At 40.2% G+C, this 243,146-nt stretch overlaps 1 protein-coding gene and 1 non-coding gene across 17 annotated transcripts; one reads left to right on the forward strand and one right to left on the reverse strand.

Moving 5' to 3' along the window:
* Window positions 1-61,136: 61,136 nt before the first annotated feature.
* ENPP2 (ectonucleotide pyrophosphatase/phosphodiesterase 2) lies at window positions 61,137-186,060 on the reverse strand. Of its 16 annotated transcripts, none has more exons than XM_028852884.2 (27): window positions 185,934-186,060; window positions 149,298-149,400; window positions 138,208-138,363; window positions 126,388-126,513; window positions 124,180-124,240; window positions 122,382-122,479; window positions 122,080-122,159; window positions 121,188-121,307; window positions 112,640-112,695; window positions 105,741-105,806; window positions 105,024-105,096; window positions 100,258-100,413; window positions 98,141-98,249; window positions 94,907-95,032; window positions 91,415-91,446; window positions 90,559-90,686; window positions 88,330-88,417; window positions 88,085-88,172; window positions 86,802-86,974; window positions 84,476-84,527; window positions 76,524-76,598; window positions 75,048-75,184; window positions 73,244-73,379; window positions 71,874-71,951; window positions 68,525-68,657; window positions 66,590-66,746; window positions 61,137-61,742 (listed from the first exon to the last, which is right to left on the reverse strand). In XM_028852884.2, exons 1-27 carry the CDS (start codon window positions 185,952-185,954, stop codon window positions 61,572-61,574), a joined length of 2,799 nt encoding a protein of 932 aa, XP_028708717.1. In that variant the 5' UTR covers window positions 185,955-186,060; the 3' UTR covers window positions 61,137-61,571. The 16 variants fall into 16 exon arrangements, with proteins under 16 accessions (XP_028708717.1, XP_028708716.1, XP_077800092.1 ...); XM_028852883.2 differs by having other exon boundaries at window positions 86,790-86,974; XM_077943966.1 differs by lacking the exon at window positions 185,934-186,060 and adding an exon at window positions 149,621-149,712.
* Window positions 142,408-142,485, forward strand: LOC114680494 (small nucleolar RNA SNORD55/SNORD39). Its single transcript, XR_003732712.2, has one exon. It is a non-coding gene; the product is annotated as a small nucleolar RNA SNORD55/SNORD39 (small nucleolar RNA).
* Window positions 186,061-243,146: the final 57,086 nt, after the last annotated feature.

Below are 243,146 nucleotides of genomic sequence, written 5' to 3' on the forward strand. Positions count from 1 at the left end.
TAAAATCCTTAGGAACCAGATGGACTGGATTGGGCAGGGACGGGAATGCAATTTATGAGCACATGCAAAATTCTGTATGTATGCAGGGAAAGAAAGTTTGAAAAAACGTACATATGTTAAAATGGGGCCTTCCTAAACCTTATTTATCTATATTCAGGGTAGCAAACTGTGAAATAAACCTCTCTATCCCGAATTGTCTATCCTGGCAATTCTTTCTGCTCTCTGCTCAGTGTGGTCACAGGCCCCCAGCTTTCAGCTTCTTTCTATTTTTTCCATATTTTCATCTTCTCCTGTCCACACTGATTTACTAATCCAGCCTCTTTGTAGACTCCTAGAATCCCTATCCACTCAATTTTTTACTTCTGTTTCTTGTTAAGTCTGAGACCAAGATGCTCCCAGGTTCCATTGTTTCATCTTTCTTAAATTGTGATGATAACATATAATATGAGACCTGATCTCTTAATAAAGTTTAGGTGTACAGTTGTGGATCATTAACAATGTACAATGTTGTAGCAGCTTTCTAGAACTTATTCATCTCACATATCTAAAACTTCAATGCAACTGAACAGCAACTCCTCACGTCTTCCTCCCCTCAGCCCTCAGCAACCACCATTCTACTTCCTGCTTCTATGAGTTTGACTATTTTACACACTTTATATAAGTGGAAACAATCTAAATATCTATTAATAGATGAATGCATAAAGAAAAACTGGTATACAGATTTATTTAGCCATAATGAAATCATATTTAGCCATAAAATGGAACAGTACTCACCCATAAAGAAGGAAGTCCTACCATATGCAACAACATGAATGAACTTTGAGGACAGCTATGGTCTGAATATGTCTCCCAAAATTTGCATGTTGAAACTTAATGGCCATGTGGTAGTATTAATAGGTGGGGTCATTAGAAGTTGATTAAGTCACAAGAGCAGACACCTCATGGATGGAATTAGAGCCCTTATAAAAGGGCTTGAGTGAGTGCTTAATTCTCTTCTGCTCTTCCACCAAATAAGGACATAGCATTTATCCCCTTTTTAGCCTTTCCATGCCTTCCACCATGCAAGGACATAGCAAGAAGCGTGTGCCATCTTGGAAGGAGACAGCAGCCCTCACTAGACATAGAATTTGCCAGAGCCTTGGTCTTGGACTTCTTAGCCTCCAGAACTGTGAGAAAACAAAATCCAGCTCCTTATAAATTACCCAATCTAAGGTATTTTGTTACAGCAGCACAAACAGACTCAGGGAAGGACATTATGCTAAGTGAAATAGTTGGGTTCTATTTCTAAATCTGCCAGGGGTCTTTGAGTACAGAAACGTCCCTGCGGGGTCTTACTCATCTCTATGTCCCCATTACACACAAGACACTTAATATTGTTGAATGTATATGAGACATGAATGAATAAATTTGGCTCTACTAAAATTCTTACCATCAGATCTCTACTAGACCTGCCTGCATGTTAACAATCCTTGTATCCCTTTATAGCTGATTCCTTGTTTAATGTCTGGAAAGACTGTTCCAAATCTTTTATACACCCCTCACACCCAATTCCCACCAGCATCACCCATCTTTTAGTCAGCGTGTTCCCTCCTTTGAAGCAACCTGGTGAGAACAGTCTTTGCACATAATCTTTTAAGGTTATGGCTCAACCTCCAGCTACTCCCTGGGGTTTTCTGCCGACAGAAACCTTTTCCACATCACACTATTATGATTAAGTCCACACTTTTTCCTACGAAATGTCTAAAACATATTTTGAACCACATGGAACAGTTTTTAAACCCAATGTTTTCTCACAGAAGTCTTTATTTCCATTCAGGTTACCAGCCCCCAGAACTTCCTTTATGAGAAACCAGAGAAAAGAGAAAGAAAACTCTGTGCAAATACATCAACTAATTTCAGGGTGAGAATATTTGCTTCTAGAGGCATACCAATTTCAAAACCAAGCTATGCCACATTAGAAAATCTCACATGTCCTTTCTGGGACCTAAATAACCTCCATTTTCTTAAAAAAAAAAAAAAAAAAAAAACCTATCGAAAGGTAGAAGCAAGATAGCCTTCACAGACAGCCACAGGTCAGTCCCTTAAATAAATATGACACTGGATTTCTTCGAGTGAAAGGCCCCTGATAATCCAGCAAGTTCCCTGGGTCCATGTTGGAATGGAGGAAGTTTGACATGATCCAAGATAGAAAAGGCATTTAACCTGTTTCTGTGGGAATTGTTGTCAAAATACTTTGAGAATTCTTTTAGCTTGGGCCCTTTGATAAGTGTCTTAGGTCTGGTTCGCTAGAAGCCATAATTGGGGTAGCCAATAAATGTGATTTATTGAAGAAGAGATCTTCAGGAAGATCTTCAGAACCAGTAACGAAGCAAGGCAAACAGGAAAGAGACAAGAATGTCCAGGTAGGGTCTAGTCTTGGTCTGACCCACCAGGGCTCTCTGGAACGTAAGCTACACTTCAGAGTGATCCCACATTAAAGCCAGGGTCAGTCTTTTGTACCTCTGAGGTCATCTGTCATTGGTTCCAATGGTGTGTACCCTCCTGGTCTAAGTAGCTTTCCCTGCCTGAGAAGGGAACAGACAGCAGTGAGCTGTTGAATACTCACAGCAGCTGGGGATGGGTAAACAGGAGAATGAAAACTAATGCGTATTCACCACCTTCTTCCAGGCACAACACTAGGTGCTTTGCATATATGATCTCCTGCAATCTTCCTAAACCTGTAAGGAAGGTATTATATCCCCATTCTATAAGTAAAGCGAGGCTGAGAAGGGTTAGTCTAAAATTATTGAAGTAGTAGGGATAGCTGGGCTGACCTTCTAAAGAGTTTCAGAATTGATTTTCTCTCTAGATTTTAGGACTTAATAACCCAGTCACTAGCAGACCCCTGACAAACACAGAAACAATCCTATAGACGCCAATTTTATCCTAACCGACATCTCAAAAGTAACCGAAACTTCCTGCACTAAGGAGGCAGCAACACACTCCCAGCAACAGCTAGGAACTCTCTTGAATGAACGCTCTGAGGCTGAAACACTTTAACTAGAGGTTTGCAAAACTAGTCTGACTTCCCCTGGATACGAGCACTGTCTTAAGGCCCTTCTCTAATTTTTGTTGTTGTTGTTGTTCTGAGACAGGATCTCACTCTGTCACCCAGTTTGGAGTGCAGTGGCACCATCTCACTACAACCTCTACCTCACAGGCTCAGGTGATCCTCTCACCTCAGCCTCCTGAGTAGCAGGGACTACAGGTATGCACCACCATGCCCGGCTAATTTTGTGTGTGTGTGTGTGTGTGTGTGTGTGTGTGTGTGTGTGTGTATTTTTGGTGCAGATGGAGTTTCGCCATGTTAACCAGGCTGATCTCAAACTCCTGAGCATGAGTGATCCACCAGCCTTGGCCTCCCAAAGTGCCAACATTATAGGCATGAGCCACAGTGCCCTGCCAATAATTTTGTTTTTACTGTCAACTGGCAAACTTAAATAAATTCTATAAGCTAAGCACTGTGCTAAGCTCCTACATAAGATATTTTATTTAACCTCACAATAATCCTATGAGGTAGTGTGACATTATCCCAATTTTACCAATGAGGACATTAGAGCCCAGAGAGGTTATGTGAGTGGTCCAAAATCATACAACAGAAGTAGTGAGAATGTCAATTAGCAACAAGTGCAAAAAAATCCATTGAAACTGCAACCACCTGAGAACTTCCTTGCTTGCCTGCCTATCTCAAGGTCTAAGTCCATCTAAAGACGTACATTATATCTGCCGCTAAGTATTTAGAAGCTAGCACCTTTGCTTGCCACTCTGGGAAGTGGTATGGCAGAAGCAATTATCTCTAGCCACAAAAACCCAAAATTGTTGACTCTGACACTTACACATTTCTGCCTTCTATTATCAGCCTTCCTCAACTTAGGTTTCTTTTTTTTAGTGGAGTTGGGGTTTCACCATGTTGGCTAGGCTGATACTGAACCCCTGGCCTCAAGTGATCTGCCTGCCTTGGCCTCCCAAAGTGCTGAATTACAGGCTTGAGCCACCGCGCCTGGCCAACTTAGATTTCTTATAGATCTAGACGCCACTGACGTTAGCCAAATGGTTAACATGAACTCTGTTAAATGGGGTGATGTAGATGCTGGACTGCAATCACACTGGGTGAAATTTTCCACACTTGAGCTCTGAAGGTGATGGCCACAGTCCAAATTCATGTTCCATCATCTTTCTTGTAGGTTCCAGGCCATTTATGTCAGAGACATTATCAATACAATGAGAAAAAATATTCCAAACATATCATTAGAAATACATCTGTATTTTTAAATCCAAAATCTAACTAGATCTCATGGCTGCTTTTTTGATTTTCAAGGGATTCTTTCCCAAACTCCTGCACACAATCCTTCCTTCAGACAAATCAACCTGCCAGTGTCCTCACCATCATCAGGGATGCAGGAAAAGTTACACAAAGGTATTCAAGGAAAAAACATTGGCCGCTCTCCATTCAAAGAAAAGTACAACTCAAAAGCAAAAATGTTGTAAACGTAAAGGGATGAAAAACATGTCATGTGGAAGTAAAAGTGAAGTCATTTTGAACAAATATTTTACTGAACCTTAGTTTATTATCTGAAAAATAGGAACAATTGTGCCTGCCCAATCCATCCCTTATGGTTATGAAACAAGGAGCAAAATCCAAATTGGACTAAGATCAAGCATTCCATATGTGCAATCACTTGAAAATTGTAAAAGGCTGTAGAAATGCAACACAGGGTTCTTGAGAGGCAATTGTAGTGTCGCGGAGAAATACTATTCCCTGGAAACAGGAGAGATGGTCTGGGGTCTTGTTCTGTCCTCTCCTAGTGAACCTTGACAACAATCCTGTCTGCTAATGTTTATTAGTGGGCTTACTTTGCCTGGCGTTGTCTTAAGAGCTTCAACATATGTGTTTACCAGGGAAGTACTATCAGTATCCCATTTTACAAATGAGGCTTCTCCGTGATTCTGAGAAGGTAATTGGCCTGTTGGTACCCCCTTCAAGGGAAGACACAAGCCAGGATTCCAAGCCAGGCTGTTAGCCTTGGACTTCCTAACATGAACACCACTCAGCCTGCCTTTGCCCACTCACGTAGCTTCTCCTTCTAGTCTTAATATCCTCATTGGCCAAATGCAGACGATGATGCTTACGTGAGGTGTGCTAAAGATCAGATTAGCAAACATATGCAAGTGCTTGATAACAATAAAACACTAATACCAGGGAAAATAATTAAAAGCTTTTCTACAAGACTGTTTATTATTTCTCCACTACACACAACACTTTGAAATAACTACAAATGGAACTCCAATATCATATTACCCTGTCTCGCTATATCTACCTAGCTACCCATGGATCTTAGTTGTAGTTGCAGTCCATACATATTTGAAATAATTTTCTTTCCAAAGTAATTATCCTTGTGATATGGTTTGGTTCTGTGTCCCCACTCACACTTCACCTTGAATTCTAATAATCCCCACATGTCAAGGGCAGGACCAGGTGGAGATCATTGAATCATGAGGGTAGTTTCCCCACACTGTTCTCATGACAGTGTATGAGGGTTCTCTAGAGGGACAGAACTAATGGAATATATATATATGGGATATATATATTCATATATGGAATATATATGGAATATATAGAGAGAATATGTACATGGAATATATATATGGGAGTTTATTAAGTATTAACTCACACAATCACAAGGTCCCACAATAGGCTGTTTGCAGGCTGAGGAGCAAGGAGAGCCAGTCCAAGTACCAGAACTGAAGAATTTGCAGTCCAATGTTCGAGGGCAGGAAAAAATTGGCAAGGAGAAAGATGTGGGCTGGGAGGCTAGGCCAGTTCCTCTTTTCACATTTTTCTGCCTGCTTTTATTCTGGCCATGCTGGCAGCTTATTAAATTGTGCCCACCCAGATTAAGGGTGGGTCTGCCTTTCTCAGTCCACTGACTCAATTGTTAATCTCCTTTGGCAACACCCTCACAGACACACCCAGGATCAATACTTTGTATCCTTCAAGGCAATTAAGTTGACAGTATTAGCCATCACAATGAGTGAGTTCTCACCAGCTCTGATGGTTCCATAAGGGGTTTCCTCACTTTGCCCAGCTCTCATTCTCTCTCCTGCTGACCTGTGAAGAGGTACCTTCTGTAACGATTGTAAGTTTCCTGAGGCCTCCCCAGCCATGCAGAACTGTGAGTCAATTAAACCTCTTTCCTTTATAAATTACCCAGTCTCAGGTATTTCTTCATAGCAGCATGAGAACAGACTAATACACCTTGAAAATGAGGCCACTTTACCAGAATGTTGATACTGCCTTCTATATGTCATGTCCTGCAAAATAGCTCTGAGTTTAGAAAGAGCAAAGAAACTTAATACCTGCTTTAGGTACATGTCTCACAGCAGGTGGTAGCTAATCCCGAAGTCATAGTGCTTTCTCTTTCTTAGAATCACAAGAAGTATTGATATATTGCAATCAAAATAATAACCTATATCCTTTTGGGCAAAATAAAAATTTGACTTCTAGATTTCTGTACAGATGAGTGAAACTATCACTTAGGAAAATTTTATGGGAAGAAAAACTAACAGAAAATGTAATTAATTAATTTTACCTTTTCTAGGATTTGGGAAACAACATTCATTTTGAAATTTACATTTGAAGCATATCAGTCCAAGTAAGGGGACCCCATTGCTTTTGGAAGTATGGCTTTTTTAGGGAAGAGGAGTATGGCTTTTTAATTTCTGCTAACATGGGGAACATTTTTTCATTATGTGTAAAACTAGGCAAATATGTAAATTTCAGCAGAGCAACAGAAGCTGAATGAGTTAATTCATTTAGGAAGGTTTACTATGTGCCAGGTGCTGGGAATAAGACAAAGTCCTTCTATGAGAACGCTCCCAGCCTAGCTGGTGAAACACTTTCCCGGGGAGTTATAATGCAGAATAGTGAGTACAATGAAGGTGCCACAGAGAATCTGAAGGAGATGCTCCCCACCCAACCAGAGAAGAAGCATCACCTCTTGGAGGAGGTGCTGGCATCCTTTGCTCTAGCCTCAACTCACATCCATCCCTCCAACACTTGTAGACAACATAAGCTATAGCATGAATTCCTCCTCAATCCCACAGAATCATAACTCAATAATACAAGACTGAAAATAGGTCACATTTTTCCCACATTTGCTCTATGCCGGGTGCTGTAATAAGCACTCTACAAGTTGCCTTGTTTAATCCCCACATCAGTGTTATGAGGTATATACTTTTATTATCATCCCTCTTCTGAGTATCTATAACCATGTAACAAACAATCACCAAAATGTAGGGCCTTAAATCAATAGACGATTACCTCTCACATTTCTGCGGGTAGCCTGGGCTCTTCTGGCTATTCTCCTGGCGGGGGGTCATTCACGTGGCTCTGGTCAGATGGTAGCCGTGGCCGGAGTCATCAAGCTGTGAGTGGGACAATGTTCAAGATGCGTCACTCACACGTCTGTGGGCGAAGAGTTCAGTGAGGGCTAACACAGAGTACCTGTGTACAGCGTCTCCCTGTGACTTGGGCTCGTTAAAAGAAAAACTGCAGCCAAATTGAATTAAAGGAGTTTAATTGAGCGATGAATGATTCGTGAATCGGGCAGCCCCCAGAATCACAGCAGATTCAGACAGACCCCAGGGATGCCTTGGGGTCAAAACAAATTGTAGACCAAAAAAGTAGTGACGTACAGAAATCAGAAGTGAGGTACAGAAACAGCTTGCCTGGTTACAGGTTGGTGTTTGCGTTATTTGAACGCAATTTGAACACTCGACAGTGTATGGGTGGTTTGGCTGCTGGGATTGTCCGAGACTCAGCTGTTGTTACAGGCGCACACTCCTAAATTAGGTTTTCAATCTTGTCTACCTCTTACCTTAGGTTACAGCTGGTCCACAAGGACTCAAATACAGAAGTACGGGGTCCTTCTCAGGCCATGTTTAGTTCTCTTTAACAGGTTTCTCACAGCCTGGTGCCTATGTTTCCAGAAGAAACATCCCAAGAGCTAGCATTCCAAAAGGCAAGACATGGAATGTACCAGACCAGATAAACCTGAGCTGAATCTAGCACTGACAGTGCTGCTGCCACCATAGTCTTTTGATCAAAGCAGTCTCTGGACATGCTCAGATTCAAAGTGGTAGTAAACCTAATCTCACCCTTTGACAGGAAGTGGGGAAGTGGGGGTACCAAGGTCACATTGCAGTGGGATGGGAGTTGTTACGGCCATTTTTGGAAACCAATCTGTCACAGTTATCATTACACATATGAGGTTTAGTAACTTGTTTAAGGCCACAGAGATAATAGGTGATGGAACCAGATCATAAACACAAGCACATAGCCCCTGCTTTTCACTGCCCATGTGTGGCCCATCACTCAATTTACTGATGGAACTGTAAATATTTACTGACCTGTCTCTTTCTAAAGACGGCAAACTCCTTGAGGGCTGTGTCTAATTCCTTGCTATATTTTTTCCAGTATCTGGCACAAGTCCTGATACAGAGTGCTTACTCAACACATGTTTGCTGAGTTAATAAGTGAATCATGCAATGCTACTTACTCATCATCAGTTTCACCATGGTAGGGGAGAGTCCTTATCTTGGATGATTTATAAGATTTTCTAGCCCATCTGGATATAAATGACGCTAATAAGAAAACAATTTCTGAGGCAAACCGATCAGCCCTGTGCAAGACAGGCATGATCCTGTCCTGTAGAATTTGTAATATTCTTATTGCAAATGGTGGCGGAAAATTGAAAGAGATAAGCTAGTAAATGCTTCTACAGGAAAACAGCGTTGCAAATGACTCTAGTCCCATGTGTATACAATTATACCTGAGAGACCATTTTACATTTTTCACTCACACTTCCTGAACTTTCAGAGGTGAATCATATGCTAGAGGAAGGTTCTGGGTATTCTTCATGCTCCATCCTTTTTCATCCTGCTCAGGGGCCAAAAAGGTTGACTTTTATCAACAGCATCATTGGGTTCCCTTTCTTTCCAGTTAGTTTTGGCCAATGGGGAAACAAGAGCTGCAGCTGAAAGGACAGCAGAATGAGGCTGAGGCATTTACTCCCTTGGAATTCCCCCTTGGCAGGCCATGGGTTCCCCTCTGTCACTCTCTGGGACAGGCTGTCTTCTCCAACTACAGCTCTTTCTCTAATTCCTTTGTCCACGTTTCCCTTCCCTCTTTGGTCTTAAGGATAAGGTAAGGCCTCTTCCTAGCTCTGTGCTGCTTCACTATTCCTAGTTGGTTTCCCTTAAATCTTTCCCTTAAATCAGCTCTCACTCTTGTAATTAGACCATTCATTAAACTCACTCCAACCACCTGGTTTAAAGCTAGTTTCTGCCTAATAAAAGTGATGTCAAGAATTGGAAGGTTTATAAATGCCTTGGAATGTGCCCCTTCATGAATTACTCACTACTTTGGTTAATGTTCTAAATTCATGTTACAAAGGGAAATGAATTAGTTGATATTGTGTCGTAATCACAGGATCAAGCTCTGATATTGGATTCATTAGTTAAATATGCTATTTCATAGTCTGCTAAGAAAAAGCTGTTATGCTAAGTTAAATAAAGTGAAATAACATTGTTTTTAGTAGAAAAGAAATGAAAATAGCCAGGTGTGGTGGCTCATACCTGTAATCCCAGCACTTTCGGAGGCCAAGGTGGGCAGATCACTTGAGGTCAGGAGTTTGAGACCAGCCTGGCCAATATGGTGAAACCCCGTCTCTACTAAAAATACAAAAATTAGCTGTGTGTAATGGTGCATGCTTGTAATCCCAGCTACTTGGGAGACTGAGACCGGAGAATTGCTTGAACCTGGGAAGCGGAGGTTGCAGTGAGCCGAGATCGTGCCACTGCACGCCAGCCTGGGCAACAGAGCAAGACTTCGTCTCAAAAAAAAAAAAAAAAGAAATGAAAATAACTTGAATATCCATCAATTAATGGAATGGTTGGATAGACTCTGTTGTACATTAGTAACAGGGATCCTTGGAAGACTAAGTTAAATCTATAGCTATAGATGTGGAAATAAATTGGTGATGTATCATTAAGTGAAAAAAATTGTAGAGTAATGTGAATAATATAATCTCATCTTTTATGAAAAGAAATAACCAAAACAACTCTATACATGTGCTTATGCAGTTTTCTACAAACTGGAAAAAAAGTTAGGGAAATATATCAAGTGTTAACATTAATTACCTCTGGGGTCACTGGGATGAAGAAAAAATTTATGAGTATTTACAGAACTTTGCAATTGTGCATTGAATTAATTTAGCATGAACACTTTTTATAATTTTACATGGAAATTCAGTGAGGAAATCTTGTTTATTTATGTATTTATTCAGAGACAGAATTTCACTCTGTCACCCAGGCTGGAGTGCAGTAGCACAAACGTAGCTCACTGCAGCTATCACTTCCCAGGCTCAAGTGATGCTCCCACCTCAGCCTCCTGAGTAGCAGGAACTACAGGCACAAACCACCATGCCTAGCTAATTTTTTGTTTCTTGTACAGATCAGGTCTCACTAAGTTGGCTAAGCTAGGAAATTTTAAACAAAAAAACAAGATGTGTTCCTAAATCTAGAGATTTCTAGAAATCCTTTGACCAGAAATAGTAATTCTACCAGCCTATATCACCTGCCTCAATGTTGTGTGGAACGTGAACTAAGAAATTCTAATCTATTTTGGCAAGTAGAAGCAGAATCAGAATATAAATAAAATTATATTGGTTTAAAGTAGTGTAACTAATTTTCTTATGTGTAAGCATTTCTCTCGATGACCAAAGTATTAAGTAGTGCTGACTGGATGACTGTAGTTTGATCTTACCTCCTGTAGTGGACAGTATAGTTGCATGCCCAGCATCTATTTGACTTTCTCCCATTCGCTGTGAAACAACTACTGCCCCCCAAAAATGCCACTTGGCTTAGACCTGAATTACATGTCCAGTCCTGAACCAATTACTGGGGGAAAAAGATAGGATTATATTGACTGATTTAAGTTGATCTAGACTCACTCCTAGAGTCAGTGAAGTTGATATCTCCCAAATCATATGACAGCAGTGGTTGATTCATAGAAACACTTATGTCACAAGCTGATCATAGTTAAGCAAAGAACTTCAATTCGACAGTGGAGAGAAGATTCCCTCTTTCCCTTCTGCATATAAACAAGAAGACATTTGGCCTCAGTTGCTGCCAGCAGCCACCTTAGACTGTGAGGAGACTTTGTAGTATTAACACCTTTGGAAGGTGAAGCCGAGCAATAAAAAGACATGCACACATTGGCTCCACCATTGAGCCACTAGATCAAACCTTGCCTGAAGTACACACCAACACTGGACTTTACAGTTATGTAAAGCACTACATTTTCTTATTAATTACACCAGTTTATTTTTCTGCTATGTGCCACAGGAAAAAAAAAAAATCTTTGAAAGATACTCCTTCCCTCATTCTATATGGGCCAGAATGTTTTTTGGTTTTTTTGGTTGTTTGTTTTTGAGATGGAGTCTTGCTCTGTCGTCCAGGCTGGAGTGCAGTGACGTGATCTTGGTTCACTGCAACCTCCACCTCCCGGGTTCAAGTGATTCTATTGCCTCAGCTGCCCGAGTACCTGGGATTATAGATGCCCACCACCACACCTGGCTACTTTTTGTATTTTTAGTAGACAGGGTTTTGCCATGTTGGACAGGCTGGTCTTGAACTCCTGACCTCAGGTAATCCGCCTGCCTCAGCCTCCCAAAGTGCTGGGATTACAGGTGTGAGCCACCACACCCAGCCAAGAATGTTTTCAATGTCAAAGTTGCATTTCTGTATGTTGTATTACTGAGACAAATCTGGTGCTTCTAAATTACCTTAGTGAAAGTGCCCCACTTAGAAGCAGCAAAGAAGAACCAAAATCTGGACCAGTAAATGACAGATATAAATGGCAGTTACCAGGCCCTGAGGGTGAGGGGTGGACTGAGGAAGTGTTAGTCAAAGGATACAAAATATCAGATACCAGGAGTAACTTCAAGAGACCTATTGCACAACATGCCTACTATAGTTAATAACAATGTGTTGTATTCTTGAAAATTGCTAAGGGAGTAGATTTTAAGTGTTCTCACCACAAAACAAAAGTATGTGAGGTAATGCACATGTTAATTGGCTCAATTTAGCCATTTTACAATGTATACATATTTTGAAACATCATGTGGCACACAGTAAATACATGCAATTTTTTATTTTTCAATTAAAAACTCATTAATTTGGGGCCAGGTGTGGTGGCTCATGCCTGTAATCCCAGCACTTTGAGAGGCTGAGGTCAGCAGATCCCCTGAGATCAGGCGTTCAAGACCAGCCTGGCCAACATGGCGAAACCCCATCTCTATTAAAAATATAAAATTAGCCGAGCATGGTGACGTGCGCCTGTGATCCCAGCTACTCAGGAGAATGAGGCAGAACAGTCGCTTGAACCCAGGAGGTGGAGTTTGCAGTGAGCCGAGATCATGCCACTGTACTCCAGTCTGGGTGGCTCCCTCTCAAAAAATAAAATAAAATAAAATCTGATTAATTTTTAAAACAAACAAATTTTGGAAAATAGCAATCTGACTTCCCTTGGCAATGACACTCGCAGAAGGCATTAGGATAGCTGGGATGTGCTCTATACTAGATTTTATGGATTATTCACTCATATCCTGTTGCCTGGCATTTGCTTTTCTCAGGAGGAGGAAAGGCCACAGACACAGTTCTTATTATGCCATAAAACTCTCTTCAGCAGAGCAGATCCTTGTCTCCACTGCTAATGAACCGGTCCACCTTTAGCCAGCAACTTCATTCTGAGGGAGGGAAAGTCTGTGTTTGTTAAACTCATCGTCTCTTTGGCTCCTCTGTCCACTAAGTTTTACCCCACATTCAGTCTGAAAAACATACACATTTACCGAGCTCCCAGAGTAGGGATAGAGGTCAAGGCTGGGAGGTCTGGAACCTGGAGACAGTTTGAAAAGGTCTTCTGGGCAAGCAAGCACCTTTAGCAGCTTTTTAGGTAGAGATAGTTTGGTTTAATGGTTATAAGTACAGTCTCTGGAGTCAGACTTACCTGGGTTTGAATACAGCCTTTGCTTATTACAAGTTCTGGGACATTAGACAAGTTTCTTATCCTGTACATACTTCAACGTTCTCATCTGAAATGGAGATAATAATGAATACCCATCTCTTGGGGTTGTAAGGTTTTGGCTAAGGGACATCCACAAATCTCCTAAGTGATGCCTTACACAGGTAGTAAGCACTCAGGAAATATTAGCTATAAAGATGTAGGAGCAGCAGAAGCAGGAACAACCCAGGAAGCTCCAAAGAAATGGTTAAAATTGTGGGTAAGAATTATTTTCAGATGGTGAACATGGAAGCAGAGAGCACACAGATGTTTAAGAACTATACTCAGACCTCATAAAGGATCCATACTAACTATTGCATTTTCTTGTCTAATACTTTGCCAGTTCTTCCACATTATCAATATTGAATTTGCCCATCACATCTGTGAACGATCAAACTAAGAGAAAAAATGTTCAGCCCAAGACTCAGGCACTTTCCTTTCTGTATCATCAATAAGTTGGAATTGCTTTTCAGTCTCCAAACACCACACACACACACACACACACACACACACACACACACACACAGAGTGGGGGGGAGAGAGAGAGAGAGAGAGAGATTGAGAGAGCAGCTTATTGAGATATCTTTTGTACAAGAGACTGGACAAAAATAAAGAAGAAATTACTTAAAATCAAACATTGTTTTCAAGTCCAGGTTAGCATTCCTGGAAAATCCATCCACAGTATTTTTCAGGCAGGTTAAAATCTCTGAGCTGTGATCAGATAGTGTGCCAAGAACGTGGTCAGACAGACAGGCTTGGAAACTGGAAAGGAAGGTCTGTTTCCAAATGAAAAATATAACATAGTCACAGCTGGTATTCCAGGATGAAGGGCTCTATGAGTAACACCGTGTTTTAAGAGAAATAAATGGATATCGAGCCTGGGACCAGATCACTATCAGGGTACAACTTGGTTCTTCTCTCAAACTCTTTTCTCCATCCATTTTAAAGAAATAACTTCACTGATACTTTTGCTCCTGTAAAAAATTTGGTGAAATGTTTACATTTAGATTAGTAGAGGTGCGCCAGCTGTGTGCTGTTATTCTTTTTTTGTCTTACTTGACACTTTGATTCCCATGACAAATGTTGTCCCTAAAGCCTAAAAATTGGATGAACTCTCCAAATGAAAATATGCTTCTCTTTCAACCAGGAACTCTTTTAGGGAAGGCTAAACAGCTAGGCAGGGGTATTGAGGGGCTTTACCCTTTCAATAGCCATCACAGAAAGAAGCTAGGTTTCAGATTTGGTAAGCAGGACAGGTCTTACTGAGAAGTGACATAAGTTAGAACTTGACTAATTGTCTTTTATCTGGCAACCCACGGGTGCCTGAAATTCTAGGTTTTGCCTTCAGCAACATGACATAAAAGGGCATAAGATACAGAAAGAAACAGATACAGATTTGACCCTGACTCTTCCATTCACAAGCTGTGTAACATGGGGTAGGAAGGGTAAACTCCCTGAGTTTCAGTGTCATCATCCATAAAGTAGAAACAATAAGAATGTTTGTATAGCATTGTATTACATGAGACAATGTAGATAGTTCTGCTTTGCAAAGCCAAACAAAATGTGCGTGATTAACAAGATGATGGTTATCATTTGTCTTGCCTTTCATTTGTCTTGCTAGTATCAATGAAAACACTTTTTCCTTCAAGAATAGCACTTTAGGCCAGGCACGATGGCTCACATCTGCAATTCTAGCACTTTGGCAAGATGAGGCAGGCAGATCACTTGATTTCAGGAGGCCAAAACCAGCCTGGGCAACATGGTGAAACCCTGTGTCTACAAAACAATTAGCCAGGCATGGTGGCACACACCTGTAGTGCCAGCTACTTGCACGGCTGAGGCAGGAGGATTGCTTGAGACCAGGAGGTCGAGGCTGCAGTAAGCCAAGATGGCACCACTGCACTCCAGCCTGGGTAACAAGTGAGACTCTGTGTCAATAATAATAATAAAAATAGCACTTTAGCCATGTCAATTATTTGCATTTTAATGTGAATGAATAATAAAAGTAAGGGGGAAGAGATGACTGAAGAACTGCACTGAGGAGTGGAAATGGCAGAACACGCTAAGAAAGAAAAATAGTTTACCTAAGAGACTTAACATAAACTTTCTCCTCCTCAAAACACTTGCTAGGCTTGGTCCTCCTGTCTGTTCCATGCTGCTACTAGGTTTGCTTTATTTTCCCTAACAATGAAATGTAGAAGATCTGGACTTTTATTCCATAAAATATACATTTATTGAATACCTACTAAGTGGCAAGCACTGTGAAAGGTGTCGGGAATCTCACAGACTTGTCAACTGCGCCTTTTTTGCTCACAGTCCATGGAATCTGACCTAGCGAAGAAAGCCCAAGACGAAGCCTTGAGATTTTCCCCTATTAAGGACTGACTGGGTAAATGTAAGAAAGAGGAAGAAGGTGAAGATCTTCATAGCTAGGCAAGAGGAGGTAGGAGGAGATGAGATTCAGAGAAGAAGCAGAGATCAGTCTTAGGTCAGAGAAGGATGGCCTCTCCATTGATAAAAGGAATCGCCTAGTTATTCAACAAATAGATAACTGCACTCAGTCTTTATGTGAAACGAGGCTAGGTCCTAACGACTTGGTTATCGAAAAGACTGTTATCAATAGGTTTTCCAGGAAGCCAACTCTAAGATGGAGGTCAGCATGCAGGAAGTTTTTTTAAAGGGATTTATTAAGATCAGTAACGCGATAAAAGGAGAGGATAAAAGCAGGATCAAGCAGAAGAAAGGGTCAAACTGCAATGCGCGTCCAAGGACAGCTTCAGCAAACCCCACAGGGAGCTCCGGAGCTAGGATGATCCTTAGAGTTCTCCCCGGTTGAGCTGAGATGGTCACATTGATGGGACCACCCTGGGATGTGGTGTTGGGCAAGGTGCCTCTCTCCTCATGAGACAATCACACTGAAGGTGCTGGCCGCTGAAGGCCACCTACCAACAGCACTCCTTGCATCTGGGGAAATGAGTACTTCATTAACAGGAGATTTGGCGGACACACCATGGTGCTTATCCCAAAGAACTGTACAGTCGCTGCTTCATGGGGGTCATGATCTTGCCTGAGATACGGACATTAAACAATGAATCCAGCAGGTGGCAGCATCATGATTGAGGTTGGTCGGCCTGGATTAAAGCAGGACTTGTTGAGTCAGGGTCCTTGGATGCAAACATCCAAAAGGACTCGTTACCTAAAGCTTAAAGGAACTTACGGAAGGGCATAGACCAGATCAGGAAAGTGACAAGAAGGACGAAATAACAAGCTCAAAAATGTGCAGAAATAGCAAATAGAGGTTTGACATCCAGAACCTCATCCTGTTATAGAAGCAGTCTGGATTGAATATCTCTTCTGACCCCAGGAAACACTGGGTGCCCCCACCTCAATAAATAACGTATTTTATTGAATGAAAATTTACATTTTTCACATTTCCTTGTTAAGAAAAAGAAAGGAAACCTAGAAGGCACATGGAAGATTTGGAAGAATCAAGCCTAGCTAGTGTTTTGAGGAGGAAAAAGTACATGTTAAGCCTCCTTGGTGGCCTATTTTTCTCTTTCTTAGCACAGTCTACCATTTCCACTTCCCAGCACCCTTCTTCAGTCATCTCTTCCCCCTTTCTTTAATTTCTTCATTCACTTTAAATGCAAATGATTGACACAGCTAAAGTGTTATTCTCAAAGGAAAAAGTGTTTTCATAAATAACAGCAACAAAAACGAAAGGTGTAACAAATAAATGATGATAGCCATCATCATGTTAATCCGGCACATTTTTTTTGGCTTTGCAAAAGAAAATTACCTACACTGTCTCATTTTATACATACAAGGCTATGAAACCACTCTTATTTCTACTTTACAGATGATGATGCTGAAACTCAGGGAGTTTAATCTTCCTACGCCAAATTACACAGCTAGTAAGTGTGTGATCAAGGGTCAACTCTATGTCTAATTCTGAATCCCATGATCTATTTTTTATGTCATGTCGTTGAAGGCAAAACCTAGAATTTCAGGCACTTCTGGGTTGCCAGGTGAAGGAGAATTAGTCAAGTTCTAGCTTATGTAACTTCTCAGAGGGAATGAATTCTGGCCCATTCCTTGCTACTCTACATCACTGGTTTCAAATTTACAGACTTGAGCATGAGCATCTGTTGGCCAAGCACTCACAGGTGCCCACATTCTAACTATCAACATCTGGCCTTTCAGACTTCCTCATGTAAAGAAGGATTTTCAAACATCAGAAGAGGGTTCAGGCACTGTACTGATTTTTTTAAAATGCTTAAAGAGCAAAGACCCATCAATTTTGGCTTGGTACTCATGAGAAGAGGTTAATGTTATGCAGATGTTGGAGACCCCAAGCTCATGAAGGGCATTCAGGCAGTGGGCTGATAAAGCAGACACACTAAACACCAGACCATCACTTGGATTCAGTGCTCGCGAGAAGAGGTTAATGAACGTTATGCAATGCTGGGTCAAGCTGGATAGATGTGGTATTGACAGAAGGCTTTTGGTCTCAGCGAAGTAATTAAACTGCACTCAGGATATTAAGGCCAAATCTCAGTCAGAAGATGGAGGTTAGAGAGGAAAAGCGAAAACTCAGCAAGTGGGCACATACCCATGGCCCACCCCCAGCACAATAGTAATTCCAAGTTCTTTCTAGTGGGAAGGGGAGGGCTCTTGAAATACAGCCCAATTGGCCAGGACTGGCTCAGACAATAAGTAAGGGCTGTCTTTGAGCTGAAAGTTTTCTGTTCCAGCAAATGAGTGGGGCTGGAAAAGGTAATGGCAGGAAGATAAATGACTCAGAAGGAAGCTTGAATAACTTTCTTCTCTACCTCCTCCAGAGCCTTCCCCTCACCCCCACGTAAAAAGACAATATTTATTTGATACCAACTATACTAAACACAGTGCTAGGTATTTCCACAAATTCTCTCTTTAAAAACCTCAAAATGAGATCTGTTTTGCTTATTTTTCTCACTGCAGAAGCTGAATATCATAGATGTTAAATGATATTCATTTAACATGAATGTTAATGTTAACATTAACATTAACATCCCCTGTTGAGCTGAGATGGTCACATTGATGGGACCACCCTGGGATGTGGTGTTGAGCAAGGTGCCTCTCTGCTCATGAGACAATCACACTGAAGGTGCTGGCCGCTGAAGGCCACCTACCAAAACTAATCTGCCCAAAAACAGTGTGCCCATTTTCTATTACCTGTACTCTGTCACCCCTTTCTTTATTCTAGATTCTTCACTCTCACCTTACTTTCATAGGCACTTTGTATTTCTTAGATTCATACTTCTTGAACTGGAATGTATACTATTATTAGAATGTTGAAGGTATTTGAGGTCACAGTCTTAGCATAAAGCACATTTCTGCAGTGACAATTTTATTTGAGGATTTCACAGGACTGGGGTTGCAGGTTGGGGGAAGGCAAAGGGTTGAATAACTTAATTCGTTAGTGTTTAAAATAGTTTCATATTAAAACAAATACAGATTCATTGAAGATGTGAATATTTAAGACAACATGGGCAATGTCAAGGAAATCTCAAATCACTTTGGGCCACAGTGCAAATCCCTCTGAGATATATGTTCACTCTTCTCAGTCATTAAAAGACCTGGTATTAGATAGATCCATAGAATGACAATAGTTAACATTAATTGTACATTTCAAAATACCTAGAAAGAATAATTTGTACATTTCTAGCATAAAGAAAAGATAAATATTTAAGATGATGGATATTCCAGTTACTCTTATTTGATTATATGAATGTATCAAATTATCCATTTACCCCTAAAATATGTACATCTCACATCTAGTAGTGAAATTTTTTTTTTTTTTTTTTTTTTTTTTTGTTTTGAGACGGAGTCTCGCTCTGTCGCCCAGGCTGGAGTGCAGTGGTGTGATCTCCACTCACTGCAAGCTCCGCCTACCGGCTTTACGCCATTCTCCTGCCTCAGCCTCCCAAGTAGCTGGGACTACAGGTGCCCACCACCTCGCCTGGCTAGTTTTTTGTATTTTTTAGTAGAGATGGGGTTTCACCGTGTTAGCCAGGGTGGTCTCGATCTCCTGACCTAGTGATCCACCCATCTCGGCCTCCCAGAGTGCTGGGATTACAGGCTTGCAGTGAAAATTTTTTTTTTTTTTAATATATTTTGTGAGGAGAAGTCATGGGGAAAACTCAGTTAAGCTCCCTGCCACCTCCCAAGTCCACCCTTGGGTATCTGACTCTGGGATCATTCTAGAGGTTCCCCATCTTGGAAGAAGACGAAGTACCAATGCCCACTCGGAAAAGCCCAGGCACTGGGGAAACTCCAATAGAAGAAGACCTTAAGCCTGCCATCTTTGGAAAGAGTGGAAACTTCTAGGTACAAAAGAATGACTCAGAGGCCCAAAAGTGTAAAAGGAGTAATGAGATGAAATGGAACAGAGGAACACTTTGGCTTTGGGTCAGGAAAATTTGCAGGCAGTAAGAACTGTTAGGTGACTGACACATCTAGGAGGTAAATGAGGGGTGCTCTGGCGCTTAGTTCATCAAACCCAGTAGGAATAAGGCAAACCCAGTCTACAGGGAACCATCTGTACTGAACTGTCTCCGGAAGGGTAAGATAGACAAGCAGGTCATTTTCAGCTCCTATTTCAGTTGCCCTATGGAACAGGGGTGATTCAAACCGTATGTCTTTAAAACCACTCTTCAAGTCAGTGGTTTGGTTGTTTGGGTTCTTTTAAAATACCACGTGACAAAGGCCCTTATGACAAAACAAACTTTGTTTCAAACCTAACTCCCTTATCTTCTCTTCCCTGTGCATGTAAAGTAATATGCTTTCTCTTAGAACTCGTTCCAGGGTAAACTAGATTTATGTAGTGCTTTATGTAAACCGTGAGGCCAAAGAACAGAATATGAAAGATCCCACACTGGGCTGGATCAAATTTCAGGAGAGCCTGAGGTTCTGAATCTGACAGTGGTACCCAGGGACATGCTGGTTGTTGTTAACCTTCAAGGGACACAGGGACAAGCCCTGGGCAAACAAACACATCTCTCTCATGGGCAGATCTTTTATGAAGGTCTCCATCTCTAGAGTGTAGTAAAAACAGCCTAGGCTTTCAGAATCAGACAAAGCTGGATTCTGACTTACCCTGTCGCACAGAAAAGGATGCTTTGATGAGTGACTTAATTGGAACCTCATCTGTAAAATGCACAAAATAAAGCATGACTGAGAAAATGAAATGAACAAAGGTATGTGCAGTGCTGAGCACAGCAACTAGCATACAGCAGGTGCTTAATAAAGTGTAACAAATAATATAGAGTGATTCTGTTTAGAAATCTCTTAAGACTCTATATGTTTTCTCAATTCCTGTTGCATTAGTATTAGAGTTCAGATATTTGTGAGATCCAAGCCATTATTATAATTATGCCCCTCTAATGAGTGATTTCCCATCTAACCATGAGATACCTGCTGCCTTCCTAGTTGGAAGGGAATGTTGGTGTTTTGCTAGCAGTGCCCCAACTCCAGACTTCAAGGGAAGCCCTGTTCTGTTCATTCTTGGTCCCTAGGGTGGTCTTAACAGCTCAGACTTCCTTTCTCAACCCTTTCCTGGCTCCTAAGTGATTAACCTATTCCCCACCTTCCAGATGCTATGATTTAACCTTCCTCTTTTATGGGTTTACCTCAACAAACATAACGCTCTCTAACATCTGCCATTTAAATAAGAGGAGATATATTACTTACATGTTGCAATGAAAATGTTATAAGCATCAGGAAGGAATGTGTAACAGCTTGTGGCTGCCTTGGCAGTATGTTGGGGTTTGCCAAGCAACCTCTTTAATTGCCATTGCTGCAATATTCACAGATCTGGCATGTAGTTTTAAGAATGCACCTAAATAAATAAATGGGAGAACTGCTCTGATGGGGACAAGCTCTACAGCTCTGTCATTTCTGATTAACAAGTTTCTTTGTTTCTGACAGTTTTATAGCTGCTGTGGAATTGGAAAGAAGGCCCTTGAGATGACCATGGACCACTTATTACGTGATCAGTCCAAGTCTATGACACAGCTATTTCTTGATTTGCTAGTAATCACTCATTAATAAAATCAGATTTGTGTTCATCTTCCGGCAGTGGGAATATCTGGGATGTGCTCCTGCCAAGAAAATATGTCCCAGAGTCACAAGTAAATATGAAAAACAAGGAGTAAGTACTACAAGGAAGAAAGTTAGGGTCATGGAAGAATGGTAAGTTTCTGCTGCTTATATTTGCTTGGCTATCCCAGAGTCATTTCTCTCATTGCAAAGACCCAGGCTTCCTAGGGAAAACAACAGGAACGTATTTCATCAGGGTTTTTTGTTTTTGTTTTTGTTTTCAGTAGTCAAGGGGTGCTCATTTACCTTTGCTTCCAGCTACCTTGCACCTATTTACCCTGAAGTTTAAGTGCCTGAACTCTTCTTCAACCCCATCAGCTATCGATGCTGCTCGCACTTATTAGTATCCTGGGGTATTTGTAGACTAACTATGGTTTGGAATACAAATTGTGGAGACAGACTCTGGCTACCTTACGCAGAAAAGGAATTAACTACACAGGTATTGTATACCTTACAGAACTGGCAAGAAACTGTGACAACCAGCCTTGGCAGGAACTGAGGGACTCTCAGCCAAGGTCCTTCCTAAAAATGGTCTGCCTAGAACACCACTGGTGATCTTCAGCCATCAGATTCTTGCTATAATGACAAGGACTTATGACTTTGCCACAGCCTCCATGAATAACTTTTAACTGACCATGCCACTTGCATCATTCCTTCTACATTCAAAGTAGACACTAGGGAATGTGGTTGACTAGCCATGGGTCACATGATGATGCCTCAGCTACTGAGCTAGGGATAGAATGGCTCACTCCTTTCACTTTCTGTAGAGAGAATAACCCCCCACCTATCTTAGGACTTGCCCCAAAACACAAAGGATGTTTTTAAATTCTGCGCAGCCAAAATGACCAACATCCATTATAGCCCAACACTTTTGCTAACAACCTCTAGGATCCAACTTTTCTTCTTACCATTTCCAAAAACATTGCTACTGTCTAATGCAATGAAACCATCCTCAGGACAACCAAAAAGTCACCATCTCCTGAATGGGAGGCAAAAGGAAGCCTCAACTGGCATTGGAGCCAGCTCCAGATGTCTATTCTCCTCCCTGGTATCCTACCAAATGAAGTCAGCCCCTAACAACACATAATATTGTGCATACATATAAACGTGGGATAGAGCCAGATAGCAGAAAAGGAAAGAAAGTACATACACACACACACACACACACACACACACATACACATACTACATTAAGAAAAGAAACATGATTTGAGGCCATATTCCTCATTGGTAACTGACATGAGGCTACAACTATGGTTACAGGTTAGGTTCTTTGCAAAGTAGATTCTGAGATGAGATTTAGCTTGCAGGATATTTATTTAGGAGAGCTCTTGGGATCAACTCCTGTAGAAGGGTAGTGAAGGGAGCAGAGTAGACAAAGGAAAAAGGCAAGCTGAAATGCTGACCCAACAGCCCTCGTTAGTGCTGTGGGGACCTTGAGAGCTAGAATGACCCCTCAGAGTTGACTCCAGTTGGGCTGAGATGACCAGGTCTTTAAATCCCCACATTGATCCATTACTGAACGTGGGTCACCCCATGAAGGGGCATGAACTTGAGTGAGGCAGCTCTCTATAGCTGAGTCAATCTCTGAAGGGGTTGAAAACTAAAGGATCTCTGCAGACGGTCTCCCATAAGCTGGGGCAACAATTCATTCAATGAGGGGTAATCTAGCTGGTGCATCACAGTGTCCATCATAGCTGATATTTATGATCTTCTTCTTCTATATTAACTTTGTCTTGAACAAGCACTTCAGCTAATTAGTATTCTTTATCCAGTGGGGTAACCTAAACCTTCATTCTTCAGGATGCTAAAGTCCAAACTAACACTATAGTCTTTCCCTTCTACAGGCAGAGCTGAGACTTCATAGGATGATCCACTGTTCAATAAGGACTACTGATATGAAAAGGTAAGATATGGCCAGTAGGCCAGGCACAGTGGCTCAAACCTGTAATCCAAGCACTTTGGGAGCCCGAGGCAGGAGGATCACCTGAGGTCAGGAGTTCGAGACCAGCCTGAGCAATGTGGAGAAACCCTGTCTCTACTAAAAAATACAAAATTAGCCAGGTGTGGTGGCACATGGCTGTAATCCTAGCTACTCTGGAGGCTGAGGCAGGAGAATCGCTTGCACCCTGGAGGCAGAGGTTGCGGTGAGTCGAGATCACGCCATTGTACTCCAGCCTGGGCGACAAGATCGAAACTCCATCTCAAAAAATAAAATAAAATAATAAGATATGGCCAGTAAAATTTCTCAAGCATCAGTCCATTCTCTAACATCTTTACACTAAGTGAGTTCCTTGGTAAGAAACAATATTGTTGGAGATGCTGTAACATTGTGTAGGGCGTTCATAGGTTCATAAATGGTAGCTCTGGCAAAATGCAGTGAGGACAAATCATACCTTCTCTATGAAGATGGGTCCATTTTAATAAATCTTCCATCAGGACTCACGGATGATCTTTAATGACAACAAATTTGTTAGTGGTGGTTGCTAGCTCATCAATGGTGAAGTGGCAGATCATGTTAAGCCCATGTATAGAGTCCATCCCTAATCCCAACCCCAAGAAGCATCATAACATCTTACACATGAGTCAGTTTATAAGCATCAGGATGAATTAGGAAAAGATTCTCTAACATCTTGAGTCCTGGATTAAAAGCCTTCTTGGTAAAGGAAGTCTTTCATTAAAACTTGCAATGCATACAACTATTTTTAGATAGATTGGATCAATCTTCAAATTAACAAACTTTATTTTTTAGAGCAGTCTTAGGTTCACAGCAAAATTGAGTAGAGCATATAGAGAACTCCCTCATATATCAACTCCCCCACTATATCAATTTTTAAGATATGGAATAATATATTTCCTCTTTAAACTTTCCAAGAGATATATAGCACAATGGCTAACAGCCAGCTTTTGAAGCCAGACTGCCTAGGTTTGGACCCGTACTCTATCACTTCCTAGCAAATGTGACTTCTGAGCAAGTTACTACGTCTGTTTCCTCATTTTTAAATTGGAATAATAATAATAGCACCTATCTCCTCAATTGTAAGAGACGGCATCACTTCACATTCCTCCCAGGGGAAAAAAATGCTTCCAAATAAACTAGTGTGCCATGAATTATAGATATATAATAGATATACATATAAACACATTTTAGAGATGTTCAAATGTGAAACATGTAGTCTTGGAATAAATGAGGTTCAGTATATGTTAAGAGCTCTCATTAACTCTCAAATTCATAGCTTAATATATCAGATAGCAATCAGTTCAGGACATAACATACTGAAGCTTATAGGCAAACCAAGGACTTTTCTCAATAGTTACTTTCTCAAGAGGGCATAATTTCTGTCAAAATAAGGGCCTTCACTAGGTTATATTTTGTGAAGCCTTACCACAGTCCCAGACTACACAGAATTTCTAGCTCTACCCTAGACAGTTGGGTACCATTGAAGCTGCTGAGTTACTTATTCGTTCAACAAATATTTATTTGCATGCCCAACTCTGAAGAGTCATTGATGAATAAGATGGAGACAAAGTGTCTATCACTTTCACGGAGTTAACATTCGAATGCACTGAATAATATTATTGCTTGCCCTACATTCTGGATCAGCTGGAAAGACTTTAGATCCTACATCAACATGTTAGCCTTCTGAGCCACCCATCAAATAAAACGGAGCAGCACACCCAGATGGGATCTGTATTTCTTCCAAATACAAAGAAGCCTGCCAAGCTTCTTTGTCTCTTCCTTAGAGGCATAGGACCCACTTGTCATTCAGTTTTAAAGGATTATAATAGTAATTCTTTATGACATTCCCTATGTCACTGAATCCCTCAATACTTCACTATAACGTACAGTGGAATAACCCTGTACATTCTTTGGATTTATCACCATCCATGTATGTTTCACTAAACACCAGACATATGAATACCTTCTTCTGCTTTCTGGGTCTTATCAGCCTCGTGTCCTTAATGTCTTGGACCAGCAAAATATCCTAAGATGGTCATGATCCCTACAGTCTAAATTATAGCCCAGAGCCAAAATTTTGATAGAATCCTCTGGTGATTCTTTTACATTAAAGTAAATTGTACCTGGAGTTTTCTGCTCACTGGGACATAGAGGAAAGCAGTGATTAAATCAATAGCTTCTCAACTGGTATCAGAAGGTATGCTAATTTTCTCTGATAAGGAGACCACACACTATAAAGCAATCACCCATGACACTCTCCCCCAAGTCATCCATCTTCTTCATCTGCCAAACTGCAGAAATAAATAGAAATTTGATAGTAATCACCACCCCATTTCATTCAAGTCATTGATGGTGACACAAATCCCTCCAGTTCCCTTTGGATGCTATTAACTCTTTTCCATTTCACTAGGAAGGTTGAATTCCAGTATCTTCTATCTTAATAGTCTTCATTCTGTGAGCCAGGAAGACATTGTGAGGATTTCTCACATTCTTGAAGATATTTGTTCTATCTATTCAGTCAGAAAATTGGTATAACAAATAATAAAACATGACAATAGTTCAAATTCCCAATGCTCCTACGCTACGGTGGACTTATCAAAGCTATATAAGTACCACACTGGCATTCTGATTCTCCAGAAATTAGTTATTCCACAGCCAGAATCTTGGACTCCACAAACAGTGTAAGCACAAAGTGACTTTGGCAAATAATTAGGGACCCTTCAGGGAAATCTAGAAGGAAGACATAGAGCGGATGTTCTTGGATTATTATTACAGTCTTCTCGCAGGGTTTTTTTTCCTTCCCTTCTACCTAGGAACTGTAGGACTCCTTACTGACTCCAGTGTGGAAATTACCAGTTCAGTCTTTACCAGTTTTTTGGTTATCCACATCAAGTAGGACCTTGGTCATCAGACTTCATGATCAATCAGAGCCCATGGAAGGTGACTGTACCAGTCCTACAGCCTATTTGGGTAACAACAGTCTTGCTGAGTGACACTACTTGGTTTCTGCCATCCCAGGAGTCCCCCATCTGTACAGAAATTAGGAAGCTTATTTCCATGCATCTTTATGAAGATGCATGTCAGTATTCTCATCTTAAAGAGAATGACCACTCGAGAACTGTTAAAGATGTTCCCACCCACCTTGCTCAAGGTCTTCATGAAATATCTTCTAAGCCCTTAGGGAGACCCTGATTAGACAATGGGTGACTGAGTCATACATGATTAATTCATTTAAACCTTTGTATCCCTAAAAGTCTTTAGATTCCATGACTACATGAAACTGACATTTTTTTCATGTAGGTCCAGATTTCAGTCAACCAAGTCAAAAGATAATTAGAACCACTCCCAATGGTTCAATCTTGTGCATTGAACCCAAAATAACCAGAAAATGAACCCATGTCAATAAATTCAGCCTAAAATAAAATTAGCTTCTTCCATTCTTGATCCAACACCCTTGGAATTCATTCCTCCACACATTTTAGATTTTTTTTGTCCACACAAATTAGTGAAGTCTTAGAATACTTACGGATACAAGTTTTCTTCTCTTGCTTAAGTGAAATGACTCAGAAACAGAAAGTCAAATATGAAGTGTTCTCACTTATAAGTGGGAGCTAAATTATGTCTACATATAAGCATAGAGTAGAATGATAGACATTGGAGACTCAGAAAGGTGGGAGGATGGGCGAGGGGTGAAGGATGAGAAATTACCTAAAGGGTACAATGTGCACTAAGGTAATGATTACTCTAAAAGCCCACACTTCACCACTATGCAACACCTCCATGTAACAAAATTGTACTTTTGCCCCCTAAACCTATAAAAATTAAAAGTAATAAGATTTCTCCTCTCAAATTTAGGAGCAAACTATAGATTCAGAGTCAATGATGTTGATGGAGAGAGGAGAAAATAAGGATTGGCTTTCCCTTGGAAGAATTAGAGAATTAGTAACAGAATCTTCTAGCAAGATTCCACCATTTAATTAAAAATGGAAGAGCTATTTCAATTGGCTATAGGGGCTCGATGGGGTTATGAGTTTAGAGACTGAATTCTTCCACATATTCCCATTCTAATCCACGGAGTCTTATCCTATTTCACTGTCCCAACTTTGGGAAAAGCTAATGAGACTGAATTAAACCGATTATAATTTGGCAAACAACAGAATTAAACTATTTGTTTGATTTTTGGCTACTTTAGCACAAAGGATTCAAGAGAAAAGATATTGTTTTTCCACAGTCAGAGAAAATACTTCTATTTCATGCTGTTCCTTGAGCCAAGAATGTAGCAATTTGAGTAGGCAATCTCTTTAAAGCTACCTAGCACCATTAGAAGTAGCCATCCTATGATGGATAGTTGCATTTTCCCATCTTCATCTACACTCGGTTCTTTTCTAACTTGTTCTTTGCCCCAGAAGTCTGACCTCCCTGACCTGCATCGACCAAGTGACCTTAACCTTCTAACACCAGGTTGAGTCCAAACAGTGGGATGTACTAGGTGGTGATCAGATAAAGACAAGGAGGCATTGACTTCCTGGCCCCTCACTGCCAAGCCATAAGTTAGCAGTGGCTGGTTGCCAAAGTCCACAACTTCTGTTTTAAAACCCTCTTCTGGGGAGATTCCAAGATGGCCAAATAGGAACAGCTCCAGTCTACAGCTCCCAGCATGAGCGATGCAGAGGATAGGTGATTTCTGCATTTCCAACTGAGGTACTGGGTTCATCTTACTGGGGCCTGTCAGCAGTGGGTGCAGCCCACTAAGCATAAGCCAAAGAAGGGTGGGGCATTGCCTCACCTGGGAAGTGCAAGGGGTCGGGGAATTCCCTTTCCTAGCCAAGGGAAGCCATGACAGACGGTACCTGGAAAATCATGATACTCCCACCCTAATACTGTGCTTTTCCAATGGTCTTAGCAAACAGCACACCAGGAGATTATGTCCCGCACCTGGCTCAGAGGATCCCATGCCCACGGAGCCTCGCTCACTGCTAGCACAGCAGTCTGAGATTGGACTGCAAGGCAGCAGCAAGGCTAGGGAAGGGGCATCCACTATTGCTGAGGCTTGAGTAGGTGAACAAAGTGGCTGGGAAGCTCGAACTGCATGGAGCCCATTGCAGCTCAAGAAGGCCTGCATGCCTCTGTAGACTCCACCTCGGGGGCAGAGCATAGCTGAATAAAAGGCAACAGAAACTTCTGCAGACTGAAATGTCCCTGTCTGACAGCTTTGAAGAGAGTAGTGGTTCTCCCAGCATGGAGTCTGAGATCTGAGAATGGACAGACTACCTACTCAAGTGGGTCCATGACCCCCGAGTAGCCTAACTGGGAGACACCTCCCAGTAGGGACAGACTGACACCTCATACGGCCAGGTGCCCCTCTGAGACAAAGCTTCCAGAGAAAGGATCAGGCAACAACATTTGCCATTCTGCAATATTTGCTGTTCTGCAGCCTCCACTGGTGATACCCAGGCAAACAGGGTCTGGAGTGGACCTCCAGCAAACTCCAACAAACCTGCAGCTGAGGGTCCTGACTGTTAGAAGGAAAACTAACAAACAGAAAGGACACCCACACCAAAACCCCATCTGTACGTCACCATCATCAAAGACCAAAGGTAGATAAAACCACAAAGATGGGAAGAAACCAGAGCAGAAAAGCTGAAAATTCTAAAAATCAGAGCACCTCTTCTCCTCCAAAGGAATGCAGCTCCTCACCAGCAATGGAACAAAGCTGGATGGAGAATGACTTTGATGAGTTGAGAGAAGAAGGCTTCAGATGATCAGTAAAAACAAACTTCTCCAAGCTAAAGGAGGATGTTTGAACACATCGCAAAGAAACTAAAAACCTTGAAAAAAGATTAGACGAATGGCTAACTAGAATAAACAGCATAGAGAAGATCTTAAATGACCTGATGGAGCTGAAAATCATGGCAGGGGAACTACATGATGGATGCACAAGCTTCATTAGCCGATTTGATCAAGTGGGTATCAGTGATTGAAGATCAAATGAATGAAATGAAGCAAGAAGAGAAGTTTAGAGAAAAAAGAGCAAAAAGAAACAAACAAAGCCTCCAAGAAATATGGGACTATGTGAAAAGACCAAATCTACTTCTGATTGGTGTACCTGAAAGTGATGGGGAGAAAGAAACCAAGTTGGGGAACACTCTTCAGGATGTTATCCAGGAGAACTTCCCCAACCTAGCAAGGCAGGCCAACATTCAAATTCAGGAAATACAGAGAACGCCACAAAGGTAATCCTCAAGAAGAGCAACTCCAAGACATATAATTGTCAGATTCACCAAAGTTGAAATGAAGGAAAAAATGTTAAGGGCAGCCAGAGAGAAAGGTCAGGTTACCAACAAGGGATAGCCCATCAGACTAATAGAAGATCTCTCGGCAGAAACTCTACAAGCCAGAAGAGTGGGGGCCAATATTCAACATTCTTAAAGAAAAGAATTTTGAACCCAGAATTTCATATCCAGTCAAACTAAACTTCATAAGTGAAGGAGAAATAAAATCCTCTACAGACAAGCAAACGCTGAGAGATTTTTTCACCACCAGGCCTGCCTTAAAAGAGCTCCCTGAAGGAAGCACTAAACATGAAAAGGAACAACCGGTACCAGCCACTGCAAAAGCATGCAAAATTGTACAGACCACTGATGCTAGGAAGAAACTGCATTAACTAACAAGCAAAATAACCAACTAACATTATAATGACAGGATCAAATTCACACATAACAATATTAACCTTAAATGTAAATGGGCTAAATGCTCCAATTAAAAGACACAGATGGGCAAATTGGATAAAGAGTCAAGACCTATCAGTGTGCTGTATTCAGGAGATCCATCTCACATGCAGAGACATACATAGGTTCAAAATAAAGGGATAGAGGAAGATCTACAAAGCAAATGGAAAACAAAAAAAAAGTAGTGGTTGCAATCCTAGTCTCTGATAAAACAGACTTTAAACCAACAAAGATCAAAAGAGACAAAGAAGGTCATTACATAATGGTAAAGGGATCAATTCAACAGGAAGAGCTAACTATCCTAAATATATATGCACCCAATACAGGAGCACCCAGATTCAAAAAGCAAGTCCTTAGAGACCTGCAAAGAAACTTAGATTCCCACACAATAACAATGGGAGACTTTAACACTTCACTGTCAACATTAGACGTATCAATGACACAGAACGTTAACAAGGATATCCAGGAATTGAACTCAGCTCTGCACCAAGTGGACCTAATAGACAACTACAGAACTCTCCACCCCAAATCAACAGAACATACATTCTTCTCAGCACCACATCACACTTATTCTAAAACTGACCACATAGTTGGAAGTAAAGCACTCCTCAGCAAATGTAAAAGAACAGAAATTATAACAAACTGTCTCTCAGACCACAGTGCAATCAAACTCGAACTCAGGATTAAGAAACTCACTCAAAACTGCACAACTACATGGAAACTAAACAACCTACTCCTGCATAACTACTGGTACATAATGAAATGAAAGCAGAAATAAAGATGTTCTTTGAAACCAGTGAGAACAAAGACAAACATACCAGAGTCTCTGGGACACATTTAAAGTAGTGTATAGAGGGAAATTTATAGCACTAAATGCCCACAAGAGAAAGCAGGAAAGATCTAAAATTGACACCCTAATATCATAGAGAAAAGAGCTAGAGAAGCAAGAGCAAACACATTCAAAAGCTAGCAGAATGCAAGAAATAACTAAGATCAGAGCAGAACTGAAGAAGATAGAGACACAAAAAATCCTTCAAAAAATCAATGAATCCAGGAACTGTTTTTTTGAAAAGATCAACAAAATTGATAGACCATTAGCAAGACTAACAAAGAAGAAAAGAGAGAAGAATCAAATAGATGCAATAAAAAATGATAAAGGGGATATCACAGAAATACAAACTACCATCAGAAAATACTATAAACAAACTACCCACAGAAATACAAACTACCATCAGAAAATACTATAAACACCTCTACGCAAATAATATAGAAAATCTAAAAGAAATGGATAAATTCCTGGACACATACACTCTCCCAAGACTAAACCAGGAAGAAGTTGAATCCCTGAATAGACCAATAGCAGGCTCTGAAATTGAGGCAATAATTAATAGCCTACCAACCAAAAAAAGTACAGGACCAGATGGATTCACAGCAGAATTCTACCAGAGGTACAAAGAGGAGCTGGTACCATTCCTTCTGAAACTATTCCAATCAATAGAAAAAGAGGGAACCCTCCCTAACTCATTTTATGAGGCCAGCATCATCCTGATACCAAAGCCTGGCAGGGGCACAAGAAAAAAAAGAGAGAATTTTAGACCAATATCTCTGATGAACATCAGTGCAAAAATTCTCAACAAAATACTGGCAAACTGAATCCAGCAGCACATCAAAAAGCTTATCCACCATGATTAAGTTGGCTTCATCTCTAGGATGCAAGACTGGTTCAACATATGCAAATCAATAAACATAATCCATCATCTAAACAGAACCAAATACAAAAACCACATGATTATCTCAATAGATGCAGAAAAGGCCTTTAACAAAATTCAACAGCCCTTCATGCTAAAAACTCTCAATAAATTCAGTATTGATGGGATGTATCTCAAAATAATAAGAGCTATTTTTGACAAACCCACAGCAAATATCATACTGAATGGGAAAAAACTGGAAAAATTCCCTTTGAAAACTGGCACAAGACAGGGATGCTCTCTCTCACCACTCTTATTCAACATAGTGTTGGAAGTTCTGGCCAGGGCAATCAGGTGGGAGAAAGAAATAAGGGGTATTCAATTAGGAAAAGAGGAAGTCAAATTGTCCCTGTTTGCAGATGACATGATTGTATATTTAGAAAACCCCATCATCTCAGCCCAAAATCTCCTTAAGCTGATAAGCAACTTCAGCAGTCCCAGGATAAAAAATCAGTGTGCAAAAATCACAAACATTCCTAGACACGAATAACAGACAAACAGAGAGTCAAATCATGAGTGAACTCCCATTCACAATTGCTTCAAAGAGACTAAAATACCTAGGAATCCAACTTACAAGGGATGTGAAGGACCTCTTCAAGGAGAACTACAAACCACTACTCAACGAAATAAAAGAGGACACAAACAAATCAAAGAACATTCCATGCTCATGGATAGGAAGAATCAATATCATGAAAATGGCCATACTGCCCAAGGTAATTTATAGATTCAGTGCAATCCCTGTCAAGCTACCAATGCCTTTCTTCACAGAATTGGAAAAAAACTACTTTAAAGCTAACATGGAACCAAAAAAGAGCCTGCATTGCCAAGACAATCCTAAACCAAAACAACAAAGCTGGAAGCATCATGCTACCTGACTTCAAACTATACTACAAGGCTACAGTAACCAAAACAGCATGGTACTGGTACCAAAACAGAGATATAGACCAATGGAACAGAACAGAGGCCTCAGAAATAATACCACACATCTACAACCATCTGATCTTCGACAAACCTGACAAAAACAAGAAATGGGGAAAGCATTCCCTATTTAATAAGTGGTGCTGGGAAAACTGACTAGCCATATGTAGAAAGCTGATACTAGATCCCTTCCTTATACCTTATACAAAAATTAGTTCAAGATGGATTAAAGACTTAAATGTTAGACCTAAAACCATAAAAACCCTAGAAGAAAACCTAGGCAATACCATTCAGGACATAGCCATGGGCAAAGGACTTCATGACTAAAACACCAAAAGCAATGGCAACAAAAGCCAAAATTGACAAATGAGATCTAATTAAACTAAAGAGCTCCTGCACAGCAAAAGAAATTACCATCAGAGTGAACAGGCAACCTACAGAATGGGAGAAAATTTTTACAATCTACCCATCTGACAAAGGGCTAATATCCAGAATCTACAAAGAACTCAAACAAATTTACAAGAAAAAAAATCAAACAACCCCACCAAAAAGTGGGCAAAGTATATGAACACACACTTCTCAAAAGAAAACATTTATGCAGCCAACAGACACATGAAAAAATGCTCATCATCACTGGCCATCAGAGAAATGCAAATCAAAAACACAATGAGATACCATCTCACACCAGTTAGAATGGCGATTAAAAAGTCAGGAAACAACAGGTGCTGGAGAGGATGTGGAGAAATAGGAATGTTTTTACACTGTTGGTGGGACTGTAAACTAGTTCAACCATTGTGGCAATTCCTCAAGGATCTAGAACTAGAAATATCATTTGACCCAGCCATCCCATTACTGGGTATATACCCAAAGGATTATAAATCATGCTGCTATAAAGACACATGCACACATATGTTTATTGCGGCACTATTCACAATAGTAAAGACTTGGAACCAACCCAAACGTACATCAGTGATAGACTGCATTAAGAAAATATGGCACATATACACCATGGAATACTATGCAGCCATAAAAAAGGATGAGTTCATGTCATTTATAGGGACAAGGATGAAGCTGGAAATCATCATTCTGAGCAACCTATCACAAGGACAGAAAACCAAACACCACATGTTCTCACTCATAGCTGGAAAGTGAACAATGAGAACACCTGGACCCAGGATGGGGAACATCACACACTGGGGCCTGTCGTGAGGTCAGGGGTGGGGGGAGGGATAGCATTAGGAGATATACCTAATGTAAATGACAAGTTAATGTGTGCAACACACCAACATGGCACATGTGTACATATGTAACGAACCTGCACATTGTACACATGTACCCAAAAACTTAAAGTATAATAAGAAATAAAAATAAAATAAAACCCTCTTCTGTAGCTATAGCTGCAGCAACAGCTCTCTAGGTTCTTGTAACTGTTCCTTCTTCTTCCTCTTTCAAGCACAGAGGGCAGTAAGGGATCTTGTAGCTCAAATCCCTAAAATACTTCACCATTCCACGTTGATTTCCCTTAACCCTGCCCACAATATTGTGAATGGGCCTTTTGTTAATCTCTCCTCAAATAACCTCATTTAGGTATATCATCTGTTTCCTGATAAGACCACAAATAATACCCACCCCAACTCATAATTCTCAAATTCCTGGGGCTCTTTATTCTATTCTAAGGCACCAACTACTCTGTCCACCAACATCTTGCCTTTAAAGCACATTTCATTTCAGATTACCAAGGATGATAGCTTAATCAGCAGCACTCAACTATATGCCTTGGGCTTCTAGACTTCCATCCGTGAAAGGAGACAAAAGATAATCTGAACACAACCAAAACTACCATTAATATCATTGCAGTACAACACTCTCTGCCATCAGTGACGGCACCAATACTACTGAACTTGAACCCCTCTGCCACTGACTACTCAACTCTATCACAGTTGTCCCAGGTAACCTCTGACTTCACAGCAGTTCACTGACCCCAACATTTTCACATTATTCTTATGCCAGTTCCAGAATTAGTCTCAATATGCAGCTCAGTCTTCTTTTTCTTGAACTCAGAACTCTGCTGCTTTTCCCATCCAACATTCTAATCCAATTCCCCCCTACCCACCCTCAGGCATTCTAATATAAGACAATTCATTCTGCTCCCTTTCTCTGACAACAGAATGAAATGTAGCTTGAGTGGGGGCTTAGAAGTCAGCTGTTTATATAGGAATATGTTTATCATTTGAATTAGGGTTCTCCAGAGGGACAGAACCAATAGGACATACGTATACATATAAAGGAGTTTATTAAGGAGAACTGGGTCATGTGATTACAAGGCAAAGTTCCACCAAAGGTCATCTGCAAGCTGCGGAAAGTGAGAAACTGGTAGTGTCTCAGTTCAAGTCCAAAAGCCTCAAAACCAGAGAAGCCAACAGTGCAGCCTTCAGTCTGTGGCCAAAGGCCCGAGAACGCCCAGGAAGCCACTGTTGCAAATCCCAGAGCGCAAAGGCCAAAGAAACTGGAGTCTGATATCCAACTATAGGAGAAGCAGAAGCAGGCAGTCAGCACCGGAAAAAGAAAGAGAGCCAGAAGACTCCACAAGCAAACTTACTCCACCTTCTTCCATCTCCTTTGTTCTAGTTGCACTGGCAGCCAATTGGATAGTGCCCACTCACATTGAGGGTGTCTTCCTCTTCCAGTTCACCAACTCAAATGTCAGTCTCCTCTGTCAGCATCCTCACAGACATACCCAGAAACAATACTTGACCAGCCATCTAGGCATCTCTTAATCCAATCAAGTTGACACCTAATGCTAATCATCACATTATTCCTTTATAGATTTTAGAGTTCTTTCTTAGAGCCATTCAATATTCAAATGCCAGGGAAAAAAGGTCTGCTTCTATAGAGAAGGCTTATCCAAATATTTGTGTTACACTAAGGCTTTCAGCTTTTTCAGCAGTCTAAGACATTACTGTATCAAGCTGACTGGACAGGCCAAACATCAAATTGTTGTTAGTTTTGCTATGACAGATTAGATGGCTTTAGCTTAAATCCATCAAAGGCCTTCAAAAGCCAGGGAGGGGGGTTCACAGTGAACAAAGACTGAGCATGGACAGAAGACTTATATTCAAAGCCAAGGTCTACTGCTTATAGGAAGGGAACTGATTTCCAACTGATCATGAGGCTGATGTTGAAGTTCTTTCTGATCAATCAGCCATTGTGGGCGCTTTGAGAATAATATCTTTGAATGGAGATAAGCCAAAGGGCCATAACAATGGCAGGTCCCCCATGGAGCATGGTTGACCCCAGATAACAATGACAAAGTATGATCACCCTCCCTTGAAGGGTCACTGTAGGCAGGTGTAAGTATCTGGACCAGTAATGTCATTCTGCTAAAGCAACTAGGGATGTAGTCAGTTTGAATATTAAAAAATTAAAGACGGAGCCTTATTTGTACCATTAAGTTAGTGAGGCAAATTATCTTAGTTAAATCAAGCTTCTAACCATAAAAGATTTCCATTACAGTGATTTCCCATTCTTTGAAAAGTCCCCTGTGTACATCTTGGGAGGAGATTCTTGGTATATATACATAATGGGATAACCTACGTTGGGACTAGTAAGATTACCATTGTTTGGACAGAAAGGTACACCAAAGTTCAAGTTTTGAAGAGCAAAGCCATTGAATTTAGTGCCTTTTCTATCTTCATTTTGCCTGCCTAAATCTGTAGTAGCGTCATTACTTGCTGCGAAGATTGAATTGTCATTGATTCAATTCACGTATTTAATAGTTTCACTAGTAAGACCTCATGGTTAAGTATTATAAGCACTAGACTGGGAATGAGTAAACCAAGTTGATTCCCAGACCTATAAAACATTTAATTATCTGTGCAACTATGGACAAACAAATTACTCTCTTTAAACCTAGTTCTCATCTGTGAAATCCATAAAATGGAAAAAGCAAGGCCATTCTTGACTACAACCCAGGGTTACTATGAAGTCAAATGAGATAATACATCTGATATTGCATGGCAAATTGGATTCAACAGTGTGTAAATGTGAGAGATGACCTAATTCATCTTCAAATTTTAACTGGTGAATTTGGAGTTGGCTAGTGCTCATTTGAAACAACATTTCTCCAAAGAGTTCAGGTCCTCTCAATCATCACTTCCCAAGACTTTTAAAGAGAGTCACAAGGCTAAACCTCCACTGCCACATTCAGAGTATGAAAAGCCCATTTAGCTGTCTTCCCTTGCTCTTGGCAGACTCTCAGGGAATGCCAGCAAAACGGCTGAAATTGGAACAGCAACCCACCAAGTACATCCAAATCTTTCATCAAACTGTGCCTAGTTTAGAAGCAATATTATGTTAACATTACCCCCACCGTGGATTATTTCTAATGAAACCAATCTGCCAAGGTGAAATGAGAGCATGTGTCACTGCGAGGCATAATTGGGTTGACCTGAAAACTAAGTTTAAAAGTGAATATCCTTTCAAATAAAGATGAGCAAAAAGATTTTGAAAATATCAAGACTCCCGACTTCCTTAAATCTGTGGCCTAGCCCTAAGACCAAAATATGACCAAATCTTTTAAAGTTTCTGGGTGTAATTAGAATAGAAATTTGTAATTCTGTGCATTGAGTCACATTCTCCTGATGAATAAACTCTCTTAATTGTAGGCTAGCAAACTTCAAAAGCAGAATCAACTCTGTCAGGCTACCAGAGCACCATCCAGGATGTGGAAGATACCAAAGCAGTCTTTAAGGCTGACCTCTGAATTGTCATCATTTCCTTCTGTCCTTCGCTGCTTCATCATCTTACTTCTACCTCCCCTTGCAGGCCTCTCATGCTAGACCCCAGCATTTTTGGTGTCTTTTCTGGATACTACACTGGGCTCTGGGATTACAAAGATGAGTAAGACACAAGCCTTGGCACTGAAGACTCTGCTTTTATTCCTAACCTCCATTTTATTTTATTTTATTTTATTTTATTTTATTTTATTTTATTTTATTTTATTTTATTTTTTGATGGACTCTCACTCTGTTGCCCAGGCTGGAGTGCAATGGTGCGATCTCGGCTCACTGCAACCTCTACCACCTGGGATCAAGCAATTCTCCTGCCTCAGCCTCCCAAGTAGCTGGGATTACAGGCGCCTGCCACTGCACCTGGCTACTTTTTGTATTTTTAACAGAGACAGGATTTCACCATCTTTGCCAGGCTGGTCTTGAACTCCTGACCTCGTGATCCATCTGCCTCGGCCTCCCAAAGTGCTGGGATTACAGGCGTGAGCCACTGCACCCGGCCCCAACCTCTTTTATTAATTCTTCTTACTCATTCTTTCAGGTCAAATACTTCCTCTATGATGCTTATCTTTATTTTCCCAGGAAGTCTTAAAAGTTTCTTCTTCATGATTTAACTGTTCCTTGAACATAAGTCCATTCTAATATTTATGCTGTATTTATTATAACTATTAGTTTATGTTTCCTTGAGATAATAATCAAGACTTTTCATTTTTACAGTCTAAAACCCCAAGTAGTATCTGGCACAAGATACATGTTAAAAATATTTGTTGAATAAAGAATTCCCCAATCCAGTCATTCTCTAGTCAACAAATATTTTCATTTCTACCTACTTAGTTGTTCTTCTCTCAAACTCCCTTTCCTTCACTATCTTTACTGCTCAACTGTGGCCCTCCATCCCATCTTTTACTGTATGTTTCAAATAAATGTCTCATATATTATTCAGAGGCATCTCAGATCTATTTTCTGTTCATACCAAAATTATCTAGTGTATATGTTAAACCATCTTATTCCCTTCATCAAATATTCTTTCCCAGTTAGACAGTAAAAAGATCTGCTCTAATTAACCTTCTCAAATCTATTTCTGCCTCTTCCAGCCAAGTTCCCCATGCTCCTGAATAATGTATGCACTTTTAATATCTCTGTGGCCTTGTTCATGTATTTCTTAAGCTTGGGGAATCCTTCTACTAGGTCTTACTATTGAAAACCTACCTGTCTTTAATGTTTTATCTTAAAGATATCACAAAATCTCAAAAGCACAAGCTAATAAGAGCCTAGTCTTTCCAATTTACCAAAGTAACTTACCACAATCTAAATGCAGAAGTAGAACTAAAATCCAAGGCTTTAATTCTCGATCTCTTTAGGGATTCCTGATGCCACACCTATAGATAGACAGTATAGCCATATGATGTATGGCCCAATAGAGAACACTTTTGAGTGTTAAAGAGGGCACTATTAAAAATTACACCTGAATAACAGATATAAATCAGGTCAACCTACCTAATTATAATCATCCTAAAGCTATGGTAAGATTACAAAAGAACAAAGAGTTCTATGTTATCTAGGTCTTTCTTCTAATGACATGCCATGGAATAATGAAGGCGATTTGAGATTTTAACAAATTATTTTGTATTGCACTCTCTATTTTAAAACAGCAATAATACACACACACACAAAAGCATTATAACTAGTGTTGTTTCTCTAGTGACTGCACAAGATATTGCAATACCAGGTACTACATGAGTTCTAGAATCAGATACATCTGTGTTAGCTACACAGCTTCAGCACTTATTATATGCTTAAGCTTCAGTCTCTTCGTCTATAAGATGAGGACAATGAGGCCCACCTAACAGGACTTTTGACAGATTCATTCAACATGTATTTGTTGAGTGTTGACCAAGTGTGAGATTTTATACTGGATACTGCAAATACAATGCTGAGCAAATCATTGCTCTTCATTAGAGTTTAGCCAGGGATACCGATATACAGCCCAAGTGCATGTACTATCCTAAACAAGGAAGAGTGCTGTGACCTCATACGGTCATATAACAAAAGGCTCTGATTCCAGATTGTGAGGTCATGAAACGCTTATGAACAGAGAGAGTTTAAGAGTAACTAGGCAGAAGAAGAAAGAAAGTTCCTTCTGTTAATATGAATAGCATGTGCAAAAGCCCTAGGTCCATATGGAGCCTGACCTAATCAAGACACGTAAGAAAGACCTATGTGACAGGAGCACAAAAAGTGAAGGAGAAAATGGTTAGGAGAAGTCATAAAAGGGGGCAGGTATCGTGTAAAGGGAATTTTCTGGAGATTGAAGACAGTTCAGTGTATTTAACTATTTATGGAAAAATCCACTTAAGGAAATGCATTGATAGTGTAAATCCCTTTGCAGACAGAAGAATGAAGAAGGTAGTGCACAGGAGGAGAGTTGGCCTTACGAGAAGGGACACCCTGATGATGTGCCCTGCAGGAAGACACTTCAGAAAGCATCAGAAGTTCCAATCCAATGGCTTCAATTGCCTCTGAAAATAAGGGAAGAAATCAGAGGCTCAGGGTGAAGGGGCATATGAAACATGGTCAGAGGTTGGGACAGATTGACGGTGGTCACTGTGGAATGGAGATGAGAGTTGATGGGCCATATGAAGGGTGTGATCATGAATTTACTGTGATACCACTAAGTCCTATTTTGTGGCTTTCTCCACCATCACCACACTGCTCAGATACGGATATGGAAAAGTTGGAAATGAGGTTAGGATTTTGCCATATCAACGTGGAAAAAAAGGCAAACAAGAAAGCTGTGAGGAGAGAAAAGCCTGCCTGAGGACTCTCACTAAAGCTCTCTTTTTACACAGAGGTGTGACAGACCACTGTGTGGACCTTTTGCTGGAATCTCAGAATTGCAGCTAATGCCAAAAACTGAAGACCAAGTTGCTATGTACAAGTCACGTTCTAAAGAGAGCTTCCAACACTGGCTGCTCCCACTGGGGCCAGACTCTTGCCTCCTTCCTTTTTCTTCACTGTGCTACCACGACTTACTAAGAAGAGGCAGAACAGGCCATACAACCATGGGACTTCATTCCCCCCATGCTGGCCACCAGACATATACAAAGCATCTGCACGCACTTTTATTATCACTTTTAAAGAGAAGAAAAGAGAGTGGACAGAAGAGTTGTAGCCCTTCTGGAGGACACAAAAGTGGTCAGAAAGTCATTGTCTTTGCTCAGTAAGTCTTTAAGGGATAGGAAAAAGAGAAATAGTAATAATATGTGCGGCAACCTTAATGTATTGTTTCCACCTTAACACATCATACGTTAGCTACGTGTGTGACCTACACTTGACTTCTATTAAGTGCTACATAAGGAACTATGGTTTTTTGTTTGTTTGTTTGTTTGTTTGTTTGCAGAATATCCGTTTCACTGTTGTTTTCCCCTCTTGTGTTTTTGTCCCTCTCTCATGCTTCTGAATCAATAATTGTGCTTTCTTTCTTCCCAAACTCAGCAAATGGAGCAAAGATAAGAGCCTAGGGTGGGAAAGTCTGGCAAAATTCTCTCTTACAGCTGCTCTTTTTCTGTAGTTCACATTTGCCCAGAGTAACCAGGCAACAGATCCTCTCTTCCCTTCACTTTTGCCAACACTGTGGGACAGAAGGCAAGGGTTGTCCTCTCCAAGTCCTAAGGGACTTAAGGCTTGCTTTCACAGTTGCAGCTCTTGAGGACTTGGAGACACAGGAAGTATCACCACTGGAAGGCTCAGGCTAAATGTATTCTGACTAAAAGTGCGTCACCCCGCTGCTGGGATCTGGGAGACATGGCACCTCTCCAAGGCTCAGAAAGGAGCAAAGGATCACTGCCAACATTTCAGTCCCACTGGTGAGATAAGATCTTACCTTAGTGCAAATTCATCACTGAGCTCCAAAGCAGTGACTTCCTCTCCCTTTTCCAAAACCAACACTCAACTATTTGATGAGTCATTGGTTCCCTGACATTTGTAGAAGATACTTGACATGTTCCCAGAGGGAGGAAAATTATACTGTAATCAAATCCCTTTCTCTCCTCTCTGCCTTCCCCCTTTTCTCCAGCCTCTACAAGTGAGGACCCTACAAGCTTCACAGTGGAGTCCACTGAAGTTTTGGCCCTTTCTCATCTAATTCTGTTGAATGAGCTGGTCCCCGGGTTTTCAAAAGAGAAATGAACCAGGCCTCCCCTCCATCCTCACATAGGACCAAAATACTTGTTTTTATCCCTTTAACTGAGAAAACTTGAGAGGAATAAGATGGGACCCGTTGTTAGGTTAGTATTGGTTACATATTTGTTCGTTGCAGCACTTGATGGGTGCTGGTGGCAAGGTTAGAGTCAGTCAAGGATTGATGGGCATGAACAAGGGAGCAAGGCACTAGGAGTGAGCTAGTGAGCAGATTACAGGGACCAGGAGGATGGGTGAGTTTGCAACCAAGGCAGGACATAGAGAAGATGGATTCGTGAAGGTGGTTGTGTGGCAAAAAGTTAGAAGTTGATGCAAGAGTTTTGAAACAGAGTGAATGATGATGGGGGGATAGGGTATATGTGACTAAGATTGTTTTCTGAATCTTGATTTGATCCATCCACCTTAATTTGCAGAAAGAAGACATGACCAGTTCCTATGTGAATTAGAACTCTTTCAGTTGCATGTCAAAACCCACTTTATATTAACTTAAGCAAAAAGGCATTTGTTGGTCCATGTTACTGTAGCTTAGTGGGGGTATCCAGCTACAGGCTTGGCCTAGGCAGAGGACTCAGGTTCTTTCTCTTTACCTCAGCTCCATGTCCACTGTAATGATTTCATACGTAGCATGGTTTTTCCTCTTTAGAAAAGGAGAACATCACACCCAGTGTTACATCCTCCCAAGTCTAAGGCTAGCAAGAATTAGCATGTTCCCCTTTCTTGAGGTTCCAGCCAAAGTCCCACTGTTTCTTCTTGGTCCTGACTAGGTGATATGCCACTCAAGCCCACTATCTGTGCCCAGGGAAGACCTGTGTACCATACCCATTGAACTGGAATAGATCCACATTACTCAAATTGCATGAATTGAGAGGGGGTCAAGAAAGATTGTTTCTTAAGAGGCAGTTGGCATGCTACTTCCAAAATGGGGCATACAGTTAACCAGGTGGTATAGCCTGAATGTTTGTATGCCTCCAACATTTGTATGTTGAAATCTAATTTCCAATGCAATAGTATCAAGAAGTAGGGACTTTAGAACATGATTAGGTCATGACAGTGGAGCCCTCATGAATGGGATTAGTACCCTTATAAAAGAGGCCCAAGGAAGCTAATTCATGCCTTCCACCATAGGAGGACAGCCCTTCTGAAGCAGAGAGCAAGCCCTCGCCAGACACTGAATCTGCTGGTGCCTTGGTCCTGGATTTTCCAGCCCTCAGAACTGTGAGCAATAATTCTATTGTGTATAAATTACCTAGTCTAAAGTATTTTGTTATAGCAGCCTGAATGAACGAACCAAGACACCAGGTCTTGTGAAATACTCTGATGGCTCCAAAGATCAACAAAATCAGAGTCAGTTAAATAGTCTGATTCATATGACCCTATTAACTTTTCTGCAATAAACATTGCTCATTTTTATGCCAGGACTTAACTGAATTATCTTATATAATTGTCACAATGATCCTATAAGGTAGGTGCTTTATTAACCCCATTTTAAAGATAGAAAAGTGAAGCCCAATGAAGTTAAGTGACAATTACGAGGTCTCATTTATAATCAGTGGATGAGTCAAAATTCACAATCAAACAGATTTAAACCAGATATCCCACTTAAAATCGTCAAAGATTCGTAAAATATGGCCCAGAGTTCTCATATGAAGTTTTTTTTTTTTTTCCCCAAAAGTTCTGAGAGACAAACTGTCTCACCCATAGTCAGACAGGGAAGATGCCTATAAGAACCTGCATAATTTGAAGTCACAAATAAAAATTGTAGCAACTGTAGTCCCAGCTACTCAAAAGGCTGAGGTGGGAGGATTGCTTCAGCCCAGGAGTTTAAACCCAGCCTGGGCAGCATAGTGAGATCCTGTCTCTTAAAAAAAAAAAAGTGAATAAATAAAAGCTGTGATGCCCAGCTCACTCCTAAGAATTCCTTGAATTCATTTCCCTTCAAAGTTAAATGCAAGCAAAGCTCGATTGCAGAGTGAAAACGTCACTGAGGTCTAGATTCAGTCCATCTGGCTGGGTTATTGAAGTCTCTCCAAGCAGCCAGGTAGGGCAGAAGAAATATAAAATAAGGAGCAGAGGTTGAGAGAGAAGTGTGGGGGAAGATGGATTTTGGAAGACCTAGCCATTGGCAAAGGCCCTGGGCAGCATAAATACAAAATTAATATATATTATATTGTGCTAAATAAGGCAATATTGTGTCTTTTTCCTCCCCATGAAAAGCGTTTACAACACCTTGTTCTTATGCATTCATCCATGCCTCTGACATTTATCAAGTTCTTAGCAGACACTGAGTGACATATAACAGAGGCTGAGTCAAATAGTTTAGAATTCAGCCTGGGAGGAACCAGCAGCAAACAACTAACTATAAAATAATGAGATAAACGATGTCTCTTACTTGCATAGATTGGCATGGGGGCACAAAGATGGATGGGAACAAATAATTTTGACTTTGGAACAAACTGTTGGTGAAGGTTGCATGAAGAGCTCTACATTGGAATTGAGTAGACCAAGATATTCAGAGATCAGAGGTGGAGCTGGGGGAAGTTCAGAATATTTCGACTCAAAATCATAAGGTTTTTCATCACTGTATTAGACCTGAGGAATTATTCAATCCACTCCCATTTTGCACTTGAAAAACTTGAGGCTCAGAGTGGGCAAGGTCACTCTGAAAGTTGGTGGCAGCGTAAGACTAGAACCTGGGTTTTCATATTCGTGATTTAGCCTGGGGCTCATCTGCTTTCATCCAGTGCAGTTCAACCAGCAAGTCCTGTACATCTACTGTGGGTCACACGTGCTAGGACCTGAGGTTGGTAAAGTGTTGAATAAAACACTGTCCATGTGCCTGAGGGGCTCTAGAGGTTGAGGCTGCTGTAGACAAAGATCATAAAATACAGACACCAGGGATGCAGAGTGGGTGGGAAGGGAGGAATAGCCAGTGGAGCTTTTGAAAGGAGTGGATCCCTTGAAAAGTAGCCAGAGAATAAGGACTAATGAGTGCTCCATGGAGAGATGAAAAGCTCACCTTCATTGCCTAACTCACGCTACACTTCCTCTGATTGCCCCTGCAGCCCCACTCTCCATTCTTTTCTTCTTTTGTTCAACAGGAGGCTATGAGCTCATCAACAGGTTACCTTGCTGTCTGGCATCTGCATGGGTTTGGTCAATGGAAGGCACCAGCAGGAAAGAGAGGGGTTCACGGTATCTATCTCCTGGTCTTCCCCTTCCAGGCTTTGTTTTGGTATGGCTGCATCCCTCTTCTGCAGGCCATTCCTATTACTAGAGAGCCATCTACAGCTACAGCTGTCTCTCCAGGTTTCAATAATCTCTCCTTCTCAATGGCTCGTCAGGCCCAGGGGCAGTGTCTACCCTCTCCTACTGCCAGAAAGCTTTAGCACCCATTGTAGGTTTGCTTTAACCCTGTACACCCCTTGCAAACAGACATTCATTTAACCCTCTTCAATTGCTCCCTTTGAATGTACCTTCTGTTTCCTGTCAGGATAGACCAACAATAGGAACGAACAGTCCTTACCTCTCCCCCCAGGAGAAATCCCCCTGTGCCCCAATCTCCCCCCAAAAATTCAAGAAAACTAGAAGAAAAAAAAATAACCCAACCTAGACATGAAGAAGAAAACTTTTTTCTTGAATTGAACAGAATACTGGTTTACGTTTTCTATATAGAAATCTTTTCATTTAGAGGTCAGTAATTATTTATTTTTAACATGTAGATCATCGTATTCTAGCTAATCCATTATAAAATAGAAATCATCCTGAGTCCTCCTCCTACTCTCTTTCTTCCCAAGATTATTTTGACACAAACTATCAGCTTCGAGTCACCTTAGTGGAAATCTGCCTTGGGTAAGAGCATGAGGAATATTATTGCCCCATAATGTGTGGAAGCCAAGATCTTTGAGAAACTAAGTTAACCACGGTTCAGAAGCTCAACCTGTGGAGGAAAGGGTGAGTTGAAACAGGAAGAAAGTTTCCCATCAGCACATTCTAGAACACGGTTTTTAATATTTTAAAGGCAATATATTGATGTCACTCTTAATAAAGACAACAGAGAGCATTATGAAGGCAAGACTTGGAGACATCCAGAAAATGTAGTGGGAGGAAGTGTTTTTCTAATGGGAGAGTTCCTCAATACCAAAGCACAGGCCATAGCCACCCACATGGCTATATCCCCAGGTTCCAGTCCCCAGATGGCTTTGTTTCTTGAGACCAGGAAAGAAACATCATAAAGATACCAGCTGTTTCCTGCTCCTTGGGATGCTCCAGGTCTGTGCAGCTCTCCTCTGAAGTCACTGTTCTTGTTTTGTTTCTCTCAGGTACAACGCACAATGAAAGGCACATATTCATTAGGGAATCCTACATTAGGGAATCTCCCTATTGAGCATCCCTACTCATGGGCCTACCTTTTCATTACTGAAAGCTACTTTTTCCTTGTTATTTTTTAATACGTATTGCTTAGGAACAAAATATTTGGGGATTCAGAAGAGAGTTAATTTTGTCCTCAAATACTTGTGCTTTTGTCATGATGGGGGTGGATGCTATGTATCCATGTTGTCAAAGACAAGTACACTTTTATATTCAGATTCAGTAAAACTGTTTACATCATCTGGATAAAACTTTTGACTTGTAAATGCAGAGATAAGGAGGCTTTATTTACCCAGATTCAGAGCAACAGAACTCCTTTATATATCAACAGATATATATGATATGTTTTTGTACAAGTTGCAGAGAGCTGTCTACAGTGACTTTGACAGGACTAAGTTTATCTCGTGCTTTTACTAAGAGTGTAAAAAAAGAAAAGACAGCAGACCCTACCTCCACCTTCACACCCCACCCCCAGTTTAAAATACTTCCCCACCGAGAAAAAAAAATAGTTTTCCTTCTCGTGTTAAATAAAGAATAGACTTTAAGCTGCCCTCCTTCCCCTTACCAATCCCAGCCACCGCTTCAAAAAGTAAAATAAAAAAACCAAAACTTCAGGCTACTGTGAAACTCAGCTCTCAGTCTACTTCCTCCTTGGAGGGAGGCTATGGAATTGACAGCCCAACTCTCCCACGTCCACTGCAGCCAGAAGAGAGGAGAACGAGCATGAGTCAAAATTGGAAACTCTGGATCTGACTTCATAAATGTGGTTTGGGATCACAGCTTTGCCTCAGACATATGATCTCCAGCAAGTTACTTAGCCTCTCAAAACCGCAGCATCCTCACAGACCAAATGTGCCCACTAATACATTTAACTTATAGATTTTAGGGCAAACTATTTGTCCCAGTTTGCCTGGGACTATTCCAGTGTTAAAACCAAAGGTCCTTTAGCCAGGAGTGGTGGCACGTGCCATGGTCCCAGCTACTCAGGGGTCGGATGTGGGAGGATCACCTGAGCCCAGGAGGCAGAGGTTGCAGTGAGCCATGGTGGCACTCCTGAACTCCAGCCTAGGCGACAAAGCTAGACCCTGTCTCTAAATAAACAACTGAAAGTTCCACATCTCAGGAGGCCCCTCAGTCCCAGGACAGGGGTGACCCTCTATTTTGTGAGGATTAAATACAGTAAGGCCTGCAAAGTGCTCCACACAGTGTCTGGAATGTGATAAGCTCTCAAAATAGAAATATGATTAGTCTACATCTCCATTGCCAGACTCCTGGATTTTCTTCTCTGTGAAGATACCAAACATTCATTGAACCAGGCATAATACTAGGTGCTATATATTCAAGATCTCTAACTTTCACAAATATTCAAAGAAGTAGGTATGACTATCCCTAATTTATAAATGAGCTGACCACAACATGAGAAATACACCCAAGAACCAGTGCACAGCAGAGCCTAGACTTGAACTCATGTCTGATTTCAAAGTCCCAGAGCCTTTCCTCATGTTGCAGATTCAAGCTGTTTATGGGAAGGGGACAGCAGAGAGACTGGATTCATTTGACCAAGTGGGTAGCTGAGTTTTAGCAGAATGGGGAAATAGGACAAAAAAGCTTCAGGTCTCCTGCTAAGGTGTTTCCATAGCCCAGAGAGGGTGTCATCAGCACACAGAAAACAGGCCATTCTTATTTCAGGAAGACAAAGCTGTAAGACGAGAGTTTCTGGAGCACCATTTTGTCTTCATCTCAGCCTCATGATTTTCACCCATAATGACATTAACTATCTCAAAGGGTGAAAAGAGAATCAGGTTGGTCAGCTACTCAACTACAACTAGGTGGAAATTAAATTTGTGCCAGGCACCATACAAAGTTCTCTGAATATAATAATGAACAAGACAAGGCCCACCACTTTTAAGATGAGGGAGAAAAATATATCAAAGTGCAACATTAGTTGGAGTTATTACTGAGATGACAAAGCCATAAGGGAGAAAAGAGTCAAAAGATTATTAAATTAGTTAATTATAGTACAGTGGGTTTTTTTTATAGAAAAGCACTAATAGAAATGTAAAAGAAGGTAAACATAGGGGTAGGGTGATCAGCTTATCCTGGTTGCCCAAGATTTGCCCAGTTTTCATGCTGAAAGCCTCCAATTCAGGTCAATTGCAGATGCCTGGTCACCCTATCTGAGGGTCAAAATCAAATGCCTATAAAGAGATAAAGTAAATTAATGAAGTAGGATAAGTGTAAGAAAAACAAAAGCACAGACACAATAAAAATGACAACTCGAGATGGATGGATCACGAGGTCAGGAGATCGAGACCATCCTGGCTAACACGGTGAAACCCCATCTCTACTAAAAATACAAAAAAATTAGCCGGACATGGAGACGGACGTCTGTAGTCCCAGCTACTCGGGAGGCTGAGGCAGGAGAATGGCGTGAACCCGGGAGGCGGAGCTTTCAATGAGCTAAGATCACGCCACTGCACTCCAGCCTGGGCGACAGAGCAAGACTCCGTCTCAAAACAAAACAAAACAAAGGACAACTTGTACTCCACGTAGGGCACAAAGGGGTACAATAGGACTGATATGGTTTGGTTCTGTCCCCACCCAAATCTCATCTTGGATTGTAGTTCACATAATCCCCACATGTCCTGGGAGATATCCAGTAGGAGGTAATTGAATCATGGGGGTGTTTACTCTCATGCTGTTCTGGTGATAGTGAGTGAGCTCTCACAAGATCTGATGGTTTGTAAGGGGCTTTTCCCCCTTTTGCTTGTCACTTCTCCTTCCTGCCTCCATGTGAAGAAAGATGTATTTGCTTCTTCTTCTGCCATGATTGTAAGTTTCCTGAGGCCTTCCCAGCCTTTCAGAACTGTGAGTCAATTAAGCCTCTTTCCTTTATAAATTATCCACTCTCAGGTATTTCTTCATAGTAGTCTCAGAAGGAACTAATACAAAGACTCATAATCTAGGAGTCGCAGTCCCAAACTATGACCCACAGGTAAATCCAGCTGGCCACCTGTGTCTATGTGACCAAGAAGTTAAGAATTGTTTCTTTTTTTAATGGTTGAAAACCAAATTTAAAGAAGACTAATATTTCTTGATGCATGAAAATTATATGAAATTCAAATTTCAGTGTCTATAAAGTCTATTGGAACACGGTATTGTTCATTCATTTATTCACATGTTATTTATAGTTGTTTTAGAACTTCAACAGCAGGACCGAGAAGTTAAACAGAGACTATGTGGAAAAGCCTGAAATACATATTGTCCATCTCTTTACAGCAAGCTTGTCCCACCCATAGCCTGCGGCCTGCATGCGGTGGAGGACAGCTTTGAATGCAGCCCAAGACAAATTCGTAAACTTTCTTAAAACATGAAATTCTTTTCACGATATTTTTTAGCTCGTCAGCTATCATTAGTATTAGCATGTTATGGGTGGACCAAGGTAATTCTTCTTCCAGTGTAGCCCAGGGAGGCCAAAAGATTGGACACCCCTGCTTTATGGAAAATGTTTGCCAACCTTGATCTACAGGACAGCCAAATAGGCCCCCTCTGATGATGCTTAACGAGAGCAATAGCCTACAAAGAATGATGAAGTTAAAAAAAACCTTTTAACATTTTTAAAAAGGTAGAAAAAAAAATCTGTGAAATTCATTGACTGTTAAATGTGGGCATCTAATTCAATTTTAAAAATATTATGTGGGTGCAACAAAGCAATTTGTGGTCTGCATCCAGCCTGCAGTTTAAGGTACATCACATGTTCTATTATAATACCTACCCCATGAGGTAATTATATTAGTTTCTCTATTTGAAGGCAAATTATTACACCTGATTCTTTATCCATCAGTTGCTTTCAATTTTAAATTCATTTATAACTCAGTTGCTTTACCGATTAGTTCCTTTCTTGGATCTTCCAATTTTCTTTTCAACAGCCTATAAAGTTTTTTTCCATCCTAAATAAAATCCTCCTTCAGTTCTACATCCTTCCTTCAGTTATTACCTATTTCCCTTATTTCCTTCTTCAGTTTCTTCAAAGGGCAGCCTCTCCTGGCTACTTCCAGTGTGTTCTCTAATTCCCTCTTCACCCCAGTGCAGTTTCACTGTTTTCCAGACCACCTCATTGAATGTGCTGCCAAGAAGGTCACTGGTGACCACTTTCTTGCAAAATTCAAAGAATATTTTCAAATTCCCGTCTGACTTCTTTCTGGCATTTGACGTCATTGACCACTGCCTCCATTTTGAAAGTGTCTCTATCCTTGGATTTCCCAATACCCACTATTTCCTGGTTCTCTCCCTACCTCTCAGGTTGCTCCTTCCATTCTTTTGTTTTTGTTTTTGTTTCTGGATTGATTTTATTTAGCTAATATTCATTGAACACCTGACATGTAGCAAGCATGGTGCTAAGCATTTTCCAAATGTAGCTGGCATATACTTCAAGTCACAAGAAATAAAAACTTTTCCTTAAAATAGGAATCTAAATGTCCAGCCTGCCTGGCTTAATGCAATGTTCTGATTCTTTTTTTTTTTTTTTTTTTTCTGGAGATGGAGTTTCGCTCTATTGCCCAGGCTGGAGTGCAGTGGCATGATCTCCACTCCGGGGTTCAAGCGATTCTCCTGCCTCAGCCTCCCGAGTAGCTGGGATTACAGGTGCATGCCACTACGGCCGGCTAATTTTTTGTGTTTCAGTAGAGATGGGGTTTCATCATGTTTCTGAGGCTGGTCTCGAACTCCTGAGCTCAGGCAATCTTCCTCCCTTGGCCTCCCAAAGTGGGGAGGATTGCAGGCATGAGCCACCGCACCAGGCCCAGTCTTGTCTTTTCTTTCCGTTTTTTTTTTTTTTTTTTTTTTTTTTGAGACTGAGTGTCACTCTGTCACCCAGGCTGGAGTGCAGGGCGTGGATCTTGGCTCACTGCAACCTCCGCCTACCGGGTTCAAGCGATTCTCATGCCCTAGCCTCCCAAATAGCTGGGATTACAGGCGCCCACCACCACGCCCAGTTAATTTTTGTATTTTTAGTAGACACAGGGTTTCACCATGTTGGCCAGGGTAGTCTCAAACTCCTGACCTCAAGTGATTCACCTGCCTCGACCTCCCAAAGTGCTGGGATTACAGGCATGAGCCACTGTGCCCCACCCTGATTCAGTCTTTATTGTAGTTCCTATATTCTCCCCAGGGTCATACCAGAATCTGGTAAATGGAAAATGATGGAAGAAATGCATGAGGCATGCACGTCTTCACTGTGCTTGTGGAGGCTTGCCTGCCTTCTGTTTGCACACCATGACCAGGACCCCCAGCACCTAGGGTTCTATCTCCCTTAGAAAATCACACAGCACATCCTGGAATGAACCGCCTGCTCAGATGCAGATTTCTCTCCACTTCAGAATCCAGAGAAAGCACCCCCTTCTTTCATGGCATTCTAAACACGATTTCTTTTCACCTCTTCACTTAGTGTAGCCTCTCACAAAAGACAGGAAATCCATGAATTTCAGATTGCTTCTGTACCACCTCTCCTCTGCAAAAAAAAAAAAAAAAAAACTCAAACCAAGAAAACACTCTAAAAGGGTACTCCTTCTTCAGTGGGAAGTGGAGATTAAAATGCATAAAAAAATTTTACCAACTTATGTTTCAGTGAGGTCTCCTTGCATGATTCTTATGGTAACTTTAAGAACTGAGTTTTATCATAACTACTTTATAGATGAGAAAATTTATACTTAGTTTAACTTGTCCAAGGCAATACAACTGCAAACCTTTAGCTTTTAACTACTGCCTAATATGGCGTGTTTCTTTGTTTCTGCCCTGAAATGCTGACACTCTTTCTCTAGTCTGAGTTTTTTCACTCAATATACTTTCCAAGAATAATGTTATCCCCACATATTATATTAACTGACACCACATAGCGGGTACACAAATTTCTCCTCAGCTTGAGTCTCCTTCTTCACCTTCCTCTTGGTCATCTCCACCAGGATGTCTTGTTTATACTGCAATTTCAGCCCTTCCAAAACTGAATTTATTGTTTCCTTGTTACTCTGTCATCCCCCCACCTGTTCCTGTTTCCAGAGTTATTGGTTAGTGGCCCCATCATCTCCCCAGCTGTCCAAATTAAAGGCCTCTGAATTATCCTTATCCCTCCTTCTTTCTGTCATTGAGTCTTCTATTTATCTGTCCATTTTTTCCTTCCTTTCCATCCCCAAGGCTGCTGACATTGTTTGGGCCTTCGTCCTTGCACCCAGTGACAGTAAGACTCTTTACTGGCTGACTACCCAAATTATGCTCTGTGTTGAAGACAGCTAGAGCTTTCTAAGTCACAACTTTGATCGTATCAGTCTCCCACATTAAAATATTGAGTGGTAATCAAGTGCCATTAGAATGAAGCTTAGATGCTTTCAGCGAGTTTCTTTGTTATTTGAACTTGGCCTCACCAATCTAACTTTTGGCCCCAACACCCCGATTCCAAATCCAGCATTAGCATGCTACAGGAAGCTAATTCCATTTCCTGAGCATGTTTTGATCTCTCAAAACTCCAACTTTTCCAAGTATTAGCTAGAACTGACTTCTTTAATTTTCTTCATAAAAGGCATTTTCTAGTTTCTCAAATACCTTTCTGGCTTCCACACCATCACTTCTCAGTGGCTTTTCTGATTTATTACTACCTTCCTCCTTGGAAGACAGCTTGGCTCATAGTAATAGCATGGGACCTGGAGTCAGAGAAAGATTCAAATGCTGCCTTTTTGCTCTTATGTAACTCTGAACTATAATTTTGCATCGATGATCCTAATTTTTCTCGTCTATAAAATAAGGAGTTTAACATGAACTTTAGGATTATTGTGAGTAATGAAAGATAGCATATGTAAGGTCACTGGCTCAGAGTGTGGCATATAGTAGCTGCTTAATAAACATTAATTTCCACATTGAGGTAGAGTCATTCTTTCTGTTCTCATTTAATGTTTTTTTGCAGTGTAAATAGATTTTAACATATACTCACGACCCACTATACTGTAAGGTTTTGAAAATTAAAAGCCATTTTAAATGTGCTTTTATATTCACAGTGCCTATCTCAGTCTTACTCGTTAAATTAAACGTTAGATTAAATGTTAAATACATTCAATTTAGCAAAAAACTGTACGCATTGCCTACTATGTTCAAGTTTTAGTGCTTGGGGAAGTAGAGAACACAAAGGTGAGTAAATTCTTGCCTTCAAAGATCAAGAATAACACTTCCATTTCTGATCAAGATGGACTAAGAGGGCCCAAAGCTGCCCTCCCACCTGAAACAACACTCAAGACATTGGCCATAAGGCAACAAAAGACAGGGATTATTGAGAAATGGAAAACAAATGAGAAAGCCCTATGATTGTCCAAAACTGGGCCAAGCCACAAAGCAGGGAGAGCCCAGGTGGAGCCCAACCATCTTCTGTAATTGAGGAGACAAAGCTGGGAGTCCAGAGATGTCAAGACAGTTGGATTTCATTGGGCAGAATGCCAGATGAAAGAATTGCAAAAAGAGAACTTTAGAATGCTGCAGAGGGTCTCCCTCAACTGTTTAGCTGGGCACAGATCAGCACTGAGGCTCTCTGTGAGGAAGCTACCCAAAGCCAGGGAAAGAATCACCTGAAAGAATTAGAGGGACAGTGCCCAGAGTTCACACAAACATTGGAATTCTGCCTGTTCCCAATAGCCACAGTGTAAACTTTCATAGGGTAAGGTCATCATTTGGAATACTAAGGAAGGTCTTGCCTCAGTAGTAGGGATAAAATGGACTAAACACAGTGCTGGTCTCACCTCGCACAGCTCCCGTCATAACTAACAAAGTTTAAAAGCAAACATGTTCCTTTTTCTGAGAAATATTTTTCAAGAAACTTTTCCCAAAAAATGTAACTGCATTACAGAGGAAAGCTTAGGAATATTCAAAGGTATGCAAAAATATCAAGCACCCAAACAGGTAAAATTTACGGTGCATGACATACAATTAAAAAGTTACCAGGCATACAGACAAGCAGAAAAATAGAATCTATAATAAAGAAAAAAAAAAAAAAACAATCAATTGAAACTGACCCAGAGATGGCATAGATGAGTAGAGTTCATAGACTAGGACATTAAAACATGTATTACAGTTATATTCCATATGTTTAGAAAGCTATAGAAGAGATAGAACATGTTAAGTAAAAACATGGAAGATATTTTTAAAAGATTCAAATTCAATATTTATAGAGATAAACTCTAAGATCTGAGATGAAAAATATAGTAGGTGCAATTAACAGCATATTAGAGTTTGCAGGAGGAAAAATTGGTGAACTTAAAGACATGGCCATAGAAAGTATCTGAAATGAAATTCATAAAAAAGTATGAAAATAAATGAGCAGTGAAAAAAATTCAATAAACCAAATATATGCATAGTTTGCATCCCTGAAGTCATACAAAACAGTATCTGAAGAAATAATTGCCATCAATTGTCTAACTTTGATGTAAACTATGAACTCACAGATCTCAAGCACAAGAAACATGAAGAAAAATAAATTACAGCACATCATAATCAAATTTCTTAAAACCAGTGACAAAAAGAAAATCTAAGAAGCAGCCAGAAGAAAAAAACAAAGAATGACAGATTTCAGCCAGGTGCAGTGCCTCACACCTGTTAATCCCAGCACCGTGGGAGGCTGACGCAGGAGGATCACTTGAAGACAGTTCAAAATCAGCCTGAGCAACAAAACAACACTCCATCTCTACAAAAATAAATAAATAAATAAAAAGTTTAAAAGAATGACAGACTTCCCATCCAAAATAACACATGCTGGAAGACAATGGAGCAATATATTTGAAGCACTGAAAGAAATAATTGTCAACTGAAAATTATTTATCCACTAGAAATAAATTTAAAGGTTATAAGTGAAATAAAAAATTTCAGGCATACAAAAGCTGACCTCACAAAGTGAAAAATATGCTTTATTCACAGGTAAAGAGGATCAATATTACTTAAAATGTCAATTCTAAATCAATATGCAGATTTAACAAAATTCCAATCAAAATCCCAGTAGGCACTTTTCTAAAATTAACTAGCTGATTCTAAACTTCATATGGAAATGCAAAGCATCTACAATAGAGAGAATTACCAAAAAAGAACAAAGTTGAAGAGCTAACATTACCTGACTTTTGAAATGTTTATAAAGTTATAGTAATTAAAACAGTGTGGTGTTGGTATAAAATAAGACAAATAGATCAATGAAACAGAATAAAGAGCCTAGAAATAATCCACACCTACTTGCACAACTGATTTATGACAGGTTAAAAAAAAACACACATGGAAAAATATAGCCTTTTTTAAAAAGGGTGCTGAAAAAATGGATATTCATATGCAAAAAAGAGAGTTTGTATGCATGCCTTCATCCACACACAAAATGAACACAAAATGAATAATAAACCTAAAGGTAAAACCTGAAAGTTTAAAGCATCTAGAATAAAACAAAGGAGAAAAATTTTATGACCCCAAGTTAGGCAGATTTCTTAGACACTACACTAAATGTATAATCTATAAAAGAACAAATTGGTAAATTGGCCTTCATCAAAATTGGTTAAAACTCTAATCATCAAAAGACACTGCAGAGAACGAAAACACAAGTCTCAGACTGGGAGAAAATCTTTGCCACATATTTTTCAGGGACTTGAATCTAGAATGTGTAAAGACTTTTTAAGACTTCATCACAAGGAAATGACTCAATTTTTTTTAAGCGAGCAAAATATTTGGGCAGATACTTACTAAATAAAATATATGGGTGGAAAATCATCACATGAAGAGACGCTTAACATCAATAGTCATTAGGAAAATGCAAATAAAAACCACAGTGAGGTACCACTACTTTACCTATCAGAATAGCTACAATTAAGGTTACCATTCTAAAAGTTGACAACGTTGTGAAGCAAGTGGAACTCTGATATACTGCTCTTGGGAATGTAAAATACAGCCACTACTTTGGAAAACACATTGGAAATTATTCAAAAAGCTAAATATATACCTACCTACCATATGATCAAGCCATCCATACCAAGGTATTTACCAAAGAGAAATGAAAGCATATGTCCAAACAAAGACTTGAACACACATGTTCCTAGTTTTGTTTATAACAGTTAAAAACTGTCTATCAACAGATGGAAATAACTGCCCATCCACAGATGAATGGATGTCCATCAAAAGATGAATAAACAGGCCCCGAGCGGTGGCTCACACCTGTAATCCCAGCACTTTGGGAGGCCAAAGCAGGTGGATCACGAGGTCAGGAGATCGAGACCATCCTGGCTAACATGGTGAAAACCCGTCTCTACTAAAAATACAAAAAATTAGCCGGGTGAGGTGGCAGGCGCCTGTAGTCCCAGCTATTCGGGAGGCTGAGGCAGGAGAATGGCGTGAACCTGGGAGGCGGAGCTTGCAGTGAGCCGAGATCCGACCACTGCACTCCAGACTGGGGGACAGAGCCAGACTCCTTCTCAAAAAAAGAAAAAAAAAGAAAAGATGAATAAACAAACATTGGTATATACATACAACGGAATACTACTTAGCAATTTAAAAGAGATTAACTACCGATAAATGCCACAATTTCAATAAGTCTCAGAAGAATTATGCTAAGTGAAAGAAGTCCAACAAGAAGTGTATACTATAGTATTCCATTAGAGTAAAACTCTATAAAATACTGACTAATCTGTAGTGACAGAAAGCATATCAGGGCTTGGGAATTGGGGGAGGCGGATGGTATGTGGTGGGTATGAGAAGGAGTTTATTCAGGGACAGAAGGGACTTTTAGGTGCCGTGGATGTGTTCACTATCTCAATTGTACTGATTGTTTCATGGGTGTATATAGATGTCAAAATGTATCAAATTGTATACTTTAAGTATGTGTAGTCTATTTCTGTCAGTTTTTCTTCAATAAAGTTTAAAAAAAAAAAAAAGAAGAAGCAGCAGCAGCAGCACCAGTCGGGCGCGGTGGCTCACGCCTGTAATCCCAGCACTTTGGGAGGCCGAGGCCGGCAGATCATGAGGTCAGGAGATAGAAACCATCCTGGCTAATACGGTGAAACCCCGACTCTACTAAAAACACAAAAAGTTAGCCGGGCGAGGTGGCGGGCGCCTGTAATCCCAGCTACTCGGGAGGTTGAGGCAGGAGAAACGCTTGAACCTGGGAGGTGGAGGTTGCCGTGAGAGGAAATCATGCCACTGCACTCCAGCCTGGGCGACAGAGCGAGATTCTCTCAAAAAAAAAGCAGCAGCCGGGGCTCATCTTTTTCACTTCTACCTTCCAGCCACAACTGGACACCCCTGCCAAGAGGGGTTGAGGGCATGTACTTCCTAGAAATGCAGCCCAAACAGGAGCCACTTCCACTCTAGGCTGGACCTCCAGCAGTGTGCTCTTCGCCCCAGCCTGCAGACTTGAACGTGTCAGTCTTGTTCTTCATTGTCCCATCTCATCCCTCTCCTCAAAGCCTTGGGGTAATTCCCATTGCCTTTAACACTTCCCACCCACAAGGCGGCCTGGTCCGGACTCAGCAGAGGGATAGTGAGGGTGAGCTGAAGTAATAGGAATCATCTGGACTCATCTGCAGCCACCCTCTTTCCAATCACCACAAGGAATAATGGGCACAGGAAGCTTTGGGGCTGTGGCTCTTGGGCAGAGTTATGCAAACCCAGTTGGCAAGAAACACTGCTTTTGTTCAAATAATTATTTTTTTAAAAAAAAAATCAGCCCTCTTATAAACAACTCAGAATGTTTTCACCCTTGGGAAACTTTGTGGATGGATTCAGAAACTGCCTCTGTAAAAGGAACTCACTGTAATGGGGTAAACCACTGGAACAGGACCACCGTGCTGGCGAGTGGTTTGCAACTTGCTCAATGAAAGCATGAATGGACCAAAGTCTCAATATTTAAAAAAAAAAAAAAAAAAAAAAAGAGCTTAAAATAGCCTTCTAGCCCTCATTTTAACAGAGTCCCTGCCCATTCAGGGATTTTCATAAATAACCCCACAATTAATGACGTGTTTATCAGCAAAGCCACTCACCTGAAAATATACAGTGGTTGATGTCCTCTCCGGGTCTGGAGTTTATTTTTAAGACACAAAGACTTAGCCTAAAGATGAAAATAGAGCAGCAGTACTCAACTAAATTTGCAACCGGTTTCCCCAGCAGCCTCAGGTATAACCTATTTGGAGAAGAGTTCAACCTGAGGTGACAGAGGAATCTAGCTTAACAAACAGTTCATGATAATTTTTGTTTTTAATCAAAATTAACCCTTCTCTCTTGTAATGCTACTGTTGGAAGACAATTACAGCACCTAGTAAGTGGACCTTCTCTTATCAGATGTATTTTTGTGTGGCATTATATCTAGAGCATAGCATGTGATTATTATTAGGTTGGTGCAAAATTAATTGCTGTCTTTGCCATCACTTTCAATGGCAAAAATGGCAATTAATTTGTGCACGAACCTAATACATGGGGTTCATGTACTGAGTGCGACCTTAAAGCAGATCCTGTAACACTTCTGTCCTAGACTTTTCCATTATATCTCATTGCATTTAGAATTAGAATGGAATCAAAACGCCTCAGTGGAGCTTACTGGGCCTCAATGAGACCTGACCTGATCCCAACCCACCTCACCACTGTATTCAGGCACATCTGTTTTCATTCAGGCACATGTGTTTTCTTTGAGATTCTCACACATCCCAAGATCTTTCCTGACCACCGTCCTTGACCATGCTCTTCCTTTTTGTCCCTCTTTTTCTCAAGGCCAGCTCTTCTCATCTCCTAGGTTTTGGCTAGAAAGTCACCTATGAAGCCATTCCTTTTCCACCTTCTTGTCACTGTCCTCCACCTGTTTAATTCTTTCACAGCACATATAACCAAGCTTTGGAGATGTTTAAAAGGGTCTCTTTCATTAAAGTGCAAGTTCTATAAGGCCAGAAACTGTGTTTATTTATTCACTGTTTTATCCTCAATGGAAAGTATCCTTTGTCTACTGTCTACCTGAAATGCTTGGATTAGGAGGTGTTTCGGATTTATGATTTTTCAAATTTTGGAATATTTGCATTATGCCTAGGTTGAGCATCCCAAATCCAAAAATCTGAAACCCACAATGTCCAAACAAGCACTTCCTTTGAGCATTGTGTTGGTGCTCAAAAAATTTCAGATTTGGGAACATTTCAGATATCAGATTCTCGGTTTTGGGACGCTCAACCTGTATAGGTACTGGCATATAGTAGATGCTCAGTAAGTTATTGTTAAATATTAAATGAATAATGAATCATATTCTAATTCATTTCCACCACCCTTTCACCCTACCCCAAACTCCAAAGCCCAGTTCCAGCATCCTTCCTCATTCATACCTTCATTCTTCTTCTTTCCATGAAATCTTCTCTGAGCTTCCCATTTTTTCAGCATTCAAAGACAAACCATAGGAAGTGCCAGAGGCATGCCTGGACCATAACGAGTGCTCTATAAATACAGCCACATTGGTATCACCATGATCACTTCTTCCAGTGTAGTCCTACAGCTCTGTTTCCAGGACATCAGTTTTTCCCTTCCCGCCTTCTCAATTTTTCACATATCTCCAATACCATCAAATTTACTGTGCTACTTTTGATGTAAATTATTTTTGTTTGACATAATGTCTTTCTTCTTAATGTATTTTTAAAGGAAGATTTATAGAAATTAAAACCCACTGCACTGACTATAAGAGGGAACAATTAAAAATAAATAAAACAATAGGCTATTTTCTTCTGATTTTTTTCTTTTTTTGAGACAGAGTCTCACTCTTTCACCCAGGCTGGAGTGCAATGGTGCAATCTCAGCTCACTACAACCTCTGCCTCCCAGGTTCAAGCTACTCCCCTGCCTCACCTTCCCAAGTAGCTGGGATTATAGGCATGTGCCACCATGCAGGGATTTATTATTATTATTATTATTATTATTATTATTATTTATTATTATTATTTTTAGTAGAGACGGAGTATCACCAGGTTGGCCAGGCTGGCCTTGAATTCCTGACCTCAAGTGATCTGCTTGCCTCAGCCTCCCAAATTGCTGGAATTACAGGTGTGAGCCACCACACTCGACCTTGTTTTCTTTTTTTAAGGGAGATTAACAACTGTTAGAGATATGATAACACTATTCTGAGTCTTTCTCTATGACACAATTAGAAGGACTGAAAATTTTTGAATGACTTCTTCACTCCGTGCGTCATTAGTATTTAAAACCATAACTATGTCCATCTAAAATTACCCCCACATATTACTATTCAGACCTTTCTGTTCTATTGTGTTGTTACTAATACTTTTTACTTGGCATTTGTTGTTCTCTACCTGGATTGGCTAATTACATGTTTATATCCGTATCTCATCCCACTGTCTTATTTCTCTTTATATCCTCCAGGGCGCTTAGGTCAATACCTTATACAGAATATATGTTCAATGCAGTTTAAGTTGAATCTAATACTTACAGTTTTGGACCAACTTGGTCAAAACTTCAAAATATGTTTCCAAACTTCAAAATACTTTTTAAAAGATATACATTGAGAGACTGTATTCAGAATCGCTTCTAATTCCTCTTTCCCTCTGCCCTTCTGATTTCCTATAGATACGTACCTAAACCATCTTATCCAGGCCACTGTGGTTAAATGTCATATAAGCAACTAGGAAAAGGGCCTAGTACAAGAAATGTGTTCCTTACACACATGAATACACCTGAAACAAACCCTTTAATTTATTTATTTTTTTCCTTTTTAACTTGTATTTTATTTTATTTTTTTTCTGTTTCTTTTTTTGTTATTATTATTATTATACTTTAAGTTCTAGGGTACATGTGCAAAACGTGCAGGTTTGTTACATATGTATACATGTGCGATGTTGGTGTGCTGCACCCATTAACTCGTCATTTACATTAGGTCTATCTCCTAATGCTATCCCTCCCGCCTCCCCGCTCCCCATAATAGGCCGCGGTGTGTGATGTTCCCCTTCCTGTGTCCAAGTGATCTCATTGTTCAATTTCCACCTATGAGTGAGAACATGCGATGTCTGGTTTTCTGTTCTTGCGATAGTTTGCTGAGAATGATGCAAACCCTCTAATTTATAAGTGAAATAAAAGCCAAATAAAACCAGAAAAAACTGAATGTGTGATTTATTATGTTTAAGATTGGTTTATAAGGCTTAAATATATCTGTCATAGTTAACAGTTAACAGCAAATGAAGGCAACTTTACAAAATCAGTGTTTCCATACAGTACAGGACTAAATGTGGCAACTGTGCATTGGAAAATTACTATTTCCTCAATGCAAATATCAAATCTGCAGCACCCTTTGGAAGCTTCCACTAAAAACTCAAGCTGCAGTATTTCTTACAAGCTCTACTCAGAACACAAGGCTACCTAAATCAAGCATTAGAGAGAAACAGTGGAGTCATTCAGGCATAATATGTCAGATTTGGTACAGGATTAAAATACTAACATTTTTAATGTCCTGGTTTCAAATTAATAAATACAAAAACAATATAAAAATATACAACCAGTTGATAAGACTGTACTGCAGCTGCTCAGAAAGTTAAATCTCACTCTCATACGTATGCAGGTATGTCTTGAGTGTCAGGATTTCTGGGTAGCTGCGGCTGGTCTTTCGGAAGAAGTCCAGGCTGGTGAGATGTTCAATGTCACGCACCCGAGCTGTGTGCATCTTCATGAGTTCTTCTACCCATTTCGACTCATCCTCTGAGCTCTGCAATGGAAACAGAACGAAATCAGAATCAGAATTTTCCAGAGGAGTTTCCCCAAATGGTCAGTTTACTCCAAGTCCACAAATGACCTCTGTGCACTCTTGCACACAGAGCCAATGCATGTTGATCCTTTCTGGCCTCCCTGCCACTCTACCGCATTCCTATTGGTAACGTGCCACAAATACCTGCCCTTGGCTGCAAACATTTTCAACAGCAATTAACTGTACCAAATAAACGAGACATGTGGTGTCAGAGGGCATTTGACTCAATAGGTTCTCAGAACATAAATCAAAATTAGGAAAACCAAAGGCCCTAGAGAATTCCGTAATTTGTTTCTTTTCCAAGCTGTCAAATTGCAATATTGAGCACAGAGTACAAGTAATTTGGAATACGCTTCTGCTTCCCAAGGAAAGTGAAGAACTTAAGCCTAATGCACAAAATTATGTGTGTGTATTCCTAGTTTTTCAAAAGAAACTGCTGTATCAACTACATCATCTACTAGAATGCATAAATTGCTATTTGAAAAATGAGGTCAACTCGAAGCCGCTCAGCTGATACATCTGGCACTTTGGGGCCCAAGAGGCCAGACTTGGAAATGAGGCTGTACTATTTTTTGGCTATGAGACCTTGGTCAAGCTACTTGACTTCTTGAGACCTCAGTTTCTTCCTTGGTTCACAAGGATAATAATGCTTACTTCTGCAGCTCCCTGGGAGGTAGAGAGGAGAGGAAGGAAGAAGGGGGGGAGAAAGGTAAAGCAAGGAAACGTGGAAGAAAGGAAGTGAATCTCTGTCCTAGCTGCTTGCCAAAAACTGCCCCACTGACACAAGTTTCAGATGAAAGACATTCAGACGTCCTACATCAAACAACTTATTTCATGTCTAACTTGAAACTAAAAGGTAATTCAGGGGAAGCCGTTCTTTGCATCTCAAAAATAGCTTCTTTCATTATTGTGGGAAGTTAAGGGAAAGAGTGAGATCTGAGAGCCCTGTGAATATGGAGCAGTGTCTACTTTCATTAGCAGACATTGAGCGGGAGGGCCTTTGCAAGTAATTCCATTCACAAATGCCTCTGGAATTGCAATGGCTTCCAAGAGCCCTTCTACAAGTTGAAGGGTGGCTGCATGTCCCAGGTCTGGGAATATTCAGACATGCCCTCATCCAACTCTTTACCACTAGTGGTCTCAATGAACGATCCACCAAAGCCCAAGAACCTGCAATGGGCTTTCTCGGAAAGCTCCAACCCACACAGACCTGGACAGGGAACTGCAGCAGCTTGTGCCAGTGCTAAATATGTTCCGGGAGGGTGTTGGTTCAGGAAGCTGATGCCTGGCCATCTCAGGCGAAATGAAGAAAGGGGAAGAAATTGCTTTGCAGGCTGGGGAGGTAAGAATTTTAACCTTCATGTCCCACCCTCCTAACCCAACCTAACCAAGATCTCTGCGATTCACAGGAAAGGAAAGACCTAAATATAACTCTACCCACAATGGTACTGACCAGTCCTCAGTGTGACCCTATAATTAACGAAGTAGGAGGTCTCCAGATGGGTCAGGACCCCCTCAGAGTAAGCAGGGCAAGCATGAGCCTGTATTTTGAGAGAATTTTCATATTCAGCTCATTTGTTTGATTTTTCAATGGTCAGTCAGTCCAATTTTTCTTTGTAAACGCAGTCATTTGAATGTGTGGACAGGGGTGAAAAGGTTTTTCCTAATTTAAATGATGGCTAGCTGGGATTATAAGAATTCTGCAAAAACATCTGTCTTTTGCTATTTCTTTCCTTGGGAAGTGATTTGCCAATTTCGCTGGAGAGGCAGTCTCTTCCGGTTCTCACACCCTGAAATCTGTTCTATAATTCATCACTAGGAAATACTAGCTATGTGGCACGTGAGGAAAGTATCTTCTGCCTTGATATTAGCTGGCCATCCACAGAAGCATTCGCTGATGAAGACTGTGCTGCAAGATGCAAAAATAAGACAATTCGAATAAAAGTACATGAATGCCAAAGTAGGGAGGATAGGAAAGACTTTAAAAATAAATCGCTTAGAATATTAATGCAAACAAAAGCACAATCCATGAACTTGCTTACTGTCTTCCTCATTCTGGACATTTATTCTTCACCTGTCTTTTCTCCCTGACTTTCTCTCCAGGTTTCTGAATTCAAGTCCCAGCAGTCTTCAGGTAAAATTCACAGCAAGGACAGTTTCTACATGAACAGGTGAGCCTTCAGCGAGAAGCATGCTGGCTGTGAACTCTATAAGAAATGCCTTCAAACTCTGTGCAGAGTCAGGAACCAGTAGGGAGAGGAAAACCTGTGAGGACTTCAGTGGATTTCATTTTTCAGGCATAAAATTTAGATCAATTATAGAACATCCTTTGCACTGAGTTTAGAGCAGTATTTTTTAAAACTCCCCATCACCAAATTCCTCTAATGACCGAACTTGAATATGTATTCCCCAGGAATCTAGGTACACCTTAAATGACCTGCTATACATGTGAAATACCTTTGTAGTCTTTTCATCTCAGAACTGTATGGCAATTTTTATTTTTACCCCATAATACAACTGTCTAATGTTTTGCAAGAATTTCACCTCCCCACAAGTTTCTAATAAAATTGAAGCTCAGAGAATGTAGATCATGTTATACGGAGGCACTACATCCACCTGGGGCTCTTGTGGTTGTAAACAACCAAAATTGAGAGGGTCAAGCCAGTAAGTTGATAACAGCTTGTCTCTCACTTGCAGTTTCTACATTTCTCTACCACCCATTCCATCATTTATAAAACCCTATGGATCCTTCAAGTATAATATTGTTGTCTTCCATCCTTCCTTTTAGATCTCCAAGACCACAATCCCAGTTCAAGTTCTCTCTTGCCTCACTCCTGTGAATTTTGCCAAAGCCCTTTGAGCACCATGTTTGGCCTCCTCCATTTCAAATTTATCTTCCTAAAGCAGAGCCTAAAATGTTGCTCTTCCAACTAAACATTTTCCTTGGGTACCTAATGCCTGAATAGTAAGAAAAAATTCCTAAAGTCCCAAGGTTCTACCTTGGAAGTCTGATAAATTGGAAAGAGGATGGGCTCTTGGAGTCAGAGGTCTTAAATCTAAAGCTCTGCTCTTCTGCTGACTAACCAAGTAACCAAACATACTTTCCCCTTAGTAGCTATAAATTTCTCAACATTTAACAAAAAGGCAGGGGAGAGATCATATATATACATACTTGCCTCATACTGTGACTAGAAAGAATATATAGAGAGGACCTGCACAGAATTGGATCACAACATGTAATCAATAAATGATAATAACTACTACTACTGCTCTTACTATCATGACTGCTGTTGTTACTATTACTACTACTACTTTTTTAAAATTTGAATCCAATTAACTTTTAAAATCTTTTCTCCCACTATTTGCCCTCGTTTCTAATATTCAGGCAAAACTTAATTCACTTTCTGGGATATATTTAAACTTTCTAATCTTCTTCTACATTCATAGCCTCAATCTTCACCCATAATTGAAGTCACAGATCAAAAACTATCTTGCCAACAAAGCTGATCATCTCTATTGAAGCTTATGGCTCCTTACCTTTCAGTGTTGCAATTTCCATATGTGTTTTATTTGTTGACCCACTCTGTGGGCTGCCTAGGAATAGTGACTATGTCTAACACTCTTGTTTCTCCTAGACTACCTTATACAACTTAGGAATTTGAGTAGTACTTGTTGACTAAAGATTATCTTCTGTAGATTACATCTCTACTCCTTCTATCAAGTGAAATAAAAGCACAGACTATTACTTCTAAAATCAACCTTTGAGCACAGACTTTCCATCAGATTAAAAGGACCTGAAGATTTTTCTATTTGTCCCTGAGTGCCAAGTTAGTACTGAGCCAGAGGCATATAGCATGGCTCCTGTCTTCCTCCCTAGTGTTTTCATGATGCTATCCTGCATCCCAGCTGTCTCCCCATAGGATGAGTGAATCAGGAGTCATCTGTGCTATCTGAGAAAAGCATGACTATTACACCTCCATCATAACTAGTAGCAAACCTGATTGGTAAGGTATAGATTTCTTTCTTGCTTGCTCTTGCTGTGTGTGTGTGTGTGTGTGTGTGTGTGTGTGTGTGTGTGTATGTATTAAAAAGTTTTCATTATGGGCCGGGCACAGTGACTCATGCCTGTAATCCCAGCACTTTGGGAAGCCAAGGTGGGTGGATCACCTGAGGTCATGAGTTTGAGACCAGCCTGGCCAACATGGTGAAACCCCGTCTCTACTAAAAATACAAAAATTAGCTGGGCATGGTGGTGCCTGCCTATAATCCCAGCTACTTAGGAGGCTGAGGCAGGAGAATCACTTGAACCCAGGAGGTGAAGGTTGCAGTGAGCTAAGATTGAACCATTGCACTCCAGCCTGGGTGATAGAGCTTAAAAAAAAAAAAAAAATTCAATATGCAAATTTTCAAACATCCAGAAAAGTGAAGTAATATAATAAAGTTTCATGACCTCTTACCAAGTTTCAACAATTATCAAAATTTTGCTAGTTTCGACTTTTTTTATATAAAATGTTGTCATTCTCCACTTTCTTTTGTAAAATGAAAAACATTTGGACACTTATTTCTATTTCTCAAAATCTTACACATTGATAGAATTATGTTAAATGCACACATACATTGAAAAATAAAAAGCCATTAGAAGGCAAAGTTCCTATGTGTTAAGCAAAATTCTGTTTGGTTCCTTTCTTTTTCTGTTTAGGGTGAATGCTTTATAATAAGTATGTTCTAGTTCAATGATGGAAATACAAAGTAAGAAACGAAGGTGAACTATGGAAGCAAATCCTAAAGGACTCTCTCTGTAAACTCACATTGCAGCTCTCCTCGTTGTCAGGCCGGTGAGGCAGGATGAAGGAGGACACGGAGAGAGGGCCATCACACTTGTCGGCAGGCTGAGTGAAATCCAGACAGCTGGTGATGATGCTGTAGTAGTGAGTTGGAACAGGAATGGAACTGCCTTCCACGTACCTGAAACAGGAAGGTAAAACGGAGTCACAGTTGATGAGCTGATGTTGAAGCTTCCTTTTTTAAATGGTGACCAATGAATATTGCCTGAATCACTAAAATTAATCCCCATTCAATTGAATCATTTTTCACTTCTAAGCACTAGCCCACTTCTATGTCTTTGAAGATAATGTTTTCTTTGCCTGAAATCCCCTCACTCCTCAACCTGGCAGAGTAAGAAAGATATTCTAGGCAAAGAAAATGGCTTGATCTAAGAATTGGAGACAGGTAATGGTGAATAGACCAATGCGGTAGAAATGAAAGGCTGGAAGAGTCAATAAAAGCGAAATTATGGTGGGTTCTGAGTGCCGGGATGTGGTAGTAATGCTTTGTGCTAGGGAGTGTCATTAATTATTAGATCCATGTTTCAGGAAGATAACTTTCCTAGAGTTGTATAAAACGGACCACAGGCAAGAGACATTAGAGCTAGGAGAATAATGACCCTTTCAAGCTACAATGAAATGCAGAACTTGATACAAGGAACTCATTTACCAAAGGAAGTACTAAGGACTGAGTGCTAATGATGGACCTAGAGGTATAAAAAATATTTTCCAGTACAGATCAGTACAGAAATTCATAATTCCTTGCCTGGTTTTCTATTATCTTAATTTTATTCAGTTTTCAAGTATTAAAATTATGATTGAACTACTAATTTTGGCTAATAATGATCAGCAATAAAATAAATGTGCAATTTACACAAAATTTCTCTTCAGAATGACTGGAAAAGCAGTAAGATAATGTCTAACTTATTTATCTGTATTTATAAAATAGCAATTTATTCTGTAATTATCTCTAAATCACAGTTAAACCCTCTCTTACATTTTGGGCTGCTCTCTGATTGTTTCATGCTTGTATAAAATTAAATAACAACATTCTGAATTTGTCAACAAATTGTCAACAAATTTGTTGACAAATTCAGAGTGTTGTTATTTAATTTTATACAACAAAAATACATCTCAATCACTCTAAATCTTGCCTTCTCCACTAGACTGTGGGGTCCCTTATGAGCACAGAGAATGGCTTTTATATGCCCAACAGCACCAAAGAGACAGAGACAACCAGATTCAATCCAAGTCCATACACACTTTCCTACTGAGAGGTACTGACTCAGAAAATCTAAGGGATTCTTAAGTCCCACCCAAATAATGAAGACAAGTGGGAATGGTCATCTTCCCATTGAAGAGCTGTGGAAGAAATGACTAAATAAAATTAAATTCTTTGATACATTTTTTTCATAGAACAAAAAAGTACATTTATTTACCACAAAACCCAAAATTCCATTCCAACCACCAATGCCCATTTAATCAAAAGAATTTAAAAATTCAGACTGGCCGCAGTGGTTCATGCCTGTAATCCCAGAACTTTGGGAGGCTGAGGCGGGTAGATCACTTGAGGTCAGGAGTTCAAGACCAGCCTGGCCAACATGGTGAAACCCTGTCTCTGCTAAAAATGCAAAAATTAGCTGGATGTGGTGGCGCATGCCTGTAATCCCAGTTACTCAGGAGGCTGAGGCAGGAGAATCACTTGAACCCAGGAGGCGGAGGTTGCAGTGAGCCGAGACCACACCACTGCAATCCAGCCTGGGCAACAGAGCAAGACACCATCTCAAAAAAAAAAAAGAATTGAAAAATTCAAAAAATTGAAGGGGTGTCATCTCTTTTCTAGTACATGAATATTTGAAAAACTTCTTGAGTGAGATCTTGGGACTTAAGACTCACACAGAGTAGAAATGAAAGGCTTACTGTTTTATTTTGTCCTCTGTGTCATGTAAGCCATCATAGTCATAGTCGAAGATTGGCCCACTTATCACGTTAACTCCATTTCTTTCGGAAGCATATTTCTTCACCAATACCCTTTGGAAATAATTCCAGACCCCTGTGCAAAGACAAAAATTCCAAAAATCAATTCTTCATGAAGAAAACTCCTTACTCTGGCCAAATTCTCTCTAGGATGCAGGCTACGAGCCAAATGTCACGAGCCAAGAGACAAGAGAGCTGTCGTGATTCATGAGACGAATCCATTTTATGTCATTACCAGTGTGTGTGTCATTTACAAACCAGCAAAGGGAACAATGTAGAGCTATGAAACAATGGTAGGGGAGTTTAACCTAGTCCGAAAGTCAGGAAAGGATTCCCAGATGAAGAGGCTCCCAAGCTGAGATCTGAAGCATGAATAAGTAGGTGGTGTTTCCCAAGCAGAACATGCCAGGCAGAGGGAACAGAATGTGCAAAAGAGGAAGCAAGGTATTTCAGAGTAGTGAAAATAAGGCCTCACTCTTTCTTCTCATCCTTCATATCTCATCAATATGCTAGTTTCCAGGTTTAAGCTTTACCCCTGACCTTTCCTGGAGCTCCAGACATGTTATCCAACCACCTACCTCCTAATGCACTGGAATACCTAATATTCATGTCAAGCAAAATATTATCCAAACGGAATTCTTAATGTTCTTTCCTAATCCTGCCCCAACCCTCGCCTTCTCCATTATAATAATGGCTCTGGCACTTACCCAGGTGTTTGGGCCAAAAGCCTAAGAGTCATCCTTGCTTTCTCTCCTTGCTATAGACACATGTGAACAATTCCTGTCAGTGCTGTCACCAAAGTACATCCCAATTATCCCAAATCTGACCACCTCTCATCTTTTCTCTGCTCTATCCTGGTCTAACTTACATCCTCTCTGAAGTGAACGATCACACCACAAAAGACTACTCCCTGGGCTCCCTGTGAAACACTTACTTCCCTTGTACCTTGTAGCCCACTCCCCCATATAGTAGACGGACGGATCCTTTCATATCATAAGTCAGATCTTCTCTTTCTCTTGCACATGCACACACAAACACACACACACCCCACCCATATCCAACACTCCAGATTATTTTTCATTGTAATTAGAATGAAATCCCAACTCCCCACCATGGTCTTTGCCTACCTCTGTGACTCTACTTCCTACCCCTTTCCCTATCACGCACAAGGCTTTCTTCCTGTCCCCTAACTTTGCCAAACTTATTTCAGGCTAAGCTTTTGCACTTGCTCTTTCTTTTGTCTGAAAAACATTACCTGATCTGTGCATGTCTGCTTTCTCCTCTATAATTCATTTCTCACTTTCACTGTCATCCCCTGCAGAGAACTGCCTTGTCCCCTCTGCCTCTAATTTCCATAATGGCCAACAAGAGAGGCAGAATGGAAACGGAGAAAAACAAGAGAGTAACAGAAGACAGGACAGGCAAGCAATGGGTTGGTTCTGAAATATTAGATCAAATTTGCCATGCTGTCTTCAACATGGGGGTCAGGAGCTTCTGGCTGTTAACCCCTCTTCCCTCCCCTTATTAAGAAGCACCTGGCCATCCTTCTTATAGTGATTCAATTGCTCTTCATGCCTTCTGAAACTCTGAAAGACAGAGCAGCCCACAAGAGCCAAAATACCTTAGATAATTATTTGTAGTCGAGAAAGAAGCCAGACAGTAAGAAAGGTTATTTCAAATGTTAACTTAAGCATTAAGAAAAGACGGAGAGGGCGAGAAGGAAAGAAACAACAATGAGAACAGTCAAAAGGCCAGGCCAGCAGAAATGTGGCATGTGAAAAAACCAATCCCCTCATGAAGAACAGCAAGCTCTCTGTGAAAGGCCTTTTCCACACCAGCCTCAGGGTGGTACCGTGTGTTGCCTTGATTACCATTTCCATTTGGTCAAGAAAACACATCAATAAAGAATAAAGAAATCCAGGGAACCCTGATTTGCGGAAATTAAATGAAGCTGCATTCTGTGTAATATTGTGATAAATGTAACTATGTGAGTTTCTGAAATGCTTCTCAGTTGGGTCTGAGAATAAACCAAGAAACCTTTTAAAAGCATACTTTAATTTTTCACTCATAAGCAATAAATTCTATCTTTGAATAACCCTTCATTTACTCACTAGGACATCAAATAAACATTTTCTTCTCTAAACCGTGTGGTCCTTTTCACCAATGTTAAGCTGTGGAGGCCCGCCACTGTAGCTGACACTCCGCAATCACCCATTCCTATTTTGAGACTCCCTTTCGGCCCAGAGAGATCTGTAACACAGCCTGAATCTCCTCCATCAAGTGGAAGCACATAGAGGTGCTTCCTTTTCCTACCTTTCCCATAACGATGTAAGTTCCGTTCACTGCAAATGTACCGAAAGGTGGTAAAAGCTACTCATAATGCTTACTCTATCTTTGAACACATGGATAGATAAAAGGATGGGTGGATGGATGGATGGATGGATAGATGAATGATGGATGGAGACATAGATGAATATTTAACAGAAACAAAAAATGCAGTGCTTTCGCCATTGGATAATTAAGTCAGAAATCCATATAAACCTTAGAGGTCATGCAATTATATCTCTTAATTTTACAAATGAGAGGTTTAATGACATGTCTATGATCACACAGCCTGTGGTCACACTCCAGGAACTTGGCTTTTTGGGCCCGAGCTCATTGTGCCTATACAATTCTTGACTTCACTAGCATCAGGAAATATTTATGTCAGGTACAAAGAAATTACAAATGTTGAAATAAAATAATTGGTACAGGACTAAAATCATCTGAAATAAACACTCTGATGATTCAGAAGACCTTTTTGGCTCTTGCTGGGTTTCAGGGCCAACATTCAGAATGTGTCATCACCCCAAGAGGAAGAGGTGCTACTGGCTTTTACTGTAATGCTCACAAATAAATATAGATGCTGTTAAATATCAAGTGGCCTTCAGAATATAGTGAAGATCCTTTTTAACATTAAAATAAGAAGCATTGAAATAAAAATAACAACCAGATGAGAAGAAAAACACAAACTTGAGTTAGTTCACTTTCTACCATGCATGACCTGTGGTCACTTTCTGTGATATCAATTTCTTAATTATAAACCAGGGATAAACTACCAGCCAACCTTCCTCACAGATTCAAATTTTGGATCAACAGTAGAAAGTTTACATGAAAGGTCCTCAAAAATTATAAAGGTTAAACACATGAAAAGTATTCTTATTAAAATGAACAGAGGTAGAAAAGGTAAGGGGTAAATTTAGAAATATTTATTTTCATAAATAGCAGTGTATTAGGTGAATATTGGACTTACGTTTGAAAGCAGGATACATTGGAACCATATTGGTTACAAGGAATGCATCATATTTAGCCTCAGGTGAAGAGCTCAGATCTAAACATTAGGAAAACAAATAGTATACATTGCTTACCAAAATCTACATCAGTTAAAAAAAAAGCGTTGGGAGGCCGAGGCGGGTGGATCACGAGGTCAGGAGATCGAGACTATCCTGGCTAACACGGTGAAACCCCGTCTCTACTAAAAATACAAAAAATTAGCCGGGCGAGGTGGCAGGCGCCTGTAGTCTCAGCTACTTGGGAGGCTGAGGCGGGAGAATGGCGTGAACCCGGGAGGCGGAGCTTGCAGTGAGCCGAGATCGCGCCACTGCACTCCAGCCTGGGAGACACAGCGAGACTCCGTCTCAAAAAAAAAAAAAAAAAAAAAAAAAAAAAAAAAAAAAAAAAAAAAAAAAAAGCGGGGGGAAGGGAGCAAGCATTTTCTTAAATGGTCCAAACAACATGAAGAAATGAATCTACTCCTTTATTCCTACTCCTAACTGCCTTATACAACATCTCCTTACTCCCCTCCCACTCAGTCTCTTCTTCACTCAATAGCTCTCTCCCAAAAGCCATTTGCAATGTTTTTTTCTTACCATCTACTTCTTGAGTCTACCAACATTATGTAAAATAACTCCTTGATTTCATCAGTGCCATTTAGACTTAAAAAAAAATCATCAAGGTAATGAGAGATGGTTTAAGGGCTTCAGATTTTTTTTTTTTTTAAATATGGAATCTTGCTCTGTCACCCACGGTGAAGTGCAGTGGCCTGATCACAGCTCACTGTAGCCTCAATCTCCCAGATTTAAGGGATCCTCCCACCTCAGCCTCCACAGTATCAGGGACTACTGGCGTGTGCTACCAGCTCAGCTAATTTTTATTTTTAAATTTTTTGTAGAGACAAGGTCTTGCTATGTTGTCCAGGCTTATCTCAGACTCCTGGACTCAAGCAATCCTCCCACCTCGGCCTCCCAAAGTGCTGGGATTACTTTGGGATTTCAGTGTTGGCTCACGCCTGGCCTCAGGTAATCTTAAGAGATCCCCTCTACAGTATTACATAAAGGACTGGTGTCTTAATGATTCACTGTTTCCTTTTCAGATTCTCACTTAAAAATGTAAGGCGGGGACACAGAAGATTCCCTTGCACATTAGAATTGCCCTGGAGAATTAGATTTTTTGAAAGCGAGTCACTTTTCGGCTGATTTTGGAAGGATCCCATAAAAGTTCATTTATATAATCTTTTGAGCACCCTCTCTTGAAGAAAACCCAAGCCACAGAAATTCTAAATACCAAGATTGCACAATGTGACATCCCTCTAAAGGCATCAGATCTTGATACTCTGTAACTTACAAGGAGGAAAGAGGAATCCATAGGACATCTGCTTATCATTTTTGTAGGCCAAACAGTTCTGACTGAAACTTGGAGAAACACGGACATCAGGCCGGACGCAACTGGTCAGATGGTCAGGAATGCCGGAAACCTCAGCCTGCACGGGAGTCAGAGGCACTCAGCAATGCCGTGGCTCTGTTATGAGCAGCCGAAATCAAAACCCCTCTGGCTTCTCCTATAGCTTGTATTCTGACAGTCGGACTCCTTTTTAAATTTTTTATATTTGATAGTCTGACTTCTTTTTAAAAGTTCTTAATTTTAAGTACCGTAAGTCACAAATTTTCAAATTTTTTTAATCAACAGAACTCTTTATCAGTCTTAAGTAAAACAATATAGAAAGCAGAACATAAAGCAGAAATCCCACTGTTGAAATAATAAATAGAATCTCATCAAAGATAACTTATAAAATAACCCTCTTAGAAACAATATAGACATATCTCCTCTAAATAGACCATGTATCTATATGTATGTATTTGCGTGTGTATAGAATGTACAAAAACATACATATGTGTACACAGTACAAATAAACAACAAATTGTGTTTGGGCACTAGAAGTGTTCTCCTCCTTTGTATTAAAATATTTAAAATATGCTTCAACTGCCAAGTAACATTTTCTAATTCCTGATATACACCTATTTATCTCATCTTCATCAAAACTGAAACCCCCAACATAAAACTTTTATTAAAAAACAAACCAGGGCCAAGTGTGATGGCTCACACCTGTAATCCCAGCACTTTGGGAGGCTGAGGTGGGCGATCACCCGAGGGCAGAAGTTCAAGACCAGCCTGGCCAACATGGTGAAACCTTGTCTCTACTAAAAAATACAAAAAGTAGCCAGGCATAGTGGCACACACCTGTAATCCCAGCTACGCAGGAGGCTGAGGCAGGACAAGTGCTTGCACCTTGGAGGTAGAGGTTGCAATGAGCCAAGATCAAACCATTGCACTCCAGCCTGGGTGACAGAGCGAGATTGTCTTAAAAAAAATAAATAAATAAAAATTCTTGATGGTCTAGAATTCTGTTTTTATAGCTTTTTCTTTCAGCACTCTAAAAAGACTATTGCACTGTCCCAGCACTTTGGGAGGCCAAGGTAGACAGATCACCTGAGGTCAGGAGTTTGAGACCAGCCTGACCAACATGGCAAAACCCCATCTCTACTAAAAATACAAAAATTAGCCAGATGTGGTGGTGTGCATCTGTAATTCCAGCTACTTGGGAGACTGAGACAGGAGAATCGCTTGAACCTAGGAGGCGGAGGTTGCAGTGAGCTAAGATCCTGCCACTGCACTCCAGCCTTGGAGACATAGCAAGAGTGGGTCTCAAAAAATTAAAAAAAAAAAAAAAAAAAAAAACAGATGCTGATAGTGGGGGAGGTCGGAGCGGGGTGGGTGAATATGTGGGAACTCTGCACTTTCCACTCAATCTTGCTGGGAAATAAAATATGCTCTTAAAAAATAAGGTCTATTAAAATAAATAAACAAACCTTGGCGGTTTCCGTAACTATTGGGCAATGACTTAGGCAGAGTAAGAGAAAATAAAAGAATGAGTGATCTCCCTTCAATGTTTAACATATTCCCATGCAATTACCAGAACACGGAATAAAGACTAATTCAAAATATCTGACAATAAATCCAACATAGGATTTCTCTCATTAAGAAAAAATAAAATATTTTCTAAGACAAAATTCTGTTAAGCAAGGAATCATTGTATTAACGTGAGGAATATAATAAAATAAAGAATATAAAATCCAATGTTCTCAACGACCTGTTTGGAAACAGTATATGATGTCCAGAGTGGCATTAGGAATATTTCACTATAACCACTTTCAAAGTCAGTGTGATATAAGATATCATATCTAGTCCGATAAAGCACTGCAGGCCGCCCGTAGAGGAGGTGTCTCTCTAAGAAAGAAAAAAAATAAACTGTGTTAGATGTGTATTAAATTTTACATCAAACGTTAAAGAAATACTGGAAGAGTCAAGTTCCCTAAAATGTGCTAGCTTACTTATTAATAATATAGAACCTTCTCCTTAATTTAATCAAGTTAGTTTTCCTAACATTTTTGTGGATTATCTGATCACCTAAGCATGGGTCAAGCCTTACAGTTATCAAAACCATAATGTAAATGCTGTATTTACGTAATGCTTTTTTTAGCTGAACTAAATTTTAGTTCAAATTTACAATTTGAACAGAAAGGAAACATTATGTAATACATTTTGAAATGATTCAGCTGAATGGAAAGCCAATAGGATTGGATTTTTGTAGAATTAATTATTTTGACCCCTGAAGAGGCTTATCGGGTTCATCAATGATTTAATTAAGAAGAAGGCACACGTTGATCATTATATGCGTACTGCAACTCAAAGATGCATTCCTTCAGCACAAAAAGTGAGTAGTAATGAGCATTTAAAGTAAGCAGCTTTGTCATACAGAGGAAAACTCTTTAGGTAAGGACTTAAAGGAACATGTATAGATAAAATAAGTGGGCATTCAAGAGGGTCTTCTAAGTACAGAAGAGGGAAGTTCATCAGTTACCAAAGAACTCAGTTAAGACCCCCAGTGCAGATTCAGACCTCCAAAGGAAAGCTCTCTTCTTAGGAAAAAAGGTCTGAAGCTTCACTCTTTGCAGAAGACGAGATGAGAGTTCAGTATACAAATCTTCATTCCACACTCTGCAATAAATACCTGGAGCTTGATCTGCCCACTTTGGATAGGCTAAAGTCAAAACTTCCATAGATTCTTGGAAATTTGGGGCCCTACAGACCAAAATATTTAGAGATTGAGGCTTAGGCAATTCACAATTCCTTAAGTGATAAATTTTACAAAAATTTCTTGTACTACTTTTTCTACTAGAGAAAATCAGTTCTGAAAAACACTTATTAAATAATGTATACATGTTGCTTTAATTAAAGTCTTACCATTCTATGCAAGTAATGGAGAAAACTCTTCGTAGAATTTTTGCAAGACCCTCCCAAGTAGAACTGCGAATTTGAGACAAAGCGGCCCACGCTATTACAACACAAGCCTGTTCTGGCTAGTTTGGCTGCTCCAGCATTGCAGTAAATGTAGAAGCCTTAGTTAAGCTGCCAAATTTGGGGACCCACCCCTAAGGATTAGAACATAATCTGACAATATTAAATAAATGAAATATAATAAACAAATAAAATGCCAGCAAATCGTAACAGTAGTACTTAGGGGCAGTAAAACAACCCAGACTTTCCTTCAAAACTCAAACCAAACCTTTTCTAGGTTCAAAATTTCCATTAATGTTTTCCTTGTTTTCATTTCTGCTGCCTCTGAATTTCCTGGTTTCAGCTGGAAGCAGAAGTATCAAAATTCTTTGAGAAGCTATTCTCTTTTTATCATTTAAGTTTTCATGGTTACCACACACAGTCCTCCAAACTCAAATTCAAGCTTGGTGTCTAATCTATTCCATTAGGGGACAATAAAATAGCAGCCATGTTCCCATATGCAATACCCATCCCTAGAGCAACCACTAAACAAGACTCTTGGACAATCTATAGTCTCCACTAATTCTGGCTCTTCCTCTAAATTCTCCTCATTTCTAAGCAGTCAATGTAACACTCTATTCCACAAAGGCTAATATATTTGCAACACTCTCTTCACAATTGTTGTTAGCAACATTACACTATCATATATGCTATTTCCTTTCTCTCTACCAGAAATAACTTCTCCAGTCTTTGCCCAGTCTGTCACCTGTTTCCTTCCAAATTTATCGATTATTCTTCCTCATCAAACATTAAGCACCTTGGTTGTGCCAGACCTTGGTTGTGCCAGACCTTGGTTGTGCCAGACCTTGGGTTGTAGAACGGAGGTACTGGGCAAAGATGATTAAGATAGAGCTCTTACCCTCAAAGAGTTCACGAGTCAATGGGAGAGACAAACATGGCACAAATAATAGATGCCGTGTGGTCTGCACCATATCAAAGATAGTTACAGAGTGTGATGGGAAAGCAGAGGATGACGAATACTGGAAATGGGGTGGAGGTGGCATCAATAAAGTCCTTTATGGAGCACATGAAGTTAAACCAGGCTGGCCCCATATTCCAGTTTTATGCCTGTTGCCCTAGTATAATTGTTAATAGTGTCCCCTTTCACTTTCAAAAGTGTATGACAAATATTCAGCCCTCATGGAAGAGACATGAAGAGGAAACGGCAAGGGGGCCAAGATGGGTAGAGATATCTTAAGATTCATTTTCTCTGCTGGGCATAGTGACTCATGTCTGTAATCACCGCACTTTGGGAGGCCAAGGCGGGTGGATTGCCTAAGGCCAGGAGTTTGAGACTAGCTGGCCAACATGGCAAAACCCTGTCTCTACTAAAAATACAAAAATTAGCCAGGCACGGTGGCACGCACCTGTAATCCTAGCTACTCGGGAGTCTGAGACAGGAGAATCGCTTGAACCCAGGAGGTGGAGGATGCAATTAGCCAAGGTTGTGCCACTGCACTCCAGCCTGGGTGACAGAGCGAGGCTCTGTCTCAAAAAAAAAAAAAAGGTTCATTTTCTCCTGAAAAGTTTCCTCAATAAAGCTTCTCCATCTCTACTCACTGTACTGCTCTACATATATAGATTCAACTTGCTTCAGAAATTTGGGTTCTGGCCAGGTGCAGTGGCTCACACCTATAAGTCTAGCACTTTGGGAGGCTGAATTGGGTGGATCACCTGAGGTCAGGAGTTTGAGACCAGCCTGGCCAACATGGTGAAACCCTGTCTCTACTGAAAATACAAAAATTAGCCAGGCGTGGTGGCACGCGCTTATAATCCCAGCTACTTGGGAGGCTGGGGCAGAATTGCTTGAACCTGGGAGGCGGAGGTTGCAGTGAGCCAAGATTGTGCCACTGCACTCCAGCCTGGGTGACAGTGCAAGACTCTCTGTCTCAAAAAAAAAAAGAAATTTGGGTTCCATAGCTCCATAGCTTCCAAGCTATTGTCATAACTGCAAGTTTTGGCACACAGCTGTAACACAAAAGTATCACTATCTGACTGCTTTTTTCTCAATTATTACTGAGCAAAAATAGCATAATAAGGGGAAAAAGTACAGTGGTTTTTACAGCCTCCTAAAATCTATCCAAGGTCTCCAATGACCCAAAAAGTCTACTTGGATCTTCCTGGAGCTTAATAGTTTCATCTAAGAAAGAGGGGGAAATAATCTCTGCAGTAAGAAACACCCATTTTAAGGTCCAGAATCAAAATTTAGATTTTATTTTTTCAGTTAAGTATCAAAGAATCACAGGTTCAGAGTCATTCCTAGTCTTTATGACATCTTGGGGGAGCCACCCATTGCATTTTTGTTGAGCCAGAAGTCTCTCTACTCAGGCCACAAAATGTACTTGAATCTTGTTCTCGGCATACATTGAGATCTGTATCTCGAGACCAGCAACCCTGGAGACTAGCCTGCAAGCCTCTGCTTTTGCAATATGTTTCCGGGATTTCTTGACGTGGATCTAGTATAACCTGGTCTTCCCAGGCTGGGAATGCCTGTCGTGGAATTCCAGACCAAGCCTTCATTCCACACCCCAGTTCCCTGTTTACAATAGTGTCTTTGGCAGTTTTGGTACACGCCAAGGTTCTCCTCCAGATACCACACTTGGCAAAATACTGTGAGGCCAATCTTTTTAAGTGGTGTGGACTTCCCCAGCACTCATTCTTTTTGTCTTCCAAATTTGAGTCGTAGAGGCTGGAGTTTGTGTTCCTGTTCCCTCCTCAGCTTCCTGATTCAGATTCCCACAGATGAGCAGGCTGTCTTGAGAGCCACATGAAAATCTCTCCTCTTTTTTGTTTTTTTAAAACATTCACTCCCACAATAATGTGCTCTTAAATCTTACCACAAAATCTCTACCCAAGATCTTTCCTTTTCCTGCGTACTTTCTCCTTTGCCTTACAAGTGCCTATTATCATTTGCTGCCATTTCAACCTCCTCTGAGATTTGATTCAAGGCCTCTCTTTAGTGCCCTGTTCTTTCTTACCCCAACCTTGAAAACATTATGCTGTAACGTATCAACTAGATAAATCCTACAACAGAACAATAACTTTATGAGGACAGGGACTTCATCTGTTTTACTCACCACTGTATCTTCCATGTCCAACAATGCCAATCACATAATATCCACCTGGCAAACACTTGTTGATAAGTTAATGATAAGTACTTTTTAAAATCTTGGCTTTCTACGTATGACCTGTCTAATGTTACCCTGAAAGGTACACTGGGCAGATCAATAGTATCATCTCCAGCTTACTGATGAAGGAACTGGAGGTTTATGATTTGCACAAAATAATTCAGCTGCATAGCAGCACTAGAATCCTAGGCCTCCACCCTCCTGGGCCATTATTCTTCTGCTTGGCCTTTTGGGTGGTCTCCAGTTGGGTGCTGGCTGCTGGGTTTTTTTATGGAGAGTATACGGGAATGAAGATCCAACTACTCCCAAGCATGAGCCCTGCCCGAGTAATGCCCACTGAGAAGCTAATGAGGACAGTAGTTTCTGTCAAAGCATCTAGTATTTCAGAAGCAACTTCCAAACTTTGACATACAAATTTTTTTGTTGAGCAAAAAGTCTCTCTACTCAGGCTACAAAATGTACATGAAAAACAAAATTTCCTTTTGACATATTCCCTTTGTTCCCACTCTTAGAATAAGAAGCATTTTCAGATGAAAGCACATGGGCTTCAGTGCCCTATAAAACTGCGTTCAAATCTAATCTCAGCTCTTTATAGTTCTGGTACTCTGTAACTTAATCTCCCAAAGCTTTATATCTCCCTGGAATGTTGCACTGTTTACAGGCAAAATATGTAAAGTGCCTTGTTTAGTCTTAACTCAAAGTAGCTGCAGTTGTAGCAGATGCAGTTGTACTGTTTAGTAAAGGGTATGTGCTCTACCTCAATACTGGCAAAGAATATTGCTAGGTAAAAGTTGTTAAAATTCAATCTACCATCAAATTCATCTTGAATTCTACTATAAACAAAAAACAATTACTATGTATTGATTTCTTCCAAGTATTCCCAAAAACACACAGATAACACACGCAGACACAGACACTCAGAAACACGAGTGAGTGCTATCTCCTTCTTTCTCTAGAACAACCAATATCTCCAAAGAAATAACACAAATAAGAAACATTCCAGAACTGACAAAAGCTAAAGAAGATGCTCCCCCTGTAGCCATATTCAGGACTCTGCTTTAAAGTTAACAAGAATTACTAGTGTTTAAGTCAATTTTCTTTTTCTTTTTTGAAACGGAGTTTCGCTTTTGTTGCCCAGGCTGGAGGGCAAAGGCGAGATCTCGACTCACTGCAACCTCCACCTCCTGGGTTCAAGTGATTCTCCTGCCTCGGTCTCCTTGGTAGCTGGGATTACAGGTGGATGCCACGATGCCCAGCTAATCTTTGTAATTTTAGTAGAGATGGAGTTTCACCATATTGGTGAGGTTGGTTTTGAACTCTTGACCTCAGGTGATCCGCCCACCTCGGCCTCCCAAAGTCCTGGGATTACAGGTGTGAGCCACTGGGTCCAGCTGTGTTTAAGTCATTTTCCTATCCAAACTAACTTCTCATTGTGTGTGATAAGGAGCCAAGTATACATAGGTGTTAAAATTATTTTTAATTCCTTTTTCACAAAGATGATGGTGAGTGCTAACCTAAGAAAATGTGACACTTTTTTATAGCAATGTAAATAGAGAAAAGACTAAGGTGAAAATAAATGGTGCAATTATTCTTGCAGTGAAAATTATACTTGGCTATAGTGCCAGAATTTCTTGCTACAAGAGATTTTTTAAATTTTCTTTTCATTCATTCATTCATCCATGGATTCAATGCCACAAGGAAATGAGTTTTTGCTGCATGGAAAGTCTGCCAAGACATAAGGTATATGAGATCCAGAAATAACAACAGGCACACAATTAAGATCTGAAGTCTACCACATATCTAGAAATATTAAAGTTTGGCAAGCAGCTGAGATTGCCATTTTTGAGGATTACATTTTTCTTTCTCTTTATTTTAGTAAAGGATTTGATTCCATCAGTTTAAATATTTATAGCAAAATATTGCCCAAGATTAGTTTAATACACCTCTTTTTTTTTTTTTATCACAGATATCCCCGTAATTGTTTCACTAGTGGAACGTTCAGCTTTTACTCATGTATTTTGTACAGATGTATGAGTGATTTTACAGCATATGACATTAAAACAGCCACATATAAATGTTATAGGTGAAGTGTGTATAGCACATGACGTATTCTGAAAAATATCAACTACTTACATCTGTGTTTTAAAAAACTAATAATAAAAATAGTACAACTTTACAGCTACATAGAAGTTTAGGTTTACAAACTACTTTAAAAGCCTTGATACGTATTCAAAGGTACCTAGAAAGGGGAAGTAATTCCCCTGAACATACACACATGTGCTCACACACATGGTGTTCACATTCACAAAGATCTCCTCCAGTAGGGCAGACACTGAACATTTTAAATAGGAGGCCAAATTTATAACACAGGAAACATCATAAAGGTCCGAAAGAACTCAGACCAAGAAAACGTCCCTTTGCCACTGAAGAAACGACCGAGATAGAGCCCAAAAGGGGACAAAGCCCAAGAGACAAAGAGATAGAGAAAGAGCAACAGGAGAAAGAGCATTGAGGTTTATACACATTCCAGCCTCTAAGCAAGCAAAGGCATTGCACATAATAAGACAAATACTTTTGAAGATGCTCTTGTATCATGAAAGGCTGTTGCCACTAGGCTATGAGCAGATTTAGAATAACCTGTGCTATTCTAGATTTCCCCTCAATATTTTATGCCACCACTTTGAAGCCATGAATTAGAAACTAAAAGTGGTACAGTTGCGTCAGAGTAACCAGTGCCAGCCCAGTGTCAGGATTCAACAAATGCTTGCTGAACGAATCCACGAGGGCTTGTTTCCATGAAAATACATAAACTTTAAGCTTCCGTGGTAGAAAAAGACACTTCAGTGATATAAGTAAGAAACTCATGTTCCACTCGGAGCAGAGCAATGGAGATATAACCTTCCTAACTATATCCCTCGTTACAGCCCTGAGAGTCAGTGATTCACTAAGAAGATGTCTCGTATTTTTATGCTCTAAAGTTTGAGGTGATTATGTTTTTTGTTTGTTTGTTTGTTTGTGAGACAGAGTCTCCCTCTGTCATCCAGGTTGCAGTGCAGTGGTGCGATCTCGGCTCACTGCAACCTCTGCCTCCCAGGTTCAAGCAATTCTCCTGCCTCAGCCTCCCACGTAGCTGGGCGCACGCCACTACCGCCCAGATAATTTTTGTATTTTTAGTAGAGATGGGGTTTCACCATGTTGGCCAGGCTGGTCTGGAACTCCTGACCTCGGGTAATCTGCCTGCCTCAGCCTCCCAGAGTGCTGCGATTACAGGCGTGAGCCACTGTGCCCAGCTGCAGTCATTGTTTATACCGAATTGTGAGACTGGTTTTGTCACATGAGGACACTGCCACCCACCAACAAATTAAATGCAGGAATGTTTTTCTCAGACAGAAATGCTTTAGTACCATGAACAGTCAGACTTTGAATCAGCAAAATCATGGGAGTCCAATAGAAGTTACCATAATTAATGTCATTACAGACTTTTAGAAGAGAAACATCTGAGTAGTATTTCTCTGCCTTGGCAACTAAATATCTGAAAAACTTGAATCATGAGACTCCCCATCTTTCGACTCTAGCAATGTTCTAATTGTTCTAATTATAATGACACTCTAGTCCACTAGAAGTTAGGTGTCAAACATTGCAAATCACTTGTAGAGTTTGTGAAGGATTTGTGTGCCTTCCACCAACAATGGCCTATCTTCAAAGTGAGGTTCATTCAGTTCTATGCCAGAGTCTGTGTGTTCTGTGATCAAAGGGAGAAGTGGGATGGAGATACAGAAAAGGAAGAAGGAGGCAGATGAAGATCTTTAAAAGAGGAAAAATAAGTCAAGTAAATCAAATCTTCTACTGGTTTCCTCAACTCTACTTAATCAGATTGGAAAGAGCATATATGATAAACAGAACCACATGTAAGCTAATAACCCAAGCGATGCTCTCAGGAGAATTTGACCATGTGCATCTTTGCTGCATGACTTGTGGCTGCTATGCTTGAGTTCTTTCTGCATTTTACATACACTTTTAGTCATTTCCTGGCTGTTTCAACATGCTGTCCCATCTACTCTAGTAACATGTATAGGAGGCTTCCGCTCCCCTTCTATTTTCCTCCAATTTTGTGAAACTTCACAATCAGATAAAAAGAGACTGCATGGTAGATTGTGTTCTTGTTCCTCATTATTTACTGCCTCCACCCATTGCCATATGACTTGCAGGATAGAGTCCCCATGGAAAAAATACACTTCCCTACACCATTGGTTTCATGTGCTCAGCTTTGGCCAGCAAACTGTGAATGGAGTGACATATACCTCATAAAAGCAGAAGCACTGAGACCCAGTGCACAGTTCTGCCACTCTTTTCCCTCTGCCAAGAGCAAGACATGTCTCTGATGGAGGCTACTCCTTCAGCCTGGATTCCAGAATAAAGAACACACATGGGGCAAAGCTGCCCTTGGCCTACAGCCAGCATACTAAAATGTAAAATGGGAGCAAGAAACCATTTTAAAGTCACTGGGTTTTGTTTTGCTTTTTTTTGGTCATATCATAAGCTTGCAAAAGTTCACTAATATGTGCTTGTTATCACTGTACATAAAGTAAGAGTTAGGGCTCGAGATGATCTTTCATGTGGGAGGGAGTTCTGATTTGATTCCTTCTGTGTATCTCTCCCTTTCACAATATACACACTGACTCTTGAGGTAGATCGTTTCGGGATGGGCACCAGCTGCTATTATTTATCATTGTGACTATCATTCCCTTTAGAGGAGTGCCCCATAGCACCTTAACTTAGGACCCATCAGATACAAACCGCTTGTGTATTTTTCAGAGGGCTTGAAAGCTATTGAAGGGGGAGAAAAGCTATTGGAATTTTTCTATTACACAGCTGGCATCCTGTGTACATGGAATAAACCAATATCCTTTGCCAGACAAGTATAAAAGTCACTTTGCAATATAAATTTTAATTTTAAACAGTATCGTGCTTACACTATAATGTAAATAAGAAGCCTCTTAGATTTTTGAAAACTAGAAAAACCTTATCTGATTGTTTTGCATCAACCCCTTACCTTCTGTAGACCCTTTCGTATGAAGTCGTTTGTTGAGTTCATCCAACTTGTTCTTCATGTGTGAAAACCAGTTAAGGAAAAAAGAAAGCAAATCAGAAATGTTCTTTCTCTCCTATGCCCTGCTGTCTACTTAGTACCCTGCTAAATTCAAAAGCGAACTCTAAACTCCATCTATGTCATACATTCTTTTGAGGAATTACTCTTTTCTCTCAAACTGACATTCTGGGCTCCACTTCTAGCAGTTCTACGTTTGTAAGCACCTTCTTCAATCTCTGTTTCCTTTCCTTAAAACTATGGATAATCACGGTGCCAATTTCCCATGTCGGTACTGATGATGCTTTGGGCATATGTATGTATGTTAATTAGGATAATGCCTAAATGTTTCAGATTAATCTCTAGGCACACTGAAGTGATTCCCAAACTAACTTATGAAATCACTTTTCACCAAAGCTAAAAAGTAATGACTCAGCAATTCTGAAACATCATGAGTCAGCAACTCTACCCTTCACTATATATCCTAGCCTATGTGTACAAGAAGACATTTCCAGTAATGTCTGTGGTAACATCGTTGTAAGAGCTAATGTGTGCAAATTACTAAATGTTCTTAAGTAGGAAAATGAAAAAAAAATTCTTATGGTATATTTATACAATTAAACATTAACCACTGTATTAGTGGTAAAAATAAGTGAGCTAAAACTTCATGTATTAATATACATGTCTCAAAAACATAATGATAAACAAAATAATTGCAAGATACATATAAGAATATTTTTTAAAATTTTACAACATGCAAAACTATAGTATAGGTTATTTTAGGAAACTATACAAAAGATTACTTAATACATTATTTAATAGATATATACTGCCGGGCATGGAGGCTCACGCCTATAATCCCAGCACTTTGGGAGGCCAAGGAAAGCAGATCACCTGAGGTCAGGAGTTCAAGATCAGCCTGGCCAACATGGTGAAACCCTGTCTCTACTAAAACTACAAAAATTAGCTGGGAGTGATGGTGGGTGCCTGTAATCCCAGCTACTCTGGAGGCTGAGGCAGGAGAATCGCTTGAACTCAGGAGGCGGATGTTGCAGTGAGCCGAGATCGCGCCACTGCACTCCAGCCTCGGCAACGGAGCAAGACTCCATCTAAAAGAAAAAAAGAAAAACTGTCCAAACATAGTATGCAGGAGTAGTCTCTGTTTGCACCACTACCACATCCCTGTTGCACCCTCCCACACCCTGCTCTGTGTCCTGGGAGGCTGACCTCTAGGGATGGCATCAAAGAGCAAACTTGCCCTGTGGCTCGCTGTTGGGCGCTATCAAGGGGAAACATGTGAAAGGAAGTACAGGGGAGGAAGATGAGGGTAGTATTCCCCTTGCTGGGAGTGCTCCCTGCTGGGTTGCAATGCACAAGCTGCACTCATTGGCCAAAGACAATGGTTCCTTTCTATTCAGCTCTCTTTCCATATTCTGGAAATTTACTCCTTCCCCTCACCCTTCAAGCTTTGGAGGGTACCACGCAAACCCCAGGGCACTTCACCACTCCTCATTGACTTCTATCCATCTCACTGCTCAGCCCTTGTAAATTACCCATTAAATATGACTGAAACAATTCCTTTAAAGTCTCTTTCTTTTTTTTTTCCTTTTTTCTTTTTTATTGAGATAGAGTCTCGCTCTGTCACCCAGGCTGGAGTGCAGTGACACGATCCCAGTTCACTGCAACCTCTGCCTCCTGGGTTCAAGTGATTCTCCCGCCTCAGCCTCCCGAGTAGCTGGGATCAGAGGCGTGCGTCACTGTGCCTGGCTAATTGTTTTGTATTTTTAGTAGAGATAGATGTTGGCCAAGCTGGTCTGGAACTCCTGACCTCAAGTGATCCGCCTGCCTCGGCCTCCCAAAGTGCTGGGATTACAGGCATGAGCCACTGCACCAGGCCTAAACTCTTTTTCAAAATCTCTTCTATATGGGCCACCTGTTTCCCATTGGGACCATGACTAACGGACATGTGATCCACAGTTGAAGAAAATAGAAAAAGATTTTGGTTGAGAACTGTGACTCCACAGATTAGCAACATGAATTCTACTTTTTGTTTTTCATGGTCTATACCTGTTCTTTTCAATATGGTACCCACAAGCCACATAGGGCTCTTTAATTATAAAGTAATAAAATAAAAATTTAGTTCCTCAGTCACACTAGCCAGTAGCTACCATTTTGGACAGCACAATTATAGACCATGTCCATTGTCACAGAAAGTTCTACTGACCAGTACTGTTAGCCACCCAACACATTCCTCCATAATAAACATAAAGATTATTTCTACCTTTGGCTCTACCTTATCATCACAAGTGCAGCCCAGGTCAAAATCAGACTGAAGGTACATAATCCCTGGATAACTGGGTCTGGTAACTTCCTCTGGCATGGTTGGCCTGAAGGTATTAGTACGCAGGAGATGATTCAAACTTCCATGGGTCCCATTATTAGGAGCTGGCTTCAATCCCAGGAGATCTAATGAAAAGTAAGAAAAGGAGGCAGGTGCTTCTTACATCTTTTTGATGAGATATGGTAAGGTTTAAAAGCCTTCACCTTCTATGGGGTCTGAAAACTCTGAACACAAATCAGAATTGGACAAAACCCAATGTAGATGGCAGGCACCCCCTCCTTACCTCCTGAACAATTCTGGACTGAGTACATCTTGCCACAGCTTTCTGAAATAGCCAAGTTCATTGCTTGACCATGAATAGAGAGAGAGATTCCCAAAAGAAAGAGTGAAGGAACAAGACCTTGATTAACTATTGCCCGTATCTGTGATAGTTACAACCCAAGGACCATCCATGTCAGTATCACTTTTTTCTGCACTTCTCTGGGACTGTTTAATTCCACCTTTTGAAATGAGAATTATAATCAACAGCTAACTAGAAGTCTGCCCTCTAATGACTCTACAGAAGTGTGGGGACGTGAGGAGGCTTTGGCCCTGTCCCCTGAAGTGCCACTGAGCCATGAACAGGCTGATTTCATAGCAAATGAATGGTTGCCAAGTGCATATTCAGTGACTTGCTTGAGCTCAGAGGCAGGACAGGGGAGAGCTAGCAGCCAAGATGGGAAAAGAACCCAGGAGACCCGACTTGCAGACTCCCCCTCTAACCACCAGACTGGCACTCCCTTACTAAATAGGAAAAGTTGTCCTCATTCAGCAACTAGAAGCTCAAGGAAGAAAAATAATTAAGAGCACATAAATAGCTGGCCAGGATGCAAGCTGGCAACATTTTTAACTGGGCTGCAATGCGAGAGATGGAGGTGGAGAGGGCTCTGTGCAGAACTCTTGCTTCATCAGGTCTCTGACCAGAGGTGTCAAACTGTAATGCTATGTTAGACCAGCCAGAGGCTGCCAACAGCAACACTATGAAAACGCCCCATTAGTCAACTGTTGAAGGAAGACAAAGAAGCCTTAGAAGGGGATAATATTCTGTCTTTGAACCAATGGGCAAGTTATAACCTTTTGTGGGGAAGAGGAGGTGGTCCCAGAAAATAGACACCTCATTTCTTTCTCTGACATTGAGAAAGATCATATACTAACTAAAGATTGTTTCAATGGTTTTGATTAAATAAGTGACTTACCACACATAACATTGTAAAGTTCAATGTTTTCAAATGGAGGTACTTTAGTCTTGTACTTAAATGTTGGACCATAACCTACAAAAACAGTCTTCCAAAAGAAAAGAAAAACAAAAACAGTTAAGTATTGTTGGGTAGGAACCCTTCCTCTATTTATGACTACCATACAACTTCACTCACACCATCATTACTTATTCTTTCAAAGAATCACTAAAACACAACTTCAATTCACAGTAGTGCCATCATACCTGCATACTGTTGACCTTGTTATCAAATCCGTGGTCTCCCTGGAAAAAGCATTTTCCTGATGGTTTCTTATAAACATCCAAAGGTTTCCTAAATTGAAACAATTTCATGATCAGTTAGGATTTCTAATGAAATTACTCTGATAGAAAGGTAATTTCAGGGTACAAAGAAACTCTAAGAAGGGGCTTTTGAAAGTCTATTTGTCTCTATTTTAATTGCATCCTTCTTGTGACGATGAAAAGAGGATCCTATTCTTTTCTCCAAGTGACTTTCTTTGACAGTTATTGCAGGATAAATGGAGACCTGTGAACAGAAGTCATGATGCTTTCCTTGAACCTCGTGCTTATACCAAGTAGGACACCAAGTAGGGCACTTGTCAAAAGTCATGCTCTGCCTGTCTAGGTGCTTCACTAGCTCCAAGACTGTAAGATTCTCGACTCTAGGACCATGTTTGTCTGTTTCATTTCTATGTACCCCTCCCTAGGCTCAGTGTCAAGACGTAGTAGGCACTTTAAAAAAATGTGATGTCTCACCTATTATATACTCATAATAATTTAAAATTTAAAATAAAATAAATATGTGATGTTTAAACAATGAATGGAGATCTATATTCTATAAAAATGTTTGCATGCAACTTTATCTATCAATATACAATACAACTAGAGTACAACTAAGCAGCCACCTTAACGGTAATCGTGACATATCTGACAAAAGCATGGCTCACCTAGACAACATCTTCATTTAGAAACAGAAAACAGAAATACTCTAGACATCAAGACCATCTGATCTTTCCTTTTGTGACAGAAGACACCTTTTGCAAAAGTATCATGTGACCCTTTTCCAAAATAACTTTCATGTTTATTTAATACAAACATTTCCTAGGTACCTATGTGTGCATAGCACTGAAAGTGCTTTGGGAAAACAAAAAATCTAACACATGGGTCTCCAACCTTGGAATAATAAGGGCTTGGGATAATAAGACATACGCATATAATACCTCAACAATGCAAGAAGAGTTCAATTTAAAAGATGTATTGTTAACCAACATGCCTGCTTTTGGGCTACACTAATTTGCCCAACTGTCATCATCTTTCACTTAACTTCTACTCAGCTCCCATGTTTTTGCCATTTGAACCTACTACCTGCGCCAGTGTGACCCCTTCCAAGCTGCCCCACACATAAAAGGGAGCACATACTCAGCCAATTAATTCTTCAGGAGCACATACTTAGCCAATTAATTTCAGTCACATCCCTGTAAATTCTCCATGAGGATTTCCCACAACTGTTTTAAAAGACTCCAATAATTCCTGTTCTTCATACATCTTTCTTCATAATCCCACATAGTTAACTCTAAGTACACCCCAGAAAATTACAGCATGATATTTATATATCTGTCCCATGCGTCTCTCTAAGCGTCCCATACTGATACACATTTCTAGAGTTCTAAGTTCTTCTTAGAACTTAGAGTTTCTAAATATTTTCTTGTTATCTTCTCTCTCTTGCAAACTAGTACCTAGCTGGAGTGCATGTGGCAGTTGTTCAATTATTGAGATAGACAAATTCACAGCACTTTTCTTAAGCAGAAAGTTGGAGTAAGAGTGAGTGGGAAACAGCTACTTCCAGGTCTCTGTGAAAATGGATAAATCCTTAATAATTAACTCATTGCAAGTTGTTAGAGCCTCCAGACATGTCCTAGACCACATTCAAAAGCAAGGAACCTTCTCTTCAACATTGGAGAGTCTCTTGTAGTTCAATAGAAGGCAAACATCGGGAATATTTAAAGCAATGTAAAAAGTGCCCACAATAACAGAGTTTTTAACGTTAACATTTTCTGAAGTCCTCTATAAATATTGCTTCAAGCAAAGTCTCAACAACTGAGATCAAATCAACCCAATATACTAGGGCAAGGTCCCATTTATACTTTTGACTTACCCAAGTAGTAAGAATAGAGGTTAGAATGTAAATTCAAAGAAAGAAAGAGACACACACACACACACACACACACACAGATGCACTGACAGACCACAAAGACACACCACGACGCTGAGACCCAGAACATAGAGATACGTTGTCTCATCACTGATGGTTTACGTAGCCCACAAAATCTTTGGAAACAGTGAGATTTCCAACTGATATTTCTTTCAGCGATGACTAAGGATGATAAAATAGTTCCAGTTGCCAAAAGGGTGGTTGTGGAAATGAGAAACAGAAATAGCCCATATACCAGATACCTTGCAACATGCCATCTGCGTTCCACCAATAAATGGATATCCTCAATTCTTCTGTTGTTGGCATAGTGCAAACGTTTGGGAAGGTGCTGTTTCAAGTAAGGCTTAAAGTGCTGATCCGGTTTTTTACACTGAAATAGAAATGGAAATCAGACTTTAGATGGAATGCCTTTTGGAAAAATTCTCACAAATTCTTTCTCTAGAAAGCTGAAGGAGATTTTAAGCCTAACTAAAGGTTAGTTCGTGAATAAATGAAATTTGTTTCTATCAAATAATGTACGCTGAAAACAAATAGATTCGAAAGAGATTAAGTAACCTTGGAGATGATATGACAGGCTATCCGAGGAGAGTTAGGAATTTTAAGATGCATTCCTGGCTTGTGAGACCATCGCTAAGAGCAATTCACACTCCTAGGCCTTTCCCAACTCCTTCAAGTCAAGTGGTTGAGGGCGGGGTGTCAGTGGGAGGCGAGGAGCACATAGGTTTAGGCTTATCTGGTTAGATGCTCTTGAGCTATTAAGGTTGCTACCCAGCATCCGGGAACAATGGAGCAGAGTGGGTGGGCAGTTCTGGTTCAGAGAAAGTAAAGATTTGTTTAATCATGAATGAATACTTTTCAGTTCTAATGGAAGGATCAGATAGTCTCCGTTTGTATCATTGCCAAGACCATTAGGGAGCCTGCAGCTGACCACAGGCCAGAAGTTTTGAAAGCTCTTAAGGAAACAAATATACAGGATGGCAGGGCAGTGAGGAAAGTGTTCCTCCTGCCCCCCGCTGGGGGGAGTCACACACGGGAGGGAGGCTGCTCCAGGGGCAGAGGCCTGGGGAGGGCAGAGGCGGGACAACTGGCAACACTTACCGTGAGATTGGCAATAATGGCTTTGGGGTCATCTGTTCAAAGAGAGGAGAAAGATTTCAGAAGAAATAACAATCTTTACCAAGAGAAATCGTTTATGCAGCAAGATACTCAGTTCTTTCTCCTTCCATCCCACAGAAGACTAACACTTTAGTGTTTTGTTTGAAAGATAAATAATTGTGTGTGGGTATTCAACATTTCAGTTATTGAAATGCAGCTAAGCAAGTGGAACAAATCCTACAGTAAACTGCCCTCCTAGGTCCAGTTCAGCTCTTCTGGAGGGAATTCCTCCTTCCATAGCACCAGGATACTGCTAGGTAAATTGCTTCTTATTTTAAGTTCCCCTTAATGGTTCCCCTCAAGACATAGTTTATTTGCAGTTTGACCTCAGGAACTAAACTGGGCATTTGGGGCTTTTAATGTAACTTATTATTTATCTGCAGATTTTTGAAACAAGTCTTCACCCACTTTAAGAATAAACTTCTAATCCATTGAGTTATTTTTTAAAAGAGAGTTTTGTTTCCCTAGTTATATCCCGGGCGTAATTACATAGGTAGCCGCACCTCTCCAGTCATAGACGCACACGTGCGTGCACCTCCTTTGTTTTCAATAGCATCAAGTAAAAGATTTTAGTCAATACTCGGAACTAGCTGAAAGCAAAACTATGTAAATGATGGCTGTGCATAAACTGTGGACAGGATTATATTATCTGAAGCTCCCCTTTTGGGCGGAATGTGGGGAGAAAGAGGAGATTGTAGGTTGCTTGGATTTTGTTTTGTTTTCAGGAAGTTTGCTTCAGTATGTTATTACAGAATCAGCAGAAAACGAAAGTTGTGTTCAGAAGAGATAGCAACTATCACGAGGCAGCCCTCCCTGGCATCTAAATACCAGTGGAGTGGGCCTTATCTGTATCACGTGCTGCTGCATCCCTGGGCCTGTGCAGAGCAGACACTCAATACACATTTGTTAATAAATATTTGTTCATATTCATCAAAAATGCATGAATAAACTTGCCTTGGGGTATACATATACAGACTCCAAAGAGTATTTTCAGAATCTTAGTTCTAAAGCTTGAAAACCAAAACTAAAATGTGTATTCCATTGGCCTTAATTGCATCTCTTACTGGAAACCAAATAAGTAATAATGAAATAAAAATAGCCCAGATAGATTTCATACTATGTACCTGTCTTTCTATAAGAGCTTTGCAGGTACCCGGACGCAGTGGCTCACGCCTGTAATCCCAGCACTTTGAGAGGCTGAGGTGGGCAGATCACAAGGTCAGGAGATCGAGACCATCCTGGCTAACACAGTGAAATTCCGTCTCTACTAAAAATACAAAAAAATTAGCCAGGCGTGGTGGCGGGCGCCTGTAGTCCCAGCTACTTGGGAAGCTGAGGCAGGAGAATTGCTTGAACCAGGGAGGCAGAGGTTGCAGTGAACCAAGATGGAGCCACTGCACTCTAGCCTGGGCAACTCAGCAAAACTCCGTCTCAAAAAAAAAAAAAGAGAGAGCTTTGCAGGCACTTTCTCTCTGGTCATTCACAGTAACCCTGGGAGGTAAATGCTGTTCAAATTCTCACTAAGCCAATGGGTTTTCAGAAGAAGGAGGAGTTGGCACTCTGGCACTCAAGCAATCTGACTGAGCAAGCCAGGCCTCATAAATCATATTCCTCAAAGGGACGAGACAGAGTAAGTTCATGGTCTTTGATAATGAAGAAAAGTAAATAGCATGTACTCAGATAAGTCCCAGAGAATTACTAGGAAATATCCAATGCCGGAGTCCATGCTGGGGACATCAATCCTTCAGTTCTGAAGAACTCATTCTTTTCAGGCTAACAGTCTTCATTTTGTGTGAACAAAGGGCAGTGGTTCAGCTATTCTGGCTTCAAATCTCAGACCTGCAACTTACTAACCACCATCCTTGAAGCTAGTACCTTCACCCCTCTCTGAGCCTTGATTTCTACTGTCTATAAAAGGGATAGTGACACTTATCACACAATGCTATTAAAATGATTAAATAAGTGTGTGTGTGTGTGTGTGTGTGTGTGTGTGTAAAGCTTACACTTTCCCATCTGGGATCAGCAGAGTCTCAGAAATAGTGGTATGACTAAGACACCATCATCATATCCAACTTTATATAGCTTTGACTATGTGCTAAGCACTGATCTAAATTATGTAAACACAATCTCTTATTTAATCTTCCTAACAATCCTTACATTGTAAATGAGGAAGCAGAGGTACAGGGCGCTCACATGGTGAGTACCGAGCAGAGCTGAGATACGAGCCCAGACATCTGTGCCTGTCACCACCCCATGCTACTGTCTCCCACAAAATGAAACCACATTGGAAAGTGTCCTTGTAAGGTTCAAAGCTTTTCATCATTGATAGGTATGATTTCATGGGCCATGGGAAGTTTTTTTTTTCCCCCTCCAAACCAACCTCCCTATTACATGTACTAATGTCAGAAATACTGTTAAAAATAGAGAAAATCTTTTTTGCATAGCCCTGAAGTGCAAATACTAAAATCAAGGGGCGCCATAGTGACTGTGTCCTGTCTAAGTGAGGGCAGAAAAGGGAGAACACAGGAGCAGGAAAGGTCATGGAGGAGAGAGGGCAGAAACACCCACATTTTGTTTATTTCACAACATTGCCGGGAGCTGACCTTGGAACAGTTCCATTTGTGTTGACTCAGGAACATAGTTAGGGAAAAACTTAATTTTCCAAAGCTGTAAGGTTGGTGTCAATGGTTTCTTAATCCCAAGGCTAAAAACCTTAAAGAATTTTTTTTTCAAAGTGTGACATAACCCCAAGAAAACTATGGACTTCTCAAAAGCTGGGTAGACAGCACCTAAAAATCTTAGTCCACAAATTAAGTTTGTATCAGTGGTAGATCATAACTGGAACATGTAAAACATAAGTGACAAGATTATTCCTGTTCATTTTTATTTCTAATCTTTCATCTGCCATTTCCCAAGGGCTTAATATATTTTCCTACTAGGTTCTACCGGTCATTTTTACAAAGAGAATGGGCTCTGTTCCACAAGGCTCCTAGGAACCCTCACAGTCCAAATGTGGTTCTTCCAACCCCTACACAGATCCTCTAGTTTTGGCTATAAAGGACCAGCCTGAACTTCTTATTGAAAAAATTCTTACCTTATAAACAGAAGTTTGCGGTCATGAACATGCTTCAAACTAAGTGCAATTTCCACATGATAAGAATAAGAGCAAATATTTATATAATGCTACTATGTGCCAGGAACCACTCTAAGCAATATGCATAGATTAATTTCTACAGATAGCTGCAGCATTTATCATTCCCATTTTTCAGAAGAAAAAACCGAGGCTTAGAGTTTAAATGACTTATTCAAGGTCACTCAGCTAAGTGGTAGCAGAGCCAGAATTTTTACCTAAGTATTTCAGCTTTAGAAAACAAGCCTTTACCTATTCCATTGTATTACTACTCTAACCACTTAATGTTTTAAGAATCAACTTACATTTAGCATTATTGCTAAATTTGGGTCGAATTCTTCCTAGAGTTCCAGGCACTAAAGTAATATCATCCACATTAGTTAAGTAATTACTCAAGAACTCAGTTCTATCACATGTGACATCTTCCATTCCTATAGGGAGGGAGAAAAAAGAGTATTTTCAGGTAATATTGAAATGAAAATCTTAACATAGACACTAAAGATAACAACAGGCATCTCTTTAGTTAGTTTTCAATAACTTAGTGGGAAGAGCCCTGACTTTTGAGATTTTTGTATTTGACTTTAAATGTTTTAAGGCTTCTCTGTATAATCTTTTCTCTAGACTTTTACTTAGCCATGTCATCTTGCAAGCACAGAAGGGTGAAAATGCATTACCTCAATTACATTTTAAGTCATGCAGCCAGAACAGCAAGACAAAGGAAGTCACCATGATTTAAACAACAACAACAACAATAAACACAACTATTTACAGAGTCTTTATGAAAAATATCTATTCTTTAAAAAAAAAAAAAAAAAAACCCTAGATTGCTTCAAACTCTTCCCAGTTGGGGGAGGCATAAATGGAATATACAGTTCTGTGTCTCTCACAAAATGGCATTTTCCAACTCTCTAATATATCTCCTGTCTTGAGTACATAATCACCAGTCCTCACTGTCTCCACTGGTGGCCTTGGATGTTACTGACAAAACAATACTGGCAACAAGAGATGAGAAAGAAAAATGTCAGTTCCAATGACCACCCAAACTGAAAAACAAAATAACATTGAAAACAAGTTGTAAACAATGTAATTAGTCAGAACTGAAAGCTAGCGACTAACGCACAAGAAGGTTCTAGGTAGGGAATTTTTTAAAACAACAAATATTTCTCCTCCACCCCAAGATTTGTTGCGTGTCCCCACCAAGGAAAATTCCTTTATCAAAATGCTTTTATTTAAAACATTGTTGTAAACTCAAATCTTAGCATCATAGACTATGGAGGCTACTAGAGACCTTATTGAAATGTATGAGATGACCTGGAACGTTTTAATATATTGCTAAGTACAATTCAACATATGAATATTCTCTAACAGGGAAAATAATCCTGTTGGAGAATATTCATATATTCATATCCTGTAAAGGATGCCCTAAGCTTTTAAAATAAGGAAATACAACCCAGAGTACCCCAGATCTGGTAAAATTCAAATAATCACCTCCTGGGATCCCAGATCCAGAACCTTCCCTTGTTTAATACAAATTGGAATGAAAAGCAAGAAAAAACACATAGCATAAAGATTATATATCTTGCACTTTAACGGTTAAACCCTTAGGAAGAAAAATAGAGCAACGAAGAGCTGCTATGTTTTAGTACAATGTTCGCCCAGGAAGGGAAAGTCCCCAAATACATATTAATAGAGGGCTGAAAGCCTCTCCCATTTGTTTTATTTCTAGGCAGTCCCTTATGGCACCCCAAATGTGAAAAATCTCCCTTACTTTTGAAGTCCATCAGGCACTGTGCTAAGTGCTCCTTAAGCATCATCAGTCTTCACTCTGCAGACTAACTTTGTGGAGGGGTGTTAATGTTCTCGCCTGACAGATGAGGAAACTGAGACTTGGAGAGGCCACAAAAGGTGTACAGTGTCATGTAGATGTTAAGTGACACAGTGCAATTTGAACTCCACTAAAATTCATTCTGACTCCAAAGACCATGCCCTAAAACACTAAACCATACCACCTTTTAAGAAAGAGGTGCTGTACACTTTGGGAGGCCAAGGTGGGCAGATCACCTGAGGCCAGGAGTTCGAGACCAGCCTGGCTAACATGGTGAAACCCCATCTCTACTAAAAATACAAAAATTAGCTGGGCCTGGTGGCAGGTGCCTGTAATCCCAGCTACTCAGGAGGCTGAGGCAGGAGAATCACTTGAATCCAGGAGGTGGAGGTTGCAGTGAGCCGAGATGGTACCATTGCACTCTACCTTGGACGATGAGAGTGAAACTCCATCTCAAAAAAAAAAAAAAAAAAAAAAAAGAAGTGCTGTAGTTGTCCCAAACCAATGGATCTGCTCATCTTGGAAGCCTGCACACTGATAAGCCAAGGTTTTAACCTACCCATGACCTTTACAATGCCTCAGCACATGACTCATTGGGACCCTTCTACTAAGACATCTGGCTCCAGCATGTGAGCAAATGCTCTTGACACCTCTGGGCAACTTAAATTGGATCAGTTTTGACGCATGCTCCAACTTCTCTGACCTGTGTGTAGCTCTCCACCAAGCCAAACGCATGGAGCGTGACTTTGCAAAGGGTTACATCTAACCCACTCAAGAGGAGAAAGTTAATCCCTTTAGCTTTTTTTTTTTTTTTTTTTTCTAATTTCTCATAGATCTTCTAGGACATTCTAGAAAGACCTTCAGGACCAGAGCTAGGAAGATTTGCCTGCCATTCTTAACAGAATTGCCAAAGAGTCAGCCAATTTTCATCTTCCAAACTCCGCTAGAAGGGAGAAGCCCCAAATTCCAACGTTATTGTTTCAGTCTAATAGTTCCGGAATACAGGAGACACTCTCTAGAACTGAGTCTGCATGTCTCTGAGTCCCACCCCCCACCCAGCTCTATAGTCACATAATGTTTATGATGCTCTTGATCTCCTCAAAGAATTGGTCATAAATTTTTCTACTTCATAAAGTGATTTAGAAGAACTACTTCCTATAATGCTTCTTCCTCTCTTTATCACTCATCTGAATCACAGCAGGGCCTTCTGGTTTGGAGCTTGACTTCCCTCGGTGGATTCAGGGAAATCATTTGACTTACATGCCACTTCTCTGACAAGAATCCTATGTCTCTGCTTCTTTATCATATTTGGATGTATTTTTTTAACCATATAAACTCCATGGGCTCCTTTTGGGGATGTGGCTGGCAGGGATGGGGATTATCACCTGATATGTCACATTCACAGAAGAAGCTATTAATATCACAAGGAAACTGTCTGCATCACTTTAATAAGAGACAGATTTTTGTAGAAAGGTCTTTCCTGCAAATAACAGAAATATATAAGAAGTCCCAGCTTTTGATCAAAATGAACCCAGGGATCTCTCAGGTCATCTCCTACTTTTGAATCATGACCTGATTTCTATCCCCATCTTAAAGAAAGGGGAAAGGAGGTTAAGAATGGAATCTCGGCTTCTAAGGGCAAGGATTCTTTTCCTCAATATGATCAGAAACATTATCCATCTATCCTATTAGCAAAGAAAAAACAAAGCTTTACCATGGTCTCCTACAAAGATGACATTGACACACCGATGCAGTTTTAGTTGTTTCAGTCCATCCATTAATTGCCCCACAATTTTGTCAATTTCCCTCAGAGGATTTGTCATCTGGGAAAAAGAAGCAAGTTAGTCCCCACAGGGTTTTCTTTCTTTCCCTTTCAGTCTCTCATAGATCTTCTACCCCTAGAACCTTTTGGAAAGAAAACTTCCGGCCCAGAGGCAGAGCTTTGTCTGGGGAGATTTACCTGCCATTCTTAATGGAAATCTGATCTAAGCACATTATATTTGTATTCTTTTGAGAGAATTAAAACCTCTCCTCATCCAATCCCTTTAAAGATTCTTTGATATAAAAATGTCAAAAATATTGTTAATGAAAATTCTGTAAGAGATAAAATCACTTTCTAAAATGTGACAGCATCCTTTAAATCCAAGAGTTTTGATGACAGAAAGTCAGATGGACAGTTCCCTAAGTGAAATCACATTAGATTTTGAACCATGGCAAGAAGATAGACACTAAGTGAATGCAAAGCTGTCCTGAGGTTAAAATCATAACCTTCCACTGGATAATAAATTAGAATATCACTAATACAATGAGATCTATCTTGTTCTAAGTAATTTAAATGTTGGCGTCTGAAAGCAATAGATTCTTAACAGAAGAACCTATTCTAAGAAATAAATTATTACTTCTCACTTTAGTTCTTTTAAAGCTGATTTTGAGTGAAACAAGAATCTATAAGAGTCCTAACTTAAACAGAAATGAACCATGAGTTTGTTCTAGAAGGTTTCTTCTTTTTAACAAAATACGAAAACCCAATTCTTTCCTGAAGACCATTTCCAAAGCCTAAGAAACATTATCCATCTCTCATTTTCTTACTTCAAATGGAAGTTTCTAACAGCATGAATGTTCTCACATACTAAAGGCTCTCCGTCTCCCTTTCATCTTTAGCTGTGCAATGGAAAGACTTTTAAGAAACATCTCATCAGACAAAGAATAGAAAGATACAGGGAGTATATTTAGATGAAATTTTATAGCTTAGCTCACAGTCACATACATATACCCAAGATGATTAAGATAAGAACAGAAGGGATGTGAATATCATTTTTACTCAGACACATATCATCTTCCACTAGCATCTTCTCAGATGAATCAAGACCTTTCCTCTTATTATTTCATTAGGGAAATCAGGTGTAAACTTTTGTTTTATTCTTCATGACAGGAGTCAGTATTTCAAGTCCTATCCCAAGGAGGAAGTCACAGTTGAAAGTTTCAGAAAGAGATGTGTAATATAATCGGAAGGGACTAATAGGTGTGGAACAAAGTGGTATTTGCTTCCGAGAAAATCATGCTCTCCTTGAAGATCTCTGTCTAGATAAAGAAATACCAAATGCACAACATGTTTTGATCTTTGGCAATGACTTATTTTCCTTTACTCAGCAGGATGACTCAGGTAAAATCCAGAACCTACTTATTAGGGATCAGTTCAGAGGATCACAAATAAGATACTGCCTCAGAGGTATTCAAAGGTTTTAGTAAAAGCAACAACTGACAGGCTCTTCTGAACATACTGGGAAGAGTAGACATTACTTGTGGAAATTACATACAACTCTATCCGCCCATTATTTTCTCTTTCTTTCTGTCTTAGCTATTTCCTTCTCTACAATCTACACCTTTTCTGATCTCTGAAGTTGCAGACCCCTAATCTAAGCCAACTTCCTATTGAGTTCTAATCCACATTGGCTTTGAGAATACTCCCTTTTACCTTGCAGGGTTGTTCTCAAGAACCAGGGCCACAAACCATGTGACTGATTCTGTGAATAAGCACAAACAAAACCAATCTTAATAGTCACTCCAGCCTAAATGTGAATACTAGTTTTTAGGGCAACTAACTCTTTAAAAAAAAAGGATAAGACTTCTTTTTTTCTGTCATGTTGAGTTCAGGCAGTCTTCACATCACTGTTAACCTCTGAAGTACCACATTCTTCTGGACTCAAAGCCAAGGTCAACGCACCAGAGTTTTCTAAAACTTGCTCAGCCGATTTTCCAACCAAGGCACTGAAGGCAACCTTCAACTCAGACCTGCCCGCCACAAAGCTTTGGAACAATAGATAAACTTACTTTGTCCTGACGAGTTTCCGCAGCATAATGATCCATCCTATGTATTTTTCTTCTTCTTTTCTTTGGAGGAGCAACTGGTCTTTCCTGTCTCCTCTTAGGGGCAACTTTCCTCTTAGGTCTCTTAGCCGGAGTAAAAGGTGAGCCATAACTACTCTCCTGTACTGGCGGATAGAGATGGCTGGACTCAGAAGTCGTCTGTCCCTCTGAGTCAGATATAAAGCTTACACTTTCCCATCTGGGATGAGCAGAGTCTCAGTTAGAATAACTAAGTCTCCTTAAGTGAGAAAAAATTGGAATGAGGGATGGATGCTTAGAGGAACTCCATGGAGAGAAGCCTCCTAAATTGATGTTGATGCTGCTGTCACAGCTTCTTCGCTGAGAACAAGAATCCAATTCAAGAAAATCTAGTCATGTGGGTTTCTTTTGGCTGATATTTGTGGATGTATGTGAAGGTGACATTAGACAAGCTCTGTATTCCATAACTCCTGCATTAGGGAGAGACTGGTTTTTGGTTATGAAAAGCTCTCCATTTATAAAGAACTAACTTAAAAGTAGGCCAAATACTAGCCACTTGGTCATTTCAAGATGACAATGAGGTTCATGTAAGTGTTTCCAATTCAGAATCTGACAGGCATCTTTCTGTTCACGCCAGCAAATATGTCAAAGCAACTGTCACCTTCATTGGCAAGGATCCAGTGAAAAATTTTAAAACCAAGGATGGAATGAAACATAAATAATAAGCAATCCTCCTTAATCATAAACGTACTCCCACAAATCAGGATTTTCAGCAGGAGAGAACTCACTGACAACTGAGGTTTTTAGTACAGAGGAACTTTAAGTTAAAGTCTCTTTTAAAATCAGGTAAAATCTAAAAAGTCATCAAAAAGTCATCTCTTTTTTGTCTTGGTATATACAGACCAAGAAAGAGTCTACTTATGCTCTTGCTATCAGAAACCTGCTTTTAAGGGGAGTTGCATGCTATGGATTTTGTTTTGAAAATCCAGAGAGCAGTAAAGTCGACACATAAACTGAAGATAACCTTTTGGGATTTCCAAATGCTGGAGGAAAAACAGGCCCCTGATTTGCTGATGGTGCAAAGGTGAATTAAAGCAGCAAGCCTTGCTGTCTACCTCACTGACTTCTCTCGGGAGGACTGTCTTGAGAGCCATTCAGATGCAGGAAGGGGCAGGAGGAGGAACAATGTTAGTGTATCCAAGAAGGGGAACATCTGCCATGCGATTTCACTGTTTCCAGGGCAAGCCACGGCAAAGGCACTTCTGTTTCTGTCTCATCCTCTCTCTCCGCTAGAGCGATCAAAAGACAGCCCCAAAGACTTTGGTTTTGTTTGTTTGTTTTTTAATGCTCCTAGTTTTAGGCAAATCTCCATAAGAAAAGCAGCAAAAGTAAAAGAAGATTTTCCATTTCATGGTCACTGAATACATTCTGCTAGCGTTCAAGTCGGCCCATCAAACTCTATGCCATTTGCAAGAGACCTCAACATTCCAAAGACTCCAAAGGTGAGCCCTTCCGATTGCAGCAGGTTAGAGGAGCAGAAGAGTAGGGTTTAGTCAAACTGGGTTTTCATCCAGTGATTATATTGCATGTATTTCCTTCTTCAAATGTTAGAGGTAGATGAGAGCTAAGTTTTCACTGACCAGCCATACTTTAGCCTGAATTTAGAAATTTTAGCCTGAGGTTATTAAGAGGATGGGAGGTACAGGTGCAAATTTCCCTGCATTTCAGGATACTTTGCCATCTGAAGGTAGAGACTAGCCAGCCAAAGCTCTGACTCTAGGCCCGGAAGAGCAGCCGAACAAGGGGTCACAGAAAAAGCATAGAAGGTCAAAAAGAAAAAGATTGCGCCAATAATCAAAAGCAAGCATATTTTTTAACATTCACCATTACACTCTGAAACCAGGAGCAATACACCATTTCTTGAAGCTATTAGCTCAATGTTTGGTCATCTCATTTAATAGCTTTTGAGAATCATCCTGAAAAAATGTGTACTCAAATATTTAGCAAATAAAGCACAAATTTCAACGGAATTCATCTTATTGTAGCATATAGCATTTTGCTAGTGAAAATCATTTCAATGAAATTTCAAATATGTTATTTTCTTACATGTAAAAGATATGTTACTGATTTTAAAATAATCTTTCAACCAGTATGTTATAATCTTTTCATGTATAATAAGTGTAAATAATGATATATAGGTAGGCATATAGGATACATAGGTATATAAAACAATTAGCTTACAATAGAAGAGAACTTTTGCTGACTTGCTTTGGTTTCATGTTTTAAAAGTGTAAACAATTTTGTTTTTCTTTCAGTTAAAATAAGATTCCTAGAACTAGATGAGAAATAATTGAAATCTGAAAATATCCTTTCCCTTATGAGAAGAAAATGACCAGGTTATCAGATTACCATTACTGAAGATATACTCCAAGATACCCAATTGGAATGAGGGATGGATGAGTTTACCCAGTAGACATATGAAAATACCCTAGCTGCAAGAAGTAGTAATACTGAAAAAAAACATAACATGAGTACTTTCAACTCTTAATTCAAAGGTACTATAGGAAAAATCTCTGTTTATATATTTATGAGCAACCCTGGGCATAGAAAAATTATTATAGGAAATTAAAGCATCCTGTATCCTGCTTCATTTAGTGCTACTCAGTACTTTCAAAAAAACGTGTTTGTTTCTTAATTCACACAAACATATACTTTCATGCATGTAATTGTAACTGAACTACACGTATTAGAAACCTAAAGATGTTTATTGATTAAGAACATTTATCATCAAGCCATATAACTTTTAAAGTTTGAGTTATACCTCACTTGTATTATTAAAAGCCAACTTTTGCCATAAATAAAATGTTCTATATAATTTGAACATAGTTATTAACTGACCACTTTGCTTATCTCCTGGACTGAAGGAGGGTTAAATGGTTCCATAGAAGGGACTGTGGTCTGGGAGTCAAAAGTTCTGTGGTGCTGTCTTCAAATTCTCTACTTAGCAGTCAAGCGAAAGTACCAGAGTCCTACTTTTAAAAGAATGGCTATACCAATCCCTGTTTTGCTTACCCCACAGGTTCTTTGACGGGATATTATTACCCAAGAAGTCAAACTTTTAAGTAGGGAACATGGAACTGCTTAGGTGTTTTGTTTTGTTTTGTGAACATTTTGATAAAATGTGGTTCCTTTTGTTCCCTTTAGGTGAATCTCCAAGAAAGTCATCCTAAAGATAAAACAGCCATTCTTCCTTAGGTGTTGTTTACTGGCATCGTGCATGCAGATGTTTATCTCATTTTATCATTTGTGTTTCACAATCATACAAGACGAGTTAAACTTCAAAGGGACAGAAAAAGAGCATCTGACTTATATAAGTTTAATGATTTAAGACAAACTAAGAATGGTTTTACGTAGCTATTAGTTACTAGTGCTTAAATAAATCACCTCTGTATTGATGTCAAAGCATTTAGAAACACTTATGACTCCTTGGTTACATGCTGCAATTTGTCAAAAATACTTAAAGCAAGATATGTTTACCTTATCTCTAATTCATCTGAAAACAATGAACGTAATTATAGTCAGCAGTATGCTATGGGTTACTAGGCTACTTAAATATTTAAAAATACGTAAAAGTTTAGATTTGCAAACTCCATCGTATTTTTTACTATCTATGCTGAAATGTGGGAACGTTTCTAGCCATTCCTTTCCCACCTTCTGAATTTGAAATTATACTGGATACTACCTTACAGATTGCCTTCCACGATGATGGCTGAGTCTCTGATAAAAATATGTCACCCTCGGCTGGGTGTGGTGGCTCATGCTTATAATCCCAGCACTTTGGGAGGCCAAGGCAGGTGGATCACCTGAGGTCAGGAGTTTGAGACCAGCCTGGCCAACATGGCAGAAACCTGGCTCTACTGAAAATACAAAAATTAGCCGGGTATGGTGGTGCACGCCTGTAATCCCAGTTACTTGAGAGGCTGAGACAGGAGAATCACTTGAACCTGGGAGGCAGAGGTTGCAGTGAGTCAAGATCGCACCACTGCACTCCAGCCTAGGTGGTAGAGCAATACTCCATCTCAAAAAAAATTTAAAAAAAACTCACCCTGCTCTGAATAAGCAGATTCATTTAGCGGTATATTTCTCTCGAGAATTTACGTTACTTTGGGGGATGATGAATATGTTCATATCTTGAGTGTGGTGACAATTTCACAGTATATATATCTCTGCCAAAATGTATTAAATTCAAAAGAGTCCATTACCATAACTTATGCCAGATTGACTGGATTATATCTGCTAAGGTTATTGGAGCCGCTGAGCTGATCTACCCTCTCTAAATTGCCTAATCATTTAAGGGTGCTGAAATTCATTTACAATGTTCTGTATTGCAGGTTTCATCTCAAGATTTTTTTCCATGCCTATCCCATTGAAGGCAAATGCCAACCCTTCCTGACTGTTCACCCTCCAACTGACGCCCACAAGACTAGAATATACCCCATTTCCTGTTAACATCAAGTTCAGGATATATTATTACTTAAATATCAAAGCAATCTGAAATGAAGCTCCTATAAGAGAAACGGGTAGTTTTAAGATTTTCAAAAAATTATTTTTAGTCCTGTAGTTATTTGACTTTGCGTAAACCTTGTAGATACAAACATCAGTCCAGACTTTATACAAATCCTGAAATAAGGTCAGTAGGTCAGGTAGCCCAGGGCCAAAGGTTCTTCTCAGGCAGATGCTAAACCACTAACCTCAGGGCCGAAAGGGCCATATTTGTGTCCAGAGAAATCAGGTTGTTCAGAATAGAAGGCATAGACCGAAGGCCTATAAGAAAATTGGAAGGTTCAGAATCTCTCCTAAACCACATGTAACAAAAAATATCACATATTTTTAAAAAACACACTTTTAAAAAATGTTCTCAAATTTAATTTATCCTTTAACTACTACTCATATTAGCATGGAAAACTTTTTTTTTTTCCTATTGCTTCTATGACCACCACCCCATCTGTGGTAACTGCCTGGAACCACCTTCAGGACTCAAAAGTCACAAAGGAAAACTTGAACATGTACTCGGGTCCTTGACCCTCAAGGTAACAGAGCCTGGTGGTAATTCACATGGGCTGTGCAATCCGAAGCCTGAAAGAACAACTAACTCCATTACAGACAAGCGTCTCTCTCAATACTTCTGCAATCCTTGGGATGCTACTGGTTCATTTATCAAAGCCAGAAACTTCCTTCGGCTCTGCTGTAGTGGACAGAATTAATAGCTGCAGTAATCCAGTAATTAAATGGACCCAATAACCAAAGTCTATTGTATCCTTCTTAGGGAAGTAACACTTAAGGCTAAGAACCACAAAACTTTTAATTCCAAACATTGGGTGTGCTTCTATTCCACAGTCTAGTGTTTCATGCAATTCTAAGTTAAGATGGAAATGTACTGAAGAAAGAAGAAAGAGAGAAGCAAATACCTCTCACTGTCTGGCAGGGTGAGCCACTGCAATATGGTTAATATTCTCCGCTCGTGAGGGATGACACTGGAGGGTAAAAGCAAGCAAAGCATGTTGTTAGGTTTCATTTCCACAAACTCAAGCCTGATGAGTGCTTGCTCTTGCACCCAGGCCAAATGCTCTCTATTTACCACCATCTGTTTTCACTTCATTTGTAGTAAAAGGCCCTCTTTCGAATTAGCGTTTAAACTACTATTTCCATTTGCAACATATTACGTTGCTCAACCTCTTCCACAGAAGACTACACTGGAAACTCTGATTCACAGTCAAAATGAGGAACCTGTCTTGCTAATCAGAAACTCCACTACAAGCAGAGAGGACCCTGGTTTCAGAATCATTGTCATTTATTCTGTCGAGCCTTTAGCTGTGGCCATAAAGGGGTCAGTACTTACATCCCCAATCCGCCTCTTGTTGGCAGTGTGACCTCTCTTGACCTCTTGGTCTCAGTTTACTCATCGGTAAGATAAAGCTAACAACAAAGGATACTGTACAGCTTGGTTGTAAGGATGAAATGAAACAAGACAAGGAAAGGGCATGTCCAGTGCCTAAGACACAGTAAGTTCTTTAAAAACATATTTTTATTAATGATCATAATTGGTCATCATTCTCCCCCTAAATAACAGTATGACTCTAGAAATATTACCTAACCAGGCTGGGCGCGGTGGCTCAAGCCTGTAATCCCAGCACTTTGGGAGGCCGAGACGGGCGGATCACGAGGTCAGGAGATCGAGACCATCCTGGCTAACACGGTGAAACCCCGTCTCTACTAAAAAATACAAAAAACTAGCCGGGCGAGGTGGCGGGCGCCTGTAGTCCCAGCTACTCGGGAGGCTGAGGCAGGAGAATGGCGTAAACCCGGGAGGCGGAGCTTGCAGTGAGCCGAGATCGCGCCACTGCACTCCAGCCTGGGTGACAGAGCCAGACTTCGTCTCAAAAAAAAAAAAAAAAAAAAAAAAAAAGAAATATTACCTAACCTGAAACTTGAAGTTCTTCCTCTATAAAATAATGGGTTAGGGAAGGTATTCTTGCCATTTTCTTGCAGCTCTATAAAAATCTACCAAGAATAGGCTGGGTGCAGTGGCTCATGCCTGTAATCCCAGGACTTTGGGAAGCCGAGGCAGGCAGATCACCTGAGGTCAGGAGTTCAAGACCTGCCTGACCAACATGGCAAAACCCCATCTCTACTAAAAATACAAAATTAACCAGGCATGATGACACATGCCTGTAATCCCAGCTACTTGGGAGGCTGAGGCAAGAGAATCGCTTGAATCTGGGAGGCAGAGGTTGCAGTGAGCCAATATTGCACCATTGCACTCCAGCCTGGGCAACAAGAGTGAAATTCTGTCTCAAAAAAAAAAAAAAAAAAAGAACAGGCACATATAATTAAGAGACTGACAAAAAGGGTATAATCTTCATCCACAATGACTTTTGTGTTTAAGTTTCTTTCCTCTGTTGAAATATAATTACCCTAAGTCTGGCACTAGCTTTAAGGGCTCTAAGGGCTCGCAGCTAACATGACAGTACTGCATCCCAGGCTGAGTTATATTAAGATGCTCACAAGCTGAGAGATAGCTTTAGTCAGGGGAAATTCATCCACTCTTTCCCAACAGGGACCTCAAAATGCGTTTTCACTCCCCCATCCAAGACCAGGCTTTAGAGGCATGTTTGTGATGAATTCAAACTAAAGCACAAGTTTAAATGTGGTCAGGAAAAATTATTGTGGAACATTGGTGAGCCATTTAAACTTTTACTCTCAGTGGACATGAGCAGTGAGAGAGCTGGGAGAACGATAAATCCTCAAGCAGGGGCTCTCATCAAGTGGTCTCTCTGCCTCCCCCATCACCATCCAGCTTACAGAGATTTGTCATTCCCCAGGCATCCTCTCTTTCTGGAACTATCACACAAGACCAGAAAATCATGTGTGCCATAAAATGAGTCCAAATTTAAACATATCCCAATGCTATTGGATAAATGTGACCCTGTCCATTATATCCTGTAATTGAATTAGAAATAGGCAGAGCAAAGCTAGGTTAATCACTTAAGGAATTTAATTCTTCAGCTTTAGAAATCCTTTGTATCTAAGCAAAATAATTGCATACTTTGAATTCTTTCCTAAGTTAAAAAAAAAAAAAAAGAGGGAATGCCAGAGCCTTTTCATTTTACCTTATTTCACTACCTGCCTAAAACCTGCTTTATTTTACGTAATTGGTGTTAAGCCACAGAAATGGGGCCCTAATGAATCCACTTTTAATACTAATGGAAAAATACAAACTAACAGAATCTGTGTCAAGCTCAGAATGCTCACCCCTGAATGCCCTCGTTGGATGGGGTACTTGAACAATGGTAGACAGGGAATTAAAAGCGCCAGCTATGAGGCCAGAGTGCTTGGGTTTGAATCCTGACTCCAGCAAATGCTGGTGATAAGACTAGGCAAGTTATCTAAACTTTTGATACCTCTGGAAAACGAGGACAATAATAGTAGTACCTATCTCATAAAGTTGTTGTGAAGTTGAAAAGAGAATACATCTAAAGCATTTAGAATAGTGCTGGGCACATAGAAAGGGTTTAGAAAAATGTTAGCTTTTATTGTTATATACTGAATTTATAGGTCCACGGAGATGATATCGTCATTCACAAAATATTTGTTAAGGGTATATTGGGTTTAAGGCATTTGTGTAAACATAAATAAAGATATTCCTACCAAAAACACTATTATGGAGGAGTCGCCGTTTTGCTTGGAGAAAGATAAGCAAGCTATTATTCTTTTCTGGGCAGGGGCTGATTGTGTTTGTGTTAAGAGAATACGATGAGGATGCTGGAGGTCTGAGTAGCCATTCTACCTCTGACCTTAGGTGCAACATTTAACGTCTCTAGGCCTTAGTGTTCTAATCTCTCTCTCTCTCTTTTTCTTTTTCTTTTTTTTTTTTTTTTGTTGTTGTTGAGATAGAGTCTTGCTCTCTCGGCTCATTGCAACCTCCACCTCTCCGGTTCAAGTGATTCTCCTGCCTCAGCCTCCAAGTAGCTGGGATTAAAGGTGCCTGCCACCATGCCCGTCTAATTGTTATATTTTTAGTAGAGACAGGGTTTCAGCATGTTGGCCAGGCTGGTTTTGAACTCCAGACCTCAAGTGATCCACCCGCCTCGGTCTCCCAAAGTGCTGGGATTACAGGCATGAGCCACTACACCCGGCCTCTAATCTCTTAAATGAGGAGTTGGGCAAGGTCGTCCCTAAGTTTCCTAGGAGTTCTAGGTTATCTTTATGAAATAGCCTCAGAGACCAAAAGGACATGGCCCTTAGCCAACAGTGTTTCAGATATTCAAATACCATACACAGACAGCACAAATAAATCTGACCAAGAAAGAGCAAAAAAAGAAATAGGGTACATGTTGCTGTCTTCACCACCACTGATTGATGGAGAATTTGTCGTGAGACCAAGTATATTAGACATGGTCAAAAAAAAAAAAGACTAAATTAAGTATTTACTCGTAAAGGGGAGCAAATTACCTTAAGACACATATAGCCTTTGTCTAGTCAATGTTGAAAGACAGAATGTGAATAAGAAAACAAATACCATTTATTAGTTATTCTCTATGTACCAGTACCCTAATAAGCATTTTATTTGTTTTATTTATTTATTTATTTTTTGAGACGGAGTCTCGCTCTGTCGCCCAGGCTGGAGTGCAGTGGTGTGGTCTCGGCTCACTGCAAGCTCCGCATCCCGGGTTCACGCCATTCTCCCGCCTCAGCCTCCTCAGTAGCTGGGATTACAGGCACCCACCACCACCGGCTAATTTTTTGTATTTTTAGTAGAGACCGGATTTCACTGTGTCAGCCAAGAGGGTCTCAATCTCCTGACCTCGTGATCTACCCACCTCGGCCTCCCAAAGTACTTGGATTACAGGCGTGAGCCACCGCACCCAGCCTGTTTTATTTTTGAGACAGGGTCTCACTCTGTTGCCCAGGCTGGAGTGCAGTGGTGCCATCTCAGCTCACTGCAGCCTCAACCTCCTCGGGCTTGGTGATCCTCCCACCTCAGCCTCCCAAGTAGCTGGGACTATAGGCATGTGCCACCATGCCTGGCTAATTATTGTATATTTTGTAGAGACAGGGTTTTGCCATGTTACCCAGCTTGTTCTCAAACTCCTGTGCTCAAGCGATCCACCTGCCTCAGCCTTCCAAAGTGCTGAGACTACAGGCATGAGCCACCATGCCTGGCATAAGCATTTTAAATATGTTAGCTCATTGCATCTTTGCAACATCCCATGATGAAGATACTATATATATATGTATTTTATATATACATATATAAATATATATACTATATATAATATGCATATATAAATATATACTATATATATAAATATACATATATATATATATATTTTTTTTTTTTTTTTTGAGACAGAGTTTCACTTTTGTTGCCCAGGCTGGATTGCAATGGCATGATCTCAGCTCACCAAAACCTCTGCCTCCCAGGTTCAAGCCATTCTCCTGCCTCAGCCTCCCGAGTAGCTGGGATTACAGACATGCGCCCCAACACCCGGCTAATTTTTTTTTTTTTTTTAGGAGAGACTAGGTTTCTCCATGTTGGTCAGGCTGGTCTCGACTCCTAACCTCAGGTGATCTGCCTGCCTCAGCCTCCCAAAGTGCTGGGATTACAGGTGTGAGCCACCACACCCGGCCGAAGATACTATAACTTTTATTTGAAGATGAGGACATGGATTTGTTGAGAGATTAAATCACTAGTCCAAGGTCACCAATCTAATAAGCAGCCAAGCTGGGATGAGAATCAACGTAAACAATCATACATAGTGGGAATTACTGTCTTTGAACATGAATTGGCACAAAAGAATGGAGCATCAGCCGAAGATTATTTCGGAATGAAATACTATCATTAAAAAGCAAGACTAATTCTAGGTTGCAGTACAGAACCATGTTAAAAATATGGCCTTCAAAGTCTAAGTCTATGGTTTGAATCAGGTTCTAAATTTTTTTAAGTTTTCAGAATATACACTGTGTAGATTTCCTTGACATATATATTCTCCTAACTGAAAGTGTGATCTTATTTTTTAAAGTTATAAAATGCTTCAAAAAAAAAGGGAAAAAAAATGAATCCAAGTCACTTTCAGGATACAGAGATAAAATAATAGTCTGAGAAGCAAATGAAAGCTACAGACATCTTTGGAGCATACAAAAGCCACCTTCTTATAAGTGGTTTCAAATGGGTGGAGAAAATTGCCATTCAAAACCAGAACACTGGGCCTTTTCAATGAGGCTTTGCAGCAGTTTCAGGGGGGCAAAGGTGGGGACTCAGTATTAATTATGTTGTTGGCTACTCTCCATTCTGCCAGGCAAATATGTTACAGAGCAGAAGAAATTACTTCTATAAGCATCTATGACAGTCAAGAGTTAAAGAAATGTCAGGCATAGGATAACATTGGTAAATCAACATGCTGTTTATATTAAGCAGTATCATTTCTAACCTACCTACACTTACTTTTCAACTCAGAAACCTCTTTAGAAAAAAAAAAAAAAAGAAAGAAATCTTTTAAAGAGACGCTCTGTGCTAGATTCAAATCACCAAATCCGATTTCAGTTTAGCCCTTCAAATCTGAAAAAGCTACTTTTATTTCTGATTTTAGAGAATATAGACAGTACCATTCTGGATTAATTTGAGCCTGCGATGGCTCTCAGCACACTGCTATTATAGAATAGTCAGATTTTTGTTAGGCATAGAGGCAAATATGGAAACAGCTTTAGGTGGTTTAAAAAAAAAAATAAAAAGATGGAAAGAACATCTCAGTGGGAACAAAATCCCCGTGAAAGTTGAAACAGATTCCTTTTCTTACTAAGGAACCTTAAAAATCATCAACATGTTGATACTTTTATTAGGTAAGATTCATCTTAAGGCTTATGAACATTAACTCCTTAATCCCCCATCACTTCTTTAGGGATGGGAAGGAGCTCCATTTTCTTATTAGAAAAATCCTGGAGTTCAGTGGGAAAATGAAGTGAAAATAGAGGCTTCCCCTCAGTCTCCTGTCTGGAACTTTCAATCTCTAGACCACTCCATAGGCTCCCCAGAGGCCTGAGATCATCTAGATTTTTTTAAGTTGTGAACCAAAATAAATATAATATGTTCTCATATATTTATAGAAAATGATAAGGAAAGCCACTGCCATAAACAGTCTAAGAGAAATATGCATGTCCTAGATGGCAAGTTACCAAAAACCTACAGACAGGAATAGAAAAATCTAAAGGACATCCAGAAGGAGGAGAGACCATCTTACTTACATTCTGTTAAGAGAGGATGGGGCCGGGCACAGTGGCTCATGCCTATAATCCCAGCACTTTGGGAGACAGAGGCGGGCGGATCATGAGGTCAGGAGTTTGAGACCAGCCTGGCCAACATGGTGAAACCCTGTCTCTACTAAAGATACAAAAAATTAGCTGGGAGTGGTAGCAGGCACCTGTAATTCCAGTTACTCAGGAGGCTGAGGGGAGACCCGTTTGAACCCGGGAGGCCGAGGTTGCAATGAGCCGAAATCACGCCACTGCACTCCAGCCCGGGCAACAGGGCAAGACTCTGTCTCAAAAAAAAAAAAAAAAAAAAAAGAGAGAGAGAGAGACAGGATGGAAAAAAGGAGAGCTAGAGGAGAAAGAGAAGGTAGGATGAGGCACAGAGAGAGGACCTCAGGGAAAAAAAAAAAAACACCTGGAAGGTTATTTTGAATTAGTAAATATTCAAAAATTCTATATTTTCACATTTAACTGAAACAAAATAAAAACTAAATTGATGTTTTATAAATGGAGTCACAGCTGTCATTTTATAAACATTGACAAAATAAAGGTAACTTACACAGACCAAAAGAATGTTCCAGCTTTCACCCCTTGCTTGGTGGCTGTAATCCATAGCTAATGAGGAAAATATAAGCGGCTTAAAATGTGTTCTGAGTGTTGGTCAAAAAAGAAAAAGTTTTTAAAACACATTAGATCAGATATCTTATACTCCACTCACACCCCAACATAAATTTCCCATTCTTTGCAACCATTTATTTTCACATCTGGAAGTCAGAATCATTATTTCCACAAATATTATTCAATATATTCTCTGCAAAAGCTCTCAAAAGCTCCTGCTATGATTCTAGTGACATATTTTTAAAACTCTTATTTTATCTCAAAAGCCTCTCTCCTGTACCTGTCTTTTCTGATCATCGTTTTGAACAATTAACTGACGCAGCAGAATTCTGCTCATCAAAGGACCCAAGAATGAGCCATATGTTTCCTTTACTATTGATAGACTCAGGGACTGCCCCAATTTGGCACCCAGATGTCAGAATTTTGGAACCCTCTTTGTCTTGTTTTAGTTTAAACTAGATGAATGAGAAGGGGGAAGAAGGCTAATTTTTAATTTTGATTTTTCCTGTATCTTTTACCTAGCCTTTTAGTAAATATTATTTTAGACGAGAGTTCCTAGAATAAGTTAAGTGAACCAAGCACTTCATTAAGGTTTTTAAAATATTCTTTACACCGTGTGCTATTGGGGAGGCATAAGATATAGGAGTTTAGAACCTGGGCTCTGCAACCAGACAGCTTGGATTTTAAGCCTTGTTTCTGTCACTTACCAGCCATGTAGTCCTTTGGCAAGTTACTTAATATCTTTGTGTTTCTGTTTCCTTTACAATGTAAATGATATTATCTAGCACATAGGATTATTCTAAGCTTTAATGAGTTAATACATTTAAAGTCCTTAAACCAGTGTCTTAACATCTGGCAAACACTCGATAAATTTCCGTCTTTATTGTTATGCAATAATGGAAATAAATAATCCAGTTATTCTAGTAACATTAAAAACAGCCTAAGATGGCAAGTGTCCCACTGAACAGAAGTCTATGAGAAGAAACCCCCTCACTTAAGGAAAGAGAATAGAAGCAAATAAGAGAGAGAACTGTGGTTTGCCTCAAACCAAAACAAAAATGATTTGGGAACTATAGCCAATCCCTTTTCTGGTTTCATTGTCTCCAGCCTTTCAGAGTATCCTTAAAGAGTGACAACGTATTTTTTCAGGAAATGGGTAACTGGGAGGTGGAGAACATCCAGGAGCTTAGCCATTGTTTCACAATCATCTGGGATACCTGCCCTGGGAAAGCTTGAAAAGGGTTCCAGACCCCTTGGAGCCTCTAGAAATCCTCAGCCCCAAACTCACAGCTACTGTAGCTGGCAAATGAGGGATGGGGCAGGAGAATGTACAGAGCACTCTTCAGTCTGTGGGTTCTGAGCTGCTGGTGAATTTCATCAGCCTGGGAGAGGTAGGGACCTCATCCTATTCACATGGCTCTGAGGGACCAGACCTTCTTGGCCAGACTTTTGGTTCCCTGGGATGTTCGGAGATGTAAGAGTCTCAGATTGCTCTGACAGCCCTTCACTCCATTTAGTCCAAAGCTCTTTCTACTTTAAAGACAAATTCTGGCATCCTCCAGGAACCCCAGCCCAACCAGGGTTCAGAATGTGTCCTGGACTTTCATTCATTCTTGTTCCAGCACCTCCACCAGCAAGAAGATGAGCTCAAATGAAATGCTGGACACACTGTAAAACCATGCCGGTTCCCAAAGAGGCCAGTTCCTTATATTAAGCGATCTATTTTCATACTTATTTTAATTGCACATACACAATCTTAGCACATTCAATATCCAAACAACTTCCTAGATGTACTGCCTTGCTATTTCCAAGGAGATTGTACTAGGCAATACTTGGCATCTATGAAATTTAAGATTAATGTGGAGTTTCCTAAAGGAAAACAATTGTTTAATACAAATTTGTCAAATAATGACCCTGCACTTTCAAATATTATACTGTAGAATACATGCTGATGGTGGCATTATCAGGGCGACAGGAAGCTCTGAGAGTTAATTTAACTCAGTAATCCTCAGGGAAAAAAGATCACTGAAGAGGTCTTAATAGTGTCAAAAGGAAGGAGCATTCAGAGTGAAAATGACAGGGTATGTTAAAATTATTATGATGGCAAAATTAAGATCATTTGTTCTTTATATTTTTCTGTACTTTCCAACAATTTTACAGTGACAATCAACTTATTTGTAATCAGAAAAAAAAAACTAACCAATTTTAAAAAGCAGTGTGTCTTAGAAGCATACAGTGTAAACCATGGAGGCAATTTAAAGGTAAAATTTGTATTTCTTCTAAAAAAAATCAAAAAGCAGAAAAATTCTGCCTGATTCCTGGTAAAAGTCAGGTTGACCACATTTTCAAAAAGAAAATTGAGAGCATGATCAGAAAAGTATAAAAAGTGAACAAAAAAGATAAAATACTTAAAATGAAAAGCACATTTTCTTCCCAAGGGGAGGAAAAAAAAAGGCACTAAAATATTGGTCCAGAAAAGAAAAGTGAATACAAGCGGATAAGGTTATGAAAAAGAGAGAGAGAAGATTCCTGGTTCCTTGTTAATTCAGAGATATAAGTGTTAAAATTTCTCGAATTTGAATGCAATATAAATTTCTTCAAAGGGTGGTTTTAAAAAAAAAAAAAAATCAGGCCAGGTGCAGTGGCTCATGCCTATAATCCCAGCACTTCGGGAGGCGGAGGAGGGTGGATCGCCTGAGGCCAAGAGTTTGAGACCAGCCTGGCCAACATGGTGAAATCTGTCTCTACTAAAGATACAAAAATCAGCCAGGCCTTGTGATGGGCACCTGTAATCCCAGCTACTCAGGAGACTGAGGCAGGAGAATCGCTTAAACCTGGGAGGCAGAGGTTGTAGTGAACTGAGATCGTACCACTGCACTCCAGCCTGGATGACAGAGCGAGATTCTGTCTTTAAAAAATAATAATAATAATAATCACACAGCTAAAAAAATAAGCTTAAGTAAACACTGGGTTTGGGCTTTCTCCCTCTAATCCCAAAACTCCCTGCATTGCTTTCCTTTATCAGGAGGCCCAGCTTTCGACATTTGTGTCCTAGATGCTGCTTTGTGAAAAGGGGACAAATGGGAATGATATTGTATCTTGTGATACGCTATTTATCAGGAATCAAAAAAGCTTCCTCTACAGGAACCAAGTGGGTTAAATATGAAATTCAACACTTTCTCAGATTCAGCATGTAGCTTTGGGAGAAAAGGAGAAGTTTGGAAAAAGAAAAATATTAGCCAAAAACATTTTTTCAAAAAACATAAACTACTAGTGTAGTCTTTCTAGCAGTTCCTCGAGGGAAAATCATTCCTTTGCATTCAAAAGCATTGAGCTAGGATAAACAGAATTCTAGGAGACCAGGGGATGGGTGGGGGACTTGGTTCAGCAGATCAATTGCTGAGAATCAGAACACATTAAGGATGTGAGGGTTGGGGGAAGCAGCAGAAGAGACTGGGGCCCGATGCAGCTGCTTTCCACGTGATTAGGGCCAGAAGGAGGTGAGTGAGGAAGCTGTTGGCATATGGCCAGGAGCTGCTGAGGCTGAGATGGAGGGCTGTCCTTAAGCCCACCTACCCTAGGGGAAGCACGGGCAAAACACGCCCCTGAAGGAAGCAAAGAACATTTCCATCCAAAACACAACAGCAAAGCCAGGCTCTGGATTGGGTCTTCAGAACAGAAATACACCAAGTCCCTATCTGCATGGGACCCACAGGGTAAAGCAGACCTGTGAATAACCAACTTCAAAAGGAGGTGGTCAGGCCGGGCATGGTGGCTCACACCTGTAATCCCAGCACTTTGGGAGGCCAAGGCAGGCAGATCACTTGAGGTTGGGAGTTCGAGACCAGCCTGGCTGACATAGTGAAACCCCATCTCTACTAAAAACACAAAAAAATGTATCTGGGCATGATGGCACGTGCCTGTAATCCCAGCTACTCAGGGGGTTGAGGTATGAGAATCACCTGAACCCGGGAGGTGGAGGTTGCTGTGAACCAAGACTGTGCCGCTGCCCTCCAGCCTCGGCAACAGAGCAAAACTCTGTCTCAAAAAAATAATAATAATAATAAGAGGTTGTCAAATTTATGATAGAAAAAATATAAAAGCCCAAAGGAGAGTCACTTTGCTTAGCCAGAGCTGGAAATGCTGAGGGAAGGAAGGCCTCCTGGGGACAGACACTTCAGCTGAAATTTGGAAGAAAAATAAGAGGCTGGTAAGCAAAGGCTCCAGGTAAGCAGATCTCGCCCTAACTAGGGACATTAGGATACAGTACAAGGAGAAAAAAACTGCAGGTCTACAGTAGTATATGGAAAAGAAACGACAGAATAAAGAATAGGTTAAATGTTCCTGAAAAGAAATGTCCCTTTATCAGGACAATAAAACAGATAAAAAGAGGTTAGCAATGACTTGTACTTTCCATCAAGTCAATCCCTTTTGGCCTGGAAAGTCACCCCTATTCTGTGTCATTCTTCTTCTCCTTGCTGTCTCTGTCTTAAACACACATTTCTTGCATTTTTACACTGCAGTCATTTACTAAAATGGTTTCTGTTCCAACTCATTGTATCACCGATACTGACAGAGAGCAATTCTAGAGGTCAAGCAACTTAAGTAATAAGAATGCATCTGCTGGACAGTTGCAGTTGGGATCACGCCTATAATCCCAAGACTTTGGGAGGCTGAGGCAGGCAGCTCGTTTGAGCTCAGAAGTTGGAAACAATCCTGGGCAACAAGGCGAAATGCTGTCTCCACCAAAGATACAAAAATTAGCCAGGCGTGGCAGTGTGAGCCTATAGTCCCAGCTGCTCAGGAGGCTGAGGTGGGAGAGTTGCTTGAGCCCAGGAGGCTGAGACTGCAGTGAGCCAAAATCATGCCACTGCACTCCAGCCTGGGTAACTATACTGAGACCTTGTCTCATTAAAAATAATAATAATACATTTAAAAAAATAACAATCTGCTTCTCTTAGAAACATCTTACTCCAGAAATGCTGACTTCAGAGGACTTGGATCATGATGGAGTATTAGACTTGTTTCTCAAATCTCCACATTTAGTCAGCTCCTAGGAATCCCATTCATTCCTCCCATTGCTGAGAATCCAGATTAAACTGAACAGGGAACAACCCCATGGAAGCATCTTTGTATTAGAAATTGCAGGACTGTAGCAGAGAGAATTTCCAAAGAAACCAAGCCACTTAAGGAACTGCATTAAACTACATATGAGAAATGTAGGGTCCTACAGCAAATGACTGCTTCTAGCAATGCATGCTGAGTATTAGCAAATTAAAAGCAGACTAGACTTTGCTTAATTGGCTATATCAAGGATAAAAAAAAGATTAAATCAAATTATGAAAGATTAAATTATTTTTGGAAGATGCCTGGTGAGATTCGAATTTTCAAATGGCCATTGTACAAATGCCTCATCCCATCTACTAGAGTTTATGCTAGGACAAGAAGTGGCTCTTATTCACAATGTAATCTGACCCCTATGCCATTTGGCTAAATGTCTTGCATGGTTTAGTCCCTCAGTAAAAATAAATTGAGTTTAATTTAATTATCAGTCTAAGATTTGTATAAATATTTTCTCTTATATGTATAAAATTTTGTAAGACTTTTATAAATATTTTTTCACTGGTGATTTTAAAATATAGAAGCCTCTGAGAGGATGGTATACATGCTTATAGAATATTCATTAATTATTTTCCTTATAGTACTTTTAGTTGCTTATATTCTTATACTTTGACTAAAGTTTCTTTTTAATTATTTTGTATTTATAACTGATATATAATAATTGTGTATATTTATGGGATACAGTGTGATGTTTCAATGTATGTGTACATTATATAATGATCAAATCAGGGTAATCACCATACCCATAACTTTAAACATTTATCATTTCTTTTCAGTAACATTTAAAATCTTCTACATTGTTATTTGCTATAGTCACCCTACTGTATAATAGAACACCCTACTGTATAATAGAAAACAATAATACTTTGTCTATATGTTTTTCCAATATGCCAAATTTCAATAAAATGTGCTTTTAAATTGTAGTTACTATGCTCCTGGGAATTCCATTTTTTTTTTTTTTCTGAGACTGAGTCTTGCTCAGTCCCCCAGGCTGGAGTGCAGTGGCACGATCTCGGCTCACTGCAAGCTCCACCTCCCGGGTTCACGCCATTCTCCTGCCTCAGCCTCCCGAGTAGCTGGGACTACAGGTGCCCACCACCTCACCCAGCTAATTTTTTTTGGATTTTTAGTAGAGACGGGGTTTCACCATGTTAGCCAGGATGGTCTCGATCTCCTGACCTTGTGATCCATCTGCCTTGGGAGATGGAATCTCGCACTGTCTCCCGGGCTAGAGTGCAATGGTGCGATCTCAACTCACTGCAACCTCCACCTCCCAGTTCAAGCAATTTTCCTGCCTCAGCTTCCCGAGTAGCTAGGATTACAGGCGTCCGCCACCACACCTGGCTAATTTTTTGTATTTTTAGTAGAGATGGGGTTACACTATGTTGGCCAGGTTGGTCTCAAACTCCTGACCTCGTGATCCACCCGCCTCAGCCTCCCAAAGTGCTGGGATTACAAACATAAGCACCATGCCCGGCCCCTCCTAGGAATTCTTATGGTGGCCATCTTGCCCAAGATGACAGAAACATAAGTCAATTTCACCACAAATCTTGGTCAGCATGAGGAGAGTACTAAACTTGGTCAGATGCGTCAACTTTGGGAGTTAGTGAGGAAACAGGTAAACAGAGCTGAAACAGAGACTTCACTTCATTGGGCAGGTTAACAGCATTTCCTCTGCTCTGCTTTTGCAGAAGTTAATGAATATGTGGCCTCATCTTCTTCTGAGTCATCCTAACCCAGGGCAAACCTTATGTCAACAGTTGATGTAAGGTGATCCAGTTTGATAAAATTACTATTTATCTCTAATCCGTTAAGGTTCTTCAGGTAAGTTTGTTTCCATGATCAAATTAATATAAAAGACCCACTAGTGAAATCTTAATGGAGCTCTAATTTCAATCATTTTGTTTACTCATAAAATATTCCCCTATCATAAACTTTGAAAAATCCAGCCTGTCAACAAATTTCACTATGATCACACCCTAGGCCATTATGGACTTCTGGGAGTCCAGCCTGAATAAAGACAGCAGAATCAGAACATCTATTATAAAGAAACTTTTCTGCAGATGTACAAGAAGTCTTCCAATGTTTATTTTTTTAATAAAAAGCTCATATTTATCCTTGCATACTGATTTACCTATTATGCAATATAAATATTTTGATCACAAATGACCTTTTCTTAAAGTGAGATACCTTAAGAAAAAATTTCTATTTGTAGTCCTTATTTTGTCCATAAATTGCAGCAAACATTTCCAGGTACAAGATCATTGAGGCATGGTGGATACATGGATGTGTGCAGACACTGCCCACCAGTCACGCCACGGTTGAGTGCACAAAGTTCTCCCAGCCCTCTTCTCTAACCAGTGCTCCAGGAAGCCACCGTCTCCAGTCAGAACTGGCATGAGATGGGACCACTTACCATCTTACTTCTACATGTTTCTGATTGCCTGTGTGCCCTGGGATATGTTCCGAGGTGATTCTGATCCTTCTGGCCAGAAGCTTGTACACTTCAGCCCAGCTCTGCACATTCAACAACTGTGGCTTTATGTTGCTTTGCTCATGTCTGACCAAAGCAAGTTGCGTAACCATACACACGGTCACAGGAAAAACATTAAGTAGAAAGCCACCTACAACCCTTTTTATTTTCTGCCCAGTCATTTGATCTGAAGTAAACAGGGTGATTTCTTTTCAAAGTATTAATTTGCTATTTCAGTATCAAGGTAGGATTCTGCTTTTTTATATTTAACTTCCATGATTTTTAAAAAATAGATTAAATAAAAGAATTCATGAATTTACTGTGGATTTCAGGGAGTTCCCTTTTTTCAGCAAGTTTCCCTGTTTCTGTTATTATAGCATCGGGGCTAACATATTGGGGAAGTCATAGTCATGCACTTCTCTTTTTCATTATACCCTTAAATCTGGGAAATCAATGAGATCTATTCTTTGTCAAAATGGTTCTGAAATTCACCTCATCACCATTGTCACCACCATAATCCTAGGGAAGACATTCATCATCTCACACTTTTATAATCATAGCTTCACACACATGCATGCATATATACACACAGTGACACATACACATATGTATACATACATGTATATTCTATATGCACATTTGTATGTATACATACATATATAAATATACCATATATTCACATATATCCAGATACATATATACATATATAATGCATATATACACATATTTCATGTTTATATGTATATTAAAAGTATCAAAAGATGGAAACATTGCCAAGTATGAGGAAATTATATGCATTTTGTCCACATCTAACAAATTTGAGGATGAAATGTTTCAATACATGAACACACAAACACACACACACACACACACACAAAATAAATGCAAAACTTACCGGTTGACCTCCCCACCATCTATGATTAAATTTCTCTCGCCCTCGCAGATGAAAAGTGGCATCAAATACAGGATCATACATTGAATTGCCAACAATTCCATGTGATTCTGGATACAGCCCCTTTTTGTAAAAGCAAATTTATTGTTAAAATAACAATACAATAATCCACATACATTAGTTCTAGTATAAATTTTCTTAGCATAGAAGGTTTTATAGCAATACTTAATTTCCAAAATTATATAAGACATATATAACCTTCACTGTGTATCTGTTTGAGCAAATGTGAATAATATCTATGGGACAAATTATAAGCCATCTGAGAAACTTGATATAAGAAACTTAATATTGGGGTTTTTTACTGCTATAATTTAATAAAATGACAATAATTTTCATTATTATAAATTAACCTTTAGTTTGGAATGTATACATGTGCCTCCAAAGAAGCTTCTATTTCTAAATACACTTTTCCTTCTTTCTAAATTCTATTCCTCTCCAAATCAATTTTTAAAAAGATAAATAAATTATGTTTTAAAGAACGAGTGATAGAATTTGAAGTACCTGAAAACTAAAACATAGCCCTGAAGTCAACATTTTTATTTGCAAATTCAGAAAATAAACAATAGACCCTGTGGTATTTGAGAGAAGTTTAATGTATATGTTCAGACAGAACTGCACCTGAAAAAAGGTTTCAACTTTAAAGTTGGAATGAAGTTCAATCGCCCACAAAGCTGTAAAAGGCATTTGCTGTGAACAAACGACCCAGATAAGATGGAAAACAGAAAGATTTTCTTTGAACACTAAGGAACACATTTTAAAAGTAAAGTCTCCCCTTTAAAGTCATTCCAGGATGAAATCAGCCCTTTGAACATATATCATTTGAAGAAATACTTACAGTGGCCAAAGTGTATAAGTTAGGAAAGGTTTTAGTTGGGTACACCGGCCTCATGTAGGGCGAATGTGTGCCACAAGACCCTGGAAAGAGAATTGCAAATATTAGAACAAGAGAACCAACAGGAATTGCTTATAGAAAATCCATTTTATAAACACTCAGACACGTGTTGCCTTCGCTTTTGTATTTCAAATAATAAAACACGTTTAAAACTACGGGCTCATAGATCTCAAAGCCCACAGCCCACTGGTTACTGTGGAGATCCTGGATTACAGATGAGAACACAGAGCATGGAAATTACTTACTTAGTTTTTCAATATTAGGCATGACTTTGCTGCCTTTCTTCATGTATGATGCACGGAAGCCGTCCACAGAGAATATGATTAATGGAGGGCGCACAAACCTTAAACAGTAACACATTAAGCTTTTAGAAACGTTATTGCCACAGAGTTGCCATTATGCCTAGTGATTCTCAATAATGGGAGCAATCATTTCCAAGAAAAAATTTCGGCCGGGTGCAGTGGCTTACGCCTATAATCCCAGCACTTTGAGAGGCCGAGGCGGGCCGATCACCAGAGTTCAAGAGTTTGAGACCGGCCCCGTCTCTACTACAAATACAAAAATTAGCTGGGCGTGGTGGCGGGCACCTGTAATCCCAGCTACTTGGGATGCTGAAGCAGGAGAATCACTTGAACAGGGGAGACAGATGTTGCAGTGAGCTGAGATCGCACCATTGCACTCCAGCCTGGGCAACAAGAGTGAAACTCCATCTCAAAAAAATAAAATTAAATTTAAAAACCGAACATATTCATTTAACCATTTAACCACAAGCCAGTCGTGGTTAAATCTAGACTGCCCAACAAAAATATTCTGTCAGTCATTCATTATCTGAATTCTTGTGTATGAGATCTGTGAAGTTATGGTACGAATTAAAAAGTCTTGAAACATTTCTGTTTTGTAACAAATAACACAGTGACCTGTTATTATTCATTGGTAGCTTTTTCTGAGATGAACTCTCAAGGCTGCCCTTTCTGCCTTGTTCTTCGGGTCTGTGAAGATCATTTGTATGCCAGGGATGTGCTTCTTGGGATTCTCTAAATACTCCATGAGTGTATTCTCTCCCCAGGTGATGCTTTTGTTCTTATGGGCCTCTGTATAAGATAATCCAATGGCCTGATCTATCTTCCCTGCAAGCAGACCACAGAGATTTGACCCAGCCATGTGTTTGCCTCCCTTTTCAACAGTGTGGAAACTGGGCACACTTCTGAACAAAAATTCTCTTGCCTTTTTCAACATCACCCATATTTAATTCTCTCTTTGGTCACTGGTGCTATAAAGGTTCCCATTTGGAAGCCGGATGTTCCACTGTCTCGGATGACTTCTTTTTTTGAGAGGGGGTCTCTTTCATCCAGGCTGGAGTCCAGTGGCACTACCTTGGCTCACTGCAACCTCCGCCTCCTGGGTTCAAGCAATTCTCATGCCTCTGTCTCCCAAGTAGCTGGAATTACAAATGCGCTCCACCATGCCTGGCTAATTTTTGTGTGGTTTTTTTTTTTTTTTTTTTTTTTTTTTTTTTTAGTAGAGACGGGGTGTTGCCATGTTGGCCAGGCTGGTCTCAAACTCCTGACCTCAAGTGATCTGCCCACCTCGGCCTCCCAAAGTGCTGGGATTACAGGTGTGTAATCAAAAAGTAATAATTACTTATTGGATAACATAGTTTTAAAGGTTCTCTAGACTTCCTGTTTCATTCCCCACTCCCCCCAAAATAGGCAAAACAAGAACTCCAGAAAAAACAATACTGAAAAAAGTCTTAGCCAGAATATTCAGATGCACTTTGTAAAATCTTCAGCTGAGGTGGAATATAGGGGATATTCAGACCCCATAGTATGTGCAGAGATGATTGGAGAAAACTGGGGGAAAGAAAACTGTCACCATTTCAAGACGTACCTTCAACCTTTCGACTGATGAATTCCTCCTAAGTACTCATAAGTTTGCCTGTTTAAGAGGATTTCAGCTTCACGTTGTTTCTAAACACTTTTCATTTCCTGTGAGAGTTTATCAGCTAATACATAAAACTTCAAAATAGTCATAAAATACACTTACCCTGCCGGACATTCTGGAGCTTTTATTTCCTCGCAGTCATCATCAACCCAATGGGACTCTCCTATAAGGAAAAACGGGTAAATGTATTGTTGAATCTAAGTACAAATGCCATGCCTTGAAGCTTGCAATTCTGGGATCTGTGTCCTGTTTGATACTTTCTTTATGGGATATCACCAAAAAAAAAAAAAAAAAAAAAAAACTGAAAAAAACTCTAGTTTCTGGTTTGGCTTATAAAGTACACCCATACATGATGGGAAAGCTAAGATTTAATAACCGCAAGTGGTGAGGTGTTTATTTGAGCCTTCCGAGTCTAAATGGTTTGTAGATTAAAAAAACCAGTGGCGTCAGTGAACAAAATTTCATGTTTGTATCCCTCCAGAAATAAACTGTTTGGTCATTAGATGGAACATTCTTTTCTCCACCACTGGAGATCTCAAAGACATAGAAAGCATGGCAAAACATCCCTTTAGATGCAAAAAAAAAAAAAAAGAAAGAAAGAAAGAAAAAGAAAAAAAAAGCTTAGAATCTACAGAGATAATAAATGGAACATTACAATAGAAAGATTATTTGCCAATAAATCTGCATACAGCCCTTGAATTTAGAAAGGAAAAAAAATGCTGAATTTCACTTTTTATCTTCCACCAAGATCTAAGAGCATACACCTGTCTTTCCTGAGTTACCACTATCGAGAATAGAGAACAGAAAAGGCCTCCAATAAAAAATACGCTTTCCTTTGAAGAAAATAAAAATTATCAAAAAGAATTTGCCTTAAATTATTTTAAGACAAACAAAAGTTACATGTCCTGAACAGAAGTAAAATTCGTAACCAACACATTGGAGAAATTGGTCCCATGTAGAGAGAACTGGAAATCTTCTCTGGTCAGTAAGACTCTAACTACTAGACAATGGGGTAACTACTATACTCCTTAAAATAAAGAATATTTAGTGCACATGTGGTAACCCAGAGCACACATGTGGGCCTCACAAAAGTACTGAAACTAGAATTTTACACCAGTAAAAGCCAATGCTTAATGATTCAATGATCAATGATACCAAGGGCTTCTTTTTAAAAAAAAAAAAAAAATTATTTCTAATAGCCTTTGTGGCTTCCTAGTACACTTACTGCACAGGAAAATTAAAAAGGAAAGGGAAATAAATTCTCAACCAATGTTATGCTTCAAAATAAAAGCATAATTATTGGGTAGGGGAAATTAACAATACAATAATTGTTTGTATGGGGAAATTCTTCAAATATATTAATATAATACCCTCTTGCCACAGCTAAACACCTTACATATTGCAGAACTGACTTGATTTTTTTCCTGAAATCTTTTAACGAACTTCTTCTTAAAAGTTCCACATCAGAGATAATGAAAAGGACTTGATTCAGAAATTTAAAAAGTGACTTACGAACAATAGGTAAAGATTATTGGATCTTCCTATCAACTTCTATAAGTGGGTTGCATGGCAACTTAAACCCATTAAAGAGAGTAAGTGCATCTTTTATATTTTCTGTAGTCCATTGACTATTGTTAATTATTGGAATAAAAGCATCATATTCCACAATCAACCAGACAAAGCCAACACTCATGCATATATGGCTTTGGGGTATAACAGGAAATGCTGGTCCCCTCATCCCCTTTACCAGCAAGTACCCCCATCCCTGGGCCGTTGCCAATGCCTTGGTGAACAACTTACATCCAATGGATGAAAAAGCCCTGGCCCCTTGCCTCAAGAGTAGCGACTTGGATTTACTCTTCAGAGCAAGCAATAGAGGGAGGTGAGGCTAACCAAAAGCACGTCCTCACTTGCCTCTCCACACTCCTACTTCCCTATCCTGTTTCCCTTTCCTCCGACATGGTTTTCCTGTCCTGTTTCCATTTCCTCAATTAACTGCACGTACCAAATTCCTGTCCCAGGCTCTGCTTCTAGAAAACTTGACCTAAAACCAAGACAGGAAATTTAGAAATCTCTTCATTATCATGGTTCTGTCTAATTAAGAAATTCTGGTTTCTTTCCTTTTTACTTCAGATCAGTGAAATGCAGAGTAGCAAAACTAATGAAGAAGCATGAGAAATTAAAAAGGACAATTCATTCCTTCCTCCCACACTCATATCCAGTGTGGTCTATTCCTAGCATCCAGGATCTCCTGGAGCACCTCCAGTTTTTATTCTTTTAAAGCTCAGGCCAATCCAAAGAAACACGTACCTTTGCAAACCACTTGGTAATTGGTACAGCAGTCTCCCCTGGCCAAGCAGTCCTCCGAGCAGTGACAGGCATTTTCTTCATTTCTGACTTCTCCACATCTGTCCTTAGTACACTCCCAGCCACGGGCTAAAATCATCCCAATAAAACATTTTCACTGCTGCACACTAACCAAATGAAAGAAGCCACAATTGCTTATAGGATTTCCAATGAAGAGAGATAAAATCTCACATCATTTACTCTGCTTGTGAAATTTGAGTTGGCTTGAGGCCCAGATGACATTTGGAGAACTTACAGATAAAATGAATTTCTAAGTTTTCAAATCAGAGAACAACATCACAATGCAATTGGGTTCCTTTGGAAAAACGGGGCCCTGAAAGGCAAGCAAGTATCCCTACCATTCTCCAATTGTCCTAAAGGATCCAACACATTTATGGCATCGAAAGTTTGTGATAGGGTTACCTATTATTGTAGGGACAGCCTCTACAGCTTGGCTCTTTTACTTTCTGAAGTGGATATGCTTAGCTTTATTTTTATTTGATGTATGTATTTATTTTTGACAGAGTCTTGCTTTCTTGCCCAGTCTGGAGTGCCATGGCGCAATCTCGGCTCACTGTAACCTCCGCCTCCCTGGTTCAAGCGATTATCCCGCCTCAGCCTCCTGAGTAGCTGAGATTACAAACATATGCCACCACGCCTAGCTAATTTTTGTATTTTTAATAGAAACAGGATTTTACCATGTTGGCCAGGCTGGCCTCAAACTCCTGACCTCAGGTGATCCTCCTGCCTTGGCCTCCCAATGTGCTAGGATTACAGGCATGAGCCACCGCGCCCTGCCTAAAGTAGCTGTGCTTAGCCTTAATCAGTGTGATTCAAACACAAATCACAGGACAACTACATGGTTTCTATCTGCACCTGGAGGTTAAAGTCCTAAATAGGATGTGAAGAGTATAAAGGGGGCATTACGATGTTTGCTCAAGATTCTAACCACTGACCAAGTGTGGTCCTACCTACAAAGACAGGTCAGAGTTCCTCCTTTCAACAAGCCAAGTAAATGGGTTACAGATTTCCCTCTGATTGAGGGCTCACTGCTTAATTCTTACATTCAGCAAAACAACCTTTCCATTTTAAAAGGAGTGCTGTGTTTTCTGACTTTTTCATCTGCTAGAGTGTAAGCTCCATGGCAGGAAAAGTAACACCTCTCTCTTTGCTCTTCTATTTCCAGTGGCAGACTGTAAACCTGGGAGGCTGTGCCTGGCCTTGCTGTACCTGCTAGGTGTTCAATGAATATGTATTAAATTGAATTGGAAATGACTATGGAGATAAAATATAACTCTTTAAATTCAGAACTACTGTATTGAGAACTTTCATAGTTAATTCATTTACTCATTGACTCTTATGCCATGTTTTCCATGTTCTTGGTGCTAGGATGTCATAAAGAACAGGAGAGACTAGGTCTGTCTTCATGGAGCTTACACTCCCATTGGAAAAGACAGATCATAGGCAAGTAAACAAGTAAGCAAGGTCATTTCAGCTTGTGCCAAGTGTTGTGAAGGAAGTAACAGGTGGCACTGATACAGAAAGACAGGGTGAAACAGGGGTGCTACTCCAGGAAGTAGAATGGTCAAGAAAGGTGTCATTGAGCTAAAATACATATGAACACTTCAGGTCTTTATCTCTTAAAATATGTCATAAGTGGAAAGGAATGATTTTGAAAGCAATCCTGCCTCTTAGTAATATTCTACCAAGAGAAACTATTGTTAGGTGAATACATTAATAAAGAGATATTATGGGCCAGGCGCAATGGCTCATGCCTGTAATCCCAACACTTTAGGAGGCCAAGGCGGGCAGATCATGAGGTCAGGAGTTCGAGACCAGCCTAGCCAACATGGTGAAACCCCATCTCTACTAAAGATACAAAAAAATTAGCCAGGCATGGTGGCGCATGCCTGTAATACCAGCTACTCAGGAGGCTGAGACAGGAGAATCGCTTGAACCCGAGAGGCGGAGGTCGCAGTGAGCCAAGACCGCGCCATTGCACTCGAGCCTGGGCGATGGGGAGACTCTGTCTCAAAAGAAAAAAAAAAAAGAGATATTAGTTGTTTGGCATAAGTGCTACCCCTGCCCCTTTTGGTCAATCATTAGCCAGAAAACTACGCAACTTCTATTTAATTTTTATTCTTTTAGAATTACCCTTGCATCCTGATTCTGTTCTCTGATATTTTTTGTTGTTTTGTTTTGTTTTGTTTTGTTTTGTTGAGACAGAGTCTCACTCTGTTAGCCAGGCTGGAGTGCAGTGGCACAATCTCAATTCACTGCAACCTCTACCTTTCAGGTTCAAGTGGTTCTCCTGACTCAGCCTCCCAAGAAACTGGGATTATAGGAGCCTCCCACCATGCCTGGGTAATTTTTGTATTTTTGGTAGAGATGGGGTTTCATCATGTTGGCCAGGCTGGTCTCAAACTCCTGACCTCCAGTGATCCACTTCCTTCAGCCTCCCAAAGTGCTGAGATTACAGATGTGAGCCACTATGCCCAGCCATTCTGATTTTTCAATATCCCGTTTCCATTCCCTTCTCTTCTCGAGCAGATTAAGTGCTTAGAATTGCTTTTCCCATGACCTCCTCTTCCCAAATGATGAGCAATTTTCTAAGGTTGCTTTGACTAGAGATATTGTGGGTTTTTTTCAATTCAAGGTGATTCTATCCACCAATAAACTTTTATTCTAATCCTAATTCCATAAGAAAATCATGTCTACATCACTTACAAAAGAATATCATTATTAATAAGCTATGTTTATTGAGGAACTATTATGTACGAATGAAATCAAAAATAATTCCAGAGTTTAAAGTGAACTATACACAAAGGACAAGTCAGTTATCTGTGTAATTTTCAAACATGGGAATAAACACAAAAAATATTTAACCTTATTGGAAAATAAGGAGGAGGTCACCTACCAGATTATTTTAAAAATATTTTTAAAAATAAGAATATTCAATGCTTAAAAGGAAGTGATGAAAGGCCCTTGTGTCATTTGGTAGAAACATAAACTTTCAGAAGTATAATTCTGTAATGTATATTTAAATTTTAAAAATGCATATATACTTTGACCCCAAAATCCCACTTCCAAAAATTTATCTTAAGGAAAATAGGCAAAAGTATGAATATGCATAAATTATGTTCATTGATACACCATTCATAATAGCAAAACTCAGGGAAATGTTCATTTAATTACTCAATGAATTAGGTTGCAACAGTTCAATGGAATACTACGTAGCCATTCAAAATGATGATGTGTATAAAGATTTATTAATACAGATACTTTCCCACACATGCATATATATACATACAGTTGGAAAAATATACATACATACATAGATACATACTGAAAACACACACAGAGTTATCAAAGTTTCACTGAAACACTGTGGTTGTTTCTAGGCAGTGCTCCCTCAGCAAAAGAGAATCTCAGAGACTTTTGTTTTTCTCTTCATCCTTTTATTATTATTTGATATTTGATTCCTTCACATTCAGGATATGTTATCTTTGTACACAGGGAAATGGACTATAAGATATTATTATATCCCATCCTTAAAAAATTGAGGAACAAAGGCATGAACTACATTCAAAAGAGAGCTAAGCTAGAGTCAGGGATTCATTACATTTTGCAAAGAATTCTCAGACCAGGAATCCAGAAGTTTGATTTTACATGCCACAGACAAGATACTCAAGGTAAGGAGGAAACATAAAACATTAGTAAATTCCTTAGTGCCAAGCAAACACAGATTGCTGGCTTGAAATAATGTTTTAGAGCCAAAAATCTCTGCTGGAACATCTGTTCCATCTATACATTCAGCTTACAATAGTCCCAGCAATTTAGTTTGCAGACCCACAACTAAAAGAAACTGGGAGAAGTTCCAAAGGAAAGCAACCCCCAAAAAAGTGGTTAAATGGTTGGAAAATGTATTCTGCAAAAAACAGCCTAATGAAGCTGTTCTTATTGCAGGATCGCAGGAGGAAAACCAATTAGAACTAGTAAGGAAGTTTATGTTGGATTTCATATAAATCAAGAGTTACCACTTAAGCAAAACACGGTAATATCTGTTTCTAATGATAACATTTGAAAGATCAAGCTAACAGCAATGATAGTAAGAGTTAGGCCTTTGAAAGAATTGTCTAAGCTTAAAAGTCCAAAAACAAGAAATATCTGGCCAAGGAAACTGTGGAAACTGCTTCTGGTGATGTCAAGAACAGGATTGACTGTTGTCTTTCTCAGAGAGTTTGAATATGGTATTGTCCAGAAGCATGGTGGATAGCTTACAAGATATCTAAAAAATCCTATCTGAAATACTGGGCTTTGAAAACTTAGTAGGTGGGATGGCAGAAGTCCCCAGAGGTGTTTTTCTCAACTTATGTGCATTCATATAGAAGCCTGTATATCCTAATAACTGTTCCAGTACAAAAGAAATGTAAAGAAAGTCGGGGGGCGGAGCAAGATGGCCGAATAGGAACAGCTCCAGTCTCCAACTCCCAGCGCGAGCGACACAGAAGACCGGTGATTTCTGCATTTTCAACTGAAGTACTGGGTTCATCTCACTGGGGAGTGCCGGACGATTGGTGCTGGTCAGCTGCTGCAGCCCGACCAGTGAGAGCTGAAGCAGGGCGAGGCATTGCCTCACCTGGGAAGCGCAAGGGGAAAGGGAATCCCTTTTCCTAGCCAGGGGAACTGAGACACACAACACCTGGAAAATCGGGTAACTCCCACCCCAATACTGCGCTTTAAGCAAACAGGCACACCAGGAGATCATATCCCACACCTGGCCGGGAGGGTCCCACACCCACGGAGCCTCCCTCATTGCTAGCACAGCAGTCTGTGATCTACCGGCAAGGCAGCAGCGAGGCTGGGGGAGGGGCGCCCGCCATTGCTGAGGCTTAAGTAGGTAAACAAAGCTGCTGGGAAGCTCGAACTGGGTGGAGCTCACAGCAGCTCAAGGAAACCTGCCTGTCTCTGTAGACTCCACCTCTGAGGACAGGGCACAGTAAACAATAACAAAACGCAGCCGAAACCTCTGCAGACGCAAACGACTCTGTCTGACAGCTTTGAAGAGAGCAGTGGATCTCCCAACACGGAGGTTGAGATCTGAGAAGGGACAGACTCCCTGCTCAAGTGGGTCCCTGACCCCTGAGTAGCCTAACTGGGAGACATCCCCCACTAGGGGCAGTCTGACACCCCACACCTCACAGGGTGGAGTACACCCCTGAGAGGAAGCTTCCAAAGCAAGAATCAGACAGGTACACTCGCTGTTCAGAAATATTCTATCTTCTGCAGCCTCTGCTGCTGATACCCAGGCAAACAGGGTCTGGAGTGGACCTCAAGCAATCTCCAACAGACCTACAGCTGAGAGGGTCCTGACTGTTAGAAGGAAAACTATCAAACAGGAAGGACACCTACACCAAAACCCCATCAGTACATCACCATCATCAAAGACCAGAGGCAGATAAAACCACAAAGACGGGGAAAAAGCAGGGCAGAAAAGCTGGAAATTCAAAAAATAAGAGCGCATCTCCCCCGGCAAAGGAGCGCAGCTCATCGCCAGCAACGGATTAAAGCTGGATGGAGAATGACTTTGACGAGATGGGAGAAGAAGGCTTCAGTCCATCAAATTTCTCAGAGCTAAAGGAGGAATTACGTACCCAGCGCAAAGAAACTAAAAATCTTGAAAAAAAAGTGGAAGAATTGATGGCTAGAGTAATTAATGCAGAGAAGGTCATAAACGAAATGAAAGAGATGAAAACCATGACACGAGAAATACGTGACAAATGCACAAGCTTCAGTAACCGACTTGATCAACTGGAAGAAAGAGTATCTGCGATTGAGGATCAAATGAATGAGATGAAGCGAGAAGAGAAACCAAAAGAAAAAAGAAGAAAAAGAAATGAACAAAGCCTGCAAGAAGTATGGGATTATGTAAAAAGACCAAATCTACGTCTGATTGGGGTGCCTGAAAGTGAGGGGGAAAATGGAACCAAGTTGGAAAACACTCTTCAGGGTATCATCCAGGAGAACTTCCCCAACCTAGTAGGGCAGGCCAACATTCAAATCCAGGAAATACAGAGAACGCCACAAAGATACTCCTCGAGAAGAGCAACTCCAAGACACATAATTGCCAGATTCACCAAAGTTGAAATGAAGGAAAAAATCTCAAGGGCAGCCAGAGAGAAAGGTCGGGTTACCCACAAAGGGAAGCCCATCAGACTAACAGCAGATCTCTCAGCAGAAACTCTCCAAGCCAGAAGAGAGTGGGGGCCAATATTCAACATTCTTACAGAAAAGAATTTTAAACCCAGAATTTCATATCCAGCCAAACTAAGTTTCATAAGTGAAGGAGAAATAAAATCCTTTACAGACAAGCAAATGCTTAGAGATTTTGTCACCACCAGGCCTGCCTTACAAGAGACCCTGAAGGAAGCACTAAACATGGAAAGGAACAACAAGTACCAGCCATTGCAAAAACATGTCAAAATGTAAAGTCCATTGATGCTAGGAAGAAATTGCATCAACTAGCAAGCAAAATAACCAGCTAATATCATAATGACAGGATCAAGTTCACACATAACAATATTAACCTTAAATGTAAATGGACTAAATGCTCCAATTAAAACACAAAGACTGGAATGGATAAAGAGTCAAGACCCATCAGTTTGCTGTATTCAGGAGACCCATCTCACATGTAGAGACACACATAGGCTCAAATAAAGGGATGGAGGAAGATCTACCAAGCAAATGGAAAACAAAAAAAAAGCAGGGATTGCAATCCTACTCTCTGATAAAACAGACTTTAAACCATCAAAGATCAAAAGAGACAAAGAAGGCCATTACATAATGGCAAAGGGATCAATTCAACAGGAAGAGCTAACTATCCTAAATATATATGCACCCAATACAGGAGCACCCAGATTCATAAAGCAAGTCCTTAGAGACTTACAAAGAGACTTAGACTCCAATACAATAATAATGGGAGACTTCAACACTCCACTGTCAACATTAGACAGACCAATGAGACAGAAAGTTAACAAGGATATCCAGGAATTGAACTCATCTCTGCAGCAAGCAGACCTAATAGACATCTATAGAACTCTCCACCCCAAATCAACAGAATATACATTCTTCTCAGCACCACATCGTACTTACTCCAAAATCGACCACGTAATTGGAAGTAAAGCACTCCTCAGCAAATGTACAAGAACAGAAATTATAACAAACTGTCTCTCAGACCACAGTGCAATCAAACTAGAACTCAGGACCAAGAAACTCAATCAAAACCACTCAACTACATGGAAACTGAACAACCTGCTCCTGAATGACTACTGGGTACATAACGAAATGGAGGCAGAAATAAAGATGTTCTTTGAAACCAATGAGAACAAAGATACAACATACCAGAATCTCTGGGACACATTTAAAGCAGTGTGTAGAGGGAAATTTATAGCACTAAATGCCCACAAGAGAAAGCAGGAAAGATATAAAATTGACACTCTAACATCGCAATTAAAAGAACTAGAGAAGCAAGAGCAAACACATTCGAAAGCTAGCAGAAGGCAAGAAATAACTAAGATCAGAGCAGAACTGAAGGAGATAGAGACACAAAAAACTCTCCAAAAAATCAATGAATCCAGGAGTTGGTTTTTTGAAAAGATCAACAAAATTGACAGACCACTAGCAAGACTAATAAAGAAGAAAAGAGAGAAGAATCAAATCGACGCAATTAAAAATGATAAAGGGGATATCACCACCGACCCCACAGAAATACAAACTACCATCAGAGAATACTATAAACACCTCTACGCAAATAAACTGGAAAATCTAGAAGAAATGGATAATTTCCTGGACACTTACACTCTTCCAAGACTAAACCAGGAAGAATTTGAATCCCTGAATAGACCAATAGCAGGCTCTGAAATTGAGGCAATAATTAATAGCCTACCAACCAAAAAAAGTCCAGGACCAGATGGATTCACAGCTGAATTCTACCAGAGGTACAAGGAGGAGTTGGTACCATTCCTTCTGAAACTATTCCAATCAATAGAAAAAGAGGGAATCCTCCCTAACTCATTTTATGAGGCCAACATCATCCTGATACCAAAGCCTGGCAGAGACACAACAAAAAAAGAGAATTTTAGACCAATATCCCTGATGAACATCGATGCAAAAATCCTCAATAAAATACTGGCAAACCGGATTCAGCAACACATCAAAAAGCTTATCCACCATGATCAAGTGGGCTTCATCCCTGGGATGCAAGGCTGGTTCAACATTCGCAAATCAATAAACATAATCCAGCATATAAACAGAACCAAAGACAAGAACCACATGATTATCTCAATAGATGCAGAAAAGGCTTTTGACAAAATTCAACAGCCCTTCATGCTAAAAACGCTCAATAAATTCGGTATTGATGGAACGTACCTCAAAATAATAAGAGCTATTTATGACAAACCCACAGCCAATATCATACTGAATGGGCAAAAACTGGAAAAATTCCCTTTGAAAACTGGCACAAGACAGGGATGCCCTCTCTCACCACTCCTATTCAACATAATGTTGGAAGTTCTGGCTAGGGCAATTAGGCAAGAGAGCAAAAACTGGAAAAATTCCCTTTGAAAACTGGCACAAGACAGGGATGCCCTCTCTCACCACTCCTATTCAACATAATGTTGGAAGTTCTGGCTAGGGCAATTAGGCAAGAGAAAGAAATCAAGGGTATTCAGTTAGGAAAAGAAGAAGTCAAATTCTCCCTGTTTGCAGATGACATGATTGTATATTTAGAAAACCCCATTGTCTCAGCCCAAAATCTCCTTAAGCTGATAAGCAACTTCAGCAAAGTCTCAGGATACAAACTTAATGTGCAAAAATCACAAGCATTCTTATACACCAGTAACAGACAAACAGAGAGCCAAATCAGGAATGAACTTCCATTCACAATTGCCTCAAAGAGAATAAAATACCTAGAAATCCAACTGACAAGGGATGTAAAGGACCTCTTCAAGGAGAACTACAAACCACTGCTCAGTGAAATAAAAGAGGACACAAACAAATGGAAGAACATACCATGCTCATGGATGGGAAGAATCAATATCGTGAAAATGGCCATACTGCCCAAGGTAATTTATAGATTCAATGCCATCCCCATCAAGCTACCAATGAGTTTCTTCACAGAATTGGAAAAAACCGCTTTAAAGTTCATATGGAGCCAAAAAAGAGCCCGCATCTCCAAGACAATCCTAAGTCAAAAGAACAAAGCTGGAGGCATCATGCTACCTGACTTCAAACTATACTACAAGGCTACAGTAACCAAAACAGCATGGTACTGGTACCAAAACAGAGATATAGACCAATGGAACAGAACAGAGTCCTCAGAAATAATACCACACATCTACAGCCATCTGATCTTTGACAAACCTGAGAGAAACAAGAAATGGGAAAAGGATTCCCTATTTAATAAATGGTGCTGGGAAAATTGGCTAGCCATAAGTAGAAAGCTGAAACTGGATCCTTTCCTTACTCCTTATACGAAAATTAATTCAAGATGGATTAGAGACTTAAATGTTAGACCTAATACCATAAAAATCCTAGAGGAAAACCTAGGTAGTACCATTCAGGACATAGGCATGGGCAAAGACTTCATGTCTAAAACACCAAAAGCAACGGCAGCAAAAGTCAAAATTGACAAATGGGATCTCATTAAACTAAAGAGCTTCTGCACAGCAAAAGAAACTACCATCAGAGTGAACAGGCAACCTACAGAATGGGAGAACATTTTTGCAATCTACTCATCTGACAAAGGGCTAATATCCAGGACCTACAAAGAACTCAAACAAATTTACAAGAAAAAAACAAACAACCCCATCAAAAAGTGGGCAAAGGATATGAACAGACACTTCTCAAAAGAAGACATTCATATAGCCAACAGACACATGAAAAAATGCTCATCATCATTTGCCATCAGAGAAATGCAAATCAAAACTACAATGAGATACCATCTCACACCAGTTAGAATGGCGATCATTAAAAAGTCAGGAAACAACAGATGCTGGAGAGGATGTGGAGAAATAGGAACACTTTTACACTGTTGGTGGGATTGTAAACTAGTTCAACCATTATGGAAAACAGTATGGCGATTCCTCAAGGATCTAGAACTAGATGTACCATATGACCCAGCCATCCCATTACTGGGTATATACCCAAAGGATTATAAATCATGCTGCTATAAAGACACATGCACACGTATGTTTATTGCGGCACTATTCACAATAGCAAAGACTTGGAATCAACCCAAATGTCCATCAGTGACAGATTGGATTAAGAAAATGTGGCACATATACACCATGGAATACTATGCAGCCATCAAAAAGGATGAGTTTGTGTCCTTTGTAGGGACATGGATGCAGCTGGAAACCATCATTCTTAGCAAACTATCACAAGAACAGAAAACCAAACACCGCATGTTCTCACTCATAGGTGGGAACTGAACAATGAGATCACTTGGACTCAGGAAGGGGAACATCACACACCGGGGCCTATCATGGGGAGGGGGGAGGGGGGAGGGGGGAGGGATTGCATTGGGAGTTATACCTGATGTAAATGACGAGTTGATGGGTGCAGCACACCAACATGGCACAAGTATACATATGTAACAAACCTGCACGTTATGCACGTGTACCCTACAACTTAAAGTATAATAATAATAAATTTAAAAAAAAAAAAAAAAAAAAACCTTTAAAAAAAAAAAAAAAAAAAGAAATGTAAAGAAAGTCACAAAAAGTGTGGAGGAAGATTTTAGAGCTACCCAGAGCATGAAACTCCAAACAGAATTCCATAACAATTTTCCATTTGCACAGACAGTAGGGAATGACAGGCAGACTAACAGTTACTATACAATAAGATGAAGTAAAACAAATGCTAGAAGCTGGCTAAGCAAGAAAAAAAATTTTTTTAAAAGAATATACACAGGCCAGGCGCAGTGGCTCACGCCTGTAATCCCAGCACTTTGGGAGGCTGAGGTGGGAGGATCACGAGGTCAGGAGATGAAGACCGTCCTGGCTAACATAGTGAAACCCCATCTCTACTAAAAATACAAAAAAATTAGCCGGGCGTGGTGGTGTGCGCCTATAGTCCCAGCTACTCGGGAGGCTGAGGCAGGAGAATGACGTGAACCTGGGAGGTGGAGCTTGCAGTGAGCTGAGACCATGCCACTGTATTCCAGCCTGGGTGACAGAGCGAGACTCTGTCTCAAAAAAAAGAAAAGAAAAGAAAAGAAAAGAATGTACACAATTAGGCTGGGCACAGTGGCTCATTCCTATAATCCTAGCACTTTGGGAGGCCAAGGTGGGAAGACTGCTTGAAGCCAGGAGTTCAAGACCAACCTGACCAACACAGTGAGACGCTGTCGCTTAATAAATAAATAATAAAAAAGAACATACGCAATTTGAGCTCACACGCCCTAGCAGTGAATGTGGGAATTGACAGCAAGAGATAGAAAGGAAGACGGTGAAGACACAAAAACGAAAACAAAAAAAAACCATTTCCAAAACCAGTACATCATGACTGCAGCTGCAAAGAACCTCGCTCTGCTGGATCTTGTGTGGAAACAATGGTCATTGGCACAGGGTATGCTCTTCATACAACCAATGATCATTCAACAAACGAAACTAAAACCCACAATCTGGATAGATCAAAGCAGGGTGGCCACTCCAGGATGCATACAATAGCAGGCAGCCTTTCAGCCATCTACTTGAAGGTAGAAAGGACTCATTAGTTACATACCTGTCTTCAAACAGAGCTCATCAAAGTCATGGCAGCAACTGGTGTAGCTCTTACACAAGTTGTCACAGCGACAATCAGGAGGTCCAGCTTCTTGAAGTTCAAAGCACCTGCCCTTGCAAGATCCGGAGATGTTAGTCCAGGGGGAGTCCGATAGCACTGCAAAGAACAAGAGGCAAAGACAATGGATTGGAGAGTGGTCGTGTCACCACGGAGAGGTGGCACTGGGAAGCTGCGTGGTGTGATGCTGCAGTGGACTCTGGAGGAGAAGACTGGCTCCATTACTTGCTACCCACGTACCCTGGGCAGGCTGCCCAACTTCCTTGTTCTACGATTTCCTCATCTGTAAAGTGGGGGACTCATAAAAGTAACTCTATGTTGAAATAAGAATTAAATGAATCAATCCATGTAAAACACTTAACCGCATGTCAGACATATAGAAAGAGTAACAAGTGTTGGCGATTGGTTCAATTACTATTTATAATTATTATTACTGCAAATCTGTGATGGTTAGTGCCCCATGGGTGCTAACGATGACCACAGAGAACGTACCTTGATCTATATCCTTAGAAACAAGAAAGCATGTCCCTATTTAAAAATCCAAAACTTTTTGCAAGGAAAATTCAGCTCAAATGTTCCAAGAACAGACCGAATATATGAGATTGAAATAGAAGACTTTTACAGTTTCAGCTGGTGTTTTACAAATACAAGCTCTACAATCTCGGCTTCTCAAAAAAATCTTCCATCAATATTTTCACATGATATAAGTGTATGTAAAAATCAAAAGAATCAACTAAAATTTGGGAGAAAAAAGGATTCAGTGAGATAAAAATTCCACAAATTTGTAATATGCACACAATATAGTTTCAAAATTAAATGGAAGTTTCATTCTCAGTACTGCCTAAATGATAAAATAGCTAGGTATTTTATTTGGTATAAATTTAATCATATGTATGTAGAACCTACATGAAGAACATAAGAAAACTCTACCAAAAAAAAATTGTAAGATCTAATTAAGGTGGGGGGAGGTGCCTCATGTCTGTAATCCCAGCACTTTGGGAGGCTGAGGTTGGTGGACCATCTGAGGCCAGGAGTTTGAGACCAGCCTGGCCAAAACAGTAAAACCTGGTCTCTACTAAAAATACAAAAATTAGCCCGGCGTGGTAGCAGGTGCCTGTAATACCAGTTACTCAGGAGCTGAGACAGGAGAATTGCCCAAACCTGCGAGGCAGAGATTGCAGTGAGCCGAGATATCTCTCTTTCTCTTTCTCTCTCTCTCTCTCTCTCTCTCTCTCTCTCTCTCTCTCTCTCTCTCTCTCACACACACACACACACATATATATGATCTAATTAAAATGAAAGACATACTACCTTAAAGGTAAAAAAATTAATATTATAAAAATACTAATTCTTCCCAAACAAACCTGAAGACAATGCAATCACAGCCAAAAATATTGAGAGTTCATGAAACTTGAAAAAATATTAAACGTTTATTTAAAAATAAAATATTTTAAAATAGAAAACCTCTTGAAAGGAAAAGTAATTTGATAAAGACTAGATAGCAAAGTATATTCTAAAGTTAAATAATCAAAGCAGTTTGATACTAGAAAATAAGTAGATTGGCCGGGCGCGGTGGCTGAAGCCTGTAATCCCAGCACTTTGGGAGGCCAAGACGGGCGGATCACGAGGTCAGGACATCGAGACCATCCTGGCTAACCCGGTGAAACCTTGTCTCTACTAAAAAATACAAAAAAACTAGCCGGGCGAGGTGGCCGGCGCCTGTAGTCCCAGCTACTCAGGAGGCTGAGGCAAGAGAATGGCCTGAACCCGGGAGGCGGAGCTTGCAGTGAGCTGAGATCCCGCCACTGCACTCCTGCCTGGGCGACAGAGGGAGATTCCGTCTCAAAAAAAAAAAAAGAAAGAAAAGAAAATATGTAGATTAATGTTGTGGATGGGGCCCCATCAGTAAGTAGGGACTAGAAATAATTAAGTTAGAGTCTCATCTCAATATACAAAACAATTTCTGATAAATGGAAAATATAAACAGTCTCATAAATGTTTCTAGGAATTAAAATTTTTGTAAAGTAGAACGTAATTTAGAAAGACCTATCAATATTTTAAAATGCTTATAAATGTTTCACCCAGAAATTCTATTACTAGAAATTTACCATTTACACATATTTGCAAAATTTGCCAAGCTACATGTACAAAAAAATGTCCATTGTTCATTGCAGCCCTTTTGTTACAGGTAGAGACCCTGAAATCAACCAAAGTTGTTTTTCCCATCAAGAAAGAAAGAATCGCTATATCCCTAAGTGGGCTATTGCACACCCCTTAAAAAGAATGAGTCAGATCTGTGTAGGCTAATATGGAGAGATCTACAAAAGATATAAATAAGTTGTTTAAAGAATAAATACAGGGTAGAGTGCTATATATTAGACTTTGTGTTTAAAAATAGAGATAAACAGGACAATAAGGATAGAAACGAAGATAGAACTAAAAACAGAGCCAGAACTAGAGACGAGTGAGTGACAGAGTGGGGCAGAAGGAGGGAGAAAATGTCCAAGTTTGTGTCACATTTTTAAAATGCAGGTGTGAATAAATTTTTTCCTTCTGTAAGAAACAGCTTATGGAATTACATTTAGGAAAAATGAGAAAGAGAGGAAGAAGATTTTTACCTTCCTGTTTGAAATTTCTAACATTCTACAAATTTGCATGTAGTTGCCTGGTCTTTTGTTTGCTTACTTACCTTCTCTTTCCTTCTCTCTCATTATATATACATACCATACAATATATGTGTGTGTGGGTACGTATACTTATGTACAAAATATATAGTGTATAATATATGTCTGTGTGGGTGTATGTACATATGTATGAAATACATGCCATATATGTGTGTGTGGGTATGTATATATGTACAAAATATATATCATATAATAGATGTGTGTCTGGATATGTGTATATATGTACAAAATATATACCATATATGTGCATGTGGGCTTGTGTATCTATGTATAAAATATATGCCACATAATATATGTAAATATCCTAACAAATATTATTGACATGCGATTTATAATTTTTCTTATTTACATGCTTATGGATTTTTCATTTTTATAATTCATATGTCTTACTTTTAAAATCAAGAAAAAGCAAGAAGCAGGAGGAGAACAGATGTTAAATATCACTTCTAGGTTCGCCCAAGCCATTTATCTGAACATTCTTTGTCCTTTGTCCTCATTAAAGTCAGAGTCATCCAATCCCAGGCTTTAAGGCATCAGATCAGTTCAACTAAAGCAAACAGATTGACCAGACCATGAGATGTGAAACATTTTTGCATGGTTGCTCCTAGGATGTTGAAAGACATACAAACCATACCAGTTCAGTTTAGAAAATAATATTCATTTCCAATGCAGAGGTCCATAAACCACATTTTTCTATTGTCTTTGACCAACCTATCAACAGTGCATGCTGAACCATAAGAAACCATGGAGGCAGGAGGGGTTGAGAAGTAAAAAAAAAAAAAAAAAAAAAAAATGAAAAAAAATAGAGAAAGTCCTACAGTAAAAATAAATATAAGGAAAGTACTTACAATAGAATATTCCTTAAGGATACCGCTTAGATAGACTCATTTCAACATCTATCTAGTAAATTTTCAGTAGAATTCATTCCCATGAGCTGCTTAAATAAATAAGCTTAAATAAATAAGCTTAGCTATGCTGATAGCTGAGATACTTCAAAGAGATCTAAAGGCAATTTGTTTACAGATGTGCGGTGTTCCTGTATGCATTTGAAATTGTCCTGCAACCACGCGCCTTGCTTTCCTTCATCATAATCATCTCTTCCCTGTGTCTTTCATTCCTTTTTTTTTTTTGAGATGGAGTTTTGCTCTTGTTGCCCAGGCTGGAGTGCAATGGCGCAATCTCAGCTCACTGTAACCTCTGCCTCCCAGGTTCAAAGGATTCTCCTTCCTCAGCCTCCTGAGTAGCTGGGATTACAGGCACTCACCACCACACCCAGCAATTTTTGTATTTTTAGTAAAGACAGCTAATTTTTTGTATTTTTAGTAGAGACAGGGTTTCACCATGTTAGCCAGGATGGTCTCCATCTCCTGACCTCGTGATCCGCCCGCCTCGGCGTCCCGAAGTGCTGGGACTACAGGCGTGAGCCACCATGCCCGGCCTAACTCTTTTAAACAGAGCGAGTGTATGGTGACACCTCAGTAATGCCACACACTCCTGTGTGCAATGGAAAAGACAATCTTGATGAGTTGAGTGTACAAAAAATAAATAAAATGATTAAATTAACAAATAAATAAAATAGAACAATAGAGTGGAATATTCACTCTGCCTTTCCAGGGTCTATTCCATCCCAGCCATCTTCTTTCATGACAAGCTCTAGTCCCAACTGTTTTCCTAGGAGTTCTGCAATCCACCTTTATATTCTTTTTTTAATCATTTTTTTATGGATGAATAATAGAGGTACATAGTTTTGGGGTGATAATACATTCATGTAGTTGATAAAAATCAAGTCAGTATACTTGGAGTGTCCACGTTCCCTGTCCTTCTCCCTGCACCCAGGCTAAGGTGTTTAAAATCAAGAAAAAGCAAGAAGCAGAAGGAGAATGATGTTAAATCTCATTTCTAGGCTCACCCAAGCCATCTATCTGAACATTCTGCTCATCCCTTAGTCCTTTGTTCCTGCATGCATTTGAAGTTTTTAGGACTTCTCTCTTTATTGTACCTGATGTAATGTCAAATAGGGAAAGATTATCTGATTTATTAGAAGTCTGAGCTTTAAAATCTGTTGTCTTCCTTTACTTGACCTAAATCAAGAGAACATTGATATAAGCACTTCAGATGCATAACTTATTGAGAGGTGGGATGAAAACTGAAACATCAATGAACCTGTGGTATCCCAAACTTTTCATCATTACTGAGATCACCATAAAAACTCAGAAAACAACTAAAACAAACAAACAAACAAACAAAAAGTACTCTCAAATGTATCAAGGCAGAAATATGTGATAAGTATGAGACTTGGAATTTCTTATGAGGTATTTGCTAATACCTTTATGAGATTCAAATTCTGTTGCTGTCTTATAAATTACATGTTTAACTAATTAACACCATTAAAAATGATATTATTTTACTTCAAAGATGCAAGTCAATTCCAGAATCTTGAAAAACAAATGTTTATAGTTTTATATAGTGTTCTTTTTAAAAATAGAGACCTCAAATTTTAAAATACACATATGTACATATATGACATGTATAACAACAATGCAATGCATTTCTTATTTTTCACAAAAGCATAATTTCATGATTTAAAGAAACACCAAGGTAAAACGTACTTTATTTCATTCAAATTCATAATTCTGACAGAAACAGGTACAATTACTTTTACTTAAGTCAACTTAATGTCTAAAATATTCCATCTTACAATATGTATAAAGAGGTAGGGTTGTAGAATTCTTGTGCCAGCCGGGCACGGAATTGCTCATGTCTGTAATCCCAGCACTTGGGGAGGCCAAGGCAGGCCGATCACCTGTGGTCGGGAGTTCGAGACCAGCCTGACAAACATGGAGAAAACCTGTCTCTACTAAAAATACAAAATTAGCCGGGCATGGGGGTGCATGCCTGTAATCCCAGCTAGGGCTGAGGCAGGAGAATCGCTTGAGGCAGAAGTTGCGGTGAGACGAGATCATGCCATTGCACTCCAGCCTGGGCAACAAGAGTGAAACTCCATCTCAAAAAACAACCACGAAAAAAGAATTCTAGTGCCATTTGTTCCATAATATACAAATAATAATAATAATAATGATTTAAATTATTGAAAGGAGCCTAACTGATGACAAAAGTTATAGCCAAAACACTACTTCATCTTAGGCTCAATCATATTTCCCTCTAAATCCCCCCCACAAGATGCAAATACTCAAATCTGGATGATGGCCAATAGAAGAGGCAGTATTTAAGTCTGGAAACATTTAGCTTAGCCTAAAGCTGGAAGGTTCTTCTAAGCTTTGTCTGCTCCTGTTTATGATACTGCTGTCTATCTGTTCCTCCCATTCTCCTTGGTTCTTAGCCCAGGTGTTTCCTGAAAGTGAGAGTAAAACCTTAAAATGTGTTACCAGCTGTGGTTATACCACCTCCTTTTCTCAAGAGCGTTAAAACAGGACAAGTTCCCCTGTGTCTGCTGCCCCGTTTGAAGCATAACCCACAGGGCAAGGCAGAGGACAGTGTGCGTGGCATTCAAGATGCTGCCCAGCTCTAGAATTAATACTGTATTATGTCTCTTCTGGAGTATATGGTTCATTCTTTCTGGTCATACTTTTTCTGTATTGAATTTGCCATTTTTTCTTGATGCTTCTGACCTCACTTGTAGTAAATAAAGCTTACACACAGGCCTACATGTCAGTATCTTTGCTTCCTAAAGACATCACTTTTTATAAACATCCATTACTGCAACATCACTGTACTCTTCTCTTCACAGCTGCTAGGCCAGATTTCATAAACTTTTTTTTTTTAATAAATAGGTCCACCTGGGAAGTTTTTAAACACCCGTGCTTTCAAAACATTTATAAATACAATGTCCTGACCAGGCTCAGTGGCTCATGCCTATAATCCTAGCAGTCTGGGAGGCCGGGGCAAGTGGATCACCTGAGGTCAGGAGTTTGAGACCAGCCTGGCTAACATGGTGAAACCTCATCTCTACTAAATATACAAAAATTAGCCGGGTGTGGTGACGGGCGCCTGTAATCCCAGCTACTTGGGAGGCTGAGGCAGAAGAAGCGCTTGAACCTCGGAGGTGGAGGCTGCAGTGAGCTGAGATCACGCCACCGCACTCCGATCTGGGTGACAGAATGAGACTGTCTCTCTCAAAAAATAAATGCATACATACATACATACATACATACAATGTCCTCATATAGAGCTCACAAACTAGAAGGAAAAAAAAAAGATTTCTATGTAATTGAAGTTAAAAGTGAAAAACTTTAATTCAACATCTAAACCACTTAAATAGAATTGAATGGTCATCAGTAGCATAAATCTGAATGATTTGCACATCTGCTACCAAACAATGAAATGTTGTCATTTAAAATTAAAGGTATTGTTATCTCAATAAGGTATAAGTTTAAACACTGGTCTTCAAACCTAATTGAAGATTAATTAAATGCATTATCATACACTGAACACCTTACAGTTCTCATCAGCCTTAAAGGCATTTTCAAAAACTTTTTCAGATAAATAAAAGCAACTTTATCCCCGTTTTCCTGGTTGGAAAATTAGACCTCTAGGCCTTGTATAAGTTAGCAAAGGCCTGGATAAAATTTTAGATCATCTTACTGTAACTACAGTATGTTTTTCATTAACAAACGATTTTTTCAAATTTTTGTACATAGGTTTCAAATTTTAGAAGTTCTTTTCAAAATATAATTTTGGGGAATATTTGCTGATTTTATTGATTCAAAAATCTAGGCTGAATTTCATGGAAGACTGAGGTTTCTGAGCATGTAAACTAGATAGAGGAGTCTCTACAGTTCATTACAGATAAATGAAAAATCACTACCCTACAGCTCCATTTAACCAAGCACTGAAAAATCTGTACCCTCCTTAGCTTCCAGTTCAGATAATTTCATTCCATTGACTTAAACTCCCTAATTTCTACCTGAAATTTCACATAAAGCCCCATGAGAGGATATTCCTCACGACGGTTTTGCTCACCGAGCAAATGGCTGATCTATGTCCCCTTTACAGTTTCCTACATTCTCCTGTGCCAACATTTAAACAGCTTTTCATTGTAGAGCAAAATTTCTAAAATTATCAAATGAACATAAACCTTCTCACTCCTAGTACCATTTTCTGATTTCCCTGTGAGTCTCAAAGAAAAGATTTACCCATAAAGTTGTTAGAGACAGTCTACATTTCATATGAACCTATGAATTTCATTCACATACTTTTCAACTTTCCTTTCAAGCCACTAAAAACAAGGATGAATTAAACTGAGCTTTTAAGTCTCTGTTAGCCAGCTATTCACAAGCTCACAAATTTTCTTTTGTCTTTTAATAATTAAAGTACTTACATATCAAAGAGGATATTCTATTTCCACCTGGAGACAGTTTCTAAATCACAAGTTTCAATGAAATAGACTCCTGCATAACACCACAAACATACACACTGCAAGCACACATGAGTACGCAGACACCTGTAGACAAATAAATTCTCTTGCAGTCTTAAAGGCAAATCAAGTGGGCCACCTCAGACATATGAGACAAAGATGTCAAACTAAATCGCAGGTTTATATTTTCTTTGAAAATTTATTCTAGCCATCTCACTATCTCATTCACCTGAATGCCCATTGTATTTACCCAACAGAATTATAAGTAGCTTTTCCCATTTCATGTCTCCTAATAAATCTATAAATCTTTTATGACCTGGTATAAAAAATCCTGTTCAGCCATTATTTCCTATCCTAACAATAAATCCAGATAACAAGTGTGTTAGTTAATTAATTATAACAGTCTGTTTGCACTGCCACAGCCTTGAAACTAACACTCCAGTCCATAGTACAGCAGCGAGGGTATCCATGTGTGCAGAACATTCTCAGCTATTGTTGAGGACTCTGAGAAGCTATGGTTACTAAACAACTGCATGCTTTTGAATGGTGAATCTCACTCTGATCAATCCAAAGCTAGCCATATATCAATACCCTTTGTGTTCCTTCTATTTGTTGCACTCTTGGAGCACTGAGCTTCCCAGGATTTCTTTGGCGCCTAAAAGTGTTGTTGGAAATGGGCATGGCTGCCTCCCCTCCTAGTGTCTTCTTCTTACAGGCTTATAAAATTCACCCAGTATTTTCTGATGGGAAGGCTTTTCTAATTGTCAGAATAACCAGTCACATGTATCAATTGAGAGAGAGCCTTTCTAAGCATATGCAGCATTTAAAAAGATAAAGATATTTCCACTGTCTACAGTATGCTTTTACCTAGTTTACTAAGTACATCTTTGATTTTTAGTCAGGAGAAATCAACCACAGTTCCTAAAAAGCAGATGAGCTACATCAAAAGAAAAATTAAAAAGTGTTCAGGCATACCCAAACCATACAATTCAGAGTTAAGTTGCACTGTATTCTAAGACTAAGCTTCACATAGTTAAAAGTTAATTATTTTAGATGATATCATAAAGGCCTAAAATAACCAATGACATAATTAAATAATTCAAGGAGCAAATTCGTGTGCATACTTAAGACCCTTTAGGTTTACAAATTATAATATAGACTATATTATTTTTCTAGAAGTGGCATTTATTCATTAGTTCGTATAGCTGTTCTTATAACATGTGGAAATAATTTACTATACACAAAATATTTTCAAAGACTAATAAATCCAATCTATACTTTTCAAGTTTTCCAGTAGTGAGCACACACATTCAAGAGGCAATGAAACAGAATAATTCCTGGGATTTTTTTTTAATCCAGAAATAAAAGTAGAAATCATCTAAGTCTGCTCCTCATTGTACCGCTAAGGCAACAGACTTCACAAGTGACTTCCCCACCACCACACAGCAAGTTACAGGACTCCAGGGGACCAGTCTAGGATTTTAATGACCATTTTCCAAAAGAAGTCAATTTTAAAAATAATGAGTGACTCAATTTTGCATTCATTAAGGAAACAGCATTTAATTCTTTCAATCTCAGTTTTAGCCAGAGTAATATATTAAGAGGAAACAGAAAAAAAAAAAAATCCCTTTAGTGTTCATTGAAAAGAACCAGAAGTTGGCTCTCAAGTTGTTAGCTTTCCCACATGACGATGCTAAGGATCTGATTCCCCTGTCAGTTCAGTCACAGTCAGTGTTAATGGGAGTGAAAAAGAGGCCTTTGAAGAGAGCATTTGCTACTAATAAAAACAGCATTCTCTAGCTCAGTGATCCACTGTCCTCTGCCTCCCCAACAGAAGACGGCTCATTTTGTCCATTTGGCTCCCTGGGGCTGCAAGTTTTATGATCTATTTTCTCACTCTTCACCCCAGCCACACCCCACTTCAATTCACTAACTCACTTCTAATATTATTCTTTCAACCTACTGGCATGATTCAAAAGTCACTTAATTGATGTAAGGAAGATTTAGTATTCCATCAATGTATGTGTCCTAACTTGGTTAATAATAAAATTTCAAGCTGGCTAAACAGAGGCACGTGATGGTTAACAGTCAGATCAAGAAATACAGAGAAACACAAAATTCACAGGAAGACAGACAAACATGCTGGGATGTCAGGAAAAGTCCAGAAAATATTGCTCCCTAGAGTGCCCACTACTTAAAATGTAATTTTTTATTTCTAAAACCATCACGAGCTCCAATTTCCAGGAAATTAACCAACTCATTACTTAAGACCTGGTCAGTTAAGCCCCCTCTGTCTGCACAAGGAGCTCCTTTATGAGAACACTATATGGGAACACTACTTACCGTGTAGTGTATTGTAAAAAGAAACTCTTTCACTTTGGTTCTATTAAGTCAAGGTACACTATTAAAACTTATCTTTCCTTTGCCAAAAGAAAACACAATGAGGACAAATCAATCTTGAAAACTCTTTAAGCACCTCCTGTCTTTTATGGTTTTTCAATTTTAAGTAAATCTTAAAGTCCTCAATTTCTGAAGTTTCATAAAGATAGCTCACTGCCTTTTGTACTTCCATTCCTTTTTCCTATGTCAGAACTTTCTGGTGGCAAATACTACATCCTATATTATGTGACAGCAAATCAGACTTGGGTAGCTCCAATATTAAACCAACACCTGTTCTCACCACTTCTACTTTAGCCTTGTCTGTGAACAAGAGCTTTAATTGTATCCTAACATTTACAAATTTGAGTACAAAAATGGAAACAGCCAGTTACGAGACAATCATAAATGTTCTCTAATGAAAACCACACTCTTCCACCTGAATTATACACATAAGTGGTTTTACTCAGAGAAATTTAGGACTAACTTAGTTATACTGCAAGACTGTATTAAAGATAAATATTTTAATAAGCTTACATTGATTACACAGTATGCAATATTTTTAAAGAATTGAAAATGCAAATCATTTCGACACTTACCTGTAGGAGGGCCTTCCTCCCATCCTTCTGCTCTCTTAATTCTATGTGCAGTGAATCCTAAGCAGATATTGACTCCAATGGCAAAAGTGAACAGGGATATTATCTAAGAGAATAAAGAGATCAAGTTGTCAAATACAGCTGGACAAGACTAAATCAAATTACACGAAGGCGATTCAAATGGCTTCAATATCACCACCCAATCCTACCACTTCCAAATTGCATAATAAGGTGCTATCTTAATTTGCACAACAAAAAGGAGAATGCCAGTCAGTCACTGATTCTGAAGATCAAGCATGTCCCCTGTCATTCCTCCGTTCTCCCACCTGACACGACTGGAACGAGCTCCTCCTTGCCATGTCGAGGATTCTTGGAAAGCCCTTTGCAGCGTGTTCTCTTTGCCTTCACGGAGTGCACTGGTTTGGGGCTCCGGGTTTAGTCTATTAACTGTAAGCAATCCCACCTGGGAGGTTGACAGACTTCTCTGATTTGTCCAGAGCTTGATTACATCACAGGGTGTTCACAAATCGCAGCTCTGAGCATAAGAGGTTTAAGCTCTCATCCCACCCCCCCCATCCCCGCCCCCTTACAGGTCCCTCCCCTAACCCACAGACACTTTCATGTGGTATCCTCTGGCAACAGGAGGGTTTCTTACATTGCCGTGGCCCATAACAGTGCATGTTCATTTTCCTTTCCTCACAAAAACATGATTTGTCAAAAAGAAACCAAATGCATTTCATCCGATAAAAAGGAAACAGAGCAGTGCATGGGCTTTCCAAACCAGCTTTAAGCTTTTAAGGTTTACAATGCAGTCATTCAATGGCGTCAACCTCACCGCTTTATTTTTTTAAGCAAGGAAAGTTTTATCCTTTATAAACCTAATAACGTTCCTGTCTTTCCTATCTATTTATTTTGCTGCCAGTTTGAGCGACCCTGTCCCTAGTATCATATTCTCAGCTACTTCTGCCTCCTTGAAAGTTTCTCATGATGAAATTTCGCAAAATTGTAACTAGCATAAAAGATAACATTATTTTCCCCATGCTGTCGTTCAAGTTTAGAGAAGTAACTTTTATCAAAATACTGGAAATGCCAGCCACGCAGCATAAAGTCCTTCTGCCCTGGGAGGACGGACAAAATAACTTCAGTCTCTGCTTCTTCTTCCCGAAAAGACTGTCAGCTTGTTTGGGGCGGGAGGTGGGGGGGTGGGGGGTGGCAGGGGGGGTGAGGGGGTGGGGGGGTGGCGGGGGGCGGGAGGAGCGGCGGGGCACGGTGGGGAGGGGGGCGGTTTTTGAGACGCGGATGTGTGGGGGGAAGGGGATGGCCTGGGAAGCTTTATTAGCAATTGAATTTAGGAAGGAAATCTCAATGGCAGCAATAATTGAAATGTAAAGAATTGTTTCCCTAGTTATTTCTTGGTTAAATGTAGCCACCAAGTACTGTGTCCTTTGAGGCTATTGTGGCTACTAAAGTTTCTTTACTAAGCAATTTGGCAACCAGCACACTTTCAAAAGAAAAAATCAAGGCCTCTAAATCGGAAAGTTGTTTAAATATTACATGCCTTCAGGATTCAAATGAGGGAAGATTTGTTTTTGGCCTCTTCCTCAGCAGGTCCAGAGACCATCTTTCTTGCACAGCGCATGTGTTCGTGTGTAAACAAATACGAGACTTACCATGCAACAAATTACTAACAGAGTAGTGGCTCTGCTCAAATAAAACATGATAGCACAAAAGCAAAAACTTGTTTATAGGGGGTTGTATAGTAGGCCTGGGTTTCATTATAGATTCTTAGAATCTAGTAATACCTAATTGAAAAGAAGAAAACATATATACTGCCAAACTGTTCATTGCCTTTCTAAAATCCTTTTAGTTTTGCACTCTTGCAAAGAGGACAGGCTTATACATTTTTATATGTCAGCGTCTTGCTTTTGTCTGTATGCCATACTGAACAAATCTGGAGCAGGGTATTTAGCAAGGCTTATAAAAGATGTCAACTCCATGTAAGATTTTTCTATAATTTATGTTAAATTTCAAGATGCAAGCCTGCCATGATAGAGGAAAACAATAAACCCCAAAGAAAAATATCAAGGCAATCCTGTTATTTCATGACATGCCACAGTGCTCTAAATGTTCAAAAAACAAAAACAAAAACAGCCTCTTCTTTTCCCTCGCCAGAGTCTAACAACTTTTGACTTTGTCTGATTATATTGTATAAACCTAGCTAGAAGACAATGAGGGTTCCCTTGGGAAAAAAGAGTTCAGAAGCTGAATATCATCCATTTATTTTTCTCTTATATGCAGACTATCTGTGCAGGGGGAAAAGCTGTAATAGCCAAGTTGATCTGCTTGTTACCCATTATCCAAAAGAGTTGACCTCAGCCACTATTTCTTTGTTTTTTGTTTTTGTTTGTTTGTTTGTTTTGAGATGGAGTTTCACTCTTGTTGCCCAGGCTGGAGTGCAATGGCTCCATCTCGGCTCACTGCAACCTCCACTCCTGGGTTCACATGATTCCTGTCTCAGCCTCCCGAGTAGCTGGGATAACAGGTGCATGACAACACGCCCAGCTAATTTTTGTATCTTTAGTAGAGACAGGGTTTCACCATGTTGGTCAGGCTGGTCTCGAACTCCTGATCTCAGGTGATCCGCCCACCTCAGCCTCCTAAAGTGCTGGGATTACAGGTATGAACCACCGTTCCCAGCCCTCAGCCACTATTTCTGTTAACCATTCTGCCAAAGAACTTTGTCTTTTACCAGCTTGTCGTGCATAAGGAACGTGTTAACATACATACATGCACATACACAAGCACACATGTGCATACACACATCATTTTGCCACAGTTAAACAGATTTTTACTGCAAGATTATTGTTATAAATTAACTGTCAGGAGAATGACCAAGATGACCAAAGTCCCTACCTCGACTATCAAATTAACTACAAAATAAAATTATCCCTCATTACCTAAAACTGAAAAAAACAAAAAAGCCTGATAATGCATAAAGTAGGTTGAGAAATTCAATTAAAATGACTGGAATTTGTCCAAAACCTTTTGTAAGAAAACTAAATTACCAGAGGTTCACTTGCTACGATGTTTAAGATTTTGTAATAAGGACCCATGTGGCTGGCTCAGTAAACAAGAAGTGCATAAGAAAGACTGAAAAATTAGCTTCCAACATGGTTTATTAACCCAGCCATATTTCAGAGAACACTGCCCCCTGGCAGAAAAAAACCTAGAACTAGAAACAAATCTTTCAACAGTCTCAGTCCCTACAAATCATTCTGTGGTTTTCAAACTTTATTGGGCATCAGAATCACCCTGGAGGCTTGTTTAAAATGCTGAGGTTTATGCCCTGCTTATCAAGATCCTGATTCATTAGGTCTGGCAGGTGGAGAGAAGAAAGAGGAGTTTAGAGGTCAGACAAGAACTGGCACAATAGGTTATTTTGATGGAAGTCGGATAAGAACCACATTTATGGAGATAAGACCTGGTTCCTGCAGCAGATGTGATTGACTGGCTTCAACAATTGTGGTCTGGCAGGAAAATTCAACCTAGGGATAAACAAAAACTATGTTTCCCAGATAGGAAAAACTGACAGCTAGAGGATCATATCCACTGAGAGGAGGAACTGGCAGTTAGATCATCTGAGGTCCTCCTGATTTCAGACATCCAGGCAGCACATAATATAGAGCTTTAATTTTAGGCCATGCTCCACTTGATGCCTTGAACTATTTAGAACTGCATGATGACCTGAGACTTCTAGGAAATCTAGAAGTTTTGCTTCTCAATTTCTCCATTACTTCCTTCTTTGGGGTTTAAATGACTTTTTGGTATACTTTTTTGAATATCCATTTTCAAGCTCACCACTTCTTTCTTCTGCCTGCTCAAATGTACTGTTAAATCACTCTAGTAAAATTTTTTATTGAAGTTAGTGTACTTTTCTGCTCCAGAATTTCTATTTGTTTATTTTTTGAATTATTTGTTTACTGACATACTTTGTTTAGGGAAACTGTTCTCTTCATTTGCTTTACTTTTTGTTCATGTTTTTATTTCTAGCTTTTTAAATATGCTAATGATGGTTGACATAAAGCCTTTGTCTAATAAATACAATATCCATGTTTCCTCAAAAAAAATGATAAGTACCACATTTAGAGAAGTAGAGCATTATAATAAATTACTTTGAATTAATTTATTTATGCCTTGCATATTGAATTGTTTGGTCTAATTCATAGTGGAATTTTAATGTTATTAATAGCATTCACTATTAATTGGACAATAAAGTTTAGATCTCTTAAAGACAAACTATGGCTTTTCCTCCAGGGGACTCATCTCCGAACTGTAAGAAGCAGAGTAGTATTTTATTTGCTTTGCTGGTGACACAAAGCAGCAGTGTGTGTATTGCTTAATTGTAATACAGTAGTTACATTTATATAAATGTACAATCTATCTTCTCATGAAATTATTCTATGAGTCCTTGTTCCCTAGCCCTGATGAAGATAAGAGGGCTTGAGGTTAACAGTGAGATTTGAAAGATAAGTGATAGAGGGTTATCATTCTTGCTTCCTGAAGTAATTAATTATCATGAACTGATTGAAACTGTATGTACATCCAGAGTTTCTCATTATGCAGAATTGGCATCACTCAATTTAACATTATTCCCAGAATAATCCTAAGATTATGTATGATATTAGACAATTATTAACCATGTCATTTTCTGTAGTATCATTTAGCAATAACTATAGCACATACACTACAAAAGTAAGAAAACACCATAGATAGTCTTCTTATTCTATCTTAAAAGTCTGTTGTCTTGTTTTTAAGTTTTGCTGTGGTTGAAAGCTATTAGAAAATTCAGATTAAAACTGGACAACAGCCGGGCGCGGTGGCTCACGCCTGTAATCCCAGCACTTTGGGAGGCCGAGGCGGGCGGATCACAAGGTCAGGAGATCGAGACCACGGTGAAACCCCGTCTCTACTAAAAATACAAAAAAATTAGCCGGGCGCGGTTGTGGGCGCCTGTAGTCCCAGCTACTCGGGAGGCTGAGGCAGGAGAATGGCGTGAACCCGGGAGGCGGAGCTTGCAGTGAGCCGAGATCGCGCCACTGCACTCCAGCCTGGGCGACAGAGCGAGACTCCGTCTCAAAAAAAAATAAAAAATAAAAATAAAAATAAATAAAAAAAATAAAACTGGACAACAATCTTTGCAAAAGAATTGACTAGTCTAAACTGAGCAGAAAATTTTGATGGCTAATAGAGGGACAAGCTGGCTCAATTGCTCCCACAATCCAGGGCTGCAAATATGTATAAGTCTTACAATTACAATTCTAAACCACAGAAGCAAAGTTTTATGGGTAGTCTATGGTCCCACAGGATTCTCCAGCAGAAGAACGGCATATACCTGTCCAAATGCAAATTAGCCTGTGCTATTAATTGTTACACAATCGAAAGCTGACATCAACACTGTTGCATCTTTCAATGATTTTAACTTACGGCATAAATTTTATGCATTACATTTACTCCCTATGGAATCTAAGTATGATCCCCGACACCAGAACAATCTCTGCCCTGTGTGAATATTGCACAAATATTCATTAGCTTCTACAATGTACCAAGCACTCTTCTGGGAACCAGTTGTACTATGTAGGGAGCTGGCCCACACATAGCTCCTACTCTCCACATTCATCAAGTAGGCACAGAAATAAATGTAAAGTTACAACTCTGGAAAATGAAGAAATATAGAGGTAAATCACTATTTGGGCAAATATCATTCAGATTACCTAGTCAAGAGAGTCAGAGAAGAATTTGTGGAGTAAGTGTTCATTGAGCTGTGATTGGAAGGGTGTGTGGGAGTCAGTAACCAGATTAGGAGAGGAGCAAAGAATTCCAGACAGAGGAGAGAGAACCGACAAAGATTCTGCGTAAGATGGAGGCATGGCACATCCACAAGACAAAAAGGCAGCCAGTCTGACTAGCGCAGGGAGAGCAAAAGTTAGTATAAGAGAAGTGAGACTGGAGAGGTTAACAGAGGCCAGTCATGTGGGGCCTCTGAGGTCATGTTAGGTGATACTGTCTTTATCCTAAAGGCAACAAAAAGCCCTTAAAAGGCTTAAGCAGGGGGAGGCTTAATCAGATTTTGAAGCATTAATCTCTGTACGGTGTAGATATGAATCAGAGGAAGTCAAGAATGGATATAGTAGATCAGTTTGGAAACTTTGGCAGTAAGCCAGACAAAAGATCACGACAGCTTGCACCAAGGAGGCTATGGCAGCGTGGAGAGGAAGACAAGTGGGGGAGTTAGGAAAAAAGACTTGTTAATGAACTGGATATGGGAGTTGAGGGGCAGAAAGGTATTAAGTGTGACTCCTGAATTAATAGATACTTAATGATTATGATAACCATATATATACGCAGTGAAGTCACTTCTTTTCAATTAGATCATAAGAAAGATATGGAGATAGGTATCCATTTGCTAACATCCTAGAATTAAATAGTTAAAATAAGGCACAGAGCTAATAGCTTTAAAACACTTTCTGCTGTGACTGGAGATTACTAAAATATATATGTGTGTGTATATATATATGTATATACACACTCACACATATATATACATATATACACACACATATATATACATATATACACATATACACACACACACACACATATATACTGGACTTTAAACACTAAAAATGCATTTATTCATATTGAGGTTTTAAAAAGCATTCCCCCCCAGGAAATAACTCAGCTTTGTTCCTAACTCTAGCTCATAATAAAACATTTTAAAAAACTCAAAACTCAACGTAACTATTTCTTTTCAGCTACTCTAAACCCTGCATGCTAAGTGTCCAGATGAATGGAGAACATTTCCCCCTTGCAGAAGGGCTGAGTCGCCAGCAGGCTTGTAAGCCACATGAAGTTTTTCATTTATGAGCCTAGTTTGTAATGTGTCTATGTGATATATGAACACAAATGAGTGACAGGATAATTAGGAAAAACAACTGTATTACCGAAAGTTTTACCCTAGGGTTGGCGACTCCCATATTTTACCCTCCAGTCTCACTCACATAGGCAGGCTACAAACTCCACTTGCAGATAAAGAAATGGAGGTTCGAAGAGTATGGGACATCCCCAAAATGGTCAAATAATTGACTGAGCCAGTTCTAAAACCCAGGTCTCCTATGCCAGCTCAGTCCTCTTTCCATTGCAGCGTGACGCCTCTCTACTACACCACACGAGGGCCTCCACTCAACATGTCCAAAATGCAGATACCTACACAACCAGTTCACCCTCCCGATTTCACTTCTTTTCAGGAAAACCTTAAATTCAATTCACTTTTTGTTCATTTCAATCCTTTCCTCCCTTTTTTCTTGCCAGACACCATGTCTACAGATTCTAGTTAATAATGACAACTACTGCCATCCATTATCAGGTGCTGTTAGTTACTAAATTATCTTCCTATGTGATAACGTTCAGGTTCATCCCTTCAGCTTCATTATTCTGGACACACATTAGAAGGTTCTCTCACAGCCAGGCGCGGTGGCTCACGCCTGTAATCCCAGTACTTTTGGAGGCCAAGGCAGGTGGACCTGAGGTTGGGAGTTCGAGACGACCCTGACCAACATGGAGAAACCCCATCTCTACTAAAAATACAAAATTAGCCAGACGTGGTGGCACATGCCTGTCATCCCAGCTACTCGGGAGGCTGAGGCAGGAGAATCACTTGAACCCAGGGGGCGGAGGTTGCTGTGAGCTGAGATTGCACCATTGCACTCCAGCCTAGGCAACAGGAGCGAAATTCCATCTCAAAAAAAAAAAAAAAAAGGTCCTTCATAACTGCTCTTCCTGTTTGTACTCTCTGTCCCTCTGACCACCATTTCATTAAGTTCTCTTTTATAATTTATTCCCATTCATCACCCAGAGAGCCCTAAACAATATGCAAATCTAATGATTATCCTCCCAAACTTAAAACTTTTCTGTTTGGCTGCCTATCAAAGCAGTTCTCAAAGTATGGTCCCTGGACCAGCAAGGTTAGAATCACCTGGAAACTTGTTAGAAGTGCAAATACTTGGAGCCTGCCTCTTACCTACTGAATCAGAAACTCTGGGGTAAAGTCCAGAATCTGGTTTCACAACTCTACCAGGTGCTTCTGATGCGATTTTAAGGACCACTGACCTAGAGGGTAAGTTCAAGCTGCTTAACCAGGCCCATAGGACCCTAGCTCCAAAACTAAACTCCCTGAATTCAAATCCCAGCAAGACCACAGTTTAACTGTGAGACCTTATATGACCCTTAGGCAAATGACTTCTCCATCCTAAAACTCAGTTTTCTTGTCTGTTTCCATCTCATAGGATTCTTGAGAGTATTACATGAAATAATCCATGTAAATCACCTAGCACAATGCCCAGCATAGAATAGTGTTCATAAATGTTAAGTTTTCTTAATTAGAGAACTATTTTCTGTTCCTTGATCAAGTTGTACTCTTTCATACCTCCATTCCTTAACATACGTTGTTGCTTTGGCCTAGAATGCCCTTCTCCACCTAATTTCCCTGGCAAACACCAACATATTTATGAAAATTCAAGTCAGGTGTCACTCTGCTGTGAGCCTCCCCAGTTTTGCCCTCCTGTTCACACAGAACAACAATGGGCTGTGTTACCATATTGTTTGCAATCTCCTTTTTTTTTTTTTTGTTTTTTGAGACGGAGTCTCACTCTGTCGCCCAGGCTGGAGTGCAGTGGCATGATCTTGGCTCACTGCAAGCTCCGCCTCCTGGGTTCAAGCAATTCTCTGCCTCAGCCTCCCAAGTAGCTGGGATTACCGGCGCCCGCCACCATGCCTGGCTAATTTTTGTATTTTTAGTAGAGACGGGGTTTCACCATCTTGGCCAGGCTGGTTTTGAACTCCTGACCTCGTGATCCACCCACCTCAGCCTCCCAAAGTGCTAAGATTACAGGGGTGAGCCACTGCGTCCAGCCTGTCTGCAATCTCTTTTAAGACAGCTCTATCCCTTTTGATCTCTCCAAATGCAGGGACCAGTTATCCTTGCACTTCACAGAGCTTTGCACCCTGCCTGGAATATAATAGGAACACAATAAATATTTCCCAAGTAAACTACTTGGCACAAAGAAATTTGACTTGTAGTCCTTCCTCTGTTACTAGCTTTGTCACTGCAAACCCAAGTCTCTTCACTTGTAAAGGAGAGTTAGCAGGCTAAGCGACTTTTAGCCATTTTTTTAACATTAAAATTTTGTTTCCAAATAAAATCTTAAAATGAATACTTTTCTCTCTTAGGGTTCCCTGTTTTTTCAGTATTTCTTGTCTCCGCAATGAGAGCGTAAATTCTTAGAGAGCAGGGGAAAAAAGCAATGTGCTATGGAGAATAAGGGTTTGGATTCTGTGGCCAGGCACAGTGGCTCAAACCTGCAATCCCAGCACTTTGGGAGGCAGAGGCAGGTGGATCACCTGAGGTCAGGAGATCGATGCCAGCCTGGCCAACATGGCGAAATCCCATCTCTACTAAAAATACAAAAATTAGCTGGGCATGGTGGCGGGTGCCTATAATCCCAGCTACTTGGAAGGCTGAGGCAGGAGAATCACTTGAACCCAGGAGGGAGAGGTTGCAGTGAGCCGAGATTATGCCACTGCACTCCAGCCTGGGCAACAAGAACAAAACTCCATCTTGGGGGAAAAAAAAAAAAAAAAAAGTTTGAATTCTGGAGTCCAACTGCCTTGAGTCTGCCCATTTCAAGCATGAGACCTTGCTTAACTTCTCTAAAACATGAGTTTCTTTTTAAAAATAATTGTTCTTAATGAGAATACTTGGACACAGGAAGAGGAACATCACACACCGGGGCCTGTTGTGGGGTTGGGGGAGTGGGGAGGGACAGCATTAGGAGATATACCTAATGTAAATGACGAGTTAATGGGTGCAGCACACCAACATGGCACATGTATACATATGTGACAAACCGGCATGTTGTGTACATGTACCCTAGAACTTAAAGTATAATAAAAAATTTAAAAATAAAAAAATAAAAAGATAATAATTATTCTTTTCACACAGGGTTGATATGAAGACCAAATGATATAATGCATGTTAAGCAAGTATCTCAGTGCTAAAACACCGAAAACAAACAAATATTCCCCATTACTCTATATATAAGAGAGTAAGGTCTGCGTCATCTGCTGTCATGCGCTCAGCATCTTCCAAAGTGCTGGGCATAGAGTGCTTAGTAGTGACATAGGTTCTAAGAAAATCGCTTTATTTTATGGAGAGATTATATGTAAGTAAAGTTAATAATGTTTCAATCCACCTTTTTCACATTCTTTTTAACCTCATGAGAAAATGAGCAGCTCTTATTTGGCAAAGGGTTGGGTGATTCTGGAAACAGCTTTGAAGGACACATTTCAACCACAATCATAAAGCCCCTCCATTTGGATTGGAAAGCCCCAAAAAGTTGAGCTTTAACTCAATGAATGTGTTTGGATTCAAACCTAAAAGGAAGTTTACACTTGCCGCTGCAAAGGTGTCATCACGTGCTTACCAGCACAGTGGAACTGTCTCAGGGAGGAAGCAAAACTGCCATTTCTGTGATTCCCCTTCCCAACAGTGAAGGGCATTCAACAAATTAGGAAGAGAAGACAACTTCCTCTGCCTGATAAAAGGCTTCTACAAAAAATCCAGAGCTAACATCATCATATTTAATGGTGAAAGACTGAATGCTTTCCCCTAAGATCAGGAGCAAGACAAAAATATCTGGTTTTACCACTTCTAGTCAACTTTGTACTTCCAGCCTGAGGAATTAGGCAAATAAGTAAATAAATGAACGCCATCCAAATTGGGAAAGAAGAAATCAAGCTATCTCCATTCACAGATCTTGTATATAGAAAATCCTAAAGAATCTACCAAAAATAAAAAGTGAAACTAGTAAAAATGAGTTCATGAATGTTGCTTGAAATAAGACAAAAATACAAAAATCAGTTGTATTTTTATACACTAACAATAGACAATCTAAAAGTTAAGAAGAAAATTACATTTATAATAGTATCAAAGGTCTACAATACTTAGAAATCAATTTGACAAAGTAAGTGAGATTTGCACACTAACCATTAGAGAAAATCATCGAGATATATTAAAGAAGACCTAAATTTGGGAAGATCTGCTTTTTTGTAATTGGAATACATTATTGTCAATATGGCAAGAAAGTGAAAAGATGACCTACAGGATGGAAGAAAATATTTACAAATCATATAACTAATAATGTTCAAATACCTAGAACATACAAAGAACCCTTAGAACTCAACAATAAAAAGACACATAATCCATTTTTTTTAATGATCAATGGATTAGCATAGACATTTATCCAAAGAAGATATACAAATGGACAATAAGCAAATGAAAGTTTGTTCAACATCATTAGAAAATGCAAGTCAAAACTGTGAGATATCACTTTACCCCCACTAGGATGCTAAAATTTAAAAGACAGTTAATACAAACTGTTAGAAAGGATGTGGAAAAATAGATTGTAAAATTGTGCAGTCACTTTGGAAAGCAGTTTGGCAGTTCCTTAAAATGTTAAATATAGAGTTACCCATATAACTCAAAAGTTCCACTCTTATATATATACCCAAGAGAAAGTAAACATACTTCCACACCAAACTTTAACACAAATGTTCACAGCAGCATTACCAACTGATGAATGAATAAAAGAAATGGGGTATATCCATAGGGTGAAATATTACTCAGCAATGAAAAGGAATGAAGCCTTTATATGTGCTTCAACATCACAAACCTTGAAAACATCACATCACGCTGGGTGAAAGAAGCTAGCCACAAAAGCCACACGTTTTATGATTCCATTTATATAAAACATCTAGAACAGGCAAACCCACAGGGGGAAAAAATCGATTAGCAGCTGTCAGATGATGGGGTATTGACCGCTATCAGAAATGAGTTTTTGTTTTGGAGTGATGAAATGTCCTAAAATTGCATAATGGTGATGTTTGCACATCTCTGTAAATATATTTAAAACCACTGAAATGTACAGTTTAAAAGAGTGAATTGTATAATATATAAATTATATCCCCAAAAAAGCTGCTATTTTAAAAAAGAACTAATGAGATTATACCAGAAGAGAAGCAAATTCCAAAGCATCTGGATGCACAGAAAAGGAACATTAATCCTGATTTTCAGTTCTCAGGTTCACGCATTCAACGTTGTCCCCAGAGTCAACCCGGCTATCCTCTGAACCTGATGATTAACAGGAGGACTGATGCATTTGAGTCATGGTGTGGACTGCTCTTAATGAGCCCCTGTGTGTGTGATGAAACCCTCTGCATCCCCCAAAATTAGAAGAATTACTGGGACTTTGTCAGAGCAACTTGGCCCTCTGCCATATCTCTTCCACCAGGTTTTCTGTTTCGTTTTACTTTTAAACAAAACAGCCTAGAAGAGACCCTAGTTCTTGCATACACATCTCAAGTATCCTGAAACTTAATGGCAACAAACTGTAAACAGAGTTTGTGAGGCAGTTGTGAGAATTTAAGAACAATAATACCCTTCATTTGAAGAAAACTTCTTTTAAAAAAAAAAAAAAAAGCCCTATGAACCAGAGTTATTGTTAGATAGATCAAGGCTCACTCACTCTTCCAGCTTTGCAATCAATAAAACAGAAAGGCTGTCCATAGATATGTCACAGAGCTAAAGGACCTCTGACAGGGAGATCAGGACAGCTCATATGGCAGATGGGCATGTGTTATAATGGTTGAATTATAAACAGGGGATTCTTACGTAGATAAAGAGGGAAAGGGCATTGCACGCAAAGGAAATTCCAGGAGCAAAGACTCAAAAATTTCAGAAAGGGAGAAGAGAAAGGAAAAAGTAAATATGTATACGTAGTACTACATTTGACACAGAACATTCTTTTAAGTGGTAGCTAGTATTCAGTAAGTGTTTGCACTTTGCCAGGCAACCTACTGGGGACATTTACATAGTGCATAATTTAATATTTACAAAACCTTCACAGTATTATCACTGTCAATAGATAAGAAAACAACTTCAAATATATCAAACAACTTGCCCAAGTTCAAGTGCCTATTAAGTGGGGGAATCATCTTTTCTCTTAATTTCCCAATAAGAATTACAAACCTGGGAAGACCTCAAAGGAATGGAAATTTCAACTGTGCGCTGAAAGAAACCTGAGTCTACTAAAGGCAGAGGATCCGATAAATGTTTGATGAGTCTTGATACTTGATAATGTTTCCTAATTCAGAAGATAATAGAAGCCACAGATTAACCTTTATGGTAGGCTGACCTTCTTGTGACTCCCAAAAAGAATAGGTTGCAAATGAAAAAGTGACCAGAACCTTGGGCATCCTGGACGTGTCATTTCAAAATCCTAAGAACTCAGAGAGAAGGCTGGTCATTATCAGACAATCGCCTAAATTTTTGAAACCAGAGTTTTCCAAATTCAAATAATAGTGGTTCAACACAGATTTAGTAAGCATCCACTGCAGTATTAGCTAATGCTTATTGAAAGCTTACTCTGTGTCAAGTACCATTTGATATCAAGGATAGTGAGATAAAAGGCATGTTTTAATTGGGAGATGGTAAAGTGTCTTAGTCCATTCATGCTTCTATAATAAAATACCATAAATTGGGTGGCATATATATATAACATAAATGTATTTTTCACAGTTCTGGAGGCTGGGAAGTTTACAATCAAGGCACCAACAGATTCTGTGTCTGGTGAGGACCCCACTTCCTCATAGAAGGCTGTCTTCTCACTGTAATCTCACATTATGGAAGGGTAAGGGTCTCTGTGGGGTCTTTTATATAAGAACATTGACCCATTCATGGGTCAAGGGTAGAAGGCTCTACCCTCATGATTTAATCACCTCCCCAAGTCCCCACCTCCTTATATCATCACCTTAGGAGTTAGGATGTCAGTGTATGAATTTGGGAAGGACATAAACATTCAGACCATAGCAGGAAGTCAGCAGTTTGTTAAGATGCCATATCCTGAGAATTGGCTCCCTCAATCCATTCATCCCACATCCAGGCTGCCTTCATCTCCTGCAGATTTTTTGCAGAAAAGGTTATAGAAACAGTTTATAGACTCTGCCAACTATGCTCCTGAGACTGTCGTTATGCACATGAGATTTGGACAGCAGAATTGAGATACCTCTTCCTGTCCCTTTCACCTAGTTATCCGTGCACACAAGATCAGAAATGTTAGGTTTCCTGCAATATTGTTTCAGTATCTATTCTTCAGCTTCCTAAGCATCAAGACACACCTGTGGAGGTGACAGAGCTGGTAGCCTCCTGATTCCTGAACCACAGATCTAAGATATGTTCTAGAACTCAATATTCCAGTGATAGGTAGCTGCCACATACAATGTACCATGGACTGAATCAAAATTCAAAAGTATATCGACAGGTTGAAATCAAGAGTTTAAAAAACAAGATCTGAGAGAGACAGCCAGATCAATCTATCTGGGACAACTTTCTTGAAACAGAATACAAAATTTAGTTATACAACCTTGCACTGGGAGAGAGCAGCACTAACAGCAATTCTTGTAAAAGAAACCTAGGCATTTGTGTTACCTGCAAGCTCTATAGAAGCCCATGTTTGGCTACGACCCTAAATGACTTCATTTTGTCCTAGGCTTCCTTTTTTTTTTTTTTTTTTTGAGACGGTGTCTCACTCTCTCACCCAGGCTGGAGTGCAGTGGGGCGATCTCGGCTCACTACAAGCTCCGCCTCCCGGCTTCACGCCATTCTCCTGCCTCAGCCTCCCGAGTAGCTGGGACTACAGGCGCCCACCACCATGTCCAGCTAATTTTTTGTATTTTTAGTAGAGACGGGGTTTCACCATGTTAGCCAGGCTGGTCTCGATCTCCTGACCTCGTGATCCGCCCGCCTCGGCCTCCCAAAGTGCTGGGATTACAGGCGTGAGCCACCGTGCCTGGCCCCTAGGCCTCTTTAATAATGATTACTGCCCACATCCAGGAGGGGAAAGTTTCAGCTGAGCCTAGCCAGACTCCATCTAGATTGCGTTCACCTCTGGATAGCTCCTTTTAAGAGGTCACTACAAAACTAGACAGCATTAAGAAAGGCATGACCAGGATGAGGAGAGGTCCTTATCGTCCAATCGATTCATTAATTCACTCATTCATTTGTTTATTTACTCAGCAAACTTCTATTGAGCACCTAGTATAGGTCAAGCATTGAGGATGCAGCCTCTGCCCCAGCAATCCCACATTTTAGTAGGAGAGGAAAATAATGTCAAGTAGCTGATAAACGATAAAGAAAAAAGAGCTCCAGAGCAAGAAAACAGAGGAGTAACGGGTGGAGCTATTTTCAGTTAGGCAGTAACAAAGATCTCTCCAAAGGGATGACATTTGAACAGAGACCTGGGTGACGTGAGGGGGAAGCCAGGTGTCTTGGAAAAAATAGCAAGTGCAAAGGCCCTGAGGTAGGAGCAGCCCAGTGTGCTCAGTCAGGCCAGTGTGGCTGGAGTGGAGTGAGAGATGGGGCAGCAGTAAGAGACAATGTCAAAGAAGTAATCAGGTGCTAGTTTATGCAGGACCTCACAGGCTTCATGTTTCATGTTGGATGTGATGAAATGCCACTGGAGGGATTTAATCAGACAATGACATGGTCCAATTTATGTTTCTCACTCTTACTGCTGTTCAGGAAATGGATATTTAATGAGCATGCTTGTGACTGTGCAGCCTGAACGTATGGCATACATGAAGGGAGAAGGTGGGTGTGCATTGCTCTTCCTCAAACATTCGAAGGTTAATGCAAAATGCACAGGTTTTATTATGCATCTCTCTATATATATTTTTATCTCTCTATAAAATATGTTATATAATAGAGTACATAGATTATATATCTATATAAAATATAATTATATATTATATATCTTTATATATTTTATAATATTTTATTATATGTTATATTATCTAGAGATATATAATATATTATATATTATGTATTATATATCTATAAATATATACAGAGATATATTATATATTATATAGAGAGACATATAATATAAATATCTATATATAATATTAGGTATTCTACATATATTACATTCATGATAACATAATATAGATATATAGAGATATCTTTTATATCTATACACAATAGTTATATATCTAGATTATATTATGTGTTATATTATAATACTATTATATTATATTATATATATTATACTATTATATTATATTATATATATTATAATATAATATTATATTATTATATTATAATACTAATATAGATGTATCTGTATAAAATACTTAATATATAATTATATTATTTGAGATATATATCTCTATATAATATTTAATATATAATTATACAGAGAGATACATCTATATATTTAATATCTAGATATATAATATAAAATATTTATGGCATAAATTTATATTGTTATATTCATAAATTTAATAATATAAATCTATATTATTATATTATATATAATGTTATATATTTATTCTATATAATAAATATCAGAGAGAGAGAGAGAGAGAGGGTCTTGCTATGTTGTCCAGGCTGGTCTACACCTCCTGGCCTCAAGCAATGTTCCCACCTCAAGCAATGTTCCCACCTCAGCCACCATACCCAGGCTCCCATGCATGCTTTTTCTAGGCAAAACTAGAAGTTACAGAGAAGCGTACTTCGTCTCGTAAGAGAGATAATGAAACAGTTATAAAAAATGAACTAACACTCACTATTCAGCAAAGGCTAGGTGGTGGTAGTCAGGATTTCTTACAAAGTATCTAAATTCAGAAGCAGTTTGGCTATATAACATCTAAGCTTCTTTCCAACTCTAAGCATCTACTATTTTTCTCTCTTCTTTAAACTGTCTCAGAGAGCTGAGTCCTCTACCTATAATAACTGAAAAAGAATTACTCAAATTAAATTAAATTAAATAATCAGAATTTCGTTTTACTTTTTCCTGGATAAATCAAAAGGAAAGGTAAGGATCTTTATACATACCTCGTTCTTACTATTTCACCTCCTGAAGGAAACAGAGAGAGAAAGAAAATATTGGTATGCACAATTTAATGTATGCCAAATACAGAGAACACTTGTCAAGGGTAAGCTAAGAAAACAAAAAAGAAACACATTTCACAAAATCCTATGATGGACTTAAGCAAGAGATGAAGCAATGTTTTTTTGGATTGATCAAGAAGACAGACATACAATAAGCTGACCAAGTTGACCTTACATTGCCTCTCCGACACGTCTGTGTCTCTCATAATCCTTTGTAAACAGAGAGTCACTGCATATTTGAAATACAATCACCTCAGATTGCCACCAGAGTGTTATGCAAGAGAATGCCAGAAGTTCTGGACCTTATGTTGCCCTGCTAAGCTTCCATTGCTCTTATGAAAGATGCTGTACAACTTGTTAATTGCTGAAAATCTGGACTGTATGGTTTGATTAGAATCATGACTTGGATGCTCACTAGCTCTATGGACTCGACTGAGTTAGGAACCCTCTCTAGACCTTCATTTCTTCATATGTGAATGAGACTGAGTATAGTCCCTTCCTCATAGGGTTGCTGTGGGAATTAAATACAATAATCCATGTAACATTAATTGCTAATAACAGTAGCCACCATATATTGAAGAACTGAAATGTCACAGATGTTGTACAGAGATTATCTCACTGAATTTTCTCCGTGATCTTGCAAAATACATACTGGTTTCTCTTTTTTGCGTAGGCTCACAGAAGTTTAAGTAACTGGCCCAAATTTACATACCCAGCAAGGGACAGATTCAGGTCATTCAAATTCAGGTCCGTCCAGCCAGAGCCCAGTTTCTAGGCATTTCTTGCAACAGCACACTATGCAATGGGACGTTTAGTTTTATTACTTTTAAAAGAAACTCCTCGGCCAGGCGCGGTGGCTCACGCCTGTAATCCCAGCACTTTGGGAGGCCGAGGCGGGCAGATCACGAGGTCAGGAGATGCAGACTATCCTGGCTAACACAGTGAAACCCCGTCTCTACTAAAAAATAAAAATAAAAATAAAGATTTAGCCGGGCGTGGTGGCGGGCGCCTGTAGTCCCAGCCACTCAGGAGGCTGAGGCAGGAGAAGGGCGTGAAGCCGGGAGGCGGAGCTTGCAGAGAGCCGAGATCGCGCCACTGCACTCCAGCGTGGGCGACACAGCGAGACTCCGTCCCTCAAAAAAAAAAAAAAAAGGAAAAAGAAAAAAAGAAAGAAACTCCTCCTATCTCTCACGTGAGGGGCAGCCGAGAAGTTTTTCCCTAGTCCCTTTAACAGTTCAGAAGCAGAACTGATTCTATCATGGGCAGTTTCTCATTTTGCTCCCAGCTGCAGGTTGGAGCACTACACCAATACTCTCTTTGTGTCATCTGACTGATGCAGCTGGTTTTGCATGCCTTTTAAGTTTGGGGCTGGGTAAATGCTGATCACACACTTGTAGCCTATGGTCTCATGTGATAAAATATTTTGCAAAAGGTGTTGTTTTTCTCCTTTTTTCAATCTTCCCTCCCTTTCTGCAGCTATTTCCCTTTCCTCCTAAGAATTGATAAAAATTCAGAAACCCTTATTTTCGCAATTCATCTCATGTGACCTAACTATTGACAATGGCCTGGTTGTTTCTCCCAACTACAACACAATTGATGACATGCCAGTGCTAAGAACAAGGATCGCCGACTGACAGAGCTGGGGACGATCTCTCTGTATTGGTTCCTCTCACGGCACCCACCATATTCTAATCATAATAATGATACTAAACGCAGTAACAACTACCATGTACCAAGAGCCTACCATTTGCTGAAGTTTTCTTTTTTTTTTTTTTTTTTTTTGAGACGGAGTCTCGCTCTGTAGCCCAGGCTGGAGTGCAGTGGCCGGATCTCAGCTCACTGCAAGCTCCACCTCCCGGGTTCACGCCATTCTCCTGCCTCAGCCTCCCAAGTAGCTGGGACTACAGGCGCCCGCCACCTCGCCCGGCTAGTTTTTTGTATTTTTAGTAGAGACGGGGTTTCACCGTGTTAGTCATGATGGTCTCAATCTCCTGACCTCGTGACCCACCCGCCTCGGCCTCCCAAAGTGCTGGGATTACAGGTGTGAGCCACCGCCCCCGGCCTTGCTGAACATTTAACGTAAGATCGACCATTCATTTATTTCCTTGTTCACTTATTTGCACAGCAGCATATTTTATTGAGAATCTACTATGGTCTAGGCACTGATCTAGGCACAAAAGAGTCCAGCAACTAACACAAGAATCCAAGTCTCTGGTCACAAAGCTTACATTTTATTGGTTGGAATAAAACAGAAACTATATAAATATATTAATTGGTTATGACAGAATACAGTTACCGCCTGAATTACACAAATAAGGCAGTTAGAATTATCATATTTTATAGATGAAGAGTTTGAGTAATTTGTGCAGTCACCACATCAGTTATACAGCAGGAATTTGCTATATTCTGATAATAACAGTAGTCAATATCGCAGCAATGATTATAATAGTTGCTATCTATCAAGGTAGTTATAGAATCGCATGAAGTATTTATATAATACCATTTTATTTTATTTTATTTTATTTTTTTATTTATTTTTTGAGATGGAGTCTCATTCCATTGCCCAGGCTGGAGTACAATGGCACTATCTTAGCTCACTGAAACCTCTGCCTCCCGGTTTCAAGTGATTCTCCTGCTTCAGCTGCCCGAGTAGCTGGGATTACAGGCACCCACATGTCCAGCTAAATTTCTGCATTTTTAGTAGAGCCAGGGTTTCACCATGTTGGCCAGTCTGGTCTCGAACTCCTGACTGCAGGTGATCCACCCTCCTCGGCCTCCCAAAATGCTGGGATTACAGGCATGAGCCACCACTGCTAGACTATAATCTCATTTTATGAATGAAGAAACCAAGACTCAGAAAGATGAAATAATTTGGTCAAGGCCACATGGTTAGTCTGTGGTTGAGAAATGATTTAAACCCAGTCTGCATGGTTCAAAGTCCATGATTTTTACACCATACCATGCCTCCTCTATTGAGTTTGTTCTACTGGAAATTCTTGTTACTAAATTGAAAGTTTCTTAAGAACAGAGATTTCATCTCCATCGTCTCCCAAAAGTTCTACAACATCTGGCTTAGAAAGTGTTGAACTTTGTATGTCGAAGTCTGCCAATTCTAATTTCCAGATCTTCTCATCGTCCCTTAGCCGTGGGTTGCAGCACGTAATTAGCAGTGCAGTCAACATGACTTTTGAACACCAGAGTGCTAAAGGACTTTCAAAGTTCAGGATGCAATGGCACCATGCTAGCATCAGCCTAACCTCTCCGAAATACCCGCATTCCCAACCAGGCTTGTGACCTGGACAGACATGTGTGCCTCTTTATTAGACTTGTGTTTGTCTAGGAATGAAAGGAATCAACAAGTGGGATGTACATGCCCTGCATTTCAATGAGAGCTGTCATCCTATGGCGTGAAGGGAGCATTGTGATGAATTGGAAGAGTGTGTGGACTCTTGCTGTCTTGCCCCAACCACAGGCTAACAATGCTTTTCTCAGCATTCCTCAGCATTGGTGCTCACAGCTGCACAATAGGATTTTGCCTTGTGCATTTACACACACAAAGCGGCTACGCCATAGTAAATGATTAGAATGGGTGAATGAATGATTTTTTGTCTTGTTGCTGTTCAAGTTCCTTCATGGCAACACAATACAGTTACATATAGATGCTTGGAGAGCAAGTTTAACGTTTTTGTTAAGATTTAGTGAAACGTAGACAGTTTTAAAAATAATAACATATAATATTGATTATGTGTTTACTATGTGCCAGGCATTGTTTTAAATACTTTACATTTCTTTTTTCAAAAATTGTATTTCAGATTCAGGGAGTCCATGTGCTTGTTTGTTATATGGATATTGCATGTATAATGGTAGGGACTGGGGCTTCTGTTTTTGCTGTTTTTTCAAACAGCTCTGTCACGCAAGCTGGAGTGCAGTGGTGCAATCATAGCTCACTTCAGCCTCAAACTTCTGGGCTCAAGGGATCCTCCTGCCTTAGCCCTCTGAGTAGCTAGGTCTACAGACATGTGCCACCATGGCAGCTAATTTTTAAATATTTTGTAGAGAAGAGGTTTCACTGTGTTGCCCGGGCTAAAAGCAGACAGTTCCTAGAGTCAGGCACATCTAGGTTCAAACTTCAGCACTGCCCCTTTACTAGCTGGTTAAGTTTGGAAAATGTAACTCCTCCTATTTCTCCACCCCTGTTTTCACTGGATCCTTTGTTCTCAGCTCAGACAGAGACCTTCCCTGACCACCTTGTCCCCTCCCATTCATCCTTCTCTCCCCTATGCTTATGCCTTGAGCACTTACCCAACTCCTGAATTGTCCACCCCCGACCATAGGACTATGAGTTCCACCAGTGTAGATGCCAAGTCTATGTCCCTCCCGTTAAGTCCCCAGATCCCAGCACTGTCCCTGGCACATAGGGATGTTCAACTAACATTGGTTGAATGATTTGACAAAGGAAGAGAATGCTGAAGAAAGGGGAAGGAAAATATAACTGGAGTTTGGAGGTTTGAGGCAGAGGAGAAGAGGGATCAGGCAACTGTCCTGCAGCTTTGTCCTCTGTCAATGGCAGCAGGGTTGCTGGGCCCTTCTACCTCCATCCCTCCCCAACCTGGGCACCCAAGACCAGACTTCTTGACTGGGCACAGTGGCTCACACCTGTAGTCCCAGCACTTCGGTAAGCCAAGGCAGGCAGATTGCTTGAGGCCAGGAGTTCAAGACCAGCCTGGGCAACATGGAAAAACCCCATCTCTACAAAAAAATACAAAAATTAGCCAGACGTGGTAGTGTGCACCTGTAATCCCAGCTACTCAGAAGGCTGAGACATGAGAATTGCTTGAACCTAGGAAAGGGAGATTGCAGAGAGCTGAGATGGTGCCACTGCACCCCAGCCTGGGCTACAGGGCAAGACTCTGTCTCAATTAAAAAAAAAAAAAACAGAGTTCTCAAGAATTTTCTCACTTCCTAGTGCGGTACTAATCCCCAACCCTAGAATAAATAACACCATTTTCTTACCCCCTTTCCAAGGCACCCAAAACGTGCTGGAAAAATTGCAAACCCCCGCTGATGTTATTCACACACATTCATGACGCTTCACTTCAGCAAAGCCTCCAGGCTTCCCTGCCAGGACATTGACTACATCATATCATCTATCCATTGACTAGTTCATGGACAATGTCTCAAGCCTTCCATTCCCATCCCTTTCAGGGAACGACTTTATCTCCTAATCTCGTCAGACGATCAAGGCCATTCTAATATGCTTAACAAACCACACACAGATTTTATTCCTAGTGATTCCATAAGAAAATATGCTTCAAAGGATGAAGGATATCGGTGAAAAAACTGATAGATTTTCTTGCTTTTGCCTAAGGATCAAATTGAGGTGTTTCTGAGGAAAATTGCTTGTCTTGTATTATTTAAGAAGGCCATTCTCTGGCAGCTCTGACTACATTTTTAATCAATCTGGAGCCACCGGGAATAGATATTGGAACTATAAATATCAGGGGTAACAATAATAAGAGGTTCAGCATCCAGGAATCACTGGATAAACATCTTATCTCACCACAGGCCTTTTCAAGGCAACCCTGACTGGCCAAGGGACTAAGAAATGTGGTCAGGCCAAAGTATTAAGTATAAACATAAATATTGAGAAACTGAAAAAGTATCTCTCCTAGCTATCTTCTGAAAAGGAGGGGCCACTGTGCTCTAGAAACTTCCTGATGGAAATGTTCTAACAACCAGCCACAGGAGATGCTTTGGTTGACAACCTTTCCACGCTCTTTGTTTTCATTTCCATAGGCTCCCTACTTTGAAAAAATAGTTATTTGAAATTAAAATAACAAATGTCTTGTGGACCACATGTCAAGTGCTTTTATAATTTCTTTTCAGACGTGATCTCATTTAAACCTGGCAACAATCATGCAAATAGGTACTATCATTATCTGTAATTTATAGGGTTAGAAGCTGAAATACAGAGGAATGAATTCGGGGAGCTGGGATGTAAACAGTGTGGCCCCAGAGCCTGAGAACTTCACCACTACACTATACCATCTGTCTTGTCTTTGAAAAGGACAGTATTTAACAAGAAGTCACAAATCAGTTTCCCCTTTGTTTATCAATTTAGGACAAAGGTAACAAACAACCAGCCCCTCTTGAGTTAGCTTCTGAGCAGAAGCTTTGGAATTCAAACAGATCTTGGTTTGAATTCTAAGAACTGTGAGACCTTTCTCAAGTTTCAGCTTTCCATTTGTTTCATTCTAGAAATAAGAATAACAGTACTGTTTCAAAGAGAGTTTTGAGCAGTTGTAGGCAAAGTTTCTGTAAAGGGCCAGAAAAACATTTTAGGTCTTGTGTGCCATACAGCAATCTCTGTCACAACGACTCAACTTGCTGTTGTAGCGTGAAAGTGGTCACGAACTGTATGGAAACAAATGGGGTAGCTACGTTCCATTAAAAATTTATTTACACAAACAGAAGGCAGCTGCACAACAAAGGAAACCGTGAACAGAGTGAGGAGACAACCTACGGAAATATTCACAGAAAATATTTATAAGCCATCCATCTGATAAGGGGCTAAGATCCAAAATATACAATAGCAAGAAAACAACCTGATATAAAGATGAAGCTGGAAACCATCATCCTTAGCAAACTACCACAGGAACAGAAAACCAAACACCGCATGTTCTCACTCATAAGTGGGAGTTGAACAATGAGAACACATGGACACAGGGAGGGGAACATCACACACCAGGGATCGTGGGGGGCTGAGGGGCAAGGGGAGGGAGAGCATTAGGACATATACCTAATGCTTGTGGGGCTTAAAACCTAGATGACGGGTTGACAGGTGCAGCAAACCACCATGACACATGTATACCTATGTAACAAACCTGCACATTCAGCACATGTATCCCAGAACTTAAAGTAAAGTAAAAAATAATGAATGAAGAACCTGAACAGACATTTCTCAAAAGAAGATACACAAAAGGCCAACAGGTACAGGAAAGGTGCTCAACGTCACTAATCATCAGGGAAATGCAAAGCAAAACCACAATGAAATATCATCTCGGACCTGTTAGAATAGCTACGATCAAAAACATGAAAGACAGTAAGTGTTGGCTAGGGTGTGGAGAAAAGGAAACCCTTATGCACTGTTCGTGGAATTGTAAATCAGTGCAATCATTAAGTAAAACAGTGTAGGGACTTCTCAAACCATTAAAAATAGAACTGCCATATGATCTAGCAATCCCACTACCAGGTGTACGTCCAAAGGAAATGAAATCAGCACGTCGAAGAGATATCTGCTCTCCTATGTTTATTGCAGCATTATTCACGATAGCCAAAATATGGAATCAACTTAAGTGTCCATCAGCAGATGAATTGATAAAGAAAATGTGGTATATATACACAATGGAATACGATGCAGCCCTAAACAAGAATGAGAGCGTGTCATTTGCAACAATCTGGATGAACCTGGAGGACATTATGCTTAATGAAATAAGCCAGGCACAGAAAGACAAATACCACGTGATTGCATTTATATGTGGAATCTAAAAAAATCAAACTTATACAAGCAGAGAATAGGACAGTGGTTACAGAGGCTAGGGGTGGGAGAAATGGGAAGGTGGTGGTCAAAGGGTATAAAGTTTTAGTTAGAAAAGATATCTTATTCCTCCAGGAGGAATAGGTTCTGGAGATCTATTATACAGCATGGTGACTAAGGCATAATAATGTTTTATATACTTGAAAATTGCTAAGGGAACAGATTTTAAACATTCTCATCACCAATGATAAGGATGTGAGGTGATAAACCAATGTTAATTAGTTTTAAATGTATACATTCACCAGTGTATACGTGTATCAAAACATCACATTGTATCTCATGCATACGATTTGTCAATTAAATAAACAATAAAGCAAATTGCATAAATATATAAACAAATAATTTTATTTAGAATCTAGACCAATGGGTTTCAAAGTGTGATCCCAAACCAGTCAAAATAGCATTACCTGGGAACTAGTTAGAAATGTAAATCCTCTGGCCACACCAGACCTACTGGATCAGAAACTTTAGGGGTGGGGCTCAGCAGCAGGTGTTCAAACAAGCCCTCCAGGTGACTCTGATGCAGCTGAAATTTGAGATTGATCTACATATTTCTATTTCTAATAGCGCCCTTTCCTAAGACTGTTTTTGTGAACCAGCTTTTTCTTTTCACTCTCTTTTGCTTTGCAAGTGTGAAATAAAACTTTGACATGTGCTGGAGAAAACAACAAAAACAGGCAGGACAATATCTGGCCTGCAGGCCATAGTTAACCAACCCCTGATTTTGAGCATTGCAAGAGATAACATATGGGCTTTGCATGATCCCTAGAATACAAGTCACTGAAAATGGGTAGTATAGGCCAGGCATGGTGCCTCACACCTGTAATCCCAGGACTTTGAGAGGCCAAGGCGGGAGGATCACTTGAGGTCAGGAGTTCGAAATCAGCCTGGCCAACATCGTGAAACCCTGTCTCTACCAAACATGTGTTTTTAAAAAATTGGCGAGGTGTGGTGGCACACACCTGTAATCCCAGCTGCTCAGGGGGCTGAGGCAGGAGAATCAGTTGAATCTGGGAGTTAGAGGTTCCAGCGAGCTGAGATTGCGCCGCTGTACTCTAGCCTATGCAACAGAGTGAGAGACTCTGTCAAAAAAAAAAAAAATGAAAGAAAGAAAAGAGAAAGAAAGAAAGAAAGAAAGGGTGGTGGAAGGGAAGGGAAGGGAAGGGAAGGGAGGGGAGGGGAGGGGAGGGGAGGGAAGGGAAGGGAAGGGAGGGGAGGGGAGGGGAGGGGAGGGAAGGGAAGGGAAGGGAAGGGAAGGGAAGGGAAGGGAAGGGAAGGGAAGGGAAGGGAAGGGAAGGGAAGGGAAGGGAAGGAAGGGGAGGGGAAAAAGGAAAAGAAAAAAAGAAAAAGAAAAAGAAAAGAAAAAAGAAAAGAAAACGGGTAGTATAATTGTTGTGGTTCCCACATGAGATGAGCAGTGCTTTTTCAAGTTAGGTCAAAAAAAAAAAAAAAAATTCCCAACCAAACTCAAGGAAATTTAACACATTGTCAATAACCTCTGGAGTCTTCCTTGGGTACATGCATAATTTTCATAGACTTTGAAAATATTGAAGAATTATTAACACTCCACCCACAAAATTGTCTTACAGATAGAGTTGCCAGATACAATACTTTTTTAGTATTTTCAATATTGGGGATGTATTTATCCTAAAACAGTATACATTGTTTATCTGAAATTGAAATTTAACTGGGGCATCCTGGGATTTTGTTGTTTTTGTCTTTTTTGAGTTTTGCTAAATCTAACAACCCCTACCTATAGATCTCTTAGATAAGTTTCACCATCTGGGAACCACTGGTTTTATTGCATAACAGGGATAACCTAAGATAAGCAATATTTTGTTCTTTCAGGGAGGAAAAGAATTGCATTCTTATGGAATTATCCCCAAGGTTAAAAACTAATAACTCCCCTGTGTAGAAGCCACTGAAACACTCTGAGACATCCCCGCGCTCTACACTCACGGATGCCAAGAACAAGCTTAGGTCACCCAAGGAAAAAGTACGATAATCTTGCATTTGTTCCTACTGATTAAAGTCGAGCAGCTTCCAGGAAAATGTAGGCGTCCCTCGCACCACTATGTTGAATTAATATCTGAACAGTATTAATGATGGAAAAACTCAAATATATCCAACATATCCAAAGTTTTGCAGTTGGATTTGTGGGTAATCAAACTGTGTACTGAGAAAGCCTATTTTGTCAGTAAACAAAGCTCCAAAGTGGAGACGAAATATTCTTTGCAAGTAAACACAGGGGCCTAAATCAAGGATTCCTGGTAAATATTTGATAATAATGACGCAGGCACACTAGGTGCCTTCAGGCTTCAGATATATTCCAACAAGAAGGCTTATAAAATCATTCTCACGAAAGTTATAAAAATGGGGAAATGTGGCTCAGCATGCTACAATCTATGTCTTTTCAAACTTCAGAGAAGGAAGATGATATTTGACATGTCCATGAAGATGAATGCATTGAGTTTTACTTAAAAGAGCACAGTATTTACCATCAGAAGACCCATGTTTGAGTTTCCGCACTACCACTTCCAAGCTGTGCAGCCTTGAAAAATTCACTTAGTCTCTCTGAACTTCTGTTTTCTCTCTCTAAAACAGAGAGGAAGAGAATTCCCATCTCACACGCTTTGGTCAGGGTCAAGGAGATAATAGAAATGAAAATCCTTTGCAAGCTGTGAAACTGCAAAGCACTGTCCCGATCATTTCTATGAAGAAAGGCAAACTCTCTGGTGACTGGAAAGTGAAATAATGTTGTACTGAGTGTTACCAGCTAAAACCATGCTAAGGACATTATGCTTTCAAGAAATGTGTGTTAGTTAGCTCAGGCTGCCATATTAGAAAGTAGCGGGTGGCTTAAACAATGAAATGTATCAGCCGGGCTCAGTAGCTCACACCTGTTATCCCAGCACTGTGGGAGAAAGAGGTAGGTGGATCACGTGAGGTCAGAGTTCGAGACAAACATGGCCAACATGGTAAAACTCCATCTCTACTAAAAATCCAAAAATTAGCCGGGTGTGGTGGAACATGCCTGTAGTCTCAGCTACTTGGGAGGCTGAGGCAGGAGAATCACTTAAGTCTGGAAGTGGAGGTTGCAGTGAGTCAAAACAAAAACAAAACAACAACAACAACAAAAGGCAATGAAACACATCATCTCACATTCTGGAGATGAGAAGTCTGAGATCAAGGTGTCGGTCGGTAGGGTTGGCTTCTTCCGAGGCTTCACTCCATGGCTTGTAGATGACCATCTATTCCCTGTGTCTGCTCCTGTGTCTAAATCTCTCCTTTGTATACAGACATCAGTCATATTGGGTTAGGACCCATCCTCATGACCTCCTTTAATCTGAATACCGTTCTGAAGACTCTGTCTCTAAATAAGGTCACCTTCTAGGGAACTGGGGATTATGACTTCAACATTTGCATTGCGAGAGGATACAATTCGACCCATAACAACATCTTTCATCTATTCTATTAAAAAGCGGTCAAATGGGTTCAGAGTGTGTCCCAAAGCCTGCTTCTCCTCAGATAAAAACATTCCACTCTACAATGGACACCTTCTGCTTTAAGATGATAAATTATTTACTTTGGAATAAGGATTCAAGTCTGTAATACCTTCTCCAAACACCAAAACACTAGACAGTGCCCCTCTTTTCACGAAAATATCTTTATTCTGTAGCAAACATGTCACTTTCCCTTATATTTAGCTTATGAACAAAATTATGTCTCACACTGATACAAAAACACTGAAGTTTTTAGATTTCAGACTCAATTTTCTGTTCAAGACATTTACTTATCAGTTTTCAATCCCTCCTGTACTAAGCCTACGGATTGTTGACACATTTCCAAATCAGACAAGGTACCTTCATTAACTTATAGGACTAATAAGTATATATACACACATATAAAAATCTCATATATAATCGATATATGTAACATAAAATAAAAATGATGTTTTTAAATCATCATTTAAAATCATAAGGCAAAGTTAGCCCTTTTTGTTTTTAACTCATGCTTTCTTAGCGACTCAATATTCTTCTTTCCATCAATAATTGTCTTGCCATCTTAGAAAAATATAAATGTCCCAGACCAAATGGATGCATGAATATTTCTCTTGGGCGTTGGTCATTATAGTTCTTTTCGCAACATCAAAAATGTGGAAATAGCCTGATATCGAGCAGGAGTTTGCCAGACAAATCATGAGGCAGCTACATCTAGAATACAAGGCACCCATTGAAGATTATGTTTTTGAAAAATATATAATGAAATGGGGCGATATTCATGGTATGCTGTTAAAGACAAGCAGGTTACAGAAGGCTATGGACAATTCCAATTTTAAGGCTACATACACATAAAAGAATATAGAAGGGATATTCATTAATGTGCTAATATGCTTATCTCTAAATAGTGAGATTGTAGATAATTTTTGTTTCTTTTTTGTACTTTCCCTTTTTGATTTTTTTCCCACAAAATGCATGCATCACTCATATAATGAAAATATGACCTTTTTTAATAAATGAAAATTTCCCTCTGAAAGTTTATTGCTTCAAACAAAGCACCATTCATTCCAATGGGTTACTGTATTTTTGAAAGATCTTAGTACCTTACTTCTAGGAGATGATAACTTAGGGAAAGGGCTCAAAAAAGTATAAAAATAATTATATATTCAGCAATATAATGCAACCTATCACATTATAAAAAGACAATTTAAAAAGAAAAAAGACTGGGCATGGTGGCTCACACCTGTCATCCTAGCACTTTGGGAGGCCGAGGTGGGCGGATCACCTGAGGTCAGGAGTTCAAGACCAGCCTGACCAAGATGGAGAAACCCCATCTCTACTAAAAATACAAAATTAGCCAGGCATGGTGGCACATGCCTGTAATCCCAGCTACTTGGGAGGCTGAGGCAGGAGAATTGCTTGAACCCAGGAGGCGGAGGTTGTGATGAGCCGAGATCAGGCCATTGCAATTGCATTCCAGCCTGGACAACAAGAGCAAAACTGTCTTACAAAAAAAAAAAGCGCTTAATGAAGGACTTACCTTTTGATTTAGATTAGGACTTAATGAAAATGTATGTTTTCCAGGAGGTACATAGACAATGGAGAGGAAGGGTATTCCTGACACAGGAAATGGCATAAGTAAACCGACTTGTAGTAAAATGCCTGGTCTACTCTGAGAGTAACAAATAGTTTAGTATGAGTAGTTCATGGGAGTTCTAAAAGAATGTCAGTGGCCGAGGGAGGAAAATCAAGTCATAGAGCTGGATGGTCATAAAATTCATTGTTCAAACTAAGATCTCTTCAAGCATGAAAAAAGTTGCTGTTAATAGCTGCAGGAAACAAAAGCATACACTAGGACCGTACCAGGAAACCAGGACATATGGCCACCTAACAAAGGACTGGATCCCAGGACACCTTAAATGCCAAGCTCAGATATGTGAACTTTATACACAGAATCTTGAAATCCTAGGGTTGAAAAGAAATGTCAATGCCCTCCAGCCTGGCTAACCATATTCCTGCCTCTCCAACTTTTCCAAGAATTGCTATCAAGCCTCTGTTTAAATTTCTCTGTGACAAAGAACTCGTTGCCTTGGGATGCCTGTTAGAAAATTCTTTATTGTATTGAGCTGAAATGTATCTCCTTGTGTCTCTTATTCATTTGGCTCATTTATTCATTCATCCTGCCCTCTCAAAGACAAACACAATGATTATCTCCCTTCCACATTAGAGGGAAAGACAGACATTGTGACCCTCTAAATCTTCTCTTCTCTTCTCCTACACCCACCCTTCCTACAGCATTCCTGCAGTCTGTCACCATACTCTTATAACTCCTAATTAGCTTTTGAATTCATCCACTCTTGTCACCTTCCCTGCTGCCCTTTTGTTTAGGGCCACCGTCTTTTCTTGCTTATATGACACAGCGCCTCCTAGGTGGTCTCTCTCTTACCAGCCATCCTTCCAACTCATTGTTCACATTGCAGCAAGATTGATCTTTCCAAGACCCCAAACCGATTGTGACACTGCCCTGCTTACAAACTCCATGGGCTCCCCATTTTCGTAAAGATCAACTACAGCTTCAAGAAGGACAGTGTCATGTCATTCTGGCCTCAGCCACCATTCCAGTCTCATTTCTCTCATCCCCTCCCCTCTCTTGCATTCCTTCTTTAGTCCCTTGCACAGCCCACTGAAGGTACTGACACCTCTGCTTGCAGCCCTCTTCCCTCCATCACCTTCACCCTCATCTGTACTCAGCCTTTGGGTCTCAATGTAGACATCACTTCCTATAGAATGTTTACCCTGGTCCCATTAAGTCTAGATTAAATATCCCTTCTCAGGTGGTCTCATGGGGACCTAAGCTTCCCCTATCAAAGCAAGTAGAATATTGAATTAAAGTCACCTGGTTCCTCATCGAACACCTCTGCTCCGTTGTAAATACCATGAGAGCAGGTCTTCTTCAGCACTGTTGTCTTCAACATCTAGCAGAGTGGTTGACACATAGTAGGTGCTCAGATAATAATAGACAATACAGTTGCTAATAAATTTATGTTTGGCACCCAGAACTAGATACGATTGTTCGGAATATGTTCTGAACAATACAGAGTACAATGACTATCATGTCTCATGTTCTATACTCTAGACCTCTTTTTCTTTCTTTCTTTTTTTTTTTTTTTGAGACAGAGTCTCACTCTGTCACCCAAGCTAGAGTGCAGTGATGCAACCTCAGTTCACTGCACCCTCCACCTCTCCTGCCTCAGCCTCCCGAGTACCTGGGACTACAGGCACCTGCCACCACGCCCAGCTAATTTTTGTATTTTTAGCAGAGACAGGGTTTCACCATGTTGGCCAGGATGGTCTCCATCTCTTGCCCTCGTGATCCACCCGCCTCCGCCTCCCAAAGTGCTGGGATTACAGGTGTGAGCCACCGCACCTGGCCTCTAGACCTCTTTTAATACGACAAAACTCTGTTTTAAAAGAAACATATCACTACTGATTTTATTATCAGTTTAAATCTCTAAACCTTAACTATATGAAACTGCCACTTCTCTCTAACTTTCTGTCTCTTCCTCTCTCTGTCTCTTCCTTTCTCAATCTCCCTTTCCCTCCCCCTCTCCTTCCTATCCCCTCTGTCATACACATACACACATACCTAATAATTTGCAATTGACTTTTGGGATCCATGCACAAGACTTTTTATATCCCTCTCTGCACACATACCCCAAAAGTTAAAAGTCAAAACAGATTATAACTTATTGATAACTTTTGGACTCCTAATCCTTATGCCTTTTCTCTTAGCAAATGGGAGCCTTATATTATGCCTTTATAGATATCAGTGATGCTGAATAAACACGAATGAAGACAGAGCCCAGTAGCATGCCACTAAAGACATTCACATGTCAATCCATAGTTTAATCAGCTCTCCTTTAACAAATGCATTCAACCAGTCATTAATCCAATCCATATGCACTTTTCTTTTTATTATTATTATTATTATACTTTAAGTTCTAGGGTACATGTGCACAACGTGCAGGTTTGTTACTTATGTATACATGTGCCATGCTGGTGTGCTGCACCCATTAACTTGTCATTCACATTAGGTATATCTCATAATGTTATCCCTCCCCACTCCCCCCACTCCACGACAGGCCCTGGTGTGTGATATTCCCTGCCCTGTGTCCAAGTGATCTCATTCTTCAATTCCCACCTATGAGTGAGAACACGCGGTGTTAGGTTTTTTGTCGTTGCGATAGTTTGCTGAGAATGATGGTTTCCAGCTTCATCCATGTCCCTGCAAAGGACATGAACTTATCCTTTTCATGGCTGCATAGTATTCCATGGTGTATATGTGCCACATTTTCTTAATCCAGTCTATCATTGATAGACTGATAACATTTGGGTTGGTTCCAAGTCTTTGCTATTGTGACATATGCACTTTTCTAATCCAGAAGAAGATGACAGAATCTGTGCCTTCCTGAAATCAATGTTGTCAACTGATTACAGTTTATTGAGTATAACCATGTTCCAGGTGCATTCACATACTTTATTTTAGTTAAATCTTCCAGTACCTATTATTCTTTTTTAATAGATAATAAAACCATCTCTCAGAAAATTACACACGTAGCAAGTGCCAGAACAGGGATGTGGGCCCAGGTCCTGTGACTCCAAGTTCATGGTCATTAGCACACATGATATTGGGATTATCTCAAAAAAAGAAAACATGCATAATTTGATTTATGCTGGCTCCACTATTCGCCACCTACTTCACTCTCCCAAATATCTGTGGAATTAATTAATTCCTTTGATTAGAGATTCCTAACCGGAGGTTCATTACAACTCAAAGGAGTCTCAGAGTTGACTTGTAATGAACCCACTGAAAGTTCATACAAAGTGCAATATGTGGTGTATCCTGCATTTTTTTCTACTTAGTGTATGGATACACTAAGTAGTGTGTATCTATATCTGAAAAGGACCTTCTCAAACAGTTTGAGAACAACTTCAAGTTTAAATAACTCCCTATCAAAGTTAATCACCATTCACCTTTCTGTCTGAAGGTTTAGATTGCACGCATCTCTTTCTTTAGGAAATCAAAACTGCATTTACTTATCTCTAGCATCCCAAATTCTCCATCACTTTCTAAAGAGTTTTTAGAGGGCTTGCCCACGGGCCCATTCTGAGGTCCTGGATGCCTTCTCTGGATCAAGCTTATCAAAGGACTCTTAGAAGCCCACCTATCTAGGCCTTTAGTGTCCTTGTCCCAAGCCAGGTTCCAGCCTAAAGAAGACTCCTTTGCCTTCACAAAGTCAACAGAGCCAAAACTGCAAGAGGCCTTTCTTGCAGCTCTTCCTTGGGGAAGGTTAGGATAGGTGCAATAGCAATAGGAGAAGCCCACCCGTTGAGATGTGAATTAGAAAGGGAACTGATAGACCCAGAGACTCGAGACATTATTCTCAAATATCCAGAAAGTCTAAACCCTTCCATTGCTAAATAAGTAGAAAACTATGTCTTCCCTGATAATCATACTTAATCTTTATTCCTTAGCATATTATAGATGATAATTTCCTGAAAGCTTCTGTATCTCTGTCATCTAATTCAATGCTTAAACATAAATAGTCATTCACAAAAATTGCACAGAAATTCATTGAGCATCCGAGCTAGGTCTAAGCACTAACTGTAATGATACTAAGACAAAAAGAGTTGATCCTTAAGGACTGGTGTGGGATGGACAAGTAAATAGATAGTTATAATAAAGAATGGTAAGTGCTCTGATCCACAGGAACAAAGGAAGCTCTGGGAGAACAAGAGGGGGCCACGTAACCCATTGGGAAGGATGATCTGCATAGTTTCCAAGAGAAAGGGGCTTTCAGCTGGGTCTAAATAAAAATAGAGGTTAGACACAGACCTCATAGATGTACAGAAAGAAAGTCTTATTTAATAAATAGTTTAACATCCCTAAATTCATATATGATATGGACAAAATGTATATAAAATGTACAAAAATGGTGCATAAAATCTGGAGGAGTGAGTAGTAAGATATAAAAATGAAGAGGAAGGTAAAAGGCAAGTTGTGGAGAACATGTATCCACCAAAATTATTCTTGAAAGAAAATAAAAATGGGAATCTGCTGAAGACTTTTCGAAAAAGAACTGCATGATCCTATTACATTTTAGAAAGATCATTTGACACAGTCTGGGCACGGTGGCTCACGCCTGTAATCCTAGCACTTTGGGAGGCCGAGGTGGGTGAATCACTTGAGGTCAAGAGTTCGAAACCAGCCTGGCCAACATGGTGAAACCCCGTCTCTACTAAAAATGCAAAAAAAAAAAAAAAAAAGAAAAAGAAAAAGAAAAAAAAATTTACCTGGGCATGGTGGCAGGCACCTGTAATCCCAGCTACTTGGGAGGCTGAGGCAGGAGAATTGCTTGAATCTGGGAAGTGGAGGTTGTAGTGAGCTGAGGTGGCACCACTGTGCTCCAGTCTGGGCAACAAAGCAAGACTCTATCTCAAAAAATAAGAAAGAAAGATCATTTGACACAGTGTGGAGACAAAAAGTAGGTATGCGCTGGGCAAGACTGACCCCAAATGAGACTAATGGGAAGTTGTGGCCAGAATGGAATTTGAGGGAATACTCGCCATAACTATAACAGTGGTGGGGAGGTGGAGACACGAGTATGTGTATGAATTATACTCAGCAATGAGAGTAGACAGGGCTTGGTGATGATTGTCATGAATGAAAGGTAAGAAGTCACCTAGGGTGATTCCGGTGTGTCTGACTTGGACAACTTGAGGAATGCCATTTAAGCAGTGGCAAAGAGAAGAGGAAGAGCAGGCCTGGGAGAAGAAGGGAGAAGACAGATCCAGGTCCTAACTCGCTGATTTTAAGGTGCTCTATGGGACATCAAAGTAGAGACTGGAATTTTAGGGGAAAGATTAGGCTAGGTTTGGGAGACATCATGTATGTGTAGTGGTTGAAGCCATTGGAGTGAATGAGATTATCCAGAGAGACTGCAGGATGAGAAGCGAAGAGAGTTAAGAAGAAAGAGCAGTGCACACGAACATTTATGAAGTGAAGCCCTTTAAGTATTAAATTGTAACTCAAAAGGTCAGAAGGGAGCCAGGGAAGCACGAGATTGCAGCATCCAGGACACAGTCAAAAACAGAGAGAGGAAAGGACCAATAGTTCAAAATGACACAGAGGCTGTGTGTGTACGTGGGGGTGCGGGGGAGTTGAAAATGCTCTATGGTTTTGCTACAAGGAGGTCTTCGGCGGCCTTGCCAAAGGTTGGCCCTCAGAGGTGAGGGTGGACGCCAGGTGACTAGGTGTGAAGGAGCAAAAGGGTAGTGAGGACAAGGAGACAGCAAATGCCACCCACTCTTTCAAGGAGTTTAGTGGGAAGAGGAGCAGAAAACTGAGGTGACAGCCAGAGGTGACCACTGCAGGGGAAACCAGAAGTTCCATTAAATACCTGATGAGCAGAAGTGCAGAAAAGCTCCTGCGCCCCGTGGAACTGGGTGTGTGATAAATACATAAGCAATACCATCATTGGCTTCCCTCTCCATCCTGCTGGGCACTAGAGCGGCTTTTGTTTCCATTCCCCCTATCAGTGAGAAGTGGCTCGTGCTTCACTTGTTAAAACGAAACAAGAGTGTGGAAGCTCAGCAATCATCGCTGGAACCCTTTGACCCCCGCTCCGCACCTGAAGACCTGAAGACCGGCTGTGCCCGCTGCCCCTGCGGACGCTCCCCAGTGTTCGCCCTTGGAGATTTCCAAGTCCAAATCAAAAGCACCCATAATCAGTTGAAACCCAGGGCTCCCTCTAGTCTTATCCAAAATTAGCCAGATCCTTTTGAAAGGCTTGTTCAAAAAGAAGAGGACAAAGAGCCAAGAGACTGGCTGTGCCGAATTGTGCACGTCAATCAACATCTTTGTGGAGCCTGCGAGGGGCGCGTTGTGGGGAAGGGGCTCCCTCCTTCAGGGAGATGATTCTGTTTCCTGGAGGCAAGTGTGGGAGTCCAGAGGACCTTACTAAACATATTGTTTTAAAAATCCCCGTCCTTCTTGCCAAGCCACTGTCCCACAGGTAATAAACAAGAAGCCCGGCCGTCTCGCCGCCCAGGACAGAACTCGCTGTGCCCTGCAGCTGGTAAGGCTGAGGGTCGCCCGCTTGCACAGTGTGGAGCCGTGGTGAACCGAGAGTCCTCCACAGTCCCCCTCTGCAAGTCGGACCGGCTCGCCTTCCAGAAACCAGAGACAAACTCGATATTTACAAACTCATTCTCTGGCAACGAAAACTCGAAAAGAGTTGAGCTCCGCATTTGCGCGCCTGCAAATTGCTCCAGCTGAGTGCACGGGAACGCAGCCCAACAGGGACCGTTTTCCGGCAAACCTGGAGGCCCTTTGCAAGGTTTCTCTGCTTGACAGAATGGCAGCTGTGACCCGGGAGCCCAAGCAATGGAGGACGGGTAGAGAGAGGCGCATACCGTACCCGATCGGCGTGGCGGGTCATGCTGCGGGAGTCTCGGCGCCTGTTCCTGCCCGGGCGCTGCGGACGGGGCCTGGGTTGCAGCCCCGCGACCTGGGAGCTGTGCTCTGGACGGCTGCTGCGGACTGCTCTTGTTTGCACTGGGCCGTTTGCTTTTGGGATTTCTCCAATGCAGATGTAGTCAGGGGGCCGCTGTCCCGAGGGACAATGATTCCATTGGAAGCTGGCCTTTGACAAGACACACACATGACCTTTGACTAAAATGGCTTTGGGGAAGGAAAGTGTCGGGAGGCTGAAGACGGGGGCCGTCGTGCACATTCTCACCGCCGACAGTGCCTAAGTTAATTTTTCACCTTTCAAGGAGAACCTCTGTGAGGTTTGGGTTGCCATTTCTCTTTCATTCTGTAGGATTCAGTCTCTTGTTTCCAGAAGGATTTCGCTGCAGAAGTTTCCTGCTGTGTTGTTAATGCATTCCCTAAACTAGCATTTCCAGGTCAAACAGGGGCAGGCCTGTGTTGTATACGTTCCTCTGACACTCTGGAAAATATCACCACCATTTTTTTTTTTTTTTCCTAAAACACGCTACAGTTTACAAAGGGCTTTTCACAATCATGCTGTCATTTGGCCTCCCAAACAATGCGGGGGAGGCTCTCCTACTACTGCCATTTCACACATAAGGAATTAGAAGCTCAGAAAAATATTTGCCCAATCACCCAACCAGAAAGTGAAATCAAGGTCTTCTTAATTGGCATCCCGTCCACATCCACGAAACCACCCACCACCCTGCTGAGTGACCCACACTACTAATGAAAACACAATTAATATAAAGCAACAGTAGCTACTGTTATTTTAATTTTTGAATTACAAAAGTGAGCATCAGAAATTGTTTTATTAGATAATAGATGCTTTGTTCCTTGATATTCACAGATATCTTGAATTGATTGGCTACATTTAAAAAAAAATAGTTTACTGCTATAAGGATGCTGTGGTAACCAGACTAGCCACTTAGCTGTACAAGCCAGGTGTCCCCAGGGCTGCTACCAAAGTCCATCACTAACCACTATCAGTACTTCTTTCTATCTTATTTCTGGGTCCTTTCAGACAGTGACATACTAAACAAAAGGGAAGGGGCTGTGAGCTTGTGAAATAAACACTGGACAACCAGTCAGCATCACAGAATTTTAATGTGATGGAGACCGGGTTGGGAGCAATGGAGCGTTATGGTGGAGGTCTGCAGAGAAGCCCCAGACCTAGACCTGCCCAGTGTGAAAGGCAATAGTACCTTCACTGTTTTCAGTTCAGAAAAGGGGAAAGGGGGTGACACTCACTCTCAATTTTGAAGGATTTGCAGGAGCCAACCAGGAAAAGAAGAGGGGGGAAGGACATCACCGACCCAGACAGCACCAGGTACAAAGCTGCCGTGGTGCGTTCAGCGAACTTGAAAATAGTCGGGGCAAGCAGGAGCAGACGGTGTGAGAGGGTGAATCTAGAGAAAAGGGTGTGGGATGGACTCTGACCGGCCTCCTGTGTCACTCTAGGGGATGTGGACTTCATCTTGCAAGGCTGAATGTGTTAATATAACTGGCTCTGGGGTATCAACTCACAAGAAAAGGATACAGGAGTCATGCATGCATTGTTCTCCAACAACAACAAAAAGATACAGATCAACATCACTTAGCTTGGTAGTAAGCAGCATTTGCCTCATCAGATAGATGCAGTTTCTTCTTCCTAGCTGCAAAAATGTGAGCAATACATTTAACCTCACCAAGCCTCAGTCTTCTCATCAGTAAAACTGGAATTGTGATATATACTATGAGGATTAAATGAAGTTATGTAGATAAAACCCTTAGCCTTTCTTCAGGCATTGAGTTATACTCAATAAAAGATAGCTATTAAATTTTAAAGTACTTTAAAATGTGCAGTGCCTACCGTGGAATAACAAGGCACTCTCTTTCTTCCAGTTCTCTCGCTGCCTTATTCTCATCATACTTCTGGCTTTGGACTCATTAGAAGTTTATCCCTTGTTCCTTCCTCTTCTTATATTCAGGGTTTTCTTCTGTTTGTTTGTTTGTTTGTTTGTTTTCAGATGGAGTCTTGCTCTATCACCCAGGCTGAAGTGCAGTGGCACAATCTCGGCTCACTGCAACCTTCACCTCCCAAATTCAAGCGATTCTCCTGTCTCAGCCTCCACGTAGCTGAGATTACAAGCGCCCTCTACTACGCCTGGGTAATTTTTGTATTTTTAGTAGAGGTGGAGTTTCACTATGTTGACCGGGCTGGTCTCGAACTCCTGACCTTAAGTGATCCACTTGCCTTGGCCTCCCAAAGTGCTGGGATTACAGGCATGAGCCACTGCGTCTGACCTCAGCTCCTTCTTGACAATACTTCTTCTATGTCTTAGACTAGTCTTTATATCAATTTCAATCTGTCTCTCCTTCCACTTCAATTTGTTCATTTATTTGTCCTACCATTGCCATACCCATCTGCAAATTCTCCACCCAAGATGTAGCTATCTGCTAGAGCTAGACATCATTCCAAAATCATGACCATTGGCACCACCATTGATGTCTGGCCTACCCCTGGCTGGGCACTCAGCACCACCTCAACTCTTACAAATGTCCATCTCACTTCTCTAAGTATGCAAAGTAACTCTTTCCACCTCTTTAGAACCCTGATCCCACTCCCACCTGGCTTCCTTTCAGCAAAAAAACTCTTTTCTCCCAATAAAGAACACAGTAGCTATCAGAAGGAAATTCTATTTCCTGTCCCTGCACCAGAAAAATATATCGATTCTCCACTCCTCCCCTCCTACCTCAGAGATACCTCTTTTTCTGTGCACTATAGATTCCCTCTCTTCCCACTTCCTTTGGAAAACTCTTTCATCAACCATTGCCTTTCCTTTCAACTTCTTCTCTACTGATATCATCAGTTCATTTATTCAGTAGGCATTTATAAAACAACTATAATCAAGCATCTTTGATTCCGGACATACACGGATAAATAAAACATCACAGCCTATAAACACATTAAAGTCCCTCCCACAGACCACGTTTCCTCATGGAGTCTGAATATGTGCCAGTTCCTTGCAACTGTAACAACAACAACAGCACATGCACCCAGCATGTGCCCATTTCCAGGAACATTCTTCCATAGATCTTTCAAGGCCAGTTTCTACTCATACTTTAGGTGCTGACTTAATGTCACGTGCTCAAAGAGTTCTTCCTAGGATATGAACAGACACTTCTCAAAAAAAAAAAAAAGACATTTGTGCAGCCAAAAACAAGAAAAAAAGCTAATCACCACTGGTTATTAGAGAAATGAACATCAAAACCACAATGAGATACCATCTCACGCCAGTTAGAATGGTGATCATTAAAAAGTCAGGATACAACAGATGCTGGTGAGGATGTGGAGAAATAAGAACGCTTTTACACTCTTGGTGGGAGTGTAAATTAGTTCAACCATTGTGAAAGACAGTGTAGCAATTCCTCAAGGATCTAGACCCAGAAATACCATCTGACCCAGCAATCCCATTACTGGGCATATACCCAAAGGATTATAAATCATTCTACTATAAAGACACATGCACATGTATGTTTATTGCAGCACTATTTACAATAGCAAAGACTTGGAACCAATCCAAATGTCCATCAATGGTAAACTGGATAAAGAAAATATAGCACATATACACCATGGAATACTATGCAGCCATAAAAAGAATAAGTTCATGTCCTTTGCAGGGACATGGATGAAGCTGGAAGCCATCATTCTCAGCAAATTAACACAGGAACAGAAAATCAAACAGTGCATTTTCTCACTCATAAGTGAGAGGTGAACAATGAGAACACATGGACACAGGGAGGGGAACATCACACACCGGGGCCTGTCTGGGGGTGGGAGACAAGTGGAGGGAGAGCAGTAAGGCAAATACCTAATGCATGTGGTTTAAAACCTAAATGACGGGTTGACGGGTGCAGCAAACCACCATGGCACATGTATACCTGTGTAACAAACCTGTATGTTCAGCACACATATCCCAGAACGTAAAGTAAATTTAAAAAAAAATCACAGTGGGGCATGAGGAACTTTTGGAGATGGTAGCTCGTGTTGATGATTGTACATACATATGTATGCATTTATATGTACATATGTAAGTAAATGTTAAAAAAAGCAAGAGTTCTTCCTTGACCAGCCAGTCTAATGTGCCATCTTTTTCTTCATTATTGGCTAGCCTTTAACCTTTCCTGTTTCCTTCATATCATTTACCTCATGTTGTAATGAAAAGCTCCTCAGTCCGCTCGCTTGCTTATTTTCTGTTGTTGCCACTAGTTTGAACCTTCACGAGGGCTGAGACTCTTATGTTTTATTCAGCACGGTATCTCATACCTACTAGGCAACTCAGAAAGCATTGTTGATTGTACACGCCAGGTGCCAGGACCATATTTGCCTTAATCTTTTTTTAAACTGTTCTCTTTGTCTCCATCATACAGCCTACTGAATTTCAACATCAAGTAAAATTAGAATCTCCCAGGCTGTTAACAATCTTGATGCCCAAAGCACACTCAGACCAGCTATCACTGAAGTGAGATTTAGGTAATTCCAAAAGCCAAGCTTGAGAACCACTGACTTAACCTCTGCATGACACAGGTGAGGCTCAATAAAGAAGTGAAGACATGAGTGAATGATTCAGGGAATGGGGTCATTCAGCTTCTGGTTATCTTTAGTCCTCTTCTCCTTGATCTCTCCTCACAGAATCTGTTACCTAGGCATACAAACCCCCAAACAAGCCCTGCCCTCTCATTTTCCCAATCTTTCAAGTGGTTCTAACTCTACTAAAACATCCATGCCCCAGCCTGGCTCCCTAAGGAGTTTCCCTACTGGTAAAACCCGGGTTTGGGCTCAACACAAGCTCCTCCGCCAGGCTCTGGGCCTCTTCTCTGCTTGCTCATGACATGCTATTAGTGCAGTCAAGGCTGCTTCCTGCTGCTGTGTCATGATTATTCTTGACCAAGAGCTCTTTTCTCCTGTGCCCCATGTGTGGCAGGCTGCCTAGTCAGCAATGGCATTCCACAGATGTTGTAGAAGGAAATGAAGCAACACGCTTAATGAACTTTAGACGCGATGCTCTACTTTCATTTTTGGGTGATTTTGTTGTTGTTGTTGTTGTTGTTGTTGTTGTTAACAGCATTATTGAGACCTAGTCACATAATGTACAACTCACCAATTTAAATGGTACCATTCCATGGTTTTTAGGATAGTCACAAAAGTATATAACCATCACCACAATCAATTTTAGAACACTTCATCATTCCAAGTCAAAAAGGAACCCCATACTTATTAACAGTCATTCCCCACGTGTCCCTCGTTCTCTCAGGCCTCAGTAACCATTCATAGAGACAGAATTCTGTTGCTACAGGTTTGCCTATTCTGGTCATTTCATACAAATAGAATCATACAACACCTGGTCTGTTGTGATTGGCATTAACTTCCACTTTTGAAGACCCATTTGGCCATAGCATCCCTTTCCCATTGCATGTACACGATGGAATATGGACTTTGGTAGAGATCTTGAAGGATGAACCAAGGCAATATTTCTTAGACCATATTTCACAGCAGCCTGATAAATCATCCAAATTCCCAAGCTCCAAGGTAAGAGAGTGTAAGGAGGAAGGAGAATGGAGACATTTCGCTACACCTGTTACCCCAGAAAAGCGGGAAGGAGCGATGGATTCCAACAGGGCTCAGCTGTGCCTCCTGCCTCCCCAGCCCGTCCCAGCTGGGCCATATGAACAGGACCTCCTGCGCTGTCAGGACCCCGCATTGAGGGCAAACTTCCAGAGTCAAAATCAAGATTTGCCACACATTAGCTGTAACTTTTTATGTCCTGCTTCCCCATCTCTTAAAAAAGGATAGAAGTAATTCCTACTTTATAGATACCACATCATAGAATTGTGAAGATTAAATGAAAAAGCACACATACAAGGGCATAGCAGGGGCACCTGGGACATTGTAAATACCAATGCACGATTACACTTGTTGCTTGACCACAGCTGTTTATATATTGTTCTTCTAAGTACTATTTAATATCAAATGGGGGTTCTGATGCTTTAAAAAAAGTACTGCAAACCATTAGTCTAGGAAAACTTCACACACCATGCAGGATTCTACCACCAGATGATCGCCTGTGTTCTGCTTGCTGTGAGCTGGGACAGTGGAAAAATTTAGGTGAAGTTGAAGAGTAATTCATAAAGAGTGAAGGGAGAGATGGGTTAGGTTTATTCCTAGCACAAAAAGTTGATGAAGGCTGGGTAGGGTGGCTCATACCTGTAATCTCAGCACTTTGGGAGGCCGAAGTGGGTGGCTTGCCTGAGGCCAGGAGTTTGACACCAGCCTGGCCAACATGGCAAAACCCCATCTCTACTAAAAATACAAAATACAAAAAAAAAAAAAAAAAAAAAATAGCCAGGTGTGGTGGTGAGCACCTGTAGTCCCAGCTACTTGGGAGGCTGAGGCACAAGAATTGCATGAACCCAGGAGGTGGAGGTTGTAGTGAGCCAAGATTGTGCCGGTGCACGCCAGCCCGGGTGACAGAGTGAGACTCTGTCTAAATACATTTTGTTTTAAGTTGATGGAAAGGATCTAGTTCTTCCTACCATATATTCAGCAGTGCCACTAGTAGGCAGAGTCTGTTGGCTTTACAGAACTTGGGTCTGTTCACCAACGGCAGATGGTCTATTCACCTGCACCCCTCTCCCACAATTTCTTTATTTTCTTCGTACTATTCTTATGTGCCAGACCTGTATGTAGTGTCTCCTAAATATATCTGAATACAAGCCCTCAGGAAGTGTCTCCAAAATACACTTGAAATCAGCACTTGGGGTGCTGACCCTCGGTGGGCTATCTACTGGTCAGACACAACCATCTGTCTGCATCAGACACTGCAGCAACGAGCCACAGGGTGTCTTCATTTTGCTGTCAACTGGTCAGACAATTATCCTGCAAGGTCCAGGGGAGCTGTTCTTGCATGTAAGCATCGCATGTCTATTTCAAGTTGTGTAGCATAATTAGTGAACCTTTGTCTCACTTCCACTGCTTTGAACGGGCTTGCCTGCACATCTGGCAAACCTTTGCTCAGATTCAGCTCCACCATCCCTCTTGTCATTCCCTCCTCTATGATTTTCCAGCTAGGACAGCGCCTACGACAGTGCCCGATTATCACCTGTGTATGTGACCATCTCGGCTGCTGCGCTGTGAGCAACTAATTAATAAGGACCTTTTTCTTTTATCTTTGTGTCTCCCAGTCTAGCCTTGGGTCTAGCACAAAAAAAATGCTCATTCCTCCCTTTGACAGATATGCATTGAGATCCTATTGTGTGCTGAAACTTGAAAATGCAAACATTTCATGAAAGCATGGAATTTTAACTCTGAAAGGAATTTTGAGAGGACAAAAGGAGGCCCCAGAGAAGGTAGATCTTATTGAGCATCCCAATGTCTAGGTGGGGAAAACTCTAGGAATATACTTTGCTCTTTTGTGGCAGGGATTTTTCCATTGGTCAAAATAACAGAATTTTTATAACTTGGTTAGAAAACTAGAGAAACATCTAAAGGCCGGATGCAGTGGCTGACACCTGTAATTCCAGCACTTTGGGAGGCCGAGGTGGGTGGATCATTTGAGGTCAGGAATTTGAGACCAGCCTGGCCAACATGGCAAAACCCTGTCTCTACTAAAAATAGAAAAATTAGCCAGGTGTGGTGGTGCGTGCCTGTAATCCCAGCTCCTCGGGAGGCTGAGGCAGGAGAATCACTTGAACCCAAGAGGTGGAGGTTGCAGTGACCTGAGATTGTACCACTGTGATTCAGCCTGGGCAACAGAGCAAGACTCTGTCTCAAAAAAAAAAAAAAAAAAGAGAAAACTAGAGAAAAATCTGAGTGACTGTGTTCATTAGCGGTTTTTCCAGGTCAAGGACTAGCCCTCCAAACACCCCTGGGCTGGTAACTGAGGATATTTACACACACCAACCCAAATTCTCCCCATGGCTAATCGCACTGTTGCCTGACTCTCTGCACTTCTCACACCCTTGTCTTGCAGTTTCATGTCTCACCCACGCCAGGGCCTGTAAAAATTTAACTCGGTGCAATTGCACAATCCTGAAAGCATGAATTGCTTTTTGAGGCAATGAATGAAAGTCTTCAATAGCCCCGTGGAAGGAAAAAATGGAATAAGTTGTCACAGACATAAATGTTTTTGTCAGGCTCAAACGAGGTTATTACACAACTGAAGGAAGCAAGGGGATGCTCCTTTGGGCCAGCTTAGGAGACAGATGAAATCTCGTTCTGTTTCTCTTCCTACTGCTCTGTGTAATTTCTATTGTTAGGAATCTATTTCCAGGCCAGTCACGGTGTGTCATTTCTGTAATCCCAGCACTTTGGGAAGATCACTTGAGCCCAGGAGTTCCAGACCAGTCTGGGCAACAAAGTGAGACTCTGTCTCTACAAAAAAAAAAAAAAAAAAAAAAAAAAAAAAATTAAAAATTAGCCAGGTGTGGTGGTGCATACCTGTACTCCCAGCTACTCAGGAGGCTGAGGTGGGAGGATCCCTTGAGCCCAGGAGGTCAAGGCTGCAGTGAGCTGTGATGGCACCAGTGCACTCCAGCCTGGGTGACAGAGCCAGGCCCTGTCTCAAAAAAGAAGTAGAACCTATTTCCCTTTGGATAGAGGTGATGGATACGTTCATTACTTTGATTGTATTGATGGTTTTACGGATATTTGCATATGTCTAAACACATCAATTGTATACATTAAATAAGTGTAGTTTTTGTATATTATTTATACCTCAGTAAAGTTGTTTTTAAAAAATAGAAGAATCTATTTTCTCATTGAGTCTAAATCATGGTTCAGCAAATCCATTATTGTGCGTCTCTCACCAAGACAGGCTTTGGTGAGAAAGAGTAACACTTTTGCCTCTTGAAGGCTGCTGATACACTTCTCTTAATTAGTCATGATGGCACTGATGCCAGTGAATGCCACAACTTTAGGTCAGGCCACCATCATCTCTCATCTGGACCACCGAGTAGGTCTCCTAACCATTCTCCCTGACTCCAGTTTGAAATCTTCTAAGAAACCTCCCATGCTGCAGCCAGAGAGATCATCCTAAAATTCTAATCTTACCACCTAGTTCCTCTGAGTCATGCCCTGCAGGGTTTCCCACTGTCCTGAAGAGAAAGCATCAACTCCTTAATATAGGTTAGCAATGATCCGGCCAAGAGTGCTGCCTACAGACACAGGCACCTAGCTAAGAAGTTGAGTAGGGTTGGAACCCACATGCTAAGCCATGAACCTGGGCAATGGCCTACTTTTGCCTAAGATCCAGTGAGAACTAGAGGTGCCCCAGAGGGTCTATTACTTACTGTTGTAAACTCAGATCTAGTCGTCCCTACGCTTGCTTCCATCCTAACCTCAGCACTATAATCCCACCATATTAGCTTCTCAAAATTTCTCTCTCTATCTTCTTTCTGAGCCTTTACCCATGTTCTCCTCCATTTTAACTTCTCTTTCTTTCTCTCTTCACCTGGGTAAATCACATTCTTCTTCGTGCTCTCCACTTAAACATTATCCTCCCTGACGCTCTTGGAATAGGTTAGGTGCCTCAAATATGTGTTCTCAAAGCACCAAGTGTTTTTCATACAGAAAGATCATTCTATAGTCTTTTTTTTTTTTTTTGAGATGGAGTTTAGCTCTGTCACCAGGCTGGAGTGCAGTGGCGCAATCTCAACTCACTGCCACCTCTGCCTCCTGGGTTCAAGCAATTCTCCTGCCTCAGCTTCCTGAGTAGCTGGGATTACAGGCGCACGGCGCCACACCCAGCTAATTTTTGTATTTTTAGTAGAGATGGGGTTTCACCATGTTCGCCACGATGGTCTCGATCTCCTGACCGCGTGATCCACCCGCCTTGGCATCCCAAAGTGCTGGGATTGCAGGCATGAGCCACCGCGCCCAGCCTCTATAGTCTTTTAATTGCCTATTTATCTGTCTTCCTTTGAGAGCAGGTCTGTACCATGTTCTTTTGTAATCTCTTTGTCTAGGTATTCAACAGATATCTGTTGATCAAAGGAAGGAATGAATAAATGGATGGATGCATAAATATATTAAACATTTTGAACTTCTGTTTCTTCTTACCTACTGTCCAACATTCATCTTAAGCATTTTTTTCTCTGCCTTTACAGAACGCCCTTGTAGAGGTGCAGTTCTAAGGATTGAGAATCTATCTTAGCTCATCCAAAACCACAACTTTCAGATTTTACAGATGAAAAAATGTCAAGTTTCTTTCCTTTGAGTCTTGACATTATTATATGAAAAGGTAACAGTCTTTCTAAGATGTCTCACTCACAGGTCTCCCCACCCTTCCCCAACATGGCAGCCAAAGCAATATCGTAGAAGGCCTTGAATGTCTTGCTGAGGAGTTTGGTTTTCACCCTATGGGAGATAGGGAGTTCATGAAGCATTTTAAGCAGGGGAGTGACATGCTCATACTTGTGATTTGAGTAATCACTCTGGCAGAGTAAGGAATATGAGAGCCTGAGGCCAGGGAAGTCAGAGAGAAAGCCACTGGAACAGTCCAGGCAAGACATGATAAAGGCCTGGACCAGGGAAGGGATCATGGCAGTGAACATGAAAATGCAGAATCAAGAAACATTTAGGAGGTCAAAATCTCTTGGACTTGATGGATGTAAGGGGAGGAGAAAAATTGGAAACGATTCCAGAGTTTCTAGTTTCAGCACTGGGTCCCTGGTGGTGCTACATCCAAGCTGAGAACTGTGCAAAAGATATTGAGTTCTCTTTAAGATGTGTTCAGTTTAAGTTGTGAACTTTCATAAGAAACAAAGGTAGTAACCGTGTCTGTATACTCCTCTTTGGTATGCCTTACATTCATGGAGGTGAATTTATACATAGGAGGTGTTCAAAATGTTCCTTGAATTGAATTGAAGGTGCAGTTCATCCTACTTAGAAAATTTTCAGTACATTTAATTCCTACTGTCAGTGTTGTGTCTTTTGTAAAACATGCAAAGACCCATCCAACCATACTGCTCTAATATAATGTTTATCCATAGGACAAGTAAAGAAATTGCAACCCCCTGGAAAGTATGACTAAAAAATTTTCCTGCAATAATAATTTTCACTAAGTGGTTGAAGAAGTCAGGAAAAGGGACGGTTATTACAGCAACCACAAATTGGCTCAGAGCTACACTTGGCTTCCAGTTCCACTACAAATTTCAGGGAAGCCATAAAAGATTCAAGTGAAATCTGGTTGGTTGATTAGAAACATGTGAAGGGACCTCACAAACAGGCACGTGTTTCATAATTCCTAGGCCAAAGTTTGCCAAGTATTAATAATCATACACCCTATGATATTTCAGAAAACAGTATTACCCCAGCTGGCCCTTGGAAGGACAGAACCAGGGTCAGGAGAGCATCCAACAAATCCAGGACTTTCATGGAGAGAAAATTAACAAACAAATGGCATGCAGAATGGAGATCACCACACCTACTTCCTCCAGCTTCCCCCACCCTGCTGCCAATGCTGCCTCCATGCCCCTGCCCTCAGCCTGGTCTCTGCTCACCTTCGTATCAGAAGAAAAGAGAAAACTGGAGGATGGAGCCTCTGACGTGAGAGCACTGTTGCCTCCTATCCAAACACAAATTCCAGAGTGGAACAGACACAGGTTTTGGAAACCGAAAGTCTCATATTTGAGACCAAATTTCCCCACTGACTTTGAGTAACTCACTTAGCCTCTTTGAGCCTCAGGTTTTTCCATTGCGAAACAAGGATAAGACCTACTTTGAAGGGGTGCTATAAAAACTGAACACAATAGTTTATGTAAAACACATACACTTACGTGATGTTAACATATGTGTTTGACCCTTCCTCTTTCTGTCTGATGACCTGCCAAAGCAAGTTTAAAGCCAAACTCTCACTGAATGCAAATCTCATGCCCAGAAGTCCCAAGGAACTGGAGCCAATTTACACAGCAACTGGTGACCTGGTCAGGGTGCTCTGTAGAGGACTTAGTGTCATCTAGTTGTCCTTTGACTCCAAGTGCATGAGACAACAATTCTGGTCTCCCCTACAGGAGCAAGGACAATGGAATAGTCTCGAATAATCGGCTCAGACCTCATAGATGAGTTATCATTTGAACTGGGATTTAATGGATGAGTAACATTTTCCGGGGAGGAATAAGAGAAATTTTATACAAAAGAGGTAGATGAATAAATACATGGAGGCCATGGTGTGCTCAAGAAACAATAACTGGTTAAGAATGGTAAGAAGACAACAAATGAGAGAAATGCTGAGAGATGGGGCTGGCATGGTGAACTGGGCTAGTTCACCAAGCTCTTATCATGCAGAGCACCTAGACTGAGTTCTATAAATAATGCAGGTTCAAGGCAAATCTCATTAAAGAGCTTTGAAATTTTCTCTTTTGTATTTTATTATATTTTCTTTTTAGTATTTTCTATCCTTGTTATAAAAACCATGATGTAGTAAAAGAAAATTCAAGTGGTACAGAAAGATATAATTTAAAAACTCGATCCCTTTCTTTATCCCAGACTATGGGGTCTATGGCTCAGAGGTAACCAGTGTCAAATCTTTATTCCTTCTCCTTCAAGAAATTGTCCATGTATAATAAATACTGTTATAAGTCTTTTAAGTGAATAAATATTTACACACTATCACACTTGCTTCTTTTCCACTTTACAATATAGCATAGAGATCTTTCCATTTCAGTATGCATAATTTCACCTCATTATTTTAAATAGCTATATGGTATTCCATACATTAGATTGTTATATCATCTTTTCAGTAGGCCCCAGTTGGCAGATTTTTACGTTGTCCCCAATTGTTTATTATTACAAACAAGGCTTCAATCCATTCTTGCACTATCTACCCTTTGCAACCATGTGGGAGTATCCCTGCAGAAAAAAACTCCTAAAAGCAGAATTGCTGGATCAAAGGGTATGTGCTTTTTAAATCTGAGAGCTATTTTCAACTTGCCCATTAAAAAAAAATACCTATTCATATTCCCACCACTAGAATATGACTGTGTCTACTTCTGTATACGCTTTACATAACTCTGCTATCAAACTTTAAGTCATGGCCAATCTGATAACTGAACATTGTTTATTTCCTTGTTTTGACTTACATTTCTTTAACTGAGTGAAGATAGCCAATGGCTTATATGTTTATAAACCATTTGCACTTCTTTGTCTAAGAACAACTTTTTAAATTTTTCCTTGACAATTTTTCTATTAGTTTGTTATATTTTCCTCTCTGATTTATAAGAGCTATTTATATATTACGGAAATAAGAAAATTGACCATTTCATTTATGGCTTCTGGGCTCTATCCAATGCTTAGAAAGATCTCTTCCACGCCAAGGTTATTTTTAAATCCACTCATGTTTTCTTTCACACTTTTATGACTTCCTAGTTCATGTTTATGTTTTTGATAAATTAAGATCTTGTTTTGCTGTATGGTATGAGATCTGGATTTTATTTTATCATTCCTTCTTTATGTCTTTCTTTTAATAGATGATTTTACCCTCACTAAACTTGTCATAATATGTATGCTTGTTCTTAGTTCTGCTCTCTTATTTGTTTTCTTTTTTTTTTTAATTCTTTCTCAGCTTTTCATTTTTTGATTACATGGTCTGTTTTCGTCTTCTTTGATCTATCTGCAGTTTGTTTTTCTTTATGGAGAATTATTTGATGGAAGAACAGGAGCTCTGCCTGGCACACAGTAAAGCCTCCTCTGTCACAAGTGTTGGGTGTTTATGCATCTGCCTGCGTTGTTCAGTTGGCTCTGATATGATGCCATCCACCCTCTGAGAGGGTTATGGTGTTCTCTCTCACTGAGAATTCCTGTAAGGGTGGCGTGGTAGTAGGATTCTCTGTTGACTCTGCTGCCCATGATGCTCTGCAGTACGGAACAGGGACAAGGATGCTCTCCCAGTCTACGCACAACCACATGTGTTGCTGTTTCAGGCACAATTGACTTTTCGGGGATGTGCTGCCTCCTTTTGGAGACCTCTGTGCAAATGTGGATTTACGATGTGAAAGTTGATTATACAAACTGGGTCAGCCTTGTCACACCCAACTAAATCAGAGTCGAAGGATCAGGAGGAAAAAGTACTCAGGGTACATAACGTTGCTCAAAGAATGTAATTCTCTGTGAGCTTGGCTGCCGAAACTGTCAGCTATAAGCTGAAAGCAGTTTTATCTAATAGCTGATGAAACAACCTGCTGTGACTCAGAATAGTCTTACTCATTGCCATCACCTACCAATCAAAACTTGCAAAGCTTACAAAAACCTTACCAGTGCCAATGAACTTTGTCAAAGAGAAATACATAACACTTATCTTTTTAAAAAAATAAAACTTCTGACCTTCTCTTTATTCTTTCAACATACCGAAAACCACCTGGTCTGCATGTTTGTCTGGAATTAAAATTCTATTTTTTTTTTTTTGAGACAGAGTCTCACTCTGCCACCCAGGCTGAAGTGCAGTGGCACAATCTCGGCTCACTGCAACCTCCACCTCCAGGTTCAAGCAATTCTCCTGCTTCAACCTCCCAAGTAGCTGGGATTACAGGCATGCACCACCACTCCTGGCTAATTTTTACATTTTTAGTAGAGTTTCACCATGTTAGCCAGGCTGGTCTTAAACTCCTGACCTCAGGTGATCCACCTCCCTTAGCCTCTCAAAGTGCTGGAATTATAGGTGTGAGCCACCAGGCCTGGCCTTAGAATTGAAATTCTTTCTTCCCAAATAAAATGTTTAAATTTCAAAGACTCATCTCTCTCTTTTATTCGACTTCAACAACTGTAAGTGTCTTCCTCCCCTTAGATCCAAATTTGACTGTGTTTAGCAATTATTCTTCAGAGTTTGGGGACTATAGGTATTTTCTAAGTTATCTGAAGATGAAATGCTCTTTTCTTTTGTTCAGTTCATTTTAGAAGGTAGAATTGGGGTGGAAATGGCTTTAATTCTTTGTTTCTAACCAGCATTTTAAATTTAAACTCTAGCTTTAAAACAGCTAAGCAGGAGAAAATATATTGATGTAAAACTAATCAACAGAGAGACTAGAAGGGGAAAGAGAATTGAGGCAGGGAAATCAATTAGGAAGCGAATGTAGTCATCAAAAACAAGAACAGAGATGAAGCAAAACTGAACTGAGGGGGATGGGGGTAGCAGTAATGACAGGAAGAAAAGTCTGGAAAAAATTTTGCAGACCAAATTGACAAGACTTTGTGACAGATTGAAAGGGAAGTTTAGGGTTAGTGGAAAAGAAGAAGTAACTTAGTAAATGCCATGCATTAACTGAGACAGGAAATACAGCACAGGGAACGAATTCATTTTTTAATATGTTGAAGGGCCTGGGACCTTCAGAGGAAGATATCAATCAGGCTGTTGGGAACATGGAACTGGGATTCAAGAAGGAGTCAGGGCAGCAGGTATGGATTTCGAAGTCACCAGTAGATTGAAAGTTGTGGCGGCTAGAACCATGATTAATTTGACAAGAAAGACAGTATAAAGTGAGAGGAAGGTTATGATGTAAGCTAAAGAACACCAGTCTTTAAAGCACTTGTGGGGAAAGCTGAGTTCACTAAGGGTAGAATTGCAAAGGTGGGAAGAAAACGCAGAGATAGTCACGTTGTGAAAAATCAACAGGAGAAAGAGTACCAAGAAGGGATTTGTAGGCCAGGCATAGTGGCTCATGCCTGTAAACCCAGTACTCTGGGAGGCAGAGGTGGGCAGATCACCTGAGGTCAGGAGTTCGAGACCAGCCTGGCCAACATGGTGAAATCCCGTCTCTACTAAAAATACAAAAATAAGCCGGGCATGGTGGTGGGCTCCTGTAATCCCAGCTACTCGGGAGGCTGAGGCAGGAGAATTGCTTGAACCTGGGAGGCAGAGGCTGCAGTGAGCCAAGATCGCACCACTGCACTCCAGCCTGGGTCACAAAGTAGGACTCCTTCTCCAAAAAAAAAAAAAAAAAAAAAAGAAAGGAAGGATTTGTAGTCTGCAGGGTCAAATGTTGAAAAGTGTCAAAACAGGCACTAAAAATCGCCCACTGAATTTGACAATTGGCAACAGCAATTTGGGGAGTAAGAAATGAGAGTGGAGGGGAAGACGACAAACAAATATTAAGTAAGAATCTAATACATACCGGGAAATACACTACTGTTTTGCATATTCCATTTCACTTAATCTTCAGAAAAATCCTCCAGAAGAGGAAATAGAGGCTAAGAGACTTTCAGTAACCCTTGCACAATCATGCTGCAGATAATAGCGAAAGCTAGATTTACATACAATCCTATCCTGGATTCAAAGCGCCAACCTATTTCCATTATGCTAACTTTCAAGTCAGGTTATATTAAATTAACAAATGCCTTAACCTAAAAAAAAAGGTCATGTTTTCAGATAATAGTTTATTAGGGACTCCTATTAGAAAACTGTGACTGGATTCCTTTTACAAATTCTGGCTGCCATGCAAAACATAATTATTCTACCTAGGACTGTTTTGGTATAATGTTAGCTTATCAGCCTCTGTCCTGCAAATTAGCCACACTGCGCTGGTAGCATTCTTGGCCATGGTAAGTACCAATGAATGGAAACTAAACTAATAGAAGTCACAAAATTGGTACCAAAAGAAGGACAACAATGAAAATCTCTTTATGCTTCCCCTGTACTTTCTTTAACAGAAATTTTTCTATACCGAGTTGTGTTTATTCATTTCCAACTTCTGTATGTTGATGTATACCCAAATTCCTTGATCTGGGAGATGATATCATAAGTACTCTTTCTGAGGGTATCATCTAATCTCTTAGATTATTTTTTCAGCTCTAGTCTCTCCCACAAGACATCAGTGCTTTTTGCTGCTCAGTAAAATGCCTATCACATAACATATGGTCAATGAATGTTCATTCTACCAGGCTGTTTTTTCCAGGCTGAGGTCACTGCAGGTGGATCCACAACACATGTGCCTCTTTAAAAAAGAGCCCAAGAACACACCAAGGCTGGAGTACAGAACTGATGCTCAATTTCAGGGCTCGATTGATTCAAAACTAACCAACCAGTGATATTGGTGGAAAGGGGTCCAGTGACTTTCCAATTTTCCTAAATAGGAGAAAAAGTTATGTTTTATGAATGTACAATGGGAAGATATTTAAAGATTCTGGAATTTCTTTATGCTATTTTTATCCAGGGCACCTAGCCTCTCTTCACAGAGAATTTTAAGAGGAAAAGGTTATTCCATGGGGCCACAGGACCAGGATTTATATACACAGAATATTCACAGCCATGTGTCCCCAAACCAACTTAATTCGAAGCAAAGAGTATCTCCTTGTTTTGGCACTGTAGTGACTGTAGCTTGCAAGGTACGCATTCTCCTCCAGCTGATCCTATGGTGATATGGTTTGGCTGTGTCCCCACCCAAATCTCATCTTGAATTGTAGTTCCCATAATCCCCATGTGTCATAAGAGGGACTTGGTGGGAGGTAACTGAATCATGGGGGCAGTTACCCCCATGCTGCTCTTCTCTTGATCGTGAGTTCTCACGAGATCTGATGGTTTTATAAGGGACTTTTCCCTCTTTGCTTGACACTTCTCTCTCCTGCTGCCATGTGAAGAAGGACGTGTTTGCTTCCCCTTCCACCATGATTGTAAATTTCCTGAGGCCTCTCCAGCCATGTGCAAATGTGAGTCAATAAAACCTCTTTCTTTTTTAAATTACCCAGTCTCAGGCAGTTATTTATAGCAGCATGAGAATGAACTAATACAGTAAATTGGCACCATTAGTGGGGTGCTGCTATAAGGATATCTGAAAATGTGGAAGCAACTTTGGAACTGGGTAACAGGCAGAAGTTGGAACAGCGTGGAAGGCTCAGAAGATAGGAAAATGTGGGAAAGATTAGAACTTCCTGGAGACTTGTTGAATGGTTTTGACCAAAATGCTGTGGACACTGAAGTACAGCCTGAGGAGGTCTCAGATGGAGATGAGGAACTTGTTGGGAACTTGAAAAAAGGTGACTCTTGACTCTTACTATGCTTTAGCAAAGAGACTGGCAGCTTTTTGCCGCTGCCCTAGAGATTTATGGAACTTTGAACTTGAGAGAGATGATTTAGGATATCTAGCAGAAGAAATTTATAAGCAGCAAAGCATTCAAGAGGTAACAGAGAATAAAAGGTTGGAAAATTTGCAGCCTGATGATGCAGTAGAAAAGAAAAACCCATTTTCTAGGGAGAAATTCAAGCCAGCTACAGAAATTTGCATAAGTAATGAGGAGCCAAAGACAAATTACCAAGACAATGAGGAAAATGTCTCCAGGGTATGTCAGAGACATGATGGGTAGTGGGAGGTCCTAGGAGGGAAAAATGGTCCAGGGACCCCCTGCTGTGTGCAGCCTTGGGACTTGGTGCCCAGGATCCCAGCTGTTTCAGTTCCAGCTGTGGCTAAAAGGAGCCAACATACAGCTCAGGACATTGCTTCAGAGGGTGCAAGCCCCAAAGCCTTGGCAGTTTCCACTTGTTGTTGGTCTTGTGGGTACTAGAAGGCAAGAGTTGAGGTTTGGGAACCACCACCTACATTTCAGAGCATGTATGAAAACACCTGCATGTCCAGGCAGAAGTTTGCTGCAGGGACAAGCCCTCATGGAGAGCCACTCCTAGGGCAGTGTGGGAGGGAAATGTGGGGTAGGAGCTCCCACACAAAGTCCCCACTGGGACACTGCCTAGTGGAGCTATGAGAAGAGGGCCACTGTCCTCCAGACTCCAGAACGGTAGATCCACCAACAGCTTGCACTGTGTGCTTGGAAAAGCTGCACTCAATGCCAGCCCATGCAAGCAGCCAGGAAGGGGGCTGGACCATGCAAACCCATGGGGGTGGAGCTGCCCAAAGCTGTAGGAGCCCACTTCTTGCATCAGTGTGACCTGGTTGTGAGACATGGAGTCAAAGGAGATCATGTTGGAACTTTAAGGTTTAATGACTGCCCGATAGGATTTCAGACTTGCACGGGGCATATAGCCCCTTTGTTTTGGCCAATTTTTCCCATTTAGAATAGGTGTATTTACCCAATTCCTATACCCACATTGTGTGTAGGAAGTAACTAACTTACTTTTGATTTTACTGACTTATAGGAAGAAGGGACTTGCCTTGTCTCAGATGAGACTTTGAACTTAGACTTTTGGGTTAATGCTGGAATGAGTTAAAACTTTGGGAGACTGTTGGGGAGGCATGATTGTGTTTTGAAATGTGAGTACATGAGATTTGATTTCCTATAATTCCCATGTGCCATGGGAGGGACTTAATGGGAGGTAATTGAATCATGGGGGAAGTTACCCCTATGCTGCTGCTCTCTCGATAGTGAGTGAGTTCTCATGAGATCTGATGGCTTTATAAGGGGCTTTTCCCCTTTTGCTCAGCACTTCTCTCTCCTGCTACCATGTGAAGAAGAATTTGTTTGCTTCCCCTTCTGCCATGATTGTAAGTTTCCTGAGGCCTCCCCAGCCCTGTGGATCTGTGAGTCAATTAAACCTCTTTCCTTTATAAATTACCCAGTCTCAGGCAGTTATTTATAGCAGCAGGAGAATGAACTGATGCAGATGGCATATCTTTTTTTTTTTTTTTTTTTTTGAGACAGAGTCTCATTCTGTCGCAAGGCTGGAGTGCAGTGGTGCAATCTCGGCTCACTGCAACCTCCACCTCCTGGGTTCAAGAGATTCTCCTGCCTCAGCCTCCCAAGTAGCTGAGACTACAGGCACATGCCACCACATCCAGCTAATTTTTTGGATTTTTAGTAGAGATGGAGTTTCACCACGTTGGTCAGGATAGTCTTGATCTCTTGACCTTGTGATGTGCCTGCCTCGGGCCTCTCAAAGTGCTGGGATTACAGATGTGAGCCACCATGCCCAGCCCAAATGGCATATCTTTTATTAGACATGTTTTGGGGTATACATTTTATCAATAGGGAAATTAAAAAGAACAACAATAACAATAAACACCACCAATTGTTGCATACTGCACATGTGCCAGGGACTGTGGCTTAACTCGTCCAGTACCCCATGCATTATGTGCCTTAATCACTCCATGTGTGTGCCAAACTCACACACGGAGTAATTTGCAGTGCCAGTGCACAATCAGGTATGTTTATTATAAAGTCTGCAATTGTAATCATAAGATCAGAGACCAGTGGATTGCGCCCCACCCCACACCTTGTATTTTTTTAAAAAAATACCTACTGAAATATCAGCAGTGAAATTTGTTTTTAGGAGCTTGGAGTTGTGTCAGTTCCTGCCCGTTTTCTCCCTGATTTTTCCTCTTCATCAGTAATTGAAACCCTCATATTTAGGGAGGCCAGTGGCTCCCCAGAAAAAAGTCTGCATTCCCCAGCCTCCCTTGCAGCTATCTAGGCCTACAACTAAATTTTGGCAATGTGATATAAGCAAAAGTGGCATATAAAATTTCCGGGAAGTGTTCTTCACAGGAGGAGACCCATTATTCTTCATTATATTTTCCTTCCTGCTGGTTAGAGTTTACATGTAACCACTATGGTTCCAGAGGTCATTTTGGAATAGAAGCTGTACTCAGCATTACAATCAGTAAAAAAAAGCTGTTTAGGCCACTTGCACCATGGACCACTGGCTCCTGCCCACAGACCTCTTGAATGTGTGGTAGACATGCATTTCTACTTGTTTAAGCTATTGCCTTTATTTCCTGTTTCCCACAGTTCAGTTTAATTCCAACCAATACAAGAGCCTCATGACATCTCTCATATTGTTGAGTTCAAAAATGGAATTGTCCTCTATGGGAACAGAAGTGACTTTAACAAGCATGTAGGTTCCTGTTGATAAGCACAACCAACAATATTAATGTCACATTGTTCCCCTTAATTCCAAATAACAATGTTTTCTCTTATCCAAGTCCAAACAATTAATCTGTGCCCATTGGAAGGGAATTTTTCAGCATCATGTATCCCCTTTCTTAATACCCTTGAAGTCCTCCTTTATAGTAAATCTTAAACTAAGGCCAGCAAAGTATCATGGTTTTTTTTTTTCTCTTTTAGGGCTTGTACAATGTGTACACATTTCCAGAGCAAGACATTCTATGTCAACCCCAAGCTGTAACTAAGGACTTAGTAAACAAAACAGTCAGGGCTGGTTAACACTGCCTGGTGCCAAAAAATGGAAAAATGACCGTCTTTATCAAACAGCAAAATCCTGAGTGAATGGAAAATGTTAAATGTTAATGCTTTGAATGTTTTGAATTGGTTTTTAATTTTTGAGAAGAACATATATTTATTTACCTTTTAAAGCTAGAAAAAAACAACTTGAATAAAATTGAAAGCCCCAAGCTCTTCCCCTTCTGGAATTGGGACAGGATGTTTGAAGCTTTAGTATTATGGGCTGAATTGTATCTCCCTAAAATTCATATGTTGAAACCCTAACCCCTAGTACCGCAGAACATGATGGGATTTGGAGTTAGGGACTTTAAAGAGGTCATTAAGGTAAAATGAGGTCACACAGGTGGGCCCTAAGCCAAGATGCCTGGCATTCTTCTAAGAAGAGGAAATTAGGACACAGACAACATACAGAGGAAATGTAGGTGAAGATAGAAGGGGAAAATGGCCATGGAAAAGCCAAAGAGAAAGGCCTCAGAAGAAACTGACCCTGCCGCCATCTTGATCTCAGGCATCTAGCTTCCATTGCTGTGAGAAAACAACTGCTCTTATCTAAGCCATCTAGTCTGTGACACTTTGTTATGACCATTCGAGCACATTTATACACTTTGTATATTCTGTCTCAGATTTACACAGATGTTGAGTCTCTGGGTTGGGTCTCCGAAAGCTTAGTATAGTGCCTTGGACACGATGTAAGCACACCATTTGTGTTGGTAATAAAATGAGTGGATTAATTTTAAAATGAAACCATCACTTACCTAGACTTCCTATGCTTTAACTCTCTATGAAGTGACAAATGGAAATTAAAACACCAACCCATTTTTCCTTCAGCCTCCTCTCTCCTTTTCCTCCCAATCTCAAGGCCAGCATTTGCATTCAAGTTTTTTTTTCCAGTCAATGATGGGAAGCAATGCTTATTGCATTGCTTTTATATACATTCTGCATTCTTCTAGAATTAAATACACTTCTACCAAAAAGTCAGAACATGATTGTTAGTCTCTTGTTTATAGCCTTACAAGATGCTGGAATAGTAGAGGAAATTTACGAGTCAATATGCAAGAACTGAGCAAACTAATCTACCCTGAAAATAGAGAAATGAGACCAAAAAATTAGCTGTTCCGGATTGTATTTGCCTGTTCTCTCTTCTCTTTAGGCATTAGGAGTTGAAAAGTTACTTGAACTCTTCCTTCTGGTCCATCCAAATTGGCAGGGTTTCAATCACAAAATTTCCCTCGAGGCATTCTTCCCATCTTACTTCACATTTCAGATATTTATGAATGGGATTATGAATAAATGTGAGGACAGGACCAATTTTGCTTAAACCTTTGCATGGTATACCTAACCCACAAAATGCTCAATAGAGTTGTCTTCTTTTAATGAATGAATAAACATCTCCAAATGGTGCCAACATTCTTTCAATCAGTTATTTATTAAGTGCATCATCAGTGCAGGTGCTGTGCCAAGTATGGAGATAGAGAAGTAGTGACAGAGAGCTCCAGACTAAACAAAGGGACCATAAGTAGATGGTGATGATACGGTGTGATGTTAGATAAACAGATATGAAATATTAATGGGAACATGTAAAATGAAAAAACTATCCTATATTAGGGCAAGGGCTTCCCTGCAGACCTTTGTTCTCATCTTTTTCCCTACCTATTTAGTTCTTCTTCAATTTCACCTACTCCTATAGTATTTTATTTATTAGACAGTATGTATCCATCTTCTAAATTTTTTAAAGTTCCAAATTGGGCTGAACATTTTTGAAGCCCAGTTTATGTTTTATCCCTTTGGAGAAATTTTTCTGATGACAGTACTCTTGTCATCTCTCAGTGTTATGCCTTCCTTAGTTTTTACAAATCATTTAGCAATGACTACAAGACCACCTTAAGAGAGCTTTCAATTATTACCCTGAACTTCTATTTGCATCATGCATTGCTAGCATCTTTGTATCTTTTTACCTACCTAGAGACTTTTTCTTTCTTTCTCTTTTCTTTTTTTCTTTCTTTCTTTCTTTCTTTCTTTCTTTCTTTCTTTCTTTCTTTCTTTCTTTCTTTCTTTCTCTTTCTTTCTTTCTTTTTCTTTTTCTTTCTTTCTTTCTTTTTTTCTTTCTTTTTCTTTCTTTTCCCTCTCTCTCTGTCTCTTTTTCTTTTTCTTTTCTTTCTCCACTAAAAATACACTCTGTCACCCAGGCTGGAGTACAGTGGCGTGATTTTGGCTCACTGCAACCTCCACCTGCCAAGTTCAAGCAATTCTCCTGCCTCAGCCTCTTGAGCAGCTGGGATTACAGGCATGCACCACCACACCCTGCTAATTTTTGTATTTTTAGTAGAGATGGGGTTTTGCCATGATGGCCAGGCTGGTCTCAAGCTCCTGGCCTCAAGTGATCTGTCTGCCTCGGCCTCCCAAAGTGCTGGGATTACAGGCCTGAGCCACTGCTCCTGACCTGAGTTGGCAGATTTCTTGAAGGCAGGGACCATGTATTCTTATAGCATGTAGGAAACTGAAAGAATTTAATGTTCATTTCGTCCAACTCCATCTTTTATAGGTAAGAAAACCCAGAGTCAAGTACATTGTACTTTGCCCTTCAGAACATACACAGTTAGGGAAAGAACACAACTAAAACGCAAAGCTAAAATGGCTCAAAAAGAGGCATCAGATGCTAACAGTCCCCACCCATTTTTTCAAGTGACACCTTTTTTATTTTTTGTCTCCTTCCTTTAATATTCTCTATCTCAGCCAGGCATGGTGGCTCACCCCAGTAATCCCAGCACTTTGGGAGGCCAAGGCAGGTGGATCACCTGAGGTCAGGAGTTCGAGACCAGCCTGGTCAACACGGTGAAACCCTGTCTCCACTAAAAACACAAAAATTAGCCAGGTGTGGTGGCACATGCCTGTAATCCCAGCTACTTGGGAGCCTGAGGCAGGAGAATCACTTGAAACTGGGAGGTTGCAATGAGTTGAGATTGCGCCACTGCACTCCAGCCTGGACAACAGAGTGGGACTATGTCAAAAAAAAACAAAAACAAAAAACTCTATCTCTCTTTATCTTAGTCCCTATAAAATAAAGAAGTATTTTATCCCTAAGGAAACTATAGGGTTAAAGTTGTCTCAACTTGGCCAGGCGCGGTGGCTCAAGCCTGTAATCCCAGCACTTTGGGAGGCCGAGACGGGCGGATCATGAGGTCAGGAGATCGAGACCATCCTGGCTAACACGGTGAAACCCTGTCTCTATTAAAAAATACAAAAAACTAGCCGGGCGAGGTGGCGGGCGCCTGTAGTCCCAGCTACTTGGGAGGCTGAGGCAGGAGAATGGCGTAAACCCCAGAGGCGGAGCTTGCAGTGAGCTGAGATCCGGCCACTGCACTCCAGCCTGGGCGACAGAGCAAGACGCCGTCTCAAAAAAACAAAACAAAACAAAAGTTGTCTCAACTCTACAGACTTTGGAATTAGGTGGTTTGGCTTCAAATCACAAATCTTCTACTTACTTTTTTTTTCCTTTGGGCATCTCCAAATCTCAGTTTCCTCTTGTCTGTAAAATAAAAATTAGAATACCCATTTCTTTGGATCTCTTGTGAAGTGTTAGTACAATGCCTGACACAAAGTCAATGCTCCATGTATGAAATTATGACTATTATGAAATAAAATGCACAGACTTTAATGCAATCTTGATTTGACTAACATGAAAAGTGGAGATAAAAACTGTAAGAAAGCTCACAACGTATACAAGCCATCATTAAATTCTTCATGTGCAGCTGCAGTTATACTATTCAAACCTCAGCATATATATTACCACTTTTCTTTTTTTTGTTGTTTAGATTGTGCCATTCCTATTGAATATTACTACTTTTCTAAAAAAAAAAAAAGTACAAAATCCTTGCCTTCTGATCAGAAATTAAGACCACCAGAGGTATCTCTCGTCACTTATTTGAACTAGTTCTCTCAGAAGATACTTCAGGACATTTATTACTGTTTGCAAATCTGAGGACGAGTGGCAAGGTAAAAGCAGCTATTCATTATTTCTAATCCCCTTTCCACTCTAACACAAAAACAGGAATCAATTAATTTCCTTCAGATACCTTCTCAGTTGAGTCCCATTGGCAGCGCTGACAGTTTCTAAGGACTTTCTTAGTAAATGATGTCATTAGGGCCTTGTGAGTTTCCTTCCTCTCTGCATGAGTCTCTCTTAAGACCAGAACATTCAATTTACTGCTTTATTTCTTTCCTAGTGGATAGTTAAAAATTTATGGTAAAAATATGGAAAATTACCCCCACTGTAGTTTTCCTTCAGCTCTGCCAAGACAAAACAAAGAAAAGGTTGCCACAGAACTTACGGAATACCCAAACCATTCCTGCAAAATTGGAAAGGAATTCAGTGAGTCTCTGAGTTGCAGTCCATTGTGCTAATGCTCTGGCTGGAGATCTTTCTGCCTTGTACTGATGACCTTGAGGGAAGCTGCTAACTGCCTTTTCTCTTCTCCTTGAATCTCCAAACAACAGGATTCAGATGTGTTCACAGCAGGGCTCTACAGAATGCAATCAGGGTCAAAGAGTCTGTAGGTTTCCACCTGGGAGTAACTAGTGCCTTTGTTAGGGTAGAATAAGAAGTGGGCGCAGAGGAAGTGAGAAAGGACATCCTCCTTTCTGTTTCTGCCTCTCCATCTCGGTCAGTTACGGCAGGACCTCGTTACCTGGTGGAGACAAGTGGTAGCAGGATGTCTCTAGCAAAGTGGTGAAGTATAACAGAGGAATTTTGTCTTCAGGGGCAACCACGTAAGCAAAAGTATCCTATATTTACCTGCTTAAAACTGCACGTGTGAGCTGAGATCGTGCCACAGAACTCCAGCCTGGGTGACAGGGCTAGACTCCGTCTAAAAAAAAAAAAAAAACCCTGCACGTGGTTCACCCCCAGGGCCCCTCCACGGGGACAGAGGCCCTCAAACACTACTGCAATGAGATCACCCTAAGAGCTTGTTAAACAGGCACATTCCCAAATTTTGCCTCTGAGAGGTTGTTTAGGGAGTGCAGGACGACGTCCAGAAATTTGAATGTGTAGTAAGCGGTCCAGGTGGGATTGTGATGTAGATGTTCAGACCACACCTCCTGAAGCACTTCCCCGGAGAGTGTGTTGGGCGCCAGGCACCTCCTCCTTCAGAACTCACCAGCCCCATGTCTTCATCTTCACCCTGGAGCTGTCTCCCTGGAAACCTCAAATCTGACATACGAGGTAATAACTGGAAAACTTTTCCCTCCCAGAAATGTCTTTTTTTTTTTTTTAATTTTTATTTTTTAATTTTGGTGAGGGAGAAGAAGAAAGTGGTTAGTTTAGACAAATACTTTCAGGTTGGGTGCAGTGCCTTATGCCTATAATCCCAGCACTTTGGGAGGCCGAGATAAGCAGATCACTTGAGGCCAGGAGTTCAAAACCAACCTGGGCAACATGGTGAAAACCCGTCTCTACAAAAAATACAAACATTAGGTGCAGTGGCATGTGCCTATAATCCCAGCTACTCAGGAGGCTGAGGCAGGAGAATCACTGGAACCCAGGAGGCGGAGGTTGCAGTGAACCAAGATTACACCACTGCACTCCAGCCTGGGCAACAGAGCGAGCTGTTTCAAAAAATTTTTTTTAAAAGTGCTTTCACATAAAGAAAAGATAGACACTGAGGCAATTATGAGTATTTCAGGAGGTGAGGAAAGGTGAGGACAATTTGTGCCTGAGCTCAGTAGTTAGTGGGTATCTGCTTTCAAATCACTGCAGGCTCAGCTCCATCTAGCAGAATAGGTGAACACAGAAAGCCCACGCCAGGATCTCTCAGTGGAGTCTGGGACTTGTGACCCTCCCAGGCAGCCTGGGTCCCAGGAACCCCAAGGGAGTCATCGTGCCTGACTCTTTGGAATTTCTCCACATCTGGCCAGGAATCTCAAACTTACCTTTCTTGATTCTCAATAGAATTTCCTTAACAGACTTAAGCCAACTCTGAAGTTTGTCCCATCTGACTTTCTACCTGCTAGAATTGTGAATCTATCCTCATGTGTTTGGCGTCATCAGATCAGTTACTGACTGTCTTTGCAGCTTTTTAAATTTTTTGCACTTTTCCAAAGCAGACTATCATTGATCACTGGAAAGCCTGGAAAGTTAAAAAGGTTCCTCAGATCTCTGTAGGACTCACTTCTCAGTACTTGCAATGTTATAGAAAAACTAATGACAGTTGCTCCTTCTCAACTGAAGAAACCTAATGCATGTAATGCTGATTCAAGCTGTATAAATGTGACTCATTATTTTTGTTCATCAGGGCATTGGAGAGTAGAAGATGGTAATATGGTGTTCAGAACACCTACCAAGTCCCAGACATGGAGCTGGGTCCTCAGCACACTTTATGCAGTTGAAACCTCCTAACAGCCCTGCCTGGGAGATGTTGCTTACAACCATTTAATAGATACAGAAAGAGAAACTTAAATGATGTGGTGAAGTCACACACCTAGAAAGCAGAGAGCTGGGATTTGCCCTTCTAATTTCAATGCCCTCACTGTATTACACCACACCGTCTCCCTCCATTGAGCACATTGCAAATTATTTAATTATAAGTGATTAATCGTTAAGTGTCCACACCCTGAATTGATTGAGTGGGTACTCGGTAAAAGCATGCCCTTTTAGAAACCAAAAACCCACACTGTATGAATACTTATGGGACATTTCCCCGGAATTGTGAATAGGATTTAATCAAAGCCATATCATACCCAAACAACCAACAGATATTCCATAAAGTGCTTAACACTCTAGAGAAGGGTATGCTGCAACAGAAAACCTATCTGGGCAGCATGCTGAACACTGCATTTCAGAACTGCATTCTCTATTCAGCCAGAGACAGGATGGCTTTTTAATTCCAGGGCATTAGTTCAAATCTGTTCTAGGTTTGAATTGACGGAACATTGTTCCCTCCTGGCAGCCATGCAGCCATCCATGCTTATTCTCAGTAAATTGGTGTTCCCAAGAGGCAGAGGTGCCTGTGCACAAACTCTGAATGCCACTGGCCTCTGCCTAATCACATGGCAGGCTGGGGGAAACCTGAGGAAAAGATCGGCTTCCTTTAAAAACATTTCCCAAAGGGACCCCACGCTTAAGGCAAAACAGATGTTCCTGAGAAACATCAGGCTAAAGGGAACCATGTGCCCTGCCATAGCCATCCCACATTCAGATCATCCCCTTGGTCATGTCCTCTCTTTTTCCAATCTTCTTCATTTTTATATCTTAAAAGCAGCATCCAGACACGTGCACGTGTGTACATATGTGTGCAGACACACACACACACACACACACACACACACACAGTGGTCAGAAGTCCAGTGGTAGACTTACTCAATGTATAATAAAATCTCAGAATAACGGAAAATCTTCCAGCTTTACCACAAACAATTCGTGTGTGACCCTATCCAATGACCCTATCCAATAACAGCAAACACACCTGCCATTACTGAACACTTAACTCTAGCAGGCCCTGGGCAAGCTGCTTCCTGTAGATGTGTATATGAGGAAATGGAGGTTTACAGAAGTTCCAAGATTATGTACCTAGCCAACTATGGTCCTAAGATACAAACCAGATCAGTTTGACTCTAAAATCTCAGCTCTAAAGCCCCAAACTGCATAACCTTCCAAGTCACGGCACCTCTATGAGAAGGATCCTTAAAATAGGTATGTTGAACCAGTTTGAGATTTTAGAGGGTCGAAAAAGAGCCCATAGTTATTGTGGAATATTTTGTTTGTTTCTTTGAGTTATTGTAATTATTTGCCAAAAATTTTTTTTGTTTAAAGTTTGAACTTGAATATCATTAGCCAAGACATCTGTCCCCCAGTTAATCCAGGGCTCACCTCTCTTCCCACGTTAGACTCTGCTCTTTGCCTGCTGCCTGTTTGTTTTCTGAAAGCATTTGAGTTTTCAACCGCTGAACACTCTACAAATATTTCTTTATCTTGACCATTTATAATCTCGACATCACTGAAAGATCTATAGTCATAAAAGCAGGTTGGGTATAAAGTAGAAACTAGTGAAATCAAAGTGAGAGACATTGAAATTAATGACATGATAAGATACCAAGTTTGGGCTTATATGAGAAATGGCAAATATTATTCATCTGAAATGCCCATTCTGATCCATGTTTAGAACATAAATGGAATAAGGTGTTTAAAAGGATTCTGAGGCTGTACCTTGACCCAGTGGAATGCCGACTGAGTCATGAGGTCATTTTAACAACAGAATGTTTTTCTTCCTTTCCTTTCCCTTTCTTCTTCTTCTTTTTTTTATTTTTTTTAATTTTTTGGTTGTATTGTGTTTAGAGACAGCATCTCATCATGTTGCCCAAGCTGGATTCAAACTCCTGGGCTCAAGCCATCCGCCTGCCTCAGCCTTGCAAGTAGCTGAGACTATAGGTGCATGCCACTGCATCTGGCTCCAGATCCCTTTTCTTAAACAAAAGCTTTTAAAGATCCCATTAATAAAACAGATGAAAGTGGAGTTACTGCGTCCCCTGATGCACTATCCTGCTTTAATCCACTATAATTATTGATGTGCTACCTTCATTGAGATCCTATGGCTCCCTAGAGTAAAATTTTTAAATTATTGACAAAGATGTTCTCAGAGGTTCTGTTATACTCTGACATACTCTGATTTGTTGAGACGTCAAGAACCTTTGTAGATAATCAGGTCTGGGTGCAGTGGCTCAAGCCTGTAATCCCAGCACTTTGGGAGGCCAAGGCAGGCAGATCACCTGAGGTCAGGTGTTCAAGACCAGCCTGGCCAAAACACGGTGAAACCCCATCTCTACTAAAAATACAAAAATTAGCCAGGTGTGGTGGTGCATGTCTGTAATCCCAGCTACTCAGGAGGCTGAGGCAGGAGAATCCCTTGAACTGGGGAGGCAGAAGTTGCAGTGAACTGAGATCGCACCACTGCACTCCAGCAGGGGCAACAGAGCCATACTCCATCTCAGAAAAAAAGAATAGACAATCAGGAGCATCACAAAGGAAAATAGGCCAAGCACTGTGGCTCAGGCCTGTAATCCCAGCACTTGGGGAGGCCGAGGCAGGCAGATCACTCGAGGTCAGGAGTTTGAGACCAGCCTGGCCAACGTGGTGAAACATCTACTAAAAATAAAAAATTAGCTGGGTGTGGTGGTGCTCACCTGTAATCTCAGGAGGCTGAGGTACGAGAATTGCCTGAACCGAGGAAGCGGAGGTTGCAGTGAGCCATGATTGCACCACCGCACTTTAACCTTGGCGACAGTGAGACCCTGTTCCAAAAAAAAAAGGGAAGTTGAGGCTTTTGCTTAAATTATTGAATCAACTTTAACACAGGGTCAAACCCACCTCAGGCAAAGATACATTTCCATTTCTATCATTTCACGGATGTTTAACTGGCAAGTGAGACCACCTCTGCCATGTTCTCTGTAGTCCAAGCTGCCATCATCTCTCAACTGGATTACTGCAAGTGCCTCCTGGCTGGCCTCTCTGCTTTGTAAGGACCCCCCATTATCTATCCACCAGATGAATAAGGACACAGAGAGTGGACCCTCTCCATGTTAGATCAACTCACTTCTCTGCTCAAACCCTACAATGACTTCCCATTTTATTCAGAATAAATCCCCAAGTCCTCATTACAACCCGCAAGTCCCTGCAGATATCTACTGGAACTGTCCTCTCTGCTAACATTTTTATTCACTCTTTCCTCTCTATGCTCTAGGGCAGTGGTTTGCAAAGTGCAATTTCTGATGACCTTTCAGGGATCTGGGAGGTCAAAATTACTTTTATTCTAATACTAAGATGTTGCTTTCATGCTCGTTTTCTCAGAGCACAAACAGTTTATCAATATAGTTTTAGATTCCACACTGCATTTACTCTACAAAAGACTGCCACTTGTTGAGTTTTGAGGTAGTATTAAAGGGAAGAATAACTACAAAGATCTAAAAAGGCTGTTAAAATATTCTTCCATTTTTCCAGCCATGAATCTGTGTGAAGCCATATTTTTAAAAATATGCTAAAACCAAAACAAAATCCTAAAACAGATTGGATACAGAAGCAGCTATGAGAATCGAAATGTCCTCCAATAAGTCAGACATTGAAGAGGTTTGCAAAAATGCAAGACAATGTTAGTCTTCTCATTATTTTTATTTTGGAAAATATAATTTAATTTAAATAAAAAGATTACTTATATGAACATGTATTATGTCTATTATACTAATTTAAAGTGAATCAGTAACTATTTTCTAATTTTCTGAGTTTTAATTTCTAATATGCCTTCAGAATTGACTAGAGCAAGAAAAAGAAAAAAATAAATTTTTTTCTGATAAATATCAACAGAATCCATATGACCAATGCTCTTCAAGGTCTTCAACAATTTATAGGAGTGTAAAGGGGGCCTGTTAGCAACAAATTTGAGAACTACTGCTCTAAACTCATTGGCCTTCTAATTGTTTTTCTCCGTGCCAAAAAGAGATCAAGTAATTGTCTCATGTAATTATGGAGGGCTAAGAAGTCCAAGATCTTCAGCTGGCAATCTGGAGACTCGGGAGAGCTGACAGTGTAAGTTTCAGTTCACATCTGAAGGCAGGAGAAGACTGATGTCCCAGCTAAAACACAGGCAGAGAGAAAGCATTCTTTCTTCCTCAGCCGTTTATTGTACTCAGGCCTTCAATGGATTAGATGAGGCCCACCTACATTGGAAAGGGAAATGTGCTTTACTCCCTCTACCAACTCAAATGTTATTCTCACCCAGAAACAACCTCATGGGTACACCCAGAAGAAAGGTTTAACCAAATATCTGGCACCTCATGGTCCAGTCAAGTTGACACACAAAACTAACTATCACATCCTCCATTCATTTAGGTCACTATTCAAATATTATTTTATCAGAGAGAGGTTTTCCTATAGCATCCTGTATAAAATAACACCAAACACTCCATATCCCCTCTGTTTCCCTAACCACGCTTCAGTTTTCTTTGCATGTATCACCATTTATAAATTATATATCTATCATTTTGTTTCTTCTTCCCTACTATAATATTAGCTTCCTTTTTTTTTTTTTTTTTGAGATGGAGTCTCGCTCTGTTACCCAGGCTGGAGTGCAGTGGCACGATCTCAGCTCACTGCAGCTCCACCTCCCGGGTTCACGCCATTCTCCTGCCTCAGCCTCCTGAGTAGCTGGGACTACAGGCGTCTGCCACCACGCCCGGCTAATTTTTTGTAGACGGGGTTTCACTGTGTTAGCCAGTATGGTCTCGATCTCCTGACCTCATGATCCACCCGCCTTGGCCTCCCAAAGTGCTGGGATTACAGGCGTGAGCCACCGTGCCCGGCCCAATATTAGCTTCTTGGGCTGCTTGAACAGTTTAGTTCCTTGTTGTAGTCCCAGTGCCTAGAACTGGCACATAGTAGGTCTTAATACATTTTTATTAATGAATGCATCATACTATTTATGTAGACTTAAGACTACAATTAAGGTTTGAGGAAAGAATATTAACAGGGAGAAAGGATCGAATTGCCCTGAGGTGAATTGTAATGTGTATGTATCAAACACAGTAATTTAAACAAGACAGACATTTCTTTCTTTCAACTAAAAGTCTAGAGCTAGACAGTACAGGAAAGGTATGGTGACTGGTTTACAAAGTTCTCAGAAACTCTATGGTGTGACCCTTTCTTCATGGTTCAATATGTCAGGTAGAGAGCCAGACATCATATCCTTCTTCTTAAAGGAAAGGACTAAGAAAAAAAGCGAGGTAAAGGGTGTATAATCATTATTTTTAAAAAATGATTTTCAGAAGCTGCCACTCAGCAATCCTGCCACTCAACAATTCTGCCTACATTCATTGGCCAGATTTAATCAAATTACCATACCTGGTTGCAAGTGAGTCTGAGAAATATGCTTTTAATCTGAGTGGACACACACATAACTAAAATGTTGAGGATGGTTCCATAGAGGAAAGGAGGAGCAGACGTTGGGAGGCCATCAGCAGTCTCTGCTATAGATAGGACTGCACAATTCTGGTGATGGAATTCCTTTTCCATTAAGGAACTCTTCCCCACTCTATACCATTTCGTGCGGTCCTGGCGATATCTGCACAGTACTTCCTCTACTAGACGTGAAAAAGTGACCCAAGCTAGGTGAGTTATCATATCCTATCCTCTCGACCCATTGATCAATCCAGAGATGACCACATGACCCAAGCAAGGCCTGGAAAGGGCAGACATGGCCACACAGATCTGCCTGTAAGATTTCCATATAAAAGGATGAAAGATCAAACCTTTTTGTCTTGGGGTTGCTAAGCTGGGAATTCATGAACCCAAGACCACTGACATTCATCTCACCTCAGCTTCATGAAATATGTTATATCTGCAATAGAAGAGAATGAGGCTAACACACAAAGACAAACAGATCCATAGAGTGGAGAAATAACAATGTTATGTTATAAATTCTTGGATCCAAGTGTGCCTGAAGCCTGATGTCTCAGGTATGAGATCCAGTAAATTCTTTATGTTTTATTTTTTGCTTAAGTTGGACTTTCTTTCTTTCTTTGCTTCTTTTTTTCCTTCCTTCCTTCCTTCCTTCCTTCCTCTTTCTTTCCTTCCTTCCTTCCTTCTGTCCTTCTTTCTTTTCTTCTTTCCTCTCTATTTCTTCCCCTCCCTCCCTCCTTTTCTTCCTTCCTTCCTTCCTTCCTCCCTCCCTCCCTCCCTCCCTCCCTCCCTCCCTCCCTCCCTCCCTCCTTCCTTCCTTCCTTCCTTCCTTCCTTCCTTCCTTCCTTCCTCTCTCTCTTTCTTTTTCTTTCTTCTCTCTCTCTCTTTCTTTGAGATGGGGCCTTACTCTGTCACCTAGGCTGGAGTGCAGTGGTGACCTCTCAGACTCAAGCGATCTTTCCACCTCAGCCTCCTGAGCAGCTGGGCCCACAGGCATGCACTACCATACCTGATAAATTTTTAAATGTTTTGTAGAGATGGGGTCTTCCTATGTTGCCCAGGTTGGTCTTGCAACCTGGGCTTAAACAATCCTCCCACCTTGGCCTCCCAAATTGCTGGGATTATGTAAACCACCATTCCTGGCCTTCAGTTGGTTTTTGTTGCATTTGAAATTCCCAACTAAAATTTGTATCACTGTCTCTTTAAAACATTGTCACTGTTTTCTTTAAAATTGTTCAAAAATATTATTTACCACTTAATAAAGATTAATGTCTGATGTGAAAAAGAGAGAATGTGTGCCTATTTCTGCCTCAGACACATAATTTCAAAGTCTGGGTTATCTCCTCTGAAAAGCTCTCCCTGACAAATCATTTTTCCCTACTATCTCTGTCCACCATTGCCTGCTTGATGCCCTTCTCTTGGTTAGAGCGTCCAGCACCTTTCTAACGTAATACTTACCATACTGTATTGAAATGACCTGTTTCTAGGAGTGCCTGTCCCTTTAGATCACAATTTCCTTAAGGACAATGGACTATCCTTGTCCTACCTTTAACCCTCATGTCTCCAGTACTTACCTCCCTGCTAGGTGAATAAAAATGATTGCATTAAATCTAGTGCTACAAATATGCACCTACAACCTTTTATCACCACCTCGTGGTAGAGGGTTAAATTACTCTTCTGTTTCCTTTGGAATATAGCAAACAAATCAAGTCCTCTTGGAAGAGGAAACTACGAAACTAAAGTGATGATAAATGAAAGCATCACCATCCAGTTGACTAAACTAGAGTAAATTTCTCAAAAACGGAATGGCTGAAAGGGTGCCAAGTCCAAACTACCCTAAAATAGCAGACCAATGTCATTAATTTTAAGTAACTCTCAAGAAAGTTCAAATTATAAGAGCATATTCTGGCGAATAAATCTTAATTTATGGTTGTGAAATTTTGTAATATTGCATCAAAAGATTTTTTAAAATCTGGTTCATTTTTGCATGAAATGGTTTGAGGTCAGTACATTTCCAGCAGTTGTTCTCCTTGAGGAGAAAACCAAGCTCTGGTGCAATCCAGACCCTGAGTGACCATTGATTCCAACTGGCTGCATTTCAATGTCAAAAAAATGTTTGTCTTCGGGGACACAAGCAGATATTAAATCAAATATGACATTTTCCAATTTGCAAAGAGGAAAACAAGCAATTAAAATCATTGCAAGCAGGTGATCACTGGCAAACACTGTATGGGAATATTTTGCATTTCCTCAAATCCTTAACATTTTCATTGTCCTCCCCCATCACTCAACTCTCTTTGGATACTTGTGAAATTCCCAGTCCTATTGCTTCTCTAGCAAAATCCTGTCACTCTCTAGATTACCAGACTTCTTCCTTTTCTAGTTTATAATCCCACTTCTTGACGAAGGCTTCCCTAGCTCTTCCCCATAATTGTCTCTGCCATCTGACAGCCATGTATCTCTTAGCAATGCCCCCTTTTAATAATCTCTTTATTGAGATATATTTATTATTTTATTTTTTGACAGTGAGTCTCGTTTTGTTGCCCAGGCTGGAGTGCAGTGGTGCAATCATAGCTCACTGCTGCCTCAGATTCCTGGGCTCAAGCAATCCTCCCACCTCAACCTCGGGAGTAACTGGGACTACAGGCACATGCCACCATACTCAGCTAATTTTAGAATTTTTTGTAGACAGGAGGTCTCACTGTGTTGCCCAGCCTGGTCTCGAACTCCTAGGCTCAAGTAATCCTCCCACCTCAGCCTCCCAAAGTGCTGAGATTATAGATGTGAGGCACCATGCCTGGCTGAGATATATTCATATAACATACAATGCACCCAATTAAACTGTAAAATTCAATGGTTCTTAGTATATATATTCAAAAAGTTGTGCAACTATCACAATTTTGAAGTTTTATTACACCAAAAAAACAAAAACAAAAACAAAAAACAAAAAAAAAACAACCAAACAAACCAAAAACCCTGCACCCATTAGCAGTGAACCCTCATCTCCTTCCCTGACACCCCACCCATCCCTAGGCAACTACTAATCAACTTTCTCTCTTTATAGATTTGCCTCTCCTGGGCATTTAATTTAAATGGAATTACACAATGTGAGGTCCTTTGTAACTGGCCTCTTTCATTTAGCATGTTTTCAGGTGTATCCATGTTGTAGCATGCATCAGGATTTTCTTTTTCTTGCTAAATAATATTCCACCATATTTATATATGCCATATTTTATTTATCCATTCATAAGTTGATAGACATTTGGGTTGTATCCACTTTTGTTTGGGTCATTATAAATAAAGGTGTTACGAACATTTTCATACAAGAGTGATAGATTTTCACTTCTCTTGGATATATTACTGAGGATTGTAACCGCTGGGTCATGTAGTAACTCTATGTTTAATCTTTTTTTTCTTTTTTTTTTTTTGAGATAGAGTCTTGCTCTGTTGCTCAGGCTTGGAGTACGGTGGCGCGATCGCAGCACACTGCAGCCTCAACTTCCTGGGCTCAGATGGTTCTCCTACCTCAGTGTCCCAAATAGGTGGGACCACAGGCGCATGGCCCCATGCCCAGCTAATTTTTGTATTTTTTGTAGAGACAGGGTTTTGCCATGTTGCCCAGGCTGGTCTTGAAATCCTGGGGTCAAGCAATCTGCCCATCTCAGCCTCCCAAAGTGCTGGGATTGCAGGCATGAGCCATCGCGCCCAGCCTATGTTTAATCTTTTGAAGAACTGACAAGCTTTTCCAAAGTGGCTGCCCTGTTTTACATTTCCACCAGTAATGTATGAGGGTTCCATTTTCTCCTCATCCTTGTCTACACTCATTATTGTCTGTCTTTTTAATTTTAGTCATCCTAGTGGGTGTGAAGGGCTATCTCATTATGACTGTGGTTTGTATTTCCTGATGGTTAATGATATTGAGCATCTTTTCCTGTGCTTATTGGCCATTTGTATATTTCCTTTGGGAAAATGCCTCTTCACATACTTTGCCCATTTTATAATCAGGTTATTTGTCTTTTTTATTATGTAGTTGTAAGAGTTCTTTACATATTTTAGATATATCCCATTTGCAAAACTTTTCTCCCATTCTGTAGGTTGTTTTTTCATTTTCTTGAAGTGTCTTTTGAAGCATAAAAGTTTTAAATTTTGATCAAGTCCAGTTCATTTTTTTTTTTTTTTTTGGCTTCTTGTGATTTTGTTGTGATATTATTGTCAAATCCAAGGACGTGAAGATTTAATCTTCCACTATTCTTCTATGGGTTTTATAGTTACAGCTCTTATATTTAAGTCTTTGATCCAATTTAAGTTTTATATGTGGTGAGAGGTAGAGGCCAAACTTCATTACTTTGCATGTGGCTATCCAATTATCCCAGCCCATTTGTTGAAAAGACTACTCTCCACTCTTGTTGAAAATCAATTGCCTGTAAATGTGAGGGTTTATTTCTGGACTCTTGACTCTCTTACATTGAACTATATGTCTATACTTATAATACTATCACATTGCCTTATTATAGTTTTATGTTTTGAAATCAGAGTCCTTCAACTTCATTCTTTATACTTGAAAAAATATATATTCTGGGTCCCTTGCATTTTCCATGAGAATGTTTGGATCAGCTTGTCAATTTCTGCAAAGAATTCAGCTAGAATTTTGATAGGGAGTATATTGAATCTGTAGGTCGATTCAGAAGATACTGTTAACAATATTAACCTTTCAACTTAACTTCCTTCAACATTTTGTAGTTTTCAGAGTGTGTTTCACACTTACTTTGTTAAATTAATACATTTTTAGTGACATTATAAATAGAATTTGGCCGGGCGCAGTGGCTGATGCCAGTAATCTCAGCACTTTGGGAGGCTGAGGTGGGTGGATCACGTGAAGTCAGGAGTTCGAGACCAGTCTGGCTAACAATGGTGAAACCCCATCTCTACCAAAAATACAAAAATTAGCCAGGCATGGTGGCAGGCGCCTGTAATCCCAGCTATTTATGAGGCTGAGGCATGAGAATTGCTTGAACCTGGAAGGCAGAGGTTGCAGTGAGCCGAGACCATGCCACTGCACTCCAGCCTTGGTGACAGAGTGAGACTCTGTCTCATAAATAAATAAATAAATGGAATTTCAAAAATATATTCAGATTGTTCATTGCAAGCATATACAATTGAATTTTGTATATGATCTTATATCCTACAATATCGTTTAGTAATTTCGATAGTATTTAGTGAATTCCTTTTAATTTCCTATATATATACAAGATCATGTCATCTGCAAATGGAGATAGTTTTACTTCTTTCTTTCCAATTTGAATGTCTTTTATTTTATTTTCTTGCCTAATGATCTTGGCTAGAGCCTCCACAAAATGCTGAGCAGAAATAGAAAGAGCGGACACCTTTTCTTTTTCTGAATCTTAGGAGGAAACACTTTTAGTTTTTAACCATTAAGTATGATGCAAGTTATTGATTTTTCACAAATATTCTTTATTGGATCAACTAGTTCCCATTGATTTCTGGTTTCCTAGGTATTTTTATTATGAAAAAGTGCTGAATGTTGTTAAATATTTTACATATATTTAATGACCATGTGTTTTTTGTTCTTCCGTTGATGTGGTGTATTACATTGATTGGTCCTGAGATGTTAAACAAGCCTTGCATTCTACTTGGTCTTGATGTGGAATATATTTTATACATTGCCAGATTTAGTTTACAAGTATTTTGCTGAGGATTTTTGCATTTCTATTTATAGGAGATATTGGCGGATGGTTCTGTGAAGTCTTTGTGTGTTTCTTTGTGTTAGGGAAATACTGGCCTCAAAGAATAAGTTGTGAAGTGTTCCCTCTTCTATTTTTTTGGAAGAGTTTTTGAAGATTGGTCTTCATTCCTCTTTAAGAGCTTGTTTGGGGGTTCCAGCAGGGGAGCGCAGCTACTCGTATACACTTGATGGAAGACTGGTCCTCCTCTACTGGGGATGGTTGTCCTCTTCCACTGAGCGTACAGTCTTTGAGAGGGATGCACATGGAGCAGTGAGGGAGGAAGAGGATACCCGCCTAGCCAGCCAGATCAGGCGAATCAACCCTGGTGATTAATGGGGTAACAGATGTTGCAGCGAGATCACTCTCACATCCAGGACTGGTCTTCATTACTCTTTAAAAAATGTTTGCTAGATATCACCTATAAAGTCATCTGGGACTGGGCGTCTGTGTGTGTGTGTGTGTGTGTGTGTGTGTAGTGTTTTGGTTGCTAATTCAATCTCTTGTTATAGTCTATTCAGATTTCCATTTCTTTTGGGTCAGTTTTGATAGTTTTGAGACAGTGGTGGCTCATGTCTGTAATTCCAGCTACTCAGAAGGGTGAGGTGGGAGGATTGCTTGATTTGAGGAGTCAGAGACCAGCCTGAGCGACATAACAAGACTCCACCTGAAGAAAAAAAAAAGTTTTGATAATTTGTGTCTTTTAGGAATCTTCCATTTCTTTTAGGTTACTTTGTTGACATACAATTGTTCATTGTCTTTCCTTACAATCCTTTTTATTTCTGTAACATTTGTAGAGCTGTCTCCTCTTTTTATTTCTGATTTTAGTAACTGAGTCTTTTTATTTGCTTGGTCAATCTAGCTAAAGGTTTGAGAATTTTGTTGAACTTTTCAAAGAAACAACTTTCGATTTTGTTGATTTTCTCTATTGTTTTTCTATGTTCCATTTCATTAATTTCTACTCTAATCTTTATAATCTTTATTCTTGCCTTACTTGTGCTTGAATTGGGTTTAGTTTTTCTTTTTTCTCCAATGTCTTAAGTTGGAAAGTTATTAATTTGAGATCTTTCTTCTTTTGAGGTGGATACTTACAGATATAAATTTTCATCTAGGCAATGTTTAGCTCTATCCCAAAAGTTTTACATGTGAGTCTTCAGTTTCACTCATTTCACAGTATTTTTTTTTTTTTTTTTTTTTTGAGACCGAGTCTTGCTCTGTTGCCCAGGTTGGAGTGTGAGGTGCTATCTCAGCTCACTGCAACCCCCGCCTCCTAGGTTAAAGTGATTCTCCTGCCTCAGCCTCCTAAGTAGCTGGGATTACAGGTGCACGCAACTGCTCCCAGCTAATTTTTGTATTTTTCGTAGAGATGGGGCTTCACTGTGTTGGCCAGGCTGGTCTTGAACTCCTGAACTCAGGTCATCCACCTGCCTCAGTCTCCCAAAGTGCTGGGATTACAGGCATGAGTCACCATGCCTGGCGTTTCACAGTATTTCTAACTTTCTTTGTACTTTCTTCTTTGACCAATTGGTTATTTAGGTGGGTGTTATTTCATTTTCACCTATTTGCGAATTTTCCAAATTTCTTTCTATTATTAAATTTTCATTTCACTTCACTGTATTAGAGAATATACTTTGTATAATTTCAATCCTTATACATTTATTGAGGCTGCTTTATGGTCTAACATATAGTCTATCCTGGGGAATGTTACAAGTGCACTTGAGAAGAATGCATATTCTGCTTTTGTTGGGTAGAGTGTTCTAAAGATGTCTGTGGCTGGGTGCACAGACATGTGCTCATGCCTGTAATCCTGGTGTTTTGGGAGGCCAAGACAGGCAAATTGCTTGAGCCTGGGAGTTTGAGACCAGCCTTGGGCAACATGATGAAGCCCCATCTCTACTAAAAATACAAAAATTAGCTGGGCATAGTGGCACATGCCTGTAGTCCCAGCTACTTGGGAGGCTGAGGCAGGAAAATTGCTTGAGCCTGGGAGGTGGAGATTGCAGTGAGCCAAGATCACACAACTGCACTCCAGCCGGGGTGACAGAACAAGACCCTGTCTCAAAACTAAATAAATAAATAAAAATAAATAAAGATGTCTGTTAGCTCTAGATGGCTATAGTACTGTTCAGTCTTTTATTACCTACTGATCTTCTGCCTAGTGGTTCTATCCATTATTGGAAGTGGGCTATTTATAGCTCCAACTATTACTGTTGAATTGTCTTTTCAATTCTGTCAATTTTTGCTTTATGTATTTTGAAGTTCTATTGTTAGGTACATACATGTTTATAATTATTATATTTTCCCAATACATTGAAAAATCTACTAGAGATAAAGAGGGACCTTGTATATCTAATAACTTTTTGTCTATTTTCAAGCCTCTTTTGCTACAGGAGACAGAGTTTCAATTCAAAGATACAGGCTGGGTGCAGTGGCTCACTCCTGTAGTCTTAGCACTTTGGGAGCACAAGGCAGGCAGATCACTTGAGGTCAGGAGTTTGAGACCAGCCTGGCCAACTAAAAACACAAAAAGTAGCCAGGCATAGTGGTGGATGCCTGTAATCCCAGCTGCTTGGGAGGCTGAGGCAGGAGAATCGCTTGAACCTGGGATGCAGAGGTTGCAGTAAGCCGAAATCACACCATAGAACTCCAGCCTGGGTGACAAGAGCAAAACTTTGTCTCAAAAAAAAAAAAAAGATACAAACAGATAAAAAGTAAAAGAATGAAAGAAGATACATAGCGCAAAGAGCAACGATAAAAAAAAAAAAGCTGCAGTGTCTCAAACCTTTAAGCGTTCTTTACTTTTTTAAACATATTTATTATGACCGCTTTGAAGTCTTTATCTGTTAAATTTGACATCTAGACCCCTCATAGGCAGTCTTGTTGCCTGCTTTTTTTCCTATGTATGAGTTATTTTTGTTTGTTTTTTTTTTGCCCTCTTTTCTTTTAATAAACAGTACATTTTAGGTAATATACAGCAGCAATTCTGAATACTGATTTCTCCCTCTCTCTCCCCCGCCCTTTTTTTTTTTTTTTCTTGTTTGTTTGGTGACTCGGTTACACTATTTTAATAACATCTAATTTCCCCCATATGGGATGACACCCTGGGATACAAGTGGCCTTACCAGAGCTCTCTTTGACTATCTCTTTCCCTGATTCTCTGTTTAGTTGTCTGTCCCTATTACATCACACCCAGCTGTTAGGCTCCACCAATTGACTGCTGATTGTTCTAATCTTTCCAACAATGCCCTGGGACATAAATTGTGACACAGTTTGATCTAATTAAATTCAAGCAAAATTTTTTATTTTTTCTTTCCTCATTTCAGGAGGGCTCTTAGCAGCTCTTTTTCTGGTTCTCTCTCATAAAGATGGCCTATAGTTTAGATTGTTCTCAAAGAGCTACCAGCTCCCTCTTAATCTCTTCTTACCAAATCACCATTGTTTTAGAGAGAGCCCTTAGGCTTGAACTTCCCCTCTGTTTCAAATAAAGCCAACTCCTTTGGGAGAGAGCATTCTTTATGACTACCTCTCCTACCTTGAACAAAGTCACTGAGCCATTGATCCAGGTGCTGAACAGTGACAAGTGGCCTGCCTCTCTTGGAATGACACCTCTGCTTTTTGAGCAGAGTCCTAGATGGGGTGGAGGAAATAGCCCCTGAGCTATGAGTTGGGGCCGGATTGAGGAAGGGAGCCCCCACTCTCTTGGCTGCACTTCTCAGGAGATGGTGAACCTGTGTCAACTGAAGTTAGAGGAGATTAAAAATGCTCTTGGCCTGTCCCTCCTTGTGAGGTACTATATCTCTTGACTGGGAACCAATCAAGTGATATAGTGTCTTTTTTGGCCACATTTGCCTGGAGTGGAGCTTCCATCAAACTCAGCTGGTAGGAGAGGAAGGGAGAGAGCAGGTCATGGTTCAAATGTCACTGACTCTTGCTGCTTTACATATTTAGTAGATTTTGTTGAATAAATATTGCTTCATTTGCTGTATGTTCTTAGGACAGTTTTCAGGGACTTTAAATTGTTGTGTTTGTATAATGTTTACCAGCATGGTTGTTTCACTGGAGAATGGGGCTGTAGATCTCTTTACACCTTTCTAGAAGTCTTAGTCCCTTCTTAAAAATTGAATTCCATAAGTTAACATTATAATTGCTAATTTTTGTTGTGTCATTTTTAAGTTGTAATAATAATTGCCAATAAGGCAGAGTGACATTATTTCTTCCTGATCAAGATGACTTGACTCCTCTCAAATAAATTTATATGCAAATATAAAAACAGAATGGGGAGAGGAAACCAGATGGGAAAGACATGTTATAATTTGTCAAGGTAAGAGTATACATTTTTTTTCTTTTTGGTTTTAAAAGGCAACCACCGGCCTGGCGTAGTGACTCATGCCTGTAATCCCAGCACTTTGGAGGCCTAGGTGGGTGGATTGCTTGAGCCCAGGGATTTCAGACAAACCTGGGCAACATAGTTAGACCCTGTCTCTACCAAAAAAAAAAAAAAGGGCAACCACCAAGACTCAAAGTGAATTTATATTTTATAATGGGAAGCAAGCATGTAGGTACTAACACCAAGCTGAGATACATGAGTTTTTATTTTGACCCCGCTATATTTGAATATGGGTAAGGTATCATAAATTCACATTTGAATTACTGCACCTATACATGAGGATCTTATTTTCAACTTGTCTTCATTCAGTGGAACCACTTTTGGTAGTATCCATACGAATCCGCAAAAACAATAATTGGCTGGGTGTGGTGGCTCACGCCTGTAATCCCAGCACTTTGGGAGGCCGAGGTGGGCGGATCACAAGGTCAGGAGTTCAAGACCAGCCTGGCCAAGATGTTGAAACCCCATCTCTACAAAAAATACAAAGAAAAAATTAGCCGGTTGTGTTGGCAGGCACCTGTAATCCCAGATACTCGGGAGGCTGAGGCAGAGAATTGCTTGAACCCGGGAGGCGGAGGTTGCAGTGAGCAAAAGATTGTGCCACTGCACTCCAGCCTGGGCCACAGAGCAAGACTCTGTCTCACAAAAAAAAAAAAAAAAAAAAAAAAGAAAACAATTAATAATTACTGTTATAACAGCTAACATTTATTGAGTGCTTTGCCAGGCCCTTTTAATATTTTTGAATGTATTATTTAAATTAATTCTAACAATACTACTATGAGGCAATTCAGATGATTTTCTCCATCTCACAGGTAAAGAAACAGGCACTGAGAGGTAAGCTATTTGTCCAATGTCACACAGTTCTTTAGTCAGTGGTGGAGGCTGGATTTGAACCGGAGTTACTCTAGCTTCCAGAGCTTTCACCTGTGAAAGAAAAATAAATCTTGGCCCCAAATCACTAAAGCTAAGATCAAGCTGGGAACTGCTGAGGGCAAAACTGCCTCCCATTCTATTCAAAGTCACCCCTCTGCTCACTGAGATAAAGGCATATCAGATTGCCTCCCTTGGAGAGGCTAATCAGAAACTCAAAACAATGCAACCATTTGTCTCTTTACCTATGACCTGGAAGCCTCTTCCCCACTTAGCTTCGAGTTCTCCTGCCTTTACTTGAGTTGTCCCGCCTTTACTTGAGTTGTCCTGCCTTTCCAGACTGAACCAATTTCCATCTCAATATGTTGATTGATGTCTCATGTCTCCCTAAAATGTATAAAACCAAACTGTGCTCTGACCACCTTGGGCACATGTCGTCAGGACCTCCTGAGGCTGTGCACCAGGACCTCCTGAGGCTGTGTTATGGGTGCACATCCTCAACCTTGGCAAAATAAACTTTCTAAATTAATTGAGACCTATCTCGGATATTCAAGGTTCACACACCGAACTTCTGATCTATGCTAATATGTAACAACATTTTAGCATCCTCATAAAAGATGCATACAGTAACCTCCTAAGGGTGATGCTTAGAAAATTTTCTTTAAGAGAATTACTCATTTACTCACTCAGCAAACATACTGAGCACCTACTATAGCCATTAAGCTTGATTGTTTAAGCATGGGCAGCTCTGGTTTGATGCTCATTGTTTCCCATGGGAAACGCATTGTTAAGCACTAACACAAAGCTGTGACTGTGGGAAAGGTCTTAACATTTTCATAAGCATGTGCCACATTCCAGATACCACGCTAATGCCGAAGTGCTTCATAGAAGTAATTTTATTGCATCCTACCAAACACCACAAGGTGAGTGGTTAATAATGCAGGATCTGAAGTCAGCCTTGTGGGGCTGACATCCAATTCCATCGCTGACCTGCTGTGTCAATCAGACAAATTATTTAAAATCTCTGGGCCTCATTTTCTTCATCTGGAGATGGGTAATTCCGGTAGCAGCTAGGAATGTGTTCAACTACAAGTAAACGAATACCTGGCCAAAGTGTCAAAGGCGTGTGAACCGTCTTGAATAGGAGCTGGGTAAAATGAGGCTGAGTCCTACTGGGCTGCATTCCCAGATGGTTAAGGCATTCTAAGTCACAGGATGCGACAGGGGTCAGCACAAGATACAGGTCATAAAGATCTTGCTGATAAAACAGGTCACAGTAAAGAAGCTGGCCAAAACCCACCAAAAACAGGGACCAGAGAGTGACCTCTGGTCGACCCCACTGCTACACTCCCACCAGCGCCATGACAGTTTAAAAATGCCATAGCAACACCAGAAAGTTACCCTATATTGTCTAAAAAGGGGAGGCATGAATAGCCCACCCCTTGTTTAGCATATAATCAAGAAATAACCATAAAACTGAGCAACCAGCAGCCCTCGGGGCTGCTCTCTCTATGGAGTAGCCATTCTTTTATTCCTTTACTTTCTTAATAAATTTGCTTTCACTTTATGGATGTGCCCTGAATTCTTTCTTGCATGAGATCCAAGAACCCTCTCTGAGGGTCTGGATTAGGACCCCTTTCCTGTAACAATGGTGGTGTAAACAAATGAGAGTTTATTCTTCTTATATAATCAAAAGTCTGGAGAACAGTGACTGTAAATGTTGGTTTAGCATTTCAACAATGTCAGGGATGATATCTATGATTCCTTCTGCCTTTTCTTTGGGAGCACAAGACAGCAGATGCATCTTGGGCATCATGTCAGTGTTTAGGGCAGCAAGAGGAGCAGAATTGCTTACCAGGCTCCAGGAGCCCTCTTCTGATTGGGAAAGCCAAGGCAGAACCCCTGCAGATTTCTGCTTATGTCTCCATAGCCAGTACTATCATATACAGCCACCCAAGCTGGAAGTATGTAGGAGACACATTTTGCCCACACAAAACTGGGGTTCTGTCAGGAAGGGAGAGAAGAATGAATATTGTTGGGTAAGCATCTAAACAGCGTCTCTCACATTACCTCATGGCATTGTGAGAACTGACAGCATTCATGCCAGGCTTTTAACACAGACCATGTCCTCATCCACTGCCAATAAATATTAGCTGTTTTCCTCTGCAAATGAAGCAGTTAAACAACTTACCCTGAATCATGTAGTTTCTATTCAAGAAAGACAAGATTCAAAGGCAGTCCTGTGGACTCCAAAACTTAAGCATTAATAATATAAAAATTCATTAGGACCTCTGGGGAGAGGCTGTTAAAGGGTTCAATTGTTCCTGAATTCCCTTTTTTACACTTAAGATTCACACATTTTTTTCCTTCATAGATATACTAAGGTATGGCTCAGCTGGAGCCCCTGCAGCTGAATTAGGGCAATAAGAAGTGGACAAATGGCCAACTCTGGGGCTAAGTCTTCTGAATCACCAGGAAACCACTTAAGATACAACAAAAAAAAATTTGTATTTAAGAGAAAACTGTATTCAACAGAAAAATAGCCATGAAGCACGATTGTTCAATTAATCATGAAAATGGAATATTGACCTTTCAGGACAATACTTGGCTCATCTCAGAATGGAAATAACTGAACGAGAATCAAAACCTGATGTGTGAACTGTCCCTTCAAAGCAAGATATTCTAAAGATGTTAGAAGTTTTTGCCAGGAAAATAGACATCTCTACTTTTCACTTAAAACAACTTATCATTACTAATGAAAACCACAACGTTTAGAGAATGATGCCTCCCTTCATGCCCACTACTACGTGAAAGGACTTAGCTCTGCATTTGCAAGGTGTGAGAAACATGTGAGTTGGTGACTTCATGTAGAATAACTCTATGGATCTAATTACTGTGTACAGAAGTGTCTGGAGAGCAGATTTTTAATCAATGCCAGGAAAAGCCTGTATTACATTAATAGAAAATGTAGAACACATGGTTCCAAGTCTATTTGCTCAACCATAAAATGAGCAGAGTATTACTGACTTAACTTCTTCCCAGAGGGTAAAAAAAAAAACAGGAGATAAGCTCTGTGAAGACACCAGCTATGTCGACAAAGCCTGAAAGCATTAGTTGCTAGACTTAGGCAATTTGAAGATGATCAACTTTGTAGCTAGGCGTGGTGGCAGATGCCCGTAATCCCAGCTACTTGGGAGGCTAAGGCAGGAGAATTTGCTTAAACCCAGGAGGTGGAGGTTGCAGTGAGCCGAGATTGCGCCATTGCACTCCAGCGTGGGTGACAGAGGAAAACTCCATCTCAAAAATATTTTAAAAAACAAAATAAAATGAAGATGATCAACTTTGACCTTGCCAAGAAGGAACACTGAAGTAACAATCATAATGACCAACCACCCAACCACCTACAACTGATGTAACTTCATAAAAGGACTTCTTAACACCAAGCAAGGACGATGAAATATTTATTTTCAGTGTAAACAGCACTATTTAAGTGGAATGAGTTTTATCAAAATCTCCCTCCCTTATCCTAATTTTTCTCACTTGCTATGGACAGATTAGCATCTGGGATTCACAGGGTCAGTCTTGGCATTGTTCTCTGAGTCCTGGATTCGCTTTCTGGGCACTGGATTTCAAGGACAAGAAGGTTCTCTGGTATAGGATTACAGGCAGGGCCCAAGAGTTTCAAGAGGCATGCAATGAAAAATCTTCACCAGAAATTCTAGAGCATACTTACAACTGGAGCAGAGAACTTGGCAAGGCTTCCCTCTTCATCCCCATGGTTTGATTTGAAGTCTCTCATTCCTTTATGATTAGTTTAAGATTAGACTACAGATTCAAGTTTCCATGATTGCCACTTATGTATACATCTTAACTCTACAATAGAACCTAGCCTCCTTGCAGGCAGGGGCTATATTCTCCACAGGATCTGCCTCTCAGCAGGCATTTAGGGTATGAGCCTTGATGACTCTGCAGTCTGTAAAAGTTCTAAAAGCCACAGATGAACATCACTGTGAGTAGATCCTGGGGGTGGAAATGGACCTGTCCAAAGAGGCAAGAAAAAACAGTATGGCTGGGCGCGGTGCCTCACGACTGTAATCCCAGCACTTTGGGAGGTTGAGGCAGGTGGATCACGAAGTCAGGAGATCGAGACTATCCTGGCTAACACGGTGAAACCCCGTCTCTATTAAAAATACAAAAAGAAAAAATAGCAGGGTGTGGTGGTGGGCGCCTGTAGTCCCAGCTACTTGGGAGGCTGAGGCAGGAGAATGGCTTGAACCCAGGAGGCGGAGCTTGCAGTGAGCCGAGATCGAACCACTGCACTCCAGGCTGCACTGCACTCCAGGGCAGCAGAGTGAGACTCCATCTCAAAAACAAACAAACAAACAAACAAAAGAATAGAAAAAACAGTTTACAGTTCATTGGAAGTGTTCATGTTCATATATCTAACTACATAGTACCTCGTGCCTATGCTCAGAGTATACGAAGGTGGTCTGCAGCTAAAATATGTCTTTTAACAAAGCTCAAATAAAAGCAGTCAAGGCTGTCTATCTTGAAGTCCTGAAATAAGGACTTTATAACCTAGATTTTCTTATGCAATATGTAGTCTTCTCTATGTATTTACTACCTAGTGTCGAAAGTATAATCACAAGAGTTTGGCAACTAGCAAGAAACTTTAAGACAATCTTGTTTTATATTTTTCAAGGAAACTGGCTCTAGTGAGGCTGAGTAATCTATTCAGGACACAGCACTGAGTGCTCACAGAGTTGGGCATAGAACACAGGTTTCCTGTTTTCCAGAGCCATGATCTCTCCACAACATTGTTTACTCCTCTGGCTGATAAAGTCACCTTCTGCTTTCATATTCAATTCAAAAGTGCAAACAGTGACTGGCAGTGGCACCAGATGGTGAAGAGAGAATAAACATCATAAACAGGATAATGACATGACCCTTGTCCTCAGTGACTCATAATTGAATGGAAAAGGGCACTCACACATTCAAATAACATGTTTTGGGGTAAAAGTTTATCCTGAGAAATAATAACATTTTTTCAACCTTTTTGATCTACCCAATTTGCTGAGGCTTTTCCTTTTTTTTTTTTTTCCTACTGTATTCTTAATATCTAATATGCATATTACATAGAATATCTGGTATAGGCAACTAGATATCCTTGTTCAAAAATCAAAAAAGGCTTTTAGAGGCTGATCTTCAATGTTTGAGAGAAGGAAAATAAAATATTTTATCAAATTGTCTGCTGCACAAAACCCTGCTTATTAGCTTATACACTAGCATGCAGACTTAGAATTATCACACCAATCAAGATAAGGATGTCATTTAAGTCAATGGACATCAGTGTTAATCTAAATAATGTTCCAAACAAATATCACGGTAAAGCACTGAAAGACACACTATGGTGAATACTAGGAGAGTTATACATACACTGAAAAAGGAGTGAGAGGGTTAATTCTGAGCGGTGTGATCCTTGAGTAAAGGGACTGTATGTTTTATTGAATATTTTATCATTTTCCTAGAACATGGAAAAACAGTGGGCATTCCAAAATATCGTATGCATGAGTGGAGGGAATGAAGGAAGGAAAAATGGGAGCAGGGAAGGAGGGAAAAGAGAGGGATGGAGGAAGAAATGATGGCTGGTTGGTTAGAACCGGAAAACCCCATGTGTCAGAGCAGGTATTTGAGTGGTCACTATACAAAGCATGACACTGAGAGTAGAGAAAGTATTCTAGGCAGAGACTGGGCTCTTTCTTATTTACGGCCACTCAGGATATGCACTGTGCTACTCTAGAGGGGCCTGTTTATATATATAGACTACAGCAGCCCTGAGGAGGGGAAAGACTAGAAAAATTACTACATAGTTGTAGATGTCTTCTTCTAAATCTATTTACAGTTCAATTATGATTAATTTGGCTAAATTTCTCTTCAAGATAATTTAGGTGGAGGTAGTGGTAGAAATAGGAAGCAGTATGCTGTTCTAGAAATGACAGACCTGGGTTAAAATTTTGGCCTTTCCACTTAGCTGTGCAACTTCAAGCTCCTTGAGGACAAAATCTGCCTACCTCGTTCTGAATTTATCTCAGTATTGTGCACACAGAATGTACTTAATAAATATTGGGTGATAAATTTTAATCACGTATGGTGCACTTGATAGTTTTCTCGTCTGTAAAATGAGGATGCTGGCACTCATTTTACACGGTACAATGAGCATATGAGAATATGCATATGAAGTGTGTAGCACAGCACCAGGCACACGGTGAATGCTTATGAATCAGAGTGATTATTAGAAACAGAAAGACTTTTGTTTTTTGGAATGAAAGTGTTTAATCCAATTTTATAATTGTATAATCCTCTGTATTATAAGCTGAGAGGCAGTAATGAGAGTCGGAAGAGAATGTGGTTAGCCCAGTATTTCTCAACTCGAGCAGTACCCATCACTAGGAGGGGCATTTGAAGACAGGTGAGGAGTCTATGGTTGTCTAATGACTGGATATGTTCATGATGATTGGGGGAGGGACCAGACCAGAGATATTAACTGTCCAGTAAAGTGTGGGACAGACAGTTCTACACAAAATACCTAAGCCAGTTTCCTTGAAAAATATAAAATGAGATTGTCTCAAGGCAATTTAAAATGCCCAGTTGTGCTCTCACTGAAAAGCACAACATTGTTGGGCACGGTGGCTCATGTTCCTAATCCTAGTACTTTAGGAGGCTGAAGAAGGCAGATTGCTTGAGCCCAGGAGTTCGAGACCAGCCTGGGCAACATGGCAAAACCCTGTCTCTATAAAAAATACAAAAATTAGCCAGGTGTGGTGGCATGTACCTGTAGTGTTAGCTACTTGGGAGGCTGAGGCAGGAGGATCACTTGAGCTGGAGATGCAGTGAGTCGTGTTTGTGCCACTGCATTCCAGCCTGGGAAGCAAAGCAAAGACCTTGCCTAAAAAAAAAAAAAAAAAAAAAAAAAGGACAGCATTGTCTTACAGGGCATGACATCTATTACTTTCCTGCCATCTTTCACTTTAACACAAACATATAAAACTGCACGGCTGTTTGAAAAGTACTTGCACAAGAAATTACACTTACCTCCATTCCGTTGTCTCACATACATGAACAACTGGATAGATATCAGGTCTTATCTTGTTTAAGAAAAAAATCAATTAAAATGCAATTTTTATAAATGCATACATTTTTTAAAGTTCTAAAGAAAATGGTGCAGAAAATGTGGCACTACATGCAGAAAATATGTTTGCAAAAACCATTACAAAGAATTTTACCTGGTCACAGAAGCAGTCAAGACAATATTTTAAGGAAATCAAACAAAGCAACTTGAGAACTATTTTCATCCTTTCTTTATGGTCTCCTGGCCGTGTATTTCACATAGTAAACATCTGTGTCCCTGTAAGATTTCCGTTCCCCTGCTGAGCAATAGTTCTGCTGAGTTTGACAGAAGACTTGCTTATTCCTTTGCAAAGATGAAGACAGACAAATGATAAAATGGCAAAACACTGAAGAGGTAAATAAATAGGTCAGGAATGTAAGAAAAAGGATTTAGAATAGTGACCTCCAAAGTAGGGTGCTTACATACTCCGAGAAGCATCCAGGAGACAAAGGGAGACTATAGTAGAACCTCTGCTTTTATTTATTTCTGAAAATTGACACAGAGGTTCTCACCTGAATCATGCATCAGACTATGTATTTCCCAGTATCAAGGGGTTGGTGACAGTGTTCTCACCCATTTTTGTATTTAGCATATTGCAGTTTATATGTGTCCAGCTAAATGAACTTAAATATATCATCTGGTTTTTGTTTTCTCTTTACTATTTACATTTTTTTATTCATTTATTTATTTTAGGTATTTCCCAGTATCAAGGGGTTGGTGACAGTGGTGCTCTCACCCATTCCAGTATTTGGCATATTGCAGTTTATATGTGTCCAGCTAGATAAACTTATAGATATCATCTGGTTAATATTTATATTTAATTAATGAATTAATTAAAGTTCTGTGGCATGATCATAGCTCTCTACAGACTTGATCTCCTAGGTTCAAGCAATCCTTCCACCTCAGTCTCCCGAGTAGCTGGAACCACAGCCATGTGCCATCACGCTTGGCTAATTTTTTTCTTCTTTGAGACTGAGTCTTGCTCTGTTACCCAGGCTGGAGTGCGGTGGCCCAATCTTGGCTCACTGCGACCTCTGCCTCCTGGGTTCAAGTGATTCTCCTGCCTCAGCCTCCTGAGTAGCTGGGATTACAGGCGTGTGCCACCACGCCCAGCTAATTTTTTTCTTTTTTTTCTTTTTAGTAGAGATGGGGTTTCACCATGTTGGCCAGGTTGGTCTCGAACTCCTGACCTCAGGTAATCCGCCTGCCTCGGCCTCCCAAAGTGTTACAGGCGTGAGCCACCGTGCCCGGCCATGCTTGGCTAATTTTTTAAAAAAACTTTTTGTAGAGACAAATAGTCTCTACGTTGCCCAGACTGCTCTTGAACTCCTGGACTCAAGCAATCCTGCGTTGGCCTTGGAAAGTGCTGGGATTACAGGCATGAGCCACTGCACTTGGCCTATCATCTAGTTTTCTTTCTTTCTTTTTTTTGAGAGAGTCTCACTCTGTCACCCAGGCTGGAGTGCAGTGGTGTGATCTTGGCTCACTTGCAACCTCCACCTCCCAGGTTCAAGTGATTCTCCTGTCTCGGCCTCCCAAGTAGCTGGGACTACAGGTGCATGCCACCATGCCCAGCTAATTTCTGAATTTTTAGTAGAGATGAGTTTTGCCATGTTGGCCAGGCTGGTCTCTCCTGACCTCAAGTGATCCGCCCGCCTCAGCCTCCCACAGTGTTGGGATTACAGGCGTGAGCCACCACATCTGGCCCGTATCATCTGTTTTAATTAAACACTACAAAATAGACAACTGTCCTTCAAAGATTCCTACAAACAGTGGATTGAAAATAATAACAATCATGCACGCATGGACAAATAACTGAAAAAAGTTAAACTAACGCTCATCTCATAGGATGAGCTCTTCCAAAGCTACATTAAAAGATAAAACATGGTAACCAATTGTTTCACTCAATAGAACTTACTGTGATGCTGGAAATGTTCTAGATTGGCACTATCCACATGATAGTCACTAGGTTTATCTTGTTTCTGAACACTTGAAATATAGCTAAGTGGACTAAAGTTTTATTTTAAAAATATAAGTATTTAAATAGCCACATAGGCTAGTGGCTACCACATTGGGCAGCACATATCTAGGAAACACAAATAGAGCCAGGCCCTTGGGTTTGAATCCAAATGCGATCACATACAAACTCTGTGACCTTTGGCTTAACTTTCCCGTGCCTCAAAGTCTTTACCATAATCATAATACCTATCTCATATGGCTGTTGCTAAAATTATTATTATTATTTTTTTAAGACAGAGTTTCGCTCTTGTTGCCCAGGCTGGAGTGCAGCAGCATGATCTCGGCTCACTGCAACCTCTGCCTCCCAGGTTCAAGCGATTCTCCTGCCTCAGCCTCCTGAGAAGCTGGGATTACAGGCGCACGCCACCACGCCTGGCTAATTTTGTATTTTTAGTAGAGATGGGGTTTCTCCATGTTGGCCAGGCTGGTCTCAAACTCTTGACCTTAGGTGATTGCCCGCCTCAGCCTCCCAAAGTGCTGGGATTATAGGTGTGAGACACCGCGCCTGGCCTAAAATTAAATAGTTAAGGCATAAAAAGTACTTAAATATTGCAAGATAAATGGTAAGTTTTTAATCTCATAGTCAGATTTGAGGGAAAAAAGCAAAAAAAATTAAAATAATTTGAATTATGAATTGACAAACTTTTGTTACTAATGAACCTTGAACTAAGTTTACATTGGGGCTTCATAAATTCAGTACTTAGTATGAAGCTATCACAAACTGCAGGACATTAACAAATAATTTATTAGGTTGGTGCAAACATATTTGTGGTTTTTGCCATTGAAAGTAATGCAAAAACCACAATTACGTTTGCACCAACCTAATACTTCATCTTTATCCTATCGTGACACTTTCTTCTTTTTTTTTTTTTTTAAATTATAATTTCACTGGGCATTGTGGCTCACACCTGTAATCCCAGCACCCTGGGAGGCTGGGGCGGGTGGATTGCTTGAGCTCAGGAGTTCAAGACCAGCTCTGGAGTTCGAGACCATAGACAACATGGCAAAATCCCATCTCTACAAAAAAATACAAATTAGCCAGGTGTGATGGTGGGTGCCTATAGTCCCAGCTACTTGGGTTGCAGAGGCGGGAGGATTGCTTGAGCCCAGGAGGTTGAGGCTGCAGTGAGCTGTGATTGTGCTACTGCACTTCAGTCTGGGTGACAAAGGAAGACCCTGCCTCAAAAGTAAACACATGAAAATGAAAAATATATATATATATTTTTTTTGGCCGGGCCCAGTGGCTCACACCTATAATCCCAGCACTTTGGGAGGCTGAGGTGAGAGGATCACCTGAGGTCAGGAGTTTTGAGACCAGCCTGCACAACATGGTGAAACCCTGTCTCTACTATAAATACAAAAATTAGTTTGGCATAGTGGTGCATGCCTGTAGTCTCAGCTACTCGGGAGGCGGATGTACGAGAATTGCTTAACTCTGGGAAGTAGAGGATGCAGTGAGCTGAGATCATACCACTGCACTCCATCCTGAGCAACAGAGTGAGACTTTGTCTCAAGAAAAAATAAAAATTTTAAGACTGGGTCTTGTGCTATCGCCCAGAATGGAATGCACTGGCATGATCATAGCTCACTACAACCTCAAACTTCTGGGCACAAGCGAACCTCCCACCTCAATCTCCTGAGTAGCTGAGACTATAGGCTCATGCCACCATGCCTGGTTGTCTTCATTTTCATTTTTTGTAGAAATGGGGTCTTGCTATGTTGCCCAGGCTGATATTGAACTCCTGGCATCAGCCGTCCTCCCACCTCAGCCTCCCAAGGTGCTGGAATTACAGGCATGAGCCACCATGCTCAGCTTTACATATACTTTATAATGAACATACTATATTAATACATATATATTTACATATAATAAATATACATGCATTAGATATGTACACTCATTTTTTAAAGAAAATGAATGGAATAAAAAAGCAAAAATGTTTAGAGATTACTGGGCTAAACCAAATAAAGCGAGTTTGTTTCAGAAAGAAACAATGCTGAGTGGACTGACCTTCAATTACTGTGGTTAAGTTACACAGGTAATAAGTTTAAAAATTTGTATATGGAACAGCAGTTGCTCGGAAATTTTATAAAGCCACAATATTCTAGTATGATAAACAAAGGAGGTCTCATTAATTATGTGTCATTTTACTACAGTAAATATATATATATATACACACACACATATATATATATATATATATATATATTTTGAGATGGAGTCTCACTCTGTCGCCCAGGCCAGAGCGCAGTGGCACAATCTCAGCTCACTGTAACCTCTGCCTCCCGGGTTCAAGCAATTTTCGTGCCTCAGCCTCCTGAGTAGCTGAGATTACAGGCGCGTGCCACCATGCCCAGCTAATTTTTGTATTTTTAGTAGAGACGGAGTTTCACCATGTTGGTCAGGCTGGTCTCAAACTCCTGACCCTGTGATCTGCCCTCCTCGGCCTCCCAAAGTGCTGGGATTACAGGCGTAAGCCACTGTGCCCGGGACAGTAAAAATACTTTTAAGCCCTGATTTTTAAGTAGTAATAAAATTTTTAGAATAATATATAATTGTAAAGGAAACCATACTTTGATGATAAAAATAGTCCAAATAGTATACGTATCAGGGTGACATTAAAAATTGTATCAGACAAAATAGAATTTAAGCCAAAAACTATAAAAAAGAGGCAAAGGACAAAATGACAAAAGGGCCAATTCATTCAGAGGGTATAACAATTGTAAATATATATGCACTCAACATCAAAGCATCTTAATAAAGGATCTGAAGGAGAGATAGACTGTAATATAGTATTGCAGGAGATACTGAAGGAGGCTTCAATACCCCACTTTCAACAATGGACAGATCATTCAGACATATTAACAAGGAAACACTGAACTTTAACACTTTAGACCAAATGTACCTAACAGACTTAAGCAAAACATTCAATCCAACAGCAATAGAGTATACATTCTTCTGGAGCACATATGAACCATTCTCCAGAATCTAACATGCTGGGGCACAAAACAAGCTTCAGTGAATTTAAGAAGACTGAAATCTTCTTGATTTCTGTCAATTCAATTACATTTCAGTCCATTTCAAAATTCTGAAAATTCTACTTGAAATCATATTTTTCTGACCACAATTACGAAACTAGAAGTCAAAACGAGAACTTCAGAAAATTCATAAGTATATGGAAATTAAACAACATGCTCTTGAATGCATGAACCACCAATGAGTCAATGAAGAAATTAAAAGGGAACTTAAAAAATATGTTGAGGCAAGGCTGGGTGTGGTGGTTCATGCCTGTAATCCCAATGCTTTGGGAGGTTGAGGTGGGAGGATGGCCCGTGGCCAGAAGTTCAAGACCAGCCTGCACAACATGGTAAGACTCTGTCCCTATCAAAACAAAAAAAAAAAAGAAAGAAAAAAGAAAAAATTAAATAGAAGGAAAAAAAAGTTGAGCCCCTCTTTTTTTATTAAAATAAATAGCAGATGGATTCAAGTTGGATGAAGAATGTAAACCTGAAACATAAAATTTTAAGAACATTTAAAAAAAGTGAAAGAATTATATAATCATAGAATAAGGAAGTTCTTTGTAACTATGCAATAATATGCAAAAGCCATAAAAGATAAAGCATAATTAAAACAATTTCTGCAAGTCTGTATTATATGCTACTGCTTGTTTTAAAAAATCTGTACATACTGTAAAAATATATGGAAATATATATATAGACGAGTGCTGGAAAGATATATATAATACTGTCAAAAAGTACTGCCTCTGGGAAAAGAGACTGGAGACTTAGATTGAAACTGCATTGTGTTTAATTATCTATTTCAAAAATGTGAATAAAATACCTTTGCATTGTCTGCTCCCAA

Source organism: Macaca mulatta, chromosome 8 (genome assembly GCF_049350105.2).
Source record: "Macaca mulatta isolate MMU2019108-1 chromosome 8, T2T-MMU8v2.0, whole genome shotgun sequence".
NCBI classification, from domain to species: domain Eukaryota; kingdom Metazoa; phylum Chordata; class Mammalia; order Primates; family Cercopithecidae; genus Macaca; species Macaca mulatta.

What these genes read in the sequence shown, in the direction of transcription:
- ENPP2 (XM_028852887.2), bottom strand. Translation starts at nt 149,653, where the DNA reads ATGGCAAGGAGGAGCTCGTTCCAGTCGTGTCAG. An exon ending in GCTCGTTCCAGTCGTGTCAG is followed by an intron (nt 149,401 to 149,620) that starts GTGGGAGAACGG and finishes TTATTCTCTTAG; the next exon opens with ATAATATCCCTGTTCACTTT. An exon ending in ACAGAGGACAAAATAAAACA is followed by an intron (nt 66,747 to 68,524) that starts GTAAGCCTTTCA and finishes TTCCTGTTTCAG; the next exon opens with GTACGTGGAAGGCAGTTCCA.